General features: G+C 39.0%; 1 long non-coding RNA gene and 1 pseudogene across 1 annotated transcript; one reads left to right on the plus strand and one right to left on the minus strand.

Annotated features, from left to right (window-relative positions):
- The first annotated feature begins 285 nt into the window (after positions 1-285).
- Positions 286-169,809, plus strand: LOC129047825 (uncharacterized). The gene is made up of 12 exons (XR_010136501.1): positions 286-411; positions 826-890; positions 12,302-12,411; positions 12,508-13,261; positions 25,270-42,647; positions 82,047-82,174; positions 85,229-87,651; positions 135,698-137,759; positions 165,844-165,999; positions 167,170-167,224; positions 167,795-167,976; positions 168,567-169,809. It is a non-coding gene; the product is annotated as an uncharacterized LOC129047825 (long non-coding RNA).
- LOC100458083 (nucleolar protein 56-like) lies at positions 2,336-2,861 on the minus strand (annotated as a pseudogene).
- Positions 169,810-288,358: the final 118,549 nt, after the last annotated feature.

The raw sequence follows: 288,358 nt of genomic DNA on the forward strand, positions 1-288,358 counted from the left end.
TCTTTATTTTGAATCCTTTCTACAACATTTTTAAACGTTCAGATTTGCTTTTTTCTTTAATAAAGTTTTTTTGCTTTTTTAATTGTGTTCTATCTAATATGAATAATATTTTTTAAGACATAAAATAATGTATTTCTGATTTTTAAAGCATGTCAAAGCTGTTTGTTTTTTGTTATATTGGTTGTTGCTGACATTATGTCAGGGAGGTATAAAAATCAGGAGTTCTGTGTGGTTTCCTATTACAACTGTATTTCTCCAGGCTTTTTTTTTTTTTTTTTTTTTGAGACGGAGTCCCGCCCTATCGCCCGCCCACGCTGGAGTGCAGTGGCACCATCTCTGCTCACTGCAACCTCCGCCTCCTGGGTTCAAGAGATTCTCCTGCCTTAGCCTCCTGAATAGCTAGGATTACAGGTATTTGCCACCACACCCAGTTTTTGTTTGTTTGTTTGTTTGTTTTTGTATTTTTAATAGAGACAGGGTTTCACCATGTTGGCCGGGCTCGTCTCAAACTCCTGACCTCATGATCCGCCTGCCTCAGCCTCCCAAAGTGCTGGGATTACAGGCGTGAGTCTCCAGGCTTTTAAAAAGGCTAAAGACAGATTAAGTCCAGACACTAAGATGATCTCTCCAAACCTCAGTTTGGGGTAATGATGCCTAAATGACTACTTGCCACTGTATTCGGTGGGTAATTTGGTTGCAAGCATCAGCTATGCAGTAGGGTCGTGGATAGGAAGAGAAGTATGAAGCTACTTTTTCTCTCTATGGACAGAGGGCAAGTAGATGTCATAAGATACTGATAACTACTTCTGTCCTTTCTTTTCTTAGCAAAAGAAAATGCTTCCTTCCCTAATGGGGACAGGAGGAGAGGACGACGATGAACCCAGTTGTGTGTGAGTAATTTATCCTCGTCTTTCCTGGGTCTGTGATTGCGGTGATGTTCTGTCTTGCAAGGGTCTGGGTAAATACTGGCTCCTTATTGCTTGTGCTCAGAGAAGTAGCTGATGGTAGAAGAGCACTTTTAAAAGAATTGATGAGACTGAAAGCTGCTTGTTAGAGTGCACCTGGATCCTGCCATGACATCACAGGCAGACCATAAACGGCTCTCCAGAAAGCACGACAGCCTTTTTTCACCCCTTTCTTAACAATGAGACGTAGATTGGGCTTGTTCTCTATTCAAGCATCCTTATGAGTAAATGTCTATTTTTATGGTAGAGCTGCACTTTAAAAATAGCTCCAATCAGTGCGACTCTTTTCCCCCATATGTTAAAAAGTTATACATGAGTTAAAATATCTCAGATTGCTTAAATTCTTCCAAACGCAAGGCACATTCCTTTTTCCTTTTTTTTTTTTAAACTGGGGGGGAGGGGGTTAGGTGGGTGGGAGGGGCGAATTAACTACAAAATAAGGACTTTCAGGGCCTCCTTAACTCTGTTTCAGACTTTTTAGCAGTAGCAAGATTTTTAAACCAAGATTTGAGATTTCTGACTTAAAAAATTCATTAATATTTGGTGGATACAGTCTCCTTCCTGAAGCGATTGTTTATTTTTGTTGCTGAGAGCAATTAGCTGGAACAGTCACAGTTGCAGCTGTTAGATACTATAAGCTCCAGCGGAGATCACAAAAGGCCTTATGCACATTTAGAGTCTGTATTTGGATTGTTGTTAATGGGTGATTCTTCTGGAGTCTACTGTGTTAGCAAATTCGATTGGGCAATCCTGAGCCAAATCAAATGTACAATGGGATCATCAGCATGCTGTGCTGATCAGAGTCACTTAAACACCTTGCTGCTTTGTGCAAGCCAGGATGGCTGTGGCTGCATGTGCAGAAAGAACATGTACTGTTCCTTTTCCTGAATCCTCCCCATGCAAACCTGGATGTGACTCATCTCAAAACATTATGCTGTTTTCTCAGGAATTTTTCCTTTTGTGTTTACTTCTTGTTTGCTGCTTTTGACTTGTTGAAGCTTTTGTGAGATAATCTGCATGTGCACGCATGAGAGAGATTCACAGATACAATCTGGTGCCCATTGATTTATGTCTTTTGGAAAGAGTATCTTCTTAGAGAATCTTGGCTCCAGTCTAATGGCTGACACTTCAGAAACAGCAGCTCAAATGAAGGAGTTGTTTCAGTATTTTTCTAGTGTCTGTACTTCTGCCTATGAATATCATTTTGGTGAAGGAGTGTATATTTCTGTGCATATCCATAATCATACTGCCTTAGGATTCACAATATGCTTCGTGTGTGAGAATTTTTTATTGGGGTATAGGACACGGAATGGGAAATGTCGCCTTGGGGTAGGATGTGCCCCGCCTGATAGGGAACGTCCGTTTGCGTTCTAATCTTCCTGGGGTACTTTATGTAACTTTTTCTTCTTGGAGCTGCTCTTGCTGCCAGCAACCTCTTCAGGTCCACTGCTGACCAGCTCCTTCCTCTTTCAAGGAGAATTTCCTGTTTTTTCTTAGCGACGCTCCTGTTGCCTGCCTCTTTGGGATCACTAACTGCTTCCTCCTTGGGTGAAGATGTCTTCCTGTTGGGAAGACTGATGCTGCCAGCGGTCTCTTCTTGATGGCTGCTAACCAGTTTCTCCTTGGAAAAAGATTTCCTTTTATTAGGTTTGGAGAAACAGATAGATGGGTCTTTCATTCCATTCTCCTGAGAAGCCTCCTGGGGCTTTCGCTTTTTCTTCTTTTTGGGTTTTACACTTGTCTTTGCACACTCCTCTGGAGTTCTGTTTTCCAAAGATGTGACGGCAAGTGCAGCTAGCATTTCTTTTCCTTCTTTAAGCGTTTCTACTCCTGTTTCTCCAGCTTCCTAATAATCTCAGCAGCCGTTTTCTCTGCCTGAACCATTTCTGTCTTCATGACATCCATTTTCTTTCAGAGGATCTCTCCAGTCTCATGGAAAGACAGTCTCTCTTCAACTTGTTCTTGAAGCTTCTCCCCAAATATGCTGATGAGCACCTCAGCGAAGCGGTCGATTTGCGAGGCAGTACTGCATTTCTTTGCCAGGTATTGGGAGATGCGGCCTTTATTCCTGGCAGCTGCTTGGCCAGTGAAGGTGGAGTGGAAAATGATTCCATATTTTGGTGTATTACCCTTTGTCATCAGGGCTCAGGAGACTTGGTCCCTTTGCTGGGCCCTGGGAAACAATATGCTTTTACATACATTTTCTCTCTGATTCTCACAACCTGTGAGGCAGAGAATTCTGTATTATTCCCATTTTACAGAAGTGTACATAATCTTAAAGTTGGTAAATAGCAGCACCCGCTTACTTTTGTGTACTGTTGCCATTTTGTGGAAATAAGAAAATGCCTGTTTTGTGTATTCTGTAGCTAAAGCAAATTGATGGACTCCCCTACATTTAAAAGGCTGGTAGAGATTGCCCTAATTGTAGGACTAGTTTATAGTGGCTTGAGTAAGTGGAATCAGGAGATGTTACCGTGTCTCTTTTTGGGGAAATAATTTGGGAATCTTGGAGGGTTTTGGTAATTGTATTATAAGTGGGAATCTAAAGTGTACATTGAAATTTTGTTTCCTGCTAGCTAGCATGAATTAATTAGAAGTCATTACATTTTGATGAGATTTACGCACTTATATGAAGATATTTTTAGAGCAGCTTTTCAAATGGCAATTGATTGACCAGATGGCAATCTGTTTGAGTAGCCAGCTTAGATCTATTACTAAGTCAAGTAGTGTAGTTCTTTAATCACACCTCCCTGCAATAGAAATTTTCATACAATTGGAGAGGTATAAATGCTGGTATATTTTATCTAGTAATTTATCTAGTAATTTTAATAAAACTTTTTCTGTAAATATTTTTTATCCTCTCTGGATAACGATTTTTAAATAATTCTATAATCTCCTACAGTACTCGTGTTTTGAATTGACCACATGCAAATTTCAGCAAATGCAAGACTTTCTTCCCTTTTTCCTTCTAATGAAGATTAGATAATTATAGTAGTGTCAATTGTTGATGGATTCTTTTGTTTCTTTAAGACAATTTATATTTTATCTCTTTGGAAACCAAGCCAATATATACTAGGGCACCAAAATCATTAGAATTGAAGTGTGTCTATTAGACAATGTTTTTTAATTCTCAGACTTGATTTTAATACTCAGTATTTGAAAGCAATGTGGTAACATCATCTTGAATAAATTAGTTAAGGACCCGTCAGAGATACGGAAAAGTGAGATGAGAAGGACATGGAGCTGTGAGTGAGGATAGATGGGTTGACCAGACCTCAGAGCAAGAGGGATCAGTGAGGGCACCTCTGTGTCATGCTCTCCTTTCCCACACAATGGGCAGGAGCCCTGGGCAAGGAGTGGAGGTAAATCTGGAAGAACTCCGTTAGGAAGATTTCTGAATGAAATTTTGGACAGTGATCCTGAGATTTTGAAGACTGTAGACAGCTGTATTGGGCTCAAAGTAAAACGTCAGATCTTAGCTGAATCATGTCTCAACAAATATTGAAACACTTATAAAACATTTTATCTTCTACTGTGGCTCTCAAACTTAGGTATGCATGATAACTCACCTTTGGAGCTTATTAATACAGATGCTGCAGACACAACTGGGTTCTGATTCAGTGGCTCTAGGGTAAGTCCCAGACAGGCTTTATAACAGACAGGGCTTTTTCAGCCAAGGCAGCGACACCTTAGTGGTTGGAGTTAGCTGGAAAGGTTATAGGAAATCTGAGGTGTTCTTGCTCTGCTCGTTCCTCCTCCTCCTCTGTTGTGTTCTCTTCAGGGTCCAGGAACCCTGTGGTTGTCTATTTCTATACCAGTTGACACCCAGAAAACTTATATTTGACTAAATGATTTGAGTCAAGCACCATGCTAAGTATTTTCTGTGCATTATCTCACTTAGCATTATGAGAGAGATACTCTAATCCAATTTTACAGAGGAATAAGATGAGACTGAAAGAGGTTTAAAAACTTGTCCAAGGACTGTAATTAGCAAATTGTTAAGCTAGATCTGCAACTCGTGTGACTTCAAAACCTGCAGTCTTAACACAGTATACTGTAATGGTTAATAGTAGGTGGCCTTGATAGAAATATTTTACCCTTAAGTGAGGTGGTTTGGTTTTACTGCTGAAATACATCACCTGGAAAAAAGTCTAGCTGGGCTTTTTGTGTGTGTGAGGGGAAGTCTATAATACATACATAACTTAGCTCATGTTTTAGCTTCCTAGGCTGGAAAATCCCTTAGAGTAGTACCTTTCCTGCAGGTCAGCTTGGTGTTTCTTTCCCTCTGTATCCGCCACAGTTCCTTGAGCATTGTGAGCACTCAGAATGAATGTAGGATACATAAAAGGGGAGAGTGAAGTCTGAGGAGTTATTACCTACTCACAGTTAGGGTGTGAGGCCTGGTTCATTCTAAAATGTTATTTTCTCTATCAAAATATTAGTGCTGATAATCGTTGTGGGTTTTTTGTTTTTTGGTTTTTTGTTTGTTTGTTTGTTTTTTACATTTTGGATTTGCTTGTTTTGAGGGTGTGTCAGGGTTGAAAATAATGCCTAAATTATAAAACAGTGACTTCAGGAAAAGTATGGAAAGGGAATTACTATGTTTCAAAACAAAGTGCAAGTGTACACACTCAGTAAGCTTTGCTGTGTGTTGTTTCTGTTCTCCTTGGATAAGAACATCTAAGTGTGAATGTTTCTTATATAAAGTTAGTGATATAAACAGTTAATTATAATGTCTTCCATCTTGGACAATATATAAACTGGTCCTGTGTCTGAAGTGTGTGTGTCTATCTCTTTCTGTGTGTGTGTGTGTGTGTGTGTGTGTATGTGTATCAGTAAAAATCAGACGAATGTAAAGAAAAGTTGAAATGTCTGGTGTTCTATTTCTTAAGAGACCAGGTGAGTGGTATTTAGTATACACTTATAAATATAAGACTTCATAACTTTCCTCTTTTTGATGGTAATATTATGCTGTTAATAGCCAGAAAGTAACCTGACTTGCTTGAATTTACTATTAGTAGTAGAGTATCCTCTACTTAGAGTTGATAGCTTGACTAATGCCACTTATTCACCAAAGCCAAATCCTAAGAGTCATACAACAATATCAGGAGGTTACGTGCATGTGGAGTTCTTGGGTGTACTTGGGCAGATATTTCTCTGACTTAGTGTCAAGACTCTTATATAAAACTGTCTTGTCATTATTGCTTTCCTTTGCTGAATGTAGACCGTGACCTAATTAACTAATTTTCGTAATTCTGAAAGGTACATATTCCCTAATGGAATAAGGGGTTAGCGGTTAGGGTTTAGCTTCTTTCATCATCACAGAATAAGATGGAAAGATGAGTTATCTGTTTCTAGGTAAGTGAGTGAAAAAGATGAAAGCGTGTATCCTGACTAAAGCATGGTCAGAGTCAGACTTTTTGGAGTAGAACCCAGATTATTTCCCTTTTGTCTTGCAGTATGTGAGCCTCTAACAGGTAAGAAAGCTTGCAAGCTTCAATGGAACCCAGTTCAGATTAAAATCTTTGATTAAAATCTTTATTTTTCTGTCTTCAGAGACAAAACATTTGTTCTTTTGGTGGCAAGATAGGCAATTAACTGCTTTGTACGTGTAGAAAATTACCTTGGTAGCAGTTATGGGTATTTCTGTTTTTGCTGTTTGCTGTCGTTCATGCATACTGTTGTACCCATAAGGAGTAATAAGCCTTGTGGATTAGTTGATGCAAATGCCTTCATTTGGCAGGTGAGGAACTCTGGTAAAGGAAAAGTGATTGACTTGACTAATGTTGAGCGCGCTGTGTGATTAGAACCACAGACCTCTATGTACCAAGCTATTATTTAGAAACTGAGTAGTATCATATGAGTGAAATAATACCTAAAAGTATTAAAATACATTTTACAGTAGCACTTGCTATCAAAATTGACGTGCATAAACGTGAAGGATATGGACTTTCCTGAAATGTGCGGTATTTCACACAGTGTTCCAATTACTTACCACCATATCACCTTCAACAAGACATAATCTTGGTTGCCAAAGTAGATTGCTAATAAATTATTATAGTACATAGAATAAGAGCACTGGACTCTGTTCTCAAGGTCTTGTTGTTCTAAGTATGGCCCATGGATCAGCAGCATTGATATCTTTTGGAAATTTGTAAGAAATGCAAACTTACTTTATAATAGCTTCTACCCCTAAACGACTGAGCCATAATCTGCATCTTAACAGAAGTCCCAGGTTGATCCATTCGCATATTAAAGTTTGAGAAGAAGTGATGTGAGGCAGTGTTTCTTGAACTTGAGCATTCTTAAGATTGACCCAGAGGGCTTGTCGAAACATGTATACATAGATTCCTGGTCCCAAAAATTGATTTCATAGGCCTGGGGTACGTGCATTGGGAGTTGTCTTTTCCCTGGACATCTTGCAGCTTTGGTTGGATGGCTTCCAGGGCTGGGATATTCCAAGTGTCGTTTAGGTGGTTGAACTCAATTAGTTTAAGATTGTATCTTAGTCCATTTTATGGTGCTATAACTGAGTACCACAGACTGGGCAACAACTTTTTAAATTTTATTTTAAGCTGTGGGGTACATATCCAGGATATACAGGTTTGTTACACAGGTAAACGTGTCCCACGATGATTTGCTGCACCTATCAACCCATCACCTAGGTATTAAGCCCAGCATGCATTAGCTATTTTTCCTGATACTCTCCCTCCCCCTACACAGGCCCCAGTGTGTGTTGTTCCCCTCCCTGTGTGTATTTGTTCACATTGCTCAGCTCCCACTTATAAGTGAGAACGTGCAACGTTTAGTTTTCTGTTCCTGCATTAATTTGTTGTGGATAATGCCTTCCAGTTCCATCCATGTCCCTACAAAGGATATGATCTCATTCCTTTTTATGGCTGCATAGTATTTCATGGTGTATATGTACTACATTTTTCTTTATCCAGTCTATCATTGATCGACAAGTGGGTTGATTCCATGCCTTTGCTATTGTGAATAATGCTGCAATGAATATACGTGTGCATGCATCTTTATAGTAGAATGATTTATATTCCTTTAGGTATATATAGACTGGGTAACTTATAATGAACAGAAATTTATTGGTATCATGGTTGCGGAAGCTGGGAAGTCCAAGAGCATGACACCAGCATTTGGGTAAGGCCTTCTTGTTGCATCGTCCCATGGTGGAAAGCTAGAGGGCAAGAGAATGTGAGAACAAGGGCAGAGAAGGTCAAACTTGCTTTTCATCTGGAACTCACTCCTGTGATAATGGCATTAATTCATTCATGAGGGCAGAGCTGTCAATGCCTAATCACTCCCTAATGGGTCTACCTATTATATTGTCACAATGGCAATTGAGTTTCAACATGAGATTTGGAGGGGACATTCAAACTGTAGCAGATCCTTTGCAACCAATTCTGGTTACTTTTACCAAGGGCTGGAGGTGGAGTCTACAGTAGTTCCACATTTATTTGTTAAAAGTTACTCTGCAAAGGACTATGGTTGATGGGAAAAACTGTTCTGTGGTTACTGGAAGTGAAAATCTGTGTAGAGATAAATAGGCCAGAGGAATAATATGCGAACAGTTTCCAGTTAACCATTTAATGGGTTGGCTTAGGGGCTTTACTGTCTTTGTCCATGGAAAAGAAAAAACAAATTGCACATCTCTGCTTTTCTAAATTCTACTTCCGTCTAAGAATTCTGATAACTTCATCATTTCTCTAGCCAAGTACAGCCAACACATACCAGAACCCAGCAGCTGACATGGCCATTTGGTTTTTCCTTTTAAAATTGATTTAGGGCAGTTCTTGAGCAGCCAAGGCTTGGCCACCTCCTACTTTGCCTTAAGGTGTTTTTGTATGTTTATACACTGAGAGCACACGTACCTTTGAGGGTTGCAAACAGTTGGGTTGATCAGTGTGTTCAGGAAGTACTGGCCCTCACGCTGGTAAGACTGCTAAATCTGTAAGATTGAGGAAACAGGATTTGGATATTAGATGAGTTTCAACAGGTATGTTTGTGTTCTTGTCAAAATGAAAATTCTTTTGAGTTGACACGTATTCTTGTTTGTGTTGTAAAATCTTAATATAGCAGTGGCACAGGAAAAATACCCCAAAAGTAAGTTTTTCTAAAGGATCTTTTTCCTGTAATGTTTAAACCATTATTTATCTTCTCTGGTTGGCATCAAGTACTTGATGTGTCTTAATGGAAGGGAAAAAAGTTGCTTCATTACTTGTAGTGCGTGCAATCCTTAGCAAACTCTACTTTTTAGAATTTTGGGTAAAGCCTGGGTATGTGAAGTTTTGTTCATTTGCCCTTAATTTTCACTTATCTCCTTTAATAAAAAGTGAGTCATTTATAGATAATATAAAGTAACTGCTAAGAGAGGACATTCCTATATGACACGTCAGGATTTTTAAAGCTTTACTTCCTGTAAATTTCTTTTGTTTCAATTTATAAAGGTGTGCTTTTTGGAACAGTATAAGAATTGAAAAGGTTGGATATCTTCAGTTTTGTGTTCATTTTGAACATTGTATATATTATATATATTAAGATATAATACCACAAAGCCATTGGATAATTACAGAAGATTTAGTTGGAAGGCACCACAGGATTAGAAGAAGAAAACCAGTATTTCATTTAGTATCCATTGTTAACCCCGCCTCATGTGCAGCACCTCATAGTTCTACAAAATGAGTTGTGTCTTCCGCTCTTACGGCTGAGGAAACAAGAGTGTAAGTAGATTCCCAAGATTTATTTAGAGAGCTAAGATTTAAATTTGGGGTTTTAACCTGGCCTCTGGAACCCATTCTCACCATGTACCCTGTTTTATTGAAAGCTGGGTAAAATAGATTTGAGTCCATGCCACCATTAAAAATGAAAATGCCTGATGACTACTTCAGGGTTGTAAAGCTTTGAATATACATTTTAATTTGATCTGCAGAATCTTGTGAGATAGATACAGCAGGTGCTAAGATGCTCATTGGGATTGGGGTGAGAAAGTAAGAATCTGAATCTCAAGAGACACTGAAGGACTTGCTGGATGTAACAAAGGCTAGTAAATGGCAGAACCTGGGAGCGAGTGTAAACTCGCTGCTGGTGACTGCGAGCCTCATATACTTTCTCACACCTGTCCTACCAGTTTGTTAGAAGTACATTTAAAATTGCCTGGAGAAGTTAAGTGGAATATTTCAGGATTGTAACATTTCATAAAAAGGGCTGTAAACTATGCCTTTACTTTCACTCCCCCCTCATCCTTTCTAAGCTGACTCCAGCAGGAAGCTGTGTGGAGCTGAGCACCACCCGGATGAAGTGTGTTAATAGTTAGGTTCTGATCTAATGATATTCAGTAACCCATATCTTCAGAGTTTAATTTTCTTAGGGAAAAAAAATGAATGCCCTGCTTATTTGAACATAAATTGTTCTTTTCAGTGGATTGATCCTACTTACATAAAGCTTTGTTGATCTTTTGGCTTATGTCACCATGTAATGTTTATGTGATTAATTTTTGTTTGCATGAAAAGGAGGTTTTACTTACCGCAAGAACATTTTTAACCTCTTTGCTCTAGAGACATTTGGAATTCGATGGAAGTATCCTGTGTGAATACCTGTGGCTTTGATAGTGATTGTTGCAGGGTGGGTTTTCTTCTTTCTGGAGGCCAACTTTGCTTTTATGATGACCTATTATCCCTGCGTGTCTGGCTCTGTCTAGTCATATGTATGGGTCTATTCTTCCTGTCTGGTCCACCCAGGCTTGGGAAGTAACTTGTCAACCCTGCCCTCAGAGCCTGCTTGAGAGGGTTGGCAAACTCTCCTGGTCCTGCTGTGAATCCCTCAGGCTTGTGAGGGAGGACAGATGGTTGAGCTAAACTGGGAGCCACCCCTCTATGTAATGATGAAAAATGACCAGCCTCCTGGTAAGTGGAAATCAGGACCATGCACCTTTTAATTCTAATAAACAGGACTTTGAAACAGAGTGAAGAAGGAAGAGGAAACCCTTTCATAAGTAACCTGTCTTTGTTAGTACTCTTTGTACTTATTAGTAGGAAAGATCTTCACGTATGTATATACTATTTTATCCATGTAGTCACTACACATAGACTGCTGGGACTGAAAAATAATCCCATGTGCCCTTTTGGATATAGACAATCTCTGTAAAAGCCAAAAAATGTGAGGCAGAGTACAAACATGGATGCAGAATTGCTTTCTGTACTACATGAGCAGCATGGGGCCCACTGTTCTTATGACTCCTTCCATAGGTGTCTGCCTTTCCCATAACTTCTGCTGAAGTTGGGGCCCTCAGCAGCCCTTGAGGCCCCTGCTCTTGTACCTGGCCTCAGTTAATTGAACCATTGGTACCTAACTCAGTGACAACCAATCTGTAGCCTAGCCAATGAGTGACTTGGACCAGTTACAGAGAACAGAAACAAGTTAATAGAAGGGAAAGCAGGTAGGCAGAGTAGCTGTGTCAGTAATAGTGATACACAGGAGTGAAGACCCATGAACTTGTGCTGCCTGGCATCCTTCTAGTTACTTTGGCTCCACTTATTGTCTCCCTGAAGCATGTTTTTGGGCTCTTATCCTTGTCTTCCGCTTTACCACTCATATCGTTATGATGACACTCCCTTGTGTGAGCGGCCTTACAATGAATCTCTGTCCGTGGTCAATATAGTTTCATGGTTACACGTGAAATTAGTCTCTGGAGTCAGCAGCTAAGCTTCAATGACAGCTTTACCCATTCCAAACTGATGAGCTCTTGTAAGTTCCTTAATTTCTGAAAGCATCTTTATTCTTCCTCTATACTATGAGACAACAGTACCTACCTGAGAATGCTGGAAGACTTAATAAATAGCAGATGTAACCATTAACATAATGCTTGGTACATGCTCGAAAGATGTTAGCTGCTGCTGTTATTAATATGTGATTCTGTTGGGGCCTTTCAACACTGACATTAAATGATGCAAGGCTTTCTTTTGTTTTCTCTAAGCCCCTTGGAACTCTAACCATTGACCTGATCATTGTCTACAAACCTGAGGCTCTTTTCAGCTGCTCTGTTTGAGAGAGAAACATCTAACCTACAAAGGGAATCCCCAAATCTTACAAGTCTCAGATTACTAAGGGATTGTCATACCTGGATAAAATCATATTTATATGCTGTCTTCCTTAAGTGTATGCCCACTTTAAGTGTCTCTCTGCCAACTAATTATAAAAGGGAAAAGGAGTTTAAGACATTCCATTCTATTTTCCCAAATGACTGTTGTTGCTCACTGAAATGCACAAACATGCTACAGTCTTTTGACCATATCTCTTCTCTTTTGATGACCAATGTGCTCTAGGTTCTCTCCTGCTGGCACGTGGACCAGGAGGAGTTAGCAGATACGGTCTTCTATCTCTGGACGGTTCACCTTTGGCTGAGTGCCCTACTGCTTGTATACAGGAAAGAGAAGTAAGAAGTAGTTATTTAAGAGAACTTCCCTACTGTCTGTGCTGTGACCTCCTTCTCTGACAGCCAACTTTTTAAACAAGCATCTTAATATTTCAGCAGATGGTGCTAAGGTTTGTTGAAACAGCCTACAGTATTCCCAGTTCGTTCCCACATTTCTGGATTCTTTGTAATTAGCTCGCAACATGCGTGAAAGTGAGCTCAGATGTAACCTAAACCCATGGAGCTTGGAAAAAGAAGCATCTGCAGAGAGGAGCAGGGTTGGTCTTGATTTGCTTTCAGGGAGTTGCCGCAGAGGTGAGCTTTATGAGATTATCAGCGGCTGGAAGTCATCGCAGCTGTGTTCTGTCGTCTGTCCTGGCTGCCCATTTGCTTCTAGTTACAAATCAAGTATTGGTTTTCATTTATAGAGACCTGTGTCAGTTTTGTTCACATCCTGGTTATCGTGAAATCAACTTTTTTTCCTGGTTTATTATTTGCTCATGGTCTCTGTTGCTACAATTTGTGCCTGTGTCTAGGGACCTCACGTAGAAGGTGTTACAATTTTAGAAAAATAACTGAGTTAAATTTTGTAAACAAATAGTATATTCTTAAGAAAACCTTGTAAGGCTAAATTTAAGCCAAGTACTTTACCGTGTTAGGATCAGTGATATTATTTTCCTAATGTTTCAGCTACTTATACTTTGTCTAAGAAACATTTATTTTACAACCCATGGAGCAGTGCTGGAGATGTAACTATTTCTTGATTGATTCCTGTGGCACAGCGTCATCTGCAGAGACCTGCATTATGTGAAGCAGCATCTTCTTTCCCCTTGATGTTGAAACTGGATGAAGGATCTTGTCAGGCTCACAGGTATCGCTACACAGGGTTTTGGGACCAAAAGCACTAAGAATTTTCCTTTTCCAAGTATATGACTCAGAAGAAAATCAAGAAAGATATTTTTCCCTTGTGACTTCTCTGCTCCACCTTTGTTTCTGCTTCTAACAGCAACTATGCTTTTAGCAGGAACTTTGCTCAGTAATGATTGTTAAGTACATATTAAGGACTTACTATGTTGTGACTTGGGCACTATTACATGACTTACATGCATTTTTCATTCAATCCTCACAATAATAGCACCAGTAACTACATTATTATTTTGTTTTATAGATGAGGACTCTGAGATTATCCAGGTAGTAAGTGGTAGTTCCGTATGTTCTCTATACAACTACTCAACTCTTTCACTTACACCCAAGTCCATCATACTTCAAAAGCCTGTTGGCTAAGATTGAGTGATCAGAATCTGTCAGCAGTTGCTTTTCTTAATGCCTCTACTTCTAGTTGCCTAACTTTCCCACTATGTCTGATCTTAATATTGTCTGTTTCCTATTTGGGACTGAACAGAACCAGCCCTCTGCGGCGAGCTTGTCCAACGTGTGGGGCCGCTTGCAGCTGAGGATGGCTTTGAATGCAGCCCAACGCAAATCCATAAACTTTCCTAAAACATGAGATTTTTTTTGTGTGTGATTTTTTTTTGAAGCTCATTAGCTAACATTAGTGTTAGTATATTTTATGTGTGACCCAAGACAATTCTTCTTCCAATGTGGCTCAGGGAAGCCAAAATACTGGACACTCCTGCTATACTAGCAATCTTGTCCAACCAGCCTTATTTTGTTTTTGTTGTTGTTTCTGTTTTGTTTTCTTTTGCTTTGTTTTGTTTTGTTTCAGGCTTTTAGCAGCCTGAAGCCATGTCATACCTAGATAAAAATCATATTTATATGGTGTCTTCCTGAAGTATATGCACACTTTAAATGTCTCTCTGCCAACTAATTACAAAAGGGAAAAGGAGTTTAAGACATTCCATTGTATTTTTATATAGTTTTTATTTTATGTCTCTAGTGATAAGCAGAAAAGAGGGATGAGGAAGGGGCTTTATTGGCTCAACCAGAAACAGAAACCAAGAACCCACGACTGTATTCCTCTCCCTTGGACACCCCTGGCAGAGCATTAGGAATGAAATGGGGGGAAATGCGTTAAGATCAGAGTCCTAATTAACTTTGCAAATCTATGGTTTGTTCCGCGGGGAAATATTCTTTAGAATAGCAAGGTCTGAATATCAAAGATGAGTTAAGGTGATTAATGAGAAGGAGAAACATTGTTATATCTAGAAGAGAGCTACTGTTGTTAGCAGTTCAGAAGGTATTGTTCTTCATGCTTTCTGTACATAGCAGAATATCAGGGTATTATCTTTTTCATTTAAGGGAAAATTTACTGTCAAAGGAAAGTGAAGAAATTCTCTGAAAAGGAGTCCCTGAATGAGTAGTCAGCTATCCTTGTCTTCATCCTTATAATCATCTTCTGTCATAATTATTTGAGACTTCTTGTCTGAAAGGCTTTACTTAACATTTTGACAGAGAGCAAATACCTGAGGTTCTAGCCTTGGAACTTAGGATTCCCCTCCTGAATGTTCAGCAAACCCGAATAGCAAAGGTACTCCTAAGGAATCCTCTTTGGCCAGATGGATCAGGGATACATTTCCAAAATTAGTGCTGCACAGAGAATTCTCTCTCATGGACTAATTCTTCTCCCCCTCTCTGAGGACCATCTGTCTCATGGGCAGAAGAAAAATAGGCATCTGTTCAGATTTGCAGGGTTGCCACCTGGACCTGTTCCTATAGTGTTTCCAAGCAGAGGGTTGGATGTCTGTGGGCCAACCCAAAGCCTTAAGTACTAGGATCTTCAGTGAGGAATTACAGCATCAAGACAAAATAATTTTGACCTAGAACCAGGTTTTGCAGAGCAAGAATTAGTGAATGCTCCGCCATTCTAGACCAGGGATTGGCAAAATTTTTCTGTAAAGAGCCAGGTAATATTTTAAGCTTTGTGGACCATATGATCTCTATACAACTACTCAGCTCTTCCACTGTAGCACAAAAGCAGCAGTAGATAATATTTAAATGAGTTATTGTGGCTATGTTCCAGTAAAACTTTATTTACAAAAAAAGTGGCTGGCAGGAATTGGCCTGCAGGCCATAGTTTGCTGACCCTTTCTCTGGATTACAAGAACTCAATCTGTATAGATTTTCCCACCCAAGGATTTGGATTCATGCGGTGCAGTTGACAAGGCTGCTGTTGTATAGTCTACACCCTTTGGTTTTGTAAGTTTGGTTTAAGATAGTTTAGCCCTGCACCCACACAGTGTTCAGCCTCTATTCGCAGTTCTAGTGATTTAGCAGTAACGTTATCAACACAAGATGACACCAAAAGATCTCATGCTGATGCTGGACTCCCGGTGGAACACCAGGTACCTTGGAACATCCATCAGAACACATCCCCTTAGATAATGCTGCTTTTAAACCGAGTGTGACTAGATCAGTTCTTAGACATTGTTGGGTGTACTGAATAAAGTTAATCATGCTGAATAGACTGTTCCTTTACTTCTAGATTCTGCCCCTATGTGGGTTGGAGTTCTTCAGCATGAAACTAATAGCTTCCTTCTCATGATGCTGTGGGTGGTTCAGCATATCACAATCACAGTGATGGATTTAGGCCCAGTAACTTTGTTCCCTTCCTCGTTTGGCTCTGAAAAAAATACATTGAGGGGGAAAAAGCTGCAGATGTGAGCCACCAAAATAAACACACTTGTGACAGAACTTATGCTTCCTGTTTCTTGGTTGAGCTTGAATTCTTTACATCCAGACTGAGACTGATGGTTAACTGTCTAGGCAAGTGAATTAGAAATTGTTTGCAAGCTAGAGTGTGAATACCAGTTTTTGCATCATTTCCCCTCTCTCTGTTCTCCCTCGGGAGGGTGCTAATTGTGCCCACCTGAAAGTTCTGCTTTTATCTGCCCAGTTTAAAGAGGCGTGTGCCTTGTTTGATATGTCTAGTATTTGCCTTTGGATTTGTGATCAGGAATATGTAGCAGGGAGAGGCACTAACCTCTTTGCCAGGTGATTGGAGGGCAATATTAATATTATAAATGTTTTATCAGTTAATTTTCTTTGATTGGATGAGTCAACAATTGGGTGACTAGTTGCGCCCCCACTTAAACCTCTCATTGTTGGAGATATGTGGAAGCATCAAACGCACTCGAGAGCTTGTCTTCACTGGGAGAATTTAGTCTCAAACAACAGAGAAGATTGAATGAAGAACAGAGAATGTGAGGAAATGCAGTGACGTAGAGGGATGAATACTGACTTATTTTCTCCCACATTAGTCCAGTGGACTGTGTGCTTCTCGGTACCAACTGAGGTTAATTAAATTTATGTAATAGTCTCACGAAAATGGTACATGGAGCAGTCGCTCGTCATACTTATTTGTATATTAAGTTGACTCACTTATTGTACTCTCATACTGTTGGATGTTTGTTAAGCCCTCGAAGGGGCCAATATCTAAAGTGTAGGTGTCTCTAAGAAGAGGAAATAAATGGAAGAGAGTGGAAAAAATTATGTGAAGATACAGTTTTTTTCTTTAGTATTTTTCTTCAGAATTTGAAGAAGAGTTGTGAAAAATGAGTAATATACGAGTGAATTCAGTAGTATTGGCCTGTTATGGAAAATAGTTCATTTTTTTGTGTGTGAGATTGCAGGATTTAGTGATGCTCAATAGCTTAGTAGCTGCTTAAGATAATAAGTGAGAAAGACAAGTAGAAAAGCATTTGCAATACTGAATGGTGAGTATGAGTGTATCAGGGTGTGTAGAAAGCAAAGGAGCACACCTTAGATGTGAGGAGACAATTCATATCTTCCTGACAGACGTAACGTATCAACTGATACTCAGAGATAAGGGGGAGTTAGCTGGGCACATGTGAAGAGCAAGGAGAGGCATGCCATGTGCAGAGGTGGTCCTGTGTAAAGGCTCAGAGGTAAGAAAGAATATATGAGAGTTTAAGAACTTTCCAATAGTTCCTTTTAACTAGAGTTAGGGACAAGGCAGGGAATAGTGAGAGGCAAGGCTCACAGATATGAATAAGGGCCAGAACTTTGTAGAGAAGGTGTGGGACCAATTTAGAGGTGCATGAATATTCAGTGTGAGAGCAGGTTTGCAGATGAGGAGTAGTGACTTAGTTTGAGCTGTTTTTGAAGGAGGACTCGAGAGATGGAAGAGGACTAGGATACTAAGTGACTTTGGAGTAAGCCAAGTGAGAGGAAAGGAAAATGCCTGTGGAACTGGAATGAAGAGACTTGCAAGAAAATGCAAGTATAGATGTTGATGGAGTTTGTCAGTGATGTCCAAAAGGTTTAATACAATTCCAAAGAATTCTTGCTTGCAAAACTAGCTCAATCTTGTCTTTCTAGTTTTACCTTATACGGTTCCTTTCACGTGCTTACACCTCAGCCAACCTAGACAGTTTGCAGTGTCAAATGTGAGCTTCATTTTCCACCCCGTTACATTTTTTTCTTCATCGTAAATGTCCTTTTTGCACTTACGAATCCCTGATGAATCGGGAAGGGAGAGTAGGATTTTAATGAGAAAAGGGAACCTTTTTCTCTCACCAAGCTTTACTTCAAATACCACCTTCTGAATCCTTCCCTCTTGGTCTAAAATCTGTTATAGTGCCTGTATCCTGATTAGTGGGTCACACTTCTGACACGTTGACCACATATGTCTTGATTATTTGTGCGTGTTTTTCTCATTATACCTAGTAGTTTCTCAATAAAAGCATGCACAGATTCTTACTAGAATCAAACCACCCAGGATTAAATCTGTCCTGTTTACTTCTGGGCACTGTTACCTGGAATAACTTAATTTACATCTTTGAGCCTCAACTTGCTCATTTGTAAAATGAACATAATAAAACCTACCTTAGAGACTTGTTGGAAGGGGCAGATAATGATGCATATCCAATACTTAGTGTCATGTTTGGCATATGACAGATGCCATTATTGAGAGTTATTAACAGCAATGTGTGGATATTGGGTTAAAAGGAGCCCTTCCCATAAGAATTTCTTATAAATCACAAAGGCTACCTATACTAATGGATGTCCTAGAGTGTATGGATGAGGGGACATCGAAGTGATATATTCTAATGATTTTTCTGTACTTCTGGAGGGGCTGGCAGATACCTAAATCATATCAACAAGAAGTTTATGGAAGAGAACTACAATCATCATAAACCCAATCATGTTTTACTTGGTGTTGAAGGACATTTAAAAATCCCCCCGACCTTAATTTACTAAATTATCAAACAAATCCTGTTCCCAGATCTGAGAAAACCACCTGGCTCAATATCACAAAGCACCCTGATTTCTCCCTCATCTTGAGATGTCAGGATCCCTCAGAAAACTTCACAGAGGTGCCCTAGTGAGTAATATGCCCCAAAAGGAGCAAGTCTGATAGTGAATGAACTCATCTGTGTTTGCTTCACTTAAAGACTGTTCAGCTCTAGTTATTTCTCAACATTTATGCTGAATCTTTTTTAAAAAAAAAAAAAAAAAAAGAGACGAGGTCTTGCTCTGTCATCCAAGGTGGGGTGCTGGGTTGCAGTGGCATGATCATAGCTCATTGCAGCCTTGAACTCCTGGGTGCTCAAGCAGTCCTCCTACCTCGGCTTCCCAAAGCACTGGGATTACAGGCACGAGCCACCATGCCCCTCCCTGTTTCTTAAAGGTTTATGATTTTATTTTACTTCTTGTTATTTAGTGGAGATTAATTGCATGCATTCTATAAACTTTTATTCAGATTTCACCTTTGTATTTCACTCAAAAAAGTGGACTTTGCCCTACTTGGAAAAACAATAAACTAGCCAACTTGGGATCCAGCTTACAAAGCCCGTTTTATCTTCTGCCCCACAAGTAGGTAGGGAAAATTCATGTATGAACTGGGTCTCTGGTCCTTATTTTTCTCATCTTCCCCATGGATACTTTTATGTGGCTCATAGTCTGTAGATACTTTTCACATCATGGAAATTTAGCATCTCACACAATCATCTTGAAGTGAAATCCGTTTGTGTTTTTAATCCACACAGGCAGTTTCCCATTATAATGAAGCTTTCACAGTTGAGTACCACTGATCTCTTGTGTTCTTGAAAGTGATTGGTGATTAAAATCACCCTTCTTGCAAGCAGCTACCTACTGTTACTCTCCACAGAGAATAATGAATCACCATACACAGAAATATTAAGATACCACTTAGAGTATTAGAATTTTAACCACTTCATGTGGCTGAGGCACAGGGGCCTTTTCAGCCCCAATGCTAGTTTTCTCAAAATTGGTAATGCGGCCCAGCTTTACTCTTATGCTCTCCTGGGCCCAGGCTGCCTCCTGCAGTGTGGTGTGAAACTTAACTGTAATTTGTTGTGACTGATCCCTAATGCAAGTGTTAACAGTGGCTACTTGCCATGAGTAGGAGAGTGAGAGTAAGTGTTGTTTATCCAGACAAGAAGTGATACCAAAATGAGACTGGAGGTGTGATTCTAATTTGCACCTCCATTTCATTTGCCCAGAGGAACTACATTTTTTTGTCATTATTTCTGAATATATATAGTGACAGGGGAAGGCTTACCAAATGCACTGCTAACAGATGTGGCAATCACACTTCTGTGCAGCCCCTCTTTTTGTTCATTCATGCTTTGGTTAAATCACCTTGTGTTTTGAAGAAAAAGGCCCTTACCAGAATTGCCTGAAATATCATCCAGGTAGGAAACGTAGTAATTATGCCAAAAAGCATTGTGAAACATACTCATTGTGCTTTACTGTGTTGTAATATACATAGAAATATATAAAATACATGGCATTATATAAAATATCCATATGATAGGTGGAATAGGGTGTGTATGAGTGTCAGAGAGAGGTAGGAAAGACAGTAAAATATTTCAGACACTTTTAAGTGGCCTATTCCAAAGATTCAAAAAGCTTCGTGGAAGACTAGCCCTACAAACTGTTGCACTTTATACGAAAAATTCAATAAGAAATTATTTTAAATTCATAATATATGTCAGAATATTAAAAGCTCAGAAATGTGGAAAAGTAACCCATTTAACTTTTATTTAACTCTGTGTACCTTGTACTTATTTGGTCATAGAAATTTTTTTTTTTTTTTTTACTATCCACGTAATGAATTCACTTTGGAAAATGACCACCTTTTCTGATTGTTAAAATAGACATTTCTTGCTACATCAGTCAGCTGTTGTGATCCTCTATTTTTGGACAGACTGACAGTATATTCAGTGCCTAAGCAAGGTGCAGCAGCTTTTCAGTAAGAATATTCATGACATTGTCATTATTTTTTATTGCTACAATTGACTCTAAACAGCTCTGTCCTAAAGAAAACCAAAGTGTCAGTTCAGGAAATAAAGTATAGTTGGAATCAAGCTGAGACCATTGTATTTTTCACTCATGCAATTGAGGAGAAAGTGTTAAGTCATGCTAGAAACCTAATCTTAGCAGCTGTGGGAGTCTTCGCTAGTCAAATGCTGAGGAATGCTTTTACCCTGTAGTCTTACTATTAGAAAGCCATGTTGGAGGTTTTCAGGCAAATTGAGACATTTCTTCATTTCTAGCACTTACCACATATTGTGGAAATAAAGCTTTAGGAGATGCACAATTAATGCCCTCCTTCCCTTTGTGACTTTTTAGCAATATCTTACAAATATTATACTTTGAATCAAATAAAGAAGTATTATATAAAAACTGCAATACCAACTGAACTACATTGCCTGGTAAAAATACAGGGCTGGAAAATGTATTTCTAATGAATCAAAAGCAGCTGTGGCTTCAGTGGCCAGCATTTGATCACTTTAGAGCGTGACTCATGTAATTGGTTTTCTTGCTGTCATATGACAGACATATCAACCCAACATTATATTAGAAAGCTGAAAAATAAACAGCCTAGATAGAGATGTCTGGAGCTGGGAAAGAAGAATGCCTGCAGTTTAGCTCTGGTTGCTCTTTTAAAGTTTATTCTGCAAGGTGTGGCCTTGTGAAGAGAATTATATTCAACGGGAAAGTGCGCAGATGTCAGTCATTGTTAAATCAAGGATCTTTTACAAGAGATCTTGGCGAGATTTCACCACTGATAGTCCTGTTCGCCTGTGTGAACTGAAAGTTGGGCAGATATAAAATAACTGCTTTGTTTTTCCAAAACTTGGCCCATTACAGCATGAAATTCACATTGGCGAAGTGAAAACGATTAAGCCTTTTTCAGTAGAGCAGGTATCAGGGGACTTTTTACTTGGTAAGAAAAACTGTTGTACAGGAAATGAACATAGTTCACACTCTAGTCACATTTTATGCAGTCAGGAACTGGGTGAGCAGAGTATCATCCCAGGCATATACAGTCTGAAGATCTTGTAAGGTTCTAGATAGTTTCCTGTGATACAGCAGATCTAGTCAAGAAAGATTTCCCAGGACCCAGTTCCCTGGCTTGCTGGCAGGTTTCAGATAACTGTGATTGGCCTCGTTTGGGGACTTTGAGGTATACAGAGACAAATTCACGTAACTAGTGCTGACAGGTTATTTTATCTTCAATTAAGTGGTGGCATGCATCAAGATCAGATTGTTCTACCTGAGTTAAAGATGTTCCTCCTGTTGCTTTTTGTGAAGCAGGAGAGAATCAGAGGACCAGTGGGACAACAACTGTGAGAAGCTCATCAGCTTCACGAACTGACCACAGACCAATCAGTGAATTCCTGTCCTGCTTTCACTTTGCTTTCCATGCTATGTGGAAATAAGAGCTCTCCTCAAGGGTCCAGTGTGAGGAACAGATAGCAAGCACTGATTGGGTGGAACCAGCCAAAGGTAGCTATGAATAATAGGACAAAAATAATTTTTATTAGGGAAAGGTGAAGCCAGTTAGCACTCAAATCCTCCATTTCTAAGTATAGACTCTTGTTAAAGGTTGTACCCATTAATGTTTATCCCCACCACTGATCCACCAGTGTTACCCAGGGTTATTCTGATTTAGGTGCCACTGAGGGAATGAAATGGATAAGTCAGTTCATTCAGCAAACCCATAAGACTTATCATAGTACTCAGAACTTCAAGCTGCATGTGGCCTGGTGGTGGTGGTGGGGAAAAGTCCCTGCTGTGAGTCACATGAGGTGGTGACTTAACCTGAATTACCAGTGTGAATACCCAGTTAAGTAGTAAGGCACAGCCCCTGTGAGAGTAAGTCCTCATTTCAGTGATGAGTCCAGAGAGTAAGAAGAGCATAAAGATGGCAGAGGACTTCACAGTGGTATAGGGGAGCAAGCATCACTTTACTGGGGCAGGGTACAGGGGGGTCTTTATCATCACCAGCATCATCTTGTTCATGCAAAGGTCATTTTCTGATAAAGTGGTTGGAAGTTCCAAAGAAGAGGGCAGGGACTGTAAACTCTGGGCTATTCTTTATTCCGCAACATTGATTAAAAGTTGCTGTGACAGGCTCTGCCCTAGGGCTCTAGGATACAGTGAATAACACAGAGGTGGTGCCTACCCTCATGAAGGTTACCTTCCATTTGGGGAAGACAGGCATGAGTAAGTAATAAAAATAATTATACATTTGATAAGTGTTTTGAAGGGAACAAAAATAAGAGGCTGAGGTAGGGAATCATTGGTGAAGGGTGAGAGGAAGCCAGTTTTCAAAGAATATTAGGGCAGGAGATAGTGAAATTGAGACTTGAATGAGAAGGTAACGGCATAGTAATAAATATTTGTGAAAAAGGAAACATACAGAGGCCCTAATGTGTTTGAAGAAGTTTGAGAAAAATGATGTGACAGTTCATGGTTGTATTAGGGTTACACAGAGAAATAGATCCAATAGGAGATATGTATCTGTCTAGATATATACCATATATATAAAACATTTTTGTGTTTTTATGTATAAAGAGATTTATTATAAGGCATTGGTTCACACGATTTTGGAGGTGGGCAGATCTCAAGATCTGCAAGGTGAGTCTGCAAGCTCCAGACCCTGGACAGCCAATGGTGTAGTAATAATATGAGTCCAAAGGCCTGAGAAGCATGAGAGCTTGAGACCCAGAAGGAGCCAGTGTTCATGTCTGAAGGGAGGAAAATGTCAATGTCCTAGTTCAAAGGCAGTCAGGCAGGCAGAGTCAGGCAGGAGGAGTTTTCTCCTGTTGACCAGGGAGCCAACCTTTGTGTTCTATTCAGAGCTTCGGCTGATGGACTCATCCACATTAGGGAGTGTGTATTGGTTAGTTTTATGTGTCAGTTGGGCTAGTGTAAGAGATGCCCAGATATCTAGTTAAACATTATTTCTAGGTGTATCTGTGAGGGTGTTTCTGGAAGAGATTGTCATTGTAATTGGACTGAGAACAAATTACCCTCCCCAGTGTAGGGTGGGTATCATCCAACCCATTGATGGCCTGACTGGAACAAAATGGCAGAAGAACATTAATCTGACTGCTTGAGTGGAGACATTAGTCTTCTGTCCCTGTACTGGCACTTACAGCATAGCACCCCTGGGTTTCAGGCCTTCAGATTGTAATTTGCACCACTTGTGGGACTTGTTAGCCTCTATAATCATGTGAGCCCATTCCTTATCTCATTACAGACATACAGATATTTTATATGTATGACCTCCATCTTACTGGTTCTCTTTCTCTGGAGAGCCCTGACTAACACAGAGGGCAATCTGCTTTACTCAGTCTGCTGATTCAAATGTTAATCTCATCCAGAAACACCCTCATAGACACATTCAGAATAATGCTTTACCAAACATCTGGGCATCTCTTAAGGCAGTCAAGTTGACACATGCAATGAACTATCACATAGAGTCAAAGACAAGGAGAGGATTACAAAGTTAGAGAGGCAGGGCCTTGCAGGGCCTGGCACAGATTATAGAGTTTATTCGGATTATATTTGGGGGGTGGGCTGTTGACTATTGAAGGAGTTCAAGGAGTGATGATTTCTTTTCAAAGCCCATCACTCTGGTGGATGGTGACTACTTTGAAGGTAAGGTTATTGCACCAGATGAGGTGGAGTCCGTGGGAGAGGTGATGGGAGCAGAGACAAAGGAAATGGAGACAGTGGACCCCCTTGGAGGAATATTTTGGAGGATTGGATTTGGGAAGGGAAAGGGATAAATTGAGTATAACCGAGCTTGTGAAGAAAGACTCTGCACTTTGCATTTTCTGTGGTAAGATGCAGAATATGAGTCGTCTCATCCTCTCAGTCAGGAGTCATCAAACTACAGACTCCTGTTTTTATATGGCCTTCGGGCTAAGAATTATCTTTATGTTTTTAAATGGTTGAGAAAAATCAAGAGTATTTTTTGACCTGCAAGAATTACATGAAATTCAAATTTCAGTGTCCATAAATAGTTTTATGGGAACACAGCCATGCTCATTCGTTTATGTATTTTCTATAACTGCTTTTGCCCTGGAACAGCAGAGTGGAGTAGTTGCGACAGAGACCATATGTCCCACAAAACCTAAAATATTTATCATCTGGTCCTTTACAGAGAAGGTTTGCTGACCTCTGTGCTAGTTTATTTAGCAGTCTCTGGAAAAACATGCTAGTGTTTACATGTCCAGCACATCTAACCCTTAGATACCTCTTGGCAAGGATGCTGTCCCACGTGTGAATTTATCTGTCTTTTCTCTGTAGACCGAAGAAAGCCAGCTTACTAAAGGAGCACTTTGTTTGCCAGCCTTAGAGCCTTGACCTTTCCAGCAGCCAATTAAGGCATTTTCTAAAATTGGAGAGATTGTAGAGGTGATCAGCAATGATCATGAACAAAGCCTCCTATTATGCTAGGGTTTCCACAGGTTTCCTCTTGTCTTGGAAGGGACCAGCTGGACCCTGTTGGAGGGAAAACAAGTTTGAGGGCTTGTGCACCCTGAGAGTAGAGAGGCAGACTATCAGAAGGAAGTAAGGAAAGTGGTGCCAACAGTAGCTCATACCTGACCTTTTTTTTTGATTTAAATTCTCCAGGGATTGTCTCCTGGCTTGATTCAGCTCTTCAGGCCCTGGAGATGAAGTTCTGTGTCAGGCACCAAGCATCTGTCTGCCGTAGGCAGCTGGAGGTCACTCTCTTGATCACCTCTTGTGTGGACAAGTTTTCTTATAAGCAGAAGGCCATCCCCAGGCATCCTCTGGTGCTGACTGAAGAGATAGGAGCAAAACTCATGCAACCTGCCTTTCAGATGCAAACAGAACATTCCTAAGTCCTTTGAGGCACTCTGCCAATGTGGTAAATATTCTCTAATAGGTCTAAATTTGATATTCAATTTTTTTTTCATTTAGGGAAAAATTCTGAACATTTATGATTGGATACAATTTCCCAAAACATACTGTAGGGGTTTCACTTTGTTAGGATGTATTTATACAAATGTGAACATGACCTCATGATTTAAGATCACAGAAGCATAGAATGGCTTTTAGACAGGGCTTCTCAGCCTAACTCCCTTATTTTTAGTAAGGATTCCAGGAGTCGAGAGATTGTTTAAAAAGGCACCCTGGTTAGTGAGAGAGTCAGGGCAAGATACTGCTGTCTGTGGCCATCATCATGCTCCACGCTGCCCCGGTGCTCTCCACACCCTCTTCCGAGAGGTGCTTTTCTGGGCTCCATGCATCTGCAAGCTCTGCTGATTCACTTTTAGTGGCATGAGAGTGAGAGTCCTGCTGTCAAAGAAATGGCATTATAGCTTTTGATAGCTGAGATAGTGTAAGTAGGACCCAGGCTTTCACTTTTGAAGCCAGAAATGGGAGGTTTCCCAGTGCAGCTCTTGACGTTGGCGCATGCAAAGATTCTCTCTTGGGCTCAGTGAAATTTCTAGAGCAGTGTCACATCTTCAGTAAAGAGTATTTAATGTTCCTTTTTTGTCTCTGTTTACTTTCTGTTTCCATCTTCTTGACCTGAGATTCCATTTTGCCTTTGCTTATACCTCATGGAGGAATCCGAAAATAATACCGAGCAGGAAGCGTTCTTAAAAAATGGAAAAAAAAAATTCTGCTGTTCCAGCATTATTTTTTCATACTATGCTAATCATTTTTGAATACATTGTACAGATGGTAGGTTGTATTTTAGCGGAGGGTTTTTTTTCAAGCCAAGTTCATAGACATGATCTTGAATTTGTAATGCTGTATTCCTAAGTGTCTTTTTTGGCTGTCAAAATAGTGCTGTCTTTAAAAAGTACAATGTAGCTACTCTGGGTAAGGCTGATTATTTCTGCTTGCTTTCTTTATAAGAATAAGTATTTTCTCTTATTACCAAAGTAACATTTACTAGAGAATATTGGGGGAATAAAAGCAAAAAGAGGGACAGTAAATTGGTTTAAGTACCACCCTCAATATCAGCTACATCCTTTTCTTATCCCCAGTCCTCTCTTTGCTTTGGTCATACAGTGAGCACTGTGATATAAATTCATTCAGTTTCATCTTGACTGTCTTTGTATCAGATACACAGGGGATAACAATACCTAGCTTGGAAGACGAATTAATAGAGGGCTTACCTGTGTGATTTTCATGAGAGACTGAAAGATCATGGGTTTTTGGGACATAGTGATGTGGGTTTTAATTCTAGAATTAAAGTTCTATGTTCCATGTTACTTGCCTGCATTTTAACTATAAATTAGGATAATGGTTATTTGGGGAAGTGTAATGTAAAAAGCCTCAGGTAATGCCTGGCTAGGGAGTCATATCCGTTGAGATGGTAGCTGGCAGTGTTGGCTCTCACCTCCTGAGCACCTACTGTGTACAGGCTTGGCTATGGCAGACTTTATTGTAAAGGGCCACAGAGTCAATATTTTAAGCTTTGTGGAGTTAAGGGGCAAAATCAAGGGTATGAGGTAGGTACTTATACGCCCATTTAAAATGTAACCATTTAAGAATGTAAACAGAAAACTTCCTTAGGTCACAGGGCGTACAAGACATGCAGTGGGCCAGATTGGGCTAACTCCTGTTGCAGGGTGTCTTGACATTTACTTGTAATTCTCACAACCCTATGAAATAGTCACACTTTTTTTTTTTTTTTTTTTTTTGAGACAGGTTCTCACTCTGTTGCCCACCCAGGCTGGGGTGCAGTGGCACAATCTTGGCTCACTGCAACCCCCGCCTCCTGGGGATTCAAGGGATTCTCCTGCCTCAGCCTCCCAAGTAGCTGGGACTACAGGCGTGCGCCACCACGCCCAGCTAATTTTTGTAGTTTTAATAGAGACGGGGTTTCACAGTGTTGGCCAGGCTGGTCTCGAACTCCTTGCCTCAAGTGATCCGCCTGCCTTGGCCTCACAAAGTGCAGGGATTACAGATGTGAGCCACTGTGCCTGGCCTAGTCATGCTTCTTATAAATGGCAAATCCCAGATTCAAACTGAGGCAGCCAGAGCCAGGAGCCATCTCACTTGGAACCATTGCACTCTCCTGCCGAAGGTCTGTTTTACAACTAACCGCTAGGACCCTGTTTCCCTCATCCTGCACCTTCAGCTATCCCCTTCTCTGCTGCCCCCACCCCCTCAACCCTGCCCTTGGGCTGGAGCTTGTGGCGCTCTCACTCCTCAGGGCCTTTTCCTGTGCCTATCTGTCTTTGTAGAATACCTTTCTCCTGGTTGGTTGGCTAACTCCTTCTTCAGGTCTCAGTCCAAATCTTACCTCATTTGGAGAATCCTGCCTAACATATTTGTCCTTGGGCCCTAGGTGTTCTATCACATCGTCCTTTGTTCTCCAGACGCTTTGCCTGCTTCCCTCCCTCGCAGCATTTATCAGGTTCTGCAACTGTGTTGTACTTTCTCTTTGTTTGTGTGTTTGTCTGCTTCTGCCCAGTGGAATATAAACTCCTCAAGGGCAGGATCAGGACTTTGTCCTTTTCATTGATACATTCCTAGGTCCAGAACAGTGTCTGGAACATAATAAGTGCTTAGTAAATATTTGACAAACGCCTTAATTTGCTTGTCAACTGTCCTTGTTTTTCAGAAATCAGCTTAAATTTTTCAGTGTTGGCTTTCCTGATCCCAAATCTAGGTAGATTTCTTACAGTACCCCCATTATTTTCCTTGGTAGCTATAAAAGCCACCTAAAATTTGGTAAACTCAGCACCTGAGAAGCAAGTCAGCACCTCTTGCATGGAGGGGGAGATACGAGGCGTGAATCTTAGTAACCTATAGCAGCCAACATTCCTGCGTGAGGCAGCATCTCATCTGCAGCAAGAGATGAGAAGTCACGCAGGGAGAAACATGCCTGGCAAAGTCGTTACCTGACTCCAGATGTGGTAGGAGCTGAGGGTCCTGCTTCTCATGCCTTCATGTGCTCAAGAGATACCTGGGATCTTGTGCACATTCTGATTTAAATTATCTGGGGTAGGGCCACGATTCGGAATTTCTGATCTACTTTAAGATGCTGCTAAAAGCTGCTGTTTCGACAGACCACACTTTTAGTAACAAAGACTCAGATCAAGGTTTCTCAACCTCGGCAATGTTAACATTTTGAGCCAAACTATTCTTTGTTGTCAGAGGTTGTCATGGGCATTGTAAGGTATCTAACGCTATCCCTGGCCTTTACCACTGGACGCCACTAGCTCTCTCCTAGTAGTGACAACCAGAATTGTCTTCAGATATTACCAAGTATCCCCTGGGGGCGGCGGGGGGGGGCAAAAATCATCTTAACTTGAGAGCAACTGGGCTAGATGCTTCTCTGTTCCTAGTTTGCTGTAACACTTCCTTGGAATCTCTTAGCCAATGAGTTTCCCTTTTGCCTGAGCTAGTTTAGTTAGATTGTTACGAGCTTGTAGTTGAATCCTGCAGCTTACATACTTGACAGTATATAGTTATTTGTGTGCTTTTATATATATTGACCGTCTACTCTGCCGAGCTCTGTAACTGTACGCTTTATGTATCTTCATTTCAGTACTTAGTGTGGATCCAGTCTGTGGGAGGTAGTTGATACATGCTGCCTATTGAAATTCTATAAGGGATGAGTTGTACATGCTTTTTAAAAAAATGTTATTGAAGTACAGTATACATATATACCCCAAAAACCCAGAAAAGTGCACATAAGTGTATATAGCTTGATGAGTTTTCACACTTTGGAAATTCCCATGTCCCGGGCCTCCAGATCGGGAACAGAGTGAGACCAGCATCCCAGAAGCTTTCCTCCATTACTCACTCTATAATTTTTTAAATTTCTTACAGATAGAAGAATATTGACATTGGTGGACAGATAGGGCCTTTAAAATAAAGGTAGTAGAAGCGTGTTCTAAAACTTTAAGTATCTCAAAGACAACAAAAGGTTTTATTGAATGACTAAATCCATACTCTGTAGGTCAAGAGTCAGCAACCCTTTTCTTTGTAAAGAGCCAGATTGTAAATTCCTCGGGCTTTGCAAGCCCTTGGCCTCTGTTGCAACTACTCACCTCTCTCGTAATGCTGAAACAGACAGATAATACATAAACAAAGGGGTGTCGCAGTGCTCCAGAAAAACTTTATTTACAATTAACAGCCAGATTTGGACTGCGCACCCTGGTTTGCCAATGCCTACTCTATTATTATTGAAAATGTGGCCTGTGTACTGAAATGCGAATATTCACAATAATTTCACAGTTCAGAGTGTGGGATGCGGTATTAACTTTTAGCTCTTTTTCACAAAGGATCTGGTGGGGGACACCATTCCCTTCAGGCCAGTCTACTTGCCTCTTTGATGTTCTGCTGATTGTCCCTTGTGTCCTGAACTATTTTGTTCCTCCCCTCAAGTCTGTTCTGGAATCTGTTGCCTTCTTTGCATGGGTTTCTCAGTCTCTTCTAATGAAAGTGGCCAAAATTTTCTTCAAGTACAGAGTCTGTTTAGTTGCTCACTTGTGATTTGCATCCAGTTTTCTTCACAAATGCATGCAGCTCATCACTGATTGTCAGCAAATTGCTGTCTTGGTGTTGTATCGCAGCTCTGCCTACCCTCTGCTCTGATTTCCTGTCCATGCTTCAGCCTCCCTACAATAGTGTGAGAAGTTATATTCTACTCTCTCAGGTAGTAAGAGTACCTGCCTAAATGAGGTTCAAACTAAAAGCTGTTTCTTGGATGCAGATGCCCTCTAACTTCTAAATAATTACTATCTAAAAGCCCTATCTTTATCTTCCAAAGCTTAAGGTTTTACTTCTTATTTCTTAAAACTACCATGTCTAATGTTACATGGCTACACTTATAGGAGCATTGCTGATGCTTATTTGTTCTGTTCTTGATGAAGGATTTGGAGATCAAAAGTGACATTCCTTCATTAAAGTAATTGAAATTATTTCCAGATCAGGATGTCATGGCTGAGATAGGCTAAGTTATAGTAACAAACAAACGAAAACGCAAACCTCATTGGCTTAAAATGGCATTCATCCGATTCATTAGAGATGAATGTGAGCTATTTAGATTGTTACTCTGTTTTCTAGTAAGCTATGTATAATTCGTTCCATATTTATGATTTTAAGTCATCAATACTTTGTCATTTTGCAAAGCCAGGTTTTCCGGAAATCTACCAGAAAAAAATACCATGCCTCCTATGCCCAAGGTACTCTGCCTTGCTGTGTCTTCACTCTGGGATGCATCCAGGCTGACGGAGCAGCCTCGACTTCTAGGTGCTTCTTTTCTCTCCAGATAGATATATTTAATGAATTACCATGAACCTTTCTATGGTGGGTGTTTTCTCCCCTTTCTTATTAACAGTCAGTCACTACCTGACTTTAAGACTTACTGTAAAACTGCAGTAATTAAGACAGCATGGTATTGGTGAAAGAACAGACAAATAGAGTAGTGGAGCAGAATAGAGACACTAGAGACCCACACAAATATTGTCAACTGATCTTTGACAAAAGAGCAAAGGCAATTGATTGGAGAAGGGACAGTCTTGCTAATAAATGGTTCTGGAACAACTGAATATTTTTGCAAAATAGTGACTCTAGATACAGACCTTATACCTTTCACAAAAATTAGCTCAAAGTAGATTATAGCCCTAAATATAAAACGTAAACTTATAAAGCCCCTAGAAGATAACCTAGGATAAAATATAGGCAATCTTGGGTTTGGTGATGACTTTTTAGATACAACAACAAAAAGCATGATCCATGGGAAAAAGAAGTTGATAAACTGGATATTATTAAAATTTAAAACTTTTGTTCTGCAAAAGGCTGTTAGAGAATGAAAAGAAAAGCCACAGACTTGGAGAAAATCTTTACAAAACCCCATTATCTGATAAAGGGCTATTAACCAAAATGTATTTAAAAACCTGTTAAAATTCAACAATAATAAAACCCAATTAAAATGGGCAAAAGATCCGAATACTTTACCAAATCATATATACAAATGAAAATAATTATATGAAAAGATGCTTGAGATATGTTAGGAAACTCTAAATTAAAACAACAGTGAGATACCACTAGACATCTATTAGAACGGCTGAAATTCACACGCTCATCATACCAAATGCGGGTGAGAATGTAAAGCAATGAAAACTCTCATTCATTGCTGGTAGGAATGTAAAATGCCACAGCCACTTTGGAAGACAGTTTGGCGGTTTCTTTAGAAAGCTAAACATGCAACCCAGCAATCAAGCTTTTAGTTATTTACCAAAATGAAAACTTATATCCACTCAAAAACCTGCATGTGAACGTTATAGCAGCTTTATTCGTCATCGGCAAAAATTGGAAGCAATCACGATGTCCTTTAATAGTTGAATGGAGACACCACTATGGTACATCCATGCAATAGAGTACTCTTCCGTGATAAGAAACGAGCCATCCAGTCATGACAAGACATGGAGGAACCGGCATACTACTGAGTGAAAGAAACCATTGTGAAAAGGCTACATGCTGTGTGATTCCATCTATATGACATTCTGGAAACGACAAAACTATATAGAGACAATAAAAAGATCAGTGGTTTCCAGAGTGGCAGGGGGTGAGAGGAACAGAGAGATGAATTGGTAGGCAAGGGATTTTTAGGGTGGTGGAACTATTCTGTATGACACTAAAGGTAGCTACATGACATTATGCATTTGTCAAAACCCGTAGCATGTGCAACACAGAGTTAATCCTAACGTAAACAATGGACTTAAGTTGATCATATATCCATAGTGGTTCATGAATTTTCAAAATATACCACATTAATGCAAGAGGTTAATAGTAGGGAAAACTGCATATATCAGGGTGGGAAGGAGGGATATATGTACTTTCTACACATTTTCGCTGTAAATCTAAAACTGCTCTAAAAAAATCTTAATTTTTTAAAAACCTGGACACTTACCTTTTCTATACAGCTATATCAAAATAAGGTTTTGAGGGATTTTCACACAATTTTAACTATCAAAATAAGGTTTTGAGAGATTTTCCTATGGAAAAATTGCCACATCTTTAGTCACTAGCCAGTGTGACATCTGTCTTCACCTCTCAGAGACCTTTTCACTTTTTGGATGGTTCTCCTGGGTATCGTTGCTTGACAGCTAAGCTCTGGATTGATGGGATGTTAACTTTGTATTTATTGTCCTTTCTGTTTGTTTTTTCTTCTCTCCTTCAATATGAATTTAAAAAGAGACATGAGATAGAAATATACTCTGTGATTAATGTCTAACAGGAATGTATAAAAAGTGATGAAGCATCTAGATTTGTAAAGGAGTAATTTGCCTAACTGGATATGTCCTTTTTGGAAACGATTACCCTGGGTATATTTTAGAAGGTGGGTTAAAAGTCATCTGTACAAAACCTTGGATTTGAGATGTAATAATCCAGTAGCTTTGTAAACTTAGTCTACCTATTACTGGTTCTTTGCCTTCCTTAACTACCACATCCCTTAAGGGGAAAAGTGTATTCTCTACCTGGTATGTGGATGTTTTTCTCAAATCACAGTTTTAACTCTGTACCTACCAGCCTGTGACTTTCCATTCAGGAAATGCCTTCGGAATAAAGTCCAGTCTCCCCAGCAAAGGTACTAACATTGTTGGGCAGTGGTATTAACATTATTGGGCAGTGGTATTAACAATGTTGGGCAGTGGTACTAGTGTGTGAAGGGTATTGCTGAGAGTACCAAGCCTGCAGTTACGACTCCCCTGCCTGTACATGGAGCCCCATCTCTTACTTATTGCCACCACTCCATCCCCACAGGGCCCACAATCATCGCGCACCTTGCGGCTTTTGCATGAGCTTATTCCTGTGTTTGGAAAGGCTCCTGCCATGTCTGTACATCAAGAATCAACTTAAGCTAGCTTCATTCTCCCATTTCCACAAAAGCTTCCAGAACTCTGTACACATTTCATTCATAGGACTCAGGACTGTGCATCATTGGATTTTTGTCTAGTTATATTGTTTCCTTTACTTGGTGAATTTTCAGGGTGAGTCACTTGTTTGTTTTCTATCATGTTTTGAGTACCCAATGTGTTTTTGTTTTAACTGAATCAATACATAAGTTAAGAAATAAAGCAAAACCAATGTATCAGTAAAGCTAATGCTAGCTACTGCAAGAAATCAGTGCCAATCACATATATTTATTCCTCCAGGCTCCTTCCGTTTTGTGGCTCTGCCGGTCTTCTTGAACGCATGACTCCTGAGGCTGGGGTAGAGAAAGGTAAGGAATGTGGAGAATTGTTTCTTTAGGGGCATATGTGCCAGGCCAGGAAGCAATGCACATTATTATACTTGCATTTGATTGGCCACAGTCTTAGTTCAACGCTAACTGTAAGTGAGGCTGGGAAATCTAGTCTAGCTGTGCACCCATGAATAAGACAAAATGGGTTTCGAACAGCTAGCAAGTCTCTGCCGCAACCTTTATTTGAAATTAATCGACATTCAGATTTGAATTCCCATTACTTTGCATTGAGATAGTAATATACTTTTTAATTTAATTTTTTTTTTTTTGTTAGATGTGTGCTCTTGCTCTGTCACCCAGGCTGGAGTGCAGTGGCACGATCATACTGCAGCCTTGACCTCCTAGGCTTAAGCAGTCCCCCTGCCTCAGCCTCCCAAGTAGTTGGGACCACAGGTACATGCTACCATGCCTGGGTAATTTTTAAATTTTTTATAGAAACAGGGTCTTCCCAGTGGCTCACGCCTGTAATCCCAGCACTTTGGGAGGCTGAGGCAGACGGATCACGAGGTCAGGAGATCGAGACCATCCTGGCTAACAGGGTGAAACCCCATCTCTACTAAAAATACAAAAAAAAATTAGCCAGGCGTGGTGGCGGGCACCTGTAGTCCCAGCTGCTGGGGAGGCTGAGGCAGGAGAATGGCGTGAACCCGGGAGGCGGAGCTTGCAGTGAGCCAAGATTGTGCCACTGCACTCCAGCCTGGGCAACAGAGGGAGACTCCGTCTCAAAAAAAAGAAACAGAGTCTCCATATGTGTCCAGGCTGCTCTCAAACTCCTGGGTTCAAGTGATATACACCACTTTTATGTAGAGTGTGGTAATAGAGTGAGGTATTAGGAAAGGGAATTAAGTCCCTCTTGAAGAAAAGTGAGTTATTTAGATTGTTACTCTGTTTTCTAGTAAGTTATATATAATTCGTTCCATATTTGTGATATTAAGCCGTCAATACTTTGTCATTTTGCTACGCCAGGTTTTCTGGAAGACTACCAGAAAAAAATACCATGCCTTCTATGCCCAAGGTTGTCTTTGGCATAGAACTACTCATTTTATCACTATATGACAATAACACTGCCTTGTTGAATTAAATGATGCATATGTTACATTATTTTTGGAGGATTAAGGAGTTCTATAAGTGTGTTTCTCAGTGGCACTAATGTTTGAAGGAAATGGTTTTCTAGATTTCAACATTGTAAGAGAATTAGAATTCAATCAGCATGATAAATCATTGAACTTGCTGTTGAAGGACCTAAATTTAAATTAAACCTTTAAATGCAATAATTTCTTTTCAATTTTGGTACTACTTGGAGATAATGGAGCTCTTAAGTGGAATGAATTTGATTCACAAGTACAGCAATTGTTCCTTCGGTTGCCGATGTTTCCCACAGTATATGTTTTATTCTTTGAAAGTTTAATCAGTAAGCTTAGTGAGTTGCCTCTTTCTCACCTGTTTCTTATATACAACGTTCTCTAGTTTCTAGATTTGTGGGGCTTTTTGTTTGACATCAGGATCGTAGGTGTGGACATAATTGTGTCAGATGCATATTTTATTAATTTCCTGGCAAGAGAGATGATTTTAAACATCAAGCTAAGAATCTCAGGAAATGATGTGTTTAATAATAAACGGACATTATCCCAGGTATTCACATGACCGCATTCACATCTCTCAGATTTAGTTAACACACTTCAACAGTGCGACTAAAAGGAACTGCACCCAGAGCTTGCAAGCCAGTGCCCTGCTCATCCCTGCACCAGGGTGGAGGAATAGTCACCAAAGGTGGGGATTGTCTTCAAGATCCAGTCAGCCAGAAGGTCCGTCTCCCCAGCCTTGTAGAAGTCAAGACCACTTGCCTACTGGCGGCTGGGGTATTGCATTGGTTTTCTATGGCTTCTGTAACAAATTACCACAAACTTGGCGGCTTATAACAACTGAAATTAATTCCCTCACAGTTCTGGAGGCCAGAATTCTGAAGTGGTTCCACTGGGCTAAAATCAGTGCTTTCACAGAACCACACTTCCCCCTGGAAGCCATTCTCCTCACAGTCTCTAAGGGAGAATCTGTTCCTTCCCTCTTCCAGCTTCTGGTGGCTGCCCACATTCTTGGCTTGTGGCTGCATCACTCCAGTCTCTGTGACCACAGGCCTTCTCTTGTGTCATCACATCGCCTTCTGCTTCCCTATTGTAAGAACACACCTGAATATATCTAGAGTTCACCCAGATAATCCAAGATAATCTCCCCGTCTCATGATCCTTAATCATATCTTCAGAATCCTTTTTAACATATAAGGCAAGATTCACTGACTCCAGAAATTAAGACATGGATATCTGTGTGTGTGTGTGTGTGTGTGTGTGTTTTGGGGCCAGGGATGGGGAGGGGGGGTTGTAGTAATTATTATCCAGCCTACTACAGACATTAGAAACTGTTCCATAAATGACTGTTCTGAAAGTAAATTATTGGCTATAATGCTAATGGTTTTCTTTTTTTTCCTTATCCGAGTTCTAATTAGGTAAAAACATAGCTCTCTAGCAGTTTGCTGCACATTTCCTGTGAAAGTGAAGATTCTCCTTTCTTAATGAAGAGCAGCTCATATATGATGACAAAACAGAGGCAAGGTTAGCACTTTTGGGACATTTTTCATGTTTTAGTTTTAATTTCTGATCTAGGTTTTCTGTATTCTCTGGTTGGTTATGATGATAAAAAATCATGGCATTATCACTATTTATGTTATGAAAATATATTAGACTACCTTTTAAAATGATACTTATATTTTCTGATTAGAAAAGTATAGCTCATTTTAGGGAATTTACAAAATGCAGAACAGCATGAAGAAGAAATAACTTATAATCTTAACCTAGAAATGACTAGTGTTGATATTTTGGGTTCTTTTATCATATGACATTTGTTGTCTTCCTAGAGCGTTTAGCAATTGTTATACCATTTGTCCAGACATTTGAAACACCATCATCATCATTATAGGGAAACAGGTTTTTTCGAATGCAGGAAAACTGAAGAAGCAGAGTCATCGTTAAGGCTTAGACTCTACTTTCTTCCTCGGTTGAAGACATAGCCTTATTGACCTGAATTTACAAACAGAGCATAATATTTACAGATGCATCTTTTAATGGAAGTCCATCAACTGTTAGTGTAAATTCTTCCTGAATACATCTTTAAGCTATTTTCTTGCATGTTTGAGTAGAACTGAAATATTGAGAGATGTTCTGAACAGGGAACAAAAGTTGATGAACAAATAAGTTTGGGAAATAGTGAATACACACAGTCACACACACAGATGTTTTAATAAAAGTCCCAGCACATATTAGCATATTAAAATATCAGAGACTTTCCAAAACAATGGAGCTTGTTAAATCTAGAGTTCCCCCCAGCTGATTGATTTTTTTTTCCTAATCCCTATAACAAGAAACTTTGTGGAACAAAATTTGTGAAGTAAAATAATAATTTAGATAAGGGTTATGCAAATGTTTTTGGTAAGAAAAGAGTTTGGTTGGTCAAAAAAGGATGTGTGTGTGTTTGTGTGTGTGGATGGATGAGTAAATAGAGGTGTGTGTGGATGTATGTCTCTATATAAATATTTTTGTTGCCACCCTTGCCAAAATAAGTTTTTAAAAAGTGGCTTATTTGATTCCGGTATCATAAAAACCTTATTAAAGATATCTTACATTCTAACACATTAGATGGCTTTTCTCTGCCCTTGGGAGAATTTGGAATTAAAATCTAGGAATAGTATCAAGCAGAGTGAAAGTTCAAGGGAAGAGTGAAAGAGATTTGTATTTTTTTTTTTTAAATGTGCGAAAGCCTCCCAACCTCTCCCACCAAGTGTCATTATGGCCTGAAGCTGAATTACTTCTCATCTGATTAAATCAGAACCAGATTCTGATACTTCCTAACTGCTGTGAAGTGCAGATTTTTAAAATGTGTTAAAAAAGCAAGAATGTAATCCTAGTAGGAAACAACTCTCTTAGATAAATTAGCGTTTTTAATATCATCATTTTACAACTTTGCAACATACAAAATTATTCACCCCCTTTATGTAACATGTAATTATTAACCGCCTGGTCAGAATATGAGCATTAATTTTGAAATTGAGGTTTCTACGTTTCTATCCATGAAGGTTTGAGAAATCGTAGACGTAGGTGGAAAACCATACTAACCTTGTTTTAGTGTCGGTTGTCTGTCGAATCTGAGATTTGGTGATTTCAGTAATGTCATTAAACTTTTGGTTTTTATACTTATGGAATAGAAAAGGGGCTCAGTTAATAAAAACAAGTGGGCAATCCAGAAATTGGGTAATTGAATTTAGGAAGCAACCACAGGTGAGCATTTTTACATTCCCTTTTCAGGAATATTCTCAAATATTTGGGGAGTGAAAAATGTGGTTTCTCTGATGGGTTAAAAATGTAAAAGCCTGAGGCGGGGCGTGGTGGCTCACACCTGTAATCCCAGTCAGGCCTGTAATCCCAGCACTTTGGGAGGCCGAGGTGGGTGGATTACCTGAGGTCAGGAGTTCAGGACCAGCTTGGCCAACATGGTGAAACCCCATCTCTACTAAAAAATACAAAAATTAGCCCGCGTGGTGGCACTGTTATGAGGCCGAGGCGGGTGGATCACCTGAGGTCGGGAGTTTGAGACCAGCCTGACCAACATGGAGAAACCCCATCTCTCCTAAAAATACAAAAAATTAGCTGGGCGTGGTGGTACATGCCTGTAATCCTAGCCACTCGGGAGGCTGAGACAAGAGAATTGCTTGAACCCGGGAGGCGGAGGTTGCAGTGAGTCAAGATCACGCCATTGCACTCCAGCCTGGGCGACAAGAGTGAAACTGTCTCAAAAAAAAAAAAAAAAAAAAAGAGTCTGAAAGGAGGAGTAGAAGAGGCCATTATGATTGAAAAGCCCATTGCTACTAGATGATTTTACTTGGCTTGGCTTATGTATCTTCATCGCTGTCCTGTAGGGCAGTGGCTCTCAGGAATACCAGGACTTCAGCAGCACCTGGTGTGTTGTTTAATTTTGGGTGTCAATTGGACTGGGCCATTATGCCCACTTATTTGCTCAAACACCAGTCTAGATGTTGCTATGGAGTTATTTTTTAGATGTCATTGATATTTAAATCAGTAGACTTCGAGTAAAGCAGATTACTCTCCATAATTCTGGTGGGCCTGATCCAGTCAGCTGAAAGCCTTAAGAGAAAAGATTGAGAAACCCAGAAGAGAGGAATTCTGTTCCGGTTTACCTTCAGACTGAAGACTGGAACAGTGACTCCTACTGGAATTCCACCCTGCTGGCCTGCCCTGCAAAACATTAAACTTGCCAGGCCCATAGTTGTGGGAGCCAACTCCTTGAAATCAGTCAATCTCTCCCTTCTCTCCTTTTTTTCTCTTTACACACACACACTCCTGTCCACCCACCCACCCAGTTGGTTCTCATTCTCTGGAGAACCCTGTTACACTTGAGTGCTTATTAGAAATGCAGATTCTTAGACCCCACTCCAGACCTGGTGAATGGAAATGGGGTGGGCCCCAGCGGTCTTCTTTAACAAGCACTCCTGCTAATGCTAGTGACCCCCAAGCCTGAGGGCGGCTTCAGGCAAATGAAAGAAGTCCCCTTTTACCATTGAGGAAATTTACGTTCAGAAAGATTTCAGTAACATGCCCAAAGTCATCCAATTGGTTAATAGCGTCAGCCAGATCTATTCTTGGTACTTTCAGAAAGATAAAATAATATCCATAGATATCTTAGTAATTTTTGAATCTACTTTTATATAATCGTTCGTTGTTGTGATGCCCATTTTCCTTAAGGAAAAAAATAACATGAAGGGACACAACTATATCGATATGGTATGTGAGAGCAGTGATTCTAAGTCTTTGTACCACCAGGTATCACTTCTATTATTTCATGTAATGAAAGATTTTTGTTGACTAAACAAGCTGCATTTTACAGGGATATTTATTTGGCCATACTGCAGCTCCAGGCTCCTGACTGGCACGAGTTGGCCAGTGCTGCTAGCTCAAGTGATGCATCCCAGCCAAAAGCAGAGAGGCTTGATGTTTTAATTAGCCTGGAAACCTAAATGTAGAATTTTCATTAGGCATTTTGAATATTGAACATAGCTAAGGACTTTTCATTACTATATTATAGTTTTCCAAAACACCTGGAGACCCTTGTGGGGTATCTTTGCTCTAAAGAATATTTTCAGGTATAGATGCTTAGTGCTGCCATATGTACAGCTAGGATGTATTATAAGGGCATAAAAGATAAATTCCCAAATCTTAGTAGTACACCACTTTTTCATTCACCAGTTCTGGTTTAGGTGGCACCTCTGCTGCAAGCAGTAGATCAGAGACTCATTGTCGGTCTTTCTGTCTTGAGGCTCCATGGCCATCAGCATGTAATTTCCGAGGTTGCTGGGCAAGCAGGAGAGTGTGGAGGTGTTTCCTGGTCATGCTGGCCCATGGTGTTCATCATTTCCATCCATATTCTGTTGGCTGGAACTCAGTCACATGGACTCATCCAACTGCTAGAGAGGCTGGGGAATGTCGTCTGATCGTGTGCCCAGGAACAGGAAGAAATTAGTTTGATGATCAACTAGCAGTTTCTGCCACCTGCGGCTTCAGTGCTCTGATTGTTGGTAGGTTTGTGTTTCTGCCCGTGATGGATTTATGTCCCTTTTTGATAACCACAGTGTGGCGGATATGAGTGGTGGTAATAGATTTAGGCGTTATTGTTGCCACCTGACTCTTTCTGAGTCCTTCCTAGCTTGTGGAAACAGAGCCACAGAAACTATAACTCAGATTGTACTGGCTGTTGCCCACACCTTCAGCTGGGATCTTCTACCATTCCTAGATTTTCATCTCCTTGTATCTTATGGACTAGTTTATTGGCAATACTTACCATATGGCCTCTATCATCATCTTGCTCTCCCACTTCATGTGCGCTCCTACTTCTCTTGCCACCATTTAAATTCACTGCATGTTTAGTCATCTAAGGGCACCCCAGTGCTACCACTGTGCCAAGAGAGTACTGTATTTGGGATCCATAGACCACTGTCCCCCTAGAGGCTTGAGTGGTACTGTATTAAGAGCAGAAGTAAGGAGAATACCCTTTGTCTTAGTTATCTGTTGCTATGAAACAAATTATTACAGAGTACTACAATTTATTTTTCCTCCAAAGTCTGGGTTGATTGGGGTGACTGAGCACCTATTCTGTTCCATGTACTTTTGGCTTGTTCACTCAGGTGGCATTCAGCTGGAAACTTGGCTGGAGTAGATAAGTCCCAGATGGCCACATCCTTCAGGGCTTCTCTCCGTGTGACCACTCATCCTTCAGTAGTCTGTCCTGGACTCCTTTTAGAGCTTGGCTGCAGGGCTCTGAGAAAGAGGCAGCCACCAGGTCTCTTGACCTCTTGGAAGTGTCTCATCACTTCCACTGCATTTTTATTGGTCAAAACAAGTCACAAAGCCAGCCTAGATTCTAAGAGAAAGGAAAAAGCTCTTGTGTGTTCAGGGATGGGAGGAATTGTTGGCGGTTATCACCATGTCTTGTCAGCCTGTCTACTTTGCAGCTTGTACCTCAAGGCTGTGCTACCTGTGTTGCAGTATGTCAGTCACCCATTGAATGATTCCTTCTACCACCAGTTTAACCTTTCTCCAGAGGGTTCAGGCTAGTGCCATCATCTTGATAGCCTCAATTCTGGGAATGTGTGAGGTATGCGGAGGAAATAGTGAATGAAACGGTTTGGCTGGTGCTGAGAGTTTGCGTTATGAGGGTAGTGAGCTTGAAGAATTAAGCAGTTCCTGAATTCTAGGCTAACAGGCTGGGGAGCTTTGAACTAGTCGTGGTAAATTGGAGAGTAGTCTTTAAGGAGCATGAATCCCACAACAGTGTATAAAGTAGATTGATTTGTGACTTAAATAATCGTAAATTTCAAAATTGCTGAAAAAGAGTAGGTCTTAAATATTTTAGCACAAAAAATAAGTGTGTGAGGTGATGGATTTATTAATTAGTTTGATTTAATCATTCTATAATGTAAACATGTATCAAGACATCACAGTGTGCCCATATAATACATACATATAGTTTATATATACAAAAATACAACTATTTGTCAATTAAAAATTAAATTTTAAAAAGCATATATTAAAAATAACATTTTAAAGATAAGTAAATATTAAAAAGAGGGTTGAAAGGTAATATCATTGGCCATAGCCACCATATGCAGACATGGAATGAGCAGTCGTCCATGGACTACAGGGAGAATAGGAAGGCCTAAAAGAAACAGTCATGAAAGGCAAAGGAATAATTACTGTGACTCTGAGATGATGTCGGGAGGCAGAAAGAAAGCAGGGGAGGCTGGGAGCAATGAACTCTCCCATAAATAACAGTTTAAAAATACAGGTAGCAGAGAGGTTTGAGTTTAATATGGAACACCAGCACTAATTGGAAATAACTGAGGGACTGTTATAATTATTTAAATCCTAGTTTGGTCTTGTGGGGGGTGGTGGTAAATTTGCTTTATTAGTCAGCTTAGAATGTGTTATCCCATGGTAACAAACAGCCCCATATCTCAGTGGCTTATGGCAACCCAAGATAACTTTCTTACTTGTATTTTGGCTATGGCAGGTCAGCTCGAATCTGCTTCACATCTTTTTGCTGTCCAGGCTCAAGAAGCATCTCCTGTCCAGAGCATGCCTGTCTCAGGGTGGAGGAAAAAAAAATTGATGGAAGCACACGATAAGTCTCAAGGTTTTTGTTGGGAGTTGTACGTGTCCCTTTCAGTCATATTTTATTTTTATTTCATTAGTCAAAGTACGTCACATCATTAAGCCTGATGTCTATGGGGACAAAAATTATACTCCTCCCATAAAAAGAGGCACCAGGAAAGGGTCACTAAGAAGGGGCAGTGGATATTTTTGAATAAATAGTGTAATCAACCACAGTTGCATTTTTCCTATTTATATTACACAAATATGAAAAATCATCATAGAAAATACAGAAAAGGACGTGGCAAGTATTTCCAGTCACCCCCAAAATTTCTCTCACTAGAAGTAACTCCTGCTGTTAGTATGTTGATGTAAATATCTTCAGACATTTTTCCCTGGGAAATGTTTATAACAGAACCAAATGATATGTACTGTCCTGTAACTCACATACTGACTTAATGGCACATGATGAACATGCATCCACATCAATAAGTATTCATCTACATCCTCACTCATACCTGTCCTCTGGAATTCCACTGTATGAATACACCATAATTTAATTGTTGGACATGTATCTTTAATAAAATGGTATGAGCATCCGCTATGTACATATTTTGCACATTTAACAGACTATTGCTCTTGGATAAATTTCTAGCAGTGAAATAATTGAAAGGAATATCTTTTAAAAGTCCTTTTTGATACATCATTGACAGATTTTATAGCTTATTTGTTAAGGCCCACTCTTTCTTTTCCGTCTCCTACAATGGAGTGGTGTTACCATAGCAATAGAAAAAAAAATTCAGCACTCTCATAGAAGTGCCTAATTTGTCTTTGTCTTCATTTTAACCCAACAAACTATATTTTGTGCTAAGGTTGGCACATAAAATACCTGAGCAGAGCCTCTTGGGTTAAGAGGTCAGTGCTCTCTGTGAGGTGACCTCCACCATCTCTGGTTACCGTTTCACAAATTGGCTCCCCTGTTGTCTGCTGGGAAATGCTTTGTCAGGAACAGTTGGTCAGATAAGTTGTAGCAGTGACTAATAGGTGTCCCATCAGCATGTAATTTGGAAAATGACCAGTCATAAACAAGGCAGTTTATGGAAAGATGAATTAATTTTCAAAAAACATTATGGTAGATTTATTTGGGGATCGGATACATTTCTCACAATGGTTAGAAAGCATAATACAAGCTAACTGTCATCTGGATTTTGTTGAAGAGAGGGAGAAAATCGATGATGATGAAATGGTTAATTTAGTGATATTTAGTCCACACTCCAGAGAGGGACTGTTATTATAAAAGCTAATTCCGAAATCTGGATTTGGAAATGGGTGGTTGAATGAAGAGATGGTCATAGATGGTCAGATGTAACATGTGAGGCATCCATGTGAAGTCCTCATGGGGTAAAGGGAAGAATGCTGCACTTGGGGAATGGGGAAGGCAGAGGAGAGCATCAGAAAAGCATCTTGGTTATCCAGCTGCCTCCACTGGGCTGGGAAACCCTGAAGCTAGACTTACACAGCTCTTCAGTGGTGTTAACTAAAATACCAAGTTGCCTATTCTGTATGGCAGAAAATAAATTTACATTTATATTGTAAAATGCAGTTTCATATGGTAACTGGAGCAAGAGCCATTATACCACATTCTTATCTTGTTTACCTTTTTTCCTTAGAGAAGGTAGGGTAACAAGGGGTAAGGCATGAGCTTTGGAGAAAGACAGAGGAGCTTGAGCTTTGGCTATGTAACTTTCTAACTGTGTAACCTAGGCTTTCACCTTTTACCACTAAGCTTTCCCCTTTACAAAATGAGACATAATAGTAATATCTACCATATATATATATATATATATATAGTGGCATCAATCATTAATCATATATATATATGATTTTTAAAAATCCATAAAACACACAGTGTGATCCCTGCCTAGCACATAGGGAAAGGTTAGTAAATTGTGACTATTTTTAATCAATATAATGGTTACAATTATTTTCAAAAAGCAATAGAATACTCTTAAGAGATTTGATTCCTGTGGTCAAGGGCAATTCCATAGCCCTCAGTATCATGCCCATGGAGATGGTTTTAACTAAAACCTTAAATATTTCTAGTTGTCCTGATTTTTTGGTGCTGTAAAAAAGCACACTTCAATATTTTAGTGAATTAGTACGTGAAATTTATTTCTTCACATATCAGTGAAACGTGGGTGCTGCTGGACAGAGGATACTTTACTTCACATGGTGATCCAGAATCCAAGCAGCTTCCTTTTGTGGCTCCACCATCACTTAAGACCCCAAATTTCATCACAGCCAGCAGAGAAGGGAGAAGCATATAGGGGTCCTATGAGGAAGTTTTTCATGGGCCTGGCCTGGAAGTGGCACACATCATCTCTGCTCACATTCCAAGGCCTAACATTCACTAGCACACCTTATTGCAAGTAGGGTAAATAGAACTTCAGAGTAGGCAGTCACTTCTTGGCAACAACTCTACATTATAGAAAGGGGGCATGAATTTTGGAGAATAGCTAACTACCTAATGTATGCTATGGTTCTAAAACATAGTCAAGCGAAGGCTGAGATGTTTTTGGTGTGTCACCAAAGTTTTTAAAGAAAGAAATGATGAGATTTGGTGATAGAGGAGAGAAATAGGAATGAAGAATGATTTGAGTATTTTAACTGGTAAATGTAACCAGGCTGGTGATCATACCATTGTAGGAAAATGGACCATTGGCCAGGACAGCACGTTTGTGGGAAAAAGAAGGGTGTTTGGGGCATAAGGAGTTTGAAGTGACTGTGAGATGTACTGTGGGATTTGAAGTGACTGTGCGATGTACTGTGGGAATCTTCCTTAGGCACTTGGTAAAACAGGCTTAGAGCTTCTGTGTGGCCATTTTTCCTAAGGAGGACAAGTATGACCTGCCTTAAGATTTGCCTGTATCATTTTAGCTGTTGAGCTGTCAGAAAATGATTCTCAGAATTCACTGTTTTGTGATAAGAAATGCCCTACCCAAATGGCAGGGAAAGTAGGCTTTTGTTGGAAAGATTTTTTAGAATGTGTGTTTTCAAGAGGATCATGCCTAATATACCTTGGGACTGTGTATACTGTTACATGATTAATGATTCATGCCACTGCTGCCCAGGAAGAGTGAGTCACTTTGCAATAGAAGAGACCTCTTGAAGAATGTAGATCCAGAAACTCTAGGTAAGCAGTCCATGTTAGTTATAGTGTCATATATCTGGTATCTGCACACTTTTTATGGTATTTTGACTAAGTTGGCCTTAAAGTGGGACAGCATGACTAGCTGCTTTATTTTATGTATTTATTTATTTATTTATTTATTTATTTTGAGGCAGCGTCTCACTCCAGCATCACCCAGGCTGGAGTGCAGTGGCGTGATCTTTGGTTCATTGCAACGTCCACTTCCCACACCTCCCAGGTACAAGCAATTTTCCTGCCTCAGCCTCCCTAGTAGCTAGGATTACAGGCATGTGCCACCATACCCAGCTAGTTTGTATATTTTTCGTACAGATGGGATTTCGCCGTGTTGGCCAGGCTGGTTTCGAACTCTTGATCTCAGGTGATCCATCCGCCTCAGACTCCCAAAGTGCGGGGATTACAGGCGTGAGCCACTGCACTCAGCCTAGTTGCTTTTATTTAAACAGCGTTTGTCAAACTCACACTACAGGGCAAGAGTTTTCTTAATCCTCAGATTCTGTAAACAAGTGTTTATTACCAGCAGCAGTCTTTCTCCATAGCTTCTTATCCAGATACCTCACTTAATCATTCAACCAGAAGGAGTATTTTCTGTAGTATAATTTCCACGTCTTTGGTACTACCTATATTCAATATGCTTTTAAGGCAAAGCACCAGTGAGTTTCTTGTGCTTGAGAATCTTCCACCTTGGTGTTCCCAAGCCATCTTCATCTTGGCAAAATCACTTGATACATTTGGTAATCACTTTGCCTTTACCAATCCAGTAGGTTTTTCTCTATATTGAAACGTATTTAGTGGCACTGAGAGTCTTTTCTAGATTTCTGGTGGAGGAAAAAAAAAGGTACAGCTTGATCTATATTACTGCACTCTTTTCCTGTTATGATAATGTAGCCATTGCTTCATTCTGTAAACATTGGTGACACATTTAGTTACCAGGCAATGAGCTAGGTGCCAGGGATGCAGAGATTACTGGGGCATGGCCAGTACCCTCAGATAGCTTGTGGCTTTTTGTTTTTTGTCTTTTAAAGGTGAGGTAAGGGGAGTTGACCTTCGATCAAATATGTACAGCAAAGTGCTATGATAGGAGTTAGCAGGCGTAGGGTACAGTGGGGCCCCACAAAATGAGTGGTTCATTCTGCCTGGAAAGGTAAGGAGATTGGAAAGAACTTTCTATCAGAGGAGGCTGTGAGCGAAATGGTGGCTTGGTGTTGAGCAGGCAGGCATAGAGGACATGGGCATTTCAGGTTAAGGGTTAGTGTGAGTAAATTCATGTGGCTCTGAAATTATGTGTGGGAAAGCAAATAGTTCAGCTGACTGGACCATAGCTTAGGTAGGGGCTTAGCTGGAGTTGAAGCTTGATGTGTGAATAGGTGCTACATCTGGGAGGAGTCTGTCCTTCATGCCAAGGAGCATGGACTTTATCTTTTGGGCCATAGGGAGCCACTGAAGGAAATTAAGCATAGGAATGACATTATTGACTTAGAAAGATCACTGTGGCAAAGGATGGAAGAACAAACTTAGCGATTCATATTATGTTTTATTTCTGGACCACAGAGGTTGGGACATGTATTTCCATGTGTTTGAAGTATTATCAAACATCTTTTGAGGATCACTATGACTCACATCTAGAAATGCACTTATGAGAAAGTATGAGACAGACACGAATTCCTTTGTTCAGCAGCTCTGCGTTAAACACTGACCTAAAGAAGCTTGAGATCACCAGCCATTTCGTCCGGGGGCACTACGTTCCCACCTGGAAAAGGTCATTGCTAAAACTGCACTAAAAACTGCCCTCAGGTTCTGCTGCCTTGAAATCATACTGTCAAGTGATGTATCTTAAATGAGAAAATAGCATGCTGGTCCGAGAAAAGGAGTGTGCCCTTTTTCTTTTCTTGTTTTGTTTGTTTGTTTGTTAAGACAGGATCTTGCTCTTTTACCCAGGCTCCAGTGCAGCCCGACTGACCACCCACTCGCACAAGCAAACTCTGAGCCTGTTTCAAGATAAAGTTTCATGAAGTTGCATACATACTTACTGTGGCATTTACGTAGTTCTTAATCCTCTAACACATGTAAAACCGTGCTATTTTTGTCAGGTTCCTCTATGTCACTAACAAAACTTGATGAGTGACCCCTAGACCCAATTTTCCTGTGAGCCCTGTGGTTTTTACCATGTGATTTTGCAGAGCAAGATATTTGTTCCCAATGCCTGTGCTGCATGATGGCATAACTGACTGTTTTTTAAGGATTAAATATTAGGATGCACGTGATAAAATTCTCAGTACAATATTCACACATTATGAGCATCAATCCAGACTGATTTTCTTCCCCTCATGAAGTCATTCAATGGGGACCAGATCAAATGGGAAGAGCGGTGGGAATCATTAGGGGTCACACTTCACCATCAGTCGAGGGGACAGGATGTTTGGTGATGAGTTCCTTCAGCCTGCCCTGTCTATTCTGCTTACCAGCACACGTGGCCTAATGGGAGGTGTGCTAATTAGTACTTAAGCTTTGTCTCCAACTTCAAACCCACCCTTCTGTACTTAGCTTTGTTTTTGGACTGGGAGCTCCTGAAGCTGGTTATTCAAGTCCTTAGATTCTGCCTATAGGAGCACTAGAAGACTAGGAGACTAGAGGAGAGGAGAAGCATTTGCTCCTTCCTATATATTTGCAGTTCCTGTTTTCACCCTAGCAACAGTGGTTAGTTTCAGTCTCCAGTTCATTTTGGTACACCCAATACCAGCTGGGCAGCTCCTCAGAAGTCTGGTGCCCAGCTCTGCAGAGTTCCTCCTCCAAACTTCCAGATTCTAATTACCCTGTCTCTTCCTTACGTTCCCTAGGGGTGGTTGTTGCTTCTGGTTTTGATGCCTGGATTGCCTCAGTGTTCTTGGTTTACTTTTTCAGTTCCGCAACACCAATTTAATTTTTTATCTCAAATTCTCTCTGGTAAGATATCTGGTGTGGTTTCTGTTTTCCTCCTAAGATGGAAGATTTAGTGATTACAGTGTAACTAGCAGAAGTGGTATTACACCACTACCACTATTACACTTTTGCTATTACAGCAGCAAACGATAGGAGGGCTCATTGAGGACTCAGATTTGCTAGGCCTGACTGAGACGTAGAAACCCAGACATGGTATGATTAGGATGCCAAAGGAATGCCAGTGAGGTGAAGAACTTGACTCCTGGAGCCTGAGTTCTTTTATTTACTAGTTATTTCTTCAGTAGCCTAGTTGACACCTTTAAATCTGAATTTCTTTATCTGGGAAAGTGGGATAGTAATTTCAGTGGGTTGTGGTCAGGAGTAAATGAGATGATGCTTACAAAGTGCATAGGGCAGTGACTGGCACATGAATGCATTCTCGCCTAAGGGTTGCCCATTTCTATGGTGATGATGGTGACCCTGGGGAGTGCCTTTTGATATCTGTGGCTGCAGTTACTAAAATACTTTTGTTTTGAAAAGGCGTCAAGAAAGACACAGCCCATATTTTCAGCACTGAAACGTAAGTGATCATTCCCTCTCTTTCTACCCATAGGAAACTTGCTGACTGTGAAAAAGAGTGACTCACCTTTTTGAAGTTCATTTTAAGCAGAAAACTTTCTTTGATGACTTGAATTTAGAATGGTTGGTTAGTTGCTTTGCAGGGGAGTTGCAGCTCATCTGTTGAGGAGGCTGGTGACTGTGTTCCAGTGCTTTGTCACAAAGATTGGACGTTAGAATGTGCTGTGGCCTGAAGGCATGATAGAATAGCACTGAAGTTGCCGTGATATCACTCCAATGAAATGAGGACAGTTTACTTCCCCGCACTTAAAGAGAAAAACCCTCCATAGAGTTAGTGTGAGTCTTCCATTTGAGTGATGGGTATGAATTTGTTCTATAACATTTGGGTTTATGGATGTTATATTTTCTTATTATTCAAAACTTAAATGTGAGTCTAAGCCCGTACATGCCAAAGTGGACAGATGCCCAATGCTAATGGGGCGGGGATCTTCATAGAGTTTTACATGCCTTCCAGAGACCTTACACAGTTCTGACATTCTGTGATGTGCCCTTTGTTCTGATCTACATTGGTCACCACCAAGCAACTTACTGAAATCAACATGGTCCATTTTAAAGGCAAGTTAAATACAGCAATCATTTGTCAAGGCTCTAGGCTGAAGGATTTGGTTCATCCCTTCCAGGCACCATGTAGTCTTATTTGGAAAATTAACTTGGGCACATATTTGCCTTCTCAGGTGAAGGAAGGTTAACTCTTCCCTCTCCCAAATCAAACAAACCATTTATATTAATTTAACCCAAACCTGGATAGAAGTAAGAGGGCAGGAACCCCACCCTCTTCCCTTGCTACCTTCTGCTCCCTTTTAGCCCCCAGGTAAGACCCCAGAACTCAGATGACAAGGGCATGGCTACATTATTATAACAGAAGAAATGCCACTCATGATTTTGCTTCTTAAAGCAGTTAGTAAAATGCAGATTATTTTCTGAATAGATAATATGCCACAGTGCTACATTCTAGAACCACAGTCTAGACTTTGCGTTCAGCAACTCTAACCTTGACGATTCTGCATGGCATTGGCTCTGTTCAACATATAAGGAAACTGAGGATTCAGGAACGTATATGATATGCCTTAGGATATGATAGAGCCCGGATTAGAAGATCACTTTTAATATGTGAGACTTTGGTACATTTTTCCTTATAAGAAGGCTGGAAAAAATAGATGATTTGATGATCAACTCAAAATGAAAGAGAAAGGGCTATCCATGCGAAGGAGAACTTTGTACCTTGGAATTATATTTATACTTGAAAGTGTTCAGCATAGGTGTTTTGCATTTTGCCTTTAAAGAGAAAAATAAAGTGAACATAAATATAGATAAAATTGTGACTATGACCTAATGAATGCTCTGAGGTTAGAGGTTGTTACCTGCAGGAAGCCTGCTCGTTGCATTAATGTCGCAATGGCATGCTTTGATTTCTGGGCCAGGTTGTGTGGCTGCAAGTATTTTGGTACATTGGTATTTTAAGTTGTTGACCTAGAGCTATTAAATAGGAGATCACTGGTTATGAGGATGTAAAATCCATTGGCGTGACCCCTTTTCTCCTGTACCCACATACCCACATGGTGATTTAATGACCTTTTATTTTTTTACCTGCATTACCACAAGTGTAACTTGCTTTAAGAGCACCTGGCATCATAATTGGAAAATAAATGTACATTTTTAAATAGGAGAAAAACTCATCTTACCAATAAAACCCACCCATTGTGTTGCTTTAAATAATAACCTGTCGTAATGCATTTAGATTCATCCAGGCAACACATTTATTGAAAGCTTACTTTGTGCTAGACGCTGTTCTAAGTGTTCTGGACATATCACTGAACACAGTACAGATTCCTGCCCTTGTGGATCTTACAGTCTTTTGAAGGAAGCAGGCCATAAACATTAGGCATAGTATATACATATACACACGTACATATAGAAAAAGTAAGATATGCACTGTGGATAAAAAAGGAGAACAAGAGACCTCCAGAACTGGGGTGAGGAGTGTTACATTATTAAATTCAGTGGTCCAAAGGATTGTATTTGCATGAACTTATATTGGATATTGCTAAAAGTTGGAATACTAATCGACAAAGGGTTTTCAAAATGTACCTAAGACTTGTCTAGTTATTCTAAGGCAAATCTGACCTGTAATTTTTGTATCAGATGGTGAAAACAGATATTGCAAAGTAGTTTTGTTGTGTCGAGTCAAAGATGCGCCACTCTTGTTTTCCTTCTGCCTATGACATCGCATGGAGTTTACCAGGCATGGCTTCTCCACAGATATGTTAAAGTCTAGAAACATTAATTTTTGTAATGTGATTTATTCAGCTTCTGGTTTAATATATTTAATTTAAAAAAATTAAGTGTGCAGATATGCTGGCTATATGCTAGATAGCACGTTTACAAATTAATTGTTCCTCATAAAGTAATGATTGTCTACTTTTATCACTTCTCAAATAGACTTTCTAGAGGTAGTTTTTCCAGAGATAAACACACACCCTCTTTGTAATGGTGAGTGAGAAAAATCAATTTGATTCATTTTTGGCCAAATGTAGGTAAGCAGCTGTGGCATTAAGTTTGTGAATTTATTTATATATTTTTAAACAAGAAGTTTATTTAAACAAGACACTTGACTTGAAGGGAACACTACTGAGGATTCATTTTTTTAGAGTAAATTTTGTTTTATTTTATTATTATTATACTTTAAGTTTTAGGGTACATGTACACAATGTGCAGGTTAGTTACATATGTATATATGTGCCATGCTGGTGTGCTGCACCCACTAGCTCGTCATTTAGCATTAGGTATATCTCCTAATGCTATCCCTCCCCCCTCCCCACACCCCACAACAGTCCCCGGAGTGTGATGTTCCCCTTCCTGTGTCCATGTGTTCTCATTGTTCAGTTCCCACCTATGAGTGAGAACATGCGGTGTTTGGTTTTTTGTCCTTGTGATAGTTTACTGAGAATGATGATTTCCAATTTCATCCATGTCCCTACAAAGGACATGAACTCATCATTTTTTATGGCTGCATAGTATTCCATGGTGTATATGTGCCACATTTTCTTAATCCAGTCTATCATTGTTGGACATTTGGGTTGGTTCCAAGTCTTTGCTATTGTGAATAGTGCCCCAATAAACATACATGTGCATGTGTCTTTATAGCAGCATGATTTATAATCCTTTGGGTATATACCCAGTAATGGGATGGCTGGGTCAAATGGTATTTCTAGTTCTAGATCCCTGAGGAATCGCCACACTGACTTCCACAATGGTTGAACTAGTTTACAGTCCCACCAACAGTGTAAAAGTGTTCCTATTTCTCCACATCCTCTCCAGCACCTGTTATTTCCTGACTTTTTAATGATTGCCATTCTAACTGGTGTGAGATGGTATCTCATTGTGGTTTTGATTTGCATTTCTCTGATGGCCAGTGATGGTGAGCATTTTTTCATGTGTCTTTTGGCTGCATAAATGTCTTCTTTTGAGAAGTGTCTCTTCATGTCCTTCACCCACTTTTTGATGAGGTTGTTTGTTTTTTTCTTGTAAATTTGTTTGAGTTCATTGTAGATTCTGGGTATTAGCCCTTTGTCAGATGAGTAGGTTGCGAAAATTTTCTCCCATTCTGTAGGCTGCCTGTTCACTCTGATGGTAGTTTATTTTGCTGTGCAGAAGCTCTTGAGTTTAATTAGATCCCATTTGTCAATTTTGGCTTTTGTTGCCATTGCTTTTGGTGTTTTAGACATGAAATCCTTGCCCATGCCTATGTCCTGAATGGTAATGCCTAGGTTTTCTTCTAGGGTTTTTATGGTTTTAGGTCTAACGTTTAAGTCTTTAATCCATCTTGAATTAATTTTTGTATAAGGTGTAGGGAAGGGATCCAGTTTCAGCTCTCTACATATGGCTAGCCAGTTTTCCCAGCACCATTTATTAAATAGGGAATCCTTTCCCCATTGCTTGTTTTTCTGAGGTTTGTCAAAGATCAGATAGTTGTAGACATGCGGCACTATTTTTGAGGACTCTGTTCTGTTCCATTGATCTATATCTCTGTTTTGGTACCAGTACCATGCTGTTTTGGTGACTGTAGCCTTGTAGTATAGTTTGAAGTCAGGTAGTGTGATGCCTCCAGCTTTATTCTATTGGCTTAGGATTGACTTGGCAATGTAGGCTCTTTTTTTGGTTCCACATGAACTTTAAAGTAGTTTTTTCCAATTCTGTGAAGAAAGTCATTGGTAGCTTGATGGGGATTGCATTGAATCTATAAATTACCTTGGGTAGTATGGCCATTTTCACAATATTGATTCTTCCTACCCATGAGCATGGAATGTTCTTCCATTTGTTTGTATCCTCTTTTATTTCATTGAGCAGTGGTTTGTAGTTCTCCTTGAAGAGGTCCTTCATGTCCCTTGTAAGTTGGATTCCTAGGTATTTTATTCTCTTTGAAGCAATTGTGAATGGGAGTTCACTCATGATTTGGCTCTCTGTTTGTCTGTTATTGGCGTATAAGAATACTTATGATTTTTGTACATTGATTTTGTATCCTGAGACTTTGTTGAAGTTGCTTATCAGCTTAAGGAGATTTGGGGCTGAGACGAGGGGTTTTCTAGATATACAATCATGTCATCTGCAAAGAGGGACAATTTGACTTCCTCTTTTCCTAATTGAATACCCTTTATTTCCTTCTCCTGCCTAATTGCCCTGGCCAGAACTTCCAACACTATGTTGAATAGGAGTGGTGAGAGAGGGCATCCCTGTCTTGTGCCAGTTTTCAAAGGGAATGCTTCCAGTTTTTGCCCATTCAGTATGATATTGGCTGTGGGTTTGTCATAGATAGCTCTTATTATTTTGAGATACGTCCCATCAATACCTAACTTATTGAGAGTTTTTAGCATGAAGCGTTGTTGAATTTTGTCAAAGGCCTTTTCTGCATCTATTGAGATAATCATGTGGTTTTTGTCTTTGGTTCTGTTTATATGCTGGATTACATTTATTGATTTGCATGTATTGAACCAGCCTTGCATCCCAGGGATGAAGCCCACTTGATCATGGTGGATAAGCTTTTTGATGTGCTGCTGGATTCAGTTTGCCAGTATTTTATTGAGGATTTTGGCATCAATGTTCATCAAGGATATTGGTCTAAAATGCTCTTTTTTTGTTGTGTCTCTGCCCGGCTTTGGTATCAGGATGATTTATCCCTACTTAAAGACATTGCCCTATATGTAACAGCTGTATATAAAAAAGTTATAAAATTGGCTTTGGTTTACCAGTGATGAATGAAAGACGTTCAAATTCTCCAAGTGAGCTAATCGAAGATATGCAGGGATTTTTGTTGTTGTTATTGTTAAAATTGGGAACAAAATAATTTACTGGAATATAAAAATGAGAGCTGAATGAGCATGCAACTAATAAAGAAAGGGGGCATTTTCACAGATCCAGTACTTTTTCCCCATCTCATCTCCATTTCATGACCATCAAAAAATACCATTGGCCATTTAGTTTAAAAAAAAAAAGCATTATGCTTGTGCACATACACAAGCTACTTTATATACAATAAAAGAATAGGGAAGAGGGAAATGAAAGAACAGAGAATACTATAGTAGTCAGGATGTGGTAAAACCGAATTATAGTTTTCTAGTTGAGACTGTATTCTTAGTCTGTAGGAAAAGAGTTCCGGAGTTAAGTAGTAGGTTCATTTGTTAGTAGACGCCTCCTGTCTGCTGCTGGAATACATCAGTCGTATCTTCATCCTTGTATTTAACTGTGCAGGTGTGCCTGTTTTATTGATTGGAATTTGATCTGCCTCATTGACAATAGGCTTTCATTAGTTTACTAAGTGGTGTATACCGCCTAAGCTTAAACTACACCACAGATGTATTATGCCCATCCACCTTCAAATTAATGCAGTGGTGGTTCTGAGTCTTCATTCCTTCCTTGGGCTTTTCATTGGCCTCAGTGGGTGCCAGAATCTCCTCAGCTGCCACTTCACAAAGGAGGTATCGAGTCTTCACCTAAGGAGCACAGAAGTGGCACCAGCAGTGGCAAAAGCAGTTTAAAAATTTAATTTGAAATCAATTTCTCACTTTTCCCTTACCTGCATTGCTAAAGGGACCCATTTTTAACAACCTTTGAAAAATCTGGCAGGCAGTATTCAACTGGTGTCACAATTCATCAAATATATGTTTGGAGTATTTTGTTCATTTTACTAGAGTTATTATTTTTGCATTGGAAAATTTTATCATTTGACTTTTTGGCAGTTGTCAACCCATATAAATCAATCTGAAGTCCCGTTATAGCCATACTTTTTGAGAGAAGGAATAAAACACAACTATTTAACAAAACTGTTCATTTTTTTCATAGTTTTTTTTTTTATGGAAACAAGTTTCTTTTGACCATGAAACATTGTCTGAAAGAAATAATATGGTCCACCAAATGCTTTCAGAAGTTGCTAGTTCTTCATTAATGTATACATTTTAATTATATGTGTGGAAAGGAGCCAGGCACGGTGGCATATGCCTACAATTCCAACTACTAAGGAGGCTGAGGCAGGATTGCTTAAGGCTGGGAGTTTGAGACCAGCATGGGCAACGTTGCGAGACCCCCACCCTACAAAAATAAATGAATGAAATAGGTATGGAAAGGAAAAAGAAAAAAGAGTTAATAATAGGGAACTCTGCTTCTTACTTTGGTTCCAAAAGAACTGTTTAGCTCTTTTCAGCCCCAGCATCTCTGCTGTGGAACACAGATGTGCAAGTTCATACCCACCTTGTACCCTCACTCTAAGGGAGATGAGGAGGGAAAAGGAACTGAGTAACTACTTGGAGGCAGACACTGTGCTAGGTACCAGTGAAAGTCACGATGTGGCTCACACCATGCTGACTCTGTTCTGAGCTCACTGTACAGAACATTGGTTCATTGCCATGTGTAATCTACACTTAATCCTTTGAGACAGGTAGCTGATATTATTGCCATTTACAGGTGAAGAAACTGAGACATAAGGAATTAAAGGTGGCCTAATAATACAAGTTTTAGTCAATTTTACTGGATTTCAAATTGGTGTTCTTTTTTTCTGCATAGTGAACCAAGATATGAATGCCAAAGTATACTGATGTTTCTCACTCCTCTTATCCAGGAAATGCTCTCTGAGGAGGCCTTAGGGAAACATTTCAGAAGCAGCCTTGTTCTTCTATCATATTGGCCCATTTATCCTTCCTAGTTCTCGCCTTTCTCCCGTGGCACTGGGTGCTGTCCAACATTGTAATATGTGTCTGTTTAGAATTTTGTTTAATGGTGGTAGAAACTTTAATTAGCAGTGATCCACAGCACCTAGAACAATACCTGGCTTGCAGTAGGCATTAAATAAATATTTACTGAATGAGTGCATGAATCCATCCTCCTCCACTGCTTCAGTCTGCTTACCCCCATGCTCTGCATTTGCTGCAGATTCTAAGAAGGGAAGGCTGCTGCCCCTGCCTACCCAGAACAGAGCACTTTCCATCCTTGCTCATTGACTGCCCACTTTGAGGAAGCAGGCCCTGTGGTTGTGAAGCCTTTTGTCAGACTTATGGTGTAATTTCTAGCCCTGAACTCCTTTTGACCATCAGGAAATTCACCTGGGACGTCCTTGTGTAATGAAATTGCTCTTAACAATCCCTGAAATGCTGAGGAAAGCCAGGGTAAAGAACCCTCATTTTATCTACAATACTTTAACGGAGACTCAGATCATTCAGTCCTAATATCTGTGAAAGTAAGTCATCTGAGAGTCAGAGCAAACGTATTTCAATAAATAAGAACCGGCAAGTTTATTTTAATAAATAAGACTGTAGAGATCAAATGCAAACTACTTACTAGTCCCATATGCCCTCTAAAACCTTTAAAAGAAAGGCAAAATATCAACATCAGTTCCCTTTTTATTTCTCTTCCTTGGAAAGTTTGAACCTAATGTTAAGTTTGCTTTGAGAAGAGAGAAGAAAACATAACGCGTTTATATCCAAGGCCAGCTGGTATGCCCCTTAGGGCCCTTCTGGCTTAAAAAGTAGCATAGTTCAGGTGCCTAAGCTCTAGTAGGATCTCTGTTACTTTCTGCCATGGAGATGAACTCCAAACTTTTACTTTAGAATTTGGATCAGATGATATAAACCAGTGATTGCTCAGCTGCATCTAGCACCAGGTGTATTTTTTGACCTGGATGAGTTTTACTTTCACTGCCAACATTTCAGATTTGGGGGATTTCACAATAAAATTTGTATTTTTATTTCTCTTAAAATACCACATTTGCCATACTAGACCTGCATGCTGTCATGGCAAAACATTGGGCTAGAGTTGAGTAGTGGCTGCCCTTTGGATAGGGCCTGGACTTGCCACTTTGTCCTGATGCGCTCTATTCTCTAAGCAGTTCCCACGCTTGCTTCCCTCAAATACTTGTCTGGCTCCCACAGAATTTAGGCAGCAACTGATTCAAGGCTGGCTTAAAAAACTCAACTCTTGGCCATACCTCATACCTCTGCTCTCTCCTCCTCAAAGTACTGCATCTTTCTTTGGGTCTGTATTTTTTTTATAGCAATGCCCGGGTTTCACCAGGGTGGCCAAATTGATTGGAACCTTTTGGGAAAGGCTCAGAAAGCTGATTTGGAGACTGGCCTGCGTCTCTGCTATTTTACTGAGATGGGAATATTTGATTCAGTGTCTGCAAAATCAAAGATAGACTGTAGCCTTCTCCTTCCTGAGCTTTATCCCATCAGGAGGAGGCTCAATAGAAACTCTCAGTAGACCATCAACATGCTGTGCTAATAACTAGAGCCAGCACCAGCTATCATGTCTGTCCAGCGGGGTAAGCACATTGACAGTCCTCTTCCTGCCTACCCACTCCTTTTGATATTCAACACTCTTCTTCTTTTGCAGCCTGTTTTAGTTGGCTTTTATGTGACCCAGTGGATAGAAACCTTAATGTCAGTGCCATTAAATCAGTACCTCCAAAAAAATCTGAAAATGCTAAGCCCTGGCAGGAAGAATGTCCCAATTAGTACTGATAAAAGTACTTGAGCTGAAAACAAAAGTAACTTCAGCAAGGAGGAAGGATGAAGATACAGCTCCTCTGGCTCACTTGGAATATGCAAGGAGTCTCAAGAATTAATCTTCTTTGTTAAGTGTATTTATAACTATTGTTATAAGATAGTTTCTTTTAAATTTAGTTCACTGGTTGAAAGGGCCGTTGAATGTTCCTTTGCAGATAGGTCTTTAAGACTCTGGGACTTTTAGTAAGAGTGTGTGTGTGTGTGTGTGTGCGTGCGTGCGTGTTGTATTTTAACTGCTCTCTTCTCCAAGCTCCATGTATTTGAGATGTCATGGAGTTTGCACTGTATGTCCCCAGTGCCATCAGAAGAATCAGTAGGACTTGTGTTAGGAAAAATCATGCCAACTTTCCCTGAGCTTCAGAGAGAATTTTCTGTGCTGTCCCTAGATCTGATCTGAGTTTTCCATGGATATAAAAGACGTGGGAATGTGTTTTGTTGTTATATGTGAAAAACAACTATTAGCTTTAAAGTACTATTCTTCTTTTTACCCAACTATCTCCTGCTTATCATTTAAAACTCTTTATTCAAGAAACCTTTAGAGCTCCCATCTCCTCCCTTATCTGAGCAAGGTTTCCCTTCTCTTTGCTCAGAACAGCATCTGTAATCCTCTTATACACTGTCTTATGATCAACACCATGTCTCTTGTCAGATTCCAGGCAGTATCCCCTTGAAAGATGTGTCTTTTTCTTTCATCTTTTTATCCTCAGTGCCTAGCACATAATAGGAGTGCAGTATATGATGACTGAATTTTAAAAATGAATAGATAATTGGATGAATGAATAGAGGAATACATGCCTTTTTTAGTGATTGCCAACTTAGCATAATTTCTGGATTTTATATGTGATTGGACTAAAATACATCTCCTGTGGTGACTTGTCATTTTGCTTTATTTTAGGGATTTGCATATTCTGACTTTAAGTTCTAGTATATGGCATGTTTTAGTTCAGCATAAATATGAAGCATTTTTTTCCCAATTGGTAATTGGAGTGTTCTATGAAAAATATACGGTGTTGAAAACAGGGACTTGGCCCTAAGGAAAGTGAGGGCAAAATAGAAACGTTTACTAACATATTGACAGGTTTGGTTATAGCAGCACTGAGGAACTTCATAGAAGTTATTTTTACTTCTAGGCCACTTCTTCTACAAGGCGAAGATCCATGGAGATTTGCCAACTTCTTTATAGATGAGGAATGTTAGTATAGGAGGGGACAAAAACACCTCAGACTCTGAATGCTCGGATTTAATCCACCTTATGTATGTCTTTTTTGCAGATTTTTAAAAAAATTCAGATTTGAATGGCGTTAGAGGAAGCATGCAGTCTCCAAAGTCACATTTTTATGGTAGCTCCCCAACTCCTGAAGACATTTACTCCCTCCATTCTCACTGTCTATCCATTTTTTTATATATATACTTTAAGTTCTGGGATACATGTGCAGAATGTACAAATTTGTTACACAGGTATACACGTGCCATGGTGGTTTGCTGCACCCATGAACTCGTCGTCTACATTAGGTATTTCTCCTAATGCTATCCCTCCCCTAGCCCGCAACCCCCAACAGGCCCCAGTGTGTGATGTTCCCCTCCCTATGTTCATGTAGTCTCGTTATTCAAGTCCCACTTATGAGTGAGAACATGTGGTATTTGGTTTTCTGTTCCTGTGTAGTTTGCTGAGAATAATGGTTTCCAGTTTTATCTATGTCCCTGCAAAGGACAGGAACTCATCCTTTTTTATGGCTGCATAGTATTCCCTGGTATATATGTGCCATATTTTCTTTATCCAGTCTATCATTGATGGGCATTTGGGTTGGTTCCAAGTCTTTGCTATTGTGAATAGTGCTGCAATAAACATACATGTGCATGCATCTTTCTAGTAGAATGATTTATAATCCTTTGGGTATATATCCAGTAATGAGATTGCTGGGTCAAATGGTATTTCTGGTTCTAGATCCTTGAGGAATCACCACACTCTTGTCCACAATGGTTGAACTAATTTACACTCCCACCAACAGTGTAAAAGCATTCCTATTTCTCCACATCCTCTCCAGCATCTGTTGTTTGCTGACTTTTCAATGATCGCCATTCTAACTGGCGTGAGATGGTATCTCATTGTGGTATTGATTTGCATTTCTCTGATGAACAGTGATGATGAGCTTTTTTTCACGTTTGTTGGCCACATAAATGTCTTCTTTTGAGAAGTGTCTGTTCATATCCTTCGCCCACTTTTTGATGGGGTTGTTTGTTTTTTTCTTGTAAATTTGTTGAAGTTTCTCGTAGATACTGAATATTAGCTCTTTGTCAGATGGATAGACTGCAAAAATTTTCTCCCATTCTGTAGGTTGCTTGTTCACTCTGATGATAGTTTCTTTTGCTGTGCAGAAGCTCTTTAGTTTAATTAGATCCCATTTGTCAATTTTGGCTTTTGTTGCCATTGCTTTTGGTGCTTCAGTCATGAAGTCTTTGCCCATGCCTATATCCCGAATGGTATTGCCTAGGTTTTCCTCTAGGGTTTTTATGGTTTTAAGTCTATTCATTTTGATATACCTTACTCTCATTACCTCTTACCATAGAGGTGTAAGGACTTACCCAGGGTCATAGAGTTCAAGCCTTTTGCCTTTCAGTTCACTACAACCTCGTTGTTTTTGTAGGCACCTTGGAGAGTCCCATCTCTAGCAACAACAAAAAAGGCATTTTTCTTAAACGTGATTTAAAATGAGAGCATTTGAGTGAAAAAGTCTCAAAGAGCAAAAAGATCTTTCCTGTAAGGCAAACATTTATTGAACTGAAACTTTAAAGAAAGTGTGTTGCTTTTGTTGACGTCCTCATGCATGAGAGCTTTGTTTTCTTTGTTACTCTATGAGCCAGGTAGCTTAAACCCAAGCCTTGAATGTGTTCATTGCAGGAGCCCTGGCTTTGGTGGGGGGCTCTACAGATAAAATAATTTCAAAACCCACTAAACCTCCAAAAATACTCCACAAGGTAAAACCATATTAGAAGTTTGCCTTTAGCTTTTAGCACATAGAGGGCCCAAAGAGACTCTTAAGTAGCTGTAACTCTTTATTTAAACTTATGCTATCAATGGGGAATTTAAACTCAACAGAATTGATATTAACAGATAAAATGTAGACTCTAAAAAATACAATGATATGAAATAGGATTATTTCTATTTAGTAAATAGCATAGAGTGTATAGATGAAACAACTGCTTAAACAAATAGAAAAACTACATAATTTGCAATGAACTATGTCGACTTACCAGTTTGAAAGGAATATTAAGAAGTCATTCATTCATTCACAAAACGTGTGGTTCCTCTTGCTGTTTAGTAGTTCTTAATAATCTCAGACAAATAAGGAACACTGGAGGTTGTGATTTCCAGATAAGTTGTTTCCATTATTATCTTAAGTAAATCATCAAAAACCAACCAAACAAAACCCCAAAATGTTCTATTATCTTGAAATTATATTTTATCTTTAGTAATGATGGAGAATAAGCTTATTATCTTTCATTGTATAAAAGCCCTTTACATACTTAGAATACCCATCATAAAGATTTTCTTCACTGTTATTTCTCCAAGCTGAATAAAATTGTCTTTTCTAACCTTCTAGGTTACTTTTTCACTCTACCCTACTTCTGCCATATATGTCAATGAAAATTAGGACAGAGTACAAAAAATTTTGGAAAAGAAAGAAAATTTAGTCTGTTTAATTTCCATTGAACTTTATTCTGCTTTGATTATGATGAGCTCTCTATGTTAGTCGTTGTGAAAACCAATCCTCCAAAACAAATTTCTGATATCTCCTCTGTAATGCGTCACTTTGATGGATTGTGTTTTCAGGACCATGTTGGCAAAAGGACCTTAAAGATCCATCTAGTCCAAGGTTTTGTGTTGTTTCTTGTAACGTGATATCTGTTGGTGAATGTCAGGGGAAACACAAAATCCTGGAAATTATAAACTACAGGGTTTTTGTGTTTCTGTGCAGAAGGTTCATAACATTTATCAGATTCTCTAAAGTGTTGGTGACCTCCAAAAGGTTAAGAATCATTAAACAATACATCCCTACCTCCCCTTTCATTTTTCACTTGAGTGCTTATACAGTTTGCCTGAAATCCATACATTAACAGCCTTTGGATTTCCAAACTCGTAGTATGGTGTATCTCACAGGTGATCATAGCAGATATACCTACCAGGAACTGATAAGTAGAGGGGACTTCGTGTGGTCTTTCCATATAGCACTGTCAGTAGAACTGTCTACTGACCAAATAGACAAATATTTGGTCAGTACATCGTGACCAAATAGACAAAATCTGTTTGAAATGTCAGGAATCCATTTGGACAATATCATTTTAATGTCCATAACAGACATTATAGGGTGGGGCAGAGTTGGGAAATACAGAAAAAGAATGAGTATTCTGCCATTATATCACAGGTCTTTAGATTTAAAAGGGGAGATATTTATATATTTTAGGAGCCGAAGAACTATAGAATCCAGTCAAGTGTTATAGCTACCTGAGTGACAGTTACAAACTCTAATCTCATTTGCAGTTTGGTTACAATGTGACTCAAATCTTAGGAACTAAGTTACGTGACCACCAACTTTAGTTTGAAGCCCCTCACATAGTCTGTAAATAGGGCTCATGATCTCCCATCAATTTTGCGAAGACTCTAACGACTTGGTCAAAATCAACAGTGGTGTTCATTAGTTGGAAAAGAAGTCATCATCTCTTTCAACTAGGGAGTTAAAAGAGTAAAGTTTTAAATTAAATACCGCAGTATTTGAGAGAATCAAAACTAACACAACATGCTTTTGTGTTAAAAAGGAATCCGTGTTTATTTGGTATTTAAGTTTTTGTAATGCTTAGGAGAATTTGTTCTGTTAAACAGACCAGCCTTATAATTCCAATATAAAATGCATAATTGAGTAATTGATTTAGGCTTATGGTTTTAGGTTGAAATATTACTAAATTGATCTACAGTGCTGGAATATTTAAATGAATTTGATTCACCGTATTTATAAATTTAATTCATTTGATTTCAGAGATTTATTTAATTACCCAGGAAGGTTTAAAGTCAGACAATTGAAGTAGTTAAAGGAAATCAAATATATTAAATTTATAAATGAATTTAAAAATGTTTGAAGAGGTTTAATTAACTATTTATAAATGGTGCTAAATATTCCTCTAAGTACCCTTAAAAGCAATTGCTAAACTTTACTACATTATAAACAGAATTACATTTGTAAGCTGAAGGAAAAAGTAGGCTTTTAAATTTATTTATTTTAGACTTTTTAATTTATAACCTGAAAAATCAAACATTAATATTTAAAACCAAAGTGCCATCAGAGTAATCTTTTCTGAGCATAAAGGTCAATCTCAAGGACTCCAGAAACTTCATACACAACACACACTTTTTGTTTTAGACTTAGGATTGTTCTTCATTTCCACAGAGAAGTATACATTTTCTTTTGTTCTAGAATCATGCAGTGCTCTGGCTAGCAGTAGTTTTCCTTTTTCCGTGTTTGCTAGACACATTTTTGCTAGGATTTCCTGGGAAAAATCAGTGCAGGTGTAATGTATGGGAAACAAAAAGAGTGGTGGGGATTGTGGCAATCTTAATACATACTCTTTAACTGATTAGAGCTATGTGGTTATCTCAATATATTAAAACTGCTGGGAGTTTTTACCCCCAGAAGTCAGAGTTTAATGTTGGTCTCAATTTTTAAAACATCTAATGGGGGACCTTGGCGGGGGAAATAGCAAAATGTACATCTGAGACTGAATCAGCGAACGAGTGACTTGTTTAAAGCTCTGGTATGTTAGAAAGTGCTCTGAACAGGGCTATAGCTAGGAGGTGCACTGTCCCCTTGTCAATGCCCACCTCAGATGTAGAGCATGGCAACTTTCCGAGTGCCTCTAGAATCACCTCCTACCAAAGTGTTAGTGGCTAAAATGTAGTTTGCACTGAAGATTTTTAAGAATAGAGGGGAGAGGAAGTTTATTGTATGTGCATATGTGTGTCTCACATTAAGAAACAAGAAACTATGAAAAATCGTCTGTTATAGATTTCTTTTCTCCAGTCTTTTCTACATAGCTATTCTTCCTAGAGCAGAATGGAGAGTAGGGGTGGTGATTTTTTTTTTTTTCCTTCCTCAACTTTCACACAGTACCCAGGCTCCTAGGCATCTGTCTTTTTTCCTTGATTCTCTTAGGGCACTTTAAGTTCCACACCCCTTATTAAGCAGAACAATCCAGCTTTGTCTTCCACCTAAGCATTCTGGGCACTGGGTGGTGGTAGTGGTTGTGTGGCTGCAGCTGCTGGGGGTATATGAGTAACTTTTTTTGGTTTGGTTGAAGCCTGTAACAAATGTTAATATCTACAAGCGACACTGAAAGCCCATGTTTTCTAGTTCGCTGTAGTCCACTGGCACTTGCTTCCTTTTTGACTTTTCTTCCTGCAGCAGCAAGTTGCTCTTGCTGCCTTATGCCCCTGCCATTTCAGTGCACACTGGGCTTGACTTCTGGTGCAAGCACCAGCTTCTTTCTCCTTACGTGCTTTCCGTGGCTACTGAAACCCACTCGGCTTTCCCCCTCAACCACCACCCACTCCTCCACCCTCAGGCAGGCAGCAGGTTGGAAAGTGCTGGACAATTAAGGCCTTTTTCCCACCCCCCACCATCCCATAATGGGGAGCTGGTATGTGACTATACTTCCTCTGTCAGGCGGGTTAAGTTTTGAGGCACATTTTCTATGCTGCTTCCTAGAATTCCCCTGCGAGATTAAGCTCCACTTGCCCATTGTGGTAATTTATTGACGGTGAACCTTTTATTAGCTCACTTCCCTTTTCCTGTCTCATGTTTTTGCTGGAGTTGCCCCAAATCACCTCCCACTTGCATTCTAATATCCACCTCTTGATCTACTTCTGAGGGAACTGAAACTATAACATATTTTTCAAACCAAATGTCATTTTAATGAAATTAATTAGGCCTAGAATTTAGTTAGCCCTTAGCAATCTTATAGGAAAGCATGTATTTCCTATATAACTCAGGCACCCCACTTCCCTTACTCAGTTGAAACAAAAATGTGCTTGGACAGCAGGATGGCCTTAGTTATGGTTGCCCAAGTATTAGACAAGGGAATTCTCCCCAGAAATTTTGATTGAATGCTTAGAATTTTAATAAATCATACTGACCCCTTTTTTCTTACAAAATCACATACCAGTCATGCCATCCCAGCTTAAGGTAGAAAATGATGTTGGTGTGGCTGAAGAGAAGAGTTTACGCTTTAGGTTCTTCCCCAGTTGTCTTCATACAGTTCAAAATGTGGCTGCACTAATGGTTTTCTGCTGAACCCTGTTGGGAGACCTCCTATACTCTTGGGGCCTAATGGATGCATGCAGAGTAGTTCATTATTCCTCCATTAAAGGTTTTCTGTCTGCCTCTAAATCACCTTAGTTGGTGACTCAACTGCTCCCAGGAAGTTTGCTTCGGGAAAGACATTTAAAATTTCTAACCGCTGACCAGGGAGTGGCTTACTCACCCAAAGGATGCAATCTATTCATGCTGACATAGGCTGTCTAATGCAAACATTATAAAGTATTCATAAGCCTCCCCTTTGCCTCAAAATAGAACCCATTTCTCCGTTTGGGGAAGATATTAGAGCCTTAAATGCCTCCAAAATGAATCTGCTCCCTTCTGGTTCTAATTGTCTCTCTCTTCCTTTGAGGGTGACTCTAGGATGCTCTGCTTTTCTTAGCCATCTGTCCTTTTGCATTGCTCTCGCCTCATCTCCCTGTCTCACTTTTCCCTTCAGCCTTGTTTACAGTTCTTTTTCTGGAGGGGTGGTTGTGGAGTTGACTTCCCAGGGAAAAAAGATTAAATATGCATGAGAAAGATAGTGTGGGCTTATGGGATCTGGAAGAAGACACACTGAATATATAGTAAATGAAAAAATTTAAACATGTTAATTTTAATACTTTAACAAGCATTGGCATGTCTGTAGCCCCTTTCAAGATGTAAGTCTTCTTAAAGCTGGATAGCCTGTGTTATAGCTATTTTAGTCATGCATGATTTTTCCTCTCTATCATTAAATTAGAATATGATTACCTCCCACAGACAAAATCGCACCTTTGGGTACTAAGTAATATAATTTATTTCATAAATAGGATCAAAACACCTTTATTAGATGCTAGTGACTAGGGGAAAAACAGCATTTTATTAACATTTTAGTATTGACTCTCTTTTATTACATTTAATCAGAAAGGGATTTTGATAGCAACCCAGAGATGTACTCTAAACTTTTATCTGTGCTTCAGCTACCTTGCTTGAAAAATGCTTGTTTTTGTTTTTCTTTTAACCTGGAAACCAAACTGTTTGCAATGGATTCTTTTGAAAACCACAAAAGCTACATGTTTAGTTTGTCTGAGATCTGGGCTCCTAGTGGTTTTTCTCTTGATATGTTCAAATGAAAAGGCCCACAAAGAAGCTAATGTGCCGAGTCCAAGGTGGAGAATCCTTAAAGATACTGACTTTCTTCCTCCTTCTCTTCTTTCCTTTCTTTTCTATTTTCAGCAAATATTTATTTAACACTTGGGGACATAGCAGTCAACGGTAACAAAAAAAATCCTTTTCCTTGTGGATCTGAAGGTTATGGGGAGATAGACAATAAAAATAAAGAAATATGTGCTACACCAAGGGCTGAGTCCCTCATTCAGCACAGCTTTTCAGAATGACTGTTCTATGCAAGTATTGAAGTACAGTGTTATGTGCCACCTACACTGTGAGCCCCCATGGTGCTGGACAGTCACACTTGGACATTTTGGAAAGCTTTTTCCCTGGAGATGATAAAAATAGGATAGCAACTCATTGCTAGTTGAGGCATAAAAAAATTACTGTGAAATTTAGAGGACACATTAAAGGTCATTTAAAAAGCTGGCTCTGCCATTTCCTGGCAAGGTGAACCCGGTCAGGTTATTTGACTTCTGTGTCTTAGTCTGTGCTGTAAAATGATGACAAAGCACCTGCCTTCTCAGGTTGTTATAAGGATTAAATGAGTTCATATTTGTCATGTACCTCGAAGAGTGCTCCTGGCATACAGTTAGTGACATACAAATGTTAGTTATTTTGTCTGGTCTCTAACCTAAGGCTTGAGCTTTTCATCCCTGTTGGATTGGTTAGCCAGCTTCTGCTTAAACAGCTCTGCTGATGGGAACCTGGAACCTTCTGAAAGGCCCTTGTGAACTTTCGACTGTCGCTTGTTCTTCCTCATGTGGAGCTGAAATCTTACTTTCTCACTTGTCTTCTACCCTGTGGTCCTTCCCCTGGTGTATCATCCAGAGCAGTTCCAGTCCTCCTTCCACATGATACCTCCAGACATTTGAAAAGAGGATGCACCATCTGAGAGTACTTTTTACTGGGGCTGAATATCCCAGGCCCTGCAGTTTTCTCCCAAAGCACATGGTTTCCAAGTTTTTTCTAGTCTCATTCAGGTTTTTAGGTGGACCAGACAGTAGCTTCTTCTTCATAGACTGTGATGTGGAGTCTCCTAACCATCCCATGTGTCCTCTCCTCTGGTCCATTTTCTCCTTATCTGTCATAGGATGAAATGGCCAGGTGTGAATAAATGGTCTAGTGGTACCCATAGTTCTGGACTACACAACTAACAAGGCCGAGGCAGTCTTGCTGTCATGGAACTTGCACTCTAGTTGTGAAGACAAGCAATAATCAAGTGAAAGAATGTGAACATTTCAGTTGATGCTATTTTAGATTGGGTGGACAAGAGAAGGCCTCTTTGAGGAGGTGCTACTGAAATGAGATCTCAAGGTTGGGAAGGAGTGTTCTACGGAGAAGGAAGAGCACATGCAAATACTTTGATGGGAGAATAAGCTTAGCTGTGAGCTCAAGCAGCAGAAAGCAAGCCCATGTTGCTGGAGCACAGTGAGCAGGGAGAAGGAGGAGAGTGGTGTAAGATGAGGGCCTTGGTCTCTGCTCATCCTATGGTAACCCAGAGATAACTCTTCCCCTCTCCTTTAAAAAGTCAAAGATTCCCAGGGTTGCAAAGGACATGTCCTCAACTCCCCAGTCTCCTTTTTCAACAGTGCCCATACTCAAGCTTCACTCAAACAGTGCTTAGGTTCTTATAATATGCTCTGTGTGGGAATGTTTACAAAATATACCAGTTACCCAAATGTAACTATGACAAAAGTAATTCTTTTCTACACGGATTGCTTTCTCAGACCTCTAGCACCATGTTTTCTCACACTTCTGTTCCTTAACCCCTACTGTTTTCTCCATCTGGAATTTCTTCTTCCACCTTGGCAAATTCCTGTGCGTATTCTACAAAACCCAACTTCAAGGCCTCTGAGAGGCCTCCCTACCCTTTGAACTGCCCCACATCCCAGTAGTTAGAGGAGCCCTCTGCCCTATCCATGCCTGTTCAGATTTCTAGATTAGCCATTTTTCACTCTCTGGAAACTGGTTACTTTTTCCCTCCCATTAGTTTCGAGCCTCCTGTAAGAAGAAAGTATCTTGTGCAGCCTTTTAACCATAAAGTTTTAGCAATGTGCTTGAAACTTGCCAGTCACTCAATAAACACTTACTTCATGATTGAATGTTGATCTTTAAAACATTCCCTCCAGGATTTGTCTAGCTCAGTATTTCTCAATATTTTTCAAGAGAGATGCTGTTGGCGTTTTGTGTGGTGGTAATTTCTTGTGTGGGGACATCCTTCACTGCATTGTTTAACATCTTTGCTTCTCACTATGTGTGTCAGTGCATTTCCAAACACCTTTCAGGAAGTATTAGTAGTCCCAGTTGAGAACCACTGCCAGCCTATTCACTCATTCATTCATGTAAAAATGTTAAATTGCTACTATATGCCACACCTTATACTTGAGTAATACTGGAGCAGGAATTTGCCTACTTCCTGAGGTTAACTATTGCACCTTGGGCCATCTTTGTAGGACAGTTCTTCCTCATTATATAAAAATGTATCTCTCTGTAACATCTAAACATTGATTCTGGTGTTATTATTGTCTAGTGCAATACAGAACATACCTAGTCTTTTTTTTTTTGTAATAGCCTTTCAGCTATTTGAAGATACTTTTTTATTGCCCTCTGTGCACCTACATTTTTCTTTTCTCTAGGTGAAACATTGCTGATTTTTTGGACCAGTTCCCTGTGACATGAATTCGACTGATCTTAGCTTTTTGTTAGGGGGTAAGGATGTGTCAGCATGCATTCACTTCGACTATCCCATTGTAATATTTTTACTCTGTTTTCATGTTTGGCATTTTCCCTATTGTTTACAACTCAAACAGTGATAGACCTGCAAGGTTTTTGTGTGTGCGTGGAGGTATTTTTAACTGCATAAGGTCAGATAGATTAATAGCACATAGCAAAGCTATCTTTGTGAAATGATTGCTTCTTTATAGGCTCCTATCAAGTGGCAAAATGTTGAGCACCCACTGTATATGTTGAACAACACAGAGGGCAAAGACAAATGTGAAGCATTCCTATGATCAAAGAGCTAATGAACCTAGCGGAACAATTTAAAATGTGCAAAAGCTAAAATCAGTGGTGTGCCTCTAAATGTTTAACAACTGGCACCAGAAAGTAGGAGTGTGAAGGCTGGGCATAGTGGCTCACACCTGTAATCTCAGTACATTGGGAGTCTGAGGTGGGCGGATCACTTGAAGTTAGGAGTTCGAGACCAGCCTGGCTAATGTGGTGAAACTCCGTCTCTACTAAAAAATACAAAAATTAGCTGGGCTTGGTGGCATGCACCTGTAATCCATCTACTCAGGAGGCTGAGACAGGAGAAGAGCTTGAACCCAGGAGGTGGAGCTTGCAGTGAGCCGAGATCACACTACTGCACTCCAGCCTGGGGGCAGAGTGAGACCGCGTCTCAAAGAAAAGTAGGGATGTGGAATCTTGATTTGCAGCATTTGCTGATTTCTAAGGTGTGAATTCTCCTGCCATGACCGATTGCAAGTTTCAAGTTGCCAACGTGATGACACTGAATTCAGAAAGAGAGGTACAGTAACACTCCATTTTATAGTGTCCTCTCTATATATATAACAGACATAATTTCAAGAGCATAGATAATAGCAAAATATCATAAATGTTATACAAATCGTGGAAAGCATTATGTTTTGGGTATTGCCATTGTTTTTAATATAAATTATTTAATCATAATTTTCTGTAATTTAATTTTTAAATAATGGGATATTTAGCAACTATGTCTCAAAATTTCTGAAAATTTGATAATTAACTCCAAAGATCTAATGTGAACTGGCTCCAGCCTAGGACTGGAAATTCAGTTTATGACAAAATAAGATAAGGGTATCAGACACACATTTGTAGTAAATGGTTTGGAAATCCAGAAAAAAGAAATCACTACATTGTGTATTGAAGTAATCAAGGGAGATTTTCCTGGAGGAGGTGGTGGGACTTGAAGAATGCATAAGATTTTTGTTAAGAGAAGGGAGAACCATTGGGGCTTTTTAGTATAGGTAAAGATTACTAGCGTCTTAGAAAGAGTAATACAACAAATATTTATTGAGGACTTACCTTAGGGCAGGGACTTTATGTGCATGGTTTAATGTAACTGTCCTAAAAACCCAAGAAGTAGATACTGCCGTTAGCCTTCTGTTAAAATGAGGAAACTGAGACTCTGGTTAGACAACTTGCCTGCAGTCACACAGCTAGTAAGAGTTATTTTGCTTCTTGTGTTCATCTTGTCTAGGATTATCTTGAGATACATTGAGTAGAGGAGACCATACTATGAGCATCCTCTGGCTTGTCAAATTATCTATTCATTTACCACCATCCATAATTTTAGAAGAGCTAACTAGTGGGTTTTTAAAATCACTTAAGCATTCTCATCAATTTTTCACTGGTGGGAAAACTACCAAATATGTGATACTTTCCCATGGACGTCACACGTCATTCTTTGGCCAGGAGGAGGAGAGAGAATGGCAAGTGACAAAAAACCCAGCTGAGATTGGCTTAATGAAAAGTGAAATGTATTGGCCACAAAACTGAAAGTACAGAGATAGGTCTGCCTTCAGGCACATCTGAACTCAGCAGCTCACACAGTATCGTGCCGTCTCTCCTCTGTGTTGGCTCCATTTTAGGCAGGCTTTCCCTTGGTGGAGCCAGATGTCCGCCTGCAGTTCCATGCTTACATTTTCACACTTTAAGTCAGGCTCTTTCTGTGCGATCTGAAGAGAAGTCCTAATTCAGGACTTCCTAGTCTGATCTCATCGGCCCAGGTTAGGGTACACCTTGTCTCTTAACCATCACACTGGCTAAAAGGATACCCTCCTCTCGCCAAGACTGAATCACATGGCTTTCGTGCTTGCCACAATGCAGGAATTGAAGGAGTGAGAATCAGGAAAGCATATTCCTCAAGGGGAAATGAAGATGCTGTTAGTGGGTGTCATGTATATATATACATGACACATATACACATACATACATACACACACATATGCATACATATATATATATATATGGAGCAAAATAAGAGACAGAGGAAGAGAAATTCACAAAGAAGATGTTTTTTGTCTTTATGCTTGATAGCTAAATGAGGTACAATAAACTATGCACATTTAAAGTGTACAATTCAGATTTGACCTGTGAATCCATCTATGAAACCATCACTACATCTAGAAAACAAACATCTATATCACCACCACCTTTATCTATATCACCAATTTGTTTATCCATTCATTTGATGTTGATTTGGGTTGTGCCTAGTTTTCTGCCATTACAAATAAAGCTGCTATGAACATCACCACCATCCCTCAAAATTTCCTTTTGCCTATTTGGAATCCATTCCTCCCTCCAAAACCTTCCCAGACAACATCTCTGATCCGCTTCCTGCCACTATAAATTAATGTTTCAATTTTCTACAATTTTATATAAATGGAAAAATACTATATATACTCTTTTTTCATATAACTTCTTTCACATGGTGTAATGATTTTGAGATTTATCCGTTTTGCATGTATCAATAATTTGTTCTGTTTTGTAGCAGAGTACCACTTCATTGTATGGACGTGCTACTATTTGTTTACCCATTTATTTGATGTTGATTTGGGTTGTTCCTAGTTTTTTGCCATTACAAATAAAGCTGCTATGTACATTCATGTGATGTCTGCATGTGAACATATATATTTGTTTCTCTTCCCTAAATTCCTAGGAGTGGAATACTTGGGTTATATGGCAGTTGTATGTTTAATTTTGTAAGAAACTGCCAAATAGTTTTTGTTTTGTTTTGTTTTGTTTTGAGATGGAGTCTTGCTCTGTCACCCAGGCTGGAGTACAGTGGCACAATTTCAGCTCACTGCAACCTCCATGTCCCAGATTCAAGCAATCCTCTTGCCTCAGCCTCCCGAGTAGCTGGGACTAAAGGCACACACCACCACACCAAGCTAATTTTAGTGTGTGTGTATTTTTAGTAGAAATAGGATTTTGCCATATCGGCCAGGCTGTTCTCAAACTCCTGACCTCAGGTGATCCCCCCACCTTGGCCTTTCAAAGTGCTGGGATTACAGGCATAAGTCACCGCACTCGGCACCAAATAGTTTTCCAAAGTGGTTGTACCCTTTCATATTTCTATCACAAGCATGTGAGAATTCCATTTCCTGCATATCCTTTCCAGTGCTTGGTATAGTCAGAGTTTTGTTTTTTTTTTTTTTAACTTTATCACTCTAATGTGTGTGTTGGAGTATTGCAGTGAGGTTTAATTTGGGCTTCCGGAAGACTAATGACACATTCTCATTTTGACATAATTTCTTTTTTTTTTTTTTTTTTTTTTTTTCTTTTTCTTTTATTGTAATTATTATTATTATTATTATTATTATTATACTTTAGGTTTTATGGTACATGTGCCCAATGTGCAGTAAGTTACATATGTATACATGTGCCATGCTGGTGCACTGCACCCACCAACTTGTCATCTAGCATTAGGTATATCTCCCAATGTTATCCCTCCCCCCTCCCCCCAACCCACAACAGTCCCTGAAGTGTGATGTTCCCCTTCCTGTGTCCATGTGTTCTCATTGTTCAATTCCCACCTATGAGTGAGAATATGCGGTGTTTGGTTTTTTGTTCTTGCGATAGTTTACTGAGAATGATGATTTCCAATTTCATCCATGTCCCTACAAAGGACGTGAACTCATCATTTCTTATGGCTGCATAGTATTCCATGGTGTAGATGTGCCACATTTTCTTAATCCAGTCTATCATTGTTGGACATTTGGGTTGGTTCCAAGTCTTTGCTATTGTGAATAATGCGGCAATAAACATACGTGTGCATGTGTCTTTATAGCAGCATGATTTATAGTCCTTTGGGTATATACCCAGTAATGGGATGGCTGGGTCGAATGGAATTTCTAGTTCTAGATCCCTGAGGAATCGCCACACTGACTTCCACAAGGGTTGAACTAGTTTACAGTCCCACCAACAGTGTAAAAGTGTTCCTATTTCTCCACATCCTCTCCAGCACCTGTTGTTTCCTGACTTTTTAATGATCGCCATTCTAACTGGTGTGAGATGGTATCTCATTGTGGTTTTGATTTGCATTTCTCTGATGGCCAGTGATGGTGAGCATTTTTTCATGTGTCTTTTGGCTGCATAAATGTCTTCTTTTGAGAAGTGTCTGTTCATGTCCTTCGCCCACTTTTTGATGGGGTTGTTTGTTTTTTTCTTGTAAATTTGTTGGAGTTCATTGTAGATTCTGGATATTAGCCCTTTGTCAGATGAGTAGGTTGCGAAAATTTTCTCCCATTTTGTAGGTTGCCTGTTCACTCTGATGGTAGTTTCCTTTGCTGTGCAGAAGCTCTTTAGTTTAATTAGATCCCATTTGTCAATTTTGGCTTTTGTTGCCATTGCTTTTGGTGTTTTAGACATGAAGTCCTTGCCCATGCCTATGTCCTGAATGGTATTGCCTAGGTTTTCTTCTAGGGTTTTTATGGTTTTAGGTCTAACATTTAAGTCTTTAATCCATCTTGAATTGATTTTTGTATAAGGTGTAAGGAAGGGATCCAGTTTCAGCTTTCTACATATGGCTAGCCAGTTTTCCCAGCACCATTGATTAAATAGGGAATCCTTTCCCCATTTCTTGTTTTTCTCAGGTTTGTCAAAGATCAGATGGTTGTAGATATGTGGCATTATTTCTGACGGCTCTGTTCTGTTCCATTGATCTATATCTCTGTTTTGGTACCAGTACCATGCTGTTTTGGTTACTGTAGCCTTGTAGTATAGTTTGAAGTCAGGTAGCGTGATGCCTCCAGCTTTGTTCTTTTGGCTTAGGATTGACTTGGCAATGCGGGCTCTTTTTTGGTTCCATATGAACTTTAAAGTAGTTTTTTCCAATTCTGTGAAGAAAGTCATTGGTAGCTTGATGGGGATGGCATTGAATCTGTAAATTACCTTGGGAAGGATGGCCATTTTCATGATATTGATTCTTCCTACCCATGAGCATGGAATGTTCTTCCATTTGTTTGTATCCTCTTTTATTTCCTTGAGCAGTGGTTTGTAGTTCTCCTTGAAGAGGTCTTTCACATCCCTTGTAAGTTGGATTCCTAGGTATTTTATTCTCTTTGAAGCAATTGTGAATGGGAGTTCACTCATGATTTGGCTCTCTGTTTGTCTGTTATTGATGTATAAGAATGCTTGTGATTTTTGCACATTGATTTTGTATCCTGAGACTTTGCTGAAGTTGCTTATCAGCTTAAGGAGATTTTGGGCTGAGACAATGGGGTTTTCTAGATATACTATCATGTCATCTGCAAACAGGGACAATTTGACTTCCTCTTTTCCTAATTGAATACCCTTGATTTCCTTCTCCTGCCTAATTGCCCTGGCCAGAACTTCCAACACTATGTTGAATAGAAGTGGCGAGAGAGGGCATCCCTGTCTTGTGCCAGTTTTCAAAGGGAATCAAGACTGACACCTCACACGGCCGGCCAGGTACTCCAACAGACCTGCAGCTGAGGGTTCTGTCTGTTAGAAGGAAAACTAACAGAAAGGACATCCACACCAAAAACCCATCTGTACATCACCATCATCAAAGACCAAAAGTAGATAAAACCACAAAGATGGGGAAAAAACAGAGCAGAAAAACTGGAAACTCTAAAAACCAGAGTACCTCTCCTCCTCCAAAGGAACGCAGTTCCTCACCAGCAACGGAACAAAGCTGGACGGAGAATGACTTTGACGAGCTGAGAGAAGAAGGCTTCAGACGATCAAATTACTCCGAGCTACGGGAGGATATTCAATCCAAAGGCAAAGAAGTTGAAAACTTTGAAAAAAATTTAGAAGAATGTATAACTAGAATAACCAATACAGAGAAGTGCTTAAAGGAGCTGATGGAGCTGAAAACCAAGGCCCGAGAACTACGTGAAGAATGCAGAAGCCTCAGGAGCCGATGCGATCAAATGGAAGAAAGGGTATCAGCCCTGGAAGATGAAATGAATGAAATGAAGCGAGAAGGGAAGTTTAGAGAAAAAAGAATAAAAAGAAACGAGCAAAGCCTCCAAGAAATGTGGGACTATGTGAAAAGACCAAATCTACGTCTGATTGGTGTACCTGAAAGTGACGGGGAGAATGGAACCAAGTTGGAAAACACTCTGCAGGATATTATCCAGGAGAACTTCCCCAATCTAGCAAGGCAGGCCAACATTCAGATTCAGGAAATACAGAGAACGCCACAAAGATACTCTTCGAGAAGAGCAACTCCAAGACACATAATTGTCAGATTCACCAAAGTTGAAATGAAGGAAAAAATGTTAAGGGCAGCCAGAGAGAAAGGACGGGTTACCATCAAAGGGAAGCCCATCAGACTAACAGCGGATCTCTTGACATAATTTCTTACCAGGAGAGGATAGGAATTTTCTTTTACTATAGATAAAATTTCACCATATGTATTTAATAGAAATATATATATAGAAAAAATCCTATCAAAATAGAAAGATCTTTCATATATATTAGAGATATTTGTTCACAAATATCTTGTGCACAAAGGTACTCTTTCCATATGGGATAATGACGATTCAGTCATGTGGTATCTCCCTTGACTGATTATGTCTGTGAAACTTTCTCTAAAGAAACTACCCTTTCAAAGTCATCTACCTGTTGAAACCATTGGTTGAAACCAGTGTAGTTTAAAATAATAACAGACTATAGCCGACCTGTTTTTTTTTATGTGACTGAAAATTTTCATCTAGAAATATATTTGCATCTAGAAATCTATCTTTAAAAGTAGTCAAGGCAACATCTTTCTTGAGTGTCTTCTGTCTGGAAAATTCCGGACTCACAGCCAGAGGTAAAGCAACATAGTAAAGGAGAGAACATTTACATTATTGTCAAATGGTGCAATTATTCTACTTTCTGGAATTGCTCATATCTACACATCAGTGATACCGAGCATTGTCATGAGGTTGGATTTTGTAGAAATAACTGCTTGTTTACTGTGCTTGCCTCAGTTCTGAGGCTGTATTTTACTCTTTCTAATCTTAATTGAATGCTTCTGATTAAGTCAGTATTTTCTGGTGCACATGCATGCACACAAAGCTTTAATTTGAAGGAGGAAATAGGATTATTTATCTTTGTTCTCTGGTTTCCACCTTTCTGGCATGCAAGTCAAATTACCTGCCCTTCGTAAATGGCTTCCTGGGTTTCTGGAGAAATTATCATCCAGTATTTCAGCCAGAAATCTATCTGCTAACCTTGAAAATCAGTGGTAGTTGTTATGGATAGTTAAGTTATGGGATGCAAGAGGAAGAGAAAGGATAAGTAGAAGAAGTGTTTTTAAAAGATTTCAGGGCAATGCCGGCAGCACATTTTAAAGAACTCCATCCAAGTTATTATAACCGCTTCTAATACATCTTAAGCATTTGGCCTGTGGCAAATACAGGGCTAAGTTATTTACTGGCATCCTCTGATTTAATAAGTGTAAGCAGTGTCACTGTCTTCACGTTTGTAGATGTGGAAACTGAGGTTCAAAGATTTTAAATAATTTGCTGAAGTTCATTGTGAATGTCTTGGCAGAGCCCGGGTTTGAATCTGGGCCTGTATATTCTAGAACATGTGATTTTAATCACCACGTTGTACTGACTTGACTGGGTCCAGAAGATCAGGTCATCAGGAAAGTTGGAAGAACAATTTTTATGGCCTTGGAAAATTTTTGCTATTTATGACTCTAAAAAATTGGTTTTATGCTAGATAAATAACATGGATTTAACTACAAAACTGTGCAGAGCACTTATGCCATAGCTGGATGCTCCACTGAAGATCAACACAGACTGGCTACACTGAACTATTCCTAGAAAGAAACATCAGCAAGATAAGGCAAACAAATAAGCCTCAACAAATTCCCCAGTGCATCTTCTTTTTTTCCAAGTTCTGGATGCCTGTATCCCCTCCTGATAAAACACCCTAGATCTGTGTTTGGAAAGGTCTTCATCATCATCCCATTGAGACCCTGTTGATGGTTAATTTTGCAAGTCAGCTTGACTAGGCCACAGAGTACCCAGAAAGTTGGCCAAACATTACTCTGGGCGTGTCTGTGAGGGTATTTCTGGAGGAGATTGGTATTTGAGTTGATAGACTGAATAAAGCAGATTGTCCTCTTATGTAGATGGGCCTCATCCAAGCAGTTGAAAGCCTGTAATAGAACAAAAAAGTCTGACTCTCCCCCAAGTAAGAGAGACTTCCTCCTGCTTGACTGCATTAGAACTAACATGTTGGCTTTTTTCTGCCTTTGGACTTGAACTGAAACATCGGCTCTTCCTGAGTCTTGAACCTGCTGACCTTTCAACTGGAACTACACCATCAGCTCTTCTGATTCACAGGCCTTCGAACTGAGACTAACTATATCCCATTTCCTCTGGGTCTCTGAGCTTGCCAACTCACCCTGCAGCTGTTAGGACTTTTCAGCATTCATAATCACATGAACAAGTTCTTTATGATAAGTCCCTTTACACACACACACACACACACACACACCCCCTATTGGTTCTGTTTCTCTGGAGAACCCCAACTAACACAGACTCCTAATTTGATTTCCTCTACATAACCCCATGCCAAGTGATCATTCAGTCTGTGTGTGATTTTCTACCTTCCTGGCTCAGGGGGATGTGGGGTTGGTCTCTTCAACTCCGCCAAAGCGTAGTAGTTAGGCCTTTTATCACCAAATTCATCTTGCTAGGTGCTTAGCATTCCACTCTCTGCCCTTTAATCTCTGAAGCCTAAACATCTGGGCTGTTGTGAGGCTGTAGTGGGAGTGAGTTTCCCTCAGGAGGTGAGTCTTCCAGGGGCTGTGCGAAGTCTTGCCCCTCACATGCTTCTTGCCTCCCGGGCAGGCATCCGTGTACTTGAAATACTGAAGCAGGCAGAATGCAGCACCCTGAGACACAGGCAGTGTATGGACCTTGTTCCAGGGAAATTTGGACCATCTGCAAATGTTGACTTGGTTCTGGCCTACAGGGTCTCTCCAGGTAAATGCTGTCATCCTGAGCTTCACAGACTTCTGAGTTCAAAAACCTCTAAGTCTGTCTCCACCTTCTGCCTCAGAGCATGATTTTGGTTTCTAGTGTAGTGGGAGATTTTTTTTTTCACGTTCTCATTCCCTGAAGAGTCTAGGCTTTGGAATACAAATATAAGAAAGGGCTCCATTTTCCTCTGCTTTGTGCTCATCCCTTCCCAGAGGCAATGAGGACAGGCAACGTGGCTGCTTGTAAAGAATCAAGGGCTACGAGGGAAAAGAAAAGTCTTAGAGGTGGGCGGAAGGAGTCAATTAACATTTCAAACATAGTATTGTTATATTTGTTCAAATATGTCCCGGGATAGAGACTTAACTAGTTTGCCTCCTGCCAATCCAGGGAAAACATATTGAATTTTTTGATGGTGCTGTTAGGAGGAACTCAGTTTTTCCCTAGTTCCTTCCTTCCTTTCATTCCTCAACTATTCATTCTCATGTGTCATTTATTTAAGTCTCTCTTTGTCCTGGTTGCTTTCTTCAAATGTGCTACATGTCTCTTCTGAGGCTTGTGGCTGAGACTGGCCACCACCTGTGGTCTGACCCAGGAAACCTTCGTAATTTCAAGTGGTCTATGTTTTAGTGATAAAAACCATCCAAACCCTGGAGTGCAAGTGTGCATGTACACACACACACACACACACATGCTGTAAGTTTGAGGCTTAGTCAAGGATACAGAAACTTAGCAGAAGCAATATGACAACACAGAGCAAAAGCAGCTGCAGAATATCTTCCTGCCACTTCACTTGTACCCCAGAGTCTCTAATGGGTGAGGTAGGGGCATGTAGCTACTCGTAACATTATCCATGTAAGGTAAGGTCTTGCAGGATCCAAGAAGCTTAAGTTTGTGCTGGGTCAGGGTCACTTTATATTGTGCCTTTCATCACCATTCATAACGAATCTACACACTCAATAAAATCTCTGTAGTTAATTCTTCAAGGAGATATTTGCAAACTTTAGGCTCTGCTGGTTATTGAGCCAAACTCAGGTCAGAGCATTCCATCCTCACCTGGGGGAAAAGGCAATCGGTGTGTAGGCATTTCTGAGCACTCTTTCTCTGCCCTCAGCTCTCCAGCATCCTGGAAAGCCCATTCATTCACAGCACTTTAGAACACACTATTGCTATTTAATAGTGGCTTCAACTGGCTATGGAGAGATTTGCTCTATGCAGTGTAGCTTAGTGGTAGACCTGGCTTTGCCAGACAGCACAGAATTTAAAGCTATTGTCTTGTATTTTCCCTGCCTCTCATCCCTTAACACAAGGGCCTAAGAACATAAAAATTCTGATTAAAAGTTCTTCCATAGGAGTGGAGAACTGGGAAGATCACCTTTGTCTGTGAAAGAAGAGTAGACCTACCTTCCAATTTGGAAAAAATAATAGCTCATGAGAGACTGAGAAAGCAAAGGGGCAAAGGCCAGACCATGTATGACAGCTGACTCATGAACTGCACAGCCACCAACCCGGGACACCAAACCACAACTTCTGTAGCATCAGCCAATTATTATCAGGACTTGGTTAGTGACCCTCTGCTCCCCTAATTTTTGCCACTTACCACTCAGGATCAAGCAGAGAAAGTCCAATATGCTTCGCAAGCCAATCACTTAAGATGTCTAGTCCTGGTTAGCCCATCTCCAGCTTCCCCATGCCAGCAGCCTCCAATCAAAGCATACCTGAAGCCTTTCCTTTTTTCATTATAAAGTTTTCTTATTCCCTGCCTGACCTTGACTCTACCAAATGCAAGTGACAGTGGCTGACTCCTTGTTTTATCAAGTTCTAATTAAATAGCCTTTGTTCTCATTTTGGGGGTATCTTTATTGCGATGCCCCATCATTTAATTTTCACAACAACCCTGTGAATAAAATATGACGGTTATCTCCATTGTTGAGGTGACGCAGAGAAGGGATATGCTATCTGCACAAGGTCACACCACTGCTAAGTGATGGGTTAGAATTTGAATCTAGGTTTGTTGGCCTCCTAAGCCCCTGCCTTTAAACCGGGACTGTATCACTGTGAGGACTTAGGAGCCATGCATTGATAATCTCCTGGAGGATTGGTAAGAGTTGAGATTGGTAGATCATGTGTGTGTGTGTGTTTTAGAAAAATATGTCTACATTAGGTCCTCAGGACAGAGATGGCTAGCTGATCACCAGCAATGTGGCATTCCCTTTCCGGGAGGTTGAATGCCATTTCGCTGGGTTTACATTTCCCAAGGCTCTTGAATCTAGGTGAGGCCTTTGGCTATTTCTGGCTTATTTAATGTGAACATAAATTATTATGTGTTACTTTGGAAGAGGTGGTTAAATTTTTGGTAGGCCATGCCTACACTTACATTATTCCATGAAAATAGTGGTATGTTATGTTGCAGTTGCAAACAGTAAAAGTTGGAAGGAACCCGGATCCCTTAGTTTATGTTTAGGAGAACAGCCAGACCAGGAATATCCACATTACATTTGGCATAAGTGAGAAATAATCGTTGATTATATTAAGTCATTGAGGTTTTGGGGTTCTTTTCTCACTTAGCCTACCCTGATTAATATATTTCTCTTTAAGGACACTTTTACAGGGAAGGTTAGGCCCCCAGATCATTTTCTAGTAGCAATTATATTTCACCTGGATAACTAATATGTAGATGTTGATGTTTTCTTGAAAGTGTTTGTGGAATTTTTAGTGTGTAGAGCTAGAAATGCAGGCACAGTAGACTGTGGTACTAGTAGTTGACATTGAATGCAATTGATTATAGCCACACCGGGAACAGGACAGACAAAGTAAATAAATTATGAATTCCAGGGGAAAGGAGTTTGCAATAGCTGCTATTTCATTTCCCTCTTAACCCCCTGCGACTGTAAACACGCTTATAGATATATTTTATTAATCATTGTTTTGATGTATTTGGAGTTTGCAAGTAGCTATTGTAGCTAGGGGATTTCTGGACACCCCTCTAGCTAATCAGATTAGGGACACAAATGCTGCGGTGACAAGCTAGTCTGTGTATGAAAAGACAAATGGAAAAGCTCTCCCTCACCAGCACTTGTAACTAGCTATTTGTTTAAAATAACAGCTTTAGGCCTCTTTCCAACTGTGCTGTTCTCACTTCTGTCTGCAGATGTTGGACTTTCGACTGAAAATTACATGGGAGATACTTAACAAGTGGATATCTTTCAAGGGACATCATCAGAATAAAACACTTCAAAATTCACTTTATGCTGCTTGAAGAAAGATAGCATTGATATGGTATTTTGAAAGAGCGATAACTACCAGAACTTAAAAAGACCTGTTTTTTATAAAGGAGGCAAAGAAGTGTGTCATTAATGGCACAGTAGGCTAAATCTTGAGAGGAGAGGATAAGCGTTGCATAACTCCAGACTTATCCACAATAAACTGTGTGTGTACTGGTGGTTTATTTCTATCTACACTTCATTGGGTGGTGGTAACTACTAGTCTCAAATCTTGATTCTTTCCCAGGACAGCTCACAGTGAGGTCTGACCCAATCTAGCATCACCCCAGGTCTCAGGAAACCTGGTGAGATCTCTTCTCATTCTGAAGTCTGTCTTGGTAATCTTGCCATATTACCTTTTACTATAGAAATATAGTTTTAGTTTTTGTCTGATTGTTCCTCTGCCTTGTTTACCACTCATCTGTTTTGTTCACTGCTGCATCTCCAGTGCCCAGCACACTTCCTGGCACATAGAGTACATTAATTCACTGTGGAATATACACAGTTGTAAGCAAGGTGAGTGGAGATGGCAGGAATTGGAGAAGTCTTAACATCTAAATAGAAGATGGGGCTTGGGACAAAATGTGAAGGTTGGGTAAGTTTGATTATGCAGAGATAAAAGTGTTCCACATGGAGAATGGAACACTAAGGAGCTAAATCTAGGAGTCAGGAATGAGTTCAGTATGTTTAAGGGACAGCAAGTAGACAGCTGGCGAGACTGTGGAGGAACGGAAAGTATGTTTCATGGCTTTAGAATGTCAAGCATTAATAGAAGTATGCAAAATGCTTTAATGAAAATTATAGGATAGCCTTGCGTTAACTCAAAAATTGTAAAATACTTTGTATGGAATAACTTTACAAGTTAAAACCACACACTTCAACTTCTGTTATCCTGTGTGGTTCATCTGCATGAAGCTCTCTTTAATACTCTACATGTAAAACCAGAATATAAGAGCATTTTTGATTTCATGGCTTGCTGTGAACTGAATGTTTGTACCTTTCAAAATTTGCATGTTGGAGCCTAAGTTCTGAATGTGTTTAGCGGTGTGGCCTTTAGGAGGTAATTAGGTCATGAGGTCAGAGGCCTCATGAATGGGATTAATGCATTTATAAAAAGATAAAGAGGCCAGAGCTCATGCACTTTGTCTGTGTGTGTGTGTGTGTGTCTCTCTCTCTGTGTGTGTGTGTGTGTGTGTGTGTGTGTGTGTTTGTTTGTGTATCTCCACACATACATCATGTGAGGGTACAGCAATAAAGAGAGGCCATCTTTAAACCAGGAAGCCGACCCTCACCAAGAACCTGATACCCTGATCTAGGACTTCTAGACTCCAGAATTATAAGAAATGCATGTTATAGCAGCCAAACTGACTAAGACGTGGCCACAAACCAAAAGAGAAGTTTGTCACTTAGCCATTGCACTTTCCCTTCCTGGCCCCCAAGATGGAGGACTTTTATGGGTCATGAAGTATTTCCTGGAGCAGATGTGGTTATGACAGACATAATGTTAGTGTCTCTTTGTGGACCAGAGTTCATTTGATTGGGTTTGTGTACCCAGTCCTGGAGAGAGCTGGAGGAGCAGGGCTAGATCTAAGATATCATTCTGATGAGCTGGATGTTAAGCCAGCTGCAGTAGCCCCAATCTGTTTAGGGGCTCATATTTTTAATGGTCTCATCTGCCTTCTTCCCTCCAACTCCTGATAGTTAGAGAATAACACATTTATCACTGGTCACTATCCCATAAAACTCTTACGTATGCAGCAGGAGTCTTATCTCTCTGATTCATTTCCTTCTTAGACAAAAGCCGAAGAGCAGGTAGTCTTAACAACCTTCAGCTCAGTTATCTTAGCTCACTTAGGAAGACCAGTGAATCAGAAAGAACATTCTTCCAACCTGAAACCTGTTTTCCAGCAACAGTAATGACCATTACTAACATGTATTTCATCATTGCATTAGGGTTCTCTAGAGAAACACAATCAATAGGCTCTGTCTGTCTGTCTGCCTGCCTATCCATCTATCTGTCTATGAGGAAATTGATAATAGGAATTGGCTCACACAATTCTGGAGGCTGAAAAGTCCCACAGTTTGCCATTGGCAGGCTAGAGGACAAGGGAAGCCAGTAGTGTGATTCAGTCTGAGTCCAAAGGCCCCAGAACCAGGAATGCCAGTGTACAAGGGCAGAAGATTGATGTCACAAGCCAACTAAAGAGAGCAAATTCATCCTTCCTCTGCTTTTTTGTTCTACTTGGGCCCTCAAAAGATTGGAAGATGCACACCCACATTGGTGAGAGTGATCTTACTCAGTCTGCTCATTCAAATGCTAATATCTCCCAAAAACACCCTCACAGACACACCCCAAAATGATGTTTTACCAGCTATCTGGACATCTCTTAGCCCAGTCAAGTAGGCACCTAAAATTAACCATCATACCTATGTTATTTAATTTATTTTCAAGAACCAAGTATTTTTATGGCCCCCATTATGCATATCAGGAAACCGCATTGAGAGTTTAAGGAACTTCCCTAGAGAAATCTAGTCGGTGAGTGACAGACTTATTTGTAAATTCATGATATGTTTTTATCTAACATAGAGTCACTGTATAATGCTAGCCTTTGTCTCCATTTTAAAAGGGACTGATTTTAACATTTCAGCTAACATCTTTACACTTTTCCTCAGGATCTTTAAGTTTAGACAGCCACAAATATCACTTTAAAAGAGATCCTTTACAGTGATTATTCAGGTAGAACTAAGAACACTACAAGAATGCAGTGAATTTAGTACCCACTTATTGGATGGCCTGGGCTCAAATCCCAGTGTTCCATTTACTTGCTATGTAACTTAAGCTTGTTTTCTCATCTGTAAAAATTGAGATAATACTTCTCAAGGGATTTGAGGCTTAATTAAGATACTATATGTAAACCACTTAGCACTGTACCTGGCACGTGAAGACCTCTGTAAATGCTGTTAGTGTCTTCTAAAGTATACAGAGTCGAATTAATAATGGTAGAACTATTTTCCTAGTTCAGCAATGTGCACTGCCTTACCTTTCTTTTCTTTTCTTTTTTTCTTGTAGAGAGCATATGTTGGAGTACCTGGCATTCTATGTCATGAGAGAATGAACCAGAATGGGGCATATGCTTCTAACCTGAAGACAAGACTGCAGAACTGACTGTATACACAGTCCTGTGTCACTTAAAGACAGGGATACATTCTGAGAAATGCATCATGAGGCAGTTTCATCATTGTGCGAATATCATGGAGTGTCCTTACACAAAGCTAGACGGTATACACCTACTACATACCTAGGCTCTATGGTATAGCCTATTGATCCTAGGTTACAAACCTGTACAGCATGTTACTGTACTCAATAATACTGTAAGCAATTATAGCACAATGGTAAGTATTTATTTGTATATCTAAACATATCTCAAGATAGAAAAGGCACAGTAAAAATATGGTATTATAATCTTATGGGACCACCATTTTATATTCAGTCCATTATTGACCAAAACATCATTAGGCAGTGCATGACTGTATTTGTGTAAGGAAATTTAAAAATAAAAAGGTATGTTTGGAAACAGATTAAAAGAGGGATCATAAAGTGCTGAAAGGACTCCTGTTTGAACCCTGAAATTTCTCTAGCACTGTTCCTAAACTTTTGGGGTCACTGGCCAGTTAATAACTGTAGGAAAACCAGAGAGCATGTACCTTCTAAATGTACCTGCACATGAAATTATGCATACAATTTTGGGGATTCACAGAAAAGTCCTTAAAAGTCTATCCATGTGATTGCTCTCAGTATGTATGAGAACACCTGGCCTGAGTGAAAATTCTGCATCAGGAGGCTTTTCCCCATGACGAACATGGAGTTAGAGGTTGAAGGCTGAGGAGGAGTTTTGTAGGTAGAAAAGAGAGAAAGAGGCCAGGCGCGGTGGCTCATGTCTGTAATCCTGGTACTTTGGGAGGCCAAGGTGGGCAGATCACTTAAGGTCAGGAGTTCGAGACCAGCCCAGCCAATATGGTGAAACCCCGTCTCTACTAAAAATACAAAAATTATCTGGGCATGGTGGCACGTGCCTGTAATCCCAGCTATTCAGGAGGCTGAGGCACAAAAATTGCTTGAACCCGGGAGGCGGAGGTTGCAGTGAGCCGAGATCGTACCACTGCACTCCAGCCTGGGCCACAAGAGTGAGACTCGGTCTCAAAAAAAGAAAAAGGAAAGAGAGAAAGACATTGCAGTAGAGGGGATTTCATGGATGAAGTTACAGAAGGGTGAAAGGGAATAGTGGAGTGGTCTCTGGGGAAGAGCGAAGGGGCTGGGACTAGATGAAGAACAGTTTTTTATGCCATGCTAAGGAGTTTCACTTTGTCTTTAGACAGCATCAAAGTGCTCAGAGATTTACAGCGGAATGAGGCTAATGGAGGTCTTGAAGCCCCTACTAGAGTTATAACGAGAGCAGCTACATTTTATGATTTATATATAAGATGTGGTTCGAATTATGTAGCTTTAAAATGTTGGGAAAATGTTTTAAGCAATAGAGAGCAGAGAAGAATTTTAAACAGGAGATTGACTTGAGCCCATTTGTATCTGAAAAGACAATGCAGGCCACTGAAGCACAAGAACGCCAGTGAGGAAGTCCGTATGAGTCACATCTCTAGCTCAGCACTGTCCATACTTTCTGCAATGATGAGAGTGTTTTGCATCTGTGCTGTCCCATGCAGAAGCCACTGGCCACACGTGGCGACCGAGCTCGAAATATGGCCAGAGTGATGGAAGAGCTGAAGTTGTAATATTATTCAATTGCAATTAGTTTAAATAGCTATGTATGGCTACAGCTACTATTTTAGGCAGTGCAACTCTAATCAGTGGTCTCCTATCTCCACAAAGGAACGTAGCCCTGCTCATACCTTGATTTTAGCACACAGAGACCTGTGTTAGACTTCAGACTTGTGGAACTGTAAGATAATGCATTTGTATCATTTTAAGCCACTGTGTTCGTGGTAAGTAGTTATGGCAGCAGTAGAAAAGTGACGCAGTTATAAATCTAAAATGGCATCATTAAAGGGGCTTTTGGGCAAACGTTATTTCAGGTTAAAAGTTACCAACTGAGATAATTTTTTGAAAAAGTTTATTTTTTTATTATCTGAGTATTATATGGGCATTATACAAAATTTGGAGAAAGCACGGGACACTATAAAGAGGAAGAAAGCCCCTTTCAGAGGTAGATAATAATATTTGGATATATGGATGTATTCTCCCTAGTTTTTTAATTGTATTTTTATAGTGGAGATGATAAAGAGCTAACAGTTATTGAGTGATTGTTATGTGCTAATCCCTGTTCTAAATACTTCACTGATATTAACTCATTTCATCCCCATTACAATCTATGATGTAGGCGTGGTCTTCCCATTTTGCAGATGAAGAAACTGAAGCAGAAAGATACATCACTGGCTTATCTGATTAGACACAGCAGAGTAAGGCATCTGCCCCAGGCAGTAAGTTTCGGAGCAAAGATTAATTCTATGGTATACTGCCCATATTCTGAATATATTACTGTTAATCTTGATTCCTTTCACTTAACCCTTTAAATTCAAAAATTTCTCATGTTATTAACAACTCTTAACTGTGGTTTGCAGATCGTGTAGGTGGTACAAGTGTCACCATTTTCCTTTTGCCGCATTTATGCCAAAAATTATAATGACCTCTTTATCATTGAGAAGAGGTATGTTAGAAATAGAAATTCTTTAGCTTAAAAATGAAGTTAGCATAATGCTAATTTATTAATAGAGATGGAGGGTGTGGGAGCAAGTGTCAGATACATTTGTAAAGTTATTTACTTGGAACTTGAAGCTAATTTTTCTGTAAAGTAATATGATACATAATTGGACCTTCAGTAGCCCCCATCTTCCCACATGCCTATTTTCCCTGCAAAGTAATAGAAATAGTAAATGCTGTTAGTATGTTGAGGTTCAACCCAAGAGCTTATGTATAAGGGAAAAAAAAATTCCCCCTAGGTAGTGCAACTATGAAATTAGTATAAAATTGATCAGAACAGAGATATGCAAAGTTACCTTTAAGAGGCAAAATAGCTTTGGGGCCTATAAAAATGTTACTCAAAGAAGGGAAACTCAGTTCTTAGCCCTGGAAGAAGTGAGAAATTAGCCCCTTGAACAACCATTGGCAGCATCCCCAGGTGGTACTACATATTGTAGAGGGAGCTTTAGCCAATGACGGCTGAAAGGTCTGTCTCTCTGGAAGATAGATGCATCAGCCTGTTTTAGGGAGTGTAGCTAAAATCAGCTAACTCTCTTGTTTTGTTTGCATACTCGCCTAATAACTTCTGGTTAAAATTGGGCTTCTTATAGGTCTACAGGGAGACATTTCTCTGGTTTTGTTGCCACAAGTATTACAGCTCTGTCATAATTATGTTTATTATTGTAACTTAAAAGATAGGTGTTGCAGTTCTATAAATGTTTCCTGAGTTTGATTAATTCAAATGTACCCCTTGAGAGATGGGTCCATTCTTAGCAAGCTGACAAAATCAGACCTCAAGCAGAGCCTGTGATCTGAAGGTCAGGCCCTGAACCGGGTACCCACCAGGTAGCCTGGGTCTTCCCCTTGCTTTACCTCCTCTAACATTATCATTGGCCAAAGCTAGGCTCCTATTATTATTTAAGTAATTTCAGTGTGTGTTTGTAATAAAAGAATAGCAAAAATATAGTTGCAGTCAGTAATTATTACAAAAGGAGGGTAAGAGCAAAAAAAATAACAGTTTAATTGGAGAAAGGTATAACTGCTGTTGCTGCTGATAATGATGAATAACATTAATTGTGGACTTAAAAATTTGTGAGGCATTGTGTTATATACTTTAAATAAGTTATTTCATTTAATCCTAACAACCCCAAGAGGAAGCTACATTATTGTGCACAATTTACCAATGAGGAAATTGAGGGATTTAAAGGTCAAGTAATTCACCCATGGTCAGATATCCAGAAAGTGCAGAGCCAGGATTACGGTCCAGGCAGCACAAGCCTTTGCCCAAACTCTTGACTGCAAAGCTCGATTAAGAAGCTGGGAAGGAGGCTCTAGGGGAGAAACTATGGGAGCCCTTTATTTCAGTTTCAGAAGTTGATTTCTCTGGTTTATGGTTAAACTTTCTTCTTTTTGACCAAGTATATCATTAATTTCTCATACTGACTAGTCCGGGTATGATTCCAGTCTTGGCTCACTACTCAATCAAATGGTGGGGTGGGGGTGGAGAGCTAAGAAAAGTGGATAAGAATTGGAAGAGGCTGAGGCAGAGTGAGATGGAAGAGGTCAAAGATGATATATGTGTATGGAAAAGGTGGCCAGATAAAAAAAATTAAGCAGTGCACATCAACAGAAGGAAAGAGGGACGGCAGGTTTGATGCCCAATCATAATCCCTTTGAGGGAGAAAAAGAGTAGATCAGACACCAGTAACTAGAGAATCTTTGTTTCTGACTGGAGAGGCAGTGTGGGGGGTAATGGAAGCATGCTCAGTTGGATGTCAGCCTGCATGTTCCCTGATTTGTAACTGGAAGTCCTTGCTATTGCCTTTGAGCTCTGGAACTGTTTTATTGCTTTTATAAACTACTAGTTATCTTCTTTTAGGGGGACATAACAGATGGTCATGCTGGAACTGAGCTTTTTATCTGAATCTTCAAAACCTTTTTGTGCACAATTTATGAGCTTCCCTTCTTTGCAAATTCAGTGCTTTCTTGTTGCTTTTCCTTTTGAGATGAGCCACAAGAGCCTCATTTTCGTTGGGCATTGCCTATTAGTGGCAAAATTCCTTTCTTATTTAATCAGCTTCTCCAAAGGAATATGGCTGAATCCAGATAGGTTCTGTTTATGAAGGCAAAAAGATTTTGGTGGTCTAACTAAAAATAACACATGGAATCTGCCACCTGGGTCTCCCTTTGATATGCATCTTATATTTTTATGCATTTTGCTCATGAAGTTCCTGCTCGTAAGTCAGCCCCTTTAAGCATGGAAGACATTTGACTGGGTTAAGTGTTTGTGGTATAGAAAGGACAACCCCAACCTGTCATGCAGTTGGAAGGCAAGGCTGACATAATCCCAGATCCTTGCCTTGTTGGGTTCAGAATATACAGAGGATCGTTGCATACACTCTCAGTTGAATGAAAAAAAAAAATGAGTAAAACAGTATTATCTATGAAAAAAAAACTCGGAAAATGGTATGTCTTTCATAATTACCAGAAACCTGCAAGATAGTTGGATACACACTGGGCTCAGAAAACAACCAAACCAAAATCGACTTTGCAAACTTCAGCATCTTCATAGTTCATTTTGTTCTATAGGCTTGTTTCCCAGATCATTTGGAATTAATACTGTTCTGGCTTATTATTCAAATTCCTGAACCCACCAGAGATATTTTCGCCAGCTTTTGTGCAGTCTCTGAATATTACCTAGACTCCAGAGTGGCAGTATAGTGTCTAAGAAAACACAAACTTTGGAGTCAAAGCCTTTGGGTCTGCTACATATAAGCTGCATAACTTCAGGCTAATTGTTAGAGTCTTTAAATCCTTCAGTTATTCTCAACTGCAAAATGGAAATAATAACAACTATCTTCCAGGGTTATTATAAAGATGAAATCACAGGTACACGTATACAGATAGATATGTGTGTGTATGTGTGTATATATATATATGTACATATATACACACACACATATATATATTGCATAGTTTGTACTTTGCATGTATGTATGTATGTGTAAAGTGCTGGCCTGTAATATACACAATAAATAATAGTTGCATTATTGTTGTTTGGTTGCACTTTGCTCCTCTGTTGTCCTTGTGAAGGAAGAGATGCTTCTCTCAGTGTTGGGTATTGTTTGCTTATGAAGTCTCTGAAAAGTTCTTCAATAAAGAAGCCTGTTAAAATTCTTATATGCTGAATGTTCTCAAGCTTATTTGATCACCAAACCAGTTTTTCCAGTAATACCTATTAATATCCTGTGGATCCACTGCTCTGCAAACACAGCAAACATGCTTTAGGAAATGCTGATCAGGTAGATAGAGCCATGATCTTTAATATAGAAATGTGTATTTGAAGCTTTGTTCTACACTTCCTGGGCTCTGTGACTCTGACAAGGCACTGAATTTAGCTGCTACTATCAGTTAAGGCTCAGCTCATATATAATCAGTTCCAGGACCACCAGTCCCCAGAAAGAGGGTAAGAAACCTTTCCTGTATGTACTTATAATCAGTGCCATGCAGAGCCATACTAGAACCTGAGGCACAAGACAAAAATCAGCCATCCTGGTATTGTCTGCTTTTAAAATGAAGTTGTTTCCTTGCCTTGTCCTAGTCCTGACCCTGCTCATAATGCCCTGAACATGTATTGATCGTACTGTAATAATGTATTTATGTATGTCTTCACAAATAGACCAAAAGCTCCTGGTAGGTCAAGACCATGCCTCATTAATCATTATATCTACGGTACCAAGCTCAGTACTGGCACGAAGTCAGTTTTGATAAATGTGTCTCTGGTGAGAGTGCTCTTTTCCCATATATCTACTCCTTCACTTCATGTTTCTGCTTAACTATCATCATCAGAGAGGCTTTGCATGTAAAAGGGCCTCCCTGTCACCACCACCTCAATATTTATCCCTTATGTTGTTTAGTTTTTCTTCATGGCACTTATCATGTCTTGACATCTTTTTGAATTGCATGTATGTGTGTGTGTGTTTCTCTTGACTTAAACCTTGGTCGAGTAGGGTCTTTTTTTCCATTCCTGCATTCCCAGTACCTAGAATGGTGCCTGGTATGTAGTAGATATTCAAATATTGGTTGAATAAATTAATAATTAAATGGATGCATGACTATCTTCTTTTTCTTTCATTGCCTCATCTAGCAAGTGGAAATAATGCAATCTCCCTTATCTGCTATTAGGATTACATCAAAATGTGTATGTGGAGGCACTTAGTATAGTGCTTTGCCCATTGTTAGTAGTCAATAATGTATGTTAAAGAAATCTGTATCTAGCTGAATGTGAATAGAAGATGGTAACTCCTATGGATTTTTTTTTAAATAATGATAACTTCTGTGCCAGAGTTTTCTAATACCATGGAGAGAATGTGAAACACCATGGTGTCATTTGTTGAGTGTATTTTTATAAGCAGAATATTAATGAAGCAACAAACTACTTTTTATAGTATTCAATCAGAGACTGAGATAATGGCTTTTCATCTTACGGTCTTACATATTATCACACAGCATCAAGGGTATTAGAGTCAAGTGTCTGGGCTTGAATTCTGGCTCTGCCCTTTACTGATTGTGAGTGATTGCAGATAAGTCCCTCTCCTTTTGAGGCTTAGCTTCTTCCTTTGTAGAAGAACATTGTAAATAGCTATATCTCAGATTTGATATAAGAATTTTATGTGCTCATTTTATAAAACATAATTACTGTTAGTTGCTACTGTTCTTTTTACAACTATTACTACTACTAGCACTACCACTGCTGCTGCCAATACCTGCCGCTACTACCAATTGACATCTGGGAGTTTAGAAAACAAAATATAAAGAAAAACAAATGCTACCCACTTTTTTTTTTCCTCATAAACTTTTAGCAGATCTCAAAGTCCAAAGGGAAGCTGAAGCCAGGACAAATTGAATTAACAGATTATACCCACTGACAGAATCCAGAAGCTGCTTTTGCTACCAGTAAGCTGTCTTTTGGGTCCTGTAACTCCAATCTCCACATCCCCTTAGGGTTCACCTGCTATCTCAGGGAGGTTCCAACACAATCTGACAAATCTTTAGGACAGCGTCCCTTCACTAACAAGCAGGTTGTTGTCTTGAACATGAAGAATTGCAGATGACCCACGTTGCTAGTCTGTTGATGCACTGTTTCTCTATTTCCTGTCTATGTGTTTTTTACAAGGTAATTAAGCAGTTTTGCATAAATTAATCATTCCTGTAAAGTGCAGAGTATTTCCAGAAAAAGTCTAGAGGTGTGACCTCAGTCTCCTTGGAAGGGTGACGTCAGCAAGGCCATGGGAACTTTGATGGAAGTTCAAGGAGCTGTTCTTGAAAGTGAATCATGACTCTTTAAGGTTATTTAAAGATGACACTGCTAAAAAGGTATATTTGTTTATGCTGTTTTCCTGAGGACTTGAAAAGAGCTAGCAGCTTCCCTTGGGTGCTTTTTCTTGCCCAACTCCACTCCCTTTCTTTTACTACTTCTTAATTTATTTTTGGAGAGATCACAGCACACTGTGTGTGTGTGTGTGTGTGTGTGTGTGTGTGTGTGTGTGTGGTGTGTTCTCCATAAGCATTAGAAAGAAAAGATAGCCCCCTTAAAATAGAATTACTGAGAACATATCTCCTTAAAAGAAGCAGAGATAACAGATTTCATTAAAACTGTGCTTTAATGGAATTGAAGGAAACTCTATCATTAAGATGTGTTTGCAGAAGGTAAGTAGAAAGTGATTTTAATTATTGAATGTTTCTAAATATATCCACCCACTCCTCCCCAACCAGGTAATGCAGATCTGTAGTTCCAGGAAAAACCATGTAATACCACTGAAGGATGATAAGAGATATCCAACTGACCGTCATTTGGCAAGGTCACTTTTTAATTAACCCAAAGCAGAAATAAACCTAGAATTTTCTACTCGTATAATGAAACCATGTTTTGAAATATTATAACTATGCTTCTTTCCCCCATATTTTCTGCTAAATTTACCATGTTCCTCTTTCAGGCAGTAGTAAAGTTTTCATTTTTTTCTCTCGTACGGTTTGCTATAGCCTATATGTAGAAAGATAGAATAGGCAATGCTCAGATTTTGGGCTTCAGAATTAACTTTTCAAACTTGAAGCACAGATAAACCTCAAAACAGTTGTGGGAATTCTGCTTTCCAAGTATCCTCCTTTCCAGAAAGTCAGGCCTGGAAGGTACAGTCATAGAGAAGCAATCGTAGCCAGCATGGTTTAGGCTGGTAGGTGAGAATGGCTACAAGAGGTGCCCCGGCAGGGGCAGGCAGCTTCATAGGGTCCCCATCCCTTCACGGTATGGAGTGTAAAGTGGCAGAATGTTTGCCCATGTGGCTTGCAGTAGGGCAAATGTGGCCCAAGAAGTTAGAGCTGGAGAATCTTTATAGTTGCAAGAAGAAGATGATGGCAGGCACCAGATAGGAACATGCATGTCTTATCAGATGGATAGCAAAGGCATAACCTTGGTTTAAACCTTCCCTTACAAAGGATATTCTTGTCACACGAATTTGTGACAATTGTAAGCATACTTGGGAAATAATGGAAGATCGATTAGTTAAGTTAATATGGTGGCACTTTCCATGCTTGGCATTAATTTTTGATTTGATATGTTTGGCAACTAAGAATAATTGTATTAAATAGTTTCCCTGGAAGGAGAAACAAGGCAAAACATGCTTTAATTGGAAGAATGCAAAGGATATTAGAAGGAACAAAGACATTTAGATTTTAAGAATAAGGAGTGGGTTTTATTCATCTTTACGCCTCTAGTGGCTACTAGCACAAAGTCTGGCACACAATTTATTGAATGCACACAAGTGCTTAATAAGTGTTTGTTGAATGAGAAAAAGAGAACGTTTCTATCCTATTGAATCCTCACTAAAATCTAAAAGGATTTCAGCAATTTAGTGCAGATATGAAGAAGGTTTTCCTGGTGGGAAATTGTTACGCTGTGAAATAGAAACTGAGGGAAAATGTGCAACATCTTGGGAGGTCGCTAGGCTTTAGGCTTGTTCTAGCCTAAATGTCAGAGGTAATTTTGCTGACTTTTCAACACTAAGGTATACATGACTTAGTCAACTCTTATTATGCAGAGTTGTTAAAAAAAACTTTAATGAAATGACATAAACCTTAAATGAATATTCTTAAGTGAAAGAAGCCAGTCTGAAATGGCTACATACTGTATGATTTCAAATATATGACACTCTGGAAAAGGCAAACTATAGAAATGGTTGAAGAGACTCAGGGGTTGAGGGGAGAAAGGGATAAATAGGTGGAGCCCAGGGAAGTTTTAGGGCAGTAAAATTATTCTGTATGATACTGTAATAGTGGATACACGACAGTATATATTTGTCAAAACCCATAGAACTACAATTCAGAGAGTGAACTCTAATGTAAATTATAGACTTTAGTTAGTAATGTGACTGTCAGTTCAACTGGAACAAATGTGCTACACTACTGCAATATGTTAACACAGGAAAACTATGGCAGGGAAGAGAAAGGGAATATATGGAATGTACATTAACTCTATACTTAGTCTGCTCAATTTTTCCATAAATCTAGAACTGCTCTAAAAATTGTATATTAGTTAAAAAAAAACTCTGGAAATCATCAAGACGTTGAGGAATGGGGGTTCTCTTAATTTGGGGGACTACTTTTTCTAACATGTTAGCGAGAAATGGTACACCAGCCTTTCTCTACTAGTTAGGAAGGATTAAGAGACATTGAGAAAAGAAGCATTATTCTTCTCTGTCAGACCAAAAAAGTGAATTGTAGCAGTCAGTTCCTTTATGCCTACTCTGACTGAAAGATACAGGAGAAAAAAGGCTCTTCTTTTACTTTTCTCCCTGGCAATTGATGGCTTATGCTCTTGGCAGTTAAAGCAACTGACATGTGAGTAGGCATATGGAAATCAAAGTGCAGAATATAGTAGAGTCCAGTCCTCATTCAACATTTTACAAAAGTAGGGTCCAGGAAATAGCAAATCCCATTCCCACAGCCTAGATTTTTTCCCTCTTGCTCCAGCATTTCCTTGTGGTTTGTCTCAAGCTACCGTCATTTTTTGGGGACACGTAGATTCCTTTGGTGCCACTCCAGCCTGCTGTATAATGCCAAATGGTATTTCCAGTTTGTATTTCCTTCTTATCCAACTATTAGAGTGGACTTAGCCTTCTGTTGATTTTTTTTTTATTTTTATTGGAAATTGAGCAGATGGATTTGAATTCCTAATTTTCTTTAAAAATGTGACAAGTATTTGTTCCTTTGTTCCTTATTTTCCTCTTGACCAATTCCTTGTGTCTTTGCATCTTTTTCTTTAAAGGCATCTCACTGGTTAGTCTCATCTCTCTGTGTTCTAGGCATCTCTTTGGAAGCTAAGTTCTCTAGAATTGATTCTCTTTTTGTCTTGATACATTATTGTCCTAGTTTCACACTTGTAGTGTATGTAGGTATATGCACAAATAATATTAGTGAAATAATTGAACATTAAAATACTAAAATACAATTCATACTTATGATTGCTTTAAAAAAAGAGATTGGAGAGACATATTTGTCTAGTCTTTTATTGAGTACTATAAATCAGCTACTTTGCAAAATGTTTAAGATAAATTATCTTATTTAATTTAATCTTACTGAATGCCCCCAAGAAGTAGACTAATAGTCCCATTTTACATAATAGAAGGATAGTGACACTACCAGAAATTGGCTTGCCTGAGGTTAGATAGCTAGTAAATGGTAGTAGAGCTAGGAGGCAAATTCAGATTTATCTTACTGTATAATCTACTTCATTTTTAATTGAAAGAGCATTGGTTTTATCATCTGAAAGGTTTAGGTTTGAGTTCTTCCTTTTGTGGAGTGGGGACATGTAGAACTCTTAATTGACTTACTTAACCCTTCATTTGTCTTTAAAATGGGAATGATATTCATTTACTTTCAGTATTGATCTGAGAAGAGGTCATGAAGTAAGGTCTTTGCACAGAGCCTAGCATACAGCAATATGATAAGTGTCAGTTATATTTACATTAAAACTATTGTTTTTTTGATGATATAATTCATCCTGGGACAGAAAAGTAAATTATACTAATTTCAGAGATAGAAATTATCACGTCACTAGATCTGTGTTCCTTACTGTTGTAGTCCATTGTGTGATGCTATAACAAATACCTGAGACTGGATACTTTATAAAGAACAAATTTATTTTTTCACAGTTCTGGGGACTGGGAAGTGCAAAATCAAGGTGCCACAGTTGTTTGGTGAGGGCGGCTCTCTGCTTCCAAGATGGCGCCTTGGTGCAGCATCCTCTGGAGCAGGAAACACTGTGTCCTCACAGGTCAGAAGACAGAAGGGCAAAAAGAGACAAACTCCTTCTGTCAAGCCCTTGTATGAGGGAACCTAATCCTATTTACAAAGGAGGAGGTCTTGTGGCCTAATCATCTCTTAAGGGCCTTATGTCTTATTACTATCAAATTGGCAATACCTGAATTTTGGAAGGGACACATTCACCTGGGATGTGTGACTGAAGCCGAATCTTAAATTGTTGAGAATGTAGTCCCATATTGACATCTGCAATCTCATTTCCCAACCCTGTGGCCAAAAAAATGTTAGGTGACCTGATGGTTTTGCTCTTTTCTTAGAAGCTGTGTTTTTCTGGTCAGCAGATACCTATACAATTTAATGCCAGACTTTCTTCTTCCGTCAGCACATCTGTCTAAAACCTTCCCACTAGACTGAAATGATCTATTTTCAATCCTTAGTGAGACTCTTGTTGGATTAAAGGTCAGACATCCACATCTGCAGCTCTTGCTTTGCTTCTGCAGCTGCCTGTGCAAACAGCAGTGTTACATTGACTTGTTTTGCTCTCTTCCTCCTGCCTCTCTTTCTACTAGTCAGATATTAAAGCCTTACCTTGGCTAGGTGCTTACTTGCTCTTGCCGCTGGTTTTAGGATTTGAAATGCAGGATCTTCAGAATCAAAATTATTAAAAATAAAACCAAGCAAAATAATAAAACATAAGCAACCAGTGACCTTTCAGACTATAGCGAATGGCATACTGGATGTTTTAAATTAAACACATTTTGAGATTCCTCTTTCATGCTGTAATGTAGACTTGTTTTTCGTTCTATTTTCTTTAAAACATGCTTTTTCAACCTTAGGAAAGTCTGCCTTATTTTCAAGAAGAAATGGGATCCAAAATCCGAGTCAGTCTATAATAACTTAATGGCATGGTGGCAGGCAGTGGCAGGGGGACACATTGGTAGTTTTCTATATCTTAGTACTCTATTTTTGTCAAGTTAACCTACATGGAACAAATATCTGAATGGCTGTGATGTGTCAAATAAAACTTGCGTGGCACAGGGTATGAAATAACCAAACAGAAAAGGTCTGGGAAGCTACAGGTGGGAGGGTAGTTTAGAAAATTAAAAAGGAAACATAAGGATGCTAGATTTCAGCCCAACAGGAGGCCAGTTTCTAGTTATGATACAACCAGGAAGCTCTACTTCCCACAAAAGAGCTTGCAAATGAAGACTTCTGCAACAACCTCAGTGGCCTAAAGAGCACAAGGCAGCCTGGCAGAGAATGCCCAGAGATGGAAATGAGACAGAAAGGCTTTTTGCGAATGGTATTGATGGAAAGTAAAGTTTGCTTAGTGGTGTAATTGACTGTGTTGCTGACTTAAAACCTGAATTTTAAACACTTACAGATATAGACAGAGAAAAAGTTTTGCAATTGAAAATCTGAACTCTAATACAACAAAGCAACATGCTAGTGTGCCCTTTGGTGGAATAAGAACAGAGTTGGAATGGAAAAGATCATCAGACATTTAAACATTACCAAGCAGATACCATTCTTAGGTACACTGGGCTAGGGTTTATCAATGTCTTACTAAGTAGGAGTTAGAAGTTGGTAACAGAATCTTAGTTTATGGAAGTTGAAATTTGCCATATATTAGCTACGCTTAAGCTAAACACAATGAACTGCAAATGAAAATTCCCACGTCAAAGGACTCCTCTGGATTCTGTGAAAAATGAATATTTGAACCAGGTGGTCCAGCCTGACCACTGCAGTAACGGGCATACCAAAATTATTTTATTTATGTTTTATTGTCAAAGTAATAGATATGCATGTTAAAAACAAAGCAAATATTAAAAGAACAGCCTATGTATTTTTTAAAGTCCCCTGATCCTGCCCCTCCCTGCTTCCACTCACTATCTAGACTCAACTACTTTTAACTACTTCTATTTTTAGATCTTCTGTTAGTTGTGATTCCAGCACTAAAATATATGTATAAGCTACTTTATTGGTAAACATGCATTATCTATTGCGCTACATGACTTTAAGATTTAGCTCACCTCCTTCCTTATGCCTATCAAATTTTATAATTGTATAATTGTGTTTATTTCTTTTGATTATTTTTATAACTAATTACATCTGTATTTTTCCATTCCACCAACTTCTGAGGGAATCTTTTTTCTTTCAGCGTTCTCTCCTTCAGGCCGTCTCCAACTCTTGCCCAATTCCATTATCAGAGCCTGAACTTCTACAATGTAAAAGGCAGATAAGTTTTACTTTCTGTTTCATAGGGAGGCTTACGTCTCCTTTGCTTTGTATGCAGATTATTTAAATAGCAGTATAACATTCTTCACAAGGAAATGAAGCATGCATAGTCCAGGTTATTCTACTAGTTACTTTATGAGATCTGAGAAATCAGTAAAGGTGAAATAAATGGAAAGTGATGCATGAGGCATTAGGACATGATCTGAGTCTTACACAATGCAGACTGTGTAAGCCTCAGTGTGCGATCTCTAACGGGCAGAGAGGTTGAAGGTACAGAGTGGATGCGAAAACAGAATATTCAGAATAAGTCTGGTGTAGTCAGGTGATAGACACATGACAAGGCAATATGGAGAAAATTATTTCTTGGAGCAAAATGGTGGATAAAGTTGGAAAGGTAATTTAGAACCAGATGGTTGGCTACGTGCCTCAGGCTGTCTGCTTCCCAAAAGTTGTAGCCTACACATTCCCTGCCTCCACTTCCTGCTCTCTCTCTTTCTCTCTCTCTCTCTCTCTCTCTCTGTAACCTCTTTCAGTCTGTTGAAAGCCCACATAGCTCTGTTAAAATTGCTCTCAAAGACCACCAGGACCTTCACTAATAGTCGAGTCCTAACCCATATCTTCCTTTGTGTCTCTGAGATTTGATGCTATTGGCCATAATCTACTTCTTAATGTTTCTCACTCCCTTTATCATGTGGCATTGTATTCATGTTCTTCTCCTGCGCATCTTAATATTACTCCTTTGTCTCTTTCAGTGTGCTTTTGTGATGGTCTGTTGGGTTCCTGCACTTGACTCTCATCTCTCTCCATTGGTCATTCTATTCACTTCTGTCTTCCTTATGCTGTTGACTCCTGAGTCTCCACCTTTGACTTACTTCCTGTGTTTTAGATCTACTATACATTATCAAGAATTTGCTGAAAATGTCATTCTGAATAATCAATCAAAACTTTTTTTATGCTCAGCATGTGCAAAATTTACCATATCCCCTTCCCTGCCAATTCCTCTTCCTGTCTCCTCTGTCTTGCTTAGTTCTGTCATTGTCCTTCAAATCAGATGGGTTCAAACCCTAATTATAGCTCTTGATTTCAACCCCTGGTTGGCCTTCATATCCAGTCACTCACTGAGTTCTATCCATTTTCTACTTATGTCATTTCACTCCACCTTTACATTCCTAGTATTGGAACGCTGATAGGAGCCCCTTTTGGTCTCATGTGAATTGAGGCAAAGATATTCATATCGTCTAATGTCTCCCCATTTTAATCTGTACTTTACAATAGTACCAGAGTAGGATAGGTTGGATCATTCTGTCTCTTGCTCAGAACCTTTCAGGGTTCCAAATTATTGGCAGAATAAAGGCCTAATGCTTTACCTGGCTTGCCCATTCAAGATCATCCACATTGATTTTTTTCCAGTGCTGTTTTTCACTATTTCCTCTCATGGAACCTATAGTTGGGCAATATTAGATTCCTCAGTTTTTCCTTCACTTGATTTCCTTCATTCCTTTGCCAGATTCCTTTCTTAAGCTCATGACATCTTATCTTTCACAGAAGACCCAGATAAATTGATAAATTGCTGCCTATGTCATAAAGTCTTTCCTGTGTAACACTACTTTTCTTCCACTGGAGTAAAATAATATGTCTGTTTCCTTTGTTTTATATATATATATATATATATGTATAACATTTTGCCTTATACCACTGAAATATTATTCAGGGATGTCTTAGTCCCTTTGTACTGCTATAACAAAATACCAGAGACTGGGTAATCTATAAATAGAAATTTATTGCTCACAGTTCTGGAGGCTGGGAAGTTCAAAATCAAAGTGCTGGCAGATTTGGTGTCTGGTGAGGGATGCTGTCTGCTTTGAAGATGGCACCTTGTTGCTGCATCCTACAAAAAGAGACAAACACTGTGTTTCCTCAGGCAGAAGGGACAGAAGAGGTGACGTTGCCTCCTCAATCCCTTTTATATTTTATATTTTATCAATTCATAAAGTCAGAGTCCTCATGACCTAATCACCTTCTAAAGCCCCACCTCCTAATACTGTTGCATTAGGGATTAAATTTCAACATGAATTTTGGAAGGGCCACAAACGTTCAAACCATAGCAAGGGATAAGATAATGGCTTAATTTTATATCACTCCCCTTCTCTTACCCTGGGAACAATTTGTTATTTAACATGATTATAGAAAGGGTGTATTTAATGAGAAAGACATGCCTTTTGAGGTCAAATTGCTTAGTAAAAGCAAGGGTCCTGTTAACCATTTTATCTTAAGCAAGTCACTGAGCCACTTGAGCTTTTATAAAATGGGAATGACGATACTTGTACCTCCAATTCTCTGAGAATCAATGAGTTCATATCTGTGCAAGAACTTCGCAGATTGCCGGGTTGTATATTTTTCTTCCTTTTCCAAGAGTTAAAGAGTTATAGTCTTCCAAAACACTGTCTACCAGGCTGTATCACTCTAAGATGGGTGTTACTCACTAATTCTGTTTTAGAGAGGAGGACTGTGAGAAAGGGAAGAATTGAAACTTACATTTGTCTAAATAGATATCCTGTCTCTGGAAAGGATTCATAGCCCAAGGAAGGAGGTCTACTTTCCTTGAAACTTTTTGTTAAATACGCTGAAGTGCCTAGAACTTCTGAAGCAAACCCAGAAATCTCCAGCTGCTTCAGTATCCCTTTCATACCCAGGCAGGCTCCTGGCCAATTTAACTAGGAAGGTACTACAGGTCTCAGCCTCTTTGGGAAAAGGGTCTGGAGAAGGCATTCACTCAGTCTGGATATCCCGCTGCCCACCAGAGGGTGGTCCATGCAGAGGCAGTAAACCATGGTAATAGACTTAAAAGTAGCCTCTGGAGCCCTAAGTTCAACTCTTTAGTTACTCTTTTAATTTAGCCAAGTTGCCTATCATTTTAGAATAGGAAAAATGGGATAATACCTGCTTTGCCTAATTGTTAAGATTAAATGAGGTCATGTAAGTGAGAGCACCTAGCTCTAGTCCTGGCATGCTATTGGTACTCTGTGAATTCCCTCTTTCTTTTACTTCTTCTATTCTCTCATTTCTTCTCCCCGTTGTAGAGTTTACTCCCCTGGCTTGGGTCACGAGAGGCTTCCTCAGAGCAGGATCACATCACTTGACCTGTCTCAGGGTCCCTTAAATCTCTAGGGGTTGTCACTCTAAATATAGCTTTTGGATGAACAAGGAAATGCAACCAGTCAGCAGCTCCTAGTGGCTTCACAAAAGCAGTTACTGGCAGGGAGCCCGCAGTTAGAGAGTGTGGAGACAAGAATAGTACTCAAGGCTAGTTCAGGGTTCTTTCTGCCAGTTTCTGCTGCCACTGCACATGTGGGCACAATTGGGGATTAACTCTTCCCTTCTTTCTGTAGCATAGCCACAGCCACAACTTTTAAGTATGAGCTCAAATTCAGTTCCTTATAGAAAAATTATTTTCTCATGCTTAATAAAAGGGCACATTAAGTCCACCTTATGACCAATACCTTTGTTTACCATCCCAAAATTATAGATTACAGGCCTTTCAGGTTGTTTACTAGGCTGCCTTGTATATCCACTTAAGCGAGTTTTGGGGAGGCCCAAATGGAGACATGGGCCTCTTGAAAAGGTACAGACCGTATTTTAGCAGACACTTACTTAGTTATTCCTCTAGTTACTTTAGGGATGATTACTGCTTTGCCATGTTTTCCCAGACCACTTAGCTTTATTGTAGCTGATTGCACAGAACTAAGATATCAGATCACATTTGGTCTGCTTCAGTGCCTAATTCATTGGTCTGCCCTTGACAGAAAAGGGGAAGTATCTGTTCCCTCACTCTGATGATTAGTGGCAGTTGATATAGGTCACTGGCTTTCTGTATCTGTGTCTAGTCTAGTCTGGGCATCTCAGAGTAATTCTTGCTTTCTGGAAGCTAAAAGGAATAGAGCCAGAGTATTAGGAGAAAGAAATTACTCCTATGGAAAAATATAAACCAGCACCACATACCCAAAAGATCATTAAGTGTTTTTTTGTTGTTGTTGTTTGTTTGTTTTTTTCACTGAATAAAGTAGAAGTTTGGTTCCAGATATCAGCTGCTTTCTCTTAAACAAGCTTGAGGAACATAGGATACCACTGAGATTGAGAGAGCTGAAACTGCAGGATGTAGAGCTGAACAGGAAATTGTCGTGTCCCGGGAGGGAAGGCAAGAAGAGAGATTCACGAATGGCATTCATAATTTAAAACTTCATCTATTTAATGAGCACTTTCTTTGTGCTAGACACTATTGTAAATGCTTTATGTGCATTATTCTACACTGACCCTCAAACCTCTGAGATAGGTGTTATTCTTATTTTACAGATAAGGAAATTGAAGTTTAGAGAGGCTAGGTCACCTGACCAAGGTGACTCCAGTAAATAAATTCAAAGTTCCATTAAAGTCATAGAATATATCATTATTTTTATCAGTTAAAAATACAAGAAAGAATATGGTTTACTCAATTGTCACTTCTTAGGAGTAGAAGCATTTGATCACATTGATTCAAGTACCCACTACCTAAAAAGGTGCCATCGTTTTTAGGTGCCACATGGCTGAAGTGTGGATTTGCCACAAGAAAGGTAAATTTAGAAAGGTACAATTCAGGGTGGTCTGCTGGCTCTCCCTTCCACCCCTGCCACCCATATGGCTGCGCATCACCTTGCTATTCTTTAGCCCTCTTCACACTGCATTGCAATTGCCTAGTGGTCTGACAGCCCTTTAGACTGAGTGACCTAAGAGTGGGGTGGGAACCAGGTCCTTTTCTATCTCTCCAAACACTGGATACAAGGCCTATAATATAGTAGTTCCTCAGTAAATGTTTGTTGGATGAAAATCAATGTATTCAGTGAGCCGGTGAGCTAAGTCTTTTATAATGAATAAACTCCAGATTATTTAAGTATACATGGAGCCAACAGGGATTTAGCACAGAGTATTAGGAAACAGAAATCTCTCCTTTTATGGAACTACGTGGACCTACAGATGCTCATTCAGAAAAAAACATTGAAATTTTAAAATGGACTTATATGGAAATATGTGAACACAAAGTTTACATTGTGTCACTTTTTGGACGCCTTCTCTAAGGGAGTATTGGAATATAGCACCCAGTCATCCAGTCAGTGAGCACTGTATACTGGGCCTGTGTGGAACATCAAGAAATATAGGGGATTGCTAATCCTCCTCAAGATGTGTGTCAGGATGTGCTTTTCAAAACACTGTCTCAAAATGACTGAAATCACTCCATCAGTCACAGGGACCTGAACAAAAATATGTCCTTTTATGTCTTTATACAACTGTTCTGATATTGGGGTTTTAAATATCAACATAAACCTTGCCAAATTCTTGAGGCTTATGTGAAGGTTTCAGTTCAGCCATTTGTTGTTCTAGTATCTTCATCCTGTCTGGCACCTTGGTTTTAGAAATAGACATGGCAGCCTCAGAAAATGGAATATCCATAAATCACTTATGATGATGGAGTGTGACTTTATTTTCATGATCATTTTTGCCCAGGTGCCTGTTACTGTGTTACTAAAACAAAAGTAGACACTATTCCACTGTTTGGCATAGAATCTTGACAAATAACTATTTGCAGAGGAACAGGCTTAGAATCTTAGTATGTTTCATTATCACCAAGAGTTTCAAGGTTTGAAGTGTCCATCCTGTTAGGGTAAAGTGTTTGGGACCAAGATCAACTACCTTGCTGAGAGTCCAGAGGAGGAACTGCTTATTTCTCACAATGGTCTTGAGGTAGAGTCTACCATGGGCTGTGTGTTGACACGCAGCATGCACAATAAAGAACCTTCCATGTTAATTCTTGGTGGCAAAGTCATGTCCTATTCTTTTGTTCTTTTCAAATCCAGATTGAGAAGTCTGGCTTATGGAAGAGCCTGCCCAACTCATGCACTTCCACTTTCTGGCTTCAGAGCTGGCGCTAGAGATATCTGTCCTTAAGGTGTTACCATGAAAGTCTCCTGCTATTTCATGAATTTATATTCCTGACCTAGCTCAATTGTGAGTGCCATAAGGGTGGCAACTTATCTTTAATTGCTTATGTATTTTCCCCACAGCACCTATTACAACATTCTGAGTGCAGAGAAGTTCTCAATGAATATGTTGACTGAATGACCAAGATATTTGGAAACACATTGGAGTGGTGACACAATGTCAATATAATCTTTGGCTTGTGGTGAGAAACATACAGAATTTTAGCTGTTGTTTCTCCAGATGCTCTGGTGTAGAGTAGTTGTGTTGTTTTGCTTTGTGTCATCCGGCCTTACCCTCCATTCCCTTCCCTTCCTTTTCTTCCCTTTTTAAAAAATTTTCCCTTGCTTTCCCTTCTTTCCCTATCATCTTTTTAAGAAAATACATCTGCATGGTTCTTGAAGACTTCTCAGGGATATGAGGATTGAGAGTTTAGTATAGCAAGATGTCATAAGAACAATATATGTTCCACATGGTTTGCCTCTCAACTTTTGAGTCTCAGTTTAGTTATGTGTAAAATGGGGATATGATATCTGTGTTGTGGAGCTGGTTGCAAGGATTAGAGATTTTAAAAGTGCCTAACATTATTAGCAATTAGCATCAAAGGAGCTCAATAAATGGTATAGATTCTTTTGTTGCTGAAAAATTTGAAATAAATTTTTTTTTTTGGAGGTGGAGTTTCGCTCTTGTTGCCCAGGCTGGAGTGCAGTGGTGCAATCCCGGCCCACTGCAACCTCTGCCTCCTGGGTTCAAGTGATTCTCTTGTCTCCGCCTCCCAAGTAGCTGGGATTACAGGTGCCCGCCACCATGCCCAGCTAATTTTTTTTCTTTTTTTCTTTTTCTTTTTTTTTTTTTTGTATTTTTAGTGGAGATGGAGTTTCACCACGTTGGCCAGGCTGGTCCTGAACTCCTGACCTCAGGTGATCTACCTGCCTCAGACTCCCAAAGTGCTCGGATTACAGGTGTGAGCCACCATGCCCAGCCTGAAATGGAAATTTATAACTAATTTTTGTTACTCAAATGAATTATATGTTCAGTCATTTCTATTAAGCTGTTAAAAAATGGAGTAGGATGCCACAAAAAGGCTCTACTTTCTGTCCCAAGAATATTTTCCACAGAATTTTGCAGGTGACAGGAACAGACCCACACAGAGCATGCTGTACTGTTTGGTACGCAAGTCACTCAAGCTATCATCCTCTATTTTCCTGCATTATTCATTGTTTTAAAATTCTTTCTGTGTGTGATAAACCTATTTCTTTTTGCTTTCTAGATGAGTATAGTTAGAATATATATACCCCTGAGAGTGACAGTTTGTGAGTGAATCAGTGGGCAAAGATTAAATGTGAAAGTTACTGTAAAATATTAGTTGGATCCTTAATCTACAGTTAGTAATACATAAGTGATGGAGAATGAAGTTCTTACCTATTTGACCTGCTTTAGCGTATGAAGGGTAAATATAACAAAGAGCTGATCATGATTATTCAGAATAAGGAAAACACATTTCTCAAGACTAATTTTCTTGATTACCAGTTTTCAGATTGATGTGACTTTGACACAAGATATTTCTACTTGGAGCGCATCTCAAAATATCTTGTACTAATATAGCTTTCGTTCTATAAAATTTGATTCATCAGTAGGAAATTTGTCATAAGAGGAGAATATGAAATTCAACCACAAGCCGACCTGAGTTAGAAATACAGCTCTACCATTACTAACCATGGGATCTTGTGGTGTAATAAAAAATATAAACTTGGTCTTTGCCCCTGGTTCCTGGCACAGATTTCTAAAACCCTTGGACTTCACTGTCTTTCGTGTACTAATGAGATGACTGAACCGTGGGCAGAGGCTTGAGAGAGTCATGTGACTAGAATGTTCGAACTTTCAGCCCCACCCCTTGATCTCCAGAGAGGAAAGAGGGGCTGGAGATTGAATTCAGTCACCAGTGACCAATGATTTAATCAACCGTGCCTATATAGCGAAGCCTTCATAAAAACTCCTAAATGACAGTGTTTGGTGAGCTTCTTAATTGGTGAACACGTTGATATTCTAGGAAGGTGGTGCACCTGGAGAGGGCATGGAAGCTCTGGACTACCCTCTACACCCTCCATATCTTGTTCTAGTGTCTCTTCCATTTGGCTATCCTTTAAGTATAGTGTTTTCCTGAGATCTATGGGTTTTTCTAAGGAATTATAAACTTGAGGAGAGGGTCATGGGAACCCCTGAATTTGTAGTCAGCTGGGCAGAAGTGTGGGTAGCCTGGGCACCCCACTTGCAGTTGGCATCTGAAGTGGGAGAAGTCTTGTGGGACTGAGCCCTTAAGCTGTACGATCTGTGTCAACTCTGGGTATTGACATCTGAAGAATGATGAGTTTCATAAATTTGGACAGGAAAACTTTATTTCTCATAAAAGAGAAATAAACTGGCCATTCCACAGGCTAGGAACCATGGCCTTTGGCCGCCGAGAGCAAGCACTTTGAGGGAGGGAAGCATAAGATAGGAATTTATGCTGAACAGGTTGGCTAAGTATACATATTTAATAAGCTATATAAAGAATATTTGAAAGGAGAAACAAATGCATGCACAACTGAGCTTCATGGCTCTTCATGAGTCACATGTTCAAAAATAAAGGGTGTTGTTAGCATGGTCCAAAGGTGGAGTTTTGAGCTCGCTGATGTCAAAAGGTGAAGCAGAGGGACATGAGAACCCTCACTGCGCATCCTCCGTGAGTTGGCCAAAACCAGCCTGGAGAGGGTGGTTAGTTTTCAGGAAGGATGCGTTGTGAAACTGGTGAGTTGTCATGTAGAAAGAGGGAGGGGAAGTGCAGACATGGCCTCAGATGGTTGGTTAAAGGTGATTAATGAAATGAGTTGTCTGTTTCTTGTTTTCCAAAGCTGGTTTCTGTTTACTCCTTAGGAAAGAATTCTGGTTAAAGGTTGATAAGAAAGGAGCATACTGAGGCATGTCTCACCACCTGTCCTGTCATGGCCAGGAACTCAGTTTTTAAGATTTCTCTGGTGTCTCCTTGGGTCTTAGGATTTTGTTTTTATTTCTCAATAGTTGTTGGAATTGAATTAAATTGTTGGACACCCAGTTGATGTCAAAGATTTAGAGAATTTGTTTGGAAAACAATGTGTATTTGGTGTCCAGAAAAACAACATAGTTCTAAAGCAAGTTTCTGAACTGCAAGAAACTTGTTAGTAATCTCTCTTTAAAAAGTTGCGGGGTGTTGTAAGACCTTAAAAAGTGGTTAGGAAGACCGAAGGGAATAATGTATATAAATCTCCTAGTGCAGTGTCTATTTAGTAACTGTACATAAATTACATAAATGTTAACACCCACCCTCATTTTTCCACCTGAGTTTTAAAGGAGTGCCAGACATCTGTGGTGTACTGTTTAAATTGTGGTGGAGAGCATGGCAAATAAATCATTTATGGTGGCTCTAAATTACCTGGTGGAGAGACAGAAGGGAAAATGCTGGGAACTCTTCATGAAATGGAAAAATATGGAGAGTTATCTTTTGTGGTACATTAACAGGCAATCGAACAACAGTTTCACCCCAATATTTGTAAATGGCTTGATAACCAGAAAGGAAAGCTCTTTTAGCATATTGTCCCTGCCTTGTTGAATTTTTTTTTTTTTCGAACAATTTGGATGATGTTATGGAGGGCTTGTTTGGCAAATATGTTGTGGGGGAGAACTTGCATATTTGATCAGTAAGGATGTCAAATAATTCTTCTTAGGCCCAGAGATGTGGACCAAAATCGAAACGGTGGGTGTTGACACCAAGGGTGGTTGTAGACGTCTACAATCACCCTTGGTGGTTATAGGTATATTGTGTTATTGTGTTATTGCAAGAGCTATAAAATAAGTGACATTCACTAGGACAGAGTAACCAGAGAAGGACAACTATCTGGAATGAGGGCTGGACAAAGGGACTATGGAAGTTGCGCCAACTAAGGAAGAGTTCAAGGCCCAAATTGTTTCTCTACAAGAACAGGGATCTCAACTTTGTTGATTTATGTAAAGGGCTGTCATATGCAAGGAGACACAAACTAATTCTGCTCACTCTAAAAATCAGTATTAGAAACAGTAGATGCATAGCACTGAGAAGTAAAATCCAGTTCAAATTATGAAAGGCTTTTCTGATCATTAGAGAAATTTAAATGTTGAATTGGCTACTTCACAGAGTAGAGAACTCATTGCTGGAAATTTTAAGCAGAGGCTACATGATATGATGAAGAGTATAGTCTAAACAGACTGTCTTCCAATTCCAAAATTTAGAATTTAGAGAATTCCAAAAATTCTCTAAAATATTTTTTAAAATATTGGACTACATTAAAACCAAAGGAAGACATTCATAATTCATCCAGCTTTGACAAATCAAATTTGTTTGTTTCTATCATGTATTAGGTCCCCTTTTAAAGACAAGAGACCCTGACATAGTATGTAATTGAGTGCATCACTCAAGATACATACATTCTCAAGTTTCTTGATTAGCCTTGCTGTTAAACCACCCACAACTTCCAACTCACCAAGTCACTATTATCCGTAGCAGCTGTCAGTGAGTGGTCATACCTATAGAAGTTTGCATGGAATGTATGTTCTTTTCTTGATTGTTTTATTAGCTGTTTTCAATTTCTACTTTTTATTTTCACTTTAAAAAGATGGAGAACAACATTTCTTGAGGCAGACACTGTTAATTGACTATCTAGTACCCATTTCTCCCTTTTTTGTTGCTAACAGAATCCAGATTCTATGCCCAACTCCAGAGACGAGCTCCAGGAAATATAAGCACTTTCCCAGACTCTTTTGCAGCAAGAGGAAGTCATATAATACTGCTAATGAGGTTTAACTGGAAGTCTACTGGGGGCTCATCAAGGCGTATTCTTGCCTTGAAAATGGATTTGTGACTGAAGCTAGTGCAGCCATCTTGAGGCATAAAGGGAAGGCTGAGAGAATTTTAGAGATATCACTCCTGACATTGCTGAGCCATAGAACAAACGTCAACACCTGCTTTCTTCTGGACATCTAGCTAGATAATAAAAAGACACCTATATGTTTGTTTATATCACTGCCTTTGAGTTTTCTGCCACTTGCAATTGAAATTATTCCTAACTGATCATTTGCCCTTGGCCTTTATTCAGTAGTCAACAAATACTAATAAAACTTGTGCCTTCTGCTTTGTGGGATCCTAGTCACTGTACACAAAGATGAATGAGACAAGAGTACTTCCTTCAGAGAAATCTCAGTTTCAGCTAAGGTCTAAAAGCAGTCAGACAACAGCATAAATATTCAGTTTCTTCTTTTCACTTCGTTTCCTAGGAAGTAGGACTATGGGATGATACATTAGAATGACTGGAGGACAGCTGTTTCAGGAAGTGAGGCCTGTGTTAATTGGCACCTGAATGCTGTTTTCATCATGTGCTTCTCAGGGTTGTTGTGTTAAGATTTTGGTGGCATCTGTACCTGGTGATTTAACTGTTGAGAGGGAAGAGGTAGGGGCAGTGTTTGAGGAGAATGTTAAGTTGCATTAATTTTCTGGGTACTTTATTTAGCTTTATTTATCTAAAAGGTACATTACCACTGTAAACTGTGAATAAGATATTTAGAAATTTCTATGTAAAACCATGTGAATGCTCTTTGTAAGATGCATTTTTGAAGTGGCAATTTATCCCCAAATATCTTGATGATCGTGTATTAATATTTTCAGGGAAATGATACATATATTCTTTTCAAGAACTATATATAAACTATGTCTTTAAAAATAAACTCAGAAAAATATAATCTTTAAATAGAAAAAAAATCCCCAAATGGAAATACACCAAATGTTCATCTAATGCCACTGAATGTTAGGAATTTGTGTGATCAAGAAAATCTTCTTTCTACTTTTTTGACTTTATTCTAATTTTATTGTAATTAGGAAGCATTATTTTTATACTCTAAAAAGAATGAGTCTAAGGAATTATGTACCAAGTCATGACAAATGAATTGACATAGAAACAGTAGAACCATTTTTAATGTGTTTACATAAATAGATCTGTATAATTATAATTAAGCATCTTAAGCACATACTGCTAAAAAGAACAGTTCTATTTACTCGAATTGAAGCTGAGTTTTATTACAATATACAACTCAGTAAGTTAGATGATATTCTAAAGAGAATGAGATAATGGCAACATTAAAGCCATTGTATTCAGTATGTCTGTATCTGTGCATTAATACCTATCTATGTATGAAGCAGTCAGTGTTACATATCCAAAGCTTTGGTATCAACCTAAAAATGCTGATGTATTGCTTCTGGGACCTTGAGAGAAGACTATATTGTCATATCCTTTTTATGTGATAAATTCAAGAATCTTCTACTGAGTGAGTCTTTTCCCTAAGTGGATGATACTTGATTCTTAAATTCATAAAACCACTGTAAGAAGAGCACACAATCACATATTTTAGATTTTGAAGTCCAAACTTTTAATTTGAAAAGATGAAGATATCCAAGCTTAGTGACAAAAGCATTTTATTCAATTATCTATTTGATAATCATTATACTCTTACTTGACATACAAAGATGATTAAGTGATGGGTCCTGCATTACCAGCATTAGTGCCAGGAAGCGGTTCAGTGGACGAAAAGCAGGAAAGCTCAGTTCATGGGAAACAGGGAAGAAAAGGAACCTACATTAAAATTGAAAGCACCCATTGGATGGCAACTGTGGCAGGACAGAGTCATTGATGAGCTTCACTTGAGTAGATTCATCAGAAGGGTGGAGGCAGAAACTAGCTTTTGGAGGAGAGGGGAGGTGGGGAAGGGAAAACATTGGCAGTAGGTTGTCTCTTCTTTCAAAGGTAAATGGGGGTTTGGGGACCAGAATTCAAGTCTGCTGACTCCCAGATTATTACCCATCCTACCAAAGCATTTAAAAGTTTCATGAATGCAGAATTCCATCAATATCAAAATTTAGTAACACTCATCTTATATTCCTCAGGAAGAGCCCCATGTTCAATCTTTATAACCCCTCAAAAGAGCTCATTGGCCTATTTCATAATCATGTGCAAGCTCCACTGCAGCAGGCTACTAATTTTTGTTTGTTTGTTTTGGCATGGGAGGGCTCAATAAAAGCAAGGACTCTAGTTTTATGTACATGTGTGTTTATGTGCATGGTCATCTCCCCTCAACCCCAATCAGGATTTTATTTTCTCTAAAAATGAGGCCACATATTACAGAACTTCTTGCTGCCCCTGCCAGTACAGACCCTTTTGTAATCACCTGCCAACTGCGTGATAGTTCCTACTCTTTCTCTCTCTTGACCCTTGGAAAGCTTAGCTACATAGCTGTTAGGTCAGTTAAGGCTGGTCACTTCCAACAAACTGCACCCTTCCATTCCCAGCAAATTGTCCATCCTCTCTCAAACCCAAATTATCTGATTACTCTGCAATCCCCTACTTCTAGGTCCACCAAATATTAACCCTCCTCTGGATCCTTTCCACTGAGTGCTCAGAAACGTTCCTTTCTCTGTTAAACTGTACCTTACATCCTCGACCTTTTAGATGGAGTCTTGCTCTGTCGCCCAGGCTGGAGTGCAGTGGCACGATGTTGGCTCACTGCAACCTCCTGCAACCTCTGCCTCCCGAGTTCAAGCAATTCTCCTGCCTCAGCCTTCCAGGTAGTTGGGACTACAGTTGAGTGTCACCATCCCCAGCTAATTTTTTGTATTTTTAGTAGAGACGGGATTTTACCATGTTAGCCAGGGTGGTCTCGAGCTCCTGACCTCGTGATTCGTCTGCCTCAGCCTCCCAAAGTGTTGGGATTACAGGCGTGAGCCACCACGCCTGGCCCCTCGACACTTTATCAAAATGCCATTCAGCCAAATTAAAAAACCTTTGTCTTCCTCAGAATACTCTTTTTTTTTTTTTAAATTGCTCTGCAGTGAAGGCCAATCTTCCCTTAAACTCCATATTTCATGGGGCCAGGAAGGGGGCTTGTCACTCTCCCAACTTTCCAAAATATTTCCAAGTCATTAATCATCCTCCTTCATTGAAAACACATTCTACTCCGAGGATCAGGCCTCCCAGTTGTAGCCTCAACCCTTCTCCTTCCCTGTTGTCCTCAGGCTTGCCTCTCTCTTCCAGTGAAACCTTGACACCTAGGTGCAGACTTTTCTTCTTTGTGCTAACTACCCGAGTATCAGGATGTCCCTAGCTACAGAATAAGCCTATAGTATGCAAGAGAATGCTTCAGTTGGCCACATAGGCATTTGGGTTCCCATTTTGAGCAGGACTACCAGGAGGAGCAAAGCGGATTCCAAGCAGGGACTATGTGCTTTCAAGAGCAAGTGGTGTGCTGAGTGGCAGATCCCAGGACACTTTCTCTCTAGAACATCTAGGGGCTGCAGGGAGGCAGGAGACTTTTCAGAACACTTCAGATCTATTCAAGTAGGATCTTAAAAATCCTGGACCACAAGAAGAAAAAGACGTTGTTTCAGATTGACCCTAGGGCTTGGGTGAAACACTATAGTATGACTGCAGATTTTAAAAAGAGCAAGAATATTCCAGCTGATCAGGGAATTGCTTGAAAAAAAACTTTCAATAATAATAATAATAATAATAATAATAATAAGGAAAAGTCAGCTCCAGGAGGCTCTGATAAAAAAAAAAAACACAAATATGTTACAATCTTTGGTGAAAGGAACTCAAAATAGTTTCCTCTCTAGTTTCAACTGCTTGCACGTCTGCCTTTGCTCTCCCAGCTTAGCTTTATCTGTGTGGTGTCAGTTAGACTTGACCTGTGAGGGAAGATCTTTGCTTTTCATTTCTGCCAGCTGCAGCAGTTTCTTGCTGGGCAATGCTTTTGCTTCATCCTTTTAACGGTTGACCAAAGTGATAAATGCTGGGGGTGAAGCGGAGAATCATCTTATTCAGAAACCAGAATAATTCTGAATCCATTGAATGGAGAGGCCAGGCTAAGAGTCTGCCTTGGACCTTCCCTATCTTGGCTTTTATTAAACAACAATCAGACAGGGGGAGTGGGGGTGTGGAGGAAGAAGCAGAATGTTTTCTTTCCTGAATACTGGATTTATTTCTGACACATATAGCAGTTCCAAAGAGAGAATGGCTCTTTAACACGTCTTAAGCAGACAGCTAAAAATCTTGAATTCTGAATCACAATCTCCGCTCTGACTTAATTCATAAATATTATAGCCAGGAAGAAACATAGTCTCACATAGCTGAACCCCTCCATTTTACAGATGCACAAATTGAGGCCCCAAGAGAATACCGCATGTGACTTAAGACGATATGGCTAATGCTCTTTTCTCATCAGCATCATCTTTGCAGCATTTTCTCTCCCAAATCAAATTCTCTAATATTCATCTTACTTATATGGTAAAATTATTTTCTCCCTACCCAAACTCATTTCTATTGACTCATTCTTCCAAGAAGTCAGGATACCTGATAGCCTTTATCTCTTATTTTACATAGTTCTTATTAAGTAACGGATATAGTTTCCTGGGGACGGTTAATACTCAGAAAGTGTCTTATGACTTGTTCAAGATAAAAAAGAATTGAGAACCAAGAGCTGAAAGTGACAGGAATCCAAATATATATTTAACAGAAGAAGTGACTCTCTAGAGTATGCTAGAAAGGAGGAGGCTTTAGATCTGGGGAATTACTATGATTAATCACACTGTGCATAGTCGACTCATGAAACCTTGAGCCAGTTTACTTCCTTCTCTTACTCTTCCTGCTTCCAGGTCAAATCGAGGCTAAAGCACGGCACACATTTTTTTTCTTTTTAATGATCTCACCTTTCTGACTTAATACTTGTTTGCCATCTTACGTTACCTAAATAAATAGATACATGTGAGAAAGGCTGATCTCTAATTTTTTCATCTTTGTGTGTGCGTGTGTGCGCGCATGTGCTGATATAAGTCCTTTATTCTGTTTATTCTGCTTTCAACTGAACAGAAAACAGGTCATAGTCTCCATGAACCATTTGGTCTTCCCTGGACTTGATCAGATGGGCAGAATATAGTTTTTGTTCTTGGAGACAGGATAATTACTTTGTACTTTTCTTAATGGATTCTTGATCAATTGTATTGCCTAAAATTTTCTCTTTTTCTTCATATCTCAGCATTTGACTCTAAAAACCAATATATTGCTGTCTTTGTTTTATGATTCTTCTTAGCAACTTCCTCTTGGTCTGAATGAGAAATATTATGGGATTAAAAAACAATGGGGATGAGGACAACAAACATCAGAGGTCGGACCTTGAAGAATTTGTAATCTTATGTAGAAAGTAGTAGGAAAACCTTGCAGAAAAGAAAAAAAAATAACAATCCCAGAAAGTTGTGCCATGTTGAGGTTTGTGAAACTATAGCAATGTTAGTGGACATTCCTCTTGAAGAGAAGATGATTAGCCAGAAGATATGAATAGTGGATAAGCCTTCATTTTCAACTTAAATTCTAATTTCCTCTAGCATACAAGTCAGAGTAGTAATATACTGGTGGTACTTTCTTTTGAGAGAGCAATTTTGGTTTCTCCCTGCCTCATTCTTAAATGAAAAGGTTACTTCCTACCACTAGAGGTGAGAATGTTAAAATGGCATTCTTTTATTTATTTTTAGTTATATATCTATGATCTTTCCAAATGATTTGTGAAAAGTAAAACCTTAACATTATGGGGTTGGAAATTTTCTTTCTTTCCTTTTTAAAAGAATTTTTGAGTAGCAATGGCTCCCAATTCTATAGTGTGGCTTTGGGTGGATAATTACTATAGAATACTGCAGATCTTTTTTTTTTTCTCCTGTAGAGTGATTGATTTTAACCTTTCTCCTCTGCCAAACCTTTGTTCTGTGCATGACATTTCAACCCCCACCACTTCCTATGTTCTATTTTGCTAAAGAAAATAGCATTTTCTATTTCTGGACAAAGCATGGTTGTTTGTGTCAGTCAATTTAACACAGTACACCAGTTCTTATTTGTGCAGAGGAAGCACTAATAAGATTCCAGCAGGAGATGGGTCCTGAGCCCATGACCATGTCTCCCACTGGGCCCAGAAGATGGAAGCCACAATAAGCCCTTACCGACAAGGCTACTTAATGGTGATATAGGACCTTTTTGTCTCAGAAACTTCCAAGTAGTATGGAGTCCCAGTTCCTGCCCTATACACTCATTCCTGCAAATTGTACAAGGACATAGAAATAAAATGGTTACGTGGCATAGTGGAAAGGGCAGGCATTTTGGAGATTGTGTCATAACTTCGATCTCTGCTCTGTTGTTTACCAGCTCTGAACCATTAGCATTACATATCTTTTCTGAGCCTCTGGTTCCTCATCTGAAATGCCAAAAAAAAAAAAAAATATATATATATATATATATATATATATAGGTTTCAACTTTGCAGGGTTGGTGAGAAGATGAAATAAGCTAATGAACACAAAGCTCTTAGCATAGTTTATGTTATGTTACATGGCAGTCACTCAATAAATGGTAGCTATTGAAATGAACCTATGGCATTTTGATGAAATAAGCAATTCTGGTTTTTTTGTTGTTGTTAGACAGGGTGATATGGTTTGGATTTGTGTCCCCATCCAAATCTCATGTGTGAATTATAATCCCCAGTGTTGGAGGAGGGGCCTGATGGGAGGTGATCGGATAATGGGGGCAGACTTCCTTCCCCCTTGCCGTTCTCCTTACTGTGAGTGAGTTCTCACAGAGCTGGCTGTTTAAAAGTGTGTAGCACCTCCCGCTTTGTTCTCTTTCTCCTGCTCCGGCCGTGTAAGACATGCCTGCTTCCTCTTTGCCTCCCGCCATGATTGTAAGTTTTCTGAGGCCTTCCCAGCCATGCTTCTTTTACACCCTGTGGAACTGTGAGTCAGTTAAACTTCTTTTCTTTACAAATTACCCAGTCCCAGATAGTTCTTTATAGCAATGTGGTACAGGGTCTTGCTCTGTTGCCCAGACTGGATCATGCAATGGCATGATCATGGCTTGCTGCAGCCTTGACCTCCTGGGCTCAAGGGATCCTTCCACCTCAGCCTCCAGAGTAACTGGGACCACAGGTTTGTACCACCACACCTGGCTAATTTTTTTATATTTTGTAGAGTTAGGTTCTTGCCATGTTGCCCAGGATGGCCTCAAACTCCTGGGCTCAAGCAATCCTCCAATCTCAGCCCCCCAAAGTGCTGGGATTACAGACCTGGCCAAAGTAAGCAATTCTTATTGTGAGGTGTTGTTTTTCATTTAAAACAAGATTACAAACCTCCAGCCTTTTTATTCTATAATTAGCTATGGGAACAGTTTAAAATATTTTATATCACTGCTATTTATGCCTTAATCCATTAGGCAATCACTTAATGAATGACTACTAGATGCCAGGCACCGTGCTGGATGCCTGAGTCTAGAAGGAAAAACAAAGTGCAGAGAGGCAGTATGATGGAGAGGAAAGAGCCTCTAGTATAAGCAGATGTGGCTCCCCATTCTGGCTCTGCTGTTTACTAACTGTGATTTGGTTAGGTTATTTAACTTCTCTGAGCCTCATTTCTGTATCTGTAGAATGTAGATAATAATACATCCTTCACAAAGCTGTGATGATAGTTAATAAAGCAGTTAGATTCAAAACACAATTGGGATGATGATAAAAATATTTACTAACCAGTATGATTAGTAAATCAGGAATAAGCAAGTGTAGAAAAGCAGTAACTTGTACATATCAGCATGTCAGTAGAATATCAGCCCTGCTTTCAACAGGGCCTAGAACATAGGAGGGAGGAACTCAGGTTTTAGTTTGAGCCTGGGAGTTGTATCATTTACATTGTTCCTTTTCTATATATTATAATGTTTTTACGTCTTTAAATTCTTTCTTACTGGGGAGAGAGTGTTAATTCTTAGAGACAGCCCAGGACTCAGCCAGGAGCATTGCCTTTGATATGCAAACTAACCAATCAAGAGCCCTACCTCTTCTGTCTAGCCCATACACCACAGGAAGCAATATTCCTTCACTGTAAGCATCCCTGGCCAGGTACCAGGCAACTAGAGACCATCCCTAGAGCCCAAAGGCCACCAGAATTACTCAATTTAGTCAGTCCTAAACTGTTTACTATACCCCGCCGCCTTGCCTTTCCTGAGGAAACCCCCAATAAAGACTCTGGTCTAGACTTTCCCGTGGCTATTATATTTTGTCTCCTGACCAAAACCTGGTGATTCCCCTGTGACCCTACATAGGTATGTGTATTAGTCTGTTCTCACAATGCTAATAAAGACATACTAGAGACTGGCTAATTTATAAAGGAAAGAGGTTTAATTGACTCATAGTTCCACATGGCTTGGGAGGCCTCCAATCAGGGCAGAAGAGTGAGGGACATCATACATGGTGACAGGCAAGACAGAATGAGAGCCAAGCAAAGGGGGAAACCCCTTTTAAAACCATCAGGTCTTGTGAGATGTATTCACTACCACGAGAACAATATGGGGAAACCAACTCCATGATTCAGTTGTCTCCCACCTGGTTCCTCCCAAAACAAGTGGGAATTACGGAAGCTACAGTTCAAGATGAGATTTGGGTGGGGACACAGCCAAACAATATCAGCATGCCTTTTGTTTCTAGGACCAGTGAGTATAATAAACTTTGTTTCCCTGAGCCTCTTCTGTGTTTCCTCTTGTAAGCACACCTGACTGACCATCATAAACACAAGAGTAGACATAGAGATATTTAAATGATGGCTATACAGTATGAAATGTGCTGTAATAAAAGCATATAAAAGGACAAAGCCAGCACAGTGTAGAGAGCCCCTAAACCTAACTTGAGGAAATTAAGGAATGAGAAGAAGAAAAAGCATTTGAGCTGAATGTTGAAGGATGGGTAGGCAGGTTTGTGAGGGCTGAGAAAACTCCATGCAGAGAGGGAAAACCATGCACCACAGTGTGAAGGTACACACACATAGAACGTGTTTCAGGATGGACGAGGGTTGCTGGGCTGTGAAGAAATGGGACTGGATAGATAATGGACAACTCTGGAAATGTAGGTAGGAGCTTGATCTTGAAGGGCCTTTGAAGTCACGCTGTTGCAGTGTGAAGAGCAATGGGAAAGGGGGAGATATGGGATAGAAGAAAATGAGTGAGTGACGTGGCTGCTTTGGTCAGCAGAGATATGAGAGCCTGAACTGTAGAGGGGTGTCCAGTGGGCAAGGAGAACACCAATTTAGGAAATGTTAGACTTAGAACAGATGGAGCTATGTTTGAGATTAAATATAGGGGTAAGAGAATGGACCAATTGAAGATGACTTTTGGGTCTTTAGCTTTAGTGACAGGTGCCAGTAGGAATCCCAAAAGAGAAAACAATTTTAGGCCAAAGTGCTTCTCTACAGGCCTGTGTAGCTGCATCATTCCCCTGACTACCAGGTCAAGTGAGGCTTTTTTTTCCCCTTGTCTCACAGCTGTAAATATTTCGTGCCAGTGGCCATGTTTCTGTTTTATTTTGGGAATGGCACTTTAACTGGTTTTTCAGTTTAAACGACTCAGGAACTGAAGGGCCATTTTTGTCCTCAGGGATATGTTTGGTGCTGAAGATGGCAGACAGTTGGGTGTGGGTGAGGACAAATAGCGCCTGAGGTCTTGCAGCTTAGAAGTAACATCTTGTCGTTTGAGGATAACACTGCCAAAGGTGTGTGGGTGTATCTTTGAAGCAACAAAACAGGAAAAGCATGACCAGCAATCCGATCTAGGCTAGGTGTCTATAAAAAAATCATTATTCTCTTTATTGCTGTAACTCTTGTGGAGCTCCCTTATTGGCCTCAGAGATGGCCCTGTGTTCAAAGGAAACCACCCCGTTGCTCTCAGAGGGTGGTTGGCCAGCCTTTCGTTGATGTTTTCTTTTTTATTTCCTGGCACTGCCCCGTTATGCCGATTCATTTAAAATTTTGCTTTTGTGTTTCCTCTCCACATCATCCTTGGCAGTAGCTAGTAATCACCCACTCCTGGGGCTGTAGAGTGCAATAAGCCCCTGGCCTATGTGTTCCAGCAGGCATCGCTTCAGAACTAGGGAGGCTGCATACAGGCCAGACTTCACTACCCCCTTACTGTTCTGCTAGCACTGAAGCCACTTCAATGGAGGACAGGTTTATAAGAGGATTCCTTTCTCATCATAGTCAGTCCCTGTCCAACTTTCTGATTCTAAAGAAATTTGCAATGGTCTGGAATTTTCTTGACAGCACGCATTTCCATTTTAAAAAAAATCTACTAAAAGCCAGATTTTTTATACCCATCGTTTCATTTGCTACTACTCTACAACCATCACTGGCTACATTTATTGAGCGCTTACATGCCAGGCCCTGTGCTAAGCACTTTACGTAGATAATATGAGTTCATCTTCACAACAACCCATGCAATAGGGCCATGACTACCTCTCTTCTTCAGAGGAAGAAACAGGCTTCCAGAGGTAAAGTCATTTGATCAGGTTCACTGAACACTAAGTGGACAGGCCATGAATCCAACCTAGACATTCGTAACTGCACAGTTTGCACTCCTAACCATCACTTTGTACAACCCTGCAAGTAAATAAATATTACCACTTTTAAAGAGGATGAAATTGAGAATTAGACAGGGTTAAATCCAGAACCCAGGCCTCTCTGATTTTAGAGCCATGTTCTCATTTGTTATAATTTGTGGCCAAAGCATTTCTTCATATAAATTGTTTTATCCCAGGTAACTGACCTTGAATCCTGTGATCTTCAGAATAAGTTGATGAAATTGGTATTGGTTTATGGTGTAACGATATTTCTGGTCTTATGTCTGATCATGCCATGCTTTCTCAACCTTGATGGTAGAAAGTACATAAAAGGAGACTATCTGCATCATAAATGATTAACTGTGAAATCCCAGAAAGTCAGTTTGGGCTTGCTGACTTTCACTGAATACCAAGCACTCTGCCATTAAGGCTGATACATGGGAAGATTTTTCCCTCTTTCTTTGGAGTTTACAATCTTCAGAGAAGTGCAGGACAGCTATTTATTTTTGTATTTATGCAAATTATATAGACATAAAGAGTAGTTAAAATATAAAAACAACATATGGTTTAGAAGAATTTCTGTAAGTGTTCCTGGCATCTCCAGATACAGAAATAGCATGGCTGCTAATAACATGGCTTCCTCAGCAAACAATGATCACAGTGCTTAGCCTCTCTCAGAATAGGAGAGGTGAGGGACTCTTCAAGAAGTGGGTGTAATTTTTTTACTTACACACTAGTTTTCCATCCTCCTTCATAATAAATAACTGCCATTTTAAGGAAGTTGAAGCTGGGGGAAAGGGGGAGAAGGCTGAGGTGACAGAATAGAACAGAGCAAAACTCACTTATGGGATCTAGCCTGTCTTCTTGGGCTGAAACCAGCCAAAAACACTGATCTGTATTATACAGCAAACTTGACACACTTAGCAGAATTTGATTGAAGTTCAAGCCTCTAAATCAGAAATATTTAAGGACAGCATAGAACCAGCTCCTTAATCAATGAGCCTAATAATATCTCTTACTAATCAGAAGAAAAAGACCAAAAAAAAAAATTTTTTTTAAAGGGAAGGTAAAGAAAGATGGACCTGCCAGTTATCAGAGTCTCTCTACATGCCAGGGTTGTTGTGTCATATTATCTTCATAACAACCAAGGGGAACAGATGCTATTCTTAGTTCTCCATGTTGTAGATGGGGAAACTGAGGTTTCAGAGTTTAAGGGATTTGCCCAAGATCATGCAGCTAAGGAAGTGGTAGGCTCAGAATCCTTACCCAACTCCTTCTAATGTAAGAAAAACCTGTACTTTCCTACCTTAGTGGAAAGCTTTCCTGAAAGACTCCAAATCACTGCCAAGTGGCGTTTGCAGTCTCTGGGCACATCCTGCCTTGATATTTGGCAGAAACCGTGGAAACCAAAGGTGAGTAGTGTGGCCAGAAAACAGCTGGGGACTCTTCAGTTCTCTCTCCTTCCAAGCTGGTGGACGAGAAGCACAGCCTTCGCTTTATGCACCACAATGCAGCCCCAGTGCCTATAGTGCAGAAAGAAATTAATTTTCCCAATATTATGTAATTTTTGGCACGTACTAAATGCAGCCAGAGAGACTAAGCCAGGATTGTATCAAGGACTTATGCCTGTGTCTGTGCAGAGGGATGTGCAGTTGCCATAGCAGCAATCAATCTACTAAATAACTAGTAACATAAACTGATTCAAAGGCAAAGACTGATTTGGGTCAGAGAATTGCACACTATAAAGCACAACTTCTTGGTGACTTCTGAGGGTTTTTTTAGCTTTTATGGGTGGCCCTAGAGATGTATCGTGAGTGACTGCTCAGATGCAAGAGGGTGTGTGTACCTCAAGAGGAGATCAGCATGCTGTTCTCAGGCAGTCAGAATAGAGAATTCCATGGAACGTGCCATGAAACTGCTTCCACTGCATATCAATTTCCAGGGGCTTAGGAGGACCAGGAACAAAAATAATAGCATCCAATTATTGAGTTCTTACCATGTCCTAGGATGCTTCTCGGTGCTTTACAAGCATCTTGTCAACAATCCTGCAAAATGAGATTTATCACCACTTTTCTACAGATGTGGACGCTAACATTAATATGCCCCGAGTCATACAATTACCAGGTGTAGATTGAGGATTCACACTCAGGTGGGCTTCATACAGATGCTGTTCCCTCTCCACCCTGCCATACAGCTTCTCTACCTTGGACTTTCTCTGAAGGGGAAGGATATTTCTTCTTGGCCACCCACATGGTGAGGATTGCAGTGTTCTGATTCTGCTGTGCACAGTGTGGAATGCTACTAATTATTTTTAATCCAACATGAAAACTGTTAGGGCAGGAGGACTTGCAGCCCCTCGAGGTAGCACTGACTAATTCCAAAGATTTGTGTTGTCATACTCAAAGAAAATTAATTTTTTCTTTTCCTTGAGATTTTAGAATAGTATCAAGTATTCTATTGTCTCCTTTTGATCTTGCCAAGCTTTTGGGTAAACCTGGACTAGGGAGAAAGAATTTCTGAATTATAATAAAAGGTGGCATGTTGTAAGCAGAAACCAGTGACTGGATAGTCTGTGTTGCCTTATGGGCTGTGCTACTTTGTAGATGTGTGATCTTGGGCAATTACTTCAATTCTTTTAGCCTCAGTTCTCAACTCTATGCAATGGGAATGATTATGATAATAGTGTGATGATGATGCCAACTAACTCTCAGTTGCCTAAAATACTTTCGGGAATGCGAGGTAAAAATTGCCTCACTGGCTTAAGAATTGAAGACTCCTGCAGACTCCCTTGCAACAGGGAATATATTCCCTCATCCATATATCCTAATTTGTTTTTTAATTTGCTTTTTGGCTTAGCAGCTCTCCATTAAATGTTTGTGAAATGAAGGAAGTCTAGGAAAGCAATTCATAGAATGGTGTCACATGGTTATGGTTTAATGAATACTCGTTTTCTGTTTAAACAAAGGCTAAGTTTTAGAGAATCTCTCATCTACAGTTTTTAGTTGCTAGTTTGATTCAGTATCTCAGAAGAACTTGAGCCCCAGGAACCTGGAGGAAGGAGATTTATTTGGACATTTGGAAGTACTTTTATGTTTTCTGTTCCTTCTTTGACTCTGTGGCTGAAAGTCAGGATGTAAGGTAAGAGATGTTAACTGAGTGTCCCCCTGGAAGCCTCACCTTCCCAGGGCCCACAGCCACAGAGCCTGGGTCGAGAACGCCGGAAATGGGCTTTAGTCAATGGGCAATTGACACGGCTGTGCCAGCTGGAATACACCTCGAGGAGCTGCATAGGTGAGTTCATTTGGGGGGTTCCTACTGTTTCTCAGTCTCTTCCCTGAAAGGACGACATTTCTGGTGAAAAGATAGTCTCTGAGCCGGCCCTTTTTACAGGGACTGTCAGTGGGTTATAAACATCATACAGGCAGGGCTGGGCAGCATTTTGAACTTGTGACCTGGAGGTGAAAATTCTGCCCATCCCTTCTAATCATTCTTCCCCATGCGGTAGTATTTTTGTATTGACCTATAGCCCCTCTACTGGTTTTCTGTACCTGGCACTGCTGTAATCTGTGGCTTTAAAATAAGTGCTCAGTTTTCTTCCTGTGCGTGGACATTGATTTTTTAAAAAAATCCTGGAATGCAAACGGAACCTGTGCCTGCTATCTGAATATCTCTAATTAGACTACTTGCGCAAATCTACCAATTGACTTTAATAGATTGAACCCAAGTCTGCAACTGTGTTGGAGGGGAAATGAGATTGCCTTGCCTGTCAAGTTATCTTCAGTACTTTGAAAGCAGACAGATTTCCCAAATTCAAGATACAACAGTAGGCAAAACTTCCTGAGACACTGGAGGCACTATGTAATCATCACACAGGTAAATTATCTCTGCCATGAGAAAATTGCAGCAGTAAATGAAACATTAGTCCACTTCAATAGGAGGTCATATATGTTTCAGTGCCATGTCAACCTGCTTCTCAGATTATATAGAGTTGAGACAGCCACTCATGCCTTCATTTTTTTAGTCCTTTTTCTCTTTATATTCTGCTGAGCTTTGTTTTACTTGAGCTTCTTTGCCTTCTACCAATTACGCCCAAAACTGGCAGTTAAGACAAAATACAAATGAAAGGGAGGGTGCGGTGAGAAAGTAGAAAGACAATGGAGAATAAAGTTGAAAATTGATCTTTTCTTCCTTCCTCTCCGGCAGCTGTGTTGAGCAAAGGAGATACTGAGCATTGCATGACGGGGAACCAATAATTTGCTAGGTTTGAATCCCTGAGCAGTCTTGAGTAAAACTGTAGGGGACAAAGGTTTGCTATTTGAGCCTATCCTTTCCCCATCTGACCTCACCGCTTAAGTTTCTGAACCCCCGCTGGGCCCTTCCACATGCAACAACTTTGGGTAACATTTATCAAGGTTTGCTGTATGCCATCCACTCTTCTAAGTGTTTTATGTGGACTACCTCATGATTATCTTATAAAAACCCTAAAAAGAACCATCATCTCCACTTCCAGATGAGAAAGCTGAAGCAGTCGAGAAGTGTAGTACTTGCGTGAAGGTCACAGTTATAAAGAAGTGGGAATAGGATTCAAAAGAGAGCATCCTTGTGTTTTCTAATTATAAAAATATTCTGCCTTTATCATAGAAAACCTGAAAAATATGCAAAAGCATATGGAAGAAAATAAAGCCATCCACGCTACTGCTCTTATAAAACCACAATTGCAGCAGTTTGTTGCAGTTCTTTCCTTTTTAAAAATATAAATAGCGGCTGGGCGTGGTGGCTCACGCCTGTAATCCCAGCACTTTGGGAGGCCAAGGCGGGCAGATAACGAGGTCAGGAGTTTGAGACCAGCCTGGCCAACATAGTGAAACCTTGTCTCTAATAAAAATACAAAAATTAGCCAGGCATGGTGGCGCACATCTGTAGTCCCAGCTACTCGGGAGGCTGAGGCAGGAGAATCACTTGAACCCATGAGGCAGTTTGCAGTGAGCCAAGATTGCCCCACTGCACTCCAGCCTAGGTGGCAGAGTGAGACTCTGTCTCAAAATATATATGTGAATATATTTTAAAATGAATATATTGTTGATTCATACTTTCAATAGAGTTTTTATGGTCCTTTTAGTCAAAATTGGAAGTGAACATTTTTGTATGCCATTATAATTTCTTCCTTTGGATAGTCCATGATGTAATTAACCATGCCCCTATTGTACATGTAGGATATTTCTGGTACTTGCATTTTAACAGTGGAATAAAAGCCCACTTTAAGGGGAAAATGAGTATTTTTAATGTGTGAAGTCAGGAAGGGGTGGCCTTTGGAATCAAGAAGTCATTTGATCTAGATTTACTTTTATTTCTCAGGTTGTCATGTTCACTTTTTATTTGTATACATTCTAAGCCATCTTTAGAGAATGTATACGTTCCTAAGCTTGCTTTCCTTTGACATCTGTACTTAGAGAAAAGTGTAATTTCACCTTAAGACTGACTGACTGGCAATCTGTAAAGCAAAACTTATTCAAGAGCTGCAGTGGACTTCTTTTGCTGGCATATTTCCTAGGTTTCCTGGAAAATCTTCACAGCGTTCCACTGTCTCTAGTCACATCTGGACTGTACACCCCAGGAAGTGCCTCGTTTTCAACTCAATCTTACACTTATTGTTTGTTACTGTGGTGGGGTGGGGGGAGCAAGGGGCAAGATACTCAACAGGCCAGCGGGAGGAAAGATCCATCACACGTCGTTCTTGTCATCAAGGACATGTCACCCATCTAGCCAAGGATGAAAATGAAGAGCAACAATCATGACTTTCATAAGTACTGTGATACATGTGGTTATAAAGGGTTATGGGAGGCCAGATCCAGTGGCTCATGCCTGTAATTCCAGCACTTTGGGAGGCCAAGGCAGGTGGATCACTTGAGGTCAGGAGTTCGAGACCAGCCTGCTGAACGTGGTGAAACCCCACCTCTACAGAAAATACAAAATTAGCCAGGCATGGTGGTGAATGCCTGTAATCCCAGCTACTCGGGAGGCTGAGGCAGGAGAATCACTTGAACCCGGGAGGCAGAAGTTGCAGTGAGCTGAGATCACACCACTGCACTTCAACCTGAGTGACAAGAGCGAAACTCTGTCTAAAAAAAAAAAAAAAAAAAAAAAAAAAAGGTTATGGGAACCCAGCTTAAGGAGCATGTTTCCTAGGAAAAACAGGTATCAGCTTGGAAAGATGATTATGAATTATGGAAGTAAATGAGGTGAGGGAAGGATACACCTTACCAAGGGAATGTTACACATAAAGGCATAAGGTGGGAGTTGTTAAGGAAACACATGCAATACAGGGTGGGTCAAGCAGAGGATAGATAGTAGTTGAAGATTAAATTTATGCCTAGTGTCCCATCATTGGAATGCTAAGCTTGTGGGAGTTATTTATATCCTCCCTACTGCTCAAGGTCATTGCCAAGGTCTGATTTTTCACACACAAAAATTTGCAACCTCCAGCATAAATGGGTTAAAGAGCTGGGCAGGGATGAGATTATGGAGAGTGTTTAGTGCCAGCTTTAGAGGTATTGAACTTTAGTCGCTGGTGCATACATGAGGCATTTAAACAAAGAGGAACCTGATTACCTCTTTCAGGAGCTCACAAATTTGGAAGTGGCATCTTAGCTACCAGTTGCATTACCCCCTTACTCATCTTTCCTTCTGTCCACTCCTCCTTTATAACTTGGTTCCTCTTATATGCTCTGGCCTTTGAAAATTTATTCAAAAACCTTATTATATCTTAATATAAAGTTTTTCAACCATCAATATCCAGTAGAACCATTTAGAACATCTGCAGTTAACTCATTCATCTGTAGGTTAACTCATGGCCTACAACATTGTGGTCTACTATGGCGGGCCCTGTGTCACTTTTGCCTTTGGTTGGTTATGCCTTTGGTTGACTTAGGGTTGGTCAGCTACTGGACAAAAAAACAACACTGGAAGCTCAGTCACTTAAGGCATTTGCTCCCTTCCATTGTGGTCTAATGTGGGTCAGGGCAGATGTGTGTGGAGGGGTGGGATGGCTGTGCTCTGCTTAGTCATTCATGGTCCCAGGTTCCCCTAGGTCTTCCATTCACATTTCATTGGATGGAACTCAGTCTCAAGGCCAAACCTCATCTAGGGGAGGCTGGGAATATGGGCACAGAAGATGAACCCAGGGAGAAAAGGAAATGGGATTTGGTGAACACACAACTACAGTATATATGCATATGACTAAAATTATAGTTTCACTTTTATGGGAGGCATCAGCAAAACCACAAGTCAGGCTTTCTGATTTGGGGACATCCCATTCCCACAAATATTTTATCACTTATGAAACTTATCTAATCCAGTTTGGATATAGAGTCTGGCTTATTTGCCCAGATTTTCTATTTCTGCTTCTTATCCAGAATTTATTTTCCATTTTTGTCCCCATTTGGTAAAGCTCTTATAAAGATGTTTATAATTTCTACTTTCACTCTGATGTTGAAGTGATGATTGTGAATCAACCTTCAAGTTGTAAATGCAAAATTGAATATTCTATCAAAATAGTTCTCTCTGTTAATTTAGAGACATCTTAAATAGAAGGTAAATCAGAAGCTCGTGAAAGGCTGAAAACAGTAAGACAGTGTGTTCAGACTACATTTATAATAGAGGAAACTGCTAAAAATTATTTTCAATTTGATGTGATTTATCTGTATAAAAGTGTGACTCTATTGTGCCTTTTGCCCTAATCTTTATATAGAATAACATTTGCTGTTTTTACCGTGTCCTCCACCAAACCAATCAGTCTGTCATATAAGTCATATATTTTGTTTTGTTCTGTCACCTCCACACCTGCCTTATTTAATTCCTTGCAATCAGGAATGTGCTAGGGAGAATATAATTAGCACTGCCAACAGACTAGCCATGAAATTGCATCTCTGTGGAAGAAGAAAGAGATGCTGCTGGGTAAGGAAATAGATTTTAGTTTAAAATTACACAGGAACAATTGGAAACCCAAAGGATAGGAATTGTTGAAATACAAAATATGCTTTGGTGATATCATTTGACAATTAATAGGTCTTTTCGGGTTTTTCCCTTCATCCCTTCTTCCCCCAGCCTCCCTCTTCCCTGCCCAGCAGTCTATGAGAGTCAGAGAGAGAAAGGCATTATGCTGTCTCTTTACCACCAGGATAATGTTCCTGATAGAAAGCAGGTTGCTCACTCCTATTCGACCTTCAGATAACTTCAATGACACTGCCTTGAGAAGGGCTTCCCTGAGCAATGAGGCTAGGCTTGAAAGAGTTCCCTCAGTTTGCTTCCTTAGCATTCAGACTCCCTGTCTAATACTAATGATACTTTATCCATCAGTAAAGTATTGTAATCCTGGTATCTAGCATAATTCCCAGCACATGGTTGACACTCAGCCAATATCTGAATGAATGAAAGAATGCATACTATTTGTAAATAGGAGAAGCTTTAGAAACAGGCATACGCGAGTTTCTACTTTGGCTCTGCTGGTTCCTAGGTCCATGTTTGTGGGCAATTTATTCATTCCTTTCATGATCCAATCACTATAGCTGCAAAATAAAGATGGTGGTCCTAATTGTAGGGTTGGTCTGAGGATTAAGTGAGACAATGTATATGCAGCCCTAGAAGAATTCTTATCACACAAATGTAAATTAAATGTTAGTTCTGTGATCTGTGGGAAAACTTGGAGGGTTCAGAGCAGGGGAGTGTTGGAGCAAAAGCTGTGATTTATGAGAGATGAACCTGATGAAAAGGTGCAGAAGAGATGAGAAAGGTAGTGAAGGAACTGCTGTGTTATCCTTAGTATAAGGTAATGAGGGCAGGGAGCAACTAATATCGTGGTTGGAGTATGTAGACCTAGATACCATCTCTGGGTGGGGCAGTTCATTTTGTTAAACTGGCATTCATATGCCATTTAAGTGGCATATGAATGTGCTAACCCCTCACTGAGCCCCCTTACTAAACTGTTGGCTATCTTGTCAACAGGTACTGATTCAGCTTAGTCAGGCTCATAACCAAATGAGGAACAGTTACTCAATAAGACCCCTTCATAAATGGGGTTTATTTTAAAGACATCCTGCAATTTACTACAATTGAAACAGGAAGGCTGTGAGGATCCAAGGCAGTTGCTTCATCTCTGTTGACTGTCACTACTTCACAGTCAGAGTGTGTCTACTTCTTTCTGTGTATTTACTCTTTTATGTTTTGCTGATTAATTTCCAAACTGCTCTAGCTCAAATCCCACAGGATAGCTATCTGTCTTAGTTACCATCACTCCATTTAGAGTTTGCTTTATGCTAGACCAACTCATGAGTCCTCAGCCTGGCTGGGAATGAACTTGGGGGCTCTTCTTGTCACTTACAAAGCCACTAGGGTAAACTAGAAAGAGACATTGGGAATGATAAGATACCATGACTGCTATGCTCAGGACAGAGCAGTTGTGAGGACAACATAAGTTTGTTACTGCTGTTAGAAAAACTTGTCCCATATGTTGGCTTAATTAAACATGGGCCTACTCTGATGGCAGCAACTCAGTGACATAAGCAGGATAAAGAATATGGTTTCCAGAGCATCTGAAAGAAGAGGTAAATATGAGGTCATCAGAGAGTGTGCCTCACAAAAATGTATTTAATAATTCAAGAAATAGTTATTGGTGTCTTCTCTGTTCACAGTTCCAAGCACTTTACTAGGTACTGAAAATACAGTGATGAACAGGAGAGGGTCTCTGCCCTTGTTTAGCTTACACTGTCATGAAGAGAGGCAATTAAAAGGTAAGCAAATAAATATGTGATTTCATATCAGGTAGAGATAGGCCTTATTATGGAGACAAATATAATAGCATGAGGGGTGGGTAGGTATAGTAGATTACCAGTCCCATTTACTCTTTCACATGGACACAAAGATAGAGTGTATTTGTCAACTTCCCTTGCAGTTCAGTGTGGCCATTTGACTGAGTTCTGGCCAATAAAATGTGAAAAGAAGTGACGTGCCACTTGCAGGCATGGACCATAACAATTTTTAATTTATGGTCCTTCATACTTTTTTCTATTTTGGTTGACTTGGAGGGAGACCACTCCTGGGACAGCTGTGGGCACTGTATTAAAAGAAGTGGAGCCACAGGATCCTTGAATCACTGGATGGAGGAATACTTCCCAGCTCGAAATGCCTATATAGAATGGTCACGTGAGTGAGAAATTAACTGTGTTAAACCAGTGGTTCTCAAAATTGGGTCCCTAGACTAGCAGCATCGGCATCACCTGGGGTTTTAGTCTGTTTGTGATGCTATGACAAAATATCTGAGACTGGGTAATTTATAAATAATAGAAATGTATTTCTCATAGTTCTGGGGACTGGGAAGTCCAAGATCAGAGCAAAGCAGATTTGGTATCTAGTGAAGGCTGTTTTCTGCTTCCAAGATGGCACTTTGAACACTGTGTCCCCACATGGCAAAAGGGACAAAAGGGGAAAAGGAGTCTAGCTAGTTCCTGCTGGTCCTTCTATAAGGTCACTAATCTCATTAATGAGAGTGGAGCCCTCATGGCCTATTCACCTCGTAAAGTAAAGGCTCCACCTACTAATACTTGGTATGGTTTGGCTGTGTCTCCACCCAAATTTCATCTTGAATTGTAACTCCCACAATTTCCATGTGTTGTGGGAAGAACCCTGTGGAAGGTGGTTGAATTATGGGAGTGGGTCTTTCCTGCATTGTCCTCATGATAGTGAATAAGTCTCATGAGATCTGGTGGTTTTAAAAACAGGAGTTTCCCTGCACAGTCTCTCTTGTCTTGTCTGCCACCAAGTGAGACGTGCTTTTCACCTTCCACCATGATTGTGAGGTCTCCCCAGCCACATGGAACTGTAAGTTCAATAAACCTCTTTCTTTTGTAAATTGCCCAGCCTCCAGTATGTCTTTATCAGCAGCATGAAAATGGACTAATACAACACTGTTGCAGTGGGGATTGTTTTAACTGGAGGTGACACAAACATTCAAGCCATAGCACCTGGGAACTTGCCACAAATGGATATTCATGGGCCCCACCCTAGATATACTGAATCTTGGAGGGGTGGAGTCCAGCAATCTGTGTTTTAAAAAGTCCTCAAAATGATCCGGATGCACCCGAAAGTTTAGGACTGTTTTAAGTCACTGAGATTCTAGAGTTTGTTCATGACATCAGCAAGCATTAGCTTAACCAATATACAGAGTAATTTGGATGGTAGGAGTGAAGTTAGCAGTTTGAAATGGAGTGGTCATGTCCTTCTCAGGAAGGACACGTAATTAAGAGGGAGGGAGGAAGCCATATGAAGACGTAGAAGAAGATCATTTTAAGCACTGGAAAGCTATTGCAATGAACTGGAGAGAACAAGTCTGGTATTTTTGCAGAACAAACAGGAGTGCCCTGTGGTCAGAGTAGAATGTTTATGGGAAAAGCGTAGGAGATGAGATCAGAGAGGACAGCAGGAACCACATCACATGGTGTAAGGGGCCGTGAGTAAGGCTTTAGATGCTCTTCTAAGTACAATGTGATTTATTTATTCAGCAATTTTTTTCTTCTTAAAATTGTAAAATGCACATAACATAAAAGTTACTATTTTAACTGTTTGTAAGTGTATAATTTAGTGGCATTAAGTACATTCACAATGTTGTGCAACCATCACCATTAACCCATTTTGAGAACTTTTTCATCATCTCAAACAGAAACTCTGTACCTACTAAACAGCTCCCATTACCCCTTCCCCTTCACGCCCCTGTCTCCTGGTAACCCCTATTCTAATTTCTGCCTCTATGAATTTGCCTATTTTAGGCATCTCACATAAATATACAATATTTATCCTTGTGTGTCAAGCTTATTTAACTTAGTATAACATTTTCAAGGTCCATCCATGTTGCGCATGTGTCAGAATTTCCTTCTTTTTAAAGGCTGAATAATATCCCATTGTATATATTATATGCCACATTTTGCTTATCCGTTCATCTGTGATGCACACTTGGGTTGTTTCTCACTTCTGGCAATTGTCAATAATGCCACTGTGAACATTGGTGTCCGAGGATGAGTGTGTATGTGAGTTCCTACTCTCAATTCTTTTGAATCAACACACTTTTTGAGTGCCCTCGTGCTGTGTACTGAGAATGAGGAGAAGCATAGGATCTGTTCTGGTCAAGGTACTCATTCCAGGGAGGGAGAAGATATGTGAAAATCAGCTGCAATGTATGGGAGTGCTAGAGGTATGCTCATATAGGAGGATAACTAGAGGGTGTCAGGGAAGGCTTCCTGGAAGCAGCAGTGCTGAGCTCCATCTGAAAGAACAAGTAGGAATTAGGTGAAGAGAGGGAGTGGCATTTTAGGGAGATCGATGGTAGAGCATCAAAGCAAAGAGGCATGAGTGTGTAACTCCTCTGGAGAAGCTCAAGCTGGCAGAGGAGAGATGAAGAATGGGTAAGGAGGGAGTAGGAGAGAGTGGTGAGTGATAGGGCCACAGAAATAAGCAAGGGCCTGGCTGCGGAGGATTTGACAAGAGATGTTGAGGAGCCTGACACTAATCCCTTAGGGCAGTGGTTCTTAATCTTGACTGCACTTGAGAAGTGCTCAGCAGCTTTCAAAAAACACCAGTGCCAAGCCTGAGTTCCACCCCCATAGATTCTGGTTTAATTGGTCTGGGTTGGGGCCAGGACATTGGCATTTTTTTAAATTTCCCCAGGTAATTCCAGTGTGCAGCCAGGGTTGAGAAGTACTGCCTCAGGCAATGGGGAAGCTTTCGGAGGGTTTTAAGCAAGGGAGTAACAAGATCAGATTCTTTCTTAACCACTTGCACATATTTCAATGTAAAGTGAATTTTATAGCTGAGGAGGCCTCCTTGGGGAAAGAGGCCCTTTTCTATTCTCTGAGAATCATTTTCTTTTCCCTATAAAATGAAGATACTACCTACATACTTCAAGGGCTGCCATAGGATTACACAACATTGCATTTTGTCCCTACCAGGGGTAGATGGAGAGCACATTTTTTTCCTGGGCAAAGCTGACAGTACAGAGAAAACGTAGCCAGGGTCCTTTATTCTCAAGATTCTGAGACCCACTCTAGGGGTAGCCCTGGAAGGCAGCATTGCTCCCCGCTCCACCATCCCAGAAAGACAAAAGCAGCCTTCCATTTGTGTGGCTAAGTCTCCCTCAGGCAGAGAGCCACTGGGGGTCTGAGCTTCTCTGGTCTTGGCACTCTGCTGGGATCGCGTCAGAGTCTCATTTCCTTAACAGGAGACTTCCTGATGAGCAGGATGAATTTACAGTGTATTTGACCGGAATGAAAAGTAAAAGCTGATGCAGCTGTGCGTGATAACGATGAGGGGGATGAGGGAGAGTGAGGCGGCACCTGCCTGCTGACTTCATCACAGGCTCCATGCTGTGGCAGCAGTTGTGTAGTGTTTGCTTGTTTCCATCTCTATCCGGAGCAAAAATCCTATAGCAGAGCCACTCACCCAACTCCCTTCCCTCCCCTTCCCAGGAGGGAGGTGTGTGACTGGGTTCAAAACACAAATAGTAAGAACCCTGATTCTGATTTGCATCTTTTCTTTCTTAGGGCACAGCAGCCCTTAATTTTTTTGGGGAGTGGGGATGTTGTTTCCTCTGCCTTTACTATTCCTTGAGGGCTTGAACCGTGCCCTTAGTCATTTTGTACTTTGAGTACATTAGGTGGACCAAAAAAAAAAAAAAAAAAAAAAAGCGTTCAATTGACAAAGGATGTTGGAACTGATTGTGCTAGAAAGTAGGGGAATGAAGATGACTTGGGTGGCCTTGGGACTTGGAGAGAAGTGAGGTTTGGGGGAGGTCTCCACATCTCTCTCCTAGTGCAAGTTAATTTTAAGATCTGGCAACTGCTGTATGTTCGTGATCATTACAGGTTCAAGTTGTCCCCAGAGTAGTGAAATTCCAAGCCTCTCCTACTCCACTGACAGTAGTACCAAGTTTAACATGAGAGTACCTGGGATGGGACATCCAGAAACAACAGCGTGTTTGGCAGGGTACACCAAGATCTTGCATATCCTTGATGCTTTTTGCATCAAGATATAGAAAAATCAATGCAATGTTTTAGGTTTTATGTGCTCTTTGAGGTCACACATAAAATCTAAAACAGCATTGATTTATCTACACTTCTGCTCTCTCTCATTTAAGTGGATAGATAAGTAGTTGATGGTAATTTTGGGGGATCCTAAATCCAATGGCCTAAATGTTAAAGTGTGTAATGTTTCTCTTCTCTCTAGATGGTAAACCTCACCTTGTTAGCTAGATTTATTTTTAGGCTTTATACTCTCTTTTCACAATAAGCTGGTTCTTTCATTATTTAAAAATAGCATCGTGGGGTTAATAGTGCATTCAGGGTAAGCATGTCAGCCTGTGGCTGTCTATGGGGCTGTCCTGGAGCCATGGCCCAACAGGGGGCCCTATGATTCCTAACCTCAGTAACAGGGCCTGGCCATGCATGCATGCTCAGATGATGGGCCATCTGTGCCCTGCCTTGAGCCAACGCATAAAGTACCTCACTTGCGAATTAAAGGTAAGGAAGCCTTAGGCTTCCTAGGTCATTATGAATGTGGAAACCAGCCTCTTTTAAGAGGAACTAAAAGAAAGGACCCTACTGAAAATATGCCAGACATATTTTATAAATTACTTCTTTGAACTCTTACTAACCTTGTGAGACAGGATTTTTTATCCCTGTTTTACAGATGGAGAAATTGAAGCTCCAGATGGCTAAGCAATCTACCCAAGATCACACAGCTAGATTGGTGGCATCTAAAATTCGAACCCAGTCCTGATGTGCTGAACTTCGCATCTGGATTTCTCGAAATGTTAAGGATCGATATGCTGGGCTGGTAATTCCTTATTGTGGAGGGCTTCTTTGTGTATCGTAGATGTCTAGCAGTATCCCTGGCTTCTATTCTACATTGTAGTAGCACCCCTACTCCTATATGACAACCAAAAATGTCTCCAGATAGTCAGTTGTCTCCTGATGGGCAACATCACCCCGCTCCCAGTTGATCACTATTGCCCTATGTTAACATATATGTTTTCTCATTTAATTCTCACAACAACCCTATACACCGGGTGCCATTATCATCCCCATTTTGCAGATGAAGAAATGAAACCCAGAGAAATTGTGAGTTGATGAGGGTCACAAAGCTTATAAATAGCTCTCATTTTTTCCAGGGTATAAAGTGGTAGAACTAGTAAAGGTGATGAGAGGCTGAATATTTCAGTGGTTGATACCAGGCAAGTGCAACACCGAAGTCTTGATTTTATTGCTGCTTTATTAGGCATTTGAAAAATTTAGTGCTCATGACACTAACAACCAGGAGTAGGCTGTTAAAATTCAAATTCTTGCTAGAATCAAATTCAGTAGATCTGTGGTGGGCACAGAAATGTGTATTATAAAACATAGCTACACTGATTGGCAGTGCTGTTGTCCAGGGAACCTAAGCGTGAAACATGAAACATTGTGCCTTGCTGTGTTTGAAGTGACCCTAAAAGAAAATTTCAGGAGAAAGAATGGAGATGATAGGCGGAAAGGAGAGAGTTTGGCATGAGACCTGATGGGCAACTACTTGAACAATTCAGTTTAACTGGCACACAAAGAGGGCACCGAATATGCATTATACCAAGTGACCTACAATGCTTGGATGAGGGGTCTACTCTAGACCTTGGGATGATGCATCCAGTGCCTTCAAATCACTACTCACTCTTGGCTAGTGTTGAATCCCAAGGCTGAGTGGGCTGCCTCCTTTGGAAGCTTAGTGCATCCTGAGGTTCTAAAAATGGTTACAGTGAAACAAAAACAGCTGTGTCAATTTCTAATTTCCGCTCTATTCAGATTCACACTCTGCCTCCTCTCCTCTCTTAGAGGCAGTGGGACACGGGCACACACGTGCACTCATTCCACCTCCTTTCCTCCCTCAGGCATGGAGGGACATGAGTGTGCACACAAGCAGGCACACACAGACACACATGCGCGCACTCTGCTGCCTCTCTCTCACTTACTTGAGTTCATTTCCCCATGGAGAGGGAATGTTTCTAGTTTCCCAAAAGGAATGGCAAACAAGAGAAGCCACAAGAGCCCAGACTACAATAAAATGCTACAATATGCTTTCAAGCTGGAGCGACTAAAAAGCTGGGAAGAGAAAGCGGCAGTATAATGTCTATTTTTATCTTCAACTATAATCTACCCACTTGTAGTTTCATAGCTGTCAGGAGGCAGAAAAGGACATGTAATCAGCCTACCGTTCTCTGCTCACATCCTACACCTGTGTGGCATGAATGTGGGTGTGTGTGCACATACACAGATACTTTAACACACTGTCAGAGGGTTCGATTGAACTCACACCTGAAGCCAGATTTTTTTTAGAAGTTGTCCCTTTGTTCATTATTTCTTGGCCATTTTCTGGGTCCCGAAGGATAATCGTTAGCCTTGGATGACCAGAAGGAGCAGCTATGCCCCTATTAGTCTTTTTCAGCCTTGGCCACGCTGGGTTATGGGGATTCCTAACCTGCTGAACACTACGCACTAGTTTGGTGATTATCTGTCTCCTTGAGAGAAGGCAAGTATGGCCCAATGGAAATAGCACAGCCTTGGAGTCGGGACACCTGAGCATCTTGCCTCATTCTGCCATGTACAAACTCTGTGACCTCCAGCAAGTTCCTTTACCTCTCTGAACCTCAGTGTCCTCATCTGCAGAGGGACGACAACCCCTATTTGATGATTGTTGAGAGAATTCAAGATAATGTATGCAAACAGTAAGTGTTATATGGTAGGGGCTAAAGAAATGCTGACTACTAACTGTTATTTTTGTTATTGCTGTTTTATCTGCATTATTATTTTATTAATAGTAGTCAGAGAAGTAGTAGAGGTAGTTTGGGGTTTGATTTCTACATCTGTTCTATATTCTTTGTTCTGTTTCAATTGTTACTCTCCTATATTGGTGGTGTGAGGTATCACATAAGGTTCCTACATCATCATCATAAGCAAGGCAGAGGAAGGACCTGCTTTGGGTGTAAGGCTTAGCTTTTGAAAAACGTCTGGGATGCCCTAGTCTCCTTTAACATGCTGGCAGATAGAGGACTTAAAATCTTAATGGAGAAGCTCAGTCCCTTGAAAGTTCCTTCTATCAGAAGCTTCCTTTTTAGCTGTTTCAGTGACATCTCTGCATATATCTGGGAATTGAGAGTAAGTTTGGTGATAATTCTTCAGAAAGTCAAGCACCTGGAGTCATACAGGTCTCCATTCAAGGGCTGTACCTGCCTTTTATTAACCACATGAACTTGTGTATTTTGTTGAACCTTTGAAGGACTCAAATTTTCTCATCTGTAAAACAATACGTTTACAGTGATATGGTGAGGTTCAAAGTGTGAAAACACTATAAACCCTAGAGGATCAGATAACTGTTAACATGCTACTGTTATCGTAAAATATTGCAGGAGGATGATCTGGCCTTTACAAGTTTTGAAGTCTCAAGAAACACAGTAATTCCTGTGGGCTCCAAACCAGTTTTTTTGCAAATGAAGTATTATTTTTGAGCATAGGTCTCCCTCTGTGCATTACCCCCAGCCTGCGTGCGGACCCTGAGCTACACACCACACAGTCATGCCTTTGTCTGGAAGCTCATTAATGCAGCAACAACTTCAACAGAAGAGCAGCTGTGTGGTGGTGTCTGGCTCACTGAGAGGGACACACAGGTCCTGCTGCTGCTATTAAGCATTTGCAAGGTGACAGATTGCCTCAATGACGTGTCCATGTGCTTCCTCATTATAATGCCTCAGGTCTAGAAAAAAAGCCTGGACCCACCAAAAAGCTTTCACAGATTGGAAAGTGCACAGTTTGGGGGTGTTTAGCACTTCAGCACATGCTCTGTGACTGTGCATTCAAGGCAACGTGTCACAAGAAATTAGTCTGCAGCAGGCCACATATGTCAGCCAGCCGGTGGAAGCATTTGCCCAACACCCAGGCAAGGGACTCAGAAGAAAAGGCTGCTCACCTTAAATCGCCCTCTCAGTTAGCACATTGGCGAGATCATCCAGAATCCTCTGCTCAGGTCCAATATTGCTGTGGAGAAGCATGAGCTTGGACAAAGGGAGAAGTAACCAGGAGGTGCTAAGGAAAAAAAAAAAAAGACATCTCATGCCATTTACTTTGCATCAGGCAGAGAGAGATTTGTGTTGCACACATTATCACATAATATAACAATCCTGCCAAGTGAGCACTATTAATATCTGAATTTCCAGATGGGAAGATGGAAGCTAGCAGAGGCCATGTGTCTTGAAAGCCATCTAACTAGGGAGTCCCCCAAAGATCTCTTAAAATCTAAAGTCTACCGACACTCCTTCCCTTCCATTGAGCATGTGCCTGAAATGTGATGAGGTTGAGTTTCTTTGTGACAGACTTACCTGCACTTGTACATTCAACTATCATCTTCTTCAAAGAAGAAACTGTGGCAGGTGCTATTCCACAACCCATGTTTATGTTCAAGCTTTGTTGGATTCCTGTTTGAGAATTTCCTTCTGAGGCAGGTGGTGTCACATTCATTTGAAGTCAGTCAATAATGGTGAGTTATTGCCTCTTGCAGGTAGGTTTACAAGGGATAAAGAGAATGATTAGGACTGCATTGTTAAAGTCTGTGCAGGAGATGACTGAAAGTCAGGGACAGTAGTGGTGGAGGCAAGGGCAGATGTGAGAGAATTGAAAAGACACAGTGACTAACTTGCTATGGGAGAAACATTTGCAGCTTGGGAGACTGTATCTATGGTAGTGCAGTTTTCTAACTAAATATAGGAGGAAGAGGAATGATTTTCTGGAAAAATTGGTGGTGGGAGGGAGGGGGCAGATAGGGAAGGAAATGGGCAGAATGTGCTCCCTGTAAGACTTACGCGTTGGTTTGGAAGTTAGGAGAGAGTTCCAAACTGTTGCTAAAGAGTTGGGAGTTTCTGATAAATGAATGACCAAGGAAACCATGGGAGGAGATATGAGGGAGAAGGTGGAAAAATGAAGAGGGAAGAACACTGAAGCTTAATGATGGTTAAAGGGTGTATGAGGAAAGGGACTGATGTTAGTAATCTTCAAGTAGCAACGCCTCTGTTTCAAGCATATCTTTGAAGATAGCCAGTTTTAAATCGACTGAACATTTGTGAGAGCAGGGAGACAAACATAGTCATGTGGCTTAGGCCAGTCACCTTGTCCAGGCTTGGTCTTATGAAAATGGTCAAAGCAGGTAGAGTGATGCTAAGTGAAAAAATCAGATGTTTGCCAGCCACTGTGTACACACAGACACTCCCATGGGGCACCCTTCAGCCACAGAGTAAGATTATTTGGGCCTGACTGGCGGAACTCTGCTTTGAAGGGTAAATTTGGGAGAGAAAAATTCAAGCAAATATTCAACCCTTCTTTTCCTACTAATGGGATCTCCATTCTCTGGGATTCTGTGTAATCTGCAAGTTCCTGAAGAGCCACGAAGTGTGGAAGGAAGTAACAGTGTGGTATAGGGCAAGAAGGGCAAGAAGAAAACACTAGCTTATTACAGTCAGTCCCCTCTTAAGACTTCATGCCTAAAACAACAATTCAGGTTTTTTCTCCTGCTTAATTGACTCTCTTTTCCTTAGAGGGGCATGCCATGGGCCTAAACTATATGAATTATATGTGTTAAACAGAAGGCAGTGTCAGGAAAAGCAAAGGAGAAGACATGGGAGAAGACAAAGGCAGGCTAGACTCTGAAACAGTTGTTCATACTGTGGCAAATCACTTCAGTTCTCTGGGCTTTAGCTTCCTCAATGTCAAATGAAGGCCTTGATGTGGAATCTTAAGTTTGCCCCCACTCAGATATCAGAGAATATCTGTGATGTACAAGTGAACATGCAAACCCATTTATACATGTATTTCACGAATAACAGTTCCCAGTAATCTGAGAGTACTTCAATAAGGCCAAAATAAGCCCATGGTTTCTTTGATAGCTGGGTCACAGGGGCTCTAACCTCCATCTGTTTTCTTCCCTAAATTTCACTGCAGTCCTCAGGATTGCAATGCTAGTACAGAGGTGTCCTCCTCTTTGCTCATTTGCTGCCTCCTCCAGGAGAATTAAAAGCCTGATGCAGCCCTCAAAGGGGCATCTGCTTAAGTAATGGTGTCTGATAAGATTCATGCTGGAACCTTGGAAGTCTCAAAGAGATTGAGATTGGCCAGACCTCATGCTCCTGCTTTCACAGTGCCTTGCTTGATTCTCTGAAGACCTCAGTGTAAGCCTCCATTCTCATAACGTTACATTAAAACCTAAGCTCCTTACTATGGTCTGTAAGTCCTAAATGACTGGGCCTCTGCCCACCAGCCCAGGTTCCTAGTGCTCTCCTTCCTGGTTGCTAAGCTCCAGCCACAGTACCTTTCTTATCGTTGCTCAAATACACTTAACCCCACTTCTCCCTCAGGCTTCTCTCCGCATCTGACCCTATTGTACCTCCAGCATCTCTCTCTTTCTTTCTTTCTTTTTTTTTTAATTATACTTTAAGTTTTAGGGTACATGTGCACAACGTACAGGTTTGTTACATATGTATACATGTGCCATGCTGGTGTGCTGCACCCATTAACTCGTCATTTAACATTAGGTATATCTCCTAATTCTATCCCTCCCCCCTCCCCCTATCCCACAACAGGCCCCACTGTGTGATGTTCCCCTTCCTGTGTCCATGTGTTCTCATTGTTCAATTCCTACCTATGAGTGAGAACATGCGGTGTTTGGTTTTTTGTCCTTGCGATAGTTTGCTGAAAATGATGGTTTCTGACTTCATCCATGTGCCTACAAAGGACATGAGCTCATCATTTTTTATAGCTGCATAGTATTCCACGGTGTATATGTGCCACATTTTCGTAATCCAGTCTATCATTGTTGGACATTTAGGTTGGTTTCAAGTCTTTGCTATTTTGAATAGTGCTGCAATAAACATACGTGTGCATGTGTCTTTATAGCAGCATGATTTATAATCCTTTGGGTGTATACCCAGTAATGGGATGGCTGGGTCAAATGGTATTTCTAGTCCTAGATCCCTGAGGAATCACCACACTGTCTTCCACAATGGTTGAACTAGTTTACAGTCCCACCAACAGTGTAAAAGTGTTCCTATTTCTCCACATCCTCTCCAGCACCTGTTGTTTCCTGACTTTTTAATGATCACCATTCTAATTGGTATGAGATGGTATCTCATTGTGGTTTTGATTTGCATTTCTCTGATGGCCAGTGATGATGGGCATTTTTTCATGTGTCTTTTGGCTGCATAAATGTCTTCTTTACTGGTACCAAAACATAGATATAGACCAATGGAACACAACAGAGCCCTCAGAAATAATGCCACATATCTGCAACTATCTGATCTTTGACAAACCTGACAAAAAGAAGAAATGGGGAAAGGATTCCCTATTTAATAAATGGTGCTGGGAAAACTGGCTAGCCGTATGTAGAAAGCAGAAACTGAATCCCTTCCTTACACCTTATACAACAATTAATTCAAGATGGATTAAAGACTTAAATGTTAGACCTAAAACCATAAAAATCCTTTAAGAAAACCTAGGCAATACCATTCAGGACATAGGCATGGGCAAGGACTTCATGTCTAAAACACCAAAAGCAATGGCAACAAAAGCCAAAATTGACAAATGGGATCTAATTAAACTAAAGAGCTTCTGCACAGCAAAAGAAACTACCATCAGAGTGAACAAGCAACCTACAGAATGGGAGAAAATTTTTGCAATCTACTCATCTGACAAAGGGCTAATATCCAGAATCTACAATGAACTCCAACAAATTTACAAGAAAAAAACAAACAACCCCATCAACAAGTGGGTGAAGGATATGAACAGACACTTCTCTCTCTTTCCTTCTTTTTCTTTCTTTCTTTCTCTTTCTTTTCTTTCCTTCCTTCCTTCCTTTCTTCCTTCCTCCCTTTCCTTTCCTTTCCTTTGTTTCTCCTTTGTTTCTTTCTTTCCTTTTTCTTTTCTCTTTCTTCCTTTCTTTCTTTCTCTTTCTTTCTTTCTTTCTCTTCCTTTCTTTCTTTCTTTCTTTCTTTCTTTCTTTCTTTCTTTCTTTCCCTTCCTTCCTTCCTTCCTTCCTTCCTTCCTTCCTTCCTTCCTTCCTTCCTTCCTTCCTTCCTTCCTTCCTTCCTTCCTTCCTTCCTTCCTTCCTTCCTTCCTTCCTTCCTTCCTTCCTTCCTTCCTTCCTTCCTTCCTTCCTTCCTTCCTTCCTTCCTTCCTTCCTTCCTTCCTTCCTTCCTTCCTTCCTTCCTTCCTTCCTTCCTTCCTTCCTTCCTTCCTTCCTTCCTTCCTTCCTTCCTTCCTTCCTTCCTTCCTTCCTTCCTTCCTTCCTTCCTTCCTTCCTTCCTTCCTTCCTTCCTTCCTTCCTTCCTTCCTTCCTTCCTTCCTTCCTTCCTTCCTTCCTTCCTTCCTTCCTTCCTTCCTTCCTTCCTTCCTTCCTTCCTTCCTTCCTTCCTTCCTTCCTTCCTTCCTTCCTTCCTTCCTTCCTTCCTTCCTTCCCTCCTCTTTCTCTTTCTTTGTCTTTATTTTCTTTCTTTCCCAGGCTGGATTGCAGTAGTGTGACATAGCTCACTGCACCCTCTAACTCTCAGGCTCAAACAATCCTCTCACGTCAGCCCCTCAAGTAGCTGGGACTACAGGTGTGGGCTATCATACCTGGCTAATTTTTGTAATTTTTTTTTTTTTTTTTGTAGAGATGGGGTTTTGCCATGTCACTGAGGCTGGTATCCAACTCATGAGCTCAAGTGATCCACCCGCCTTGGCATCTCAAAATCCTGGGATTACAGGCATGAGGCACTGCACTCGAACCAGCATCATTTTCTATCCCTGTCCCCTTCATGCTGTCTACTTCAGCCACCCTGGCCTCCTTGCTGTTCTCTGAGCCTGCCAACCATACACCCACCTCAGGGCCTTTTCACTTCCTGTTTCCTCTGTGTGGGGTAACATTTACTCTTGTCTGATATCACATGGTAGCTTCTTCACTTCTTTTAGGTCTCTACTTAAGTATCACTTCCTCAGAGAAGCCTTCACAGGATACCCCATATATAATAAAATATGAAATACCAATTACGTATCATTTTTTTGCATCCAGCTTTCTTTTTCTTCATAAGCATACTTGATATTGTTATATTTGTTTATTGACTATCTCTGCCTACTAGAATATAAGCTCCAGGAGGACAGTGACTTTGTTCATTGCTTTATCCTGAGCACCTAGAATGGTGCCTGGCATGGGGTAGGTGCTTAATAAGTGCTTTTTGAATGACTAAAAAAATAAATTAACAAACAGTAGAGAATGTGCTCTAAGAGTTATCTCTCTTGGTGGTACACCTCTTTCAACTCATTCATGTTGTCATTAAGAAAGATAAGATCCTCATTTTCATGGCCTTTATGTTCTAGCAGGAGAGGTAGTTGAAAAAGTATGCCTATACTTTCATTTCAGATGATGGCATGTCCTATGAAGAACATAAAGGAGGGAAATGGGAAAGACCATGGCTGGGTTGGGATGATGGAAGTTCTTTTAGGTAGGGTGGTTAGGAAAGACCTCTGTTTCAAAAGATGTGTGCAAGTGAAGAATTGAGGAAATAGCAGGTGTAAAGCCCCTGAGGTTGGAATAAGATAAGTATATTTGAGCCAACATAAGAATGCCAGTATGGTTGGAGCTTAGTGAACAGGAAGGAGAGTACTAGGTGGGCAGAGGCCCAGTCCTTTAGGACTTACAAACCATAGTAAGGAGCTTAGATTTTATTCTAAGGGTAATGAGAAGTCATCCACTGAACCAGGCTGACCCGGTCAAGTTTTAGTATATACCCTGTTTGTAATTCCACTGACCTTGACCCTGCTGTGGGATCCAGGTTACACAATCCAGAGTCCTGCCTTCTGGACAGTTTCCTTTATGAGGCTGCATGATGTCCTTTCTCATCATCTGGTTTTAGTTACAGCAAGACAGCCCATCAAATACATTTTAAAATAAATGTATTTGATATTCATCTGGGAAGAGTCAAGTTCCCATTTTTTGTTTTCTAGGTTTAGGAGAAGGGGTCTACCTCATTTCTCTCTTAATGCCCATACATAATACTTCAGTATCAAAACTCTAGACTATGCCCTTGAACTGCTAAAAATGTTAGTACACATTTGTGCATGCATGTACATGTGCACACCACAAATATACTCAAATTCTTGCAGCGTTTTTTTGTTTTTTGTTTTTTGTTTTCCAGACAGAATCTTGCTTTATCAACCAGGCTGGAGTGCAGTGGTGTGATCTCAACTCACTGCAACCTCCGCGTCCCGGGTTCAAGCGATTCTCCTGCCTCAGCTTCCCAAGTAGCTGGGATTACAGGCCCACACCACCATGCCTGGATAATTTTTGGTATTTTTAGTCTCTACTGAAAATACTCTACTCCTGACCTCAGGTGATCTGCCCACCTCGGCCTCCCAAAGTGCTGGGATTACAGGCGTGAGCCACCACACCCAGCCACCCTTTCAGCTTTAATGTCTATACTTTTTATTTTGCTTTTCCAGTAGGAGACCCTTTTTACTTCCTGCATTGGATTTCTAACATAGTGTTGAAAAGTTCTGCAAAATTTCCATGATTTTGAGCCACTCAGAAGAACTTTCTGGCACAGGACTTTTAGAGATGTGCAGTTCAAAGAATCTCAGGTTTGGAAAAATCTTTAGAGATTCCTATCTTTAAGGTTTGTTTCCAGTAGGAATAGGTTATTGGGTATCAAGTTATTACCATTTACTTTATCTTTTTTTTTTTTTTTTTTGAGATGGAGTCTCGCTCTGTCACCCAGGCTGGAGTACCGTGGCACAGCCTCGGCTCACTGCAAGCTCCACCTCCCAGATTCACGCCATTCTCCTGCCTCAGCCTCCTGAGTAGCTGGGACTACAGGCTCCCGCCACCAAGCCCGGCTAATTTTTTGTATTTTTAGGAGAGTCGGGGTTTCACCATGTTAGCCAGGATGGTCTCGATCTCCTGACCTTGTGATCCGCCTGCCTCAGCCTCCCAAAGTGCTGGGATTACAGATGTGAGTCACCATGCCTGGCCTACTTTATCTTTTAAAATGTTGTTAGGCCAGTATTTTAATACTCTTATTTTCTTTTTTCTTTTTTTTTTTTTTTTTTTGAGGCAGAGTTTTGCTCTGTTATCAGGCTGGATTGCAGTGGTGTGATCTCAGCTCACTGCAACCTCTGCCTCCTGGGTTCAGGTGATTCTGCAGCCTCAGCCCCCCCAGTAGCTGGGACTACAGGTGTGTGCCACCACGCCTAGCTAATTTTTGTATTTTAGTAGAGACGGGTTTCACCGTGTTGGCCAGGATGGTCTTGATCTCTTGACCTCATGATCCGACCACCTTGGCCTCCCAAAGTGCTGTGATTACAGGCGTGAGCCACTGTACCTGGCCATATTTTAATACTCTTCCAGGTGTTGATCCAAATTCATTACCTTATAAAACTGCCCAGTGGAATATTGGGCTGAGATGGCTAATATTAGTCAAGGGTAGTGGCAATCCTTTCAAAATTTGCAGGGAGAAAAACATGTCACATTAGAGGGGATAATTTTCTCAGTGTTTTATCCCAAAATTTATTCTTTGACTTTGATGCCTGCTACCACTTGTCTGGTAGCAAGCACTAGCAGACGACCCAAGAAATGAACAAGCAGCAAATGAATATTAATGGAAAAATTCTGAAACAGTTGATCATGCTTGGTTTGACAGCTTGTTTCTTTGTGGACATGTGGGCTCCCAGTTCTACATACAGAGTTTTCTCCTAGTAAAATTGTTCCTGCTTCACATGATGAAATTCACTATGCTGATATTTTAAGGTATTTGGCAGAACATAGTATTTTGCAAAGAGCATTATTTCTTCCAGGTTCTTCTTTTCTTTCATAAGTCTGAGAAACATTAAGTTTTAGGGATCAACTGAGGTCTAACCCTTAAAATTTCCCCAAATAAGGTTCTGTCTCTTGGCCACCAGAATGTTTCTGAGTAGTTTTTAAAAGGCTGTGTTCACTTACCCATTCATTCGCAAGCCTGGGCCTCTTCGTGTTGTGCTGAGTCATCTGTTACCAGCTTGAAATGACCTTCATCCACATCTAAGCTTTTATAGAGGAGAAGCTAGAAACATGTCTTCCAGGATCCCCCTCCCCACATGGTTCCAAGTTAGGGTCTGCCCATGACAGCCAATCATGTCAGATTTAGAAGGTGAATAGAAAAAGAGGCCATTATACTCCAGAGGCAGTGTATGCAGATTTGTGAACAGGTGACAGAGGAGTTTTGCAGAAGCTTGTAGCAAGCTCCTGTGAATTACCTGCTTTGTGATCCAGGCAGTGGAGGTAGACAATGTGGCTTTTAAAAAATCTTTAGTTGCATGTTCTGGCTGAGATAGTTAGAGGGAGCTTCCTGGAGGTGCTTGACATTTGCAGCAGCTTCTTGGGAATCACAACTCTCACTCTTGTGGCAGAGATCTTCAGCAAATGCTTGTCTGTTCCTTGCCGCCCCAGCCCTTCCAATGATTGCTCAAGCCTCTGATTCCCTCTATTCAAACCCTTCATCCTTAGAACATGTGGAGGTTGGAGGTTTTAGGAACTGGGACGTTTGGTTGGTCCTATCAGGCATTTTGTGCCACCAACCTTCACAGTCCCATAGTATATCATCAAATGGGTCGTAATCATTTTTCAACTAGCCTAATAATCCCTTTTGATAGCATCAGCTTGGTGGGAAGAAAATCTCTAACACACAAATCTCAAAGGACTTGAGAGGACACTAATCTGTTCAGATTTTACATCACTGGATTTACCAAACCCTCCTTGAATCTGTTTACATTTTCAGTGTTACCAGCACTTGGAAAATAATTTCACTCTCCTTCTTTTATTTTTCCCCATAACTATCATGTTTAATGCAAAACCTGGCTGGTATCACTGAAACAGTTCTTTCAGGACTTTCCAAGTTAAACATACTAGGCATGGTGAAATCAAACTTTTTCCTAGGAATGTACTCTTGCCCAATATCTGTGTTAATTATCATACTTGAAGCTGATCAGGGAAGGGTGCTGAAAGCAGCAATGTAATAGACATCTACTACTTCCTCCAAGTTTGCTCAACATGCTCAACATGATTGTGTAAAAATATTTTCATCTTAGCTGTTTCACAGAGAAAAAGCAGAAGTTCAAATAAAATAAATTTTAAAATAGATATGGAAACAGAGTGAAGGGATTACTTAGGTAGCTTAACTCTTTAATGGATATAGGCTCAGAGAGTCAGCTGGGCCCATCTCCACCATTGATGAATCCTGATGAATGGACCAAAGTCTCTCCTGGATTAGCATTAAGATGAGTGCAGCTGTTGGCATTGGCCTCCATGTTCTATGCCAGGTGGCTAACAGGGTGGCTAACCCCATTTTTTGTCAACATAATTTTCTTGACATGTTAAAACATTCCATTGTGTTACCGTGAGTCATGTTTTAGGAAACATCTCCAGGGCTGATATTCCACTGTTGCACCACCTCTATGACCCTACTAATTATTAAACTATTGGAAAACTTTCTTGCTACTGGGTCGCTCCTTTGGGTCTTCTCATTGTACTCTACCATCTTTCCACATTTGTCTGTATTTCAGCAATTAAGAGGTTCCTAATGTCTGGCACAGCTGGGCAGCCCCCAGGGCCTGCACATTCTCTCTGGCTGATACCTGATTCATACCAGCTGTTAAATATTAACATTATTAACATTATGCCAGTGTACATTTGTTGAAGAGCTGAAATCTCAGAATAATTTTATTTCCATTTCACTGTCTCATATTACCATCAATGGGTGGCCAATCAGGAATATTTATAATTTTAATGTAATCATATGTAATTTTGGTGTAAAACAAACATAGACACCCACAAATGAGGCTATTAACAGCCTGGTTAGATATTCACTGGACAAGAGAAGGGGAGTGAAAATTCAGAGAAGGGTGCCTTCAATTCTTTTCTACTGTTGGAAAGTTAAGCCATAGAGACTGTCCTTCTCTTGTTGTTCCATTCTCAGACCCAGATGTGGCACGTGAAACAGAGTTGGCCAGGAAAAAGAAGTCCCTGTAAAGCTCATGTCAGAGAGAGAGAGAGAAGGAAGAAGCATGGATGGGCCTTAAAGATATTCTAGGTGTGTAGGTTATTCACCCCTGAGATGGGTTTACAGTGTGTGGTGAAAGAACCCTGGCTTTGTTGCCACAAACTTGTTCTAATCTGAATGCTGATTTGGCCGCTTCAGGCTCTATGACTTTAACCTCATTGGGTCTTAGTTATTTTATTTTATTTTATTATTTATTTATTTATTTATTTATTTATTTATTTATTTATTTTGAGATGGAGTCTCACTCTGTTGCCCAGGCTGGAGTGCAGTGGCGTGATCTCGGCTCACTGCAAGCTCCGCCTCCGAGGTTCCCGCCATTCTCCTGCCTCAGCCTCCCGAGTAGCTGGGACTACAGGCGCCCACCACCACACCCGGCTAATTTTTATATTTTTAGTAGAGATGGGGTTTCACTGTGTTAGCCAGGATGGTCTCTATCTCGTGACCTCGTAATCCACCTGCCTCGGCCTCCCAAAGTGCTGGGATTACAGGCGTGAGCTACCGTACCCTGCCTAGGTCTTAGTTATTTCAAAATGGGGATAATTCGTAGGGCAGTTGTGGGGATCAAGTGAGGTAGTTAATATATGCAAAGCACATTGCACTCAAATGATAGCTGAAACCTGAACCACAAAACAAAAACTACCTGCTCTTCAAATTTCTTATTCTTGACAGTGTGCAGCAAAGGCTCCTGGCCAATGGCACTCTGTGTTGTGAGTGTTTTTTGTTAGTTTCTGTCATGGACTTTCTTATGTATTAGCACACCACCTGAGGGGCCTTTATGCTATTATGAAGGTCCTGTCCAAGAAAAAGGAAATGAGATCCAAGGCTTTCCCTTATCACTTCTAGTAAGAGGTGGCCAAGGAGAAACAACTTCCTATTCCTATCCTGTAGCCTGCCAATCCTGAGAAGCCACCTCCCTGAAAATCTTCCTAGGACTCCTCAGCTTCCTCAGTGCTATCGAATACCCACTATCTACATAGACACACACAAGTGTAAGTATGTCAAGTTACCACTTTTCTAAGCTTGTCCTCCCATCATGATCCTCTACCCCATCGCACAGGCTACATTCCATGTCTTCTTGTGGAAACCAGGAGCATTTCCTGACAATGGTGGACATGCCCTTTTGATAGTAAAAGTTGCATCATAGAGTCTTCTCACTGCCTCTTGAGCAATGAAGCTCACTTCCTGTGCTTTAATATTTGCAATATGTGATTATTATCTTTAAAGAAGGTGACAAATAGGAGCAATATCAAATACCAGCACAGATTGATTGGTAAAAGCTGCTGGTATACTGTGCTTTAGCAGAATTTGAAGGCTACAATTAAGGCCTTTAGTGACCAGCAATGTCTGTAACGGGTATGAGAAGGGATGGTGGCAGTCTGTCTGTAGAGCATTTGCTCATCTTATTTTAAAGTGGTCTCTTTGGTTCATGTTATAACAAAAAGATTTTTATAAAGGTAAAAAACAGTAGATTGAATGGATTAGAGCAGTCTTTCTTAGAAAAATTATAGAACACAAACTATAGAGATACCCACTCCTAAAGAGTGTTCTATGATTTCAAATTGGAGGGTGTATTGTTATATGTGCAAGATGGGTTTTCTGGTACTTATGTCTACATGAAAAGAAAAGCTAACATGCCTTAAAAAGAAAAGTCTGTATGTAAGTGTGCATAAACAATATGTCCTGGCTTTCACCTCTATCTGCTAAAGTAGAGTATATAGGCAGGCCTCTTTAAATTTTCCATTTTTGACTTTCTTTAGGGGTGTTTGCACAATGTTCTCTACTACAATGGGTTATGTCCATTTCCTCCTTTTCTTTTTTCTTCAGCCCCCGCACCCACAATGATGTCCTGGTAAGCTACTTGGTATCTTACTGCAACAAGTATTCAATGAAGAAGCTTGATGACTGTGCTAAAGATGCCATCCCCTGAGGTTCTGAAAGCTGTAAATGCTCAAGCTCCTGCAGCAGTGCTACTCAGGGGAAGACAGCCCCCACTCTCTGTGTCACACTTTGTATCTTGGGCACTAAAGCAGCACTGCACTTAATCCATTCCTTCTGCTTTTGCATGTAGCCCCTGTCTACTAAGGGCTCATGCAAATAACTGGGTGAGGTTTACAGGCCATGGTAAGTTCCTGTCCCACCCCTCACAGATGTGTCAATTGCACTTCTTGCAAAACTGCTTGTCCAAGTTGCTAGCTTGTGGGCTGGTCTTCACCTGACATTAGTACTTGGGCAGTTAGAATTTTTGATCTTTTAGACTGTAAGTTTTTAGTGAGTCAGGTTTTCTTTTTAATTCTTCACAGCCATTTTACTTCACAGTAAAATGGTATGGTTTTTGCTGTAGCACACAGGAATATCTAGAATAGTGGGGGTATGGAAAAAAAGTTTGACATTTAGTTTAGAGATAGTCTTCTTTTACATTTTCTTATATTCCATTTTGTTAATTTCTAGTATTTGTTAATTTCTGTCATTCATTTAGTCAACATTTATTGAGCTACTCTGAAGAGATAACACTGTATCCTGAACCAGTAAATATGACTACTACAATCTCTGCTTTCAAGGTTCTATAATTTTGGGGAGAAAGGGAGATAAACACGAAAACAAAATTCTATTGATGAGTGTAAATGGAAACACTCAAGCATTTATTTCCAGAAGATAACTTATGAAAGGAAAACATTAATCCCAGCCAGATGAGGGGATCAAATGATATTTCTCACTTTCACTTTGCCACCCAATCTCGGACACTATCCTCTCTGGGCTGACACTGACTTCCTCCAGCTGACAGAGGCATCATTGGTGAGTCCTGAGCTGCCAGTATGGTCTAAAAACTAAAATTTAACAGCCTCCTGAGCTGGGGAAAATCTTAACTGAGAACTGCAGGGAATAGCTGCCTTGGCACAAGCTGTGTGGAATCTTAAAAGGGAGCAGGTTTTGAGGCCAAGATTTATGTTCAACAGCTAATGCTTTAGAGACAGAGTTATATGTAGAAAAGCTGACTCCGTGTTTGTCCCTTACTGATGCAAATAAGAGTCACATCTGTAACCCATGCTTTATCTGTTTATTTTTTTTAGACCCTGACATAATATAAAAGGTGAGTATTAAGGCCCACTGAACCTCTGAAGGTCTATCTGCTTATCCCATTGCAGGACAGAAGTAAAAGGAGCCACGAAGATGATGGAAGTCAGTTACCACATCGTCCCTAACTGTAGGGGTTGGTTAGCTGTACATGTCAATAGTTCTAATGAGGGCTGTGGAGTAATTTGTTAAATAACCGAGTGAGCATGCCAGTCAGAAGCTGCTGGATGAGAGCACAGCATCAATTAGAGACAAAGGAAATCGCTTGCTTTTCTCTGCAGCGAGCGGGCCCTTGGAGGCTCGGCACTAGCTGGTCCAGAAAAAGCAGAGAAAGCAGAGGGAAGGAGTGGGGGAAGGACAAGGCAACTCAGCCCCCTGGAAGTCTGAGGGGTGATAAAGAAAAAGACCCTTAGCTCACACTGAGCAAACACATATGACCAGAGCGCAGAGTGGAAAGAAAACCCTGCAGTCCCCAGGGAACTTGACAGAGAGCATCTGACAGCCAGACTGAGTGACCAGCCAGACCATCTGCTCCCACACGTCTCTCCCCAACAATGGGGGCTTCTGCAGACCTTCTGCCCCCTCCCCCTCCCTTACCCTTAGCATGAATTTAAATGAAGCCTCACAACTAGGGGGCAGCGGCTCCCGTTGTGATCTCTCACACAGAGAGAGCTAGGCTAGTGCCCCGAACAGGAGGCTCGAGGGGAGAGGTTAAAATCTCAGCTGCCCGGAGAGATGATTACCGAGCCGCTCCCAAATTAAGCTGCTTCACTGCTGGTCCTTGGGCATGTGTTCGGATAATTGTGCTTGAATACTTAATGCTTGATTGACTTGGCTGTTTTGTGTTTGTCCGTATTTTGAAATGCGATCTCACTGTTGGGGTAGGCAATTAGCATAGAGCCCACGGGGTTGCAAAGAGTGAAACTGAGTTGCTTCTATGGTGATTTCTGCTTCTTTCCTGGATTCAGCACAGAAAGCTGAGTGTTCTACTGGGGCTCATTTGCCTATATTTGGATCATCTGGAATTTTGATCTTAAAGAGGAAGTCTCTTAATCCTGAACTTTAGCGTAGCTGCCAACTTTGATCTTTGCGCCTTTGGTAACAGCTGAGTTTTGCTTCCCTTTCAAGTGACCTTTGTTCCGGTTCAACAGTGGAGGAATAGAATAGGAGAGGTGGGGTCAGTGCTCAGAAAAGGAAAATTAATGCCAAGCATCAGAAAGGCTAGAACAGAATGAGGGTGCTAAATTATGACACAGAATCCATAATTTCAAGATGACAGTCAGCTGAGTGGCTTTGGTGCCCTGTCTTGTTCAGTTCTTTGTGGGTGTATCTTAAGCATCTTTGTATCTCCAGCACCTAGCACAATGCCTGCCTTTTAATAAGCATTTAGTATTTATATTTGTGGCAATGTATGTTAAGGCTAGCACAGTTTCTTGGAAAAAGGAGAAGGGCAATTAGTAACATTAAAAAAATCTGTTTGATAACAATTTGAAATGCTGACTTTGAGCACCACTTTATTCTTGGAATAAAGCATTCCAGTTAAGTATCACAAAAGGCAGGCAGTGGATCTCACAGATTCAAGATCACTTTGGGGATATTTGAAACGATCAACTCTTTATAATAAAGGGAGGCTAGGTCTCTATTCATTTAATCTCATTAAAAGCAGTACAAGCTGGAAACGATTTATTTAAAAAGAAGAGAAGGTTGACCATGGAATAGTCAGATGACTTATTGTGTAGCACTAATTTCATAAAATGAAAGTGTTCATTCTATAAATGAAGATGCCACAACCCATTTGTTGAGTTTTGTAACAAAATAAGAACGAATAACTAATTAAATATGTTATGAAACCTAGGCAATGGATCTCCTGAAACAATTCCAGAAATACAGAAAAGTTATTGGAGAGATCTAAGACCAAATGATAATATATGTGAAGTGGCAATTTGGGTGTTATTTTGGATCTCTGAGGACTAAATCTTAGCAAAATGAGAGTGTTCTCTGACTCAGTAGTGTAAAATCCAACATATCTAAGATATGCAAACCCAATTGATTTGTAAACTGATCACTAATATCCTTCAATCTTGAGGAACAACTCCTATGTTGTTTTTATTGTTTTTCTTTATAAATAAGATTGATTTTTCATTTGCATTTGTGTTCTTTGCTTGTTAAAGACTTTTTCTTGTCCTGGGTGTTTAATCAACTCTTTCAAAAATAGTTGTTTATAATTTTTGTGCCTTTGTTCTCTCATCTGTAAAATGGGAATTTTAATAGCATCTACACACAGAATTTTTTATTGTGGTAAGAATTAAATAATAGGTATAAGATGCTTATAATTGGGCCTGGCACATAGCATTTACACATATATTGGCAAATCAAACTACAGCTAGATTGAAGGAATAAGTTCTGGTTTCTCTAGCACTTAGAGTAACTATAGTAAACAATAATTTATTGTATATTTGCAAATAGCTGTAAGAGAGGATTCTGAATGTTCCCGACACAAAAAAATGATAAACGTTTGAGGTGGTAGATATGCCAATTACACTGATTTTATCATTACACATTGTATACATGCATAGAAATGTGTCTCTGTACCACATAAATATGTACAATTATATGCCAATTAAAAATTAAAAAAATTAATTATTCATTTGAGCACCTTTTAAAAAAGTATAGTCTCATTTCTATTTCTTTTCTGTTTAAGTATGTGTGACTCTGCTTTAGAATTCTGTAGACTTCTCCAAAAGATAGTGCAGACAAATTTATTATAGTAAATACTTTTGTAAGGTCATATATTGAAGTATAATAATTCTCAGTCACTGCCCTAAATTTGAAATTCTAATTATACAATTTAGCATAAAATCCTAGCAGCCAGGGAGCCTGGGTTAAGTATTAACAAGGCTAAGTATTTTCATGTAGCACATAATGCAGAATAAAGTAGTGAATAAGAAAGTGGAGTATGAATCTTGGCACTTTCAGTTATTAACCTCTTTGAGCCCTGAGATTCTTATTTATCTCTTAATGGGGTAATAATACCTATGCACAAAATTGATGAGAAGATTAAATAAGATAATATATGTAAAATACTTAGTAAAGTGCTTGGCCCCTATAGAAAGAACCCAGTAACTGGTAAGCATTATTTTATTATTATTGTTGCTATGATCATCATCTTAGGTCCCAGAAATTGGGGGATGGGCCTTTTCTTACTTCTCGTGAGGAAATATCCTCAGGGGAAGCTCATGGGGGACACTTTGGAATCTTAGAGGGTATGCTTTGGTCTATTGCAAAGAAAACAGGAGACATGGGTTGAAATTCTTAAGATGAATTGCAGCTTACAGTCCCCCTTAGAAGTCTCTACAGAACTGAACTGAAAGCCCTTTTCTGACAAAGGATGACTTTGCTGCTGCAGAAGCAAAGGATCGTTCTCCTCCTTCTGTGTTCTCTTTCTGCCCCCAGAAATCACAACCATCATCATTATAAAAGCACCATTTATTGAGTTCCTTATATGCGTAAGGACTTTATTTGCATTATATTTGCCATAGAAAATCTAATTTGCAAGCTAGATATTATTCCAATTTACCAATTGTGTAAAAATCACATAGCTAGTGGGTAGCAGAGACAAAGATTCAAGCCAGGTCTTTCTGACTGCTAAACTTAAGACTTTATCATTGTTCTCTGCACATTTGACCACCTTGGTGCTATCTCAAACTCTAACCTTAACAAAAGTCTCTAAAAACAGTGATAAAGAAACGTTTTTGAGGATAATTTTTCTTCTCAACTTGAGTTGTATTTCTTTTCCTCCCCTACAGAGTACAAAATTATCAGAATCCACACATATACACACTTGTGAAACTGTAGTGCGAGTCACTACTCTGAGTGATGTTACATATAGTTTGGCTGTAAGAAAATTAAACTCTATTTCAGGAAATGGTTGCCAAGACCAGTAATTTTTTTTCATATAGAGCAGATGCCAACAAAAGAGTAAAGCAAATTAGAAAAAAGTCAGCCAACCACAGATAGTAAATATGTATAATATTTAGATCAATATTCTAAAGAGGTTGAGACATGTTCAAGGTCAGTCACTCAGTAAGTTAGTAATGGAATAAAATTAGACTCTAGCCTTTGGATATTCATTCCAGTACTTTTTCCTGTAACTTCTGCAGTCTTCCAGGGGTTGGGGTGGAAGAAAAGGGAATAGCTTTTTAACAAAAATGAACTGGGGAGAAGTGTTTAACATACTCCAGGGATAGTGTTAACTGTGGAAGGTCTATAATTTTTGAGCATTTTTTTACATGAGTTACCACTTTTTTATTTGTATTTTTTTTATTTTACTTTAAGTTCTGAGGTACATGTGCAGAATGTGCAGGTTGGTTACATAGGTATACATGTGAGCACTTTTTTTTTTTTAAAGCAAAACAACAAATTTATTTGCAACTTCACAGTAACACAGATACCCAGAGATAGGATGCTATTTTCTAATTTGACATCCTTGGGAGGAGTAACAACACAAATGCTTGATTGTTCAGTGACTGTAGGCACAGCAGTTTCTGAAAGAAAACTATGATTCTCTACAGAGACTCGAAGTTGACTGGGGAGAGGACAACTGGCTAGAAACAGTGCTTGGCACTTGGCTTCCCTGAGATTTGACCTTAACACCTGTATGTCCCTGGAGTTGAAACAACTGAATGCACATTACAGAGTTGAGATTTTATCTGCCTTTAACTCCTCTTCAATAGCAACAAGATTTTCACATTATTTTCCGGAGTCTATAACTTTTATTTAAGGAAGCAGGTTGATGATGGCAGGCACTGAAGGCCATAGTATTTATCCATTAGCTTGGTCTTCTTGACTATCTTAATGCCTCCTACCCATCAATCTTGGTGAAAGACTAACTCCAGACTATTTCTATTTTTCCTTGCAAGGAAATACTGTATACATAATTGATGGCACTTTCAGGTTGCCCACCCCCTTGGATCCAGGTGTCATGCACAGAAACAGCATATTTAGCTTCCAGCCTTGTCTTGGTCCTGAGCATATCCTCCACTGAACCTGTTTGAAGGACCACCCATTCCAATTAAATATCTCAAGGACATCTGAGGTGCAGGCAAAACCTGTTTATGGCAACCTCCCATCTTCCCTCTCATAGTCTCTCTAATTCCTTTTAAATATACCTACTAGCTCCCCAGATGCCCCTAAAATACTATTGGTATGTTTGAATTACTGAAGAGTTTATTTTGATGTAACAACGAATTTCTATGTAATTCTACTAATTTCTACCAAAAAGTGATACGAATCACTTGTATTTGCATAGCTCATTACATTACAAAATCATCTACATAGGCAGCATTTTATTTTTCTTGTTAACTCTTCCAAGTGGACCAGATAGGTGGGTTATCTACACTGTACAAATAGTAAGACAAGGTTAGAGAGGTTAAAAGACTTGCCCCAAGTCACACTGGGCAGTGAGCAGTGAAGTCAGATGGAGCCAGGTGTTCTGAATCCTAACAGGCCACTCATCCCTGAGATGTACTTCCTCACAGTGTTTTCACTTTGAGAGAAAATGCCTCAAGACAGAAAGGTGTTTAATGCACAAAGACTGTATGTATAGATTTTAGACTTATGGCAGGTATTAAGCAAAGGTTCACTTTGGGGCACCTCTTGATTGATATCATACAAACCTAAAACAATGAAGAAAGACCATTGGAAGCATTTCTTTCTTTAAGGTCTTATCCCACAGCAAACATTTGACTTTTTTTTTTTTTTTCAGAAGAAAAGGGGTACATTTTTATCATTGTCAAGGATAAATAAAAGTCAGTGTCAAGCCCAAAATACTCACTGTTTCTTCCATTTACCATGTGCTAGAGGATTTTTGTGAGACGTTTGAAGCTTCAAAATAGATGCTAGGCAAATGAATAAACAGGGTTAAATTGATGGGAAATGGCTAAACAACTAATGTCAAACAATAAAGTTAACTTCTGGTCATCATGTTGGCTGTGGGGTCTTTAGAAGATTAAATTGCATAATAATTTCTTAGGTTCTTGGAAAATGAGAGTCAGCACTGTAATTATTTTCAGGTGGACAAATTATCCTTATCGTTATAGAATAAGCAACTTCTGATTTTGAGAAAGAACAGATGTCCCAGCCATAGTTGCTAATTATATAAACCTAACAACTTGAGATTGTGTTGCTGATAATTGTTTTTTTTTTTCATTTGTTTCAAGAGAATTCATCATTGCTCATGGAAGCATTTTTATGATGGTTACTTTAACATCTTTGTCAGATAATTCAATATCTGATTAATCTTGGTGTTGATGGCTGTGGATATCTTTTCTATTTAAATTGTGATTTTCTATTGTATCATGGACATTTTGGATGTTATATTGTGGCACTCTGGATTCTATTTAATCTTTTTTTTTTTTTTTTTTTAGTATTATACATAGTCCCCTTATTGAGGTGTAGCCTGAGGACTGGGTATGAGTATGTGTCCAGCTTCCCAGTGGGCTCTGCCAGTAGCAGAAGTGAAGTGCTGGTTCACACTGCCTTATTGCAGGTTGGTGGGTTAAAAATTTAGCTCTTTCCTTAGCCCCACTGACATGTTTCTAGAGAAAGTGGGGCATTAATTCGTACTCCTTTGCCTCCGAGTGGGGGTGTAAGACCAGCTAATGACTGTGACTGTGCTCTGCCATCATCAGGGAGCGAGGAAAGCAGAGGACTGATTCACATTGCTTTGTTGCTGCAGGGTGGGACGGAAGCCCAGCTCCTGGCTAGGTGTCCTTAACACAAAAAGAGGGGATGGGCAGGGCGCGTTGGCTCACGCCTGTAATCCCAGCACTTTGGGAGGCTGAGGCGGGTGGATCACGAGATCAGGAGATCGAAATCATCCTGGCTAACACGGTGAAACACCATCTCTACTAAAAATACACACAAAAAATTAGCCGGGTGTGGTGGCGGGCGCCTGTAGTCCCAGCTACTCGGGAGGCTGAGGCAGGAGAATGGCGTGAACCCGGGAGGTGGAGCCTGCAGTGAGCCGAGATTGCCCCACTGCACTCCAGCCTGGGCGACAGAGCGAGACTCCGTCTCAAAAAAATAAAATAAAATGAAAAGAGGGGATGGCAGGACAAGGAGTTCCAACTAACCCAGCCCGCTACCTCCTATTACTGCTGGGTGGGCATGGATATTTCAGCTTTCCACCGGGCTTCACTGTCACAGGGCCAGCCAGGGGAAAGTGGGCTCACAGTTCCTTTCATTTTTTTGTTACCTGGCAGGGACAAGAGGCTCCTCTTGCCTCCAGACCTCTATGAGTGGTCAAGAAACTACCCATGTGGGGAATACGAGCCTCACTGATGGTTTCTATAAGGAGAGAAACCTTATAAGTGGGTGGAAGATGAGCGCTGTAGTCAGCCTCACTAAAACCACAGGATGGGGGAATGCAGTTTTTTCTTTAGGATTTGGCTGCAGTCAGGTGGTATTGCCATAAATATTTCTGTTGGTGGGACACCCTGTCCTAGTCCTCTGGCTGAGGAGAGTAGGCTTTTTCTGTGCATGTTGACGGTCTCTCGTTGGAAGCTTCTGCAGTGCCACGTCTGGGATATATGAGGGGCTAGGGGAAGTAAGGGGAGGGAAACTTACTACAGTGTCTTTTCTTAAGTCCTGAGATTGCTAGGCAGACTGTCTTTTCCTCCTCTTTCAGAAATTGAGTCAGCTTGTTGGTGCTGTTATGGCCATGATTTTCTAGTTGTAAGAGGAAGAGTTTCTGCTTCTGTAAGAGGGAGAAATGGAGTAACTCCCATCTTGTCTGGAAATGGAAGTCCCTGTTTTTTAAAAAAGAGTTATTTATTTATTTATTTTGAGACAGGATTTTGTTCTGTCTCCCAAGCTGGAGTGCAGTGGTGTGATCATAGTTCACTGCAGCCTCGACCTCCTGGGCTCATGGAATCATCCCACTTCAGCCTCCTGAGTATCTGGGTCTACAGGTGCATACCACCATGCCCAGCTAACATTTTTTGTCTTTTGTTTTGTTTTGTGGAGATGAGGTCCCATATTTTGTCCATGCTAGTCTTGAACCCCTGGCTTCAAGTGAGCCTTCTGCCTTGGCCTCCCAAAGTGCTGGTTATGATAGGCATGAGCCACCACAACCAGTCAAAAATTCATTTAAAAAAAACTCTTTGTTTGACATTCACTTTGATCAAACTATTTTTATGGACCGAGCCATAGGAGTACTCTGTGTGTATGTGTGTGTGTGTGTGTGTGTGTGTGTGTGTGCTTGTCCACACACACAAAATTTTCCTTCTCCTAATAACCATTTATCACATTTTGCCTTTCCTCCTCCATTTTATATGTGTATGTGTATATTTATGCATGTGTGTGTATATATAGTGTTTTTGTGGTTGTTGTTGTTGTACCATGCAAGTTTACTTTGTTTCTCTAAGTGCAACTTTTCTTCATACCCTTACTCTCAACTCATTCTAAGTTTTTCCCCTATAATTCCTTGCCTTAGGGTAGATATAAGAAAATCAACAGTATTTACTTAGGTCGCCAAGTGATCTCAAGAATCTACCTGTTAGTCTACACCAATTTGTTCATTTCCTCTGGTATTGTAATTTTTTCTTACTGGCCTTGCATGGAGAATTCCTTGAGCTCAGGATTCTGACTATTTACCTTTATATCCAGCACATTTGGGCTCAGTGCCTGCTTCCTCAGTGGTTCTCAATGAATGCTTGTTGAATAAAATGTCCATATATGAACATCTTTATTCACCCTTGCCTCTGATTGGAATTGTTCCGTTGCACATCCTCATGTGCAGTTTGTTAATATATTTGAGAGTGAAAGCTATGGCCTACCTGATGTTGAGTCATCTCTCTCTATAACTTTGGGTAGTTCAAAGTTTTAGTTATCTGCTAATGTGCAACAAATCACTTCAAAACTTGGTGCCTTAAGACAACAATGATTTTTGTCATTTGGGTAGAGCTTGGTGGAGACAGACAGCTTATCTATGTTCCATGCACCATCAGCTAGAGTGTTTTGACTGGGGCTGGGGGATAGTTCACTCACATAACTGGCAAGTTGGTGCTGGCTGTTGGCTGATAGCTCAGTGGAAATTATCAGCCAGGGGCCTTGATTATTCTCCACATGAGCCTGTCCACATGGCTTCTTGGGCTTCCTTACAACATGGTGGCTAGATTTTAAGTTGTAGAAGCTGCCAGGCCTTCTTAATTCCTGTCTTGGAAGATTTATAATTTTTTTTTCTCTGCATTCTATTGGTCAAATCAGTCTCAGATCCAGCACAGGTTCAAGGAGGAGGAATGTGAGTTCCACCTTATTGTGGCTGGAGCAGCTTGTATATATAGGAAGAGATGGAATTATTTGGGGCTGTCCTTGGAGACTAGATACCACCTGTAACTTTAGCTATCTGCCTTCAACTTTTTTATCTGTAAAGTGTGAATTGGAGGGAGGGCAAGAACAGTTATATGTAATAGAGTTGCTATGAAAATTACCAAGGATAATTCACATAATAAGCTTAAATGATTCCTGGCATGTAGTAAGCAGTCAATACATTTTAGTTAATTTTTTAAAATATGAGAATGGAAAATTGTTATAAAACACTGAGTTAGATAAGAGCATACTTTTTCCTAATAAATCTCATTTAGACAATTTTACTGGTTAATATTTCCTTTGACATCTTCAATGAATGCATTCTGTTTGATTTGCTTCCTCTTAAACAACTGAAGTTTTTTTTTTTTTTTTTTTTTAAAGACCTCAAATCAGTAGCCATCAAATGAAAAAAAATAACTCACAGTTATGTTGTATAATGACTTTTGGTATCTCTGTTGGAATCCGTTTTCTTTTTATACTCCCTTGCAGGTATTATTAGATGCTTTTTTTGCTTGATGTCACTTTTCAGTCCCTCCACATTGTACTTTGAAAAAGCAGTCCTCTAAAGAGATATAATGAATGATATTGGAAGGATATGCCCTTGGAAGCTGCTCTTGGTTTTCTCTTCAGAAGCACTCATGTGCAGTTAGTCCTGTAAAAAAAATTACAGGTCAGTGGGGAGGTCTTCAGCCAGATGAATCCAAGGAATAACCAAGGGTGCAAGATAAATTCCCAGTCAAGTAATCGTTACATTTTAGCAATTCCAAGAGAGTTTCTTGTTTCCATACTAGAGATGGGAATCTTTGCCAAACAATGTGCTATTAAAATTATGTAAATTCATTATTTTTGGCAGTTGAAATGTTAGCCAGGTCAAACTTTCATTAACCAGTATGTGATGTCTCTGTAACTACCTTGATTTTTATTAAAATAGCTATCAGGTTCATGCCATGTTTTTCTTATAGCACAGTGAAATTCCATTCTTTTCTTTTTATTCTGTGTCCATACCTGTAATTTCTCCAAGTGATTAAGACCATAAGTTGTTCCTTCTACAGCTGACATTTCCTTCTACAATTATTCATCTCCTTAGTTCTTTTAACAGCCATGTTTTATTAATGGTCATTTACCATGCAGTAATAAACTCCATGTCATTTAGTCCTTCCAGAATTTTCTGATCTTTGATTACAGTGTAACATATTGCCTGATTAATTGGTCATCGTTGCTGTTTTCAGCTTCTGCATGCACTAGTTAAGGTTATTTTTTCCCTTTTTGGCTTTAATATCCTCTGAAGATTTTCAACAACATTGTTTGTTGTCCCTAACTTCTCACTTCCTTTTTGCATTCCCTGATAGCAAAGAATGTATAATGAATCCTTGTAAATGGCTACTGTCTACTCTTATTTCAGCCTAGACAGTGTTTCTCAAATTTTAGTGTGCCTCGGGAGCACCTAGAGGGCTTAAAACATAGATTTCTGGAGCTCCCTCTTGGAGTTTTTGATTCAGTAGGTCTGGGGTGTGGCCAGATAATTTATATTTCTTACAAGTTCCCAGGGATGTTGATGCTGACTGCCCAGAACCAAGCCCTGAGAACCAGTAGCATAGCAGATGAACATGGTGGTTAAGAGCCTGGATTCTGGATTCAGTTGATAGGGGTTCAGACCACTGCTCTCCCACTTAACTTTCCCGACCATGTGACGTTGGAAAAGTTACTTAATCTCTGCCAGCTGCAGTTTCCACACTTGGAAAATGGGAAGACCAACCTTCCAGACTTTTAAGGAATAAATTAGATACTCCATGTGAAGCACTTAGTTCAGTGGCAAGAAGCAAATGCTCAATAACTGTTAACTACAGGTATTTTTTATAAGGTGTGAGGAATTAATGTTCAAGCTCAATTACCAAAATTAATAAAATGTGCCTCCTTCAGCAAATTGGTCACTTTCTCTGAAACTTGATTAACTATATTGCTGAGGTAAAAATGCATTAAAAAAAAGATTGGCCATGTGGATGCAGTGGAAAAATTATGAAATTTGAAATCAGGAAAATGCCTGGGTTTTAGTCTAGACCCTGCTATTGCTAGCTTTGTGACTCATAGCAATTTTCTTCGTCTCTCTGATCCAAGTTTCCTGTAAATATCCTCTGGAGTGGTGATATAAATGGTAAGAACTGTTATATGGATCAAATGAGCCAAACCATTTGAAAGAATTTTGTTTTATTTCCTACTTTAATGTTCTGTACAAGTGTAGTTATTGTTATTTTTATTGAGAATAAGGATCTAGAGTAACTTTTTGTACTTATTTACTAAAAATTATAAGAATTTATGCTTCTATGGAATGGCAATTATGAAAAAGACTTTTCCACTATAATTATTTTGAGATGGTAGTGACTCTAATTGGGAATTGTTAGACACTTGCTTAGATATTGAGATGTGCTGTTATCTATTAGTAATCTAGCCAGGTCTCTGTCTTTTTGACTACAGTGCTGGTTCATCTTTAAACCAAAAGCACACTTAAGAAAGCTTTGTTCTTATGCTGTGAGTTTAATTTTGACAATAAATTTTAGACAAAAATGACAGCCTTATTTTCAGTTGATACTACAGGATTCTTTCAGAAGACAAAAAGAAGCACCATTTGATCACATTTTAAAAATGTAGCATGAAGCACTGTGCTAGGCACTCCGGGAGATGTCAAAATGAAGCACACGTGCTTTGTGCTTTAGATGCATTTTTCTTCAGCAGAAATCAGAACAACATACAAATTCACCATATATGTCACAAAGAAGGACGAGTCAGAGGGCAAAGTGAGTTTAAAAAAGGAAGAGATTATTTCTGGCTCAGGGTTCAGCACCCTCCATTTTCAGGCCACGCATTGAGCCACATTGAGCCAGTGTATCCAAGTATCATCAGGGACCTGGAAAGGACTTGGCAAGCCAATTTATTGACCTTCACAAAGGATTATATTTAAGCCATCTCAGACAGATAGAATCTATTCTCCATTGGGGGAAGAAATCCTTCTCTTGAAGGAGAGTCTATAACCTTCCTTATTAGCTCATTTCAATATTTAACAGCCTTTGCTTGCTGCAGAGAAGCCTGTTTTAACTCACACATGAACATCAGGATTTGTCCTACCCAGACTCAGTGAACACCAACTTGCCTCTTTATGCTAGGCAACCATTATCTTTAGAGACCCCCATATTATTGCATTAGTTGGTTAACCAATTAAACTAATAATTCTGGGAGTCAAAATATAACACTGGTTAGGAGTGTGGAGAGTCAGGCCGTCCTGGATTAGAGTCTGGGCTTCTTCACTTTTCTGTTATATCACCTTGGGAAAAGTTACTTAAAACCTCTGAGCCTCAATTTTATTACTCATAGAATGGGTATAATAACACATCTGCCTCTTCAAATTGGGGTGAAGGTGAAAACAATGCATGTTTTAGGCTGAACTACCTGAAATTACCAGGTATGACCTGGTCATAATATATGACCCTTTTGGCCAATAAACAGCAATTCTATGCAATTCAGTCTAATAAACGCCTTAGCAAAGTGCCTAGAGTCTACCAAATAGTCACCATTATCAACAAAAGAAACAACTATTATTATTATTGCACTGCTGTCATTATCATTATCATGGTCTGCAATATCCAGACTCAGTGCTGGAGGATATTCCTGCAAGGAAGCCATTATAAAAATGGTTAGAACATTGTTTTGTGGAGCTCTGTGTATAATGCTATAAATGTGGGAAAGTAGAACATCTGGGCTGGCAGCCTGTAGAAGTCCGGGAAGGCTCCAGAGAGGCAGCAACATTTGGACTGGGACTTGTAGGGTGAGTTGGAGATTTCTGAATAGAGAAGTCGACAGAACAAAAGCAGTAATCAGTGTGACCAAATCCTTAGTTCTTATTTTTGTTTCTGCCTCTGACACAATTTATTTCCTTCCCCAATTCTTAAAACAACCTTTTCTTTATTTACTATGTTCTGTGATGCTAGACTTTCTTTGTTCCTTCTTATTTCTTCATAGCTGTTTTTGTTTTCTCAACTCGTATTCCTCTTACTGGGAAGAGGAAAGGGCATGTACCCAGAGCACAGAGCGAAGAGAGAATGTGGGAGATTTGGGAACCTGCACTGAATTTTTGTGGCCAGAGGATAAAATAGGGCCAGTGGTGTGGAAGGAATTGAAAGTAGAGAGAGGAGAAGGGAGGTGGCTCAAAAGAAACAAAAATTTTTATTGGGGAAGTGCCATGATTGGTTTTGTAAGTTTGAAACTTTTCTCCAAGAGTTTTGTAGAGAATGATTGGCCTGGAGCAAGCATAGAAGCAGAGAGGTGCATAAGGAGGCTATTGCAACAGCTCAGCTGAGAAATAGTGTGGGCAGAGCCCAGGGCAGCAGCAGTGTGCCTGAAGAGGAGTGGATGAAAATGAACTATTTCCAAGGTGTGTATTAGAGGTTCTAGGGATGGGGAGTTAAGGCAGGAATGAAACGTCAGTTGACTTGTAGGGGTCTGACTAGCTAGAGTTTCAACTGGGCCCCTGGGTTGGGACTATGCTATTTCCTAAGATATAGACAATAAGAGAAGTAGGAGGAGAAAGACCAGGGTATGGGAAAGGGGATGGGAGGGGGATAAGAAGGTAATGAGGTAAGTCTGGGGATGTGGCACTCACGGGTGCGTGGGACATTTCCGTTTCCTGACTTTCTTAGAGCCTGATGTTTCTGATCTGACTGCACCGTAAGGTGTTTTGTTCTCATGAGCATCACAAGGATTCATGAGATCCTGTTTGGGCATTCTGACAGCACAAATTACATTTTGTTTTTTAAATTTCACTAAGGTTTTGCCTTCCCAAGCACACTGGCCATGCACTTGTGCTGAGGTAATAGTTAATGAGTATAAAAACAGGTAGCTAACATTAATAGAATTCTTACTATGTTTTAGGCACTGTTCCAAGTGCTTTTTGCCAAAACTTCATTTAATTTTAGTAAACCTCCATGTGATAGGTAGTAGTATTAACCTCATTTTATAAACAAGGTAATTTAAACTCTTAGAGGTTAACTAACATGTCCAAGGTTATATAACTTGAGAGTGGCAAGACCAGGATGCAAACCAAGGTGGAGGGCTGCAAGTGCTGTACTGCTAAGCATTATGTTGGGATAGGAAATTCGGCCTAGGCTAGAGAATACTGTCTATTGGAGTACTTTATATTGGGACTTTACTGTTTTAAAAAATATTTTTTATTTGTCACAAATTGTTTTACATAATGTTCTGAGCTTTGTCGATTCATAAAGACAATTCATGGATTAAAATTTCTTTTGTCTATTCCACAGTCTCCACTGGGAACATTTCTGGAGTTTGGCTCTAGATAATCTCATTGTATTTAGTCTGTTTTGTTTGGCTTTCTACTTTGGTGCTCCTTCTTAGGAGGAGTCATATTACACTTACAAGTGATATTTACTTGCTAGTGTAAATTGATTAAATATATTGCTTATTTTTAATTTTAGCTGAAATAGAAGTTTTGTTTTGTTTTGTTTTGTGTGTGTGGGAGGGGGGAGCCTAAGTCATCTATGTGATGTGCTAATGTGTGTCGTTCTCTTATAATTCTTTCATTTAGTCCTCCCGGGACTCCAGTAAGACAAGTCTTGCCTTTCATGTGGACTTATACAATGGTATGCATCAGTTGTCTCCAGCCTTTTTGGTACCACGGACTGGTTTTGTGGAAGACCATTTTTCCAAGGACTGGGGTTGGGGGGTTGTTTCAGGATGAAACTGTTCCATCTCAGATAATCAGGCATTAGATTCTCATAAGGAGCATGCAACCTAGATTCCTCACATGCATAGTTCACAATAGGGTTTGGGCTCCTATGAGAATCTGATGCCGCTGCCAGTCTGACAGGAGGCAGAGCTCAGGCAGTAATGCTTGCTCGCCACTCACCTCCTGTTGTGCAGCCTGGTTCCTAATAGGCCACAGACCTGATATTGGTCCATAGCCTGAGGGTTGGGGGCCCCTGGTGTGCTGGGTCCTTGATGTAAAGGAATCCTCTAACTTGGTGGAGCCAAGTAACTGGTTAATGGAAAAACTAAGTTAAACATTTTTTTCTGTAGTTATGCTTTTATGAATTATTTAACTGGGCTTTGTCCCTCCCTTTACTTAATTGCACTTATGGAGAAGAACTAGGAAGTGTTGGCATTAAGAATCCTTTAAACCACAAAGCAGCTGATTATTCTTTTTATTAAAGTAGGTGCTCACATTGGTGGAGTAAGAAGTACTGCACAGAAATAGCTCATCGGCGGAATTGTGCTCTCAAGGATGGATATCTTCAAGCCATCCTTGACTCTCTAGAGCAGAAAGACAAACAAGTGTAACGCTGAGGAGTGGGAAAAATGTTTTACTGCAAGCAGAAGAATCTCACGTGAAATTGTGAGTGGACTTCAGTGATGACTATCAAAGGAAATTCTCGTAATGATTCGTTTTTCTTCCCAATGATGGCACTACCGTTCTCAGGAAAGCCCAGTTCCCTTCCTGGCTTGGATATTAACTGATGGTTTCAATGAACATAGTATTTTTTTTAAAATTGTCTTTGCATGTGTTGATTCCACTGTCAGAAAGGCCCTTTCCACCTCCCTTCTCCCAGTTCTTCTGGGAATTCCTACGTGGCCTTCCATACCTAAATAATAACAATGATACTAGCAAGCACTTATATAGTACATTCTGTGTACCTGGCAGTACAGAGGGTGGAGGGTGGGGAGGTGGGAATATTTCCTTCAGATGAAGGCAATAAGGGGTTACATTGTCTATAGAGTTTTAAAAAACAATAATAAAACCAAAAAGGAGTCTACTTTTTCTGACTACCATATGTTGGCAGTTCTAAACAATGTCCATTATCAAATACTCCTCCCCACTAAGGCCAGCCTTCTCCCACTGAGCCCTCTATCACCCTTAGTACTCTTGTATGTGTATAGTACCTTCCTAAGCATTTACGTGTATTAACTTCCATAATTTGTCCCCAGTTTACAAGTGAGGAAACGGAAGCACAAAAAGGCTCTGCTAAGGTCAAGCAGATCATACTGCCTAACAGGTAAGTGATGTGGCCAAAGTTTTAATCTGGGCAGTATTGCACCAGTTCACCCACCTAACTACTGAACATATGTTTCTCATTTGTATGTGTATATTTCATATGCATATAAATATCTCCTTGAAGACAACCCTGATCCACCCAGTATAAAATGGCTTCCTGCATGTGTTATACAGCACTCTATTCATATTTCCATTCCAGCACTCCCTGGGCTGCAGGCCGGTAGAATGAGAACTCCCTGACTGGCTGTCCTGTGATAAATGCAGAGTGAATAAGTGAATGCAATTTTTGGTAACAGAACTAGTAGAATTGTGTATATTATGGTAGATTGGTGGAATGTTCTAGATTTTGGTTTGGAAGTCAAAGACAGCTTTTATTTCAGAATCTGTTACTGATTATCTCTGAACAGGCATTTCGTATGTCTGTGTCTTTTTTTCCCAGTCTGACTCTCTACAGCAGAAAGGCAACCAAGTATAAGGCTGAGGAGTAGGAAAAATGTTGAACTGTGGGCAGAAGAATAGGGGACAGAATTACATCAATGATTCTTAATAGTGGCAACCTTTATTCAAACTAAATTGAGTGGATTTCTTTACCAACCCCCAACATTGCTAACAAGCATTTTTGTAGAAATGTTTTTATTTAAGTATAACATACTGTATAAGCACACAAATTATAAGCATATGGTTTAATGAACTACTACAAGGTAAACACATCCATATGACACCACCTGGACCTAGGAATAGAACAATACTAGTCTCCTGGTGCCCTCCATCCTAGCTATGTATGGAGCTCTTCTGACCTCTAACATCACAGACTAACTTTCTAATAAATAGAAAACTGTAGTACATGTTATTTTGTTATTAAGTCTTCTTTTACTTAACATTATGTTTGTGAGATTCATCCATGCTGTGTGTAACTGTAGTTCATTCATTTTCGTTGCTGAATAGTATTCCACTGCATAAATAAATATAATTTATTTATCCATTCAACAACTTATAAATATTCTGGATAAATACAAAGAAAGCCATATCTAGTGAGCATTAATAAAATTGCCAAAAAGATCACAGACATATCTATTAACATTTATTTATTCATCCTAATAATACAAATTCTTTTCCCTCTTTCTGAGAACTATTCCTCTTTCCTCACTTTAGCTGACAATTTCTTTTTTTTATTTATTTCATTTTTTATATATATATTTTTTATTATTATTATACTTTAAGTATAATGTACTAGGGTACATGTGCACAACATGCAGGTTTGTTACATAGGTATAAATGCGCCATGTTGGTTTGCACCCATCAACTAGTCATTTATATTAGGTATTTCTCCTAACGCTATCCCTCGCCCAGCCCCCCACTCCCCAACAGGCCCGGATGTGTGATGTTCCCCTTCCTGTGTCCAAGTATTCTCATTGTTCAGTTCCCACCTATGAGTGAGAAGATGTGGTGTTTGGTTTTCTGTCCTTGTGATAGTTTGCTGAGAATGATGGTTTCCAGCTTCATCCATGTCCCTGCAAAGGACGTGAACTCATCATTTTTTATGGCTGCAAAGTATTCCATGGTGTATATGTGCCACATTTTCTTTATCCGGTCCATCACTGATGGACATTTGGGTTGGCTCCAAGTCTGCTATTGTGAATAGTGACACAATAAGCTTATGTGTGCATATGTCTTTATAGTAGCAAGATAAGATCTATAATCCTTTGGGTATATACGCAGTAATGGGATCGCTGGGTCAAATGGTATTTCTAGTTCTAGATCCTTGAGGAATTGCCACACTGTCTTTCACAATGGTTGAACTAATTTACACTCCCACCAACAGTGTAAAAGCGTTCCTATTTCTCCACATCGTCTCCAGCATCTGTTGTTTCCCGACTTTTTAATGATTGCCATTCTAACTGATGTGAGATGGTATCTCATTGTGGTTTTGATTTGCATTTCTCTGAGGACCAGTGATGATGAGCATTTTTTATGTGTCCGTTGGCTGCATAAATGTCTTCTTTTGAGAAGCATCTGTTCATATACTTTGCCCACTTTTTAATGGGGTTGTTTGTTTTTTTCTTGTAAATTTGTTTAAGTTCTTTGTAGATTCTGCATATTAGCCCTTTGTCAGATGGATAGATTGCAAAAATATTCTCCCATTCTGTAGGTTGCCTGTTCACTCTGATGATAGTTTCTTTTGCTGTGCAGAAGCTCTTTAGTTTAATTAGATCCCATTTGTCAATTTTGGGTTTTGTTGCCATTGCTTTTGGTGATTTAGTCATGAAGCCTTTGCCCATGCCTCTGTCCTGAATGGTATCATCTAGATTTTCTTCCAGGGTTTTTATAATTTTAGGTCTAACATTTAAGTCTTTAATCCATCTTGAATTAATTTTTGTGTAAGGTGTAAGGAAGGGATCCAGTTTCAGCTTTCTACATATGGCTAGCCAGTTTTCCCAGCACCATTTATTAAATAGGGAATCCTTTCCCCATTTCTTGTTTTTGTTAGGTTTGTCAAAGATCAGATGGTTGTAGATGTGTGGTGTTATTTCTGAGGCCTCTGTTCTGTTCCATTGGTCTGTATATCTGTTTTGGTACCAGTACCATGCTGTTTTGGTTACTGTGGCCTTGTAGTATAGTTTGAAGTCAGGTAGCATGATGCCTCCAGCTTTGTTCTTTTTGCTTAGGATTGTCTTGGCTATGCAGGGTCTTTTTGGGTTCCATATGAACTTTAAAGTACTTTTTTCCAATTCTGTGAAGAAAGTCATTGGTAGCTTGATGGGGATGGCATTGATTCTATAAATTACCTTGGGCAGTATGGCCATTTTCACGATATTGATTCTTCCTATCCATGAGCATGGAATGTTCTTCCATTTGTTTGTGTCTTCTTTTATTTCATTGAGCAGTGGTTTGTAGTTCTCTTTGAAGAGGTCCTTCACATCCCTTGTAAGTTAAGTTGGATTCTTAGGTATTTTATTCTCTTTGTAGCAATAGCTGACAATTTCTAAAATATCCACAGTTTCTTTCTCACAGGCATTATTGATTAGCCAGGGCTGGACACTGAACAATCCAGGCTGGCCATAGTCCCTGTGCTCATGCCTATAATTTCAAGAGTAATCACAATCAAGGTGTTCCTCCAAGATTTTTGACCTTGGATCAGAGAAAGAGTGATTATAAGAGACTTTGGAACGGACTGAGGCCGTGTTCTTTATTATGAGGAAGAAGTCCTTCTGCAATAGAAGGAAGTAAAGCTTATACATGGCTAGATACAGTGTGGAAAGATGGAGAGAATCTAAGTAGTATTCCTGGCTTCCTTTACCCCAAGAGCCCTGCTGTACCTTCCTCTTCCTGCTGTTAGTCATTTGATCCATTTACTTCCTCTTTAACTTAAGTTAGTTTAGGTAGGTGTGTAGTCCGTTTTCATGCTGCTGATAAAGACATACCCGAGACTGGGCAATTTACAAAAGAAAGAGGTTTAATGGATTTACAGTTCCACTTGGCTGGGGAAGCCTCACAATCATGGCAGAAGGCAAGGAGGAGCAAGTCATCTCTTACATGGATGGCAGCAGGCAAAAAGAGAGCTCGTGCTGGGAAACTCCTGTTTTTAAAACCATCAGATCTCATGAGACTCATTTACTATCAGGAGAACAGCACAGGAAAGACCTGCCCCCATAATTCAATCACCTCCCACCACGTTCCTCCCACAACACATGGGAATTGTGGGAGTTACAATTCAAGATGAGATTTGGGTGGGGACATATCCAAACCATATCATTTGGTATTCTATTCTAACCAAAAGAAATCTTGCCAGCATAGACATGTTAAAAAGACCAAAATATATAAAATCAATAAATGTGGAGCTGTTCAGTCTCATTGCTGGATCTCACAGAAGCCCCCTTTAAGAAACATTGGGTTGAATGATATCTAAGATCTAGATGTAAATGAGGGATGCCAAAAGTGGTAAGTTTTGTCAATACAAAACTAGAAAAATTATTAGAATCTTGAATAGCATTTTGTGAGTGGCTCTGTACTCTGGACTCCTGGCCAGCACTTTCTTCAGTGCTATACCCACTTCCATACTAAGTAATCCTCTCCTTGACTCTCTGCACCCCTGAGCCCTGGTCACAGAGTGTTGCTAGTAAAAGATGTATTCGGCTTCAAATACATGTGCCTAGCACATAGAAGGAACTCAGCAAATATTTATTTTGCGATTGCTTCCCAATTCAGCACTGAAGTACTTAGCTGCAAGGTTTTTCCTCATGCTTTAACACATGTCTACTAATAGGCATTTCAGAGTCTCTTAATTCTTCTGAACTCCATATTCTTACTCAGTGATAAATGATTCTCTATTCTGTTTTTAATGTTTACCCCTGTTGCCCTTCAACTCAAAGGAATCTGTATCTTTATTTTTCTCTAAAGCTGAATCCTATCTGAGAATGATTTTGCCTTATTTCTTCCTTCTCTCTGGTAGCTTCAAACTCTTTCCCTGTGTAGACTTCCAATCTGTATGTTTTTCCTTTACCTTGAAAGAAAATCTTAGCATGATCTTGGTGCCCTCTTGAGCTACCATCTTATTTCTTTTCCTTTACGGACACATTTATTGAATAAGAAGTTCAAGAATATATTGATTATCTGTCTTGAAAACTTGAAACCCCTCTACCTGTTTCCAAGGTTATTCATTTTACTTCCTTGCTTGATCTTTGCCTCAAATCCTGGCATTTCTTCTTTCTGTCCCCTAATTCTGAACTCTGAGCATTTCTGAAAGTTCAGCCTGGTTTCTGGTCTCTTTCTCTTGCTACAAATGTCTGTCTGCTTCTTGGATAACATCTATAAAAATAGTGCCCAAATCTATACCTTCAGCCATTTCTCTCACCTAATTTCCAGCTGTGCTGTCTTTAATTCCTGCTGAAGATCCCCACTTGGCTGTTCTATTTTCTCCCCTCATATGATCACTTGCCAAGCTGAGCTCATCCTTTTCCTTCCATCTACACTGGGCTCAGCATGCTGTACCTTTCCTTCATCAATAACACCAGCATTTCCCCAATTAGGCAGGATTGAAACTCCATCAGCATTGACAGTCCCTGTCTTTCATTACACATGGTATTCAGTCACTGTGACTTGTGGAGATTCTTCTTTGAAAACACTCTAGCCTGCATATGTTTTCCTTTTGCTTACTTCCCTACCAATCCACAGTTTATATTAGCTGTCCATATTACAAAGCTCATAGAGAAACGTGGCATCTTCCTTTTCCCATGTTTTTCCTTCTCAGTGGACATGTAACTTCTCTCTCTGAAAGGTATTTCTAGCGCTATGCTATTTTCAGACCAAGGTAACTGATCAACATGAAATCTTGGAATGAGCAAGTCTTCCTCAGGCTCTCTCTACCAGATCAGACCATGTCCCATGGGCTCTTTATAACTTCTCGCTTAGAAGATTCTCCCCAAGGGGGGCATGTTCTAAAATCAGAATTTTATGAAATCAAAATACCTTAAACACGTTGAATAACAGCCATCATTCTCAGGTAGAAATGCAGAGATGATTTCCATGCATCCATGTTTCAGTACTCAGAAAAGGTGACTACTTATTTCTCTATATTATAAGGAGTTTAGGGGCTATGTTTACTATTTTCCTTAAACCTTGTAGTGTCTAATTCAGGATTTTGCATATAGTAAGAATTTTAAACATTTTAATGAATGAGTGGCTGAGAGAGCTATATAATCAGCTCAATAACACATTATTTGTAAAAAAAAAAAAAAATCACTTCCCAATATTTAACTTTATAAGACTCCAAAAGTCAACATTTGAGGTAAGTAGGACATGTTATTTTTGCTATTTTCCGCTGCGGAATTTGAGGTAAAGACATGTCGTGGATTGACCCCAGTCACAAAGCTGTTTGGTGGCATGACCAGGCCCAGAACTGACCTGCTTTCTGCAATCCAGTGTCTAACCAGGTCAGTAGAACTGGTTTTGAAAAAAATAATATGTAGAATCAAATCTCTAAATTTGAATTTTCTCCCTTAGAATATTTGGTGGGCTCATAAATATTTACAAAATATTTTTTTGTGTGTTTTAAAGTAAAGCCAGTCAATTATTTCTACACGAAATTCAATTGTTTCTTTATTTGTGAGAGAAAAACAACTTACCTAAATTTAGATATTTTATTTGCTGTTATTTTATGATATTACCATACAATTTCCAAGTGTTAGGTAATATTATAAAATAACAGCAAATAAAATATCTAAATTTAGGTGATTACATATTTAGATCTGAAAGGGACTGTTAGAGTTTGTCTGGAATGATCTCATGATAGTACTCCCTTTTTTTGAGAGGGAGAGATGGAAAGGGCCTTAATGTATAAAATATGCCATTTCTTCAAGGCGACTTAAAAGGTGAGGCACTTGAAAGATGTGAATTGAGCTATACTAGGAAACTCTGCACTTCCTTGGCTGATAATCTTTCCACACGAGCCCTTTGTTTCTCCTGTGACCTTTGTCTAGCATCCCACTACAGACAGTACTACTTGGGAATTACCTTAGTTCAGATTTGTCTTAGGAAAATTTGCATTTGCCTCCCTGGCAATCCAACTCCCTTTGTTTTTTCTATCCTAGACATTCTTCAAAATTTCTGGTCCATGGATATCACTTTGCTTTTAAGGATGGGTTACTGTTCTTCATGTGGGCCAAGCTCACATCTACTCTAGGCCTTTGCACTCGCTATGTGCTCTACTGGGAATATTCTACCCCAGAGATTTTTGCAGATCTGGATCTTTGGATCATTCAGGTCTTTGCTCACACATTATCTCCTCTAAAAGGATTTCCCTGGCTGCTGCATATGAAATAGTCCCCCAACCCTCTTCTACCAGTCACTCTCAATCATAGTACTCTGGTTTAATTATTTTGTTGAATATATCACTATCCACAATTATCTCATTGACCTATTTGTTTGCTTGCTTATTGTATTTTTTTCTCTTCTCTCCCGGCTTGACTTTAATGTAAGTTCCATGAGATCAGCGACCTCATGTTCACCGCGTATTTTGTTCACCACTTTAGCAGCGACCTCATGTTCACCACATATTTTGTTCACCACTGTAGCACCTAGAGCATAGTAGGAGAGCCTTAGATATTTGTCAGATGAATGAAGGAATCATGTTTACAAAGCATTTTTTTTTCTGTAACTTCAAGGGATTTGGGATATTGGGAGTTAAATCTGTGTACTCAGTCTATCCGTATTGGTTCATTTTCTTTCCTGCTTAATATGTAGGATTTTGGCACCATTGGTAGTCACTTTGACATATCAATAATGATAATTGCAAATAAGACTATTGTTCCAAATAATTGATACACAGCATCGGAACCTACCTGGATAATTTTTCAATATCTAAAGAATTGTGTTGTATAAAAAGATGCTTGAAGCCCAGAAAAAATAAAAGATGAGCACTTCTGGAAATTAAGCAAAATCCCATTTACATATTTTCTTCTCATCCCTTCCAAAAAATGCTCCTGCTTTTTAGTCATTGGATGTGGAATATGATGGTAGTAAGGGCTACTGTGGAGAGGATGTTATGAAAGTGTGCAAGTGTGAGAAGGAATTTTTATCTTGTAAATGACTGTGTCATAATACCTGCTCTGAGCTGGGCTTAGGCTACAGTCTTGCCAGCTTCTGTGATACTGGCAGGCATTGTCGTGCCGTTACCTTTTCCTAAGGCTTTATGAGCCCGACAGATCTTTGTCATTTTCTTGGTTACCCTGGTTCCCAGAGAGGCCAAGGCAGTTTTTTGGAGGGCAAAGGGAACAGGGGAGACTCTTATAACATATAATCTTCAGAACAACTCTGATCAGATAGGTATTATTAAAACCAATTTTCACATTAAGGGAACAGACTCAGAGGTTTTGCAACTTGGCCAAGGTTTTGTTGCTAATAAGTGACGCAACTGGGATTTGAACCTCAATCTATCAGATACCAAAGCTTATATTTGCTGTATGTTGCACCATTCAGCAGCATCCCTATCTAGGGAGATGAGGAGTTCACTCTTTCTAATTTATTATCGATTATCTTAAATGTTGGAAGGCAATTTCAGATACTGAACCAAAATCTGCTTTTTATTTTTATATAAAATTGCCCTGTGGGAGTTGTAGCTAGAATGTCCACCCTTTCTTTTTCCCGACAATCACTTGCAGATACTTGAGTAAAACTCTTGAATATGATAGTTAAGGATGAATTCACAAAAAGGCAAACCTGCAGAAGAATCATAGCATTTGGATTGGCCAAAATGAGAGAAACACATTATAGGCAATCAAAAGTGATAATAGAAAGATTTGTTGAATGCTTATTATGTGTCCAGTATTGTGCTACTCACTTTCTACACATTATCTCAAGTAATTCTCATTATGATTGTGCAGTAGGTGGATGATGTTCTCATTTTGTAGATGTAAAAACAGGCTCAAGAGATGTGAGTTAATCCAGTTCACCCAGGTACTAACTGATGGAGATTTGAAGCCAGACTTACGTGATCCTAAAAAATGTGTTTTCTGCACTAGTCTAAGCTTGTGTTTTGGCTACATAAATTAAGTTACAAAAACAGTGCAGTCTGTTTATCAGTTTGAATTTAGTACAGGACAAGTCTGAAAAAGACCTTATTGTTTTTCAGTTACTATCTTAAACATGTTCTGCAGAATTACTCCATTTTTGTCCTCTGTTAACATTTTAAGAAGATTCCAGTTCTTTTTGGACCTTTTTAGTTGTAATGAAGCCCAGCCCATGTAAGTCTAAAATTCCGATCTCCTTTCTTTTCCTCTCCCTCTCAGACCTATCAAATATAGCCAGTGACTTGTAGCAAAGAGCATGGTCTTCTAATTTACTCTATTTCCCCCATCTGTTTTTCACAGGCCTTTGAGGCAGGGAGCAGGGAAATGGTGAAAGTCAAGTGACTCTTAACTTGTGCTGTTGTCATCCTCTCTGGACTATTGCTACATTTCTAGGTAACTCTGATTAGCTACTGATGCTATCTGTAAGGCTGGCATCTATCATTGGGCTAAATTTTGGGAAATGAATGAGAAAAGGAGGCGTAGTTAAAGTATGGGTGCCAGGGAAGATGATATTGATGTACATGTACATGCTGGAAGAAAGTGAGCTGGTTCAGGATAAGCATAATCCATCTGAGCATCATAGAAGCTTCTACATGGTGACTAAAATGGAAATACTGTCAGCTTTTGCTTTATGGAACTGATGTGCTCCAGCTGTTCATCCTAAAATGAATCCAATTTTCCTTGTTAAATGCTGTTATAAAATCAAGGATGTATCCCCACAAGGAAAAAAGAAAATCCTCAATGGACTCAATTAAAAACTTTTGGTGAAGATGTAGTTGAAATGGTGGCCAGCTTCATAGGCCCTATGGGATTTGTTGTCCCACTTAGTGGTTCACTTTCCTTTGCTGTGATTTTTCAACTCTTTGGTCTCCCCTAGGCTGTCAGGCCTACTCCTGCTCCCTTTGGGATAGAATGTTAGTGCAATGTCTATTATTGGAGAAATGACTGCATGGTTGCTAATACACTGGAAATTTTCTGGCTGGCTATAGAAGATGTCGCATTTGCATTTAGGTTTTACACATTTACTCCATTGCCATATCTCAGCTTTGGAACATTTCTAAAAATAAGACAACCTACAGAGCATCCATGAGGGACAACAGTGACCTGTATCTCTTTATCTTTACATGAATAAAAATCCTCCAAAAAACAATCTATAGATATGGCATGTTATATTTCATCAGACTCTTAGTTGTTCTAGAGATTTGGCATTATTTGTGTCTATATAATACCTATTGGCCTGTTTATTATCAAAGAGCTCTCTTTTGAGGTAGTTATTTAAAGATCTAGTTGGGCAAATGGTGAGTTACATCCCTAACTCTGCCCCTTGAACAGTTTGATTTTGGACACCATGGGAAGTTGCTGAGGTTTGGGAGGGGATCATGCATGGAAGACACCAGGAGATCAAATAACCTAGGAACATTTTGGGAAAGAAGAAGCATAAGGAGGTAGGGAGGGGCTCCTGGCAAAGACGAAATTGCTTTAGAAATATTTCTGCACTGGTTTCTATGTGGGAAACCTATAATACCAATCTTGTTGAAAAGACCGGGTAGAATCACCTCCTGAACTCTCAATTTATAGTACCAACACTTTCTCTAACTTTGTTACAGCTGAAGGAAGGAGTCATGTTGATACAAAACACTATTACAGCTCTTCTTGAAAAGAAGAAAAGGATTTTCACAAATGCTTCCCTTCTCTTTTATTGTCACTACCATTTTTTTCACCAGACTACTCTCATTCTCAGCCCATGTAGGAAATCAGAAGATAATTTAAAATTAAATAATGATGGCTCAGAGCTTAAAGCACTTAAAAAAGAGAAGAAAGAAAAGCATCACATCTTGACAGTGCTGGGAGTGATGGTGGAAAGCTTGCCAAGGAGGCCCAGAAGAGTGGTTAGAAAGTGAGCTTTTGGCATTTTGTGAGACCATAGAGCTCCCAAATATATTATCCTTTCTTATGCCATCGAGTAATGTTTGAGTTCATGGGAACCTGTGTTAATGAGTTGAAAAGAATGGAAAGAAGATACAGATAGAATTAGTGAGTTAGGGAAATCAGCTGAATCCTTGATTTACAAGTTACTACCTTGTATTACAATCCTGTTAAGCATTTATTTCTGTACCTATAACAATATCTTCATAGAATATCTATGAGAAGTAAATCAAATTATATACATGCACATTTATATACATATATACATATATGTTATATATAGCATATATATGTTATATATAGCATATATAAGTTATATACATATGCTCATGTACATAAAACACACCATACACATACAATTATTAGCTCAAATGTTGACATATAAAAAATTCCTTGTAAGTAATAATAGTTTTAACTATTTTTATTATAGGTTATAAAGCTAGTTCTTCAGTAGCTTTAGCTTTAGATCAACTTGTTCATCTGTGATGATGTGCAGATCACTAAAATGGGCCATTCCACTTATCATCTTCCATTTCTTTTCAAAGTTATCTGACTGTTAGAAATAAAAGGTGCATAGGCATCAGAGTCTGACAAATCACAATTTAAATTTGTGCTTTGCCATCTATAAGCCATAGAACCTGTGGTAAATACCTCTCTGAATCCCAGAGTCCACATCTGGATAACGGTATTATTTTTTATTTCTTAGAGTAGCTGGGAAAATTAATGAGGTGAAAAGTATGTAACAGTGCCAAGCATATTGCTTGGCATTATAATGTATAATAACCAGTGGTTGGCATACTTTTTCTGTCAAGGACTAGATATTAAATATTTTAAGCTTTGCAGACCTAGCTGCCCAGATTGGCTATCACAGCATGAAAGAAGACAGAGATGATATGGAAACACAACAGCATGGCTATGTTCTAATAAAACTTTATTTTTAAAAAAGTGGGCCAATTTTGGCTGAGTGCAGTGGCTCATGCCTGTAATCCCAGCACTTTGGGAGGCTGAAGCAGGTGGATCACGAGGTCAGGAGATCTAGACCATCCCAGCTAACACGGTGAAACCCCATCTCTACTAAAAAATACAAAAAAAACTAGCTGGGTGTGGTGGCGGGCGCCTTTAGTTCCAGCTACTCGGGAGGCTGAGGCAAGAAAATGGCGTGAACCCGGGAGGTGGAGCTTGCAGTGAGCCGAGATCGCGCCACCGCACTCCAGCCTGGGGGACAGAGCGAGACTCCGTCTTAAAAAAAAAAAAAAAAAAACAAAGACAAACAAACAAAAAAAAAAGTGGGCCAGTTTTGGCCTATGTTCGATAGTTTTTAAATCCCAGCACTTAATCAATATTAGTTTCTTCCCCACTTCCACTATTTGTCTTGTCTGAGATTTAGGATTTTTTTATATGTATAGTGGAGAAAATAGTATCAGTCAAAGTTTATTTACTGAGCATCTATTGTGTGCCAAGAACTGAGTGAAATGCAATGAACAACAAAGTTAATAAGATTTATTTCTACGCTTGATGGGCTTAAAGGATAACAGAAGGTGGTTACTTAAGGTTGGTCATTTTAGCCATAGAATGGCTTAATAATACTTATTTCATGAAGTTATGAGAATGAAATGAACAAAATAAAGTATATTTAAGTGTAGAAGTGGTTCCAGCCATAACAGAGATATGATTATTGGACCTTACATTTTGGTGTGAAGAATTGTATAACTGGATAACATGTATGAAAAAACTATTTTCAGATTTTAGACAATAGAAGGCACAGGGCTGTGATGCTTGAGATAAGGAAACACCATATTTAATTCTTACTTTTTTGCCTAGGACCATTATTCATAACAAAAACCAACTCAAAATGGATTAAGGACTTAAACTTAAGGCTGGAAATGGTAAAACTCCTCGAAGAAAACATAGGAAAATGCGTCTTGACATGGGTCTGGGCAACAAATTTTTTTTGGATATGACGACAACAGCACAGGTAACAAAATAGATAAATGAGATTGCATCAAACTAAATGGTTTCTACACAGCAAAGGAAACAATCAACACAGTGAAAAGGCAACCTAAAGAATGAGAGAAAATATTAATATTTGCAAACCGTATATCAGATTAAAAAAAAACACCAAAACCCAAATAACCTGATTTAAAAGTAGGCGAAAGCCATTTCTCCAGAGAAGACATATTTATGACCACCAACTATAAGAAAAGGTGCTCAGCATCACTAATTGTGTTAGTCTGTTTTCACACTGCTGATAAAGACATACCAGAGACTGGGAAGAAAAAGAGGTTTAGTGGGCCTTATAGTTCCACGTGGCTGGGGAGGCCTCAGAATCATGGTGGGAGGTGAAAGGCACTTCTTACACGGTGGCAGCAAGAGAAAATGAGGGAGAAGCAAATGCGAAACCCCTGATAAACCCATCAGATCTTGTGAGACTTATTCACTGTCATGAGAATAGCATGGGAAAGACTGACCCCCATGATTCAATTATCTCCCACTGGGTCCTTCCCACAATGTGGGGGGATTCTGGGAGATACAATTTAAGTTGAGATTTGGGTGGGGACACAGCCAACCCATATCATTCTGCCCCTGGATGCTCCAAATCTCATGTCCTCACATTTCAAAACCAATCATGTCTTTCCAATGGTCCCTCAAAGTCTTAACTCATTTCAGCATTAATCTAACAGTCCACAGTCCAAGTCTCATCTGAGACAAGTCAAGTCCCTTCTGCCTATGAGCCTGTAAAATCAAAAGCAAGCTAGTTACTCCCTAGATACAATGGGGGTACAGGTATTGGGTAAATAAAACCTTTCCAAATCGGAGAAATTGGCCAAAACAAAGGGGTTACAGGGCCCATCCAAGTCCAAAATCCAGCAGGGCAGTCAAATTTTAAAGCTCCAAAATGATCTCCTTTGACTCTAGGTCTCACATCTAGGTCACATTGATGCAAGAGGTGGGTTTCTGAGGTCTTGGGCAGTTCTGCACCTGTGTCTTTTCAGGGTACAGCCTCCCTCCTGGCTGCTTTCATGGCTGATGTTGAGTGTCTGCAGCTTTTCCAGGCACATGGGGCAAGCTGTCATTGGATCTACCATGCTGGAGTCTGGAGGATGGTGGCCTTCTCTCACAGCTCCACTAGGCAGTGCCCCAGTAGAGACTCTGTGTGGGGGCTCTGACCCCACATTTCCCTTCTGCACTGCCCTAGCAGAGGTTCTACATGAAGGCCCTGCCCCTGCAACAAACTTCTCCCTGGATATCCAGGTGTTTCCATACAGCTTCTGAAATCTAGGCAGAGGTTCCTAAACCTCACTTCTTGACTTCTTTGCACCCGCAGGCTCAACACCACATGGAAGTTGCCAAGGCTTGGGGCTTCCACTCTCTGAAGCCACAGCCCAGGCTGTACGTTGCCCCCTTTTGGCCACAGCTGGAGCAGCTGGGACACAGGGCACCAAGTTGCTAAGCTGCACACAGCATGGGGACCCTGGACCTACCCCACAGAACCACTTTTTCCTCCTGGGCCTCCAGGTCTGTGATGGAAGGGGCTGCCTTGAAGACCTCTAACATGTCTATGGTCTTGGGGATTAACATTAAGCTCCTTGCTACTTATGCAAATTTCTGCAGCTGGCTTGAATTTCTTCCCAGAAAATGGATTTTCTTTTCTATCATATAGTCAGGATGGAAATTTTCCAAACTTTTATGCTCTGCTTTCCTCATAAAACTGAATGCCTTTAACAGCACTCAAGTCACCTCTTGAATGCTTTGCTGCTTAGAAATTGCTTCTGCCAGATACCCTAAATCATCTCTCTCAAGTTCAAAGTTCCACAAATCTCTAGGGCAGGGGCAAAATGCCACCAGTCTCTTTACTAAAACATAACAAGAGTCACTTTGCTTCAGTTCCCAACAAGTTCCTCATCTCCATCTGAGACCACCTCAGCCTGGACTTTATTGTCCATATCGCTATTGGCATTCTGGGCAAAGCCATTCAACAAGTCATCTCTAGGATGTTTCAAACTTTCCCACATTTTTCTGTCTTCTTCTGAGCCCTCCAAACTCTTCCATCCTCTGCCGGTTACCCAGTTCCAAAGTCGCTTCCACATTTTCAGGTATCTCTTCAGCAACGCCCCACTCTCAGTACCAATTTACTGTATTAGCCTGTTTTCACACTGCTGATAAAGACATACCAGAGACTAGGAAGAAAAAGAGGCTTAATTGGACTTACAGTTCCACATGGCTGGGGAGGCCTCAGAATCATGGCGGGAAGTGAAATGAGGAAGAAGCAAAAGTGGAAACCCCTGGTAAACCCATCAGATCTTGTGAGACTTATGCACTGTCACAAGGACAGCATGGGAAAGACCTGCTCCTATGATTCAGTTACCTCCCCCTTGGTCCCTCCTGCAACATGTCGGAATTCTGGGAAATACAATTTAAGTTGAGATTTGGGTGGGGACATAGCCAGACCACATCACTAATCAACAGGGAAATGTAAGTCAAAACTACAATGAGGTATCACCTCACACCTGTTAGGATGTTATTATCAAAAGATAAAAGATAAGTCTTGGTGAGGATATAGAGAAAAGGAAATTCTTGCATACTGTTGGTGGAAATAGAAATTTGTACAACCACTATGCAAAACAGTATGGAGGTTCCTAAAAGTAATAAAAATAAAAACTACCACAGGATCCATCAATTTCATTTCTGGGTATATATCCAAAGGAAATAAAATAACTCTGCACTCCTGTGTTCATTGTATCATGCAGCATTATTCATTACACCCAAGATATGGAAAAACCTCCATCCATTATGAATGCATGGATAAAAAATAAGATGTATATACATATATGTGAAATATACATATTAGGAAAAAAAAGAAACCCTGCTACTTGCAACAACATAAATGAACACGGAAGACATTATGCTAACTAAGATAAATCAGACACAGAAAGAAAAAAGCTACATGTTAGCACTTATATGTGGAATCAAAATAGTCAAACTTGTAGAAGCAGAGAGTAGAATGGTGGTTTCCAGAAGCTGCGGGGAGAGGGAAATGGGGAGATATGGGCTAAAAGGTATAAAGCTTTGGTTATGCAAGATGAATGAGTTTTGGATATCTAATATAAAACATGGCGTCCATAGTTAACATTATTTATTGTATTGCATATTTGAAATTTGCTAAGAAGGTAGATCTTAAGTGGTCTCACCACACACATGTGCACAAAGAAAGAAATGATAATTATGTGTAGTGATATATTATCTTGTTGTTAGTAATCATTTCACAATGTTCATGTATATGAACACATCAAATTGTACGCCTTAAATATAAACAATTTTATTTGTATTATACCTTAATAAATCTGAAAAACAAAGACTGTGTATACATGATGGGCCATTAAAAAGTGTTGTAAATTTAAAATTATCAAAATATCTCAGTATGTATTCTCTGTCCATAAAATAACTAGATTAGAAACTAATGTCAAAATATCTGCACAATTCTCTTGTACTCCTGGTCTCAAGCCATCCTCCTGCCTCAGCCTCCAGAGTAGCTGGGGCTCCAGGCACATGCCAATGTGCCTGGCTCAGTTCTCAAATATTTTGGAATTAAGCAACACAATTTTAAGTAATCTATATATCAAATTAAAAAATGACAGGGATTATCACAAAATACATTACTAAATGATAAGAAAAACATGAAGAATCAAAGTTTGTGAGATACAGATGCAACATTGTTCAGATGGAAATTTAAAATATTAAATTATTATATTACAAAAATAAGAATCATATTAAATTAACCATCTAGGTTTGCACTTTAGGAAGACAGAAAAAGAAGAGTAAGCCAGGTATGGTTGTGTGCACTTGTAATCCCATTTTCTCGGGAGGCAGACCAGTTGAGCCCAGGAGTTTGAGTTCAGCCTGGGCAACATAATGAGGCTGCATCTTAATAAAAAAAAATAGTGGAAAAGAAGAAGAAAAAAAATAGTAAAATATACCCAAAGTAAATTGAAGAAAGGCAAAAATAAATAATGAAAATCAATGAAACAGAAAATGAGCAAACATTAAAAAAAACAATGAACCAAAAAATCAATTATCTGAGAAGATCAATAAAATTGAGAAGTGACTTTTCACAACTGGGATTTTGAAAGATAATTGAGACTTAACAAATATGATTGGATTGTGTATTTGCTTTATGTTCCAAGAAAGTTACATATCTAATACTACTAGTTTAGATCTGTAGGATTTTTTTTTTCATTTTACATGGTAGATACCTTAGGGCATTCAGGCTTAATTCTTTCATGGAACCCCGGTTGAGAACAGTTGCCCTGGCTATACAGATAACAATTTGAAAAGAAAATAAAAATACAAATCACCAACAAAAGAAATGTTGGAATCACTCTGTAGTGCTGTAGGCATCAAAAATTAGTAAGAAGATACTGTGAGTAACTTTATGCTCCCAAATTTAAAAACTTAATTTATAACTGTTAAAGAAATTTAATTTGTAATTTAAAATATATCCATAATTGGCTGGACACGGTGTCTTACACCTGTAATCCCAGCACTTTGGGAGGCCAAGGCAGGTGGATCACAAGGTCAAGAGATCGAGACCATCCTGGCCATGGTCAACATGGTGAAACCCCATCTCCACTAAAAATACAAAAATTAGTGTGGTGGTGGGTGCCTGTAGTCCCAGTTACTCAGGAGGCTGAGGCAGGAGAATTACTTGAACCCGAGAGGTGGAGGTTTCAGTGAGCCGACATTGTGCCACTGCACTCCAGCCTGGCAACAGAGTAAGACTCCATCTCAAAAAAAAAAATACATATATATTATATGTATATATATATATATAATATATAGTGTATATATATTATATACTTGTATTTATATATGTAATATATATACATGTATATGTGTGTATATGTATATATTACATATATGTATATATTACATATATGTATATATGTAATATATGTATATATTACATATATGTATATATGTAATATATGTATATATTACATATATGTATATATTACATATGTATATATGTGTATATATAATATATATGTATATATATTATATATGTGTGTGTGTATATATATATACCCATAATTCCAGACCTAGTTTGTTTATCTGGAAAATTTTATCTTACATTAAAAAACAAATATTTCTAGTTTTACATAAACTTGTTCAGAAAAAGGAGTTGGAAATGCTACTGAACTTTATAAAGCTAACATTACCTTGATGTCATACTCTAATATCATTCATAAACATAGATGCAAAAATCTTGACAAAATATTAGGAATTGAATTTAAAAATGTATAATTGGATAGTACATCATGACAAAGTGGGATTTATTTTACAAATGAATGCAATATTATTTCATTGTTCGAAAATCAAAGTAGTATACCACAAAAAAAGATAAAATAAAAATGCAGAAAAAGATAAAATTCAATGTTATTTTTAAAAACCTCTCAGCAAAGTAGAAATAGTAGGAAGCTTCCTTAATCTGATGAAATGTACAGCTAAAATATTTAATGTTAAAGTACTGATTGTTTTCTCTATGATATTGGGAACACGGCAAGGAAGCCTGTTCCTACTGCTCCCATTCAATGTTGTGCTGAAGGTCGTGGCTAGCATAAGGCAAATCAACCACACAATCAGAAAAATGGCAATATGAATGTGTACATAGAAATTCTATGGTATCTACACAAAATAACCCTAGAACCAACACATTAATTTAGCAAGACCACCGAATACAGGGTCCACATACAAACATCAATTGCATTTCTATGTAACAGAAGCACATAATTTGCTAATCATATTGAAAAAAATTAAAAACATTAAAAATTAGAAATAAAATAAGATGTGCAAAAACTCACAGAAAATTTAAAAATCTTGCTGGATAAAATTAAAGATCTTCATAAGTGAAGAAATATACCATATTCAAGATTAATTATGTTAAAATTTCAGTTTTCCCCAAATGTGTCTCCAGATTTTCAATGTAATCTCAAAATTCCAAGAGGCCGTTTCTCCTTCACAAGCAGATTCTGAAATTATTTGTTAATGCAGAGGACCAGGAATAGTCAAAATAATCTTGAAGAGAAAAGACAAGATAAAGAATATACACTACCTGATTTCAAAATATATTGTGAAGTTACAGTAATCAAGATAGTTTGATATTGACCTAATGCTAGATCTTTTATGATCAACGGAACAGAATAGAGTGCCCAGAAACAGATCAATACTTATATATAGTGATATGGTTTGGCTCTATGTCTCCACCCAAATCTCATGTTTAATTCTAATCTCCAATGTTTGGGGAGGGACCTGGTGGAAGGTGATTGGATCATGTGACTGGATTTCCCCTTTGGTCTTCTTGTGATAGTGAGTTCTCATGAGATCTGGTTGTTTGAAAGTGTGTAGCGCTTCCCCTTTGCTCTCTCTCTCTCCTGCTGGCCAGTGATGACGTGCTTGCTTCCCCTTTGCCTTCTGCCATGATTGTAAGTTTCCTAAGGCCTCCCCAGCCATGCCTCCTGTACAGCCTGTGGAAATTGAGTCAATTAAACCTTTTTTCTTTATAAACGACCCAGTCTCAGGTAGTTCCTTATAGCAATGTGAGAATGGACTAATACATATAGTCAAGTGATTTTTGACAAAAAAGCCAATGCCATTCAATGGGAGAAAATAAATTATTTTCAAGAAATGAAGCTGGAACCCTGGTATTCGCAGTGAGAAAAACAAAACAAAACAAATCAAAACAACTCAGTCTATGTATCACTCCTCATTTAAAAATAATTTCAAGATGGGTCATGAATCTGATACAAAAGCTAAAAGTGTATAGTTTCTAGAATAATCTGGTAAGAGAATATCTTCATAATCCTGAGACTGGCAAAGTGTTCTTGGAGAACAATGCCCTTAAAAGAAAAAACTCAATAATTTGTTATTCAAAATTAAAACCTTCAGCTCACTGAAAATGTCTGTTAAGAAAATGGATAGGCAAACATAAGAGAAAATATTCATCATACATACATGTATAACAAAGGACTTGTATGCAAAGTATATAAGGAATACCTTCAATTCAATAATAAAAAGACATCTCAATAATAAATAGGCAAATCAGACACTTCAAAAGGAAGATATAGAAATAACCAATAAGCACTTGAAATGTTGCACAATGTTATTAGTCATCAGAGAAATACAAATTAATATAAAAATAAGATATCCACTTCTAGAATGGCTTAAATTTAAAAAGCCTGACAGCACTTAATGTTGGCCAGGGTGTAAAGCAACTAGAATATTTATATATAGCTGGTAGGAGTACAAAATGGTATAAACAATTTGAAAACTGCTAGTTTCTTATAAATTAAAGTATATGAATACCTTAAAACCAAATAATTTAATTCCTACATATTTACCCAAGATAAAGGAAAACATATCCCCAAAAAGAGATTTTTATACAAATATTCATAGCAGCTCTATTAATAATAGCCCCAAATGGAAACAATCCAAATGACCATCATTAAGAGAATGGATACATTGCATTTTTTTTCCTGGGCAGAGTTTTGAATATCTTCAAAGGGGGCTTTGTCATTGTGAGGGTGAGTACTGAGAATGGTTTTGAGAGGAGATTACTTATCATGTTTCAGTACTCCTTGCTCTTCTTTCTTATGAAGTATTTTTAGTTCAGGGATTTGTGGGTCACTGATGGGATGGGTGCCTGAATATTTACCCTTCTGTTTGGTTGTATTCCAGCTGGGGGAATTTGGATTGAGGTCTGCTATTTTGAGTGCTCAAGGATGATAATGAGAAAGGAGAAGAAAACCATCACATAGTACCATATGTCAGGACCTTTAGGAAATGGTCATCACATTTATTTATTTTCTATAATATAGTTATTTAAAAAAATTTTCTAGTTGATGAATTATTTTAGGGTAGATTGTCTCACTCATCTTTTATTCTTTTCTCCCTGAAGTTTACCATGAAATAAAGTTGGTGTTCGGTGAATAGATGCTGAAAAAAGTAAAATTTGCCTCTAGAGATGTCATCACTACTTCCTGTGAGATACAAAGTTTTGTTACTAAAGAGAACAATAACAAAAATAAACAACAGTAACAAAGTGGATTTTAAAAGAAACTTTCCTCTCAAGAAAAAAAGGAAAAAAGACAGGCTTAGTATAAAAATGGAAAGACCCTTGACTAAAACTGACATTTAAAGACCAGATTGGAGGGATAAGAGAGCAAAAGAGGAAAATCAGATACTCAAGCTTTCTGAACTCAGAAAGGAAAAAAGCAGAGGAGACAGATCAAAGAATCAAAACTCCATTAAGGGGAACAAATGGAAAGTAAAGGGATGAGGGTGTCCCTGCAAGATATAGAAGCATTTTGATTTAGCTGTAGAAACAGAGGAAGGTCACACAAAAACAGAGGGGAGGCTATATGAAAACTACCCACTGTTACTCAGGAGAGAAGCTAGGATTGACATTCAGTTTTTTCTCACTCTCAATTCAGAGAACTGCTCTCTAGATTATTCACCTCTCGATATTTACCCATAAACTTGATAACCAGATTAGAATAATGCCTGCTCATGAAGGATTCATGCTATGACAACTCAGCCACCTTGCATTTTCTAGCTACTGTCATGTCCCTTTATACTCCTTAAACCTGACCTTGAAACCACTTCTGTTCTGTGCGTTTCATTCAAAAGACAGCGCAAATTCTGGTATCCTCTACTTCTAACTAAAGGGATTAGTTGGAGCTGTGTTTTTTGAGTGTACAAGAATGAATATGGGTAAAGAAAGTAAAATAATGATTAAGGAACAGAGGGTATGGTTATCTTCTTCAAATATTATTTGGCAGTAGTATTGAAGTCCTCAAAGTCAATACTGTGGCCTGAGAAGCAATTTTCTTATGTTCTAGGGTTGCCTTCTACAAAATCAAAGTAGATTAGTATTTATTTTTAAATACAAGTATTCAAAAAATTAATATTTGAGAATGAAGGACGGTCCATTGACAGAAAATGCTTTCAGTATGAAGTTGTCATGGGTTGTATATGAAACATACAAATACCTCAGCAAAAGCAAAAGTCAGTTGTCTCTGGAAAAGTCATTGAGAGTTTGTCTTCTTAGTAAACAAAATTTTGTGTAAAGGAGATATGGGAAAAAAATAGAAGCAGTGGTTTTATGCTTTGGGAGTTTAGATGGTTATTAGATAACTATTTGCTGCTGCAACAAATTACCATAAATATAATAGCTTAAGACACCACAAATTTACAGTTGTAAAGGTCAGAAGTGCAACATGGGTCTCATGGGGCTAAAACTGAGGTGTCAGTTGGGCTGTATTCCTATCTAGAAGCATTAGGGGAGAACCCATTCTTTTGCCTTTTCTATCATGTACAGGCTGCCCACACTCCTTCGCTCATGGTATACTTCCTCCATCGTCAAAGCTAGCAATAGTTTATGCAGTCCTTCTTACATCTCATCACTCTGACTTCCTGTCTCCTTCTACTTTTGAGGATCCTTGTGATTATAATGGGGCTACCTAGATAGTCTCCCTATTTTAAGACCAGTTGATTAGCCACCTTAATTCCATTTGAAACCTTAATTCTCCTTACCATTTAACATAATGTAGTCACAAATCAAGGGATTAATTTGAGGACCTCTTTCAGGGACTGTTATTCTGCCTACCACAGCTAGCCTTTGGTTTCTGCCTCCAATGCAGCATGATGAATTATATGATGGTAGTGCCTAGTAAACTTGGGCAGCCCCAGCTACATTTGCTTAAAAAATATAGACTCCAACCCATATGCAGAATTGTTCCTGGCACATAATGGAAAACATTGGAGGCTAACAAAAATGTAGAAAATGTTTGGGAGTTGCCTCTCTTTAGTGTTTTACACATCAAAACTAAATTATGAAAACTGGATTATCCCCCCAAAAGACTTCTAATAAATTATTTTATAATTATCTGCATCATTAGTTCAAGTCAGGGCCAATGTTTTAGTTCATTTTGTGTTGCTGTAACAGAATACCTGAGGCTGGGTTATTTATGAAGAAATGAGGTTTATTTAGCTCATGGTTTTATAGGCTAGGAAGTTCAAGAAGCCTGGTGCTGGTATCTGCTTAGTTTCCATTGAGGGCCTCATGCTGTTTCTACTCATGGCTGAAAGCCGAAGGAAAGCAGGTATGTGCAAAACGATCACATGGAAATGGAGGAAGCAAGAGAGAGAGAAACCCAGGAATTCAGACTCTTTTTAACAACCCACTCCGGTAAGAACTAATTTATTCACTCACAGGAGGGCATTAACCTATTCATGAGTGTTCCGCTGCCGGAACCCAAACACCCCACTAGGTCCCACCTCCCAAAACCTCCACGTAAGGGATCAAATTTCAACATGCGTTTTGGTAGGGATAAACCATATCCAAACCATAGCAGCCAGGTTAGCTTTTGTTAAATACTCCATGTCACACTTCAGTGACATTTTAGTTGCTACTGAATGTCATGTAATGCTTTGCTGCATTTTAACCACATTCTTTATTTCTATAGGTAGATGAATGTAACAGAGTTTTAAAAAATGCTGTCTTGGCTGGACGCGGTGACTCATGCCTGTAATCCCAGCACTTTGGGAGGCTGAGGTGGGCGGATCACGAGGTCAGGAGATTGAGACCATCCTGGCTAACACGGTGAAACCCCGTCTCTACTAAAAATACAAAAAATTAGCCGGGCGTGGTGGCGGGCGCCTGTAGTCCCAGCTACTCGGGAGGCGGAGGCAGGAGAATGGTGTGAACCCGGGAGGCGGAGCTTGCATAGAGCCGAGATCGCGCCACTGCACTCCAGCCTGGGTGACAGAGCGATACTCCGTCTCAAAAAAAAAAAAAAAAAAAAAAAAAAAAGGCTGTCTTGATCCAGTTCTGAGGCCCTGGCTAGGTGTGGATCAATTTCCCGTTTTCAGTTGCCAATTAAGTCTACACTCCGATAACTTCTCTTATCAGGCTCTTTCACTCTGCGACCACTATTACCCAGGGGAGGGGTAGACAACTAGCCCTCATGCCTTGGAGCCCACAGAATTATTCAAATTAGCTAACCTGCAGCGAGTCCAGGACACCTAGCTAGCCCAATCCCATTTGCCATACACAGGCTCCTCCCTCCAGCTCCAGCTTGCTGCTGCCCTCTTCCTGGATGCCACCCCCTGTGTGCCCTGGCTGGCAGCCCTTTTTTACTTGGAGCTGGAGTTCTGCCTTTTATCTGTCTGAGTATCAGTGTGTTATTTTCCACCACCAAAAGATCTTTACTTCTGAAAAAAAAGTGAGCCCTTTCAAATACCCACCTATTCTTCCATGCCACAAATATTTATTGTGTATTTTCTGTGCCAGGCCACAGAGATGATTATTGTGGTCCCTGTACCTGAAAGCTATTCAAGACGCAGATTTCTTTCCTACCTGGGCTCTAGCTGTTTCCTCTCTCACTCCAGTTTTTTATCATATGCTGCTGAAATGAATAGCTCTGCATTACTTTTGCACAAGCCAACCCATGTAGCTGGAAATCTGTGAATATCGGTCATAGGAAGGAGACATTCCATTTGAGTTTATATGGATTTAATATGCCACAATACTGATTGGATACATTGTACTTTTAAACAAAGTATTGACCGTTAATGATACCAACTAGTTACCAACAGTTTTCTTGGAGATGGCTTTGATACATGAGCTACTAAGGCAAAGAACAAAACAGCAAACCTATTGTAGTTAACATTGTAGACCAGCTGTGTAATAAAAGAAATTCAAGCCACGTTTTAACAAATGCTGCCATCTGTAAAAAGAGTATTTTTCTATCAGAGGCAGCAGGTATAGCATTCGTTTGAATGACCAGGTTCTTCTCTTGCTTTTATAGGCAGCCACAACCCATTTTAGGATGGAGAGAGACACATTGCAAGCTCATTTGAAACACATCTCTGGCAGACAGGGAACTGTATGATTTGCGCTAGAAGTTCTCTGTTGTTAGAAGGGGATAAAACCACTTTGACTTCAGGAGTACTGGAGGTGTTAGGAGCTGCCTGGCATTTTGACTGTGTTTTTGGAGACGAATATGTATGTGTGACTGCATAGGGAAAAACCACACACAACAGAACCTGAAACGTATAACATTGGGTGATATATTGCCCCTTACCATCAGTCAGATCATATGCAATGTAAACAAAGTGAAGTAATTTGCTACTTTCCTGGGTTCCATTACGTATATGTGTTTATTTAATCAGAACTAAATGATATTACATGAAGTTCCCCTTGCCCTCCTGAGGAATCCAGATTCAACACTTTCAGCAGTGTTCAGTGCTGGAGAGCGAAGAAAGTGTAACCATAGTGATGGAATGGAAATGATTTTCTTTGTTCAGAGGCTTCAATATCCAACAGACATTACAGTTTTCAAGGTCAAAAATATATTAGGATGAGATAAAAATTAAAGAAAAATGTGCTGGCTTAGCTACAAAAGCTAATTTAGTTTATGCATTAGAAATTATGTTAAAATGACTAAAATGAGATTTCTCAGCAAGAACTAAATGTGTGGTTTCGCAAAACTAATTTCCAAAGATGAACATGATTACAGAATTTAGCTTTAAAAGCCTTTCAGGCCATCAGAGAAAACAGCAAAGCTATCAATTATCAGACTTTAGTGGTGCCTCTGTCAGAAATATAATGGTATTTTTAGCATTCTGCTCAGCGTTTACTAAATTAAGAATGTCTACAAACAAATCAATTAATTGGGACATTATTTAATTAGGTAAAACATGTGATCTGCCAAAGAACCTTAAGCAGACGATTATAACAAACATCCCAGTAGCCTTCCTTTTCTATTGAGGGAAATAGCACACCATGCAATAAAACGAAGATGGAAGCTACAGAAAATGAAATGTTGTTCAAACAAACACAGCCTCCTGCTTCTCTGATTCATGCTGCATACTTTTGTAATTTTAAGAAGTGCTTGTTTTGAAAATCTGTGATTTCCTGGAAGAAGGTCAATGTTACCTGTCAATCATTTCATCCTGTTAGGTGGGTATGTGGCATTTGTTTTCTTATAACAATGCATATATAAACATAAACAATCTGTATTCTCATGTGTGGTACATTTAAGCCTCTGGACACTAGGAAGTTACTGGGTTCCTGATATATAGTTTTTTCGTGTTACTGGAAAGCTAAACAGTTCAGGTTTAGTGAAGATTTATTTTGGACCTACTATAAGCCAGGCACTTTCAAACAAACCATTTCATTCAACATTTAACAGTCCTGTGAGATAAGTATCATGGCCCCAGTTTTGTAAATAGGGGACTAAGATTCAAGAAAGCTTAGCACGTTCCCTGTATTCACACATCTGGTAAATTGCAGAGCTAGGATTTAAACCCACGACGTATGACATATCCAGAACACTTTCCATTATTACATAAAAGTATCATTTTTTCCAGGAAAGCCACTATGGACTAGCCTGCATGTAAGTGGGGCTGCACAGATGAAACAGCTATACTGTTGGCCAACAGAATTTTTGGAAATACGTTGTCTGAAAAGAGGGTTAGAAATAATTTGGTTACGAGGGAGCAGAGACTCTCATCATACTTGGACAAGTCAATGTATCTAATTGCCTATTCCTTTTAGGCATCATGGGAAAGTGAAGACTGCCTTTTCACCTACAAACAACCCACAATAGAGTTCCATCCTTATCTGAAATAATTGCAAGTAATGGATCAAGAGTAAGTTAAGTGAAATGTAATGGAGAGCAAGTGCAGTGGTGCTGGAAGTCGGTATATTCAATAGCAATGTTGTGACCTGTTAGAAACTTTAAAATTTAATTTTTCTATTTTGTTAATGAAGATTATCTTTCCACATATATCAGAATGGTGAACTTGTATACTGAGGAACAACTCATTAGCTATGTAAAACATCCTTAAAATCATTTTCAGAAATCATTTGATCTGAACGATTATTATTGGTTCTACCCAGGTGACTCTCATTATTCAGGCCAAGTAAATCTTCTAGTCCTCTTTTTAATTTGTTTCCTTTTCTCCTTTCAGATGCTGGTGCATCCCTGATATGAGTATGCATTTGGGCTTTCTTATCCCTCTGGGGTTATTTTTCTGAAAATTACTCAAATAAGACATGGTGTAAGTCTGCAAGTCATTGACAGCCGATTATCCGAGAATGGTATAAACATCACAAAAACACAAAATCCCTTCACATTCTTGTCTCACTAAATATTAATTTTTTAAGTCAAAGTTTTGTTGCTTGTTATTCTTCACATTTTTATTACTAAGTGATAGGTTAAACTTTTAATGAATGCCATGTGGGAAAACTGTAATGTTTCTAGTCAATTCTAAAAATAAAACAACTTACTCTGTTCATCATCAAACTGGAGAGAAACGTCTTCTTGCTCAACCTGTACCTGATGATTGATGTGTGATGTGGGATATACTGGCTGGAACTATAGGGAAGGACACAGATGGACTCTACGTTTTGCCTGGGGTTGACAGCATGTGAGCAAAATGCTTTACTATAATTAGAGTAATTTTGTATGCAATGGGGAAAAACAATCCCTTAAATATCAGTGTGGAATTCAACAGCAAAATATGTCTAGACGTGTGAAACCTTCCACGCTGAAAGAAGTTATTGAAAAATGATTCATTTTTACATCCTCCACCTGCTGCCTGATTCTTTGTGATATTGATTTGTGAGAGAAAAGACTTTTTCCAAATGATAGTACTGAGATGTGTTGCTAATAAGATACACAGTTTTTAACACTCAGCCTTTATTGAGCATCAACCATGTGCTAGATGCCGTTTAGAAAAATTAGAGTAACTGTATTTATCTTAATAATTCAAATTTCATAAAGATTTTCTTTTGTCATTCATATTCATCAGTTTAGAATCAACTAAATATGGATGACATTTGATCTTTTTTTAGAGCATGAAACTATGACTTTGGAAATACGCTTTTTAAAGTAAGGATATATATTCATTATAACACAATTTAATTTTTAAAATCTCACTAATATGTGTACTTTAGAGATGGTATTTTAGACATTTTTCTGTATTAGTTGCTGTTTTACCTGTAATTAACAGAATACCTTAAAATTCCTTAGACAAATAGAAGTTTGTTTTTCTCATGCAGCAAGGAGTCTGGATATAGGTGGTTATTCAATGAGGTAAGAAGCAGCATCTCTGCAGTTTTTTTCTTTTTTTTTTACCTTTTCCTAATGGTCACGAGATGATTGTTGCTGCTCTAAGCATCATTTTCATAGTCAGGCAGGATGTAGAGGGGAGGTGGAGTGTTAGAGATGTATGTTCCTTCTATCAAAAAGCAGAGTTTTCCATATCCATCAACAAACTTCCACTTACAAGTCATTGACCAGAACTCAGACTGCTGGCCTTCCCTAGCTTCAAGAGAATCTGAAACAGTGAGTATTTAGGTGTTTGAAAATGAGTCTTAGGCTAGCTATTCAACAGTGCCTGACACTTCTTGCAACCAAATGTGTATTTTAATGACTAAGATTGATACTGTGACTATGTGAAATCACCTATAGGTTGAAGCTTTGTTATAAAAGAAAAGGAAATGAATTTAAATTAAAATGATCTGTGTTTAAATCTCAAATCTGAGTTTCTATGTTGTGATCCTAAGAAGGTCACTTGCATAAGCTTCAGTTTTCTAATTTCTAAATGAGTATAACAATTTATACATTGTTGCAGTAAGGATTAAATAATATCAGGAGGTATCTTGCAGTATCAAGTATAGATCTGAATACTAAATAGAATTTCACTACATTGTTCAGTTATTCACTCCTTCATTCATACATTTAGTTGATCAATAGAAACTTTACTCGGGAGAAGAATTAAAAAGAGGTCACCACTGGGGAGGTTTGAATCCATGACGTCAAATGTTCAGTACTTGCTAATGTCAGGATGAGTGTGTGTGTGTGTGTGTGTGTGTTGACTCTAGCCTCCAGATGGCAATGTGGAAGGGAACAGGGGTAGGAAATCAATGTTTGTTGACCACCTCCTGAATGCTTCTCTTAATCTTGCATCCTTTTTACCTGATGAAGCAGTCATATCTTTCTTCTATGTTAAGCCAGGCTATGAAGCTAAAACCAGAATGGCTTTGACCTCTCATATTTCTAAATTTCATATATTTATAGTTTTTCCATCTCATTCCCTTTTTTGTTTCCTTGAGAACCCATCATATCTCCCTGGGAGCTGGGCAGAAAGATCATTAAATACTGTTCAGGGTGGCACAGAAAATCTCTTCTTCCTTTCAACCTTCAACTAATATTCCACAAATGGGTGCAACCTGTCTTTCCCCTCAGACTGTGTTTCTTTCCCTATGTAGAACTCCTCCATCCAGTTCCACCCTGAGACAAAGGATAGCTATTACTGTTTACTCATTTGGAGTCTGAACCTCAGGGACAGTTGTCCACCTCTTCAAATATTGTATCTTCTCTGAAGTTCATTGTGTCATCTTTGCTGCCCTTCTGGTGTGTCCATGTGTGGCCAAAATTTGCTATAGATATATTCTTCAGGCCCTTGATCTGGGAACATTGCCACATATAGATTATGTAATACTGAGTCACATGCATTGTTTTCCAAATAAGAACATAAATATGTCTTCTGAGCAAGGAAACTTTTGAAAAAATTTTTCCGTTGTTCTTCCCTCTATCCATCTAATCCTCACTCTTTTCCTCCATCCTTGTCTGTCTCTGCTTCTCACTCTCATATCTGGGTAATCTGCAGCCTTTACATGATAACTGCATCATTTAGAAGGAGGACACTCTGAGAGATGGATAGTAATATGTGTGTAACATACTTATGTGTTCGAGATTGAGAATTTGGCCCTCCTGAAACACTGTACATGGAATCAAATCAGTCATTAAGTGGTTGCCGCAGTTGGCTGGGATCAGGCTCTGTAAATAGATGGAAATAGGCTAAAGGAAGATGAATGAGGCTAAGAACTAATTCCAGGCTTTCCTCTAGAGGGAGCTGATGATCAGGCTAGAGGAAACCAGCATTGAGATTGGTCAGACTAGTGAGGAAGCTTTAAATGTAGGCAGTATCACAAGACTGGGTGGGGGTGAGCTGTTAATCCTGAGCCTGTGAGCTTAAAAGCCATCAGAAACTCTTAGTATAATATCAGAGAAACAACTACTACCTACCTCATCTTAACAGTATATATTCCATGGTATAGAAAATGCTCTAGCGCTAACATTCTGATTTCAGCCCTGCAGACTCATTAAAATATTTTATGAAATTTCAACTATCTATTTATCTATCTGCTTCCTATTAAAATTTAATATTTGCTGAATTCATATTATGTGTCTAATGCTGTGTCAGATATTAAAGATGCAGAATTTAAATGTCATTGTTTCTAACTTCAAGGAACTTACATTCTAATGGTGAAAATAAATACAGAAGCAGCTAGTTCCAATCTGGTGCAAAAGTCGTGCTAATCTGAAGATTTATATAACACATAAAGTATATAGGGGATTAGCATGAGGTATTGAAATACATATATTTTCAAACTACCTATAGCTCTCAGGAAATTAGGGGACAAGCTGACAAGGCAAGAAAGAGGGGCATCATGAAAACCCTATAGTCAGGGATCCCCCCATCACTTGCAATCTAAACTCTTTGCCTGACATGCAAGCCTCTTCAAGCCAGCATTGATTCTCAACTCCGACTGTTGGTTCCCAGAACATGCCATGTTATTTTACACATTCATTCCACTGTGTATGCTGTTTCCCCCACTTGACATGCTCTCTTCTTTCATTCTGCCCTCTTTTGTCCACCCGGGAAGGTTTAACTTCTTCAAGCATGAGTGAGTAATTCCTTCGTGAAAATGTTCCTATTTCTCTCTCTCATCCTTCCTTTATTCCTTATCACTATCCTTCATCCCACCATTTGCCCACCTCAATAATAAACAGCACCTGCACACTATTCAGTAGTTTTCTTCAAAAAGTATGACCCTTCACTGGCACTCTAGTTCCAGCCCTCCAGTGGCTTACTCTTTGGATATGATCTGAACACTTTGCCATGGCCCATAAGAAATACACTGCATGGCCTTTGGCCAGTCTCTGTCATTACCTCTTTATACTTTGTTGGTCACTCCTTTAGTCTAACAACACTCTCCTTTCTGTTTCCTCAAACACACGCAAACTTCTTTGCTCTTTAGAATGTGTTTCCCCAGGATTTTAGATTGCTTGTCTCCTCCTTTATTTGTCATTGGGTGTCAGCTCAGTTATCACCTATTTAGAGATGTCTTCTCATCCTGTCTAAAGTGGTAACTCCATCCACATTTGCCAACACATCACACTTTCTTATACTCCTCATGATACTTTTATATATCCAAAATTATCTTGTTCATTTATTTGTTTACTGTCTGTGTCTAATTCTTGATTAACAAGTAAACTCCGGCACATGTATACATATGTAACTTACCTGCACATTGCGCACATGTACCATAAAACCTAAAGTATGATAATAATAATAATAATAAAAGAAAAAAAAAACACTAACAAAATATAAAGTACAATAGAACATTAAAAAAAAAAAAAACAAGTAAACTCCATGATATAGGGGCTTTGACAGTCTTATTCACTGCTGTATTTTCAGGATCTATAATCATGTCTGGTAAATAACAGGTGTTTAATAAATATTTCTTGAATTAGTAAAACAAACTAATAGGCCTTTTTTGGTTGGTTGGTTGGTTGGCTTTTTTTGGTTTGTTTTTGTTTTTTTTGTTTGTTTTTGTTTGTTCATTTGTTTGTTTTTTGAGACAGAGGTCTCACTCTGTCACCCAGGCTGGAGTGCAATGGCACCATCTCAGCTCACTGCAACTTCCGCCTCCTGGCTTCGAGCAATTCTCCTTCCTCAGCCTCCTGAGTAGCCGGGATTACAGGCACATGCCACCATGCCCGGCTTATTTCTGTATTTTTAGTAGAGACGGGGTTTCACCATGTTAGTCAGGCTGGTCTCCAACTCCTGACCTCGTGGTCCACCAACATTGCCCTCCCAAAGTGCTTGAATTTCAGGCTTGAGCCACTACGCCCATCCAAGAATGCAAGCTTCTTAAGAGAAGGGATCATCAGTTTTAATCTATGTATTCTACCATACTTGGTACAGTCCCTGATGACACATAGTAGATGCCCAATGAATATTTATGGAATGAATGACTGGGGATCAACAGCGTTTTTGCTGATAACTCCAGGGCTGGAGCTCAGGTGCTAATACTGCAGTTCTTTTTGGAATGTGAGCTAGTTGCTGAGCTAGGATAGTTTCAGAGTGATTGTTGCTCCAATTGGAGCAAGATCACTGACCTGAGACTGCAACCATGTTGCCTCAGTTGGCAAATTAGGCTTTCTTGCCCCAAGCACAAGAACAGGCTTTGCAAACTCAAAGGACGGCCACCACACAGCCCTTTTATTTCCCACACTCATAGTTTCTACAGTGATTATGGTATTGACAGAAAACTGTAGAAGTCTCTAAAAGCCAAGCTGTAAATATTTTATATACATTATCTTGAGAAATAGTACTTGGAATTTTGAAGTGGACGACCTAAATCGATCATGGCAAAATTTAAATGGGTAGTGGCAAAATGTGTAAATATCTGCCTAAGGTTGTTCACTTAGTCTGGTGTCCTATAAAATCAATTAGTTAATATTACCATTACCTGTTTGTATGTGCAGTTCTTCCTTTTAAAAAGTAAATTGATTCTACTATGTAATACATTTTAACCTTCCAAGGAGTTTGGCTGTGACTACATGGAAATTTTAAAATGCAATTGTTTGAGCAAAAAGTTACAGTATTTGGTACATATAGAAGTTTGAAAGAGGAAATATATTATTTATCATATTCAGACCAGTCAATGTGCAAACCGAGTGTTCATGCTTCTTAGTAATATTAGGAAAAATTCCTGCCTTCATGTATGTATAAGTTACTCTGGCCAAAGTTCAGAGGAAAACAAAAATTATCCTGGGGCTCAGATTCCTTAAAAAACTTCAGCTACAAAGGTAAATTTTTTTGATAAAATTATTAACAATAAAAACATCTTCTCAAAATAGATTTTCTCCAAAAGATTCTCTATGTTTGGATTTGTTTTTTAACAGGAATCATATAATCTGTGTGCCAAGTGGTGCTGAAGAGCTGTAATTTAATTGTATTGGCATGAAATGATTGAATTCATTGGTGATGGAAGAAAGAGTGATTTAGCATCAGATTTCCTGACAGAGGAAGCTTCCCCGTTTAGTTTTCATTTCTACAAAGAATGAGGGGGAAAGTGTCTGGTAAGGAGGTCACATTCTTTCTAAAAGACAGCCAGGATCCAAAACCCTCACTTGAAAAGAAAGTAGTGAAAATTATTTCAAGTTAATCACACATTGGGATATATAAGGACCCTGGAGATATTTTGAAATACTTTATGAATCTGAATGAACCAATTTATATGGATTCTAATTTATCCAAAATACTGTTTTGAGTCATTTGAAGGTAAGAATACCAAATCTTTGCCCTCAAGAAGTTTATAATCTGTTGATGCAGACAAGATATTTCCACATAAAGTATAGTAACCTGCTCAATGAATGGGTTAGTCCTGAACAGAGAAATCCAGAAAGAATGGCTGACATTTCTAGGTCTCATGCTGAGCAAAAATTCAAGAATCAGTCAATACAACTTGCCTTTCCTTGAACTTTTCATACATATTGCCAGTTGGAATAGAAATATTGGAAGTAAGGAACATGTATTTCAACTTTTTGAATAATTTGAAATATCTAATATTTCAATGTAAATATTTTTTAAGTTAATGTAACTGATTTTTTCCTACAAGAAAATGGAATACTATGCAACCACCCCAAAAAATGAGGGATTATGTCCTTTGCAGGAACGTGGATGGAGCTGGAGGCCACTATCCTTAGCAGGAACAGAAAACCAAATACTTCATGTTCTCACTTATAAGTGAGAGCTAAAAGATGAGAACACATGGATACACAAAGGAGAACTACAGACACTGGGGCCTACTGGAGGGTGAGAAGATGGAGAGGATCAGGAAAAAATGACTAAGGGGTACTAGGCTTAATACGTGGGTGATAAAATAATCTGTACAACAAACCCCCATAACACGAGTATACCTATATAAGAAACCTGCACATATTTCTTAAAATAAAAGTTAAAACTGAACTTAAAAGTTGAAAAAAGAAAATTTTATATTATGAAAATAATGATGTTTAAAAAAATATTCTAAAAAGCACCCCTGCCCCCAACTACCTATCTGTTCCAATGGCTTCCAGCACTTCTATGATAACACGTCAGGAGAGCGTATCTCCCTCATTTGAACATAAGCTTCCCAGGGAGTTGTCTTGTTCAAATGGAGTATTTGATGTATAGGTGATAAATTAGTGTTCATTGAATTGAGAAACAAACCATTTTATCCTCAACTGAGAAGAACTTGGCTTATACTTTTTGGTAGCTCTAAACAAGTTGGCTTCTTGCTGATTTTTTGAACATGCCAATTTCTTTCCTGCCTCAGGCTTTTACAAACACCTTCTCTTTTCTAGAAAAACTCTCCTTGTTCTCCTTCACTAGCCATGTCTTCCAGCAGCACTATAACCTCAGAGTGGACTTCTCTGATCACCGTGTCTGAAGTAGGTCCTCCCTGCTGCTAGCTTAGCTCCTTGTTTTTTTCTTCCCCCCATCACAGCAACTAGTGTTTTACTATTATTTATGTCCTCTGCCCCACTGTTATTGTAACCCTCATAATGACAGGCATATTTCTTATTGTCCATGATTGCAACTCTAGTGCCTAGCACAGTGTGAGGTAGAGAGAAGTCAACAACAAACAAAATAAATAATGCTCATGTGTAGGACAGACTTATCAGTAACATTTACTGTCATGCTGTAGTATCTATATAAATACAGTAGCTGGAAATTTATACATAATATTCTGTGCACAGACTATAACTCTATGTCCTATATTTTATACTGATTTAGCAACATGAGACACCTTGGTAGAAAACCACTTGGATGTAGTGTATGGTTTATGAGGGAACAGAGAAGAGAGCATGGTTCTTTAGGACAGCAGATCCCATTTGGAAAGGTCAAGTACGTGGGAAGCTCTGGAAAACGCCAATGCCGATGACTTCTCATAGCTTAATATTTTGTTTTTTTGGTCATTTGAATTCTTTGCAAATAACCTTTCTCTCAACTATTTATTGATATGAGAATGTTAATATCTCTTATATTAGACTAATTCCTCTGAAAATTCTACTTGACAGATATTAGTTTTTCTATGCATGCAAGATTGTTGTATAATAAAAATTGTGTTCCATTAGACTCTCCAGGTTTATCTATATGAAGGAAACACCAAAGGAGCATCACTGCCCAAGATAGTTGAGTGGCTTTATTTCCAATGGTCATCCTGTTATACTGAGGATGCTGATGCTAATGATGATTGTATAATAAAATGTAGATAATGACATAACCTGCATTTCTCCAAATGGCACCAGCTTGGGTCCACCAGGCTTATGATAACAACAACAAACCTTCTGACCCAATGCCCTTTTGCAGTATCTCTGCAACCTCAGCCTAAGCCTCTTCATGGTGGTCCTCAGGGTATCACTGGGAGTTCTCATTTGCTCTTGATTGTCCATGACAACCCCCTGCTTCAACCTCAGAGTGGAAGCCATCCTTTCCCCTGCCAACCCAAGCAGTGGCTACTTGTGGTCATCTGTCTTGACATCACCCACCTCAGAATTTGCAATGTGAGCCCTTTCTTCTCTAGAATCCCCTGTGCCTGTGTGCCATCGTGGGAACTGCCCTACCAACTCTGACATGTTAGAGAAATGCAGCCCTGAATTGTGCTCCCAGGTTCTTAAGATGAATCTAGTCATTTTAGCTTTCCAATTTCATCCTTAGAGCCCTGACACAGATTTCCTTTGAGGCTGGTCTGAAACAGATCTTTGTCACTTGAAATATAGTTCATGGACTATTAGTATACATATTGTCTGATGATTAGATTCTATACTATTTCTATACTACTTATTAGAAATGCAAACTCTGAGGCTCTGCCCCAGACCTACTGAAACAGAATTTGTATTTTCATGAGATTCTCAGGTGATGTGTAGCACACTGAAGTCTGAGGAGCACTGAGAAAGGATTAGATCAACTTTCCCTACTTTACCTCTAATGATTGCCACCTAATTGCTTGCTCATCACCACTCTCTTGCCTCAATGGTTATGGGGTAATTGAGTTTCTTAGTGTCTTATAGGTCTTAGTTCTCTGGACTGCTGTAAGGCCTCCTGTGGTGTCTGCTTCATAGGCTTTCCAGCTGCACAAAAACCTGCTTGAATATGCAGTAGATCTTTCACAAACCCTTGCATTGGAGCTCTGTTGACATAAACTATATTAGAAAAGAGAAATCATAGTAACACCACTAACAGTACATGTCTTAAATTTCCATTATGCTTTTCTCTGTTCAAAGGAGTTTAGTTGGCGGTAGTCATTTTTCCCTGAACAACCCAGTGAAGGGGGTGTAATTGGTATTGTTATACCTCTTTTGCAGATGAAGGAGTGAGGCTTATGGAGATGAATCTAGTTCCCAGACAACATCGTTGGCACACCTTTGAATCCAGTTCTCATTTCACTCTACAAACCAAATGAAGTAAAAATGAACATAGACAAGTGAGAATGCAATTATGACAAAACATGGCCACTGTTTTGAAGATATTTTAAGTCATCAAGAGAGGTTTAATACATTCTTTATAGACCCAAGAACATGTCTTCATGTTTAGTCTTTTATTAAATAGAAAAAATTAACTGAGGAAAATATTTCAAATGAGATATGCTGCCAGAAAACAGCTGAAAGCAATATTGCCAACATTTTGACAGGCTTACTTGGGTTAAAGCAGTCACTATATACTTTTATTATCTTTGAAAATGTTAAAGGAATGCCAACTTTGTGTTTGCATCTCTTCAATTTATAAACCCAAATGAATTTTAGTTCAAATGATATTGGTTTGGAATGAAATGTTTTATACCAGCTTTGGAATAAATCCTCAGGTACATTTCTAAGATTGCTGTACTCTTTGGTGATGAGGCAAACTGTTGATCAGAAAGCAAGGCATTATTTTAAATTTTTACCTGGAATAAAACACAAGATAAATTGTTTTTATTTTAAGAATTTTACCCTGTTTTGTACTTTCTCAAGGAGAAATTGATTTGGCACCTTTAGAAATGATTAAGCATTTTCTTTTTCACTTTCCGCAGAACACTTTGGTTGCTTTTGGTATGAAATGTAATAAACATTTTTCCATCTGTAGGAAGGGGTGTCTGGTTGCCCAGGGGCACCCAGAGATTCTCTCAGCTATGAAAAAATAGGAGCTAAAAGTTAAGCTGAGCACTGGCATAGCCAGCAGATGTTTCTTACTGAGCTGTCTCTCTGCTCTGGATACTCCAGTGTAACTATCTACAGTGATTTTATTCTCAGGCCAGGTCTAACTGCCTGCATCACCAATAAATCTGCATTCTCTTTTACATTTCCAGTTGCTTCAGCTTTTATTTGGGTCTTTTCCCCTGGCTCCTTCAGTAGCATTCCTATTTTGGTCCTCAGACTTTCCAAAGTCAGCGAAACTTATCTTTTTATTTATTTATTTTGTTATCCACTCATTTACTTTCCCATCTCTCCTTACGTCTCCCTTTTCTGCTCCTCTTTCTCCTCTGCCTCCTCCTCCTATTTTCTTCTTTATAATAATCCTTTAACTTTCCTTTCAATGTTTTCTGTGATCAACTTTTCTATTTAAATGAAAACCAGTATTTTCTTGTGAAGTCATAGAGGTTGTCATGATATTAAGAATCTGAGACAACTGGGCATGGTGGCTCATGCCTAAAATTCCGCAACTTTGGGAGACCTAGGTAGGAGAATTGCTGGAGCCCAGGAGTTCCAGACTAGCTTGGGCAACATGTAAATCCTTGGCTGATAGATGCAATGAAAGGTAGAGGGAGACCTTTTCTCTACAGAAAAAAAAAAAAAAAAAATGCTGGGTGTGGTGGTGCACCTGTGGTCCCAGTTACTTGTGAGGCTGAGTTGGGAGGATCACTTAAGCTCAAGAGGTTGAAGCTGCAGTGAGCACTGTGATCACACCACTGCACTCCAGCCTGGGCGGCAGAGTGAGACCCTTTCTCAAAAAAAAAAAGAAAGAAAAAGGGAACCTAAAGCAATCACTGTAGAGATTTATCAGTTATATCAGAGACATGGCTTAGTTATTTCAATGACATCCCAAGCCTGAATACTATCTGTCTGAAACCTGTGTATTTAACCTGCAGCAGCCTGTGTGTTTAACTTCTGGATCAGCATAGCATCCAATGATAGAGCAGTACAGTTTTCTCAGGTCTGTTTATAGTAAAAATTCTGTACCTTTTCATCTTGTTGCTACACTTGCTTGACATTTTTTTTTTAGCTGAAGTTGTGCATTTACCTAAATTTTATAACTTTTTTTATCTTTTGATTTTGTTCTTATCATGTTGACTTGGTTAATAAATATTGTTTCTGTGACTTTTGGTACTTTGACACTTACCCTTTGGTTCTCCATGTACATAACGCAAATAAGTCTTGCCCCTTCTGACCCAACCCTAGGGTTGCTTGATGGAGTGGGTTTCCATGTGTCCTTTCAATCCCAGCCTTCAAAAACTACTTAGTTGACAGATCCAAGGCTTCAACTTCTGTTTAACAATTAAATAGAACCAATAATCCATGTTATAAATCCTTGACTGATGGATGCAATGAAAGGTGGAGTTGCCCCAGGTATAATAAATCTGACTTTCTTACAAATTCACCTCTTTCTCATCTTTAAATATTTATTTAAATTTATTGAAATTTATATACATGAAGAAGGTAACGAGCAGATATAGCTTACTTTCTGCAATAAGTGTATTCCTGAAAGTGTTTTGTATAATTAGAAGACATGTACATGAATTCCTATTAAAACCTCTTACAGGATCTTACACTTAAATCTCAGAATAAAAGTTTTACAAAGTAATGAAAGAAAGGTCATTGTGTTCTGTATCAGTTAAGGTAAGTTGATTTATGCTACGGTAATGAATAACTCCCTAGTCATAACAAAAGTGTACTTATACCGCATACTATATGTCCAGAGTGGGTTGGTAGGGAAGCTCCAGAAAGTTGATGGGAGCTCCATCTTTACACATGCTTCTAGGATCACCTCAACAGGGAGAAGGGAGAACTCAGGAATATCCTGCACCATTAAGAATTAGAATTAAGTGTTAATTAGAAATTAAGTACTTACTTAAGAATTAGAATTAAGTAATTAAGGAGCATCTTACACCATTAAGAATTAAGTGTTCTGGAAATCATGGTCCAATGGTCAGAACTACTATTCCCCGACACAACCAAGAAAGGGCTAAGAAGTTCAGTTTTTTTATGTGGGTAGAAGGAAAGAAGAATAGATATTGGTGAGTAGCACCAGTGCTGATTACAATGTGCCTTTGTGGCTACCAATTATTTGTTCCTCTCTGCTTTCTCCAGGTAAGACACACTCTCTCTCCTGTTTTCTCGAAGGAGACAATCTCAAACACCTTCCAATCATAGCATCAAGCACACAGTCCAGGATCCTTGGCAAGCTAATATCTAGGGGTGATGTGAAATATTTGCATCAGATCCAGATATGGCCCCTGATGACCCAGAGACCTGTAACTAAAAAAGGCAAGTTATTAACCTCCCTACCCACCCATCTACCTAGCCAACATGCAGTGGCGAAATCAGGCCAAGATAATCTCAGTAAATACTCTTGCTTAGGAAGTGTACAAATTGAAGGTGTACTACAATCACTGCAACGGGTCATTGCAACTCTCACCTCTTACTGGTCAAATGCTTCAAGGACTCTTATCCTGAGATGGCCCTGGAGTAGAAGGGTCTCCTTAGCTCCTAGAATCTATGGTCCTTGTCTCTGTCCTCTGGGAGAGTCTTCCTTTCCATGATCCTCTTTGACCACATTTGAAGTGGGTGTCAGGGAATATACCTCTCTTAGGGAACAGGCAGCCTCCTTAGCCTACATCCTGTCCAATGATGGTTGAAGCCTCAGTGTTATTTTAAGTCCTGAACTGTCACATTCTCTTTTAGTTCAAGCTGATTCTTTTGGCAATATAATTCTCTCAAACACTTCCCTGAATTTTTCTCTTTGATTTCAGTCAGCTTCATGTACCAAAACTCGTGACAGTTTCTTTTTAGATATAACACTCATATTTGCTAAGCGTCTTTCCTTCCTCACTCCCATGCTTCTGTCCCTTTCCCTTACTCTCTTGATTGCATTGTGGGTATCTTGTGCCTATCAGGTATCCAGAACCACACTTTTAATGTCTTTTCCCAAAACAATTTTGCCCAGTTTAAAAGATATTCTAGGTATCACTCTGTGGCAGGCAGAATAACAGTCCCCGCAAAATGTCTACCGTCTAATCCCCAGACCTGCGAATATGTTATATTATGTGGTCAAGAAGAATTAAGGTTGCAGATGGAATTGCTAGTCAGCTGACCTTAAAATAGGGAGAGTATCCTGAATTATCCAGGTGGGCTCAGTGTAACCACAAGGGTTCTTAAAAGCAGAAGCAGGAGATAGAAAGAGAATCAGTGTCAGGGGGATACAATAGGAGAATGATTCAACCAGTTATGTCTGGCTTTGAAGGTGGAAAGGGGCCACTAGCCAATGAATACTGGGCAGCCTGTAGGACTCGAAAAGGCAAGAAAATGGATTCTCCCTTAGAGCCTCCAGAAAAGAACACATCTCTGTCAACATCTTGATTTTAGCCCAGAGAGGCCCATTTAAGACTTATGCCCATTGGAGCTATGGGTAAATTTGCATTGTCTTACGCCAACAGGTTTTTAGTAATTTGTTACAATAGCAATAGGAAACTGATAATCTTTAATTTAATATTAGCTGCAAGGCTGAATTTTAATCAGACTTTACTACTCAAAAATATTTCTCTGTATTTTACTGTTTAAGAAGTAGTCATTTCTTCTAAAAATTTACCAGTCCCTGAATTTGTGAACTTTCTATTTTCTTTTTAATCTAGTTTGCAAGCCAGCTAGTTCTTTCTTCATCTTATCTCTACTATAGTACCTTGTCAGATAAAGCCAGTAGCCAATACATGTTAGTAACATTTTCCAACTTACTCCACCAGTTCTCCAAATTTGTTAAGTATTTGATATTCATTCCAAGTTATTGCATATGACAATCTTTCCAAATAGTCTGCCACTGCACAACATGCATCAACATTCTTCCAGCTCCATGGACAATTTTCTCACCATGGCTTTTAATGAATGCCACATTTTTGTTGTGGTAGAAGCCCACTTCTGTGTACTAATTTCTATTAATTAGGAGACCTATTCAGTCTACTCAAGATGGAAGAATACAAATAATCTTCAAATCCTGCTGGCTTAAAGAAGAAAGGTTTGTTCCTTACTCACATTGTGTCTATCATGGGGAGGCTTCTCTGCCTTGTCCTAACTGCAGAACCTAAGCTAGTAGAGTAGCTGCAATCTGGAACATTGTCAGTCTTTATGGCTGAGAGAAAGAGATGTATGGCTAGTCATATACTGCTCTTAATCCTCACTCATAAGTTACACACTTATGTCCACTTAGGCAAACAAGTTGTATGACCCATCAAACTCCAAGGGAATGGAGAAGTACAATCGTAAGATATGCCTGTAAAGAGAATAGAAGATATTTTGTGTACAGCAATCACTACTACCACACCTTTTGCAATTTGTGTAAATTGAGGTTTATTACAGTAGGCCACAAATGTATTCAGAAATTGGTGCTGTAATATGAGAAAAGACTTTACAGAAATATTTTTTAATATTTGCAATGACACATGTAGTCATAATCGGCTGCTTACTCTGAGTTCATATTTTAAAAGCCCATTTTCAAGCATATTTTAGAATGTAAGGAATACTTTAAGATAAACATAATACTCAATTCTACGCCTAAGTAAGTATATATCCGGAAAGAAATCTAAAATGCCAGCAAAGATTTATGTTTAAAAATGGGTGACACAATGTTATTCATAATGAAAAATTTGTAATATCCCATATACACCTAAATAGAGTAAAATATATTCATTCACCATAACATTATGTGGCCATTATGTAAATATTAAATGCCAGAAATGGCTCTCAACTTGACAGTGATTTGAGACATACAATAGAATATACTTTGAACTTTCACTTTTATGCTTTGCATATACTTTGCAATATACTTTGCATATACTTTGCATGTACTTTTGCATATACTTTGAACTTTCACTTTTATAAAAATGTGCAAAAAAGAATGACTAAAAGAAAAGATATAAATACTAATAATAGTGGCTATGTATAAGTGATGAAATTATATTTGGTTATAATTTTTTTATACATTTTTTATTTTCCAAATTTTCTACATTGAGAATATTTTACTTTTATGTCCCAAACAGTAAACATAGTAAAGAGGAAGAATACAAGTCCTATAAGGACTTATAGTGCCTTATATGAAGTCATGTCAATAAAACTATTAAAAGGGAAATAGAAAAATTTTTTAAATCATATTTGGCATGTAAACTTCTACTGATGTCCCTCTAAGTGTCCCATCACTTGGCTATTTGATTAAATATTAATTTAGGTATTGTTGTGACAGGACTTTGAAGATGGAATTAAGGTTTCTGATCAGCTGACCTGAAATAGGGAATATATTCAGGATTTTTCAGGTGGGCTCAATGTAATCATGTGATCCCTGGAAACAGAAGAGGAAGGTAGAAGAGTCCAACAGAGAGATATGGCAGAATAAGAAAAAAAGCAGAAGAGGTCAGAGATACTCAAAGCTTGAGAAGGACCTAAACCACTGTTGATGGCTTTGAAGATGGAGGAAGGGGAACATAAGTCAAGGAATGCCGGTAGATTTTGGAAGTGAGAAGGACCGCTTACTGACAGCTAGCAAAGAAACTGGGACCTCACTATTTTTTTTTTTTTTTTGAGACGGAGTCTCGCTCTGTCGCCCAGGCTGGAGTGCCGTGGCGCGATCTTGGCTCACTGCAAGCTCCGCTTTCCGGGTTCACGTCATTCTCCTGCCTCAGCCTCCCGAGTAGCTGGGACTAGAGACGCCCGCCACCACGCCCGGCTAATTTTTTAAAAATATTTTTAGTAGAGACGGGGTTTCACCGTGTTAGCCAGGATGGTCTCGATATCCTGACCTTGTGATCCGCCCACGTCGGCCTCCCAAAGCGCTGGGATTACAGGCGTGAGCCACTGTGCCCGGCCACTGGGACCTCACTTCTACAAAAGCGTGGAATTGAATGCTGCAAACAACCTGAATGAACTTGAAAGCAGGTTATTCCCTAAAGCCTCCAGTAAGGAACACAGTTCTGCAGATACCTCAGTTTTAGCCCAGTGAGACTTGTGTTTGACTTTTGACACATGGAAACTACAAGGGAATAAATTTATGTCATATTTAGCTGCTAAATAGGTGGTAACTTGTTATAGCTGCAATAGAAAATGAACACACCATGAAATGGAGGTGAATAAAAATATACTGATTTAAAGGGCTAATACAATTTCTGTGGTTGAGGATTAAATATGACTTTGAATTTCTTGACATTCAAGGCAAAAAGGGAAACAGTGGATGATGCTTTTGTTTACGAGATGAGAACTCAAAAACCTGCTCATGAAAATTGCTTTAATGAGGGCTTGCAACAGCCTTCTTGCTTTGCTTCCAGTTATAGACCTGAGATTCGCCTCCTTCCATTGCCTTAACAGCCACAATGCTCCAGGTACATACCTGCAGTTCCTCACATCAACACCCTTTTTACACTCTTAGCATTTACAGATGTTCTTTCTTGCCCCTAAAATGGGTTTTTCTTCTTCTCCACCTAAACAAAAGTTTATACTGAGGTCCGGAGTTCGAGAACAGCCTGACCAACATGGAGAAACCCCGTCTCTATTAAAAATACAAAATTAGCCAGGTGTAGTGGCGCATGCCTGTAATTCCAGCTACTCGGGAGGCTGTGACAGGAGAATAGCTTGAACCTCGGAGGCAGAGATTGCGTTGAGCCGAGATCATGCCATTGCACTCCAGCCTGGGCAACAAGAGTGAAACTCTGTCTCAAAACAAACAAACAAACAAAAAACAAGAAAAGTTTATACACCGTGACTTGGTTAAAGTTTTCTCTTTGGTGAAGCTTTCCTTATTGCCTCTCCCATTCAACAAGGAGTAACAAGGAGAGTAAGTCCTTGTCACCCTTTTCTCTGTCCTCCTATGATGCTTTGTTCTTTGTTTCATTGTAGTACTTAGGTATTGCAACAAAATCGCTGGCTTACAGATCAGTCACTTCCACTAGATGGTGAACTTGCTAAAAGCAGATTCTGTATTGCATTCTAATCTGGAACCTTAGAACATAGCACTGTGTTTGGCACACAGTAAATCCTCAGTACACATTTGTAGAACAAATGCCTGTGTTAGAGACTCTATCACTGTTGAGTACATGATTATAGGCAGAATAAAGTAGTGGAAAATGTCAGATCGCAGTTTGAGTTATGCCCAAAGTGACAAAATACTTTCTGACTTTGTGACTTTCATAGATATATTTTTAATGTTATCATGATTAATAAAATGAAAATGAATGTATAAACATTAAATTAAGAAATTAGAAAAAATAAGCCTACATAACATAATTATAAAAATAAAAGAAGAAATTAATATGTTAAGGAATACAAAACAGTAGAACTTATTAATGGTTTAAAAATCTGGTCCTTTAGGAGAAAACTCATCTATTAAATAGCCTGATGGATAAATCACATTTTCAATGAAAAACGAATTTGGCAAAACACAAATATTCCTCACAAAACTAGGACCAAAGATGCATATAAAAATGTACTTATCAACCCTTTTTAGAGATGGTATGAGTTATCAAAATGATGTTAGAAGAAGTTGCAAATCCAACTTGGTAAAAACCATGAAGAAATGGGAGAAAAATATTTTATGAACAAATATTACAATTTTAAGGATCATATAATTTCCATGTCTTTGAACTATCATAAAAGATAGAACAGTTTTGCTATTTGGTTGTTCTTTTTGTAAACAATGATGCGACTTGATAAAGGTGTTCTCTTTTGATGCAAAGATATTGAGCTATACATAATTTCACTTATAAACACAAAACAAAATATGTAACTAAAACCCTAGCAAATCATATACAGCTATGCATTAAAAATAATATAATCAAATGGGATTTATTAAGAGTATAGTTAAAACAGTGTTGTGCTTGTATAAGAACAATGACCCCTAATGATGATGCAGAAACAAATCCAAAAATATACAAATATTTGTTATATGATAAAGGTGATAAAAGAAATCAGCGAGGGGGATTGGTATAGAAGTTATTCAAGGAATAATGCATACTATTGGTTAACTATTTGGTAACATATAAGTTTTGATCCTTATTTTATTTATGTCAAAAGCAGATGAAAGAGCACAATGACAAAATAAAGAGTAAGAGAAAGAGAGAGAAGGAGAGAGAAAGACTGGATGGATTGATGGATGGATGGGTGGATGGAGAGATTAGGAGAGAAGAGGGGGAGAGAAATAAACCAGAGGAAAGAAGGAGAAAGAAGGATAAATATAGAGAACATAGAAATAAAGGTAGTGTGGGCAGATTATCTCTTTGAAGGATAGGAAAGGACTTTCTAAGCAAAAAAGCAATGGTGAAAAGCACAGAGAAAAATATTAATTGGTTTAACTCCATAAACATTAAATATATTGTACATACAAACACATGAGTAACAAAATTCAATGTTAAGCAAGAAACTCTTTTTGAAAGGTGCCACAAATAAGAAACTGGGTTAATATTATTGATGTATAGAAATATACTCAAATGGAAAACTAGGCAAATCAAAGAGGAAATGCAGTTGATAAAAGTATTAGGAGATACTCTTTTGACAGCTTTTGAACTAAGCATAAAAAACTATGGCTTAGGCAAGAATGTCCTAGAACTATAATATGAAACCCAAAATAAGAAAGAATTATGTATCACAAGATTTATAAAAAGTTTGCAAATTTAAAAAAAGACCCATTACAAATGTTTTTAGAGTGAAATTATATTTCATGTTTATTTTTAGTTAAATAAGTCTCAGATAAAAAAATCTCAGATGAAAAGAAAAATTTGATTAAGCTCATAGATTTTAAACTATAATACACAATACATATGCGTTTCTAAATTGTTACATAATTCTCCTGTAAGGCATAACTGATATAGATAAGTGATATAGAAAAAGCCCAAATTATCTTCTAGGTTAACTGACCTGAGACTCAGCCAGGAACCCAGAGGCAGGAAGGAGAAGAGGGCCCCAGTTCAGAGCACAGCCCTCTGGTTGTCATTCTCTATTCACCTTGCTATTGCTAAGTTATCCTAAGCTGGTAATTTAATATCTGCAAACTCATGTTTTTTCATCTGATAAATGGGCAAATATGGTTCTTGAGAGAGTGAAATTATGCAATCCATGTAGAATGCTTGGTATGGTTCCTGACCTTAGTAAGTACCCAATACATGTTTGTTATTTTATCATTCTAAACATACTGAGCACAATTCATCAGGAAATATAACATCAACCTACTTTCTGAATAGTTACTGAAAGGAGGTGATGTGAAACCAGCCAAGAGACTTTGAGACACAATTTTGGTGGTGTCTTAACCTTGGTTGAGTCATGTTACCTCTGTAATCACTTTAGTTTCCTTCCCTTTAAAATGAGGATGCAACCTGCCTTGCCTACCACCTAGAATGTGTGAGAGTGCTTTGTAAACAGTAAAACAGTGTCAGTGGAATTTAACATTATTAATATGTCACTGCTATTGCTAGTCACCCTCTTTTTTTGGTATTGCTGGCATGATTTCCTACCCTATGAAAGGAACTCACACAGCAATTCCAGAAAACATTCATTCAGCATCTCCATAGAGCGTGATCTAGTACAAGGGGTAGCAGCGCTTGGGAAGAGGTGTGAGATACAAACTCTGACCCTCAGGAGAAAGATTGATCTGCTAGCAGTATTGATGACTGATTAGAGAAGGAAGAGATGGATTTGGGAAGATCAGTCTGGAAGATTTTGTGATAGCACAGGTAAGATGTAATGATGACCTGCTGTAGGATGGTGACAAAGGCACAGGAGATAAGGGAAGTGGTTGAAACCATTGTGTCATAGTCTGAGTATGGGGTTTGATTGGTGAGGGTTTTGCTCAGCATCAATGGTGGCTGCTGGAGCTCAGCATATCCCCATCTAGTGATTCCTCCTCACCTCCAAATCCTGGGGCAGAGATGATGATTGATAGCGGTGATGATCATGATGATACTATATAATATTTATGGAGTATGTACTATGTGCCAGGTACAAACATTACTTATATTAGATCCTCAGAGCAACGTGATAAAGCAGGTGCTATAATTACCTCTATTTTATGAATAAATAAATAGAGGCAGAGAAATGTTAAATAACATACCCAAGAATATACAGCTAGTAAGTAGTAGATTTGGGATTCAAAGCCTGGGTAATGTGTCTCCAGAGTCCACACTCTTAGCCATTGTTCCACAGTGTTAGTCACGATGATGGTGTTAAGAATAAATATGGGCTTCCTCTGTGATACCCTGTGTTAAAGGCCATGCATGAACTCTCCACTTGATTGACAGAGTGAAGGCAGCTCAATCACGTGTGCTCTTTTAGGAAGGCCTCCATACACATATTAAGGTATTAAACCAGGCCAATGCTCTTGACTGCAGCTACAATTCCTCTGAGTGTATGGTCCACATTCAGGGCATGGAGCATTCAGGGGTGGAAATGGGTCTTGCAGAAAAGCACATTCTTATTCCCTGAAGCTCTGCTTGCTTCTCCTAAAAGGCTGGGAGCCTTTTAGGTCTCACTCATTTACTATCCATAAGGAAGCCTACCAGTACCATTACCCAGTATTATGACATTCTTAAATCAAGGGACTTACCTCCATGACTATGCAGAGAAGCTTCCAGGCCACTAGTTTGCTCACATGGGGCACTGGAGCACAATATGCAACTTATCACTATTTGCAGTCATATCCTTGTACATGCATTGTTTCTTTAAATTTTCCCTTAATTAAAAAAAATTGAGTTTTGGCTATGCCACTCTCTTGGGCAGGTTAATGAATTTCTGTAAGCCTTAGTTTCTTCATGTATAAAAATGAGGATAATAGTTGTTGTGGGACTTAAATGAGATAGTCCATGTAATACAGTACTTACCAAAGTGCTTGTCCCATATACTAAGTGGCCAATAGATGTTAGCTGTAGTATCATTTTCTTCATTTTTCAACAACCTAAACCTATGTAGAAGCTATCCATAGCACTCAAGCATAACTTGAAAAAATAGTAAATATAAATTTTCCCAAAGAGCTATCTCATATAATGAAAATGTAAAGAAAAGTGGGGGTTTTGTTCCCATCTGATTTAATGTACTTTAGAGTAAAGAATAATTTAGGATTACAGGCTAGTAGGATGTTAACTAACCTTCTGAACCATAATCTAAATTGCTAGAGACAAATGCTGAATATTTCCTTTTAAAAGGCTTGAAGGAGTTATAATTATTGAGATATTAAATAATTTCAACTTTGCCCATCACCATCATTAACACTTTTGTTTTATTTTTTAGAGGAGAAAGGAGGTTGAAACTTAGGTGGCTCTTTTGGAAGGTTAGGGACTTGGAGAAGGGTGAAAGGGTGGAAAAAGGGTTGTAGAAGATTGAATGGACCTTCAACCAACATAGCCTCTCTTAGAATGGCAATGTAAAGAAAAATTTCAGGGCAAAGAACAAAATCATAAAAAGAATTTAAAATGCAGATAATTTAGAGTGGTGTCCCATGAACATCAAGGTTTAAGTGACTGATGAGAACAGGAAATTACAGTTAGGGGTTAGAACATTTGTACTTGGCTCCTAAAGTATGTGAAAAGTTCTATCTTGTGGAGCAGGACAGAGAGTCAGAGAGAGCAAGCCACAGCACCTGAGACTGCTTTGCCTTTTGGTGCCAAGTGCTTGCTGAGGGAACTGCTCTGAGTGTTGGGACTGAGGAGAGGTCCAGGGTAGGGTGGTCTTGTCTAGTTCCTTTGCTCCCCACATCTACCCTGAGGCCATGCAGCCATGTACATGTACAAGTGTCATCTCAACTTTTTCATGGCTTTTCCATCAACCTGATAATTCTCTGCCACTTCACAGCTAGTTCCTGAACACTTTCCAACCTTCTCAGGTTTGGCTCCATTCCCATATGTACTTATGACTTTTCTTTGCCCTTGGATCTATAACTCCTTTTGGATACAGATTTGCAGCTCTTAAGGACACACATGCCTGTGTCCATCCTGGTGCCCAGGAGACCTGAAACTGGGTGTAAATAATTCACTGATGGGCTGATAAGGCTTGTTCTGTCCCTAAAAGAAGGACCAGGACAAGTGAAAATTATTAGTGTGCCTTAGCCAAGAAGTGCCTGGAGATTGGTAGAAAGGGCATCAAGAAGCTTGTATCAACACTGTCTGTCTTTACTCACCTGCTTCAAATGAATCACCCTTTTTCTCACCTAGGTACAATTGCTCCAGCTCTTTCTACATCTCTGTGGTTGATCATCTGCACAGTTGAGTTAAATTAATGATTAAAAATTCAAATGAACAAATCCAAGAAAGTAAAGCCTTTCTAAACTGGGCTGAGAAGTATTTTGAAAAATGAATACAAATGATTTCTCTATTTTTTTTCTGTTAATACGTAATACCCTCATCCTGGAATAATTTTTAGCTTCTCAGGGAACACAGACATTGATTAAAGAAAAATATATGCTTCTATGAATCCAAAAGGAACACAAGTTAAATTTGGTAAATGCAGACATTCTTACAAAAAAAGGAGCAAGGAAAACAGAAATCAAATGAAAAAATAGCCCTAGATATGAACATATGAAGAAATGAAAAAGAAGCTTCTCTGCTTCCAAGTTTTCTTGAAAAGTTTTGGAGTTAGCTCATTTATGTGACTTGATTACCTTTTCAAATGTAAAACAAAGAAAATCCTTGAGAGAAGATACTGGGAAATGGAAAGTGTTTTCATGCAGCATTTTCTGTTTTAAAGAGAAACACTCTCAGACTTGAAAAGAAGTACATAAGCATGGATCAATAGCTCTGATATTTACCTTGCGGTAAAGATTACAGCAATCCACAATAGCTGATTAGTTGTCTACGTGGTATCTTCTATGGTTGCCGGTGCTGAGACAGCTGCATGTAACCCGATGCAGGACCAACTTTTTGGAGGAAGAAAAGGCAAATACCTGCCCACACTCTGAAAAATATCCCTGGTCTTGCCCTCTTGAAACAGGACATGGAGATTATTGCACAGTGACAAAAATTTCCCTTGATTTAACCTAAATATAAGAAATATAGAAATTGAACTGAAAGATTAGATGGCCTAATAAAACAATTGAGAAACACAAACCAATGGGGATGTATACAAAGGAGAATGGACTATGACAACCCGAAAGATTGTTTAATATAATGTCAAAAGCTACAAATATAAAAGACCCAATTTACTCCTGTCTCCAGATGCTGGAAAAGCTTTTTGACAATTAATTGGAAGCTTTTATTTTTGACATTGAAAAGCATGGGCTTGCCACAAGAATTCATTTCATGGGCAGAAACATTATCTGATCATTCAAAGGCCAAAATTAAGGCTAATGTGTATAATTGGACACCATTTCTTCCTTTCTTTCTTTTTTGAAAAGGAAGCAGCCACAGACTGTCCACGTTTTTCTCTATTATTTGGTTCATCAATAGAATCTCTGGCTGGCAGGATGAAAACCGGAGTACTTAAGGCCCACAATTTTATTGTGAGAAGATAATGTGGCTCAATTCTGGGTTGCATGTAAACTTGTGAAATCCACTTCTGGGGAGTCAAGTGGGAGGTGAATCTCCTCTCCTAGTGGAGGGGCTATTTGGTTTGTTCAAGCGGTATTTTCCTTTCAGGATCAAATTACTGCTAAATAAAAATGTGTTTCAGGTGGCTCCTTCTTTGTCACTGGAAGCAGTATCATATCTCAGTTTTAGCCTATTTCTTCTATTCTTGCCCCATTTTTTTTTCCAGAGCAACCTCTATGAAACAGAAGAGCATAACTTTCAGTAATAGCCATGCACTGTTACTTTCTCTAATTTTATTTATTTTTCCTAGCAAAATATATAAGTAATTCAGATTATTTGATGGGTAAATAAGTAAATGAGAATTATAGGAACTATAGGTTCTTACATATAAACATAAAATACGTAACTTCAACAAATCATCCAGGAGGTATGATAGGGAATTTGCTTTAAAGCTAGTTTTACCTACCAATGAAAATAGTGGGAGGTGTGGTGCATTGTACAGTTTTTATCCTCTTTCATTTTTTTAAACAGTTTTATTGAGCTATAATTAACAAATGATGAAATTCTCTCACTTAAACTGTGCAATTTTTTTGGAATATTCACAGAGTTGTGAAACCACCACTGACATCAAGGATTTCAGAATATGTTCATCACCCCAAAAAGAAATCTCATATCCATTAGCAGGCGCCCTCTTTTCCTTTCTAACTCTGCAAGTTCCAGGCAATCATTAATCTGCTTTCTGTTGGTAAAGTTTTGCCTACTTTGTATATTTTGTATAAATAGAATCATACAACATGTGACCTTTTGTGTCTGGCTGTTTTCACTTAGCATAATATTTTCAAGATTCTTCTATATTGTAACATAAATGAGAACTTCATTTTTTATGGATGAACAATATTTCATTGTGTGTATATATCACATTTTGTTTATCCATTTATGGGTTGTAGGACTTTGGGGTTGTTTTCACCTTTGGCTATTATGAAAAATGTGGCTATGAACATTCATGTGCAAGTTTATATGTGACCATGTTTCTATTTATCTTAAGTATATACCCAGGAGTGAAATTGCTAGGTCATATGGTAACCGTCCAGCTGCTTTCCAAAGTGGCTGCATCATTTTATATTCCTACAAGCTGTGTATGGGGGTTAAAATTTCCTTAAATCCTCACCAACACTTGTTATTATTTTTCATTTTTATTGTCATGATCAATTATATTTCATTGATTTATATGTCTGTCCTTATGCTAGTACCACATTCTCTTGAAGAGCATAGCTTTGTAATACATTTTTAAATCAAAGTGTAAGTCCTTCAACTTGGTTCTTTTCCTTCAAGATTGTTTTGGATGATTCATCTGTAAGAATTTTAGGAATAGCTCATCGATTTCTGCAAGGGAGTCAGCTGGGATTTTGATAGGAGATTTATTCCTAAGTATTTTATTTTTTTGATCCTATTGTAATGGAATTGTTTTCTCAATTTCATTTCAGATTATTGCAAGTGTATAGAAATCCAATCAATTTTTGTATGTTGTTTATTTTACAACCTAGCTGAACTCTTATTAGTTCTAGAAGATTTTTAGTTGATTCTTTAGACTTCTCTATAAACAAGATAATGTAATCTGCAAATAGTGATAGCTTTCCTACTTCCTTTCAGCCTAGATGCTTCTCCTCTCCTAACTTTTCTTTTTTCCTTTTTTTTTTTTTTTTTTTTGAGATGGAGTCTCGCTCTGTGGCTCAGCCTGGAGTGCAGTGGCACAATCTCGGCTCACTGCAAGCTCAGCCTCTGGGTTCATGCCATTCTCCCGCCTCAGCCTCCCGAGTAGCTGGGACTACAGGCACCTGCCACCACGCCCGGCTAATTTTGTTTTTGTATTTTTAGTAGAGATGGAGTTTCACCGCGTTAGCCAGGATGATCTCGATCTCCTGACCTCGTGATCCGCCCGTCTCGGCCTCCCAAAGTGCTGGTATTACAGGTGTGAGCCACCACGCCCGGCCATCCCCTGCTAACTTTTCTTGCCTAATTGCCCTAGCTAAAACCTCCAGTGTAATGTTGAATCAAAGTGGTGAGACTAGACATTCTTGTCTTTTTCCTGGTCTTAGGTGGAAAGTATTCAGCCATTTATTAAGTATGATGTCATTGGTGCGATTTTTTATAGATGCCTTTTATTATGTTGAGGAAGTTCTCTTCTATTCCTTGTTCGTTGAGTGTTTTTTTTTTTTCTCATAAAAATGTGTCAGATTTGCCAAATTCTTTTTCTGAGTCAATTTAGATAATTATGTGGATTTTATTCTTTGTTCTATTGGTATTCTATATTATATTGATTGATTTTTGGATGCTAAAGCAACCTCACATTCCTGAGATTAATGCCTCTTGGTCATGATTTATCATTCTTTTAGTATATTGCTGGATTCAGTTTGCTAGTATTTTGTTGCAGAGTTTTGCATCTATATTCATTAGAGATATTGGTGTGTAGTTTTCTTATCTTGTGATGTCCTTGTCTGGTTTTGGAATTCGGGTAATATTAGGCTCATAGAATGAATTAGAAAGTATTCTCTAATTTTCTGTTTTGGAAATGTTTGTCAAGAACTGGCATTATTTATTCTTTAAATAATTAGTAGAATTCATCAGTGAAGCTGTTTAGGCTGAGGGTTTATTTGTTATAGGTGTATTCACATTTTCTATTTCTATTTGACTCAGTTTTCACAGTTTGTGTCTTTCTAGGGATTTTCCCATTTTATCTAAGTTATTTAATTTTTTGGCATTAAGTCATTCATAGTATTCTTGTATAAACCTTTTATTTTCTTTAAGGTCAGTAGTAATCCCCCACTTCCATCCTGATTTTAGTAATTTAGGTCTTTTCTTTCTCTTGGCCAAACTAAATATTTGTCAATTATTTTGATCTTTTCAAATTATACACTTTTATTTGATTTCTACGTTTTTTCATTTTATTAATTTATGCTCTAAGTTTTATTATTTTCTTCTGTCTTCTTGTTTTATGTTTACTTTCTCTTCTTTTCTAGTATCTGAAGTTAGGAGGTTAATACATTAATCTGGAAACTTTCTTTTTTCATATAGGCATTTATAGTTGTAAATTCTAAGCTCTGCTTTAGCAGCATTCCATAAGTTTTAGTATATTGTGTTTTCATTTTCATGCATCTCAAAGTGTTTTCTAACTTTCCTTGTGCTTTCTTTTCTGACCTCTTGTTTATTTAGGAGTGTGTGCTATCATTTCCACGTATTTGCAAGTTTCTCAAATTTCTTTGTTACTGATTTCTAATTTTATTCCATTGTGGCCAGAGAACATACTTAGTATGATTTCCATCCTTTCAAATGTATTGAGACTTGTTTTATGGTGTTGCATATCATCTCTTCTGTTGAATATTCCATGTGTACTTGACAAGGATGTGTATTCTGCTGCTGTTGGGTGGAGTGTTCTATAGAAACCTTTCAGGTCTTAACTGGTTTACATTCTAGCTCAAGTCTTCTATTTCCTTGTTGATCTTCTCTGACATGTTTTGCTCATTGTTAAAGTAGAATATTGAAGTCTCCAACACTTATTGTTAAATTGTGTATTTCTCCCAATAATTCTGTCAGTTTTTGTTGCATGTATTATGGAGCTCTGTTTCTAAGTGCATGTTTATTTTTAAAATTATAATATCTTCCTAATGAATTTACTCTTTTATTATTATAATACTTCCCTCTTTATCTCTAGCAATATTTTTTGTTTTAAAGTTTATGTTGTCTTAAGTATGGCTCTCCAGCTTTTTTATGGTTGCTGTCTTCAGGATATATCTTTTTGCATCCTTTTACTTTCATCGGATTTGTATCTTTGAATCTGATATACATCTCCTGCAGTGAACCTATAGATAATTATATCTTGGGTTTTCAAATCTAGTCTTACAATTTTTTCCTTTTGTCTTGATTGTTCATTTACTCACGTTTAGAGTTGTTGGATTTGGATAATAATCCTGAAAGATACAATCCCAAGTGCCATAATCCCAAAAGATCAAAATTCTTAAATAGAAGATGGTAAAATTAATAGGGAATGGTCATGTCAGCAAATATTGAATCATAGAAGAATTTCAAAAGGAGCAGCACCACATAGCAAATGAATGTGAACATATTCTCTCAGGAGAGCCAAAACCTAAAAGGAAAAAAGTAGCCAATCCTCATGATGCAAGATTTCAAAATTATCATGAACGTTGGCCAGCTCTTATGGAGTATTTCTGTGCAATTGTCCATAATCTATCTCTGTAATACACTTTTTTGGATGTCGATTTTTTTTTCTTTTTTTAAACTATTTTAAATTGTCAGCATTATTTTTTACAATTCACTATGACATGTATTTAATTTTTGCATTCTCTCCAATACTGGAGGTATAAATTCCATAGAGACTTGGAGAGTTCTAATTCATTTTGTGCATTTTTTGCAAATTTAACTCCAAGGAAGTGCATTATCACAAGGTTGACTTTGTAAGCATTGTGCGTGTATGTAAAAATGTTGAAACTTCCTCAATAAATGAAGAGATGTCCTTTGTGTACATGTGTATTTGTGAAAGATAACATTTCTCAAGATTTTGGTTATTTCGGTGACTGCATATGCGATGGTGAAAATTTGTAGTTTTTGATCAATCTCGACAAAAGACAAATTATTCATCACAGTGTTTCATATGACTGCAGTAATAAAGCTGGGTGCACGGCATTACCAACCATAGTGATATGCAAATACATTTCCCTTTTGACCTATTTTTTTGTATGATCATCTGCTCATACCTTTATGCTCATGTGACTCTTATTCGTATACCTGAGTGTTTATGCTTGCAAAAATATATATATTATTGACTATTTTATTATGTAAAATGTCCTATGAAGTGTTATGTTGTATTTTTTTTTTTTCTTTATGTTTCTAAAATAAATCCTCTTTTAAAAATGTAAAGAAATATATTTAAAATAAATTTTAAAATTATTTTTTTCCAGAATTATGTTTTTTATAATTTTGACTTTTCAAGATTGTGATTTTGGGGATTTTGAGGTTTTAGAATTTCAATATTAGGGATTATGGCATTTGGGATTGTGTTTTTGGGGATTGTGATCAGCTCCCAACGTTATTACTGATATAGTGATTTACACATGCAATTTTACTTTTAAAAAATACTGTCTCATGTCTTCTTTGCTCTTATATTTCTCTTTTATTGCTTTCTTTTGCATTAATTTAATATTTTCTAGTGTAACATCTTAATATTTTGATTTACTATATACTTATATCACCTTAATTGCAGTGAGATATGGAAACAATACTTCTATATAGCTCTATTTCCTAGTTCCCCTTTTCATACTATTATTGTTATACATATTTATATGAGTTACAGATCCAACAATATATTGTTATACTCATTACTTTATATAATTTTATATCCTTTCAAGAAGATGTAAGAAAGAAATTTGAGTATATAGAGAGTTTGTTATATTAATCTTCTTATTTACCCTTTATGGTTGTCGTCATTTGGTTCTGTGGATTTGAGTTACCATCTGGTATCATGTCCTTTCTACAGTACAACTTTGCTCCCACCTACCACTTGCGTACTGTTATTGTGAAATAGATTACATTTCTATATGTTGTAGGCCCAATAATACATTTTATACATATTATTATATACAATTGCCTTTTAAATCATTTAAGAGAAGAAAGGAGAAATATTCATTTATACTGTCCTTTAGGATTGCATAATTATGTTTACCAGTGCTTTTTTTTTTTTTCTTGTATGTGTGTGTGTGTGTGTAAACTAAAATTACTGTCTGGGGCCACTTGTTTTCAGCCTGAAGGAATTTTTTTACTATTTCCTAAGTGGGTTCAGTAGAAACAAATTCTCTCAATTTTTGTGTATGGAATGGCATTATTTTGTCTTCAGTTTTGAAAGATAATTTTGTTGGATATAAGATTTTTGGTTAATCGTTTTTGTCACCCAACCACTTATGTTCTCAATAGTTTTTGATGAGAACTCAGCCATTCTTCGTATTGAGGTTTCCTTGGGCATGATAAATTATTTTTCTCTTGCTGCTTTCATGATTTACTCTTTGTCTTTGATTTCAATATTTTTACTGTGATGATTCTGGGTATGAGTCTCTTTATATTTACCCACTGAGCTTCTTGCATATGAACAGTATTGTTTTTCGTCAAGTGTGGGTAGTTTTTAGCCATTATTTATTGAAATATCTTTATGTTCATATCTCTCCTCTTCTGGTACTACCATTTTGCCTATGGTGGTGTGCTTAATGGTGTTCCATGTCACTCTTATGATCTGCTCTATTTTCTTTACTCTTTTTTATCTCTGTGGCTTTCATAATATGTCAAATTATCTTCAAGTTTGTGTATTATTTCTTCGGCTTGTTCAGATCTATTATTTTAAGCCCTTCTAATGAATTTTTAAAAATTGTATTTTTCAACCCCAGAATTTGTCAAATTATCTTCAAGTTTGTGTATTATTTCTTCTGCTTGTTCAGATCTATTGTTTTGAGCCCTTCTAATGAATTTTTAAAAATTGTATTTTTCAACCCCAGAATTTCCATTCTTTCTTATATATTCTGTGTCTTTATTGATATTCTCTATTTGAACAGACGTTCTCATACCTTCCTTCACTTTGTAAAGCATGCTTCCTTTAGTTCTCTGAGCATATTTATAATGACTATCTTGAAGTCTTTAAGTTAGATATCTTACCCCTCTCCTAGTCAGATTTTGTTGCCTGCTTTTTCTTCTGTGTATATTGGTTGCACTTTCCTGTTTCTTTACATCTCATAATTTTCGTTGTTGCAAATTGAGCATTTTGGGTAATATACGGTAACAGCTCTGGACATTGATCCTTCTTCTCCTCTAGGGCTTGTCATTGTTATTGCTTTCTTGGTTATGTGTGTTGTGACTTGGCTAGGAGATTTCAGTTTAGTCTATTTCCGCCAAAGTTGAAGACTCTAATGTCATGCCTCACAAAGTTCAGCCTTGGGAATGCATGCAGTGACTCTGTGGTGACAGTGGTTTTGGCAGGTTTCTCTTTGTTTCTGTCTATGATCTCTCTGTTAATCTCTCTGCTTCCGTTGGTATCACACCAACTGTTAGGCTACACTAATTATCCTGGGGCATAAGTTGCTTCATATTCTGATCCAAATAAATTCAGACTCTTCTGCAAAGGCAGTTTCTGAGGCCAATGTTTAGGTGTGTTCTGATTCCAGGAAGGCTCTACTTAGCTGTTTCTTTCCCTGATTCTCTCTGACGAACTAACTGAACAACAGTTTAGTCTGTTGCTCTCATGGAAGTGCCAGCCTCATCTGAATTATTTTCCATCAAAATATCAATTTTTGTTTTCAGTGCACCATTAGGCTTGAACTTTTCCATTTTTAGTTCCAAATAAAGCCAGTTCCTTTGATAAGTGTTTCAGAGTTCTATGTTATAATGGATTGCCTCTCTTTCTGGACAAACACTTTGAGCCACTGCTCCAGAAATAGAAGTGGCCCATTTATTCAAGGGTAGCATCCTTACTTTATAAGAGGGGCCAGTGTCATAGCCTCTGGTCCCTTTACTTGCTTCTCTCTAAATGGACCTTCTGCCCTACAAATGAGATAGGGTGAGAGTGATTAGAATCCTAGTGTTCTCAACTTGCCACATCTAAGGTAGAGTCTCTGCTCTATGAGTGGAAGGTGGGTGAAAAAATACAGCCCTTTCCTTCTCTGCTGTACTGCTAGACTGGAATTTAGTCTCTGTGACATGGAGATGGGGGTCCTGAGAAATATTGGTGGTCTACCTCTCTTGGGTCCTATCCTAGCACTTGACTGTTGCTGTGGGAAAGGGATCCTTGTCTCCTGGTCATGTCTACCCAGAGTGGAACTTCTGTCATCTTGAGCTGGAGGTTGGAGTTCAATAAAGGAGTGGATTGTGGATTACGTGCCACAGACTGTCACTGTTCTTACTGACATTTAGTAGATAATATTGTGTAAATACTTCTTCCTTTGCTGTATATGCTTAGGACAATTTACAGAGACTCTAAATACTTCCTGTTGTTTTTGTAAAAATAAATTTTATAAGTCATTATTGTTTATCTAGAAGCAGGTCCACAATGCTGCTAATGTTGCCATTTTATTCCTTTTCTCTCTCTTATTCTATCTTGACTGTTTCCTTGCTCTTGACTCTGGGATTGGTCATGTATTTATATTAGGATTCTCAAAATATCTGGGGAAGTTCCTTAGGTGCTTCATCTTAGGACACTCCAAGTTTATATTGGGTACAGTTCTTATTAAATGATTCATATTCTTGCTTGGTCCTACCAATAGACTTGGCAAAGTGTTTATTGCTCTTTCATAATCTCGAGGATGTTTTTATGTTTATGCTTGGTCTTGATGCCCTTTCCCCAACCTCAGTCACAGTCACCTGTGTCCTCTGTTATCAGTAGTATTCTGAATGTATTGATAGAGCATTTAAAACATCTTTTGACAGGAAAAATCCCATTTTGATTGTGTCCCAAGTTCAAATTAATGCCCCATCGGGTAAAAGCATGTGTGCCCTATTCCTGCAGGCAGTAATTTGGGGACTCTTTCTGCTTAACCCTCACATGCTTGATGCTATTTAATTTGAAAACCTCCTCTTCTATGCTGTACAGTCATATATCACATAATGACATTAATTGCCATTTTTCATGCTAATAGAAAACGACTAATAAGATTATAATTTCTATGTAAAAATGTTTGGATACAAAAATACTTGCCATCGTGTTACAATTGCCCAGAGTATTTAGTACAGTAATGTATTGTACAGGTCTGCAGCTAGGAGCAATAGGCTATAGTACATAGGCTAGGTGTATAGTAGGCTGTACTATCTAGATATGTGTCAGTACACCATATAACGTTCACACAATGACAAAATCAGCCAACATATCACAACATATCCCTTTCATTAAATGACACATGATGTACTCTATTGTGTGTCTGAGTTGGTATTTGATGGGGTTTACCTCTTAGGGTACTCCGTAGATAGCCACATAACTACTTTCTTTGCAGTTTGTGTCAAAAAGTCACAAATTGGAAATGTAAGATGTACTTTAACTTCCTCTATTCTTACTATACACGTCTAGCAGATATAAGAAAAATTATCTGAAAAAAGGACTATGAATAAAGGAACCAGGACTATTTTATGCTAACTGTTAAGGAGAGGAACTTTGCTTTATGTAACTTTTATCTACCATAGCATTGAGTATATGCCCTTGCACCCAATAATTGTTACTTAAATCATTAATTTGATTTAATTAAACATTTTTCATGCTAATAAAGCAAGCCCAATTTTAAAAATATTTGATTTTATAGTTTTACTACTATTTATTTGGAATCTACTTGATATGAGGGGCAAAACGATTTCTTCTGAGACAGAGTTAAAATAAACTTTTAAGTTGTATTCACGTGTCATTGGGTTCAGCGCAACATCTGCCTTGGGCCCCCTTTCTCAACTTTTTGGAAGTGTTTAGGAAGGACTGGTTTTAGTTCTTTAAATGTTTGATAGAATTCAGTTGGGAAGCCATCTGGTCCTGAGCTTTTTGTTGATGACTTTTAATTACTGATTGAATCTCCTTACTTGTTATTGGTCTGTACAGATTTCTAATTTATTTGTGATTCAGTCCTGGTGGGTTATATGTTTTAGGAATTCATCCATTTCATCTGAGTTCTCCAATTGATTGATTTATAATTGTTCATGCTAGTCCTTTGTATTTATTGGTTATCAGTTGTAATGTCTCCTCTTCCATTTCTGATTTTATTTATTTGATGCCTCTCTCTTTTTTTCTTATTTAGTCTAGCTAAACATTGGTCAATTTTTTTTTTGGCTTTTTAAAAAACCAACTTAGCTTCATTGATGTTTTCTATTCTGTATTTTCTTATTTCTGTTCTGATCTTTATTATTTTCTTTCTTTTGCTAACTTTGGGCTTAGTTGGTTCTTTTTCCATTTCCTTGGCTATAACATTTGGTTGTCTATTTGAGTTTTTTTTTTTTTTTTTCTATTTTGATGTAGGCATTTGCTGCTATAAACTTCCCTCTTAGAACTGTTTTTGCTGCATCCCATAAGTTTTGGTATGTTGTTTTCGTTTTTATTTGTCTTAAGCTATTTTAAAATTTCTCCTTTAATTTCTTCTTAGACCTAGTATTTGCTCAGGAGAATATTGTTTAATTTCCACACATTTGTTAACTTTTTCCATGATTTCTTCTTTTATTGATGTCTAATTTCTTATAATTGTGGTCAGAAAATAATTTCATATAATTTTGATCTTATTAAACATGTCAAAACTAGTTTTGTGACCTAACATATAGCCTATCCTGTAGAATGTTCTGTGTGCATTTGAGAAGAATGTATTCTGTTGGGTGGAGTCCTCCATCTATGTCTGTTAGTTCTATCTGGTCTGAAGTATAGTTGAAGTCCCGTGTTTCCTGACTGGTTTTCAGTCTGGATAATCAGTCTATTGCTGAAAGTAGGGTATTAAAATCCCCTGCTATTATTGTGTTCTAGTCTATGTCTTCTAGATCTCTTAATGTTACTTTTTATATTTAGGTGCTCTGATATTCGGTGCATGTATATTGGTAATTGTTAAATTCTCTTGATGAATGTATGCCTTTATCACTATATAATAACCTATGTTGTCTCTTTTTAAAGTTTTTGACCTAAAATATATTGTCTGAAATAAAAATATCTACACTTGTTCTCTTTTGGCTTCCATTTGCATGGAATGTCTTTTCTCATCCCTTCACTTTTAATCTATGAGTGTCCTTTAAGGTGAAGTGAGTTTCCTATAGACAACATATAGCTGGGTCTTGTTTTCTTAATCCATTCAGTCACTCTATGGCTTTTGATTGGAGAATTTAATTAATTTAAATTCAAAGTGATTACTGATATGTGAGGACTTATTGCTGCCATTTTGTTGTTTTCTGGTTGTTGTATAAATCCTTTTTTCCTTTCTTCCTCTATTGCTTTCTTTCTTTGTGGCTTGATGGCTTTCTTTAGTGACATATTTTATTTATTTTATTTTTAACTTTTGCATATCAATTATAGTATTTTGCATTTTGTTTACCCTGAAGCTTACATAAAACGTCTTATACATATAACTGCCTATTTTAACCAAATAAAAACTTAACTTTGATTGCATACACAAACTCTATATTTTTATTCCCCTTCTTCCCAGGTTTTATTGTTTTTGATGTCACAATTTACATTTTTAAATAATTTGTATCTCTTAACAAATTATTGTTATGTTAGTTGTTTTTAATAGTTTTTTTCTTTTAACCTTTATAGTAGTGATGTAATTGATTTACCCATCACCATTATTGTATTAAAATATTTTGGATTTGACAATATTAATCATTTTTGGTACTATTTAACCCTGTCTTTAGATCTTACTTTTCATCACATATCAGCTTTCTTCAGCATGAAGAACTTCTTTTACCATTTCTGTTCATACTGGTACACTGGCATTCTCAGCTTTCATTTAACTGGGAAAGAGTCTTTAGTTCAAATTCATTTTTGATGAATATTTTCACTGAATAAAGAACTATAGGTTGATGGTCATTAGAAGTGTCATTCCATTATCTTTTGTCTTGTACTGTTTTTGGTGAGAAAAAAGCATTTCTACTGTGATCATTGCTCTCCATGTGACATTTTCCTTTTGATCGCTTTTACAATATTTTACCCTTGTTTTTTAGTGATTTGCTTACGATTTTCTAAGTTTGGATTTTTGTGCATTTGTCCTCTTTGGGGTACCTAGAGCTTTGTGGATTTATGAGTTTAAAATTTCTGTCAAATTTGAATTTATGGCTTTAAATTTTATATGAAATTTGGAAAATATTGTCACTCTTATTTTTTCAGTTTGTTCCTTTTCATTCTCTCTTGCTTCTTTTTCTGAAAGTCCAGTAAAATGGAAGTAATACCATTTAATACTGTCTCACATGTTACTGATCATTCACTGTTCAATCTTTTTAAATAGTTTTTTCTCTCTAAATTTTATTTTGGATAATTTCTATATATTTATCTTCCAGTTCCTGTTCTGTTCTTTAACAATGTTATTCTTTTGTTAAGTCAGCCTAATATATTTTTGTGTTAAATATTTTTAAAATCTCTGCTCTCTATTTAGTTTATTTAAAATTTCTGTCTGGCTTCTTTCTTTCTTTTTTTTTTTTTTTTTTTTTTTTTTGAGATGGAGTCTGGATCTTGTTGCCCAGTCTAGAGTGTGCAGTGGTGCGATCGCAGCTCACTGCAACCTCTGCCTCCTGGGTTCAAGCGATCCTCTTGCCTCAGCCTCCCTAGTAGCTGGGACTACAGGTGCCTGCCACGATGCCTGGCTAATTTTTTATTTTTAGTAGAGACGGGGTTTTGCCATGTTGACCAGGCGGGTCTCAAACTCCTGACTTCTGGTGATTCGCCCACCTTGGCCTCCCAAAATGCTGGGATTACAGGCGTGAGCCACTGTGCCCGGCCCTGTCTGCTTACTTCTTATTCCATACTTTTCTCTAAATCCTTGAATATATTATTTTATAGATCTTGTTTGCTATTCTAATATTTGGGTCACTATACAAGTCATTTTAAGTTGACTTTTTTCTTAATTTGGCTCCCATTTTCTTGTTTCTTTGCATGTTTAGTAACCTTTGGTTGAATATATAATATTGTGTCTTGAACAGTAAGAATTGGGAATCCTGCTACTTTATTTTCTACAGACAGTAGGAGTTTCTATGTCTTGCTGCTTAAGTGAGATAGGAACTAGTCCAATTTTCACTGTTAAGTTGATGTGTAACTGGACTGTAGCTCTAAGGTTGGGCTCATTTTTGATTATCCCAGCCCATAACCTGGAGCACTGCCACTAAGCCTTGATTTTACCCATGATGACACCTAGGTGATGATGTCATCAGTGCAACTGCCACTGTCACTGCTGTCACTATCTCTATTATTTAATTTTAGAAACGATTGGCCTCCAGCTTTGAGAGAAAAAAAACTTGATTGTAACAGCTGAAAATCAATAAACCTCATTTATATTATTATAATTATTTAAATTTTATTTATTAGAGGTAAATATTATACAAAGTTTTCATTTTCATTGTCTTTTTTTTCTGTATGAACCATAAGTCACTTGAAACACAGTATTTCTAGCATCCTTTCTTATGCTCTGAAAGTTTCTCATAATCAAACCATAGTTTAGTCTGCTTCATATTTGGACCACATCTCATTGATAACACTGTGTGTTTGCTTGTATCTTTCTCTAAAGTTTTCTATTAAGTTTATTATTATTGAAAGAATTATAGGCCTTCTTTTAAAAATGATGCTCTTAATATCTGCTAGTAACTTACTTTTTACTTATTGAAATGAATTTTGTCTTCATACATGTGTTTAATTTGGAGCCATCTGCCTTTTTTAAGTGCAGAATTTTTTTTTTTTTTCTGTGCTTGCTGTTTAGCTATTGAACTGCCCATCCTATTCCCATGGAATCTTGAGTTAGTGTCACCGTTTCTAGTGTCCTACATATTTCTTTCATTTGATTTCTCTCTCATTTTATTGAAGTACATCCTTATGTAACTTCCACAGAAGTGTTGCATGGCATTTCCTATGTGATTGAGAAAGCTTTCATTTTGCCCTCAAGTTTGATTGTATGTTTGGATTAATATTCCATTTTAGGTTTACGATGATTGTCTTTCATAACAGAAGAGTTTGCTATTCCATCTTTTTTAATGTCTGTTGTTGTTTCTATTTTAAAAAACACTAAAGTCCAATTTTTCTTCCGTTGTAGAAAACTTTTTATTTCTTTGAAGGCTATTAAGACCTTCTCTTTATCACTGATATTCTATCCTTAGTGGTACCTTTGTTGAGACTTTTTGAATATTTTGACATTGTTTTGAAATTACATAATAAAAGCATTATCCTTAAAGGAAAACAAAATATCACAGAGAAGTCATCTTTCTCTCCTACTCAATCCTACTGCTGTCTACCTGCTCCTCCTAACCCTATTCCATGAAAATGTTTACATACATTTACATGTACATAGAATGTGCATGGTATTGTTTGTACATCTATTTGGATGTGTGTTTGCTTTTGTAAACGTTATCATATTGTAGGTGTTTTTCTGCAAGTTGTCTCTGTCTCTCAAAACCATGACTGGTGATATGGTTTGGCTCTATGTTCCCATTCAAATCTCATCTTCAATTGTAATTGCCACTTGTTGAAGGAGGGATCTGGCAGAAAGTGATTGGATCACAGGGGCAGTTTCGCCCATGCTGTTCTTGTGATAGTGAGTTTGTTCTCACAAGAACCGATGGTTTTAAAAGTGTGGCACTTCCCCTCTCTCACTCTCTTCTGCCGCCATGCACGACCTGCCTTGCTTCCCCTTCTGCCATAATTGTTAAGTTTCCTGAGGCCTCCTCAGCCATGCAGAACTGTGAGTCAATTAAACCACTTTTGTTGATAAATTATCAAGTCTCAGGTAGTATCTTTGTAGCAGTGTGAGAATGGACTAACACAACTGAGATTTATACTATTTCATCTTATCTAACAAATTAATTTTTGCTGTTGCATATATTTTTATATCTGTATTGGGTATTTGTATGTTATTTGTTGTGAATTATCTTTTTTTTGCCATAAATCTATTGGTTTATTTGTGTTTTACTTTTAATTCTTAGAAGTTATTTATATATTATAATTACCAGTCCTTTTTCTGCTATACAAATTGCTAATATTTCTTTAAGTAAATTACTTTTTAAATTTTTTTCTGGTGTTTTCTTTCTTGTGGAAGATTTTAATTTTTATGCCTCCAAATTCGTTAGCTTTTTCCTTCATGATTTTCTCTTTGCATTTGATTTAAGGCCTATCACATCCTAAGGGATTAAGATATTCTTCTATATTCACTTTAAATATTTTGTAGTTTTCTCCACACTTACGCTTATAATTTATTTGAAATCAGTTTTTGTGAATTCCATAAAACAGAAATCTAGCTTTATCTCCCCTACAGATTGCCAATTGTTCCTTGGATTATATTGAATAGTTATCTTTTCTCTGTTGGTTTTGAATGCTGAATCTATCATATTAAAGGTTTTTGAATATATTTTGAATGTATTTTTATGTATATTTATGAGTTGGGTTTTGGGTTCTTTACTTAGTTGTTCTTAATTTGTAACCAAAATAGCAATATACCAATTACCATAGTTATATACTATGTCTTGATATTTGGCAAGAAAGCAACCATCCTTTTGAGTCCCTTTTTCTTTTAAATTTCTTGACTATCCTTGCAAATTTAACCTCTCATATGAATTTAGAATTGAGTGTATGACTACTGAAAACTTCTGTTGAAATATTGATTGTAATTTAGATGAATTTATAGATTAATTTGTGAAAAGTTGACAACTCAACAGTTTTGAGTCTTCCTACCCAGGAATACGAACTATTCCAGTATTCAAGTTTTATTTTATATCATTCAACGAAATTCTGTAATTTTCTCCATGAGTGATTTAAACACTTTTGTATTTTTAATTTTTGTTTCTGCTGTGACTAGGTTCTTTCTTCTACTGCAGTTTCTAATTGTTATGACCAATATGGAGGTCTTTGATTTTTTGTATGTTGATCTTAATATTGCCTACATGCTTAATTACCTGATTTTAAAAATATTTCGGCTGGGTGTGGTGGCTCACATCTATAATCCCAGCACTTCGGGAGGCCGAGGTGGGCGGATCAGGAGTTTGAGAACAGCCTCACCAACATGGCGAAATCCCATCTCTACTAAAAATACAAAAATTAGCCAGGCATGGTGGCGCATGCCTGTAATCCCAACTACTCAGGAGGCTGAGGCAGGAGAATTACTTGAACCCAGGAGGCGGGGTTGCAGTGAGTAGAAATCGCACCACTGCACTCCAGTCTAGGCGACAGAGCAAGACTCGATCTCAAAAAAAAAAAAAATTTCACGAGGTAGCTTTATTTTTCTGAATGGACGATCATGTCATCCATTAGCAATGATAGTTTACAAAACTTCGTTTTATATCTTCTACTTTTTTCTTAATTGACTAGAAACTTCAGTGTAGCTTTCAACAGTATCTACAATAGCAGAAAACATGTACTGTGCTTGATTTTAAAGAAATGCCTCAAAGGCTTACCCTTACATACAACTTTTGCTGTAGATTTCCAATGAATATTATCTATTCTTAATTCGGTTAAGAAAATGGACATACACACATATATATATATGGATACACGCATACAATGTAGATCAAAATGCTAAGTATAATTTTATTCTAAGAGGTGGGATTATGGTTGTTTTTAGTTATTTTTCTTTATTTGCATTTAAAAAGGTTTTTGAAGAACATTACTTTTGTAAAATAAAATGCTATTTTGGATAAAAGAAAAGTATGTAAAATGTGTATTATTCATCCTAAGCTACCAGAAGAGGCCCAATTCTCAATGGTATAGTCCATCTTTAACTATTTGTTTTATGATAAGCTTTCCCTAAGTTTGTTCCTCAGGATGTTATTTATTATTCTTTGTAAAAAATTTTGTCGTCTAATAAATGTGGAGTAAAGCAAAGTTAAACATGATTTCTTTAATCCAAGATTTCTTGCAATCTTTAATATACAAATGTGAAGAGTGAAGCTCCAACAGGAGAAAACAGAATCTGGCATATTTTTCAGGAGCATCTTTTAACCAGTGTGTCATTCTTCTTCATTATTCAGTGGACTTTTCACGTTGTTGCTATTTGTAAAACAAAACAAAAGTCAGTGTTATGTGTGTCTACTTGAGCACAGTTTACTTCAGAAATACTTATGTAATAAAAACTTGTATGACTAGCTCTCTGTAGGGAGCTTTATACTTACTTGTCTTAGAAAGCAAACCAAGTAAGCCAAAAAATTAGTCAATTTTGTTCTGCCCTCTAGAGCATTGGACTAGGTGGAGAGGATAAAGGACTAGTTTTTATAGTGTTAAAAAATGAGTGACTCTCAAGGAAGTTTCATCCTACCGAGACATGTGCCAAGTGTCTTCCTCTTGATTCTAGGGTATAAGACCACTAATAGCAGTATTTCGCTTTAGCAAATGAGGAAACAGACACAGATGAATTGGTGATGAGTCCAAGTTCATGCAAATTGGAATGTCAGCTGGGAACAGAACAGATTCATTTGACTACACTTCCAGCACTGTATTTAATTGACCTAACTTCCTTTCTTACATGGTAGATATAAATAAGAGATTAACTGTTGGGAAGGGAAAAGTGAGGGAGTAGGAGCTAAGTATTTTGGAATATCAAAATAATTTAATTGGATCCCAGATGAATTAAGATGTGTGGGAGTCCAAATTATACCCCAAATACCAAGCCTGCATAAGGCTAATTTAAAAATAATTTAAATGAACAAAATAGAATGCCTGTCTCATGCTAATAAAAAGAATGCAAAAAAATCACAAAAATATGCTGAAAATAACCTTATTCATATCAAACCACAATCATTAAACCATGAGTTCAATAAGGTAGGCAAATTTGAAATCTATTCAAAGTATTAAAAAGACAGATATCTATGCCTAATTTGAAATATGGTATAGGTATTACTGAACACAGAGTAAATCTGTTGGGTTGGTTCATTTTAATGACCAATATATTTCTGAAGGTGACACTTGTGTTTGCCAACCAATGGGCGTGTACACATAAAATGGCCTCTAGAGAGTCTGCAAAATTACCTGTGTTACCTTCTCTTTGTAAAACCTGAATGCAGAGGGAGAAGGTCCAGTCCTCTTTTTGATTTCTCCTTTCCTTTCTCTGCTTCTTTCCCAAAATTTGAAGAGTCTTCCTTATGACCTCTAACAGCTCAGAGAACAATTCTTTTTCTCTTCTTTCTTTTTTTCCTGAGACAGATTCCCACTTTGTCACCCAGGCTGGAAGGCAGTGGCTCAGTCTAGCTCACTGCAACCTCCACCTCCTGGGTTCAAGCAATTCTCCTGCCTCAGCCTCCTGAGCAGCTAGGACTACAGGGGTGTGCCACCACGCCCAGCTAATTTTTGTGTTTAGTAGAGATGGGGTTTCACCCTGTTGGCCAGGCTGGTCTCGAACTCCTGACCTCAAGTGATCGACCCACCTTGCCTGGCCAAAGTGCTGGGATTACAGGTGTGAGCCACTGTGTCTGCCCTTTTCTTTCTCTTTAAAGTATCTGTAATACAATGTTACTGTTTGCTCTTTTCTTGGGAGGCAGCTAGTACTAAAGAGTATAGTCTTGAACAAGTTGCTGCGTACAGCAAATTCTCCACAGTAACATGTCCAGAATTGGTGGGTTCTTGGTCTCACTGACTTCAAGAATGAAGCCACAGACCCTTACAGTGAGTGTCACAGTTCCTAAAGGTGATGTGTCCAGAATTTGTTCCTTCTGCTGTTCTGACATGTTCGGAGTTTCTTCCTTCTGGTGGGTTCGTGGTCTCGCTGGCTTCATGAGTGAAGCTGCATACCTTCACAGTGAGTGTTACAGCTCTTAAGGCAGCGCGTCTGGAGTCGTTCGTTTCTCCCGTCCGGAGTTGTTCGTTCCTCCTGGTGGGTTCATGGTCTCCCTGGCCTCAGGAGTGAAGCTGCAGACCCTTGCAAAGAGTGTTACAGCTCATAAAGGCAGTGCGGCCCCAAAGAGCAAGAAAGAACAAAGCTCCCACAGTGTGGAAAAGAACCAGAGAGGGTTGCCACTGCTGGCTCTGGCAGCCTGCTTTTATTCTCTTATCTGGCCCCACCCACATCCTGCTGATTGGTCCATTTAACAGACAGCTGATTGGTCTGTTTTACAGAGCGCTGATTGGTCCGTTTTGACAGGGTGCTGATTGGTGCGTTTACAATCCCTGAGCTAGACACAAAAGTTCTCCAAATCCCAATTAGATTAGCTAGACGCAGAGCACTGATTGGTGCATTCACAAACCCTGAGCTAGACACAGAGCACACTGATTGGTGCATTTACAAACCTAGAGCTCGATACAGGGTGCTGATTGGTGTATTTACAATCCCTTAGCTAGACATAAAGGTTCTCCAAGTCCCCACTAGACTCAGGAGCCCAGCTGGCTTCACCCAGTGGATCCCGCATGGGGGCACAGGTGGAGCTGCATGCCAGTCCCAGGCTGCCTTGTGCTCACATTCCTCAGCCCTTGGGCATTCAATGGGACTGTGCCCTGTGGAGCAGGGGCAGGTGCTCAGGGAGGAGGTTCCCGCGGCACAGGAGCCCACCGGGGAGGCTCAGGCATGGTGGGCTGCAGGTCCCGAGCCCTGCCCTGCGGGGAGGCAGCTGAGGCCTGGGGAGAATTCAAGCGCAGTGCCTGTGGGCCGGCACTGCTGGGGAACCTGGCACACCCTCCGCAGCTGCTGGCCGGGTGCTAAGACTCTCACTCCCTTGGGCCAGCTGTGCTGGCCGGCCGCTCCAACTGCCAGCCCGCCAAGCCAAGCCCACCCAGAGCTTGCGCTGGCCGGCAAGCACCACCTGCTGCTCTGGTTCCCACCCAGGCCTCTCCCTCCACACCTCACTGCAAGCTGAGGGAGCCCTCTCCAGCCTTGGCCAGCCCAGAAAGGGGCTCCCACAGTGCAGCAGCAGGCTGAAGGGCTCCTCAAGTGTGGCCAGAGTGGGCACTGAGGCCGAGGAGGTGCCAAGAGCAAGCGAGGGCTGTGAGGGCTGCCAGCACGGTGTCACCTCTCAGTAACAGATAACTTTTGGGATTATATTAAGTGAATGACACATGGAATTGAAGCCAGTATATGATTTTGATGTTTATCTGAGAGGGAAAGAGGAAAAATCAGGACAAAGCAAAAGAATGCTTTGTTTTCCCTCATGATTCCTGGGTTTGTTGTTCTGGTGGTCAGATGTTCTGACCTTCTTTACATACAGGATTTTTATAGATTAATTGCTCTGGCATTCTCTAGTTGAGAAGTTGATCCACTTCTGAGTATGTCAAAGCATCTAGCTACCTATTCCACTTTTTTTTTTTTTTTTCTTCTCTGAGACAACGTCTCACTCTATTACCAGGCTGGAGTCCAGTGGTGTGATCATAGCTTACTGCAGCCTCCAACTCCTGGGCTGAAGTGACCGTTTCACCTCAGCCTCCCAAGTAGCTGAGATTACAGGTACACACCACCACACCCTGCTAATTTTTATATTTTTGTAGAGATAGGGGTCTGGCTATGTTGCCCAGGCCGATCTCAAACTCCTGATCTCAAGTGATCCACCTTCCCCAGCTTCCCAAAGTGCTGGGATTACAGATGTGAGCCACTGTACCCTGCCTTGTATCACTTTTTTTGAGATGAAGTCTCGCTGTGTCACCCAGGCTAGAGTGGAGTGGTGGGATCTCGGCTCAATGCCACCTTTGTCTCCCAGGCTCAAGTGATCTTCCCACCTCAGCCTCTTAGATACCTGAGACCACAGACACGTGCCACCATACCCAGCTAATTTTTTGTAGTTTTGGTAGAGACAGTTTTCACCATATTGCCCAAGCTAGTCTTGAACTCCTGAGCTCAAGCAATCTGCTTTCCTCAGCCTCTCAAAGTGCTGGGATTTATAGGCATGAGCCACTACGCCCAGCCTCTATATCACTCTTAATGCTGGAATGGACTCCCCTGTCTCTTCAACAATTGAATGTCACCTGAGAACTCTCAGACTTCAGGTTTTAAAAAGAAAACCCATTAGAGAGAGTGACTGGGAGAAGGATTGAGGGGAAGTTTAAAGCACTGACCAACTTCTCCCCATTCTTTCCTTGGACAAGTGGTAGGGTTAGTGAGTAAACAAGGAAGTGGATAAGAATAAGGACACTTTGTAACCCTTAGCTCCTGAAAGTGCAGGATATAGAATGACCTGCCTCAGAAGCAACTTCAGTTTCTAATTAAGGAAACTGGCAGAGTTGTTTCCTTCCCTGCTCAGTTCCTTTTCTCTCTTCCCTCAGTGAATTCGAAGAATGATTTGCTTGGCTTAAATAAAAGGAACATTTTAATATTTGTTTATGTTGACTGTCTGACTTTTATGCCCAATGAACTTTTGACACTATAGTAATTATTCATATCATTAAGTATGAATTGGATTAACTGTTGTAAATTACATGTGATAATTGTGCTGGGCTTTATTTAAATGAAATTAGTGATGTTTCTTATCAAATATGATCATTTTTCTTTACGTTTAAAATTTTGATGAAATTTGAGAAGTTGGTAATAGTTAAAATTATGTGTCCGGAATTGGTGGGTTCTTGGTCTCACTGACTTCAAGAATGAAGCCACGGACCCTCGCGGTGAGTGTTACAGCTCTTAAGGTGGCGCGTCTGCAGTTTGTTCCTTCTGATATTCAGATGTGTTCGGAGTTTCTTCCTTCTGGTGGGTTCGTAGTCTCGCTGGCTCAGGAGTGAAGGTGCAGACCTTCGCAGTGAGTGTTACAGCTCTTAAGGCAGTGCGTCTGGAGTTGTTCGTTCCTCCGGGTGGGCTCGCGGTCTCGCTGGGTTCAGGAGTGAAGGCTGCAGATCTTTGCGGTGAGTGTTACAGCTCAAAAAAGCAGCGTGGACCCAAAGAGTGAGCAGTAGCAAGATTTATTGCGAAGAGCGAAAGAACAAAACTTCCACAGTGTGGAAGGGGACCCGAGCAGGTTGCCACTGCTGGCTCGGGCAGCCTGCTTTTGTTCTCTTATCTGGCCCCACCCGCATCCTGCTGATTGGTAGAGCCAAGTGGCCTGTTTTGACAGGGCGCTGATTGGTGCGTTTACAATCCCTGAGCTAGATACAAAGGTTCTCCATGTCCCCATCAGATTAGTTAGATACAGAGTTTCGACACACAGGTTCTCTAAGGCCCCACCAGAGCAGCTAGATACAGAGTGTTGATTGGTGCACTCACAAACCTTGAGCTAAACACAGGGTGCTGAATGGTGTGTTTACAAACCTTGAGCTAGATACAGAGTGCCGATTGGTGTGTTTACAATCCCTGAGCTAGACATAAAGGTTCTCCAAGGCCCCACCAGAGCAGCTAGCTACAGAGTGTTGATTGGTGCGCTCACAGACCTTGAGGTAAATACAGAGTGCAGATTGGTGTGTTTACAATCCCTGAGCTAGACATAAAGGTTCTCCAAGGCCCCACCAGAGCAGCTAGCTACAGAGTGTCAATTGGTGCACTCACAGACCTTGAGCTAAATACAGAGTGCCCATTGGTGTGTTTACAATCCCTGAGCTAGATATAAAGACTTTCCATGTCCTCACCAGACTCAGGAGCCCAGCTGGCTTCACCCAGTGGATCCTACAACGGGGCTGCAGGTGGAGCTGCCTGCCAGTCCTGCGCCGTGTGCTGGCACTCCTCAGCCCTTGGGTGGTCGATGGGACTGGGCGCCATGGAGCAGGGGGCGGTACTCGTCGGGGAGGCTCGGGCTGCGCAGGAACCCACGGAGGCGGGGGAAGGCTCAGGCATGGCAGGCTGCAGTCCCGAGGCCTGCCCCGCGGGAAAGCAGCAAGGCCCAGCGAGAAATCCAGCGCAGCGCCGGTGGGCTGGCACTGCTGGGGAACCCGGTATACCCTCCACAACCGCTGGCCCTGGTGCTAAGTCCCTCATTGCCCAGGGCGGCAGGGCCAGCCGGCTGCTCCAAGTGCGGGGCCCGCCAAGCTCTCGCCCACCCGGAACTCCAGCTGGCCCGCAAGCGCCGCACACAACCCCGGTTCCTGCTCGCGCCTCTCCCTCCACACCTCCCTGCAAGCTGAGGGAGTGGGCTCCGGCCTTGGCCAGCCCAGAAAGGGGCTCCCACAGTGCAGCGGTGGGCTGAAGGCCTCCTCAAGTGCCGCCAAAATGGAAGCCCAGGCAGAGGAGGCGCCAAGAGTGAGCGAGGGCTGTGAGGACTGCCAGCACGGTGTCACCTCTCAATTATTTCAATAAAATGCTGAATACAACTATGACTAAAGTAATTCATTCACTCACTCAGTGAGCACTTATTCAATGCCTGGCACTGTTTTAGGAGATGACAATACAGAGGTGAAAGCCATGGCTCCACCTTCTAGAAGCTAACAGTTTAGGATGGGAAACAAATAACTAAACAGAGAGTTGTTATAACAATATGACAGGTACTAGATAAGTGTGTGTGAGGGAACTCTCATCCACACCGAGGGGCAGGACTCAGCAAGATCAGGGAGGCTTCCTAAGTAGATGACATGGGAGCTGAATCCTAGGTGACTTTTAAGAGTTAAGCTGGTAGAGAAATGGGGAAAGGGAGATCTAGGCAAGGGAAGAGCATCAATGAGGGCCTAGAAGCAAGAACTTCCAGGTACAGTTAGAGAACTCCACGAGGTTCAGTGTGTTGAGAGACTAGTACGTTGTGATGAGAGTAGAAACAATGTGGCAGAGACAGGCAGGAGCCACATCACAGAGGGCTTTGGATGTCTCATCCTTAGTAGGAAAGAACAATCCATATAAGAGGCATTTCTGTTTCTTGACCAGTTGCTGGTTTGTTATGTAATGTCTTTTCATTGCAGAAAGTATTAATATTTACTGAGCTTTAACTGTGTGCCTACAATTATGCCATGCCCTGTGAGGAATATATTTTCGATAAGGAGGTCTCAAATGAAGTAATTACCTGATGTTTTTTTGATGCATTATGTAAAATTTAAGAAACTACAGCTACTAAAGTGTAAACATAATTCCCCCTATCACATGTTGCATATTTTAAAGAAAAATCTGTCTATCAATTGAAATACATCAAGGGGTTTTTATTGAAATTGATCAGGGTCTTTCCAATATGAAGCAGGTATGAAGCATTTAGTTCTTGTAGTTCTGCTTTTCAGTTAGTCAGCGTATAGAGTCTCCAAAGTACAGGAGGAAAGACAGGAGATTTAAAAATCTCCAAAGATACACATTTTATGGAGTCTCCAAGATGGACTGAGATGCTCATAAATTAGGAAGAGATGATCTTTTAATGCTGACCCGTGGTGGAGAAGAGGCAGCATCCCTCGCTTGATAGGTTCCACTTCACATCCTCGTGCCATCATGGTTCTGCTTTTGATTTTGGCGGCAGGGCAATCTAAGAATCACTCTGCTGGATATCATCCACTTGGAAACTATTCTGCTGGCCTAAAGAGTTGGAGAAGTCTCACCCCAGTTGCGAAATTCCTGATATTGATATTCCGTAACATCGTTGGGTGATTGTTTATTGAGAAGCTACTTTACAACAGATGCTTTGATATGTTATTTTTAAACTTCATAACAACATTGCACAAACCTTAATTTGTAGATTAAGAAACCATGGCGGTGAAAAGCTAGGTAATAGTCTATCTGATTCTAAAGCCATGCTTCTCTTATACCACATGTATTCTGACAAGGAAAGTTGATTCTATACGGGTCAGGTGGGTCCTTCTTTACCGTATTAAAGGGTTTGTGGATTTTTTCTCCTTTAAGTAACTACTTTTTTGAGATATGACTCACATATCATAGCATTCACCTTTTTAAAGTGTATAGTTGAGTGGCATTTAGTATATTGACAAGATTGTGTAACCATTACCACTATCTAATTTAAGAACATTATCGCCCCCAAAAGAAACCTCATACCTGTTAGCAGTCATTCCCCATTCTCTTTCATCCCCCAGCTCCTGGAAGCCACTAACTTGCTTTCTGTCTCTGCAGATTTGCCTATTTGGGGCATGTTATATAACTTAAATCATACAGTATGTGGCCTTTTGTGTCTGACGTTTTTCCTAATTATGATGTTTTCAAGGTCCATCCATGTTGTAGCATGTATCAGTACTTCATTTTTTTTTCTGTCGCTAAATAATATTCCCTTGTATGGGTATACCACATATTTGTTTATTGCCCCAATAAACAAATTGATTATTGTTGATGGACATTTGGGTTGTTTCCACATTTTGACTATTTCAAATAATTTTATGTCTTTGTGGTTTTAGACTGCACTAGGAGCACCTAGGACATAACACGTTTTATTATAATTAACTACTATTTTGTCTTTTTCTCTTGAGGTTCTGTAAGCTCTGTAAGCACAAGAGATGTATTTGTCTTGTTGGTCATTATATCAAATGCAATATATCCTGCAAGGAATGTATGAATGAATAAATTAAGGAAGGCAGTTCTATAGCTCTAGGTGAGGACTTTGAACTGCTCGTGTAGTTTGCCTTGCATCACTTAACTGAGGGCTATATCCCTCACTCTTAAGAATGTGTCTTTCGGAGCGAAGATAATGCTGTAGATTTTCCCTGACATTTTTGATTGTTGGGAGAGTGGAGGTTACATTGATATAGCAGCCTTATAATTTGTTTGGTTGAGTTGAGTGTTATCACCTATCAACAAAAGTCAGAGGAAAGCTAGATTTGTTTTGACAGCTTGTACTGGGAGCATTTGGGACATTTATTAGTAAGGGAAGTAGACCATGATCCCAAGTTTGTCTGCTGTCTTGCCCATTAAACTTGCCTGCTTGGGCATGTGTCACTATCCCACAATGGGATTCTTCCTACTGGGGACACTGGAAAAATCCATCAACTTTAAATTACTTTTTTCGTTTTCCTCTTTCACCCATTCTTTGCCTAACTCTTCCTTGCTCTTCTCTGAACTCATTCAGGAAGATTTTCTGAGTTTAGTGCAAAATGCTGTGTAACTTCTCAATTCTGTCTTGTAAAAATAAGAGGATTTAATCAGGGCACAGTCATCCTATGTATTTGTTACTTCAAATAAAGCCTTGGATGTTGGGGCGTGCCTTTCTTGTGGGGCGCTTTGCTCAATTGCTTATATCTATTTCTCTGTCTTGAACCTAGCAAGAGCACCTGAGAAATGCTGGGCACTGGGGAGGCCTGTGATGGCAACTCGGAATGTGGCAAGTGCTCTGGCAGCCTTTGCATTCCCCCTCCCTCCTGCATCTGCCTACTCCTTAGCCTAGTGAGAATGACAGGAAGAGGGAAGGGAGCTGCCAGGTTTCCTGTATGCATGTCTGTGGGAGGGAGACGAAGAGGGCTGGCAGCCACGAACTAAGTGGGCTCCATTCCATCTATCTTTCCTGATTAAAGTGAAGCAGATTCAGGCTGCTGCCTATGAGCTCTGGTGGGAGCCATACCTCAGAGATAATTCCTGGAATGACTGTTCTAGATGTTGCACCCATTTCTACCGCTGAAGCAAATTACAGACTGAGGGGGTTGAGAAGTCTAGAGCTGTTTGTGGTATGTGCATGGTATTTGGATGATAAACTTCAAAGAAAATACTGTGAAAATATAAATAAAGATGTCCTTAAAAGTATACAGTGTTTTTGGTGTGGCATCCCATAAGTTCAATTTTTATGCCATTTTATTGCTGTTTATTCTCCCATTTGGGGAAATAAGACTTTAGCTTCCAAGTAGTTGTCATTAAAGGCTATGATGTAAAGATCCAAGGAATGTATTAATTCTGTGTCTGACGATGGCAGCTGATTCTAGATCCTTTTGGATGGTTCCATAAACATCCTTTTTAATATGAATTTCTACTTTCTCAGTCTAGTCTAGAGGAGGACTGCCAAAAATCTGGGTAGCAATCACTGTGACACTAAAATGGGTCTGGGCCTCCATGGTAAAATTTCTGGGTCCCAATTTCCCACCGCCCCCACCTTGCACACCTAGCAGCATCCTAGCATAGTTTATCACTTTCTCTTGGAACAAATAACATTTTGCTATATGTACTAGTGTTAATCTCTGCTCAGCCATAGAGAGTGTTTGTGGCTGCAACCCTTTGGGGCTGGTTTCATAAGGATGTTGCTGCTGTGTACGGAAGAATCACTGCTCTTCCTATTGCTGTGAGTGATGGACCTGTGTTTTCTCAGTCATTGCTGTTGCTTCCACAGTCACTTTAAGAGCTGTCGAAGCAACAAAGGGTGCACCAATAAAATTTTTGTTTTTATTTTCTCCTCCATTACCCAGAGGTCTTCTATTGTTATAACTTTTTTTTAAAAAAAATTAAACTTTTAAATCAGGCTCCCTCTTTCTTGAGAAATTTGAAATAGATTCTCGAGGAATGTATCAAAGGATATTTCAGAGGTGTTCTATGTTGCTTCTTAAAGTCATCTTCTCTAGTAATTAGGGTCTCAGGATAGATACCAGGTGCTTCAATTCTTTCATATATCACTGTAAATTCACTCATCTTTTAAAAATGACCTAATATCTCACATTGGGCACATTGCACTCCTTAGTACTTTTCTCCCTAAGGTGCGGAGGAAAGACTACCAGGTGCTCATAAACAGGATTGTCACGGCTTTACTTGGGATGTTAGTTAGGATAAACTATTTTATGTTATTGTAATAACAAAACGTCTTAGTGCCATAAAACAAAAGAAGGTTATTTCTTGTTCATATTATGTTCCCCAAAATAATTGCATTGTAGTTATTTTGAGGCTCAGATTTGATAGAGACTTCATTTTATATCAACATCTCACCATAACGTTCAGGGCTTGCTGTGCTAGTGGAAAAGAAGAAGTGAACCCAACTCTTAAATACATCCATCAGAAAGTGACACAAGTCACCTCTGTTCACTTTCTTCAGCCAAAGTAGGTCACGTGGCTGCACATGACTTCAAAGGGAAGAGGGCCGGTAATCTTGGCGAATTCTGGAAGTGAGAGGATGGCGGCATAGTCAGCAAGTAATTTGAAAAGAATTTTGAGTGGGTTTAAAGGCGTACATGATAAGCCTAGAATGTCCACAATTGATTTTCTGCTTATAGCATTTATTGTTTCTTTCACGGGAACCAAAGAAAACAAATCAATAATGATAAATTCTGTAACTAAATGATGCTCTCAAGTGAATCAAGTGAATTGGGGGCTCACTTCTTACTGAGTGTGTGAAATGCCACAGGAGTAACTAGAGTGATAGAACTGAGCCAGTAAGGCAACTCTGCCATGACTCTCACGTTCTGCTGCCATCGAGGGATTACCAGAGGGTGTGGAAATCACTGAATGCACTTGAGGTCCTGTGCGCTGCATCTGCCTGGTGAGCATGCACCATCTGCCCGTAGGAATGACAGTGCTCTCTGTGGGTTTGAAGCAGGAGTCTGTGGTGAACATGAAGCCAATACACAGCCACTTAGGCAGTGAGTTCGTGAGAGTTATGTGACACATCTTCTATAACTTGCTTTGACTAAAACCAAAACATAAGAAAGATACTTCTTAAATTGGATAGAATTTTCAACCTTTGCCTTATACTTCTCTAAGCACTTTTATTATTATAAGCTATCTCATTTGGTGTTTTAAAAGTATAATAATCAGTTTTAGCTTCTTTGCCTGCTTCATCTGCTTGGCACTTACCATCATGTAACATTCTAAATACTTTACTTATTAATTGTCTCTCTTACCCACTATAATTCAACCTCCTTAAAGACATTTTTACTCAATTATTATATCTTCAGAACTGGGAACAGTGCCTGGCATAGGGTAGGCCCTCCTCAAGTATTTATTAAAAAAATGAATGAGTAATTGTGATGTTTATTGAAGCTAGTTTCACAGTACAGTGATGCCTTAAAAACATGTTGACTTATTACATTATTACATTATTCTGTGTTAAAAACTTACAAATTATGGAAAGTAGTTTTCCACTTTACCTTCTTTCATGATTTGATATTTTTCGAGCTCTCACAAGGTGCCAGGCATTGTTTACGTCAGTGAGTAAAACAAAGATCCCTGACATCGTAGAGCTTTAGATTCCCAGGGGTTGGAGGCAGAAGGAGATAATACGTATAACACATACATTATATAATTTGGAAATGCTAATATATAAAATAGAAAACTAGAGTAGGTGAAGGTGGTTGGAAGTGCAGGAGGTGGGGAGGAGCAGAGGCATTGATTTGGGTGGTCAGGAGAAACCTCATTGACTAGGTGATATTCAAATATACAACTCAGGGTTAAGAGAGGTAGCCTGTGGACAGGGTTGGGGTGAAGTGAGGTGGGGTGGGGGGAAGTTCCAGGGAGTGGTGATGGCTAGGGGTGTGACTGGGGCTAAGGCAGGAGGCTCGAAAAATAAGGAGGAGGCCAGTGTGTCTGATCATAAGGGAGGGGTATAAAGTAGCAGGAGATGGGCTTTGATAGGGCCTCGTAAGACACTCTAAGTACTTTAGCTTTTACCCTGAGTGAAGTGAGATATTTTTACAGGATTTTGAATGGAGGACTAACAGGATCCGACATAGGTAAATATCCTTATGGTGGCAACATTAAGAAAATTAAGAATGGCCAGTGGTGACACCATAGCTGAATCCAGGCTAGAGACGATGATGGCTTAGACAGAGACGATGGTGGAAGTGGTGAGAAGTGGTCAGATTCTGCAAATGTTTCCTAAACGCATGTCCGGTAGCTGCTTCCTGCCCTGCTGAGGTGTAGGCAGGGCTACATTTCGACACACAGTGAAGCCCTCACTCTGCTTTCCATTCTCAGCTCCTCTCCTGGCACTCTCCACCCTCCCCAGAGGAAAACCCTTCCTCTCTTCTAGTTGTGTCATGTCCCCTTGTACCTCTTTCTGTATCAAACCACAGCACTTAGTGAAGGATTATGATTTGAATCTAATTTATATTTTCAGCCTTTGCTACCTAAATTGTTTAATATAAAATGCATGCTCTTTCCTTTTCAAACCATTTTAGCCATCGTGTATGAAGGGAGGGGTAGAGCCTTAGAGTCCAACTGTCCTGGTTTTATTGACTAATGTTTCTTACTGATTGATTGATTGGTTTTTGAGAAAGAGTCTTGCTCTATCACCCGGCTGAGGTGCAGTGGCACCATCTCGGCTCACTGTAACCTCTGCTTCCTGGGTTCAAGCGATTCTCCTGTCTCAGCCTCCCAAGTAGCTGGGATTACAGCCATGCGCCACCACGCCCAGCTAACTTTTGTATTTTTAGAAGAGATGGGGTTTCATCATGTTGGCCAGGATGGTCTCGATCTCTTGACCTTGTGATCTTCTCGCCTTGGCCTCCCAAAGTGCTGGGATTACAGGTGTGAGCCACCATGCCCTACCTGTTTCTTATTTTTTAGGTTTGGCTCCTTGAATCACAATAGTTGCTGTATGGTGGTGGGGTGGGGCGGGGGGTGCTGTAAAACAGTCCCAATTTCATCTTCTTAGCGAGATAAGGGAAAGGTCAGAGGAGTAAGCCTGGGGGGTCTGTTATCATGGCAGATAACTAGGACTAGGGCAGTTTGAGGCTGGTGTTTGTTTCTCTCAGGGAAGAGGGACCAGCAGATCTTTTCCCTCCAACCTACTCACATCTCCTTCCCCAACTCCCCTTTCTATCTTTTCTCTCCTCTTTCTTTTTCCTTTCTTCCTACTTACCAGATCAAAAGTAAAACCTTAAACTTTTATAATTTTTCATGTAGAGCACTTTATCTCTGAAACCTTCATGGTCTCACATTCTTTCACAATGAGGTATTTTTCTTAAGCAAAGGTAGCTTCCTTAAAAAGAGGACTTCTGATGTCAGGAGGTATTATAATAATTTTTTCTAATCTCATTACATGTCAATTAATATGAAATAATCTTTCCCCTCCCTCTCTCCGTCCCTTTCCTTCCTTCCATCCTTCCTTCCTTCCTTCCTTCCTCCCTCCCTCCCTCACTCCCTCCCTTCCTGCCTTCCTTCCTTTTTTTTCCTTTATTCTTTCTTTCTCATTCTGATGAACCAGAAATTGAAAGTGTCAACTAATTTGATAAAATTGTTTAGTGGCAGAGTTAACACTGAAACCTCTTTCTGAGTTTATATGCATTTTAAAAGTTAGAACTGGTGCTCTACAAAGCCTAAGATTTGCAAATCATAATAGTGGGGCCACAGTCAGGTTACTATAAAATTAAAGGGAAAGTGACTGAGATTTGACGCTGTGTTGCTGAGAGTGGAATGGGCATGGTGAGTTACTTCTGGACACTGAAAAATGGGAATCATTCCTAAATGCTATTTATTAATGCAACAGTTTTTTTTTTGGCAAAACTTAATGGGATCAAATATAGAATTTCAGGTACTTTAGATATTGTGATATAATCACATTCTTCCTCCCAACTTCTTTGAGCAGAGATGAGCCCGATTTTTCTTCAGTGGGACTACATTAGTTTCCTGTGGCTGATAGAAGAAATTACCATGATGTTGGGAGTATAAAATGATAAAATATATTCTCTCAAAGTTCTGTAGGTCAGAATTTCAAAATCAGGCACCACCTGGGCCGAGCTCATTCTGGAAGCTCTGGGAAAGAAACCTTAGCTCTCCTTTCTCAGCCTCTGGTGGCCGCTAGCAGTGCTTGGCGTTCTCAGTGTATCATGATGTCACTCCCATCTCTGCTCCTGTCTTCATGCATTCTCCTCTGTGTGTGTTGAGTCTCCTTCTGCCTTTCTCTGGTATGGACACTTGTGACGACATTTACGGTCCACCCAAAGAACCTAGGATAATCACCTTTCCACAAGATCCTTAATGTAATCACAACTTCCAAGACTCTTTTTTCAAATAGGGTAACATGTACAGGTTCCAGAGATTCCGATGTGATTATCTTTGGGGTCATAATGTAGCCCACCACAAGGCCTTAACTCAAACACTGCCTTCATCTCCCCTTTTTCCTAATGTCTTCACAAATCTCTAAAACCATAGTGCATTTTTTTGGTCACAATTAGTGTTTTGTTTTGTTTGAGACAGAATTTCGCTTTTGTCACCCAGGTTGGAGTGCAGTGGAGCCATCTCAGCTCACAGCAACCTCCGCCTCCCAGGTTCAAGCAATTCTAAGAGAGGCCTTTTTTCTGATGTTCTAAAGCAGGGGTTGCCGAGCTAGTTCCATAAAGAGCCAGATAGTAAATAAGTTAGGCTTATGTGCCCTGTAGTCTCTATTGCAACTATTCAACTCTGCCCTTGCAACAGGAAAGGAGCTATAATCAATAGCAAATGAATAAGTGTGGCTGTGTTCCAGCGGAACAAAAACCAAAACTAGATTAGGCATGCTGGCCTTAATTTGCTGATCCCAGTCCTAAAGACATCCCTGTGTCTAATTTATTATTTCCATTTCAGCATATGAGGTTTTGATGTTATGTTTTAATCAGCCCTCTATTAAAGATGTCACCATCTATTTGTAAGTTTTTTTCCTACCATCAAACCAAAACATTTCCAAAGAGAGTCAATGAATTGTAGGTTGGTACGTCCTAAATCACAAATTTAAAATTTTTTTTCCTATGGCTACACTTTATTGATCTCCATCTAGTTACAAAATCATTAATTTAGCATGCATTTATTATTGTAATTATGCTAGATACCAAACATATGTCCAGAACTGAGGTCCACATGACCAAGTGTTCATTGTGAAGAAGGGATTTAAGTTGGGGTGATTGTTTTTGAGATACTTAGATGACAAGGTCATCAAGACTTAGGGTGAGTGAGATATGAGCATGAAGAAGAAGATTTCAAGGATGACTCCTGTGTTTCTGACTTGCCTATGGCTGGAGAGTGTCTTCATCCTTAGATGAAGCATGTGGGAAGCGGAAGGTTTGATGGAGCTTACAGTATGATGCTGGGTAGGTTGATTTTGAGGCATCTTTGAAGTCTGCTTTTCTCAGAGACTTTTGCTTACCTTATTCTTCTTATTTTACTTTAAAAATTTTTCATAAGTGTGTGGATACATATAACTTAAGATATATATAATTTGATATATATATACACACGAGTATATATAAAATTGAGATTGATATATATATGTATATATAATTTGAGATCCATATGCACATTAAGCTATCTTTTCAGGGACTGGAACAGTAATCTCTCATAATCTTGACCCACTTGCTTCACATAGAAATTCTGGTATGAGATAGGATAGCTATTCTTACATCAATTCATGCAAACAGAAGGAATTAAGCCAGCAAACATTTGTGGAGCGCCAGCCTTCAATACATATTTAAAGTTTCATTATTACAATTAATCTATGATGTAGGTACAAACATTGCTTCTATTATGCTAATGTGTAATGGGAGGCATAGAAAGGTCAATTAATTTGCTCAACCTCCGAGCTCAAATTTGAACCCAGCCACCTTTTTCTGATTTGTGAGTTGTGCTGATAGGCATGTAAATAATTTGCTTATGCTTTCTCACATCAAATGACACTTCATCGAGGACATCTTCCCCGAACACTCTCTCCACCCCCTAAAAACATAGTTTAGATCCCCCTTTCTATGAGCTCCCCCAAAATTCCATGTTTCCTTTTTCATAGCACTTATTGTATTATATTTTCACAGATTAAGTTTTTTGAGGGCAAAGACTTTTTATTTTTTGTTTATCTTCTTTCAATCAGTGCTCAGTATCTATTTTTTGAATTACAAATTAATCTTTTCTCGGCTGGGCGTGGTAGCTCACGCCTGTAATCCCAGCACTTTGGGAGGCCAAGGCGGGTGGATCACGAGATCAAGAGATTGAGATCATCCTGGCTAACACTGTGAAACCACATCTCTACTAAAAAAAAAAAAATTAGCCGGTGTGGTGGCGGGTGCCTGTAGTCCCAGCTACTCGGGAGGCTGAGGCGGGAGAATGGTGTGAACCCAGGAGACAGAGGTTGCAGTGAGTCGAGTTTGCGCCACTGCACTCCAGCCTGGGTGACAGAGCAAGACTCTGTCTCAAAAAAAAAAAAAAAAAAGAATTAATCTTTTCTCTAACTAAGGGCTGTTAAACTGATGATACAGTTTACTTCTTTTATAGGGTCTTGAGAACATGATATGTCATCATCCAGTGGTGTATTAGTTTGCAACAACCATGTTCCAGTGCTACAGTCATTTTGTTTTTGAGGATTCTTGACTAAAAAGAAAGCAAAAGCAAAATGAGCTCAGAAAAACAAGCAAGACGCTATATAAAATAGCAAAACAGTGATAAATCTTAAGTTCAATGGAAGTCTGATGGGAGATGTTTTGGGGTAGTTGGTCCTTTATGTAAAAGAAGGTGAGCTCCTGAGTAAAGGAATGCAAATGAGAAAAGGTTGTAATTATCATCTTCAGGGATTGGCTAAAGCTGAGCACATTGAGGCAAAGTAGGGATTTGACAATTAGCTTTCAAAGTTTCTTCTCATACTTTAAGCTTATGGTTTCAAATATTCATCTACTCTGGTTCAGTCACTGAATTGCATATTTTAGACACATTGTTACATATAATCTTCACAATTTAGTGGATATAGAGTTTATTATTTAACACATGGGGAAATGGAAAACTAGAGATGTTAGGTAATTTGCCCAATGACCTACAGCTGCTAAGTGATGAGCAGCGGTCTCAATCCTAGGAAAAGCTACTCCAAAACCCCTGCTTTCTTCAGTATACCACACGAAGTGGTGGCACTCATAGCAATTTGTAGGGTGATAAATGGTGTCACCCTCCAGGTTTTCTTAAAGCACTTTGCAAACTTTAATGTGCATAAAAGTTACCCTGAGGTCTTGTTAAAATTCAGATTCTAATTCAGCCTGAGTTTCTGCAGTTCTAGTACATTCCCAGGTGAAGGCAATACTGCTGTTCCACGGACCATACGTTACTCAGACACAAGAGACCGCTGAAGTTAATCATTACTGTGATAGGTAAAGTACAAACTGTTTCCAAACGCCAACCTGTGTCAAAGTTTAGGTGGAGAAAAAGTAGCTGTGGGAGCAGATCTCAGAACATTATTATGCTTGATGCTGCTGTTAGAGATATTTGCTGTCTTACAGGCAAAGGAGAGATTGTGGAAAAAGCATGGGATAGAGGTAAGGTTAAGATTTGTCTGTCATATCCTCCATCAGCAGTAACTGCGTTTGGCGCTCTGTGTTATTGTTCATTCCTGAATACAAGTTCACAGATTTAGCTGGTTGTTACAGGAAGGAACTCACACAAAATCTTTCCTGTTGGTTGTTCCTGGAAATCTAGTCTTTTCTCACAGTTTGTCTTCAACACAAGACTGATGAATTAGAGACAGATGATAGACTCTCTTCTCCAAACTTTTCCTTCCATTCCAGAATATCGGAGAGACTGGGGAATCTTAGAATCTTAGGGTTGGGGTAGAACCCCAGTGAAGATGTATGCAAGAAATGGCACAATGCATCAGCTTCTCACTGTCCCAGATACTTCCTTGCATATCTTATCTCCTTGCTTAGAGATTAAGACATAGTAGTATAGCTAAGACTCCTGTCTTCTTCTAACTGATAGTGGGTTTGGAGCTTGGGAAACTCAGCGTCTCCCATGGAGCAGTGAAGGATTCTTGAAAAGAAATACAAGAAGAAAAAGAAAAAAGGAAGAACAAAAGCAATAGAAACGGCTAATTTATAATTTATCTTTGCCATTTTAATTTTTATTTAATAGTTCAATCAATAGTAGGTGTTTGAAGGGATCCTCTAAAGCCAAAATCTACATTTAAAACTAAGACACAAGCACACAGGAATTTATTAGCTACATTGTAATCTTATGGGACTACCATCATATGCTCTACCTGGTTTGTTGCAGACCGAAATGCCAATATGCAGCACATGACTGTAACTAGAAGAGAAAGTACATGTTTTTGTTGTTGTTGTTGTTGTTTAATACAGTCTGACTCTGTCGCCCAGGCTGTAGTGTTGTGGCGGGATCTCAGTTCACTGCAACCTCCACCTCCTGGGCTCAAGCCATCCTCCCACCTCAGCCTCCCTAGTAGCTGGGACTACAGGTGCACGCCACTATGTCCAGCTAATTTTTGTATTTTTGGCAGAGACAGGGTTTTGCCCTGTTTCCCAGGCTGGTCTCGAACTCCTGACCTCAAGAGATCCTCTGTCTCAGCCTTCCAAAATGCTGGGATTACAGGCGTGAGCCACTGCACCCAGCCAGTATATGGGATTTGAAGGTGTGTTGCTGGGAGTGGGATTGGCATGGTAAGTGACTTCTGGATCCTTCTCAATTAGTATTGAAAAATGGGATGCATTCCTAAGTGCTATTTTTTATGTAATAGTTTCTTTCTTATTGGTAAAACTGGACGGGACCAACAACAAATGTCCAGGTATTTTAAATAAACATTGTGGTAAAATAATTTCATTAAAATCTAATGGCATTTAGAAATTCATGAATGAGAAGCAGAGTTTTTAATTATTAGAGCAACACATCAATTCTAGTGAAAATGTAGGAAAAAGAAAAAGTAATTTGTAATTCCAATATCCAAATAAAACAAGCTTTGTTACTTTATATTTTCTTTTAGACACTGTCACTATGAATGCTATACAGTGTTGTGACCATAATATACATCTAATTTTGTATCATGATTTATAAGCATTTTCCCTGTTCCACAGAATTTTCAAGTCACTGTTTTAGATATAAAACAGAACATTTGATCATTCTCTTTGGTTTATATTAAAGTTTATAATTTTCATTATTAGAAATAATTATGATGTGAATATGATCTGTCAAATAGATGGAATGTATTTCCTTTAAAATAAATTCCCTGAGATAGAATTACTGAGTCAAAGCCTCATTGTGATTATCTAATACCTCAGCTTCATGAGAAAGAACTTTGGTATATTTTTGTCAAATAGAATATTATAATTTTTTAAGTTGCTAATTTAGTAAGTGAAAAATGGTACCCAGGTTTTCTAATTTGCTCTTTTTTCGATTACTAGTTAGTGAACCTTTTTGTTTGTCTGCTATTTGTACTTTTTTTCTTATGAATTTAGTTTTTATATCTTTAGCACATGCATCTGTTGTCTTATTGTTTCTTTCTGTTATCTGTCTTATTGTTTTCTTATCCATTTGTGGTGATCAAAAGGCTTGTTTTAGGATATTAAGAATGATTAAGCAGTGCTTTGTTTAAAACACTAGACTATTTCTGATGCGAGCTCCTTGTGCTTAAAGCAAAGGGGTATGGAATTCCATTCCATCTTGGCATGTGCTGACTTCCTCAGCAGATTTCAAAGCCGTCTCTGGGCTTCATGTCAGTGTGACCTAGAAAGGAATGAAAGCACAGCCAGCCCAAATCCCTATCAGAGCTGTGCCCTTCACTCTGATTTCCTGTTTTCCTTAAGGTTGACTTCAAAATAGATTCCATATTCTTGAGCAGAGTGCATCATTGGATTTATTTTCTTTTTGCTTTGTCAGAATTGATTAATGCACATTGAGGTTAGAGACCGCCCAAGAATATACGGTAAAGAAGGCAAATCTAATTTTGGCTTCTCCGTCTCATTGTCTAATGATCCCATTATGCTCCTAGAGGCTTCAAGAGCTTCCTGATGAACCACATGTTCTGGACCTTTCAAAGGCTTCCCTTGACTATCAGAACCTCCCTGTCAATTACTTTATTTTCTCTGAGTCCTGTAGTCTGCAGTTGTTTACTGCAGGGTCTTTTAGTGACTTTTTTATCCATTTTGGATTGCCCATTTTGAAAGAAATGTATAAAGAAAAAAGATCCCTATACTTTTGCTCATTTGCTTCTTCTGCTTGTATGGTATCAGTGTTTCATCTGTTAAAAATCTGACTTTCTGGCCAGGCGTGGTGGCTTATGCCTGTAATCCCAGCACTTTGGGAGGCCGAGGCGGGTGGATCACCTGAGGTCAGGAGTTCGAGACCAGTCTGGCCAACATGGTGAAACCCATCTCTACTAAAAAAAAAAATAAATAAAAAAATAATTAGCTGGCATGGTGGTGCACACCTGTAATCCCAGCTACTTGGGAGGCTGAGGCAGGAGAATCCCTTGAATTTGGGAGGCCGAGGATGCAGTGAGCCGAGATTGTGCCACTGTACTCCAGCCTGGGTGATGGAGCAACACTCCATCTCAAAAAAAAAAAAAAAAAAAAAAAAAAAAATCTGACTTTCATGGTGCTTTGCACATTTCCCTGTCTACAAAAATTTCCCCTGTTGCCTTAATTGTATTACATCTTTTCTAGTTTGTTCCTCTGTTGGATATTGTTTGCTTTCTTTTAGCATATATTGAATTCCAGTATAGTTATTTGTAATTTCATCCTTTTCCTCAGTGGATTATATAGTCTATAAAATAGAGATTGTATGTAGTTAATTTTTAAATTTCCCAACAATCAATGCACTTCCTTCATATAGTACTAAATGGTTGTTTATTGAAAATTTTGAATGATATTAATGGTTAGAATTTCAGACACTACGGCAGGCTGAAGCAATGGGGAGGTATTTTACATGGTTTTTATATAGGTGGCTGCCAAAACATGGGTCTTGCAGAAAGGGCAAACATCGGTTAAGGCAGTTCCTCAAGGAAAGCTGAAGTCAAGTTTTAGGTGTTTGGTGGTGTGCACTTGTAGCAATATCCTTAAAAGTCAATATTATACTTGGATTTTATAGGAGACAAAATTGGCTGTCAAAATGAGTAGGAAAAGATGAATACTTACTCAACAAATGGGATATGATTGTTCAGAAGTCCACTGAATAAAGTGTGCTCTACTGGCCCCAGGTTTTGCTTTCTATTGTTTGATGTTCCCTGGACAAGCAGTGAAACTATGAGAAAAGCACAGGTGTTTCGCTTTGCTTTTTTGGTTCCTGACTGTTGGGAAGAGTAGTTAAGCCAAGGCTCCAGTGTTGGCTCTTGGGGAAGACCCGGTTTAATTGATACTAGTGTATTAAGATATGTTTGTACGAGAAAATTCTTTTAAGAAAGTGAACCTTTCATCCAAAACTGTTCATATGCTAATGTGTCTTGATTTTTCACTGCAGTAAACATACCTATTTCATAATCTTTGTTCTGGCAGTCTTAGTTTTTTTAACCAGTTAAGAATAAATGTTTAATGATTAATGATTAATGTTTAATGGTGAAACATTAATGATTTAAGTGTCTTGCTTTAACATATTTAAAAGAAACTTTCTAGACATCCTTATGCTATATCGTTAAATAGAGCACACTATAAACAATCCAGTTACTTTCTCTTTTTTTTGTTTTTGTTTTTGTTTTTTGAGACAGAGTCCGCTCTATTGCCCAGGCTGGAGTGCAGTGGCTCCATCTCAGCTCACTGCAAGCTCCGCCTCCCAGGTTCACGCCATTCTCCTGCCTCAGCCTCCCAAGTAGCTTGGACTACAGGTGCCCACCACCATGCCCAGCTAATTTTTTGTATTTTTTAGTAGAGACGGGGTTTCACCATGTTAGCCAGGATGGTCTTGATCTCCTGACCTTGTGATCCACCCGCCTCGGCCTCCCAAAGTGCTGGAATTACAGGCGTGAGCCACAGCCCCCAGCCAATAATCCAGTTACTTTCTACAGACAGTTTTGTAAACCAAACTATTGTTTTCCAATAAATTTAGATTAACACCTACTAATTTGCATTTTTTCAAGCTCTAGGAGGTGCAGTAAAGATAAAGAAGACCTTGTTCTATTTTAAATAATATTATTCATAGTATAAGCCAGGCTGTGAAAAGCTGTGTAACAGAAGTCACAGTGTTATGAGGTTCTTTAGCAGATGGAGAGATGAAGGCCAGCGATCCTGCCTCCAGCCAGGTGTGTCCATGGAAATTACTTTTCAAAAAGAGCTTCAGGTTTCCCTTTGCTTTTTAATGATTTGAATCCACGTGAAGGTGGCACTGGTATTTAAAGCAGTGGGCATGGCTGATTTTTTTTTTTTTTTTACTTTGCATCAATGAAATGAAGGATTAAGGTAAATGCTGGCTTTCTCAACTTCCAGAAAAATATAATCTTCAGTGTTTGTTATTGGTGCTTTTAACGTGTTGGCACTGTCTAAAATGTCACTTTCAATTTCTACATCACCAACAGAGTGGACCTTGTTTATGTTTGTACTCACCTGCTCCTAATTTCATTTTTCTGGTTTAAGAAAACCACTTACTTCTGAGTTTAGAGTTATTGTGGGAGGTCAGTGGTTTTGAGAAACTGACAATCATGTAATAAAATCTTCTAGACTCTACAAAATTAAGAGTCTTCTGTTTCTCTCATCTTCTAATCTTCTTTTCTTTCTCCTTTTTTTCTCTTATACTACAATCCATAAAGCTCAAAGTGGCAAAGCCTTTAGCAGAAGGAATGGTTTGATAACTGAATTTGAACCAAAGTACATTAGGATATGAGAAAAGTTCGATATTTAAGTTCTACTGGGCTCCATAAGAAAAGAATCTTAATTTTGTTTGGAATTTCTGTCCTCTCTTAAGTGACTATAGGAAAAAATCTGAGTAGTGTAAGGCAGGCATAATTACTATATCACCTGTGGCAATGACCGGGTTAGGAAGGCGTATATGAACTTATTCTGGCCAATGATATGTGAGAAGATTGCTAGTGGGTAATATCAATGTTGTCTCTCTGATAGAGATATATAAGATGAGACACCTGCTATTATTCTGGACTTGGTTGTGTCTATGCCAAATGCCTAGAGCTATGGTGGGCATCTTGGCAACACGAGAGGGATTAGTGGGGACAAGCTGGGGGACATGTTGAAAGGGGCAGAGTAGAGAGATGGGGAAGCCTTGCACCTTGTTAGAGCTTGGGACTTCTTACATGAGATGATAAACATCCTTATAATTGTGGCTGTTTGAGTTAGAGATTTCATGACTTGCGGCCAAACCATCATAACTGATAAAGTGTGATCTGCTGGAATAGGCTGGAAGGCACTAGTTTGCAGGTAGTTTCCCCTCCATACTGCCATGTTTCCTGAAGTTCTACCAATAGACTCTCCCATGAGTTAAGGAACTGAGGCCTCTGTTAACTATAAATCTGCTTTCTAGAGGGTGTAACACATTTGCATTTTATCTCAATATTTAATCAAACTCTCATTTGTCACCTAGTTTCTGAGAAACTAGCAAACCAAACAGCAAGGTTTGATGATGAGAAAGGAGCCAGGAAAGACGAGTAGGAGAGGATGCCAGGAAGAGCAGTTTAAGACGATGGGCTTCCAAATGGGTGAGTTGTGAGGAGCTTTGTGACAGCACAGTGGCAGCTGTAGGGAGACTCTGAGCAGAGCGCGGGGAGTGAGGGTGTGGACCAGGATGAGTACCAGTTGCAAATGTGGCTTATTCCAACTGTAAGTTTTACAATCCAGGACTGCCCAAAATGCCATGGTTCTGAGCTGGGACATAACAAACTACAGGGTTTCCCATTTAAACCTACAGAATCTTTGCTTCCTGCATTTTCCACTCTATTGATACTATATTGAGTTTTGTTTGTTGTGGTTTTTATGGTTGGCTGAAAGAAATTCAACTTCTGTGGCATAATGGGATTTAATCCTAGGGCAAAATATTTATTCCTAAGAAGTAGGCTCTGGGTCTAATGACTTTGGTATATACAATATGATGTGGGTTTGATAAGACATATTGATTTCTTCCTCTCCCTTCAGCCACTCACTATCCTCTTACACTAAGATAGACTTTTTATTCTGTGTATTTTATAGTAACAGAAAGTTTTTTTTTCTTCTCTTGGTGGACATGGAATGGAAAAAAAAACCTAACTCTCATAGACTGGGTGAAGAAATACATTATGTATAAGTGGGGGACAGGGGCCGCTTCTGCAGTTATCGTAGGTCTCATTTACTAAACAGAAACTTCCCAAGTCTCCACTTGAGTCTGAAGCCAATGTACTCCCCCCAGGTGCTGCTCACATGAGCAGAGCATATGGCTGTGCTAATGTGCAATAAAACTTGAGAGAAACCATTGAAGCCTGCTCTCTTCTGGGAACACAGAATCTTTCCAATCAATTGTCCCATGATCCACCCATGTCCTCTTGGCACGTCCCTTCTGGGCCCTGCCAAGAATTAGCTCATGGTTACATTTTGTCTCTGTCTATTTGCTCCTAAGAGGCTAATCCCACGAATTTCATTTGCTACTTTTAGAAAAAGGAGGAGGAGGTAAATCAAAAGATGAAGTTTTTTTTGAGATCACCTTAAGGCAATTTCAATAATAAATGACGGCAGGGCTGAGTTTCATATACTAATTATAAATGACTACTTGAGTAGATGGGCTCCTCTACAAAGTGCTTGGAGTTATGGTATGCCCTTAGCTTGGTGCTATTTCAAAAATATGTGTGAGTTTTATTGTGTAGCCCACAGAGTGACCAGTATAATTAAGTTGCCAAACAGCTTTTCCCTTTTTCTTTATCACCTTGTTTTTTCAATTACTGCAAAGTTTCTGAAAAATTCAGCTTAGTGCCTTCAATTTTCTACTTGATCCGGGAAAATGAGGCCAGAGTAAACAGATGGTGCTGCTGCTGCACCCCTGCAGGCAAGTCATCTCAGAGGCTGTTGGATTAGAAGAAAGAAATGAATGGATTTTAGTGCTTTGGGGTCTATGCTGTAAATAATCTTTACAATTCAGAATCACGAGTCTTTCAGTCTGCTCAATGGGATCATCTGAACTCTGTGAAGTAGTGCTCAGAGTAAGAAATAATTTATAAGGGTGTCAGCAGTGGGATTCAAAATTTTGATAAATAATTGCACATTTATTAAGGTGAAAATTAGTTAATCTGGCACTCTATCAACTTGAACTCTCAAGTAGCAATTTCACCCAATTACAGTAAAATACAATTAGTGCCCATAATGAGGGCCCTGAGTCCCTGCAATTATTGGAATGTCTTCTGAATCATCCAAGAGGGCTGTCACCATGACCAGCACAGTTAATGTTATGTTTGTTATGGATTCTATCTTTTAAAATATGTGACTCTGCCCTTGACTTAAATGGTAATTTGCAGTCATATGAAACTCACTATTGTACCCTGTATTGGGATGTTGTTGAAAATATTATGTGCGTGAAGTGGCCTGTTTTTAGATCTGAAAATCAATGAGATATATTTTTCTGATTATTTGATTTTGACTGACTTATGTAACTGTCACTTTCCTGCTTTGCTTTGGTCTCTAGGAAGCTTAGAGTCTGTAGGTTATTATTGAATGCATAGGATTGCATACTAACCTTATTCCTCAATTTTATTCTGTCACCTAGATGTTTTTCTTATTCTTTCTTCTCTCAATGAACTATTTTATCTTTTTTTGTATGTGTTTCAAACTTACCTTGTCCATGGAATGACTAAAAAATATGAATTTTATGTTCTTTCTCTGGGCCATGCCAGATAGCAGAAATCTTGCTTTTCATGAATAGTAGTGTCTGATTGGTAGCACATGCCCGGTATTTGCCTCAGGTTTTTGTGGGGTTTCGTAGTTTTGTTTATAAAACATATCCAGTAGAGGTATTAGCCTCTATTACTATTGGTTGCTGGTAATTGTGATCCATATTCCTTTCGTTAGCTTGACCACAGTGCTATACAAGTCTTGAGTGTAACTCCTATTGCATTCCATCAGAAACAAGGGCATTGTGAACAAGAAAGCCACGTGTTAAAATAATTCATATCTACTGAGGGCCTGATACCCTGGGAGGATCTTGCTGTATCGTTCTGTAATGGAGTCCTCTCTCCATTGTGTGGGAGTTTTATAGGCAAGACTTTTTCGTCTACCTTTCCACAGGCCTTTCCAACTAGCCAGCTATAATTATTCCCTCTACCAAGTGAAAAGTCATATTGAGTAATTATTGAGTGTAGCTCAAATTTTGGAAGGTCTAGGTTTGAAACCTCATCCTAGCCCTTGTAGTTATAAACTAGAACATGAGCCTATTACTTCAATTCTCTAAGCTTCAGTTTCTTTACCTGTAAAATGGGGAGATAATAGTATCTTCCTACAGGGCATAGGAAAGATGCAGTATTTGCCACAGAATAAGTTTTCAATAGGTGTTTGTTGTCACAGTGACAAATTGTTTTAATAACAAAGGAGAAATGAGAGTCAATTCTAGTCAAACTTTATTTTTTATTGGGTGTGGACACCAGAAAGAATGTGCCTTTAAAAAAGGTTTGGGGCCATTTCAGTGATCAGTCTTCTATCTCTGGTCTTTATTACATAGATTATTGAAAAATGAGTGTATATTCTAGTTGAGCTCGTGACCTAGTATCTGACTTGAAATTTCTTCTTTGTCTCTTAACACTTCTGTGCCTCAATTTCTTGCTCTATAAAATGGGGATAGTGATCTCTATCTAAGAGGGTGATTACGGAAACCTATGAAAAATATAAGTTTGGCTGATGTGGTAACCAACCCAGAGCTGAATTAAAGACACTTCTGTGTTACTTGTAGGGCTACTATTACGTAAATGCTTAATAAGCATGAAGGAAATAATAAGCCTTTGCCAATACATAGACTATCTTAAAATGATTTTAATGCATTAAAAAATTTTATTGTGGCAAAAACCACGTAATATAAAATAGACCATTTTAGCCATTTCTAAGTGTACAGTTCAATAATGTTAATTATATTTATATGGTTGTATAACCAATGTCCAGAACTTTTTCATCTTGTGAAACTGAAACTCAATACACATTAAATAACAGCTCCCCATTTTCTTATCCCCATGGTCCCTGGAAATCCCTACTCTACTTTCTGTTTCAATGAGCTTGGCTACTCTAGATACCCCACAGAAGTAGAATCATACAGTATTTGCCTTTTTGTGACTGGCTTATTTCACGTAGCATAACATTATCAGGTTTGTTCCTGTTAAAGTATGTGTCAGAATTTCCTCTCTAAGGCTAAATAATACTCCATTTCATGTATGTGCCACATTTTGTTTATCCATTCTTCTGTCAATAGAGACTTGGGTTGCTTCTACCTCTTGGCTATTGTGCATAGTGCTGCTGTGAACATGAGCGTGCAAGTATCTCTTCAAGATCTTGCTTTGAATTCCTTTGGATATATACCCAGAAGTGAAATTGCTGGATCATATGGTAATTCTATTTTTAATTTTTCGAGGAACCACCATATTTCAACGCATTTTAAAAGAAATCTTTTCATTAATTTGTGAATGAAGCATCACCTAATTTCAAACAGTAAATGTCTGCTGAGTCAGATTTTATGGGAAAACTATGAAATGGAACTTTTAGTGCCTTTTCATACAATGTTAAGAATATGCATCCATTTTTTCTAGATTTATGACTCTAAAACACACAAAAAATGACTTAAAAGTTGTGAATGGACACATGCCACCACAAAACTGAGAGGTTCCAACTCAGTTTTTTATGACTTCTCTGTTACTTATTACAGACCCTTACGTGGCTTTAAGCCATAGCAATCTGATTCCAATACATGCAGTCTGAGTCTTCGTAAAGATTGTAAGTTACTATAAAAAGAACAGAATAAATTATGCAGCTACTTAAACCTTGGATGTTCTGCCTTGGTCACAGTCTCATTATCTACTTTTAATGGAGCATTATACAGTATTAATACTCATTTTTCAAGTATGTATCCTCTCTGCAAAATGTGTTTACACAAAAGGCTGAGGAAGAATTTTCTTTCTATTTAAACTGATGATGAATAAGTGGGTCGTATGCTTTCAGTGGTATGTTTTGGGGTGAGAGAGCGAGAAAAGTGTGAGAATAACAGGGGTGTTAGGGTGAAAGCTGGAACCATCCGATTTTCCTGTATCTCTCAGGAACAGTAATCCCAACTCCATTAGTACAGAATGAGAGGCCATTTGGGTAAATATAGTCACATAAATATATCATTAGGCAGTTTTGTAAAATGCACATTATTTACTCAAGCAAATATGTAATTAGAACATTTTTTAAAACACAGATTATCTACCAGAGAGACTCAAACTGCTCCTTTGGAGCATGTAAGCCTATTGGGTAAAACTGTAATTAGGCCATTAATTAAACCCAAATCATATTATTTATTAAAAGGTGCTTTGCTGATCTGATAAGCATTTTCTTTGCTCTTTTAAGGCATTTTAATAATTAATTGTTGTGAGCCCCTTGGCTATCACTTGTCCTTCATTCATTTCTTTCTGATTTTCTTCTTGCTTTATTTTATGATGATGGTTATAGATTTAGATTTCCCTGTGGATAATATGTGCAAAAATGCCTGATCTAGCATTACACCCTCTTTCCCTGCATAGTCCTTCAAAGATGTGAGGATGAAAGGACCAGCTCACTATATTTCCTATATTTTTTAACTATATCCTTTTTGAATATTTTTTAGGGGAAGTGATTTTTAGAATTGTCTTTGTATTTTTTCCTCATCAGTGCAAATAGACTTGGTAAGATAAAAAATTTTCAAGTTCTAAAACTCTGAGGTTTGTGTGAACCTGCTGGAGTAGGTTTGTTTTGAATGAAGTCAAATTCCCCCTTTGAGCCCTTTTTGTGACTAGAGAATGTGTATTTGTAAAATAATTTAATTTGATGTAGTCTTTTTTTTGTAGTCCTGAAAAGGAGTGATGGCTCATATAGGTACTGGACCTATAACAACAGTCTTCGGTTTGTTTCGAGGAATATTCACTTACAGTCCTCCAAAAACACACGTCCCAAAGGATAAGGGTTTAATAGGATTTGTGAAAAGAGTTAGCTGTTTTTGGTTTGCCCTTCTCCAACTGAATCTCTCCATTGTAGCTCATGGTTCCCCCGCCCCCCCCCAAAAATGCAACATGATTAATTAGTTTCTCAGAAGCTCAGAGTTCTTTGTTTTTGCCTCAGAGTCTTTGCTTTTGCTCTACCCTTCCTTTGGAACCCTGACTATCTCTTGACTCTCCTTTGTCTAGGTAACCCAAAAAGATTCCACACAATATGGAGTTAAGAACACCCTAGGGGAGCCAGATTGTCTAGGTTTGAATTGAGATCCTCTTTTAATTAGCCGAGTGACCTTGGCAAGTCACACACCTTTTTTGCTCTCTAATTTTCCTATATACCTCCCTTATAGATGAAGAGCAGTGTAAATTGCTATGCACTAAGTGTTTACATAGTGATCATTATTATTTAGGTCTTTTGTTTCACGAAAACCTTCTTTAACCATCTACCTCTGAGTTTTCCTCAGAAGTACCCGTTTTAACCCCATCACACATTGTATTGCACTTGCTTGTTGATTACCTTTTTCTTACACTAGACTAAAAATTCCATGAGCAAAGAGGTGCACTTTATCTTCTTTCATGTTCTATGACAGCACCTAGCATGGGGCTGGTAAAATAGTGCCCGGCTCCAAGTCCACCTACATTGTTCAGGGTACTATGCTAGGCACTAAAGATAACAGTAGTGAACAAAAAGTACACTGCTTGCTCTCATTTAGCTTAAAGTCATGGGGGAAGATAAATATTGAGCTAATGATTATCTAGAAAATGTAAAATTGTAAATAAGACAAGTTCTATAAAGGATAACCATGTAATTTCATGAAAGTTTAAAATAGGGGCATTAGGTCTCATCTGGGAGTTAAAGTAGATATTTCTGAAGAAGTGATGCATGGTTAACATCTTAAGATTGAGTAGTTACTAAATAGAAGAGGAAGAAAAAGAAACACAAAAAACAAATAAGCTGTGCCAACATTCTAGGTGTGAGCCCAGCATCTGTGTTGCATTACAAAAGGTCCAGGTCTTTCAAATGGAGACTTTGAGCAAAAGAGAAATCTTAGATGAAGCTGAAGAGATAGACAAGGGCCATGCATAGAAGGCACTGATGGACATCTTAAGAAGGTTTTATTTATAATCAAATAAATGACAAGCCATTGATATATTTTAAGTGAAAAAATTATATTATATTGGCACTTAAAAATATCACACATTTTGGGCTTGTTGGATGTGTCTGTAAGCTGAGGAATAGATTGGATTAGAGTGGCTGATGCACAACAGATATACAGAGTTGGCTCTTCATATTCATGGATTCCACAGCTGTGGATTCAACCAACCATGGATCAAAAATGCTTGGAAAAATAAAAAGGGTTGATTTCGTCTGTACTAAACACATACATACTTTTTTCCCCTGTCATTATTCCCTAAACAATAGAGTACAATAACTATTTGCATAGAATTTCCATTGTATTAGGTATTATAAGTAATCTAGAGGTCATTTAAAGAGTACAGGAAAATGCACATAGGTTATATGCAAATACCATGCCATTTTATATAAGGGACCTATGTAAGCGAGCCCTAGAAACAATCCCCTGTGGATACTGAGGGACAACTACATATGACAGTTTATATTTTGTTGCAAAAAGGTGAGGAAAATGATTTTGGTAACTTAGACTGTACTTATAATTGTCAAGATGAAAAAACTGAAAGATTTTGAGAGACATTTAACAACAGAGTCAACAAGATAGGATGATTGAATATGGGTAGTAAGGGAAAGAGAGTCACAAGATGATGCCCAGGTATTGGTAAGTAAATTGATGTTTCCTTCTATCACTTCCTGAGAGCACACTACAGGAAGGGGACAAGGTTTGGGAGGAAAATAGCAAGCTTTCCTTTGAATATATTGCACTTGAGAGGACATTGGGACATCATAAACATGATTTCAAATAGGAGGTTGGAAAAATGGTTTTGGAGCTTAAAGAAGAAGTCTGGGATATTGATTTAAATGTGGGTGTCATCTGCAAATGGGTGGATTTTTAAAGCTAAGAATGCAGTGATCTAGAGAGAGACTCTTGAGTGAGAAAAGGAAAGACCTGGGGCTGAGGCCTGAGGACTCCAAATATCGCTGACTGGCAGGCGATGGATGAGCTAGTGAAAGACTAACCAAAAATATATAGAAGGAAAGAAACCAAGATCATTATATTGCAAAAGCTGATAAAAACCAAAATATTTCATGCCAAAATATACTACTTTGACACATTTTTAGATGGCTGTTCAGAGGACCTGCAAACAGAAGTAGCCTCATAAAGCTGTCTTTTGTGGGAAAGATTTGTATCTGTAGAGAATCTTCATTGATGCAGCCAGGTTTTCTCTGAGGCCCTCCCTTGTCCAGATCTAGGAAAGATTGACTGAGAGTCTGACACCTTTAAAGGTTTAAAAGAAACATTTGCCATATATCTTCTCTGAGGGCTGCTACCTGTGATGTTTCATCTATGGAACAGCACTACCTTTGCTAGCTAGATCTTCTTTTCTCCCCATCCCGTAACCTGTTTTGCCATGCTCCAAGCCCCCATTCTTTCTGTACCCTCAAAATGGCATAAAATTATCAACTACCTGGCCATTGTTTTGCGTGCTTATATCTTGCATGACTCCCACTCATGTTAGTACATTTGTATGCCTTTTCTGCTATTAATCTGCCTTTTGTCAGTTGATTTTCGGCAAACTTTTCAGAGGCTGAAGTTGAAATTTTCCCTTGGCCCCTACACAGCCATGCAAAGAGCATGTTTCAAAAGGAGGACAAGGTCTATTGTGTCTAGAGCTGCCTAGAAGTCCTTTGGATTTAGGAGCACACAGGTCATTTCATTGAATGAAGCAATGAATGAATTCATTGATGAAATAACTTTAGTATAATCTAGATAAAGAGAAAAAATATTTTAATGAATATTTTATCAGAGTCTGTAATATTACAATACATATTGTATTTCTCATAAAATAGAATTATAGTATGCTGTGTTTTTCAGCTTCACTCTCCTTGGAATCCTTGTTTTCTTGGTGCGTCTTACAGGATAAGATGTTTTGTAAAATCCTAGTTTGGGAAGTGTTCAGCTACAAATATTATTTGGGCAACAATTCTTGGTTCTGTCGTTTTTCATTTCCCAGGAAGGCTTTCCAATCTACTTTCCCCGTCTCATGTTAGGCTACGGTGTTGAAATTGTGTGACAGTTTAGAGGCGGGTCTCTGAAACCAGACTTTCAAAGTTTAAATCCTCTTGCATGCTGGATGACTTTGAACACATTACTTAAGCTTTCTGTTCCTCAGTCTCCTCACCTGTAAAATGTAAACGGTGATATTTACATAAAATTTAAATAAGGTAAGGCATATAAAGTACTCAGTAGAATGTCTGGCACTTTAGTAAGCAATTTAAAACTCTGAGAGTGATGATGATGATTAGAACACCAGAAGGGGACATTAGCTTTTTTTTTTGTTTGTTTTTAAATTGTAACAAGTAGTAAAATAACTGGTTTCTTTCATTATATATACTGAGGAGAAGAAAATGCTTTCTTGTGGCATCTGGTAGCAAAGGTAAAGAAAGCATAAACTGGGAGTGTGACCTACTGTGTGTTTCAATTTCTGCTTTTTAAAATCAATACATAATATTTATACATATTTATGGGGTGCATCAGCTATTTTGTTACATGCATAGAATGTGTCATAATCAAATAAAGGTATTTAGAATATCCATCACTTTGAGCATTTATCATTTCTATGTGTTGGGAACATTTCAAATCCTCTCTTCTAGCTGGTTTGAAACATGCAGTTCGTTGTTGTTAACTGTAGTCACCCTGCTCTGCTATTGAGCATTAGCACTTATTTCTTCTCTCCAACAATATGTTTGTACCCACCAACAAAAGTTAATCTCATAAAGTAGAGTAGAATGATAATTTCTGCTTTTTAAAACAAATGTTGATTGAGTCTTTCAGAGAGTTTAGGACCAGCCTGACTGTGGGTGTGGGGTGGCTTGTGTTAAACACCCATTCAGATACATATTAGAATTAGGCACCTTACATTTCATGAAAGAACTGGCCCTATCTTTCATTCATTTGATAAGTAAGCCTACAGCTTTATTTTCATTCATATGTGACCCTTGCCTTTGTCAGAGAATATTAACTGTTGTTAACTGTTTTAAAAATTTTTGTTAAAAAGAAAATGGCTGATACTCATGGAGAATTACATAAAGGATTATATTAGTCCATTTTCACATAGTAGAAAGAATTACTTGGGACTGGGTAACTTATGTAGAAAAAAGGTTGCTTTTTGTTTTGTTTTGCTGGTTTTTTTTGTTTTTTTTTTTTTTTGAGATGGAGTCTTGTTCTGTTGCCCAGGCTGGAGTGCAGTAGTGGGGCTATCTTGGCTCACTGCAAGCTCTGCCTCACAGGTTCATGCCATTCTCCTGCCTCAGCCTCCCAAGTAGCTGGGACTACAGGCACCCACCACCATGCCCGGCTAATTTTTTGTGTTTTTAGTAGAGACAGGGTTTCACCATGTTAACTAGGATGGTCTGGGTCTCCTGACTTCATGGTCCACCTGTCTCGGCCTCCCAAAGTGCTGGGATTACAGGGGTGAGCCACTGCACCCGGCCGAAAAAAGTTTTAATTGACTCACAGTTCCACATGGCTCAGGAGGCCTCAGGAAACTTAGAATCATGGCAGAGGTGAAGGGGAAGCAAGGTTCTTTCTCTCATGGCAGCAGGACAGAGAGAGAGTGAAAGGGGAAGGACCACTTTTAAATCATCAGATCTCATTAGAACTCCCTCACCATCATGAGAACAGCATGGAGGAAACTGCCCCCATGATCCAATCACCTCCTCCAGGTCTCCCTGGACACATGGGGATTACAATTTGAGATAAGATTTGGGTGGGGGCCCAGAGCCAAACCATATCAAAGATACTCAGTTTGACAGTTTCTCCAAGTTCTCTAAAATTTAGCCTTAGATTGTCAAGCCATGAGACCTGTAGGTTTATAACCCATTATTGTGAACTTGCAGAATTACTTCTCAATTGCTCTGTATACCGTGCCCTTAGTGTGTCTCCGTGCATGCTACAAGAAGGAACTCAACGAAAGTCACTCTCAGAGCTTCCCATGGGAGATTTTTATCTCAAGTCTCTGTGTGTATTCACAAACCATTGGTATGCTATTAATGATAAATGCACAGGTTTTCGAAACTAATTAGGCATCTCATTTTGTTCTGGCTGGTTGCTAAAATGTGCAGAAATGAATTTGCAAGATAATACTGTGTGTTAGAAGTCTTCTCCTTCCACCTCTTTCTACACCCTGCTCCCTGCTCTGGGGCCTGATTCATATCAACTGTATCAAGGGATTTCTCTGCCCTCGGGCTTCCATTAAATTTGGCCCATGAGAGGTTCCAGAAAGATCTAAAGGAGTGGAGAGAGTGAGACTAGGTACTTATTCTCTGAGCTCTCTGCAGGTTAGTCACTTCTCTTAGTAAGTCCACACGTCCTGTCAGGTGGCCCTTTCTACAGAGTTCTTTCTCTGGCTACCACTAACAACTTCCTCATCTCGCCCTTCAGACTGAGAGTAGTAAAAACTCCAGAGTTTTCCTCTGTTATTTTTCTGGAGGCACTCCACTATCCACTTTTTATTTTTCATTTCTTAGATCCTTCTGACACCTTTGCAAATAGTCTCTTTATTAAACTCTACTTAATGGATTCAATTTGAGTGTGCCATCAGATTCCTGCTGAGACCCTTACTGATATACTCTACCAACTGTCTGGGCACCAACTAATAACCTCTTACTTTTACTCTGTTCTGTTTTACTTATGGCTTTATCTTGTCTTCCAGCAAATTGTAAGAATCTCTGTATTATAAAGCATCTCAAAATACTCATTTGCAAGTTCAGTGTGTAAATAAACAAGTGCATATGCAAAAGAAATATCAGGTGTTTTGCTCTATGGTGAGGATAAAAAGACAATTAAGCTTTAGTCCTTGGGACGATCACAGTCTTTGAGGAAGACATCCATAGAGACAAATAATCACAATGGATTGTGGTGAATTAGAAAAGAGAGATAGAGGCTGGGCATGGTGGCTCACGCCTGTAATACCAGCACTTTGGGAGGCTGAGGCAGGCGGATCACAAGGTCAAGAGATCGAGACTATCCTGGCTAACGTGGTGAGACCCCGTCTGTAGTAAAAATACGTATTAGCCAGGCATGGTGGTGTGCGCCTGTAATCCAGCTACTCAGGAGGCTGAGACAGGAGAATCACTTGAACCCTGGAGGCAGAGGTTGCAGTGGGCTGAGATCGTGCCACTGCACCCCACCTGGCGACAGAGCGAGACTCTGTCTCAAAAAAAAAAGAAAAGACAGATAGAAGCCAGGCGCGGTGGCTCATGCCTTTGGGAGCCAGCACTTTGGGAGGCTGAGGCAGGCAGATCATGAAGTCAGGAGTTCGAGACCAGCCTGGCCAACCTGGTGAAACCCTGTCTCTACTAAAAATACAAGAATTAGCTGGGCATGGTGGCACATGCATGTAATCCCAGCTACTGAGGAGACTGAGGCAGGAGAATCTTTTGAACCCAGGAGGTGGAGGTTGCAGTGAGCCGAGATCGTGCCATTGTACTCCAGCCTGGGCAACACAGCAAGACTCTGTCTCAAAAAAAAAAAAAAAGACAGAGAGAGATAAACTTCTATGGGGACTTGAGTGATGAAATTCCTTACTGTGCTTGGAAGTAGAAGGGTAGAGGAAATCAGGGAAACCAGAATGGAAGGGGATTGAGGTGGTTACAAAAGGTGAGCTTATTGAAGATGGGTGAATAGGATGGCCACAAGCACTTTATCTAGAGGGACTGTCATTTGTCTCCCTGCAATATCCATACTGTTACTTGTTATATTGGATTTCACATACATTTCCTGAAGTGTTGCTTGCTTATTCTTTAAAAAATCTTTTAATTTTAAAGTTTTGATTTAGGAAACAAAAACTTGGAATTGCAAAATACTTTGTTATTTCCAAAAATTTATGTTTAACTCAAATGCAACTAACGAGCCTTGCAATATATGCCTAATTTCCTTTTCCTTTCTTGTGTTACAAGATTGCATAAATCATGTATTCATTTCAAATATTTTTTTAAATAAGATGATAGATTTTTTTTTATAGAGACTATGAACAGCAGGTAAGTAATGTTCAAGTAGTGAAAAATACACATTTTAGTTTCAATAAGAGGTGAAAACTGTAAGAGTCCCTTAAAAGGAAATTGTGATTTACTATCTGATCTTAGAATAAGCTTAAGAATGGCCCACAAAAAGCCTGCAGGCAAACGCAATGTATCCTGCTATGTGTGCTAGAGATGGCTATTTATTATCTGTCACATATGTTTAAAAGAAAAGACCAAGTGATGAAAATCTCTGAATTGTTTAATTTTGGATTAATCAGAAGATGAAATGTGGGCTCTCAGTCTTTCATCAGCCTTCAAAATGAGTCCCGACCTAGTCTGCTAACTTAAAATAAAACTGAATGCAAACCTTCCCTGCCGTGTGAAAAGGTTTGGCTAGCAGGCCTCCTGGATTTTTTTGTCTGTTGGGTTTTTAATGAGAAACAAAGTCTAGGTTCTGGAACATTGTGAATTTTGATTACAGTGGGGTTCCAGCCTGGTTGGGATAGGAGAAATGTCAGAAACCTCGTGAACTCACCAGCCAGCTTCTAGATGAAAGGCTTTTGGAGAGGCTTCTCAAGTGCTGCTCAACTCTTGGTTTTTATCCAAACCCAAACTCTAAATCCACAGAGGTTCAGTAAGCACAAAATCCCAGCCAATCATTGGCTTTGTAAAATGCCAATTTCTCCTTCAGCAAACAATTATAAGGCATAATTGCTAGTAGAGGAAATCAATCGACCTTCATAGATTTTTAATTGTCCATTTTATTTTGCTTCCTCATAAGTATAAAAAAAAAAGATTGGATTTACTACAATATTGTGTTTCTGTTAAAGTCCAGACATATTGAAAGTGAGGAGGAGCCCCAGCACCTCCAATGATCAAAGTGTCCTGTGACAGCTCCCATCTCCAGGGAAAGCAAGCTTGAGGAACATGCAGAAGCTAGCAAGTGCTCACTTTCTTAGCTTCTCTCCAGAGACTTCTGCAGAATATGCCAATTAGTGACTTGCTGGGTCGTTTGTATGTGTAGATAGACATCAAGATGTAAGATAATTCCAAGCAGTGCTTACTGAGCTACTCAGGTATAAGAAGGCTGTAATTAATTTTAATCCTCATCCAATTTAAATAACCCTTGGTCAAAATGAACAACTAGATATTCTTGAAATCATGTTCGTTCATGCTACTATGTTAGGGCAGTGGGTCTCAAACTCTTTAATCTCCCAACCCATGTGGTGAGACAAAGGTTTCTACAGACCACCCAGCAGTTTGGTTCTGTTTGCCCCCCAATTGTCCCTAAATACTGATGGTTGCAAGTTGGAATCTGGGGATGAATTTGGCCCAGAGATACGTTTCGTTTAGCTTGCATAGTGGTGTTTTTTTTTTTTTTTTAATTAAAACAGCTGCATCACTGAAAAATTAGATTTTATATGAAGTTCTAGTTTTCTGGTTTATTAAAAATTAGAAGATCTGGGACACATATCTTTTTATGGTAATGATCATTTGGAACCCGATAGAAGTTACGCCCTCATTATAAGGAGTATTTTCTCTTTAGTCCACCAGAGTTCCTACTGTTCCACATTTTCTTACACATGACCAGATAAATTTTTTTATATTACCTGACTTAGCTCCATAGGTTTGATTATGACCTTGGATTGGTTGTGACAAACTTCCCAAAGAATGATTGAAAAAATATGCAAAACAAAGTAAAAAATACAAAGAAAATATGGGAGTGAGTTTTTCCCTCCTGTAATTCCTTTTACCCTGTTTTCTTTAAAGCATTGATTTTAAATGCATTTTAAATAGGAATACATATATTTATTTTAAATGTGGATACAGTTCAGTTTCACCTCTAGCCTCTGCAGATGAATCTGCTCTCTAGAACAACACTCACAAAATTCTTTTGCTGTATAACTTTGGTTTTACAAACTGGCATATAATGATGACATTTTTTTCCCCAGGGATCCCACAAGGACTTTCAGGACTAGAAAACTTCTAAAATTTTCAAAATGATTTTTAAAATTAGTATAAATATATTGTTGCCTATGTAGATGGCCAGTTTTAAAAACTTCCGCTTGATTTATGACCAAATTTGCAATTGTCTTTGCAATTGCATTGCTGTGAGTGATCATCAAAAGACAGCATTTTACTTTTAGTACTGAATTTTTTTAACTTCAGTGCTCAAGTGACCGCAGTGATATTTTAGGTCATCCATGATACTTTTTTTCCTTTTTAAATGGTGACTGTCTATTTATCAGTTTTGTGAACTGCTGCAAAACATTTTGAAATTGGTGTAATGGAATTTGAGAACTATAAAACTGAGTGCCATGAAGATTGACCAAGAGGACACATTTAAAGTCACAAGACAACAAGAGATGTGTATTTTCTATTTTCCTAAAATAAAAGATGAAAATGGTAACAGTCACCATCATTTATTGGGCATACAATATATGCAAGGCTTTATGCCAAGAGCTTTGCACACCTTGCTTTGCTTAGTCCGTAAGTATTATGAGAAATCTACAAGGCATAGTTCGATAAAGAGCTGAGGTTCAGAAAATGAAGTTCCTTTCTCAGTGTCACACCATCAGGATTAAAATCTAGCTTTTTTGACCAGAAGGATAGGGTTGTTTGCCATGTGTAAGAGATAGATATAGAATACAGGAAGGGAAGGAAAGAAAATATAACTCTCCTAGACAAGAAAACCTTAAGTTAGCTTTGTAATATTGCCTAATTCTTTGTAACTTGAACAATACCTGTATTTCAAAGAACTGTTTTTTCATTGCTGTAGTCAGCAGTGAATATCTACCATTTCCATATCAGCAGGGTCTGCATTTTTCCTATAACAAACATCTCAGAGATGCTTTTCTGTTTAACTGAGAATGTTGTTCCTTGGCCATTTTACGTGTTGTTCATTCTTAAAGTGACATTATGTTAAAAGCTTATTGAAATATAAATTTTTGTGCTCCTGTGAAAGCTTAAGCATTTCAAGGCTCAGTTTCGTTTCAATAAATTTGCTCTATTATTCTGACATTTTAAAATTCTGCAAGTGTTCATATAATTAACTTTTTACCATTATAGGATTGCTATTGTTCTCTGGATAGCATTTCTGTTGATTGTCGTACAGCTTCTCAAACTTTAATTTTATTTTGCTTGGGACTAAATAGAAGAATAATTTTTTGGGAGGGGTAGAAAGCTGTAATTGTGGATGTGAAGGAAAATACCTATTATTTTATTATAACAAAATGATCAAAAAGAATATAGCTTTATTTTTAATTGCCACAGCTCAGAGTTTTAGCATGAGGGTGACTTTAAACATGGGAAGTCCTCTAGTAGAGGAATAAAACATTTTTATCAGTAGTCTGTGAAAGTCCATACCCTTTTATCTATTTTTGGCATATCTAGAACATTTAGTGGAATTCTTTATTTGACAGCTTGATTTGGATTTGGTCATGTGACAACAATTTCCTTAGCTATGCATTTCACCAACTGGGGATTATTTTGAGGACAGGATTTCCAATAGAGAAAGGCAAACCAGTGTAGCCACCTTAGGTTTGGTGTTTGGGAAAAATGCCCACTGCTAGAAGATACAAAAAGTGAAAGCCAGGCTGCTATGGAGAGCTAAGAGGAAAAGCTAGGAGGAAAATGTAAATGCTGAAGAAGACAAGATGTAACTGTAAAATTAGGAAAGAGATACATTTATCAGAAGCTTCTCAGAAACCACCCGGTCATGTTTACTTAATATGTACTTGTATAATTGCTTACCCACCCTAAACCATCAAAGCAAATGGGTGAGCATCCTACTTCACATTCTACACATTGTGCTTGCTCTGTGTTTACACACTTTTTGCATCTAATATCCAAAGAATGTGTCTGAATAACTAATTCTAGATTTTCACGTGATAGTTCTGAAGTGCAAGAGAATAAAAGAAAATGAAGAGACTGTGCATGGGTTTAATCTCCACGTAAAGAAGGCAGCAACATGAAGACTTTACAGGAATATTAAGGGGCTCATGGGACTTACAATTCATAGTAACATGGGGACAGATAGGAGGTAACATTTGCTGAGTCTCTTCTAGGTGACGGGTACTCTATTGAGCAGTGTGGACATAGTACAAGACAGACTGGATCCTCTTCTCATGGAAGTATATTAGGAAAGAGAAACAATGGTCAAGGAATTAGAAGTATTTTGAGGGTTCCAGAAGGAAAGCACAAGGTGCTAAGGAAATATATACAAAGGGAATTTAGCCTAGTCTAGGAAGTCTAAGTGGTGTCACTAAGGAAAAGCAAGTACTCAAAACAACAGAGTTGTGAGAAAGGAAATCTTCCAGGCAGACATAGTGTCTACCTCCATGAAGGAGGGTGCTAATAAGAAGCAAATACATAAACAAAAATTGTGTGAAAAGCTATAAAGAAAACCAGTAGGCACCATGACAGGACAAAGAAGAGGACCTGTATAATAAAGATAGATGTTGTATACATTCAAAGAAGTGCATCCTTAGACAATTTTGTCAATATGTGAGTATCATAGAGTGAACTTACACAAACCTAGATGACATAGCCTACTACACACCTAGACTATATGGTATGGCCTATTGCTCCTAGCCTACAAACCTTTACAGTATGTTACTGTTATGCCTAATAAATGTTAGCTCCTATCTGTCCCTGTTTACTGTGAATATAAGTCCCATGAGCGCCTTAATACTCCTCTAGAGTCTTCATGTTGCTGCCTCCTTTATATAGGGATTAAACCCAGGCACAGTGTCTTCATTTTCTCTTTCTTTACCTGATTACTCTCTTACACATTAGAACTATTGTGTGAAAATCTAAAATTACTTAATCAGACACATTCCTAGGATATTAGATTCAAAAGAGTATGTATACTGTAGGCAACTGTAACACAATGGTAAGTATTTATGTATCTAAATATATTTAAACATAGAAAATGTACAGTAAAATCAGTATAAAAGATACAAAATGGCACACACATATAAGGGCACTTACCATAAATAGAGCTTGCAGGACTGGAAGTTGCTCTGGGTGAGTCAGTGAGTGGTGAGTGGATGTGAAGGCCTAGAACATTACCGTATATCACTGTAGACTTTATAAACACTGTACTACTAGGCTACACTAAATGTATAAAAACATCTTTCTTCAATATTAAATTAACCTTAAATTTCTGTAGCTTTTTTCCTTTATAAACTTTTAAATTTTTGTTAACTTTTTTGGCTCTTTTGCAATAACACTTAGCTTAAAACACAAACACATTGTACAGCTGTACAAAAATATTTTCTTTTTTTATATCTTTATTCTATAAGCTTTTCTCTGTTTAAAAACATTTTTATTTTTAATTATTTTTACATTTGAAACTTTTTTTGTTAAAAACTAAGACATAAGCATACACATTAGTCTATGCCTGCACAGAGCCAGGATCATCAATATCACTGTTTTCAATCTCCATACCTTGTCTCACTGGGAGGTTGTCAGGGGCAATAACACATGTGGAGCTGTCATGTCCTATGATAACAACACTTTCTTTTGGAATATCTCCTGAGGACCTATGTGAGGCTGTTTTATGGTTAATTCTAAATATATAAATATATATAAAATATATATACACATATATATGTGTGTGTATATATATATACACACACACATACACACATAGAAGGCGTATACTCTAAAACAATAAAAAGCATAGCATAAGGCATACTAGCAATAAGAATTTTAGCTCTGTTATAATCTTATGTGCCCACTGTTGCATATGTGGTCTGTCCTTCATGGGAACCTTGTTATGTAAGGCATCACTATATTAGTGATGAAACCTGGAGGTTAAGAAACTAGCCCTGGTACAGAGAGCGAGGAAACTCAGGTAGAGAAGACAGGATGTGAGAAGGCCATGAGAGAGGCAAGTATTTGGCATGTTTGAGAAACAGAAAGTAAGCCAGAGTCCTTGACATGTTGTGTTAGGAAGAGACTAGAATGAGATGGGATTGAAAAATGTAGGCAGCGGCCAGATTTAACAGGCTTGGTAGACTCTATATAGTTTCTGTGGGAAGTCATTGGGGAGTTTTTGGCAGGGGCTTGACAGCATGTGCAGAGGCCTCACAATAACTCTGAAAGAGGAGGAAATTAAGGCTATGAAAAGTTAAATAAGTTTCCAAATGTCTTGCACACTGTAAATGACAGAGCCAGGTTTTGGGTTTTAGCCTTTTTAACCCCCAAACTTGGGCTCCCTGGGAAGGTATCTGTGAGTGAATCATTTAGACTAATAATTGACAAGGAAGAGCCCTGAGAGGAACACATTCAGAAAGAATTTTTGGATTTGTCAAAATCTTCACTCCATAGAGAAAGACCCTGTGAATGGACACTCTCAGATGTTTGTGAACAAATTGTACACGGATCAAATGCTAGAGGAAGAAAAAATTCTACCAAGCAACAACAATAAAACCTACACGTAGGTGACATTTTAAAGTTCTCTTTATTCATTTAAACATGGGAAGGCAAAAAAGACATTTGAGACTGAGCAATGTTCTCATATCTTATAAATGAAAATAAAATTGGTTCTTCTATCATACTTTTTGTATACATTTATCACTTATTTCTTGTTCTACTTAAATGTTGTATATTGGCTTTTGGAGTCCCCTAAAATTATGTTGTATCCTTTATGGGTAGTGGCAGTCAAGTAGTTAGCAGGCATCTGCTTCCCTATTCCCTGTCTCTATTGGCACCACAAAGGTGTCCTCTACTGGGTACCTTGGAAGAATGATTGGCATGGAATGAGGTCATGGCTGGTGAACAGATCATAGACATACACTTTTTTTAATCCCTGATCCCAAGGGAGTTTCAGCAGTTTTCTCAGTTGCTTTCTTAAAGAATCCTCTGGTTAAGAAATTTCCAATGACCATTCTCCAGACTCTTCGAAGAAAGAAAAATAGATTAAATAATTAGGAGAAAAAGATTTGAACTGAAAACACAGCCTAATCATTGTGGTGAACGCCGTCTGTTCACTGGTGATCTGGGCAAGTGAAGGAGTCCTGGAGATCTGACAGCTGGCTGGCATATTTCTGAATGAGTGAGGAAATTTTCCAGTTCATCTGTGGAGAATTTAGTCCGAAATTACAGCATTAGGCTACCCATCTGCAGCCTGCAATTGGTACAGACAAGAGAATCACTATTACTTTGTGGAGACAAGCCACAAATCTGGAATGAGGCAGACTGGCATGCTTATTTGGGGTTGGCAGGGCTGAGGTTTAGTCTATTGTTGCAAGCCTGCCTTGCCAAAGGAGAGTGAGAGTCTGATTAGATTGTGCCCTCGTCACACACATTATCTTAGAATGGACAGAATGTGTGGAATGAACTGAGAAACTGACTTTATGAAGGCTGTTGTTCACACTCGCTTGCTTGTTGTTTGTGCTCTTCCTAATGGGCTAGTGTCTTTTTCCTCTGAAGGCCATCTATTACCCGAGTTGGATGGCTCTGTTTTGATGCTGATATCAGTTTATGGGTTATTATATCCATTTGCAAATCATGACTCAAAAGAGGAAACTCTGGGATGCAAAACACTCCATATGCCCATAAATCACAAACTGAATAAAAGTTGGCAACATAAACGTGATTGTGTTGGGAGTTTGAAAGCTTCAGTCAGCCAGCCTTTATTGAAACTCTGATGTCGTATGCTGCACTACTTGGGGACTGCAAAGAAAATAAAGACTGTAAAAGGAAATATGCGGAAAGGAACTTAGAGGTCATATAGTCCAAATGGCCATCTTGAATAGATGACTGGTTTCTTGCCATTGGGCTTATATTTTAAAGAGGAAGATAACTCCAAAAAAGAGCCCATGTTTTGGCCCAAATAGAGCACATTGACTGTGGCATATGTGTGTGTGTGTATGTGTATATGTATATGTATGTATACATATGTGTGCATATATATGTGTGTATATATGCATATATATGTGCAAATATATATAAAGCATATATGTTATCATTAGTTCCTGTTAAAATGTATGAGGGCTTTGAGGGTCACCTGGATTTAGTGACTTGCCCAAGATCAGAGATAGCAGTGTACAGTGCCAAAATTGTACCGCAGGTGAAAAGCTCTACCCTTCTATTTATACATGATGAAGGAAAGTAGATGTAGAATCGTTAGAACTGAAATAAATGCTTTTATTTTTCCAGTGCTTGAAGTTGTGTAAATTAGGAAGAATGTTTTCCACTCTCTGAGTTTTAATTTACTCATTTATAAATGGCAAAAGCAGTTGACTGTCAACACACAAGGTGACTTGGATGAATGTATGAAAATAATGTATGTGAACTTAAAAAATTCCAAAGCATTACAAAAAATGATCCTTTGTTTAGGCAAGAAACATGAATTGAGTGACTATTACGTTTAGCATTTTGCTGGAGTAGCATTAGAGAGAACACGAAGACGTTGTGGAAGCCACAGAGAGCTCAGCCTACAGTGGAAAAAGGCAAGCATATGATTACATTGTTATGAGATAATTGCCTTGGCATCGAGAGAAGGAGAGAAAATGAACACTGTCTGGAGAGGTTGAAGATGACTCTATAGAAGAAGCCGTGTCTCAGATTTTGTCAAATGGAGAAGGAGGCTCATGTCTGGCCAAGGAAATATCACAATGAGGAGAGGTGAGAAGAATATGCTGTGTTAAAAATATTTTTAAATTGTCACCTTTTTTTCTAAAATAGGCTTTTTATTTTAGAATAGTTTTAGATTTACATAAATATTGTGAAGATAGTACAGAGAGTTCCCACATATACCCCCCATCCAGATTCCTGTATTAATATCGTACATAAGCATAATACAATTATAATTAATGAAAAAATATTGACTATTACCAACTAAAGTCAATACTTTATTCTGATTTCCATAATTTTTACCTAGTGTCTTTTTATCGGGTCCAGGATCCAATCTAGGATATGATATGACATTTAGTCATAATGTCTTCTTAGGCTCCTTTTGGCTGTGAAAGTGTCTGAGATTTCCTTGTTTTGGATGACCTTTACATTTTTGATGAATACTTGTCAAGCATTTTGTACAATGTCCCTCAGTTGGGGGTTGCCTAATATTTTTCTCTAATAGACTGGAGTTACGGCCTTTTGAGAGGAAGAGCACTATTATTATCACTTTGTATCAAGGGTATATATTACCAATATGATATATCACTCTTGATATTAACCTTAATCATTCAGCTGAGGCAGTATTTGTCAGGGTTTTTGCCTGTAAAGTTTCTTCCCCTCCAACCCCTACTTCCATTACTGTACTCTTTGTAAGAAAGTCAGTATGCACAGTCCTACTCAAGGAGTGAGGAGTTATGCTCAACCTTCTTTAGGGCGAAATAGTTATTATATAAATAACTTTGAATTCTTTTGCATGGGAGATTTGTCTGTTTATCTCCATTTATTCAATCATTTATATAAACCAGTATTGACCCATGGGTGCTTATTTTATACTTTGGTTTATGATCCAATAATTTATTTTGTTGCTTACATTGTTCCAGCTTTGGTCAATAAGAACTCTTAAGTTGGCTTCTGTATCACTTTGACCTACCCCTCATTGTAGTTTTTTGCATACTTACTTTCTGGCACTATTGGATGGTCCAGGCTTATCTCATATATTTTCTGCTTGAGGCCATTTCTACAAGAATTTCTGGTTCTTTTTATTGTATTAGAAATCAAGATCTGGATATAGGTGTGCTTGTTGCTACTGGAATGTTATTGCTTCTAAGGCTTGTCAGCTGACAAAGAAGGAAATACACATCTGAAAACGAACTCATGTAAATACACATATTTATAAACATCTCTGTATGCAACCATTTGTGTCAATACTGAACTAAAAATGAGTTCAGACTGATGTCTCCCACCCTAATCTATTACAATATGGATCATTTCAGCCTTCTCTCCTTGTAGATTCTTTGGGGTTTTTCTACATAGATAATCATGTCAAATAATAACAGTTTCATTTCTTCCCTTCCAATATGTATCTGTTTATATTTTTCTCTAATTATATTGCACAAGCTAGGGCTTCCATTAAGATATTGAACAATTTGCTGTTTGTTTTGTTGTGTTCGGTTTTTGTTTGTTTCTAATTTGCTTATTCATTGCTGTTTTTTAAGATAGTAACGATGAGTCCTTCAGCTGGTGAATAAAATCCCCCAGGTTTTAACATTTTACAGTTGATTTTATAAGCATTTAAAATGGCTTGAAATAAATCTAGTTGTTCAAAACAAAAAAAGATATTGAACAAGAGTGGTGGGAGAGGATGCCCATGCCTTATTCCTGATCTTGGTGGGGTAAACATCCAGTCTGTCATCATTAAGTTTGGTTGTAGGTTTTGTGTAGGTGTTCTTTATCAAGCTGAGAATGTTCTCTTCTATATTCCTAAGTTGTGAGTGTAATAGTTGGGGCTCCACAGTCAGAGGGACAGAACAAGTAGGACACACACACACACACACACACACACACACACACACAAGGGAGTTTATTGAGGAGAATTGGCTCACACGATTACTAAGGTGAAGTCCCACAATAGGCCATCTGTAAGCTGTGGAATGAGGAAAGCCAGTAACATGGGTTAGTCCTAGCCTCAAACCCTCAAAACCAGGGAAGCCAACAGTGCAGCCCCCCAGTCTGAGGCCAAAGGTTTGAGAGTCCCTGGGAAGCCACTGATGCAAGTTCCAGAGTACAAAGGCCAAAGAACCTGGAGTCTGATGTCCAAGGACAGAAGGAGAAAAGGCATCCCCCTCCGGAAAGTGAGAGAGAGACGTTCAACAATGAATATTCTCCCTCTTTGGCCTGCTTTGTTCTCACCTCAGTAGTAGGCAGTGGATTGGATGGTGAACACCCACATTGAGGGGAAATTTTTTTCTCCCAACCTACTGATTCACACACCATCTAGGCATTCCTTAATCCAATCAAGTTGACATCTAATATTAACCTTCACACTGTGTTCTTTTTTTAAAGGCATAAATAGATGTTGGATTTTGTCATGCTTTTTTTGAGGTCTGTTGATACAATCATATGATTTTTTCCTCCTTAGCCTGTTGATGTGATGGTTACACTAATTTTTGAATGTTGAATTATGCTTGTATAACTGGAATGAACTCTCCTTGGTTGTGGTGTTTAATTATTATCATTATACATTATTAGATTCAATTTGCTAATATTTTATTGAGGATTTTGTGTCTAGCTTATGTAAGTGATTGATCTATAGTTTTCTATCTTGTGATTTTTTTAATCTGGTTTTGATATTAGAGCAATGTTGGCCTTATGAGATAAATTAGGAAGCCTTCCCTCTGCCATTTTTCAGAAAAAATAATGAAGAATTGATATTATTTCTTCATTAAATGTATGGCAGAATTCACTAGTAAACTATGTGGGCTTGGTGCTTTCCTTTCTGAATTTTATTGATGATTGATACAATTTATTTAATAGACATGGAACTTTTCAAGTTATCTGTTTCTCCTTGTATGAGCTTTAGTAGTTTCTGTCTTTCAAGGAATTGGTCTAATTTTATCTAAGTTATCCAACTTGTGGGCATAGTGTTGTTCATAGTATTCCTTTATTATCCTTTTAATATCACAGGATCAGTAGAGATGAATCCTCCTTTCTGACCTTGTTCATTTGTGTCTTTTCCTTTTTTTGGTTATAAATTTTATTGATCTTTTTAAAGAACCAGTTTTTGGTTTCATTGATTTTTTTTCTATTATTTTTCTGTTTTTAATTTAATTTATTTCCATTCTGATTATGCTTGCTTATACTTAAATTACCATTTCCCCAGTTTCTCATGGAAAAAATACGAAATTACTGATTTTATACCTTCTCTTCTAATAAATATATTTAATGCTGTTATTTTACCTTTTGGAACTGTTTTTGCTAAATCCCACAGATATTGGTAAGTTGAATTTTCATTTTCATCATGTTAAAATTATTTTTAAAATTTGTCTGCTACTTTAACCCTTGTGTTATTTAGAAGTCTATTGTTAAATTTGCAAATATTGGGGGATTTTCCAGCTATCTTTTTGTTATTATCTCTAGTTTAATTCCATTGTGGTCTTTAAACAAACTTTGTAGGGTTTCTATTCTTCCATATTTGTTAAGATATGTTTTATGACCCAGAATATATTGGTGACTATGAGCTGAAGAAAAGTGTGTATTATTCTGTTATTGGATGAAGTATTCTATAAATGTCAAAAGAACAAGTTGATTGACAGTGTTGTTAAGGTCAACTGTATCCTTACTGTTATATTCTGTCTGTTTGATCTATTACCTACAGAGGTATGTTAAAGTTTGTAACTATAACAGTGGATTCCTCTATTTCTCCTTGCAGTTCTATCAGTTCTGGCCTCATGTGTTTTGCTGCTGTCTTCAGTTAGGATTATTATGCCGTTTTAAAGAATTGATCACTTTATCATTATTTAATGCTTTTGTTTTCCATAATAGTCTTACTTTTTCTGAAGCTAGCTTTTTCAGAAATTGATATACCTCCAGCTTTTTTTGGTTGGTGTTAGCAAGGTATATCTTTCTCCATCTCTTTATTTTTAATTTATCTGTGTCTTTGTATTTAATGTAGTTTTCTTGTAAACAATACGAGGTTGGATTTTATTTTGTTTATCCACTCTGACAGTCTCCTTTTTTTTTTTTTTTTTTTGAGATGGAGTCTCGCTCTATTGCCCAGGCTGGAGTGCAGTGGCATGATCTCGGCTCACTGCAAGCTCCGCCTCCTGGGTTCACGCCATTCTCCTGCCTCAGCCTCCCAAGTAGCTGGGACTACAGGCACCCGCCACCATGCCAGGCTAATTTTTTTATTTTTAGTAGAGACTGGGTTTCACCGTGTTAGCCAGGATGCTCTGGATCTCCTGACCTCATGATCTGCCCGCCTCAGCCTCCCAAAGTTCTGGGATTACAGGCGTGAGCCAACACACCTGGCCGACAGTCTCCATTTTTAATTGGTGTATTTAGACCATTCATATTTAAAGTGATAATTAATTTAGTTGAGTTAATATCTACTGTGCACATATCTGCCTTCTATTCATTACACTTCTTATTTGTTTCTTTTACTTCCTCTTTTTCTGTTTTTCTTGTTTTAATTAAAAATTTATATTTTCATTTTCTCTCTTCCCAGCATCTCAATTATAATTCTTTATAAATTTTGTTTGTTGTTCTAGACTTTACAATATCTAGTGAATTATGCAGGCATGACCTTATCTGTAATATCAATCAGATTGTGATAAATAATGAAATAATAAAATGATAAAAGTAATGTAAATACCTTTCTCTGAGTTTTTACTAGTCAAGCCCTATGCTAAACATTGTTTATAATGATCACAGTTAACAGTGAAGATCTTGCTGGGTTTCTGGATAGTAAAACCAGTGAAAATATGTCCCCTAATGCCCCAAGCCTGCAGCCTCCAGGGGTTTGTCCCTCTAATGATGGTTCACCCTCACCTTTCAGGCTCCAGTGGGTTTCTGCTTCAGATAAGAGGATCTCAGCTGTGTTTCTCTGAATGAGCTTATTTCTCTAGATATCAGGCTTACAGTTGGCTCTGCAATCTCAGTTCTCTGAGGGTTCCGAGGAAAGTCATTGATTTTCAGTTTTTACAGGTTTTACTTGTTTTAAGAATAGGAGTGATGACTTCTAAGCTTTTTACATGTGAAGTTGAAACTGTGGAAGTTCAAGGAGACAATTTTCACGTGGCTGGAATATAAGCGGTATGAATAAGATACGATAAGCGAGGCTATAAAAATAGGTATGGTTGGGATTTCAGCAAGGTTGTTTTGTGCCACGCTTAAAGTTTGGACTATATGCTTTAAGCTAGAAATGTGCAAATATGGAAGAGTTTTAGCTGGGTAGTCACACAGCCAAAATGATTACATTGGTGGCAAAGTGGAGGTTAATTCCCTGGGGACTGGAGGCACCCACATGATGCAGTCAGAATTATGCAATGGCATCACAAATACTTGTCCCATTTAGATATCTTAGGTGCTTTTAATGCTATTGTTTAGTTGTTATTTCAGCAGGACATATTTCACTGTTTATTTTAATTGAACTACAAAGAAAGCTTTTTGTGTTATCTTGTTCCATACTGCTTTCCCAATGAACTGGGGATAGCAGATACTTAAATAGCAATTGAATTGGGTGAACAAAATCACTTAGGAGTTTCAATGCAATTTCAGCTCAAGGTACCTCTGGTAGGTATGTTGCTGGAAATATAGGTTAGATGAGACTTAATATATTATTTTCTGTAAGCCTTTTGAAGTCATGTTAATTTTATACTTTCGAGTGAATAAGAGGTAAAAAGAAATTTGCTTCTGTTTCTGCTTTTTCAAGGATTATTGTGGCAAAATTACAAAGAGAACAATTTATAGCATCACATATTTATATTGTTAAAGTAATACACGTGATTTCATACACAAATCAGATATATATTGGTACATTTTCACAACAAAGCCTAGGAAATCATTGTATCAAAGGCTAATGGACTTGATAAGCACTGAGATGACACTGTCAATAAGTCAGACACTGTGTTAGGCCCTATAAATAAAATGTGAATATGATAGACCTATCTTAATGACTCAAAATCTAGTAGATTATGCAGGTATGACATTAACCAAAAATCAGATTGTCATACGTGATATAATAATAATAAGATGATAAAAATAATGTAAGTATCTTCCTTTGAGTTTTTACTAGCCAAACTATGCTAAACATTCTTTATAATGATCACAGTTAATCTTCATTGCAATCATAATATGTCGATATTATACCCATTTTATAGGTGAAAAATATGAGGCTCAGGGACCTTAAGTGTTTTGCTCAAGGTCATGGTAAGCAGAAAAACCAGAATTGGAAAGTACATCTTTCTGACTCCAAAACTTTCACTCCCATCTGTTACACTCTATATTAAAGGTATAGGAACACAGAAGGTATGATTAATTCTATCTGGATGAGTCAAGAAAAGCTTCCCAGGGAAGGTAGCATTTAAACTAGATTTTGACAGAAGAGTTGGATACTGCCAAGCCAAAAATAAAGAAAGGAACATGTAAAACAGAAGAGCAAGAAAAAAGGTATGTAGGGGTTCAGGATTGGTAAAATATGTGGAATGGCTGGAGCGTGGGCACATGTATGGCGTCTGTGGGTAAAGAGGCCTGGTCTGGATGAGACTGAAAAAAATAGAAGGGTGAAGGGTGTTTACTGCCATGGTAAGGCATGAATTATAAGCCACAGAAAATTTTGGAACGGAAGAGTAAGTGACCTGATCAAATCTGAGTTTTAGCAAGGTTACACTGGAGGCGTATGAAGGATGAAGTGCAGCGAAGCAAGCCTGGAGGCAGGGAGAACATTTTGAGGGCTGTTATGAATACAGGAGAAAGAAGTCTTAAGATCTAATTCTTAATACTAAGTCAAAAATATTTTAATATTCCGGATCAGAATATTTTAGATTCCCTTATAAGAAAAAAAAACCTCTTGATTTTCTTGAGATTTTCACTCACTAATAAATTGAAATGGTTTCAATGCCTGGGTTACAGGATGAGTTAATCCCAGCCTCAGGGTTCTGAATTTTACAGAGAAATCCTACTGTTTCTTCTGAACAAAGAAAGATAACGATGCTCCAACTTCATCGTGCTTAGAACACTAATCAATGTCCATTTATTCTTTGAAAGAATAAATATTCAATTCCTACAATGTCCTAGACATTCCTATTCAAAAAAATTTATTGGGCACTAGATATAAAGCACTGTGCTAGGCCCTAGAAATAGAATGGTGAACAAAACACACATGGATTGTGTTTCCAGATGGTTTACAATCTAAAAAATTTGGGATGTGGTAAGAAAGTGCCCACGAGAAAAAAGATACCAAAATAGTAAAGCAACACAGAGTCACAATCTCCTTTTGATTAGATTTTAGAGCTGATTTAATTCTGTATGTAT

This window comes from Pongo abelii, chromosome 13, assembly GCF_028885655.2.
Source record: "Pongo abelii isolate AG06213 chromosome 13, NHGRI_mPonAbe1-v2.0_pri, whole genome shotgun sequence".
Classification (NCBI taxonomy): Eukaryota; Metazoa; Chordata; class Mammalia; order Primates; family Hominidae; genus Pongo; species Pongo abelii.